The sequence below is a fragment of the Capricornis sumatraensis genome, chromosome 8 (genome assembly GCF_032405125.1).
Source record: "Capricornis sumatraensis isolate serow.1 chromosome 8, serow.2, whole genome shotgun sequence".
NCBI classification, from domain to species: Eukaryota; Metazoa; Chordata; class Mammalia; order Artiodactyla; family Bovidae; genus Capricornis; species Capricornis sumatraensis.
The window spans coordinates 78,464,500-78,708,292 of record NC_091076.1 but is presented as its reverse complement, the minus strand read 5'-3'; the positions used below and the strand labels follow the sequence as shown (position 1 = coordinate 78,708,292).

The 243,793-nt window shown below is 48.7% G+C and overlaps 4 protein-coding genes across 4 annotated transcripts; all 4 read left to right on the top strand.

Annotated features, from left to right (window-relative positions):
- The first annotated feature begins 994 nt into the window (after window positions 1–994).
- Window positions 995–73,455, top strand: PIK3R5 (phosphoinositide-3-kinase regulatory subunit 5). The gene is made up of 19 exons (XM_068976906.1): window positions 995–1,089; window positions 47,619–47,734; window positions 49,900–50,000; window positions 52,989–53,057; window positions 53,842–53,980; window positions 64,640–64,709; window positions 67,285–67,459; window positions 68,005–68,158; window positions 68,792–68,875; window positions 69,123–69,864; window positions 69,993–70,155; window positions 70,480–70,605; window positions 71,072–71,200; window positions 71,333–71,426; window positions 71,598–71,674; window positions 72,185–72,278; window positions 72,480–72,562; window positions 73,078–73,190; window positions 73,302–73,455. The coding sequence occupies exons 2-19, from the start codon at window positions 47,632–47,634 to the stop codon at window positions 73,453–73,455; spliced, it is 2,670 nt and encodes an 889-aa protein (XP_068833007.1). The 5' UTR covers window positions 995–1,089; window positions 47,619–47,631.
- A 14,540-nt stretch (window positions 73,456–87,995) lies between these two features.
- PIK3R6 (phosphoinositide-3-kinase regulatory subunit 6) lies at window positions 87,996–134,426 on the top strand. The gene is made up of 20 exons (XM_068977278.1): window positions 87,996–88,020; window positions 96,871–96,974; window positions 106,530–106,613; window positions 107,170–107,261; window positions 107,964–108,032; window positions 108,736–108,868; window positions 109,009–109,078; window positions 110,142–110,325; window positions 117,477–117,642; window positions 119,819–119,905; window positions 121,156–121,579; window positions 121,917–121,995; window positions 122,703–122,825; window positions 124,679–124,789; window positions 126,632–126,722; window positions 127,007–127,077; window positions 127,566–127,656; window positions 128,026–128,141; window positions 133,184–133,296; window positions 133,883–134,426. The coding sequence occupies exons 2-20, from the start codon at window positions 96,962–96,964 to the stop codon at window positions 134,034–134,036; spliced, it is 2,271 nt and encodes a 756-aa protein (XP_068833379.1). The 5' UTR covers window positions 87,996–88,020; window positions 96,871–96,961; the 3' UTR covers window positions 134,037–134,426.
- Window positions 134,427–137,561: 3,135 nt separating this feature from the next.
- MFSD6L (major facilitator superfamily domain containing 6 like) lies at window positions 137,562–139,352 on the top strand. The gene is made up of 2 exons (XM_068977452.1): window positions 137,562–138,015; window positions 138,049–139,352. Exons 1-2 carry the CDS (start codon window positions 137,562–137,564, stop codon window positions 139,350–139,352), a joined length of 1,758 nt encoding a protein of 585 aa, XP_068833553.1.
- A 22,717-nt stretch (window positions 139,353–162,069) lies between these two features.
- Window positions 162,070–174,427, top strand: CCDC42 (coiled-coil domain containing 42). Its single transcript, XM_068979060.1, has 6 exons — window positions 162,070–162,152; window positions 162,381–162,486; window positions 162,781–162,885; window positions 163,499–163,696; window positions 169,283–169,441; window positions 174,350–174,427. The coding sequence occupies exons 1-6, from the start codon at window positions 162,070–162,072 to the stop codon at window positions 174,425–174,427; spliced, it is 729 nt and encodes a 242-aa protein (XP_068835161.1).
- Window positions 174,428–243,793: the final 69,366 nt, after the last annotated feature.

The window sequence follows — 243,793 nt, the reverse complement described above, 5'->3', positions numbered from 1 at the left end:
CTCTAACAGAAATTGTGACACAAGTCCCATTCAAGAGTGAAAATGGAAATTCCAGCCTCGCCCTTTGTGACCTCTGAAATAAACTGCTATTCTTTCCTGGCCAGAGCTGCTAGCACAACACAGCAGCCAACCTTCTCATTCCTAATTTGTAACGAGGAAACGGAGGCATGGGGAAGAGCAGTGATTTCCGGGATCCCTAAGAGTTCTTCCAGCTCCGGGTAAAAAAACACATCTGCCCGCGTGGCCTGTGGGGAGAACGGGCAGGGGAGGGCGCCAGAAGAGGGCCTGGACCCTGGAGACGACCCCTCCCCGCCTTCAGGAGAAATGGCTGCAGTCACAGCCACTGTTGACGGAAGGTGAGGAAGTCAGACCAGAGGCTGGGGCAGCCCGGCCGAAAGTCTGGATGGGCTGGTATTTCTGGAAAGATTTCTGCCCAAGGACGAAGGGCGAGGGTCGCGGGGCCCGTGTGCACAGCAGGGGTGCAGGCATTTTAAAGGTTAAGAGCACCCGTAGAAAATAGAAGTAGGAGGAGGAAGTGGGGCGCTGGGGCGCAGTGCGAGAAGGAAGCAACTCGTCGCAGCTTCCCCTTTCTCCTCCTTCCCCGAAGCCCCCACCCCAGGCCCCTCGCCCGCTCCGCCCACCCATCCAGCCCTGCCAAGCCGCGCTTCCGCTCCCCCTGGTCCAGCCTCACCTTATTCCTGGGGGCGGTGTAGGGGGAGGGACGCCGGCACTGGCGTCCCTCCGGCCTTGGCCAGCCCACAGCCAGGACCTGTTCCTTCCGATGGCAGAGGAGCTCAGAGCTGGGCGTCCTCATACACGCGACGGGCTCGGGAATCCGAGGATGCTTGAGGTCAGGCTGGCGCCAGGCCGACGCCGCCCGGCCACCAGGTGGCGCGAGAGTCCAGCTGGGCCGTCTGCCCCGCCCCGCCCCGGCATGGCCCCGCCCCCAGTCCGCCGTCTGAGCGGAGCCCCGATCGATGCTGGGATTCGCCGCGCGGGTCCCCAGCTCCGGCGCGGTGGTCGCGACGGTACCCGGAGTCGCAGGGAGTCGCCTCTGGAGAGGGACTCGGCGCCCAGCGGGGACTGCAGGTGTGTGGCCGGGTCGCGGGGACGCGGAGTGCACGCGTAGGGGCTTGAGGCAGAGCCAGAGCTGCCCGCGGACACTTGGAGACAGGTGCGCCCTGAGAGCAGAGGCTGCAGCCAGTGCGCTGGACAGATCCTGCCGTCTTCTGCCTCTGAGAATAGGGCCCACTGCCGGGGACACGACCCGCACATACGCGTGCCCAGTAATCTCACAGACAGAAGGGTATGCCGGCGACTGTCCATCCTTACCTAAGTGGCCACTGCTGGAGGCGTCTGTGCGGTCCGACTGTGACCGCAGCCTCCTACTGCCTCTTTCGAGGCTGCCCAGTGTCTTCGGGTCAAGGAGTTTGCTCTCCCGTCTGGGAGCACTCTCTTTCTCTGGAAGCCTTGCGGGGTCCTTAGCCACCAGGACCTCCAGCGAGCGTGGGCCCCCAGACAGTGGCTGCTTTTCTGCAGAAGCTCACTCTTGGCGTTGTCAGCTTATCCGTGTTTACATCCCTCGGTATCCCTGCGTGACTCTGTGTGCGCGTGTGGATGGGTGTGTGCGTGCGCGTGCACGCTGGCCCATCCCAGGCCTCGGGTAAATAAAGTTCTTTAGGTCAGTAGGAGGAAGGAGATTATTCAGAAGGAAAAGGAAGGCGAGATGAAAGCAGCAGGATGTGGTATCAAGTAAGTGACAAGCCTCTTGCACAGAGGAGGAGTGGGTTTGGGCGAAATGAGGGCCGGAACTGGGCCAGGTCTATGTGCGTCTGGGTCCATCTTTCCGTCCCTGCAGTGGTCACTCTGCCTTCTCCTCCACACCTTCCCTCCTCCTGGCCCGGGACTGCCCAGAAGGGCACTGGTTCCCAGAACTTGTTAAAACACACTTTCTCCAGGCACCCCTTATAGTACAGCTTTCCAAGGGTGGGATCTGGAATCTGTGTTTTTCTAAAATTTGTCTAAGATCTGTTAAGTGATGCTGGTGCCATTCCTTGGGAACCCTGGATGCTGTGGAAAGGAGGCCAGGGTTCCAGCTGTGCCCAGCTGTGTGACCCTGAGCCTCATGAGCATCACACTGTCCTCTCCCAGCATGCTTTCCCATCTGCAAAATGGGCCCTAACATGCAACCTCAGGGAGCAAATCCAATGAGAAAAGTGTGAGCAGGGCGACTGCACAGAGAGCTGCCCTGGGTGTTTGCAGAACAAGGGAGTGGGTGTCTCGGGCTTACCTGCTTCCTCAGTGGGGACATTGTGGTGTGGCTCCAGGAAGACAGTTTTGAATGGTCTACTCTCTCTTCCTGCTCAGAAGACCCTCCCCTGCTTCTTGGAGAATAACTAGCCAGGATGGTTATTCTGGGGACAGCGCAGAGTCTTTGTGTGCCAAGCCTCATGGTTTTTTTGTTTGTTGTTTTTAAATTTTGTTTTCGAGGGCTCTTTGTTGCTGCGTGGACTCCTGTTCTCTAGTTGTGGGGCAGCTCCGTTGCCCGAGGACCTGTGGGATCTTAGTTCCCTGACCGGGGATTGAATGAACATCCCCTGCATTGAGAGGGGGATTCTTAACCTCTGGACCACCAGGGAAGGCCCCTCATCAGGGTTTTAAGACCCTTGCCAATCTCTTAGGTGAGGGATAACGAACTGTCTTCTCTTTACAAGCTGTAGTGGACAGAGAAAGACCTCTGTCTCTTTGCCTGTCTCTCCCCAGAATGAGCCCCTCCTTTTTTTTCTTTCAAGAAGAATCAAGCAGAAGCTAACTGGGTGACCAGTGTGTTTGGAGTTATTGTAGGGGTCATAATGTGGAGGAGGAGGCTGGCTGTTGGAGGCTGCTCCATGGCCCCAGGTTAGTCATTGATCACCGGCCTTCCAGCAGAGATGCGGAAAAAGGAGAGGCAGTCGGCTTTGCCTAGGCAGCCCAGCGTTAGAGGCTCCAGCTTGGGTTCAGAGGAACACTCAAAGAGCGCTGACTTGGTCTTTGTTCAGAGAGCCTCGCCCCCAAAGGACTGAGCTGGCCAGATTTCTGTGGCACCTCTGTGAACTAGAAGACTTGTTTGCCTCAGCTGTGGGTGGACTGAAAGCCTGGATCAGCTTTTTAAGCGAGGAAGTATCTAGAGGGGCAAGATGGAGTGATTGTCATCAGCTCAAGGAAGAGGTTTGAGGTTCTGGCATAGATGGGGTAGGGGGTGGACAAAGGAAAGACTGTGTCTGACTTCTGCCCAGAGGCAAGCTGAGACAGCACAGCAAACATATATTACTTATTAGAGTATTCCGTTGATGTGAAGATGAACACATTTTCACAACTCTGAAATCATCTTACCATCCATGGCATCTTATCATTATAATAGGCAGCAATATTTCTTTCTTTCTTACTGGCACACAAAATAATGGTGGTGTAGTCGCAAAGTCATTGTCCACCTCTTGTAGCCCGCCAGGCTCCTCTGTCCATAGGATTTTCCCAGGCAAGAATATTGGAGTGGGTTGTCATTTCCTTGTCCAGGGGATCTTCATGACCCAGGGATCAAACCCGTATCTCCTGCATTTCAGGAGGATTCTTTACCACTGAGTGACTAAGGAAGCCCAAAATAATGGTACATCTTACAATTGATGGCATCTTTTTCGATTCTGTTAAATATGATGTGTATTTTACAAATATGGGGGTTGCTTTTGATGTACAGGGGTACGCACTGAACTACATCATTCTCATAAGTGAAATTGCACGTATCACTTTTTCCACCAGCTCTACCTTTTAAACACCAAAACTTCTCATGGTATCCAGTTTTTAAAAGAAATCCTTATAAAATGTGTTGCTTACCTTTATAAATCTAGCACATGGCGTGTGATTTAATAATTTCTTGAAAATAGTAAATGGTTCTACCTGTCATTTTGTGCATACCTTGGGTCTGCTCAGGACAAAATTTTTGTCATCTTTCTTATTGTCCTTTCCCCCTTTAGCTATCATTTCATGGTCCTTGGCAGTGGGCTAAGTATTTCTCCATTTCCTTTTCATCTTCACTGCCATACTGAGGTTGCTACAACTATTATCCACATTTCATGCAGGAAGAAACTAAGGACCAGGATGATACTGCTAGGAAGCGGCAGGGCTGGGTGGATGACCAGAGTTGACCCAGCCCAAGGGGTATTCTGCCTGTGCCTGTGGGTGTAGAGGGCATGGCTTGTGGGGCTGACTTTGGGAGCCTGAATGTGGCCGTCTACAGGTCTTTTCTGTTTGCTTCCAGGCTAGTGACTGGAAGGTTCTGAATGGTTGGGTTAACAGCCAAGTGGCTTCCAGATAAGTGAGGTATAGCTGTAGCAAAGTGCACGAGATTGGAGGATAGGGCCGGTGAATGGGAAGAAGTAGATGGCCAGTGGCACCAAGCAGACATTGGGTCCTTCTTGAGTCTACCACATCTAGCACTTGGGGTGCATGGCTTTGAGCTTTAGGGTTTGTCCTTAGTGGGAGACGCCTGCCTCCAGCTTTCCCCAACTCCCAATCCAGCTTCTCTCATGTTGACATGGGGATATAAGACAACAAAGCTGAACAGGTCACTTTCCAGCTGTAAATCCTCCCAAGCTGCCCTGGCCCTCTTGGGAAGGTACCCTTTAGCATGCCCAGCAAGGCTTCCGCCACCCAGCTTAGGTCACCCTGCCTTCTTCATCTCCTGAAGCTTGGGCAGACCTCAGTACCTTTGCACGTGCTGCTCCTTCCCGCCACATTGTCCTTCCTGTCCATTGCCTACCTGGCAGACCATGAATTCATCCTTGGATGCCCAGCTCCAACCTCATCATCTTTGAAGGCTTCCCTAAGCCCCTTCTCACTCCACAGCACTGGCCACGCCATCCTTCCGTCCTCCCCATCCTTCCGTCCTCCCCATGCCTTCCATGTCCTCCCGGAGCGCTGGCCCCTCTGTCCTGCAGAGTCTGACCAGTGACATGGTGGCTGGCTCACCAGGGCCTTCTGATGCTCAGCACAGCTGTTCAGCTGTCACCATCAAACTCCCCAGGATTTCTTAGAAATCCACAAACAGCAATAGTGGGGGCTGCCAAGGGGGCTGCCAAGCGCAGGGTGTTGTTGGGGGCAGAGGGTGGGGTCCGGAAGGAGTGGTGTGCTTTTCATTTTCATGTCCTCAAGAGTCTTGCCGCTGTTGTTGTTGACCTAGGCAAATGAGTCTGTGTGGTTTCCTTGCGGGGGGCAGGGGTGGGGTATGACGGCTGAAGGCAGCTTCTGCCTCCTGTGGAGTCGGAGGGCTGTGTTTCTGCCTGATTCCCCCATTCCCAGCCCTGTGACCCTAGGTTGAGTCCACCTACATCAAAAGTGTCAGTTTCCCCATCTCCCTAGAAGCGTGCACAGATGCTTTCTACAGCACCTTCCTCATCTCCAACAGTCCATTCCTTGGCTCAGCACCTCTGCACGGAGCACCTTCTGTGTGCCAGGTATGTGCTGGGGCTCTGAGGACTGTGAGGGAGACAGATAACATTCCTGGAAATTTTTCATTTTGGCTGCATTGGGTCTTCATTGCAGGCTTTTCTCTGGTTGCGGCACTTGGGCTTAGTTACCCTGTGGAATATGGGATCTTAGCTCCCTAACCAGGGATAAAACCTACATCCCCTACATGGGAAGGCAGATTCTTAACCACTGGACCACCAGGGAAGTCCCCCTCCCCTGGTGGAAATTAGTCTAGTGGGCAGGACACTAGATACCTATCGTGTGAGTTCCATCATGAGAATGATGAGGTCCCGGGCGAGTATGGAAAGGGAACCCCATATAGTTTGAGGATTAAGGAGAGGCTTCCCTGAAGAAGTCACATTCGAGTTGAGAATTGAGAGATACCATATAGAAGAAAATACCAGTGGTAATAAAAATGATCCCCAACACTGAGCAGACGTGTGCTAAGCCCTCTCTGGGTGCACCCTCTCAGGAATTCCTTTCAGTATTTCTGTGGGGTGTGGGGACCTCCTCACCTGCAAAAACCAATGAGGCAACTCTGGCATAAACCAGAGACCCATCCCCTGCACCCCATCTCCCCCCTCCTTGCCTCTCCCCCTCCTCTGAGGTCACATGAAGGTCATAAACACTATTAGGGGGCGCCTCCTTTTTCCTTTGCACTGATCATCACCGAGTATGTTCCTTTGCTGCTGAGGGGCTCCTTGCAGGAGTCCCTTGCATTTGCTGTCACATTGGCCATCCATAGCGAAAGGAGCCTCCATCCACAGAAAACCACCGTGTCACCCGTTGGCCTTTCCTTCCGTCCCTCTCTGAGTTGCTGTCCTTACAACCCAGATTTTGTGTATTTCCCAAGAAGTCATCCTCTCAGCACCCACATCCTTCTTCCTTCCAAGTTTTCTTCCCAGGACCCCAAGGTCTCTGTGGACGTACCTCTGGCTTTTGGGTCTGAGCGTTTGTTCCTGAGTGACTTGGTGGTTTTAACTCTCATCAGGCAAATCTCCCCACAGCCACTTCCATGCAGCCTGGCTGAGGCCACCCTCCTCCTCAGTCCATTTTCTGGGTGAGATTACATCTACACCTGCTGCTCTTATGGGAGACTTTTGAACTCAGTCTCGATAATGGGCCTCTTTGAGAAGCTGATAAAGCCATAGATTATCCCTTCCATCTCCCCACAAAAGGCACACATGTGCACGCACACACATGCTCTTTCAAAGTTTTACAGAAAACCTCTGGGTCTTCTCAGACCTCTGCTGTCCACCAGGGAACCCAGGTGAGTAACCTCTGATCTGGAAAACAGAACTTTCTATACACTGATTTCTTTGGCTCCATGCAGGAGTCAGCTGTTGTCACAGTGATGGATCTCTCCCTGGGGAGATCTCAGGGCTCGGCCTGGGGACCACTCACAAGCCGTGCACACGCTTCCTGGGTTTATTATCGAGTCTTGAATTCAATCCATTTCCAAAATGATTGAAGAACATTACTTTAGCTAGTTGTTGTTTAGTCACTAAGTCGTGTCCAACTCTGTGACCCCATGGACTGTAGCCTGTCAGCCTCCTTTGTCCGTGGGATTTCCTAGGCAAGAATAACTAGACTAGATCTTTCCAATGCAGAGATCGAACCCATGTCCCCTGCATTGGCAGGTAGGTTCTTTACTGCTGAGCCACCAGGGAAGCCCTTACTTTGGCTAGTGGTGTCCTTAAAAGAAGCCCTCTGCTCTGGTTCCCCTACCCCCAGCCAAGGAGCTAGACTTAAGGCTAGAAATGAGACCAAAGAAGGTGCGTGTTGGTGGCTATTCTCATGAATAGAAATGATCCAGGAAGCAGAGAGGCAGCCATTGCTGGTGTTTTTGCTGCAAATATTCTCACGGCCTCCCTTGTTCTCAGGGACTGGCGTGAGTGTGGGCCTTTATTTCTCTGATGTGGTTGTAGTTCTTTAGAGCTGATGCCTTGAAGTCAAGTGCCACGTGTGAAGGAAGTTTTCTTCAATTGCTCATTTCTAAGGATTTGTTAAAGCACGGATGGAAGTTAGGTTTGTCAGTTACAACTGGAAGCATCCACTAGGAAAGCCTTGTATTCTTTCACCTTGAGGTAGGTTTGCGTGATGTGTTATATCATTTCTCTTCAGCCCTGCTTGCTCTTCTGGAGTAAACTCTGCTTAGTCAAGGAGTTTTGTTCTTTCAGAACAGTGCTAGGTTTGATTTGCTGCGATACCTTTGAGAATTCTTGCATCCGTGCTCACAGATAAGGTCGGCCCATATTCTCCTCTTTTGTACTGCTGTTGTCATGTTTTGATGTGCTGGTTATGCAAAGTGATTTTGGAGGCATTTCATCTCCTCCTGCAGCTTCCCTGGTGGCTCGGTGGTAAAGAACCCGCTCGTCAAGGCAGATGACGGTTCAGTCCCTGGGTTGGGAAGATCCCCTGGAGGAGGAAATGGCAACCCACTCCAGTATTCTTGCCTGGATAATCCCATGGACAGAGGAGCCTGGCGGGCTACAGTCCACAGGGCCTCAGAGTTGGACACAACTGAGTGAGTGAGCATGAGAATCTTCTCCTGCACTCTGGGGACAGCTGGCAGCGCAGGGCATGATCTCTGTCTCAGAAGTTGGAAGAACAGCTTGGTCTTAGGTCTCCCACTACTGGATTCTTGGTTTCCCATTTCCCAAGCCTTCCTCTCCTCTTCTCTCTTCCTTAGTCCTCCCAGGTACACACCTAGCACCTCAGTGCTCCCAAGCTGGAACCTCAGAGTCATCTTTGATTCTTGAGCCTTCAACAGTTCCCCACTGATTCCCATGAGTCTCTCCTTTTCCTGCCCTTCAGCTAAGGGAAGGCTCATTTCCACTCTTAGATGCTTCCATCCATCTGGAGAGCGGTGCAAGGCCAGGTGCTGTGTTTAGTGGGGATGCTGATAAACCATCTCATACCCAGAGAAAGGTAACCAAAGTAGTGATGGCACAATACCGCATGGTTACAGAAGAATTGTTTTTCTATTTGAAGAGGACATAAAGGTCATATCCATGCAGGAGACATGGGATCAATCCCTGAGTCAGGAAGAACCTCTGGAGAAGGAAATGGCAACCCATATTCTTGCCTGAAAAATCCCATGGACAGAAGAGCCTGGCAGGCTGCAGTCCGTGGGGTCACAAAGAGTTGGACACAACTGAGCGACTAACACTGCTTCGGGACTAAGCATAATTCTTTGGAAAAGGTGAAGACCTGCCCTGTAGAGGTCGTTCTCCTAGGAGGAAAGGGACCCATGAAGGGAATTGTGAGGAAATAGATCTCAGCTCACCACAGGGAAGATCTTAGAGAAGTTCAGAGCAGAATAACAATGGAATAGGCAGACTTGTGGTAGTGAGTTCCCCATTGGGAGAACCATTCAAGGAAAACACGTGCCAGATGTAGAAACAAAAGCTGTGAGAATAGAGACACATCATTTCATTTCTAAGCATCTCTAACTCTCCAAATCTTGGTGACTGTGTCTTACTGGCTGTAGGAAAGTTGGTTGTTCTGTTAACATAATTTGAATTTAAGAAATTCAGTGGCCTTAAATAAACGAATCCCAAAGCTGGGCAGTTCCCTCACAAATCCTGCAGCCCGTCTTCACAGCCCATCCTCCCAGAGCAGGAGCTCAGTGGTGGTTAGAAAACCAGAGCCATGGTAAGACCCTGGAGCCACAGCTGGACGTGGGGGTGCTTGCCCATCTCCTGTGCTTGAGAATGGACTTTTTTTGGGTGGGGGGCAGGGGAGAGTCTCTTGTTCTTGGCTCCTTCTGAACCAATCTGATAAAATGGACTACTTCAGAGACACTTTCCTCTGTGGCTGTCCCAGAGAAACTCTCAGCACCAATCTGATCCACCTCCAGGTCACCCGGGGAATTAATGGTCTTTTGTTCTTGGGGTTTTTGAGCCAACGTTTAATGGGCCTTTGCATTTCACATTCACTTCTGTACTGACATCTTGAGAGTTTCATTTTGAGAAAACCCAAAACTCAGAGCTCTCCTTTGCCTGTTGTTGTGCTTAAGTGAACACAGTGGGGTTGTGGTGTGATGTTCAGCCTACTGAATGGGAGTAGGAGCTGAGATCTCTAGTCCTAGCTGTCCCCCACTCAGCTGCTCATCTCCCTAAGCCTGTTCCCTCTTGGCTCAAGGGGCTCTATATTCTGACATCCTATGAGTTTTACAAAGTCTTCTCTCCAAGTGTAGACTGATAGGAGCTGCTCTGATGGGCTGAGCAGAGAGGGGACCTGCTCCTTCCCTCATGGTACCCATGTTACAGCAGGGCTCACAGAGGCTAAAGTCCTTCTGACCGCAGTGGTGCCCTGCCTCCCTCCACCCAGGCTTCTCTACTGGAAGTCTTCCTCTGAAGTCCCTGGTGGCCTTGTAATGGCAGATTCCAGTGGCTTTCTGCTAGTTTGCATCTCTTTGCAGTTTCTGTAGCATTTGATGCCCAGCACCCCTTCCTAGAGAGCTTCCCAGGTGGCTCAGTGGTAAAGAATCCATCTGCCAGTGCAGGAGATGCAGGAGATGCAGTTTCAATCTCTGGATCAGGAAGATCCCCTGGAGAAGGAAACGGCAACCCATTCCAGTGTTCCTGCCTGGGAAATCCTATGGACAGAGGGGACTGGAGGGCTACAGTCCATGGGGTCGCAGAGTCAGGCACAACTGAGCGACTGAGCACAGGCACACACCCTGACCCAGAGCCTCTTCCTCACCATAGGCACCTCCTGGCAATCCTGTGCACGCTCCTCTTCTTGCTGTCCCGGGTCATGCTTAGCTCCCTCACCCAGACCCTCATCTCCAAGTCCACGCTGGTCGACTTTACCATTTCAATGACAATGCAACTCCAGAGCCCAGCTCTTCGTCCACGACGCAGGCTCCCTCTCCAGACTTCCCCATTTGGGGATCTCTAGTGAAACCAGACTCCTGGTCTGGAGTGGAGACATTGCAGTCACCTCTGAGTGCTCCCTCCCTCTTCCTGTCCCCCACTCTCCAGCCAGCTTTGATGGCGCTTCCTTTGGTTCTCACTTCTTTTCACTTCCCCATAGTCCTCCCTATCACCCAACTCAGCTTTCGTCACCAGCATCCTAGGCCTGCTCATGGGCCTTCTGGACCCTGCTCTCTTCCTTGCTTCCCCCAGGAGATTTTTCTAATGAAACTCTTTTTTTTGTCACCAGGCTCAGAAGCCTTTGGTGCCACCTGCCTCCTAGGGAAAGTCCAGGGTCTTATGTTTGGAGTTTCAAAGCCGAGTCTTGCTCTTCAAAACTTCTCCGTGAATCCACACTCTCTCCTCCAGCTGGATGGCGTGACTCAGTTTCCTCCCCAAGACCTGATGGGTATTCTTATTTCTCCCTTCTCCTCCCGGTGAGGAAAACTTCCCATCTTGTACAGTGCCAACTTCCTGCTGAGGAGCCAGCATCTGGCGATGCTCAGTTCATGTTTGGTGAACGAATGTTTGCCTGGTGGAGCACCCAGCACACAGGAAGTCTGGGTCAGCCCCGGTGGCTGATGATCAGGCATCTGAGTCCTTTGTGGGATTCAGTCAGTCTCTGAGAATGCATTCTCAGGCATCTCCCTGGATTCTGTGGATCCCACCTGAGGTAAGGGTACACTTTTGGTTTTCCCTGGTGGCTCACACTATAAAGAATCTGCCTGCAATGCAGGAGACTGGGGTTGGAAAAATCCCTTGGAGAAGAGAATGGCAACCCACTCTGGTATTCTTGCCTGGAGAATTCCATGGACAGAGGAGCCTGGCGGCCTGCAGTACATGGATTCACAAAGAGTCAGACATGACTGAGTAACAGTTTTCGCTTTCAAAGGGGCAAAGTCCTAGGTCTTTGCACTCCAGTATGGGCAAGACAGGCTGGTGGAGGGGATGGGTGGGGAGGTGGGGTTCAGATGCTTTAAGCCCCTGGTAAACTCCAACTGCTAAGCCCCTGATCCTTGGGAAACTGTTCCACCCTCCCAAGTTATTTCAGATTCAAGACAGCAGCTGGGCACCCCTGGTAAGCCCAAACAAGCCACTCCCAGCTGGTGACCCCGCCTTAGAGGAGCCTGGGGAAGTGTCTGTTTGCAACATGGGTGTTTACAAGGCAGAGGGGCTTCCTGTCCCGCCTACCAGGCTGACTGTGGGGCAATCAGGAGCTGTGTCTTCAGGGGCACTGGGGCAAAGAAATGCTTGGAGGATTTCTTGGGATTCTTCAGACATCCCAAGGTGGGGTGTCTGGCCATGCTGACCCTCGAGGAAGCCAAGGGCAACATGGAACGAGCTCAGGTTTTTGAACCGGGAGAAAATGAAATGTGACTGATAATTAATTTGCACATCGCCCTTTACAACTTCTAAAGCATTGTTCATAAATGCAGCCCAGCTAGTCTAACCTGGAACCCTTTAGAGGGAAAAGAAATTCCCTTAGTCACGCCCAAGCAGGGCAAACAAGGAGAAGGTTCTCTTTTTCTTTACTGCTTTAGAGAGGAAAGAAGGCTTTCTGGGACTTCTCTGGTGATCCAATGGTTAAGAATCTGCCTGTCAATGCAGGGGACACAGGTTGGATCCCTGGTCCAGGAAGATTCCACATGCCGTGGAGCAACTAAGCCTGTGCGCCACAACTACTGAGCCTGTGCACCCAGAGCCTCTGCTCTGCAAGAAGAGAAGTCACTGCAATGAAGAGTAGCCCCTGTTCTCCGCAACTAGAGAAAGACCCTGCCCAGAAACCAAGACCCAGCACAGCCAAAAAATAAATATTTTTTTAAAAAAGAAGAAGGCTTTCTGGGGGAAGGAGAGAGTAGTGGAAAGAACTGCCCAGGAGAGAGAAGCTTCCAGTTGTGCTTCCGAGTTCATTCAACATGGCAAGTACGCCCCTCTCCTCACCCACCAGAGAAATGGGCCGAGGGGGCTGAAGCTGCCCCCTCCCCCCACCAGCCTGGAACCACCGCCATGGCACCCACAAGAACAGGGGCTTGTGTCCAGGGCCCCCGTCTCTGGGTTCCGACATAAGCGCCCGGAAAGGTCTGGGAACGTTCCTCGTGCTCTCTCGGGCCTGTGGACAGGGGAGACCCCGTGTCCTCTCTCTAGTGAGCAGGCGATCCAAAGATGGTGTTCACCCCATCACGTGACTTCTGATGCCCTGAGTGTGTTTTCTCTGGTGACTGCTTTCTCCGAACCCAGTAGAGAGAAGATGCAAAGCAGAAGCTGCACCCCAGCAGGGCAGAGGTGCTAGGGACGCCCGCGCCGTCAACACCTAGGCCTGCGCATCACGGTGCGATAACACTGGTCTGTGTAGGGAGGTTTTACGGTAAAGCGTGAAGAAGAAAAAACAAGCGCGCATAGCCCTCTAAGAATCTGATACTCAAACCTCCTACTTGAAAGTGGCAGAGGTCAGCCTGAGGCGGGTAGCTGAGAACGGAGGTGAGAGGTCGTGTTGAGCGAGGATGAGCTTTGTGTGGCATCAAGAAAAAAAACATATTTCTGAACGAGTCAGGCTGCGGAGCTCAGGTCCAAGGCATGGGAGGTAAAGTGTGGGGGTCGAGAGAGGAGGTCGTTCTAGGAGGCACCCGAGTGGGCTAGAAAAACAAGATGGTGCGGCCCTGCGGGAACTGACAGAAAGAAGCCCTCAATACTGGGCCGAGTACTGGGTGCAATGGAGACAGAAGGAGATGCCACCAATTTCCCATTCCCTTTAGGGGCTGTCGTGGTCCTGGGTCCTCCCTGAGATGGATGTGGCGGCTGAGAATGCCCCTTCTTGCACCAAGCCTCAACTCTACTGGTTTCCCTTCAAGGCTCCTGTGGAGGGAATGTGGAAGAATTGGGTTGGCACCATGGTTGAGTCCAGGCCGCAGTCCTCTCAGAGAGTCCGGTTTTCCTCCCCCACAGTGAGATTACTTCTCATTGACTGCTTGCTCCTAAGACCTATTCAGTAGTTGGAGGTGGGAACGTTATTATTATTGTTAATTAAAGGCTTAGCTTTTTAGAGCAAGTTTAAGGTTACAACAAAACTGAGAGGAAGGTACAGCTCTGTCATATTACCCCCTGACCCGCACGTCATCAACATGACTCGCCAGACGGGCACATATTTTTTTACACCAAGGATGAATGTACATTAAAAAAATTTTTATTGGGTTGGCCAAAAGATTCATTTGGGTTTTTTCATAACAATTATGGGATATTGGAACATTATGGAATATACTCAAGGCATTATGGAATATACTCAATATTCTATATTGGAGTATAGTTTTTTTTTCTTTTTTTTCCCATCCTGTCATTTTGGATTATAGTTGATTAACAATGATGTGTTAGTAACAGGTATACAGCAAGGTGATTTAGTAATACCCATACAAGTATCCATTCTTTTTCAAATTGTTTTCCCATTCAGGTTATTACAGAATATAGAGCCAAGCTCCCCATGCTATACAGTAGATCTTGGTTGGCTATCTGTTTTAAATATAGTAGTGTGTACATATCAATCTCAAGCTCCCATCCCCACTCCCAGCCTTTCCCCCATCCCAGCCATAATAGACACACCTATATTGACACATCATAATCACCCAAAGTCCATAGTTTATCTTTGGTTTCACTCTTGATATTTTTACAGTCTATGAATTTTATGAATGTAATGACATATATCTATTATTAGAATATTATACAGAGTATTACATGCGTGCATGTGCGCTCAGTCATGTGTGACTGTGACCCCAAGGACTGTAGCCCACCAGGCTCCTCTGTCCATGGGATTTCCCAGGCAAGAATACTGGAACAGGTTGCCATTTTCTTTTCCAGAGGATCTTCCCAACCCTGGGATCGAACCCGTATCTCTTGCACCTCCTGCATGCTAGCAGGTAGGTTCTTTACCAGCTGAGCAACCAGGGACACCCCATACAGAGTATTGTCAATGCCCTAAAATTTCTCTGTGCTTTGTCTAGCCTTCTCCCTTCCCACTCCCCAGAAATCACTGATCTTTGTATTATCTCCATGGTTTTGTTTGGAGGACATAATTTTTCACTGAACTGTTTGATCTTGTCTAGGGAGGAAGAGTTTTGTAACACGTATACTTTATTTTCAGGATACCTTCTTATCACCAGTAAGAGATTATCTCTAATCATTTACCAAAACAGTACCCTCTCAACTTGAGTTGCTTCAGTACTAGCTAGTTAAAGCCAATTTGCTCTGAAGAATGTCTGACCTTTAAATAACTCAATTACTGCTGCTCCCCCTGGAGTGGGATACACAGAGGTGGGCACACTATATGGGAAATAGGTGCTGTTTCTCAGGAGGATGACTTCAGCTTTTATGATGTAACCCTTTATAAGGGAATTTTGGGTACATCGTGTGGTCTCTATTTAAGGTCAGACCTTACAACATGGCCTACAAATTTGGGGAAAATCCCACCAGCTATATCTAAATGACACAGTAATGGACAAACAAATACAGTTGTGCTGCTTAGATAACTTGGTGGTGACTGAACTATTAGTTAGTATATTGGTTTCTTTGTTATTTCAGAGAGATGTAAAATGATAGTGGCTTAAACATGATAGAGCTTTATTTCTCCTTCATGTAAAAGTCTGAGCATAAGTGGTCCAGTCTTTACACAACAACTTCATAAATCACCTGCATTCCTTCTATCTTGTTGCTTTGTCTTCCTCAACATGTAGCTTTCATCTCATGGTGCATGATGGCTGCTCTAGCAATTGCCATTGCGTTTGCATTCCAGCTAGCAAAAAGAAGAAAGAGGAAGAAGAAGGAGGCATGCCTATCCGTTTTAAAAGCATGATTTGGAAATTGTACTTATTAACATCTACTTATATTCTATTGGCCAGAATGTAGTCAAATGGCCACAGTTAGCTACAAGAGAATCTGGGAAATATAATCTAAATTTTCTAAAAATGACAGTACTATAGAAGAAGGGAGAATGGATATGGAAAGACAGTTATGAGTCTTATCCACATTTGAACTTTACTAGTTTGAGATCTTTCTGAATCTTCAATGTTATATAAAAGATCTTTATCCCTTCCATTGTACAAAAGCCTACCTTATTGAAAACCATTCATAAGAAAATGGCATACTGTTCTAAAAGATGGAATCTACACAAATATCTGTCTACAGATGGAGTAAACAAAATGAGATCTGTACATACAATGGAATAGTACTTAGCCTCAAAAAGGAATGAAATTCTGATGTATGTTATAATATGGATGAACCTTGAGGACTTTATGCTAAGTGAAAGAAACCCATCAGAAAAAGACAATATTGTTTGGTTCAACCTCTGTGAAGTTTGTAGTGCAGTCAAACTGATGGAGACAGAAAGTAGAATGGTGATTATCAGGGGCTGAGATAGAGTGGAATGGGGAACTAGTGTTCAGTGGGAAAGCATTTCAGTTTGGGAAGATGAAGAAGTTCTGGAGGTGATGGTGCCCATGGTCTCACAGTAATGTGAATGTACTACGTACCATTCAGCTGTATAGTTTAAATGGTTAAAATGGTAACTTTTATGTTGTTTATATTTAACACAGTTTTTACCATGACATGCCGTGAGGGGTCCCCAACTCCGAGATCTAATGCCTGATGATCTGAGGTGGAGCTGATGTAACCATAATAGAAATAAAGCACACAATAAATGTAACACACTTGAATCATCCTGAAACCATCCCCCCTCCCCACACTCCTGGTCCATGGAAAAATTGTCCCCGGAGCCAAAAAGGCTGGGGACCACTGCTATAAAGGGCCAAAAGCAGAGTTCCCTGGCATTTTAGAAGAGGTGACCCCCACAGATGAAGACTCTTGGCTCTCATAGGTGAGGTTCTTAAGCTAGAGGTGAGTCCATTTATTTTGTGTTTATTGTGCTCACTTTTTTTTTTTACACCATCATGAGCCTATAGCAGGACTTGCTAAAATTCAGAAAAGCTATTTTTGTGCATTTTCTTGAGTCACCCCCTTAGTGAATCCATTCTTGCTCCTGGTAGTCCCTGGATCCTTCCCTGAATGTTGTTCACAAACTACCTCTTAATAACATATAGAGAATGATGTCATGGGGGCTGGCAGACTCTGAGACTGTAGTTTCCAAGATTTCTACTTTTGTCAAGTTCTCCAAAACTGGGACAGCCTTTTCTTGCGTCTCTCCTGTCTTTCTCTGTCTATCTCATCCTGTCCTTCTCTCGTACATCTTTCATTTTCTCTGATCCTTCAAAGAGTATCAGTAGCAGTTCCCTTTCACAACCTCAAGTTTCTTTATGACTCTGAGAGGTATTTATACTCATCTGCCATCCTCAACTCATTTTAAGCAGTGGCCTTTGTCTTTAGAGCCCTTTGTGTTGGCAGACCCGTCTCCTCTCAGACTCCCCTTTATCCCCTTGCTGGTATGATTATCTAAACTCCAAGGTCAGTGAGATATTCGCCCATTGAAAATTTGGCCATAGTTCCACGTGGCACTGGACTAAACCCTTAAGCACTTGGCCTGACATTTAAGGCCATTCGCAGTCTGCCACCCAGCCTGGGCATCTTTATCTCCCCATACCGGTGTTATCCTTTACTCTCCAGTAGTTCTGAATGCCTGGGCATTCCCTGAAGGAACCAAGCTGTCTATACTTCTTGATTCTGTCCATTTCTCCACCCCGTGCCTGAATCCCAAGACAGCTTCTTCCTGTAGACTTATCTCAGAAGTTACCTTCTTTTTAAATTTTTTTTTTTTTAATTTTGATTTTTTGGCTATGCTGTGCGGCATGCAGGATCTTAGCTCCCCAACCAGGGATTGAACCTGAGCCCCCCTGCAGTGGAAACTTGGAGTCTTAACCACTGGGAGTTACCTTCTTGGAGAAGCTTTGCTAATTAACCTTGTCTCTCCTCCACTGTACCTGTCTCTTATAAACCTACACGGAGATGCCCTACCCTCCAAGGGTCTACTTGGAGGTTATTTTGAATGGTGCCTCTCTGAACTTTCTGGTGCATATCTTCTGAGCATGTACCCGGGAAGAGGGGTGGAATTGCCATATTATGTGGCAGGTGCAGGTCGTGCTGTGGTGGGTAGTGCTTTCCATTTGGAAAGTGGCTGGACCAGTTCACACCCCACCTGCAGTCGTGAGGCGTCAGGTGCTTCACGTCCTGAAGCGTGCGCCCATCTTGTTTGTTTCAGCCATTCAGGTGGGTCTGGTGTTATCACATCATGGTCTAAATTTGCATTTCTCTGGTGTCTGATGAAATTGAGCACCTTGGCATGTTTACTAACCACTTGGAGATCCTCTTTGGGGAAAGGGTCTATTCAAGTCTTTTGCCCATTTTTCTGTCAAATTATCCTGTCTTTTTTAATAATTTTTTTTTCTTGATAATGGTCCTACCGCGTTGCCTGGTGACCTTTGGACCTCATCTTCTCCTCTGATTGTGAACTCCTTGAGATTTCTGGAACCCCTCCCCCCTCTCAGTGCCTAGTAAGACCCTCAAATAACAGACCCTTAATACATGCTTGCTGTTGACTGAACAAGCATCTTTGATCCATCCTTTCTGGTAGGATAACTGTTCTCCTTGAGAAAAAGGATGGAGGAACTAGCCATGGAGCAGTTCTGTTTTCTCTCCAGCATCTAACTATGCCCCAGTCTGTCCTGAATGGCCAGGCTAATCTCTTTGGATTTAGGTTCAGAACATAAGTCTCTAGGCCCTTCTTGATGTCGTCTGTCTTCTTCTCCAGCCTCCCTTTTGTGACATGCTCACTCTCAATCTTCAGTGTTCCATCTTATTTGGGGACCTCACTTCCCTGTTTTATGCACGCTCCAAGAGGTCATGCTGGCCCCTGACATTCCCCTCTTCGCTTTCATGAGACTCTGTGACTTGCCTCCAATTTAATTTTCAGAATTTTCTTTCCCTGCCAAGCCATTCTCTTGGGTTCCTGGCCTCTTAGGAGCCTGCTTCTTTAAAGTCTAAGGAAGGGTCTGACTGTCTGGCATTTTCTGCTAGGATTAGTCCACACTTTGAGATGACGTGGTCATTTCCCCTGTGTTTCCCCCTCACTTCTATTTTATAAACCTCCTGTTATTCTTGGTCAGAATTAAAGACACAAGACACACTAGTATTTTTCCTCATTGCTTCCTTGCCCTTCCAAGAGATGAGATGATCAGAGGAGCAAGGCTTTCTCAGATGGCCTGGTTTTAACCCAAGGAAGCTTCCGACTTTTGTCCAGGTGATGCCCTTGGCCATCCTCGGCCTTATGGTGACCCAGTTCTGTGATTCATACAAGGAAAGCAACATCCTTGTCTCAGTCAGGCCAGATGTGTGTGATCCCACATGCTTCTCTCTTGTATTACCTTTCTTCAAACCTCTTGGTCATTCACTTACTCATTTGTTATTCATTCATAGACTCAGCAAATATGTGCCGAGCACTCCTCCTAGTCCTTATGGAGTGACATTCTAATGGGGCTGGAGGAGAGAAATAGTAAGCCCGTTATGGTTTATTATTTATATACTAAGTAACATGAATAGTGTGTCAGGTGGTGATAAGAGAGGTGAAAAAATGAAGCACCAGGTGCCAGAGGTGGGGTTTACCAGAAGTCCAAATTAAGACCGTACCATAAAGACCAGGAGGAGTGAGAATTAGCCAAGCAGACATCTGGGAGCAGAGCACTCCAGACAGAGGGAAGAGCAGGTGTCAAGATCCTGAGGCTGGTGTGTGCTTGGCAAGTTGCCCTGGTCATTCTGGTCCACAGAATGTGGCCACCTCCATGCTGGCGTCAGCAAGGTCTGTATCTGAAAGAGCAATGTATCAGTGGTGTTTGTATATACCATAGGATCCAGCAAAGCATTGGGTTGACAAAAAAGTTTGTTTGGGTTTTCTGTAAGATATGATGGAAAAACTCGAATGAACTTTTTGGTCAGCCCAATATCCTGTGGTCATCTGCACTCCATAAGAGGAGTTTATATTGAGTAAGTGAATTTAGGTTGAACACCACTATGGGCCCTTGCACCTCTGAATTGTTGTGATTGTCTGAGCTGCCTGGCAGATGGCACCCGTGTCTGAGTAGCGTTCTTTCTAGTTGTTCCAGCTGTGCTCTTCTGACCACATAGTCCAATGCCTTCTTGTCATGTGGCCTGGTCTCTGCCTGGGTGTGGGGTCTATGCCAGATATATATGTTCCAGATACTATTGCTTGTAATGTGCAAACATGCTCAGTCACTAAGTCATGTCCAAGTCTTTTGTGACCCCATGCCCACATGCCCACCAGGCTCCTCTGTCCATGGGATTTCCCAGGCAAGAATGCTAGAGTGGGTTGCCATTTCCTCCTCCAGGAGATCTTTCCAACCCAGGGATAGAACCCAAGTCTCCTGCATTGCAGGCGGATTCTTTACTGCTGAGCCACTGGGGAGGCCCTATTGCTTGTAACAAACTACCCCAAAATGTGGTGGTAGAAGATGTTAACCATTAAAAAAAAATAATTATTTATGTCTGCCCTGGGTCTTTGTTGCTGCACATGGGCTTTCTCTAGTTGCCCTGTGTGGGCTTCTCATTGCAGTGGCTTTTCCTGTGGAGCACAGGCTCTAGAGTGAATGGCTTCATTAATTGTGGTATACAGGCATAGCCTGTGGCATGTGGATCTTACCAGACCAACAATCGAACTGGTGTCCCCTGCATTGCAAGGCGGATTCTTAGCCACTGGACCACCAGGGAAGCCTGAGGCTAACCATTTTAATATGCTCATGGATTCTATGGACCAGGAGTTTGGGCTGGGCATATTGGGGATGGCTTGTCTGTGTTCAGTGATGTCTGAGGCTTCAGCTGGTAAGACCTGAACAGCTGGGGATTGGAATTGCAAGTCAGAAGTGCCTGTAAGTGGCCTCCCCAGGTGGCTTGGGCTTCCTCACAAAATGGCGACCTCCAAATGGGTAAGTCAGACTTCTTACTCCATGGCTCGGAGCTCCAGGTGCAAGTCTTGTAGGAAATGAGGCAGTAGCTGCATCAGCTTCATTGCTTCCCTTCACCTCCACTGTCATCTATGAGTTGAAGCAGCCACAAGCCCGTCCAGGTTTTGGTTTTTTATTTTTTAATATGTGTTTATTTGGCTGTGCTGGATCTTAGTTTCAACACACAACAGTTTCAGGATCTTTAGTTGCAGCATGTGAACTCTTAGTTGCGGCATGTGGGATCTAGTTCCCTGTCCAGGGAGCAAACCCAAGCCACCTGCATTGGGAGCACAGAGTATTAGCCACTGGACCACCAAGGAAGAGGGCTTCCCAGATGGCGCTAGTGGTAAAGAACCCACCTGCCAATGCAGGAGACATAAAAGACGTGGTTCAGTCCTTGGGTCGGGAAGATCCCTTGTAGGAGGACATGGCAACTGACTCCAGTATTCTTGCCTGGAGAATCCAATGGACAGAGGAACCTGGCAGGCTATGGTCCATAGGGTCACAAAGAGTCAGACACTGAAGTGACTCAGCACGCATGCACACAGCAGGGAAGTCCCCCACCCAGGTTTAAGGGGAGGGAATTAGATTCCATCTCTTGTTTGAAGAAGTGTCAGGGCTGCATTGTAGAAGAAGCCATGGGATGGGAGGTGCCATGGCCGTCTTTGGGAAATAAGCCTTACGATTTGTCTTCTATTTCCCTCGGGAGGAATTCTCATTTTATGCTGTCACTGGGCTCTGGTGGACTTTCAAATGTCTACTTTGCACCCTGTACAAAGCATTAGCTCCCAGGGTAAGCACCCCCTCCTCCCAATGCTTGGCCACTGGATGAAGGTGGTTCCCCAAGATGCAGGGCTGGTGGGCAGTCAGGCACGGAGCAGGTGCTCTGCAAGTATATACACGCCTCTGGGGCATAGCAGATGGCATTGTGTAACATCATTCTTTTGCTCAGTGTGATAATGGTCTCAGGTCAGAGAATGTCCTTGTCCTTAAGGGAGGCATGGTAAAATATTAGATTGAACCATATACATGTTTCAGTGCTCTTCGCTGAAATCATCCCACCCTCGCCTTCTCCCACAGAGTCCAAAAGTCTGTTCTTTATATCTGTGTCTCTTTTGCTGTCTCACCTATAGGGTCATCATTACCATCTTTGTAAATTCCATATATATGTGTTAATATACCATATTGGTGTTTTTCTGTTTGACTTACTTCACTCTGTATAATAGGCTCCAGTTTCATCCACCTCATTAGAACTGATTCAAATGTGTTCTTTTTAATAGCTCAGTAATATTCTATTGTGTATATGGACCACAACTTTCTTATCCATTCGTCTGCCAGTGGACAATAGATTGAACCATATGATCATGTTGATGTCTGTTCCTATTTAATATGGCTCAATCTAATGTTGAGGAGTGACTTGTCATGATGTTACAACCTGCACCTTGCTTTTGTTTTTTCCTAAGATTTATTTATTTTTGATTGTGCTGAGTCTTAGTTGATGCATGTCGGTGTTCTCTAACTGCAGAGACCTAGGGCTACTCATTGTGGTACATGGGCTTCTCATTGCAGCGGCTTCTGTTTTTGCAGATCACAGGCTTTAGGGCGTGTGGGCTTCAGTAGTTGTGGCACATGGGCTTAGTTGCTCCACGGCCCAGGGATGGAACCAGTGTCCCTTGCATTGGCAAGTGAATTCTTAACACCACTGGACCACCAGGGAAGCCCTGAAACTTACTTTCAAATAGTTTATATGTGTGAATGTTGTCGACCTGAGGATCAGGTCTACCCACTGGGGTAGCAGCCAAGTAGGAATAAAGCCTGAGGGCAGATGCAGGCTGGCTCACTTCTGTTTCCCTCCCTCCATCCACAGCTCCTACCCAGCCCTGCCTGTGGGGGAGTGAGGGAGAGGAGGTTTGCTGGGGGGGCTCAGTGGGGCCTCTGCAGGGTGGGGGAGAAATGGTGGCCTGGGGTTCTTGGATTGTCTGCTCCCTAGAGCCCCCACATGCTCCTGACCGGACTCAGGAATTCAGATGAGCATGGCACAGCCCATCCATGTGCATCCTCCGAAAGGGTCCTCTCAGCCCCTCGGACCTTCTGCTTCCCTGTCTCCCAGGCAGCATCCCGCCTCTGAGCATCCTCTAGCTGCAGATCTCTGGGGCGGCTCTGCCACATCCTGTGCCCGGGACCGCTCTCGAAGCACAGGCCAGATGTGCAAATTCTGCGGCTGTGCCCAGGGCCGAGTGTAGCACAGCTCGCTTTTCTTGGAAGTCACTGGTGATTTGTTAGAAAAACAGGAAATATTGGGGCTGCCGGTGTACATTTTGACTTTTTTGTTTTTGTTTTCGAGCCGCCTTCATCCGTCCCAGTCTCAGGACATTTTAAGGGTATTTCTGCTCCACCCAGCCTTTCAAGCCTCCCCCTTGACCTTCCTCCCCCCTGCCCCAGTCCAGTGCATCCTCTTTCTCGCTCCCTCTTGCCTTCTGCCACCTCCCCCCACCCCCACTCACTGTTGCAGGGAGGAGGCAGGTCTCGGGAACCACGGACACAGGTGCCACATCTTGGTGATGTTGTGACTTCAGGCACGTGCTTCTGGGCAGTCTGGTTTCCCTGCACCTGCCCTTCTGCTCCTACCCCGTCCCCCAGCTTTATCATGGTGGTTATACAGAAAGCCGAGTAGGCTCTGCCCACGGGGACCTGCTGGAGCAGCTGTCCTGCTGACACTGGGGGGCGATGTGGCTGGGACAGGAAGTCCTTCATCCCCCATGGGTCAGACCGGGGCTGGAGGGGTCCTCAGAAGTCACTTTATCTATGGAGACACAGAGGCTGGGAGGGACCTTTCCAGGGCCCCCAGGTTGGGTGCCTTGATCAAACAGGAATAACGGGGAGGGGATGAGGAGGCCTGGATCCAGCTCTTCCCCAGGTCATCCCTTCCCTGACTGTGTCTCAGAAATGCAGGGGCAGGGACTGTGGTCATTTTGTACATTGTGCTTGCATGCTAAGTTGCTTCAGTTGTGTCTGACTCTTTTTGACCTCATGGACTGTAGCTGGCCAGGGTCCTCTGTCCATGGGATTCTCCAGGCAAGAATACTAGAGTAGGTTGCCATGATCTTCTCCAGAGGATCTTCCCGACCCAGGGATTGAACTGGTGTCTCTTATGTCTCCTGCATTGGCAGGCGGGTTCTTTACCACTAGTGCCACCTGGGAAGCCCAGTTTGTACATTGAGAGATGGTTAAAGCACCAGAAAGTGCTGCTGCTTCCCAGTGTCCCTTGTTGAGTTTTTTTCCGGGCCTCATCTTGGCAGAGGTGGGCTCTGAGCATGCCTGGTTCTTGGTTTAGAGGTGTACTTGAGCCTTCTTGCTATCCGTTCCTCACCCCATAAGGTACCATGTTGGAGAGGCCTGTCTCCTATTTTATGGTTGAAGAAATTGAGGTCCAGAAAGGTTATGTAACTTGACCACTGTCCTCCCTTCTGCAGGCAGCCCCTCGAGGCAAAACCTCTCTGCCCTGGGAGGGCCCCTCCGCACCATTGCTGGACTTTGCCCTGGGTTCTCACCTTTGCACCACGCCTGCAGTGGGGCCTCCCCTTCTCTGGGGGCTGCCCTTCTGAAGTCATATGAGAAGTGTGAGATGAGAGATGAGAAACTCCCCAAACCTCTCAGGGGTGTTGTTTGAAAAGGCATTAAACTGTCTAGAGAGAGATAACAATGGTAAAACAGAGACTAAGATGGGAACCAGTCTGGGAAACTGAAAGACTATTTAGGGAGCTTCCCAGAAGAGAAGCAGTTTTGAGGAATTCTGGAGCTCAGGAGGGACAGTGGACCGGAACATGACCCTTCTTCACACAGGGACTCCTCAACATCCAGGGGCTACAGCTGACTCCGTGGGGGAAGGAGGGGGTCCTTCCCTTCCCTTCCCTCCTCTCTTGCCCACATTCCCATTCACCCTGGTCCCATAGCTGCTGGGGAGCAGAGACTCTTATCCAGGGGTCTGTGAATTGGGATGAGAAAGATGAGACATCCTTATTGTCACCCGCCTCTAACTGAAGTTGAGTGTTTCCTGCCGTGATGAATGTAGGCAGCAAACTAGAGTCATATTAGTAGCTCCCGTGACTTGGTCACCAGTAGAAACTCAGATGTTTTCGTATCGCTTTGCAGTTCTTATAGGTACCAAAAACATCGTTTATGCCTTTTACTACTTCAAAGTGATACTAATGATTTGACCCACTGCTGGATCTTGTTATTTAACGTGCATTGAGGAGAACAAATATAACCCTGTCTGATTACTAAAAGGCTGATTACTGAAAACAATTGATAATTATATTTCCATGCAGTTCATTTCCTTTGCAGTCCCATGTATTTTATTTCGTGTGTTTAAAACATTATTGTGAAGGGGGATGTCTATACCCCTCTGCAAATTGCCAAATGGCTCTAGGATGTAACAGTTAAGGAGTTCCACTATCAGAGCATTTAGGTAAAAAATTCTAGGTGCTGGGGCTTCCCTGGGCATCCAGTGGTTAAGACCTCACCTTTCAATGCAGGAGCTGTGCATTTGATCCCTGGGCAGGGAGCTAAGATCCTTTATGCCTGGTGGACTGAAGAAAAACAAAACCCACAAAAAAGTAAAACAGAAGCAATATTGTAATAAATTCAATAAAAGACTTTAAAAATAGTCCGCATCAAAAAAATCATAAAAAAAAAAAAATTCTAGGTGTTACCTGACAGCTAAGGAGGGCTTTGGTGTTCTGCAGATGTGATTTGGCATCTTGCTGTAGACCCTGAGAAAGTCACTTTATCTCTGAGTCATAGTTTCCTTATTGTAAATGGAGGTAGAAAAAATACCTTGAAGGACTGTTTTATGTGCAAATGCCAGGCAGGCAGTGGGAAGCATGATGGGTAGTAGCTGGGGACAGTGACAGTGGCTGATTCAAGCCCACAAGACTCAAGCAGGATTCTCTTTTATTACAGAGGAAATTCCAAGCTAAGTTCACTTCTTATTATCTCTCATACAGAAGGGAAAACTGTACACCTGGCTAACGCCTCTCATCTTTTTCTTTTGCTCTGGACTGGGAGCAGGTAGTCCCCAGGTATCCAATATGAATCTTGGTCCCTAAATTGAAGTATTTAAGAAATAAGCATGGTACATCCCTGCAATGAAATATTTTTCAGTCATGAAAAGAAATAAGTACTCTTACATGCTACAACATAGATGCACCTAGAAAACATGCTAAGTGAAAAAAGTCAGATGCCAAAGAGCACATATTGGGGACTTCCCTGGTTTCCAGTGGTTAAGATTCTGTGTTTCCAATGCAGGGGGCACAGGTTCTATCCTTGGTTGGGGAACTGGAATCCCAGATGCTACATGGCACGGTCAAAAACAAAAAGGACCACATACTGTATGATTACATTTCTATGAAATGTCTAGAATTCCAAAATAAGGAAGTTCATAGAAACAGAGAGTGGATGAGTGGCTGCCAGATGATGGGTGGGGGGATCAGAGAATGGGGAGTGATTGCTAATAGATAGGCGGCTTCTTTTTGCGATGTTGAAAATTTTCTAGATTTAGATCGTGTTGATGGGTATACCACATGGTGAATATACTGAAAACCACTGAAGTGTGCCCTTTAAAATGATGAATTTAATGTTATGTAAATTATATACTGTGACTCAGTGGAATTTATTCCTGGTATACAGGCTGGTTCACCGTGTGAAAATCAGTTCATGTAATCCATTACATCAATAGGCTAAAGAAGAAAAATCATTTGATTATCAATAGATACAGAATCGGAGAAGGCAATGGCACCCCACTCCAGTACTCTTGGCTGGAAAACCCCATGGATGGAGGAGACTGGTAGGCTGCAGTCCATGGGGTTGCTAAGAGTCGGACGCGACTGAGCGACTTCACTTTCACTTTTCACATGCATGCATTGGAGAAGGAAATGGCAACCCACTCCAGTACTCTTGCCTGGAGAATCCCAGGGACGGGGGAGCCTGGTGGGCTGCTGTCTATGGGGTCGCACAGAGTCAGACACGACTGAAGCGACTTAGCAGCAGCAGCAGATACAGAAAAAGTACTCAACAAAATCTAACATCCATTCATGATCAGTTCTCTTAGCAAGCTAGGAATAGAGGGGAATCATCCTCAACTAGGTAAAGAATATTTACAAAAAGTCTACATTTAACATCATACTTAAATGTGAAATGTTAGTTCTCTCCCTAATATTAGGAATGAAATAAGGCTCTCGCTTCTTATTCTTTCTATTCACATTGTACCAAAAGTCATAGCTAATGCAGTAAGACAAAAACGGAAATAAAAGCTACGCAGAATGGGAAGAAAGTAATAAAACTGTCTTTGTTTACATGTGACATGATTGTCTATGCAGAAAATCCCAAAGAATGAACAAACTCTTGGAACTAATAAGCTACTGTGGGAAAGTTACAGGATACAAGATTTATCTAAAGAAATCTATTGTTTTCCTATGTGCCAGCAATGAGCTATTAGAATTTGAAACTAAAAACAGAACGCTGTTTACATTTAGCACCAAAAATTTGGCACAAGATCTACATGAGGAAAACTGCAAAAGTCTGATGAATGAACTTAAAGGGAGATCTAAATAAATGGAAAGATAATCCATGTTCATGGATAGGCAGATTCAATATGCCAGTTCTTCCCAACTTAATCTATAGATTTAATGCCATCCCCATCAAAATTCGAAAAATTTACTGATTCTAAAGTTTATGTGGAAAGGTAGTGTAAAACAAACAAACACATCAGCGTATACAGGTGAAAGAACAGGCAGACAGATCAATGAAACAGAAGAGAGAGCCTAAAATATAACAACTGATTTCTGACAAAGGAACAAAGGCAATTCAATGGAGAAAGGATAGTTTTAAAACAAATGGTGCTGGAACAATTGGACATCCACATACGAAAACAGAAAGATAATCTGTGTATGTACCTTGTCGTTGTATAGTCTCTCAGTCATGTCTGATTCCTGAAACCCCCTGGACTGCAGCCCACCAGGCTCCTCTGTCCGTGGGATTTTCCAGGCAAGAATACTGGAGTGGGTTGCTAGTTCCTTCTCCAGGGGATCTTCCTGACCTGGGGATTGAACTGCTATCTCCTGGTTTGGTAGGCCAATTCTTTACCACTGAGCCACTGGGGAAGCCCATATACATACTTACACCTTTCAAAAAAATTAACTCAAAATGGATCATAAACCTGAAAGCAAAATGCAAAACTATAAAACTCCTAGATGATAACAAGAGAAAACCTAGATTACCTTGGCAATGAGTTTTTAGATATAATACCAAAAGCATGATACATAAAAGAAAAATTTGATGAGCTGGACTTCTTGAAAATTAAAAACTTCTGCTGTGTGAAAGACACTGTTAAGAGAATGAAGAGACTAGCCACAGACCTGGAGAAAGTGTCTGCAAAACATTTATCTGATAAAGGACTTACATCTAAAATATACAAAGAATTCTTAAAACTCAATAATAAGAAAATAAACAGCCCAATTGAAAAGTAGTCAAAAGATCTCAACTGCTTACAAGAAGATAAATAGATGCCAAATAAGCATATAAAAAAATGCTCAACATCGTATATCATTGGGGCTTCCAAGGTGACTCAGACAGTAAAGAAACTGCCTGCAATGCAGGACACCTGGGTTCCATCCCTTGGAGAAGGGAATGACTACCCACGCCAGTATTCTTGCCTAGAGAATCCCATGGACAGAGGAGCCTGGTGGGCTATAGTCCATGGGATCGCAAAGAATCGGAGATAAGTGAGCGACTAACACTTTCACTTTTTCTTTTCGTATATCATTAGGGGATTGGAAGTTAAAACAACAAGGAGATACAAGTACATACCTGTTAGAATGGCTTTAAAAAAAAACCTGATACTACTAAATGCTGGTAAGGGTGTGGAACAATAGGATCTCTGAATCATTTCTGGTAGGAATGCAGAATGGCACAGCTACTTTGAAAGACAGTTTGGCAGTTTCTTAGAAAGCAAACTAAGTCTTGCCATCATGCTTCTAGATATTTACTCAAATGAGTTGAAAACTTACGTCCACACACAAACTTGCACGTAAATGTTTATAACAGCTTTATTCTGATTGCCAAAAATTGACAAGGTGTCCTTTGGTGGGTGAACAAAGGTGGTGGGTAGACAAACCAGGGAACATTCATAGAATGGAATATCCTTTTAGTAATAGAAAGAAATGAAAGAAAATGCAAAGAAATAGAAAGAAATGAGCCATGAAGACATGGAGAAAACTCAGATGCATGTTGCTATGTAAAAGAAGCCAGTCTGAAAAGTCTACATAATGTAAAAGGCCAACTGCATGACATTCTGGAAAAGGCAAAACTCTAGAGACAGTAAAAAGATCAGTGGTTGCCAGCGGGTGGAGGTGGGGAAGGATGAGAACTGGGGATTTCTAGGGCAATGAAACTATTCTGTGTGATACTATAATGGTGGATACACGACCTTTTGTGTTTGGCAAAATCGTAGAATGTACAACACCAAGAGTGAACCCTAATGTAACCTGTGGACTTTAGTTATTATAATACTGTTGGATTAATACAGGTTCATCAGTTGTAACAAATATAGTGTACTAATGGGAGATATTAATAATAGGGGAAACCCTGGGGAGAGGTGGAGCAGGGCGACAGGGGGATATATGTGAAGTCTCTACTTTCTGTTCAATTTTCCTGTAAACCTCAAACTTCTCTAAGAAAGTTAAAATTTATAGAAAGAAAAAAACACATTAAAAATTTTTATTGGAATATAGTTGCTTTACAATGTTGGGTTACTTTCTGCTGTACAAATCAGCTATAGGTGTACATATCAGTTCAGTTCACCCGGTCGTGTCCAACTCTTTGCGACCTGATGGACTGCAGCACATCAGTCTTCCCTGTCCATCACCAGCTCCTGGAGCTTGCTCAGACTCATGTCCATCAAGTCAGTGATGCCATCCAACCAGCTCATCCTCTGTCGTCCCCTTCTCCTGCCTTCAGTCTTTCCCAGCATCAGGGTCTTTTCCAATGAATCAGTTCTTCACATCAGGTGGCCAAAGTCTTGGAGCTTCAGCCTCAGCATCAGTCCTTCCAATGAATATTCAGGACTGATTTCCTTTAGGATGGACTGGTTGGATCTCCAGGTGTACATATATCCCCTCTGTTTTTTTGCCATTTCTGGATCTTCAGCTGAAACCCAGCTCTGAGCCCCATTCCTCCTGCCAGGAACTGTCCAGTAGCTCGGAGTTTTTATGCTTTCCTGCTGCAAACCTTCCCCAAGGGGGTTACCTTATTAGCATGGGACAGAGCCCAGGGAGGGAACCATGTCCAGAAAGGAAGATATCAATAGCGGCGTAATATCAAACACAACCCTGTGTTAGTAACCTGTGGCCTTAGGAACAGCTCCTGGAAAGCCTGGGTTCTGACCTGAATCTCTCCCTTCACCCTCTGTTAGAGGAAATACTGGAGGAAGCAGGTTTCCTAGGCAACCTGCCCCGCATCGTGGGTGGCCAGTATGACTCAATCCACACCACCCTCCCAGGACTGACTCACTGAGAAGTTACAAGAGGTGTGATTTCCCCTCCAGGCCTGAGGAATATCCCGGGTGTCTCGTAGGGTGACAGCCTCAGGGTTACATATTTGGGGTGGGGCCTTGGGTGTCTTGCACTCTTACCCAACTATCCCTGGAGACTCCGCCTTGGTCTTGCACCAGGAGCTGGGGTTAGAACCTTGTGCATGAAGGACGGGCCACTGTCGGAGGAAGCGCAGACCTTGGGGAAGCAGAGGCAGAAGGGATGGGCACCCAAACCACCCTGAAGTCTAGAGGCAACTGAGCTTGTAAAAGGGAGACAGAAGAATGTCTATTAAGGGCCACATTGTAATGGAAGAGTCTGAACAAGAATAGACGCATATGTATGTTTAACTGAGTCACTTTGCTGTGCACCTGCAGCTAACATAACATTGTAAATCGACTAGACTTCAGTTAAAAAAAGAAAGGAATCTCAGGTTTGGGGGAAGGTACAGTAAAAAAAAAAAAAAGCCACATCAAAAGCAGGGAAGATAGTGGAAATGTTTTGAGTGAAGGGAGCAGAGGCAGGAAGAAGTCTGTAAGGGAGAATGAAGGTGGGGGTGTGAGACTGGTGAAGGGCCCAGACCCCTCAGGGGCTTGTAAGCAGGGTTGGGGGTTGAACTTTGTCCTAAGGCAATGGAAAACCGTTCGAAAGCTTAAGCAGCAGGGAGGGAATGATAGTCAGATATGCTTTGTCTGAGAAGACACTTCTGCATAGAACATCTCTGCTCTGATTCTGTGAGTTTAAGAAGAAAATGCATGGGGGAAGGGTGTGTTACATAGGCATGTAAATGTATCAACCAGACTGGAAGGATAATAGGCGATCCTGAGCGGAGAAAGTGTATCTTTGAAAAGGAAAAGTGGGGTGCAGGTGTTGTAGCCACGCATTCTGGGAAACAAACTCACTCAGAAGGACATTGCAGATAGTGGAGTGCAGTTTATTACACCAGCGGCCCCAAGGCAGAGTCTCCTCTTAGCCAAGGACCCTGAGCAGTTTGTGTGAAAACCTTATATACCCTAAGTGTATAAGGTTCCCTGAAACTAGGCCAAACAAAGGAAAAAGCAAGATACAAAGTTAACCCATGATCATATGCCTTAAGCCTAGGTAATTAACAGGGGACAATTATCAACAGGCCTGTGGTCATACCCCAATAAGCATAATAGAATTTATGATTCTATTCGATCACACAGATAATTAGGGTATTCTTTTAGCTATGGAGACCCCTCTTGCAGGAAGAGCTATGGGCTCTTCCTTCCAGGGGCCTGGTTTTCCAGTTGGTATGTCGTTTCCATAGATACTGGACATATAGCTCAAAGTCCACAGTCTGGCCCAAGATGGAGTCCTGCTTTCAAAATAGGGCCTGTGCTGTTTCCTCCTTCACAGGTAGCTGGTCAGGCTAAGAAAGCTTTCAAGATTTATTCTAGACACTTATATATAGTGTGAGTCTTAAAATATTTTTATTGAGGTACTTTTTAAAAAATGTTATTTATGTATTTATTTGGTTGTGCTGGCACATGGGAGCTTTGATCTCTGTTTCGGCATGTGAGATCTTTAGTTGCAGCATGCGAACTCTTCTTTGCAGCATGTGGGATCTAGTTCCCTGATCAGGGCTGGAACCCAGGGCCCCTGCATTGGGAGCTTGGAGTCTTAAGCCACTGGACTGTGCAGGAAGGCAGACCCCTTCCAGGGCCCGAAACTGGGCTCTTGTCTAACACTCGGAAATGAATTGTCCAAGGAGATACACGTGCTGACAAAGCAAGAGATTTTATTAGGAAAGGGCACCCGGGTGGAGGGCAGTAGGGTAAGGGAACCCAGGAGAACTGCTCTGCCGTGTGGCTCGCAGTCTCGGGTTTTATGGTGATGGGATTAGTTTCTGGGTGGTCTTTGGCCAATCATTCTAATTCAGTGTCTTTCCTGGTGGCGCACGCATCACTTAGCCAAGATGGATGCTAGTGAGAGGGATTCTGGGAAGTGGACGGACACGCAGTGTCTCCTTTAGACCTTTCCCGTACTCTTCCAGTTGGTGGTGGCTTATTAGTTCCATATTCCTTATCAGGATCTCCTGTCATAAAACAACTCATGCAAATGGTTACTGTGGTGCCTGGCCAGTGTGGGCGGTTTCAATCAGTGTGCTTCCCCTAACAGGACCACCAGAGAAGTTCCTGGGGTTTGGTTTACCATATAGTGAAATGTACAAGTTTTATTGTACAGTTTGATGGGTTACAGAAGATACATACACCCATGTAACCTGTACTCCTATCAAGATACAGAATATTTCCATCATCCCAGAAAGTTTTCTCATGCCTATTCCTGGTCATCTCTCCTTATTAAGCCTTCTAGGGACAACTACTATTTTGATTTATTTCATTACAGATTAGTTTTGCCTGTTCTAAAACTTAAATGGAACCATAGAATATCTGTTTTGTGTGTGTCCAGATTATTTGCACAACACATTTTTGTTATTCATCCGTGTTACACACATTCTTAATTTGCTCTTTTTAATTCCTTCCATCACCAAGTAGTAATGGATTATAGAAATATATCAAATAATTGGCTTATACATTCTCTTATTCGTGGATCTGGTTGTTTTCAGTTTGAGGCTACTATGATTTATCTATATTTTTTAGATAAGGAGTTTTAATTTAATTATTTAGTACTCATTCATTCATTCATTTGGCTGTGTTGAGTCTTAGTTGCATCATGTGGAATCTTTTGTTGCGAAGCACAGATTCTCTTCCTTGTGGTGCCCAGGTTCAGTAGTTGTGGTGCACAGGCTTGGTTGCTCCATGGCGTGTGGGCTTTTCCTGGACCGGGGATTGAACCCATGTCTCCTGCATTGGCAGGCAGATTCTTTACCACTGAGCCACCAGGGAAGCCCAGAAATCCACTGTCTTTTGAATTGTTTTTCTTCTCAGAGAAGATGTTGTTTCTTTCTCGCTGCTTTTAAGATTTTTCTTTTCTCTTTAGTTTTTTGAAGTTTGATTGTGTTGGGTCTTGGTGCATGTTTCTTGGCTCTATTTTGTTTGGGATTCACACAGTTTTTTGAATCTGTTGTTTTATGTATTTTGCCACATTTGCCAAGTTTTCAGCCATTATTTCTTGGCGTACTTTTTTAGCTCTGTCCTCTACCACTGGGACTCAGGTGATAAGAATGTTAGAGCTGTTTGTATAGCCACATTTCCTTAAGGCTCTGTCCATTTTTCATTTGATTTTCTCTCTATTGTTCAGATCGGATAATGTTATTGCTCTGTATTCATCGGTTCTTTCCTTTGTCCCCTCCATTCTGATGTTGAACTCATCCACTAAGCTTTTTCTATTTCAGTTATTATATATTTTCAGTTTCATTTAGTACTTAATTTTCCTCTTACATTTCTTTGCTGAGACTTTTCTAGTTTTCATGTGTTTATAATCATTCATGGAAGCATTTTAAATGATGATTGCTTTAAAATCTTTTTCAGATATTTTTAATGTCTGTCATTTTGGGGTTGGCATCTACTGATTGCCTTTTCTTGTTCATTTTAGGATCTTCCTTATTCTTGATGTGACTAGTTACTTTCTATCACAATCTGGACATTTGGGGTATTTTGTTCTAAGAGTTATAAGGTGCTGGATCTTATTTAAACATCTGCTTTGTTGACTTTCTCTCCAACATGTTCCTGAAAGGGAAAGTGAGGCAGGGCTGGGGGTGGGGGGTGGGTGGGGGTGAAGGAACCACCTTTTACTGCCAGGTGAAGGTATAAATCCAGGTTCCATACTTAGCTTCCATTGACATTGAGGAGGTGCGTCCATATTACCACTGGCTGCGGCTGCTGCTGCTGCTGCTAAGTCGCTTCAGTCATGTCTAACTCTATGCGACCCCATAGATGGCAGCCCACCATGCTCCTCTGTCCACAAGATTCTCTAGGCAAGAATACTGGAGTGGGTTGCCATTTCCTTCTCCACTGGGTGGAGTGGGAATTCTGGCTTCACAAATAGGCCTCCACTGATACCTGCCTTGCTGGGAGGGGCAAGGGTGCATCATAACTCCACTGATACCAAATGGGCTTCCCAGGTGGCACTAGTGGTAAAGAACTTACCCACCAATGCAGGAGACCTAAGAGACATGGGTTCAGTCCCTGGATTGGGAAGATCCCCTGGAGAAGGGCATGGCAAAGCCACTCCAGTATTCTTCCCTGGAGAGTCAGAGGAGCCTGACAGGCTACAGTCCATGGGGTCGCAGAATCGGACACAATTGAAGTGATTGAGCACATTGATACCTGGGGTGGAGGAAATGACCTCACTCCCACTGGGTAGTAGTGAACAGACAGCTACAATAGACAGCTAGAATACAGTGAATTGACAGTAGAGTAGACAGCTCTTACTGTCTGGTGGGGCTGGAAATCCAGGCTTCCCAGTGGCCTCCACTGAGAAATGAAGGTGGAGGGGGCTTATTACTACCAGTGTGGATACAAGACCTGGCTCCCTACTTGGCTTTCTCAGGCACCACCTGTGGTTGGGGAGGGGTTGGGGTACCTCATGACAGTCTGGCCAAAACTAACAAGTCATACTCTGGTAGCTCAGTCGATAAAGAATCCGCCTGCTAATGCAGGAGACCTGGGTTCAATCCCTGGGTTGGGAAGATCCCCTGGAAAAGGAAATGGCAACCCACTCCAGTCTTCTTGCCTGAAAAGTCCTTTGTACAGAGAAGCCTGGCGGGCTCAGTCCATGAGGTCACGAGTTGGACACAACTTAGCAACAAAACCACCACCACCATTCATGAATGGGAGAGAGAGAGAGAAAGAAGGAGAGAGATTTTTTATATCTAATTGGGCACAAGTTGAAAGAGCATAAAAAGGAGGCTGAAGAAGATGGGCATGCTGGTGACTGAGAGCAGTCACCTACTGGTGATTAATGGAGAGAAGATTGGTGGTAAGTGGTCTTCATTCTGAGAGGGAAGAAAAGATGTTCAAGGGATGAGATAATGAATTAGACAATCTGTCTCAAATTTATTCCAATGGCAGAGCATCTGGAGGTCTCAGTGTTCCATAAAATCTTCTCTGCCCAAAACTAAGAAATATTCGTGTCTATTTTACAAACTGGAAGTGGTTTTGCAGAAAGTGAGCAGCTATAATGAATGCAGTTTGTCACAACCACAATCTTTTTCCACATCCAAAAAAAAAATCAGAAATCTGCCAGTATATGTGTAATTGGCCTTTCTGGAGTTTCTACGTTTGCATTCATTTGCTGTTTTATTACTCCATGAGCATTTGCTGGCAAACAAGACAGGCTCTGAATTTGAAAGGCAGCAGGATTAAACAGGGGCTTCCCACGTGGCGCTAGTGGTAAAGAACCCACCTGCATTAGCAGGAGATGTAATGAGATGTGGGTTTGATCCCTGGGTTGGGAAGAGGGCATGGCAGGAGGGCATGGCAACCCACTTCAGTGTTTTTGTGTGGAGAATCCCATGGACAGAGAAGCCTGGTGGGCTACAGTCAATAGGGTCACAAAGAGTTGGACATAAACTGAAGCAACTTAGCACGCACGCAGGATTAAACAGTCTCCAAGGCCAGGTGCCCATGGTTTAGCCCAGGAATCCATAGAATTTGGTTGCTGCCTGGTCTATGCCTTGGTACATTCTTACAGTCTGTCTTTGCTTCCCCATTTTGGCAGTAGTTTCTGTTTTCCCATCTCCAGCTTCTTTATGTATACAGAGAAGCTAAATTGCCTAGATCATGCCAAGAAAAGACAAGCCTCACTTACCAGGGAGAGAAAGCTCTGTGCCTCAGTCTCCTCATCTGTAAAATGGGAAAATGGGGGAAAGAGCATATCTACCTCATACGGATTCAGTGAATTAATTTATTGAAAGCACCTAGACAGTGCCTGGCACATAGTACATCCTCAGTTAGCATTAGCTGCTGTTATAAATATTACATACAAAGGCAATATAATGCATCTTACTGTCTTTCAGTATTTTTCCAGATAATTACTTGGGTAGGAGGGAGTCAGATAGACCTGGGTTCAAATTCTGCCTAAACTGCTTGCAGTTGTATGATCTTGGGAAGGTCATTTAGCTACCAGGGACTACATTTGCCTCCTCCTTGTATGTTCAGAGTTTTATGAGGTTATTCAGAGTAAATGAGCTCAAGGCTTCAAGCCCTAAGCACAGGAGTCAGTGCTGTAACCTGTTAGCATCTTTCTTCTTCTCTCCTCCATTCATCCCATCTCTTCTTGGTCTGAACCACAACTTGGTCTTCTTGGGAATCCTTGTGCCCTTTCCTTGGTAAAGAAGAGTGTGAGCGAAGGTGGGAAGTAGGCAAAGACTTATCTCGCCCTCTTGGCCCCTTTTGGCACACTTCCCCTACATCCGCCCCCTGCCCCCCCATACCACCACCACCTACCTTTTCACACATCCTTGCTCTCCCGGCCCTAGAGCCATTCTGCTGCCCACTGTCCACCGTCACTGCCGTCACAGACCCATCTGTTGGCTAAATGTCCTCCAGGAATCTTATGTTCTTGAAAAATAAGTGAGGACAGAGGAAGTGAGCCACCACCCTAACCCAGGGAGAATGAATCACTGACGATGAGGATTTAGGCAATTTTTGTGCAAGATGGCTTCCAGGGAAGCCTCAGATGATAACACCGAGGTGAAACCATGTACCCAGCCCTTTGGGTGTCTAGAACGCAGTAGAGATAACTTCCTGCGAACACAGTGTAGGCGATGGCGTGGGCTTTGGAGTATGGCCAAGGTGGGCTGTGCTTACAGCTCAGGCTATAAGAATGATGACCACGGGAATTTGTCCAAGTAAATGGCTTACCCTCCCTGAACTGCAGGAATTGTACATAACTGTGAGTATGCCGTGGGGTGACTGTGATCATTACACTAGACTGTCATGGGGAAGTACCAAGCCTGGGACCTGACATGGAACAGCCGCTCGGTGGTAGGCAGTCTGTCCTCTTTCCTTCTCTCCTGTTCTCTAGGCTGAAACTGATAGACAATTGACGTTCCTATCTAATATTACAAAGATGTTGGTTAATTTATCTAATATCACAAAAATATCGATTAATTCTTCTTTTATTTCTCACTCTTTTTAAAATTGCAGTAAAATACTTATGCCATTAACTCTACCACTGTAACTATTTTTAAGTGTATGGTTTCATAGTGTTTTTTCACATTGCTGTGCAACTGACCTTCAGAACTCTTTTCATCTTGTAAAACTAAAACTCTATACCCATTAAATAACCCCCGCCCCTTTCCCTGAACACCTGGAAACCACCATTGAACTTTCTGTCTCTACAAATTTGACTACTCTAGAGACTCATAGAAGTGGAACCATACAGTGTTTGTTTTTTTGTGACTGGCTTGTTTCACTTGGCGTGATGTCCTCAAGACTCATCCGTGATGGAGCACGTGACAGAGCTTCCTTCCTTTTTAAGGCTGAATACTATCCCATTGTATGTGCGGACCACGTCTGATATCCATTCCTCTGTCCGTGGACACACGGATGGCTTCTGCGTTTCCTATTGTGAATACTGCTTCAGTGGACATGGGTGTACAATAATATGTTCTGGTCTCTGTTTTCAGTTCTTTGGGGTATATGCCAAGAAGTGGAATTGCTGGATCATGTGGTAATTCTATTTTCAGTTTTGGGAGGACTCAGCATGCCATTTTCTATAGTGGCCGCCCCATTTTACTTTCCCACCAGCAGTGCACAAGGGTTCCAATTGCTCCACATCCTCACTCACACTTATTTTTGTTTTTCATAATGACCATGCTAATGGGTGTGCAGTGGTACCTCATTGTGGTTTTGATGTGGATTTCCCTCATGATTAGGGATGTTGAGCATCTTTTCATGTGCTTATTGACCAATTGTGTATCTTTGGAGAAATGTTTATTCAAGACCTTTGACCATTTTTAATTGGGTTTTTTGTTGTGTTGAGTTGCAGGACTTTGTGTATTTTGGATATCACCTCCTTGTTAGACATATGATTTGCAAATATCCTCTCCCTCTCTAGGCTGCCTTTTTACTCTGTTTATTTTTTCCTTTGATGCAAGAGTTTTAAATTTTAATGTAGTCAAGTTTATCTGTTTTTCCCTTTCCTGTGCTTTGGTGTCTTTTCCAAGAACTTATTGACAAAGCTAATGTGCTGAAGTGTTCCTCCTGTTTTCTTCTGAGTTTTGTAGTTTAAACCCTGTACGTTTCATTCTCTGATTCATTTTGAATTAATTCTTTATGATACTGAATTTTCCTGTCTACCGAGAGGTTATGCATTTCTGTTTATTTGCCTTCCTTTGTGTTCCTCAAAAGTTTTACTTCACTGAATACCTGCAGATTTTAAAAGCTTATTTCCTCTTATTTTATTCTTTTCGTTGCTGTGTATGTGGGTCTCTTTCCAACTCCATTTTTGTTTTTTGTGTGTCTGAATGATATTAACTTCTACTTTAATTTGTATCCAGCCACCTTATCTGATTCTCTTATTTGTGGTAGCCATTTTTCATTTCATTATTTTGGCTTTTTATAAACAATTTGAGGGTGAAAAAGTATAAATGATGCCAGTTCTATAATTGGCAAAGCCGTAATTCATAGTAAGCCTCCATGAATGACACATGACGCATACAGCCTCAGAAAGTTCTTCACCTATTTCTTGGAGTTACTCGAAATACCCTGGCTGAGCAACAGATGAATTAAAATAAAGAGCTCGTAAATAGGGGTGGCATGGTACAAAACAAAACAGCAAGCAGTGAAATAAACTGAACTTAAAGCCACTGTTCAGGGAAAAAAACTGTAATTATCGTAGTTATTATGTTTACTATAAATTTAAAAAATAATTATTTCAGGAATTGTGATGTGTGAAAGTTTTTAACACAAATCTGCATCCCTGTTTTAAGAGAAAACAATATTACAACATTCAGATTAAGAGAGGAGCTAAAATCACAATATTCAAAAATAATTTTTAAAAGTATATAGGAATTCTAGATCCTTGCTAAGAAATTTTAAAATCTGACTAAGATGAGCGAAACCATCAGAAAATCTAAATTTGCAAAATTGACCCATGAAGTAGTTGAATATCTACACAGCCCCAAAACTCTGGAATAAATTTGAAAAAGAATTCTAAAATTAACCTTGAGGAGAGGAGCAGAGGTCACTCACTGCCGCACAATAGTGTCTGATTCTCACTCAATCCGGAGGGTTGCCTGACTGTCCTGAGGTTCTGGACTCAAATTCTAGTTATAGATTCACCACTTTCTTTAAAACATTTATTGATGACTAGTTGATTTACAATGTATTAGTTTCTGCTGAACAGCAAAATGATTCAGTTCTATATATACACTATATGTATATGCATTCTTCTTTATATCCCTTTCCATTATGGCTTATCACAGAGTATTGAATATAGTTCCCTGTGCTCTACAGTGGGACCTTCTTGTTTATCTAGTCTCTATATAATAGTTTGCATCACTGATCCCAAACTCCAATCCATCCCTCCCCTACTCCACTTTCCTTCGGCAACCACAAACCTATTGTCTATTTCTGTGAGTCTGTCTCTGTTTCATTGACAAGTTCATGTGTGTCATAGTTTCCAGTCCACACATAAGTGAGATGCCATATGGCATTTATTTGTCTCTCTCCTTCTGACTTCCTTCACTTGGTATGATAATCTATAGTTCCATCCATGTTACTGACAGTGGCATGATTTCATTCTTTTTTATGACTGAGCAGCATCCCGTTGTATATATGAACCACATCTTCTTGATCCATTCATCTGTAGATGGACATTTAGGTTGCTTCCATGTCTTGGCTATTGTGAACAGCTCTGCTATGAACATAGGGGGTGCATGCATCCTTACCAGTGATAGTTTGGTCTGGATATATGCCCATGAGAGGGATTGCTGGATCATACGAGATTTGCCACTCTCTAACCTGAGCAAGTCCTTCATGGCTCAGAGCCCCCATTTTCTTGTCTGTAGAATGGGAGAGTTGCACTAGATAGTCTGTAAGGTGCCTTTCTAGTCTCATGGTCTAGTGTATGATGCATGTGTGTGGTGGGGATGAGTATGAGTGTATTTGTAAAATAGGAAATGTTACTGTACATCAGAGTCATCCAGGGAGTGTTTTCTTAGCCTGATCTCAAAGCCACCTGGAGTTGAAATGTGTATACTGAGAAAGCACCCTGATAGTTAATTGATCACATTTATTGAATATTTATTATGTATCAGGCACTGTTATAAATATTTTTCATTTATTAACCCATTATGCACAACCTTGAGCTCTCCCAGACACTAACAACACTGTCCTTTTAGGGGACACCAAATTGATGATAGAAACAAATGCATCAACATTTTATGGTAACATTTGGTCATAGTGTTATCAAGATATTCCAGAATATATTAATGTTGTTGTTGTTCAATCACTAAGTAGTGTCTGACTCATTATGACCCACAGACTACAGCACGCCAGGCTCCTTTGTTCTCCACTATCTCCCAGAGTTTGCTCAAATTCACACCCACTGAGGGGTGATGCTATCTAACTGTCTCATCCTCTGCCACCCCCCTTTCCTCCTGCCCTCAGTCTTTCCCAACATCAGGGTCTTTCCCATGAATTAGCTCTTCACATCAGATGGCCAAAGTATTGGAGCTTCAGCTTCAGCATTGTATTAACTATTAAATACTAATTTTTCCTAATTGCCATCAAAATGAAAATACGGTTTAAGCATTCTTGCAGAAAGGCCTCAGAGACCCTCTAAAACCCCTAGAGATTCTCAACTCCAGTTTAGGAACATGAGGTTAGGGGATTTTGAGGCAGCCAGTTCTGCACTAGTCCACCCACAAATAATTAGGACCTGTGACTGTTCATTAAATCTAATCAAGTTCATGAAGGGCAGTGAAGCTTTGGATACCCACTTGGAAAGATATACAAAGGGTATATAAAGCCCATGTAACTATTAAAAAGTATTGTATACACCCAGGTATACCCTTCACCAGGGCTTCCCAGATGGCTCAGTGGTAAAGAATCTTCCTGCCAAGGAGATGTGGGTTTGATCCCTGGGTCAAGAAGGTCCCCTGGAGAAGGAAATGGCAACCCACTCCAGTATTCTTGCCTGGGAAATCTCATGGACAGAGTAGCCTGGCGGGCTACAGTCCATGGGGTCATAAAGAGTCGGACACAATTTAGCAAATAAACAACAACAGCAACAACATACTCTTCACCAAGTTTCCCTTAATGTTAGCAGTTTATGTGACGTGGTGCAATTATCCAAACCAGGAAATGGTAATGATCCAAATCCTTGAATTCTAGCCAGTGTCCCCTAATATCCCCTTTCAGTTCCAGAATCGAGTCCAGGATCCCACATCACATTTAGCTTTTGCATCCCCTTAGTCTCCTCCAGTCTGTGACAGTTACTAAGTCCTGCCTTATATTTTATGACCTTGACTCTTTGGTGAATTATTTTATAGAATTTGTCTGCATTCGGTTCTTTTGTTTTGTTTGTTTGTTTTGGCCACACTGTGAGGCATGTGAGATCTCACTACCCCGATCAGGGCTCGAACCTATGCCCCCTTGCCTTGGAAGTGCAGACCCTTAGCCACTGGACCACCAGGGAAGTCCCTACGTTTGGTTTTGAATGGTTACTCATGATTTGGTTTGTGTGGTTGGGAATTTTTGGCAAGAATCCCACAGAAGTGATGCTGTGTCTCTCTTAGTGACTCGAATCAGGATATGGGAAGATACATGATGTTGAGGTGTGTTATTATTGGTGATATTAAATTTAGTCCTGAAGTTAAAGCAGGGCTGGATTTCTCCTCTGTGACAGTATTTTTTCTCGTAATTGATCAGTTTATTGGGGAAAATACTCAAAAAACTCTGTACATATCCTGTTTTCGCTGAGATTGTCACTCATAGATTTTAGCATCTGTTGGTGGGTCTTGCCTGTAATAGAACTGTGGTGTTGGTCTAACAGTCATTTTGTATTTCTCTCATTCCTGTCACATTTATTAACTGGAATTCTTTTTTTGTGAAGAAGACCTGTACTTTCTCTCTTCTCTTTATTGATTTTTTTTTTTTACTTTATACTTTATGACATTAGTGTAGACTCATGGGTATTTATTTCATCCTGTGAATTATTATCCAACACTTTGATTATTTAGTTGTTCGGACTATCCTGGCTTTGACCATTAGAAGCTCCTTTAAGTTGGCTCCTATGCCTTTTAACATTCCCCATCAGTGGCTCAGTGGTAAAGAATCTGCCTGCCAATGCAGGAGCCACAGGAGATGCAAGTTCGATCCCTGGGTCAGGAAGATCCCTTGGAGGGGGAAATGGCAACCCACTCCAGTATTCTTGCCTAGAGAATCCCGTGGAGAGAAGAGCCTGGTGGGCTGCAGTCCATGGGGTCACAAAGAGTCAGACACGACTGAGCATGCACACATCTTTTTCTAAATATTGGCTTATTTTCTGGTTCTACAAGATGTACCAAGCCTCCAGATTTATCTTCTATATTTCCTGCCCCAATCCTAAAATCAGCTGTTTGTCTAAGAAGCCTTGGTTCCTTTGATTGGAAAATGATATTTAGAAACCAAGGTCTGGGTGCTGGAGGTGCTTATCATTATTGGGAAGTCATTGTTTCTAGGCTCTCTCAACAGACAGAGCTAGAAAATATAGGTACACATATTAATTCATAGTCCACACAAATGGTTTTTTCACTTCTATTTGTATCCATCTGTTGTTGTTGCTCCAATACTTTGGCCACCTGATGTGAAGAGCCAACTCATTGGAAAAGACCCAGATGCTGGGAAAGATTGAGGGCAGGAGGAGAAAGGGATGACAGAGGACGAGATGGTTGGATGGCATCACTGACTCCATGGACATGAGTTTGAGCAAGCTCTGGGAGATGGTGATGGACAGAGAAGCTCGGCATGCTGCAGTCCATGGGGTCACAAAGAGTCAGACACGACTGAGCAACTGAACAGATACGTGTCTACCTGAGTAGACATTAAAACCCATGAGTTGATAGTGATTTCTCCAATTCCAGTCCTACACCAGAAGGTGGTTCATTCTAGACTTACCCCTTTCCTTATCTGTAACTTCTTTCTCTAACAGTAAGAAACTGGCTCTCATTATCTGTGATCTGTTTGCTAATTTGTTCGGTCCTAGCGTACAGGTGCTAGTGGTAAAGAATCCACCTGCAATGCAAGAGACACAGGTTTGATCCCTGGATCGGGCATATCCCCTGGAGAAGGAAACAGCAACCCACCCCGGTATTGTTGCTTGGGAAATTCCATGGACAAAGCAGTGGGCTTCAGTAGTAGGAGGTGGGCTACAGTCCGTGGGGTCGTACGTCAAACATGACTGAACATACACACACCCAACATACACATGAAGGAGTTTCAGGATTTATAACCCACATCTCTGTAAGAAGCAAGTTTAGTAACCAGAACGCAGTATTCATATATGGTTCTTTTTGTCTTTAGCCTTACAGTAGGCAGTGGAAGTACTGTTTTCCAGTGACTGAGGTTAGTTTCTGTATTCCCCATTCCTTACAGTGTGGTTCTACTAATCATTTACTAGTAAGTTAAGGTAATTTGTTGTTTGGTTCCTACTTTTTCCCCCCGCGCCTCCCCAGATCCTGGTTGATTTATTTCATTAACAAAAATTGTTTTAATTTATTTATGTATTTGGCTGCACAGAGTCTTAGTTGCAGCATGTGGGATCTAGTTCCCTGACCCCGGGTCAGACCTGGGCCCCCTGCACTGGGAGCACAGAGTCTTAGCCACTGGACCAGCAGGGAAGTCCTCTATTTATTTCATTTGGGATATGTAAAATATTGCGATGGTTCCAGGAGCTGAAGCCATATATGAAGGTGTCCTCAGAGAAGAGCTACTCCTCCGTACTCCCCAATCCCATTCCCTTGCCCCTTCCATCTCACCCCAGTCTCCTTGGTTTCTGGTATATCCTTCCTGTATTGGAAGTGAAATTTTTACAAATTAGTTCAAAGAAGAGATTCTGCCTTACAAAGAGACATAAGGAGGAGACTGGTGACACAGAAGGGAGATGAAGCCTCAGAGGACCGTAGGAAGGGGGAGAGGGAGGGCTGGCCCAGGACCAAAGCAGTGGGGTCAGCTCAGCACCACAGGCCTTGGTGTTTCTCATATGTCCACCTATGGGGCTAAGTCTTCAAAACACAGGCCTGGAATATTCCAGAACACAAAGGAAGCAGTGTGGAGTGTTGCCAGAGCCTGGAGGCCCATACTTCCCTCTCTAGGAGATGTAGACTCCACAATTCTGCCGTTTTCCACTAAATCCCTCAAGAAAAGAACCTTTCTTCCTGGCCGCATGTGGGGCGGGCTGCATCAGGAAACCAGGCCGACCCTGCCCATGAGGGGAGGTGCCTCCTGTCTTGCATCGTGGGGTCATGTCATCATGAGAAGAGGTGGTCTCCTTCTGCCCTCCAGCGCCTGCTCCCCACACCCTTGAGCCATCAGGCCTCACTGGCCTCACTGGCCTCACTGTCCTGCTCAGGTCCATAGTGAGGACTCATCCTTACTGGCTCAGAAGAGGAACTTGGAGGTGGAGGCAGGCCCTGTTGTTGAGTGTTTCAACACTACCCCATTGAGGGTGAAAGAGGGGGGCAATTCCCATTCCTGGCAGCAGCTGGAATTTCACAACTTGACCTCCTGGTAGTAAGGCGGCAGGGCTGGGGGCTGGGGGGTTAGGAGGGGGATGCCAGGGGAAGCCAGGCCTTGCCCACTAAGCCTTTGAGAAAAGTCATCATCCTAGGGAGGGAGAGGTACCCCCTCTTCCCCTTTCATCTCCACCCGAAAGCCACTGGAGTTCTGCTGACAAGTCACCAAAGGCGGCTGATGACTGACTCATCACAGAAGTAAGCATGCCAGAGGGCTGGGCTGTGAACCGCAGTGTGCTGGGCTAACCCCCCGGGGCTGCCAGGATCCCCTGCCAGGCTCCCATCCCTCCATCCCTCGGCTCCCAGGACCCAGCACCTCAAGGAGGTCCTGCCTCTGTGAAGAGCTGGGTCAAGCTCGAGATGGCCTCAGGGTACCAGGGAGACTGCCCAGTGCCCTGAGGATAAGGTCTTGATTGTCTCCGAATGAGCAGCCGAAGACACGGAGGCCTGGAGATGGGAAAGTCGCTCGGGGCCCAGAGACGGGGAGAAGCCTGGCCCGTGGCATTGGACGGGGTGGTGGGGAGCAGCCTTCGGCGTCCGTGCATCCACTGTCAGCAGCCCAGGACACTGCTCTGAGGATGGGGCGGCGGCAGACATGATGTCGGCTGAGGATGTGCATTTGCGTCCTGCCTCTGCGTCAGATATGCTGGGACACCGGAGGGCACTCCTTCCTGCCTCCTGACACAGCCAGATTGTCTGTTGCAGCAGGAATTGGACGGAGGGATTTTTAAACTTAGTTCACCGGGATGGCTCAGTGATAAAGAATCCACCTGCCAATGCAGGAGACACAGGTTTGATCCCAGATAGGGAAGATCCCCTGGAGGAGGAAATGGCAACCCACTCCAGTATTTTTGCCTGGAGAATCCCATAGACAGGGGAGCCTGGCAGGCGACAGTCCATGGGGTCACAAAGAGTCAGACATGACTGAGCGAAGGGAACGGGAACACAGCAGGTTCTGCCTTCGCTCTGAGCTTGAGAACACCTGGTCCCCTTGAGCCATCGTGGTCATCACTTGGTCCAGCCGAGGTTGTTGCTTCTGGGGGCCCTGGTCCTCTTCCTGGAGGAGGCAGGCCTGCAGTGGGCAGCTAATATAGACACGTGTGGTGGGAATGGAAGTCTCCTAAAGCAAGATCATGTTAGTTAACTGAGTACACTCGCTGCGGTAGTTAACAAAAAATTTTATTTTTCTCCCAGCAGCTGTATCTAACTGGGCCAAGGAGCAGTCAGAGCCAGACTGTCTGGGTTGCCACCCCTAGCTGTGTGACCTTAGGGAAGTTGTTTAACCTCTCTGTGCTACAGAGTGCCCACGCTCCCTCTGGCTTCCCCCCAAAGTGTCCAGTCTTCAGCCTCTTACTGCTATGTTTCCCTCACCAGGCTGGAGGCCCGCCAAGTGAAGAATCCGCAAAATAGCTCCAGTCCAGCTTTTCATCCTAGTATCCTAGATTGAACCCGCGTCTCTTGCGTCTCCCGCATTGGCAGGTGAATTCTTTACCCCTAGAGCGGGGCCACTCTTAGTGCCTTGGGATTAGTAAATCCCTGGAGGAAAGAACGCACGCGCACTGCTTCCCAGGAGGCCCACCCCCATGCCATCCCAGGGACATCACTGAAGTGAGGTGATGCTGAGCCACTCACAAAGGGCTTCTGTTTCCCTTGGTGTCTTGTTCCTTCCCAGCTAGGGAAGTGGGAGGGTTTGCCTGCTGGGCTTCTGTGAGCTGACCACAGGGTCCAGGCCAGGATGTCCTGCGTCTTTGCATGTCATTTGCATGGCTCAGCTCTGAGCGTTGTACTTCTGCTTGTGGTTTCCGGGTCCATCCCCTGTTCCACAGAGCTGGACAACTGCTTCCTCGGCTTCCCTCTGTGACCTGGCCTGACTGGCCAATTGTGGAGTCAGCCTGGACAGGGTGAATGCAGGGAAATTCCCTAGGAAAGAGGGATCACGGAAAAGACTGTAGCAGGAAAGCTTTCCTGTCTTGAAAGCTTGCTCAGTGCATCCACCCTGGTACTGAATTTCCCCAACAGCCCTGGAGGCTTAATACCTTGTCATACCCATTTTACAGCTAAGTAAACAGAAATACAGAGAAGTGAAAGACATTGCCTAGTGCATGACTAGCAAATACTAGAGTGGAGATTTGAGTCCAAGTCTGTTGATGCCAAACACCAGGCTTATTCCTTGACAAGGTGACCTGTCACAGCTTCCCTGGGGGCCCAGGAGCCCATGCTTCAACGTGAAGCTGGCCCTGCTGCAGGCTTTCAGAATGTGGCCCTTGGCACCATTGCCCATCTGTTGCTAAAACCCCTTCTTAGATCTCCTCAGCAGCCCTCCAGCCTGAGCTCAGTACCCCTGTCCCTCGTCAGCAGGAAAGAGGAAGTGGTTCTCTGAAAGACTAAGCCAAGGAAGGTCTTTGAATAACTGGTAACTTTGCTAAGCCTCAGAGAAAGCAAAGGAAAACAGCCAAAGTGGAGGTGAGGGCAGGAATGGACTGGGTGCCTAGGGCCTGGGCACCTGAGCAGACGGTATGGTGTGGTGGGCGTGGGGCGCCTGTGAAGGCGGAAGGCCCCTGACGCACTGAGGGGGATCTCAGCGATGTGGTCATCAGGAACAGGCTCCCTGCCTGCCCGTCCCTGGAGGCTGGGGGACTCAAGCCTGGAAATTCAGAAGAAAGTCCCCCAAGTGATGCTGGTTTTTCCTTTGAGGTCCTCCTGCCCAGCAATGGGGCTGGCCATGTCCTGGGCACTCCCCGGGCTCTTGGAGACACTCACCCCTGCCTGTGGGGCCCACACATCTCCACTCCCCTCCTCCCCCGACCCCTCACTTCCTTAGCCTGTGCTGTCGGGTGGCCTGAGTGCCCTGTCTTGCCTCTCTGAGCAGCACAGCCAGGGGCGGTCCAGCCCCGGAGGCAGCCGACTGACGGCACAGGGCTGGGAGTGCCCGCTGTCTCCACTGGCTGCCCTGCTTGGCCATGTGCTCCTTGAGCCTGAGGGTCTCCAGACTGACCAGCGTCTGTCTCCCACACAGGCGATGACTCAGGATGCAGCAAGGGGCCACGACATGCACGGAGGACCGCATCCAGCACGCCCTGGAGCGCTGCTTGCATGGGCTCAGCCTCAGCCGCCGCTCCACCTCCTGGTCAGGTAGGTTCCCAGGGAGCAGGGGAGGAGGCGCATTGAGGGGCTGCAGGGAACGCTGGGCCAGGCCCGGGCCGGCAGATTCCGGTTCCAACCCTGTCTGCGTGACTCGGACCTCACGTAGGCAGGTGCTCGGCAGCAGGGCACCTGACGGAGAGTTGCCCTGGGTCAGGGGGCTGCCGTTTCTCCTCTCCCCCATGGTGTCTTCTTCATCCTCTTCGGGTGCTGGAAGCCTACCTCCCTAAGGTCTGCTTAGACACTCAGCTGCTGATTTCAAAAGAGCAGCTAAGACCCCATGAACAGCCCTCCCCAGAATTCTCCCATTTTACCTGATTTCTAGTTCTCTCCAGAGTCTCATCCTTCTCTTGCCCATAAAACAATGGAGAATCTTGGCAGACCTTCAGAAAGTAGGAGTTCTCCATGTCACGTGATCCCCAGACAGAGAAACGGGGGTATCTATAGACTAGGGCAGTTGTGTCTCCAAGGCTGGTGCCTAACTCTAATATCTCCTTATGCTCTTAAAGATTTTCCCTATCTCACTTGCCTCCCTAACTGCCCTATGAGATAGACATCCGTGTACCTTGAATACGCCTGGTTCCTTCCTACCTCAGGACCTTTGCACTTGCTGCCTGGTATTTTTCCCTCAGAACTCTGCAGATCTGGCTCCTTCTCACTCAGGTCTCAGCTCACACCACACGTTCTCAGAGAAGCTTTCCTTGGCCTTTGGAGTTCAGCAGATCCAACTTACAGCTGACTCTCATGGGCTGTAGGAACTTGTACAAGTCCCTTAGCCTCTCAGGGCTCAACTTCCTTGCCTGTAAAATGAGAATAATAATAGCAGGAACCACCTTCCCAAGGAGAGGATGGGAGACTCAATGGAGGTGATGTATGAAAAGCCTGCCAACTTATAGGTACAGTTTTTGTTGTTCAGTTGCTCAGTTGTGTCCTACTCTTTGCAACCGCATGGACTGCAGCACACCAGGCTTTCCTGTCTTTCACTATCTCCTGGAGCTTGCTGAAACTCATGTCTATTGAGACAGTCATGCTATCTAACCATCTCATCCTCTGCTGACCCCCTTCTCCTCTTGCCTTCAGTCTTTCCCAGCATCAGGATCTTTTCCAGTGAGTTGGCTCTTTGCATCAGGTGGCCAAAGTATTGGAGCATCAGCATCAGTCCTTCCAATGAATATTCAGGATTGATCTCCTTTAGGATTGACTGTTTTGATCTCCTTGTTGTCTAAGGGACTCTCAAGAGTCTTCTCTCCAGCACCACAATTGAAAAGCATCAATTCTTTGGTGCTCAGCCTTCTTTATGTCCAACTCTCCCATCCGTACATGACCAAAGGTACACAGTAGGTGCTCAATAAATGGCAGTTTTCTTCCTTCTGGCCTCCCACCCAGGTTTTAAGGAGACTAAGTTTACAGAATTGAGGGGCCATTGTTAAGTTAAAGAATGCAAAGATGTCCGACTTTGGCAAAAGTTACCAAAACCTGTGACCATAGGAATGCAACGTCAGGGCCTTCAGAACTTTGGAGGGAGCTCAGACACAAGAGGGGGCCACTTGGGCCTGCATTGCTCTTTTCCCCCTGTCTCACACACACATACACAGGCCTCCATGACCGCCTCTTTAACTTGGGGGTTTACCCTTACTGACTGCAGGGAAGCAGATTGACAAACTAAGTCTGGGGAAGTTACAGGGTGACAAAGTGCTAATTGTCACTTTTAAAACAGAAATGAATGGTGCTTCCCCTTCCCAGGCTCCACCACCTGGTAGTCCCGGGAGGTCCCATGGCTGTCACAGACTTAGCCTCGTGCCCTGGGATGGAGCTTATGGGGCACCTGTCCTTGTTCCTCCAACTGTCTCTGCTCCTGTCCCCCTTCCCTGCATCTCAGAGGTTGTGGGCAGGCTGATCCTCTCTGGAGGGACAAGGAGCAGAGTGGTGGCCTGTTCCTTGGCCTCTAAGGGGGATCCCAGCCCCTCTGTGTCACTTGAACCTCCTGTCTCCTGGAAGAAGCTTACTATTATCTAGATGGGGCCTGATAGGGTCCAGTGTGTTGGTCTAGAATTTTCTGAGACTCTCCCATCAGAAGGTAATGCCCCAGTGCAGCCCCAGGAATGCCCAATTCTCTCCAACCCTGAGCTGACACCTAGCCTCTTCTCCCTTTCCAGCTGGGTTGTGTCTGAACTGCTGGAGCCTGCAGGAGCTGGTGAGCAGGGACCCGGGCCACTTCCTTATCCTCCTGGAGCAGATCCTGCAGAAGACCCGAGAGGTGAGGGCTCGGCTTGGCTTTGAAGGGTGGCACTGGGTCAGCCTTGTAGAGTCCACTGGTAGCTCAGTGGTAAAGAACCCGCCTGCCAAAGCAGGAGACATAAGAGACATGGGTTCAGTGGCTGGGTCAGGAAGATCCCCTGGAGGAGGGAGTGGCAGCCCACACCAGTATTCTGGCCTGGAGAATCCAATGGACAGAGGAGTCTGACAGGCTACAGTCCACAGGGTCACACAGAGTCGGACACGACTGAAGCGACTTAGAATGCACGTTCTGAAGGTCAGTTCAAGGGTGCCTGGACTACCAGGGGGCTTGGAGGCACTGGAAGCCTGAGTTCTCTGCTTCAGCGGTACTTGTGGATCTGAGTCCTCAGGAGAGGGACATCGTACTTTCACTACGAACGCGTGCTGTGTGAGCCGGGGGCCCAAGTTGACGCTGCTTCTTAAGACAGACAGTGCTTCTATGTCACAGGTGGCACTAGTGGTAAAGAACTTGCCTGCCAGTGTAGGAGACATAAGAGACGCCAGTTCAGTCCCTGGGTTGGGAAGATCTCCTGGAGAAGGAAATGGCAACCCACTCCAGTACTCTTGCCTGGAGAATTCTATGGACAGCGGAGCCTGGCAGGCTACAGTCTGGGTCACAAAGAGTTGGACATGACTGAAGTGACTTAGCCCACCCGCTCCTTATAAATCAAAGGATTGACTACAAAGGAGAGAGGAATCTCTGCCAAATTCCTTTCCTCGAAAAGTCCCATGAGAACAAAAACACAAAAGTGAAAATTGATCTGATTGGAGAAGTAAACCGAGACCTCCTCTAACTGTTCAATGTGCATGCGTGCTCAGTTGCTCGCTCAATTGTGTCCAACTCTTTGCAACCCCATGGACTGCAGCCTGCCAGGTTCCTCCTATCCATGGGGATTCTCCAGGCAAGAACACTGGAGTGGGTTGCATTTCTTCCTCCAGGGGATCTTCCCAACCCAGGGATTGAACCCACGTCTCCTACATTGCAGGTGGATTCTTTACCACTGAGCCACCAGGGAAGCCCAACAGTTCAATAAATAGGCTTTTATGACTTAAAGAAGAGTAGGTTTAAAGCTGGTTTGGGCTAGACTTCCAGAGCAGTCACAAGTCCCTACAGAGACTTGCTTTTTTGTAAGAGTTTCTTTTTAAGTTTTCCTTTCTTTCTTCTTTAAGAAAGAAGAAAGAAATACATGACTACGTTAAAAAACACATGTCTTTCTCAGCTGGTTTTTTACCTGTGAGAAGAAAGCCTTGGTTCATCAAGACACCCACGGCCAGTTCTGCCACCACCATTTACCTGATGCTTTCCCTGGCCACAAGCAGACCAGCTTAGAATGGCTAAACCACCTCGAGGTTGCTTATCTTATGAACCAAAAAATAAAGGAACAACCACTGTGTAGCAATAGGGGACAATTTTGTATTGGGTTGACCAAAAAGTTCATGTGGGTTTTTACAGAAAATCCCAAGTGAACTTTTTAACTAACCCAATAGAAGGGGCCAGCTGAGCAGCATATGTGCTGGACACATAGTCTCTTCAGGGTGAAAGAGAAGGAGAATTCTAAATTTCATCCTGCTGACATCACCAGCCACAGCAGAGGTGGCGTGCCTTTCTCTGCCTCTTCAACCCCCATGAATGCCACAATGAGTGGGGAGACCACTAGCATTTTAACCAAAGAATTCCAAATCATGTGTATATATGTGTGTTTATGATGGAGTGGGTGAGCTCTATCAAAGAGATGACTCATAAAAGAAGAAACAGAACTTGTAAACAATATGGAAAATGTTGCCTCAGTTATAATAAAATAAATGCAAATGAAAGCCATAGTGACACAGCTTTTGCCTAGCAAATTTGCAAAAACTTTGAAATAACCCTTGCAGGGAAAGGCATGGTGAAACTGGTACTTTCATACATACAAGGTATTATAAATGGCAAAATTCTTTGGGAAAGCAGTTTGGCAATATATTTCCAAGATCATAAATATGGTTATAGTCTTTGAACCATTGATTCTACTTCTTGAACTCTGTCATAGATAGATAATCCAAATTATAGGAGTGTGCACAAAAGTTTTCATTGCATGAGTACTTAGAATAGCAATACATAATTTCAAGTGTATAAAACAAAGCTAATAAATTATGGAGCTCTACCAGAAGGAGTATTATACAGCTAATAAAAATGATGAATAGTACTCAAGAGAAGAAACAAAATTTAATACATTATAAAATTTTAGGGAGTTCCCTGGTGGCCCACTCGTTAGAACTCAGTGCTTTCACTGTTCTTGCCTGGGTTCATTCCCTGGCTGGGGAACTAAGATTCTGCAAGTTGCAGGATGTGGCCAAAGAACATGGAAAAAAATTATTTTCAACTTTTTTAATCCAGAAAGGAAAAAGTTAATGTTTGTAATTTATGTACATTTTTAAAAAATCCATTAAATTGGGACTTCCCCGGTTAGGACTTTGCCTTCCAATTCAGGGGATGCGGGCTTGATCCCTCATCGGTGAGCTAAGATCCCACATGCCTTGTGACCAAAAAAACAAAACATAAAAAAGGAACCAGAAGAAATAATATTATAAAAAATTCAATAAAGACTTTTTAAAAACTCCACAAAATTAAAAGATCAACAACAAACTAGAAAACATATATACAACACAAATAATAGATAACTGTGTAACCAGGAGGGGGATAAAGGTGGTCTTAGAGATGATGTAGAAAGACAGAAATCCGTTTATCATACTGTATGTAAAAGACATGAAGTGTAAAAATACATACCCAATGATTACAACTTTGCAAAGGAAAATACATAGAGAAACGTGGTGTAGGGAGCGGTAAGTTGAAATATTAGCCGTGGCTAAAGGGGATATTGAGGGATTTTTTTTAACTTTTATTTTCTGAAAGTTTGTCCTGTGATTACTTTTCACTTAATGGGTTGTGCACCCCATGAGTGAGCCCCTGCCCATCCTGTCCTCCACACAGGTCCAAGAGAAGGGCACCTATGACCTCCTGGCCCCTCTGGCCCTGCTGTTCTACTCCACTCTCCTCTGTGTAAGTTCCCGGATGGGCCAGCCTTGGGGGCTGCGGGGGAGGGAAGGGAAGAACAGCCTCCTGGGGGGGGGGCGGGCAGAGCCCTCACAGCTCCGAGGATAAAGGCACAGCAAGAGAAGCTGTCCACCGATGACACTGCAGATGGGTGTTACCCCTCTGATGGCTTCAGATGACCATTTGAGAGACCTCCAGTGACTCCCCATGGACACCATCGTGTCAGGACTATCTGGGGACCCACGGAAGGGATGCAGTCACAGCCTGGTCCCAGTCACAGACAGGTTCTGCTAAGAGATGTGGTGTCCACCTCCTTTTGTACCCCCAGTGGTCAGTTCCCCCAGTGCGGTCACCCCCTGTTCACCAGACCAGTGGCACCAGATGACTCCATGTACATTGAGTCAGTCCACTTCAAAGAATAAACATTTGCCTCTCATGAGGATATTTAAATAAAGACGATTTAGCCCTGAAGACCATTCCGTAGCAGCAGTGGCCCCATTTACGATGACCTCCAAGGGGACAGCTTTTCAGAATTTGGTAAATTGTTTTGTTTGGTGAAAGCCAGGCCCCTGTCGTAGAGACATCCTTGGGCACCATCTCACCTGGCCGTCTGTAACTCACTTCTTGTGGGTAACTTTCAATTCTGCCCGCCTTCTCCCTGGGACACACTGCTGCCAGGAAAGGTGTGCCCTTTGTGGAACATTCCAGAAAGAAGCCAGGTCTGCCCTGGAATATCAGTGAACTTTTTCTCACCCGGACTTCTCTGCCTACCGCTCCCTCTCCACCCCAGACGCCACACTTCCCGCCAGACTCAGACCTCCTTCTGAAAGCATCCAGAACCTACCACCGATTCCTGACCTGGCCGGTTCCTTACTGCAGCATCTGCCAGGAACTGCTCACCTTCATCGATGCTGAACTGAAGGCCCCAGGTGAGTATGGAGGCGGCCAGCACGTGGGACAGGGACCCTACAGGTCAGGAGATTCCCCGCCCTTCTGAAACTGGGCTAGGACCCTCCTCACCTCGCGTCCCTCAGCTTATCTCTGTCCATGGCCCGCCTCACAACCTTGGAGTCCCTCTTCATACGGCACTCGTGCTCCACGTCTACATCAACACCAGAAGACTGAAAGCTATGAACACCAGCAGGAACTCCAGGAGGAGTTCTCAGGGGGAGCTGAGCAGAGGTTCAGGTCAAGGAAACCCCATCTCATGGCTTGTGCCTCTGTTCCGGTTTGCCAAGGGATTGGTCTCTGAGGTTGCCCAGCTCAGACAGAGAAGCCGCCACAGTGTTGACAAGAGGCCCTTGTTTGTTCTCTTTACCCCAGAGCAGATAGGGGGATATATGTGTGATGGACTAGGTTCTGGCCAGGGAAGGTGGCTGGTGCCAGGAATGAACAGGCAGACGGACACCATGACAGTGTGGGCAAGTGGTACTCAGGGTCCTTGAGAAACTGCAGGTGCCATAACACAGGGGTCCCCAACCTCCAGGATTTAATGCCTGATGACCTGAGGTGGAGCTGATGTAATAATAATAGAAATAGAGCACACAATAAGTGTAATATGCTTGAACTGTCCTGAAACCATTCCCCCGCAATCTGTGGAAAAATTGTCTTCCATGAGACTGGTCCCTGGTGCCAAAAAATGGTTGGAAAGGGAAAGTGTTAGTCCCTCAGTCGTGTCCAACTCTATACGACCCCATGGACTGTAGCCCGCCAGGCTCCTCTGTCCAGGGCATTCTCCAGGCAAGAATACTGGAATGGGTTGCCATTCCTTTCTCCAGGGGATCATCCCAACCCAGGGATTGAACCGAGGTCTCCTGCATTTCAGGCAGATTCTCTACCATCTGAGCCACCAGGGAAGTTCAAAAAGAGTTGGGACTTTCACCAACATGGAAACAAGGTCTAACAAAGCTATTGTAAGAGCAAGAAAAATGTAATCAAGTACAATTTACTGACAGGTGGCCCCTCATTTGAGTAATTCCTCATATCAGTGGCTCAAAGGAGTAGTCACTTAAACATCCTAGTAGATGCCTCTGAAACATTTGATAAAATTCAGTATCTATTCTGAATAAAAATATCTTGGTTTAAAAAAAAATTCAACATCCATATTCCTGATATTCAAAGCCCCTCCAATATGTGGAAACTATTAATATATGGAAGGGTCCTTAATAAGGTAACAACCCATAGTGAAATACTAGAAGCATTTCTGTTATTAACAACTTTCCTCTTTGTGCTTATACGATTTTGCCTATGCAAAAAGACAAAAGTAAGGAATATTTCCTCTTCCAGAGAAGATAAAATTTTAATTTCGCAGAGTTCAAACAATTGGTTATCTATCAAGACTGTGAGAATCACCCAAAGCAATGTCAAACTAATAATCAGGGAGCTAAGAGCTTTTTCATATAATAGCATCAACTCGTAAGAAAACATAATGGGAAAAAATAATTTACAATAGCAACTAAAAATATAAAATAAATAAAGAAATGTGAATAACCTACACAGAGACAGCAAACTTTACTGAAGGATGAAGAATTTAAGAGACTTTGTTGGATTGAGTCAATATTGTAATAATATCCAGTATTACGGAAATAAATGTAACCGTGATAAAAAATACCAATATCTTTAAAATTTTGACAAAATAAAGTCTATTGAACAGAATAAATGCTCTACAGTGGCATTTATTATGTATTTCTTTCTGTATTCTTAGGGAAAAGTAAGAAAGGAATATTTCCCTACTGGGTCTTTAAAAGTACTATAAGGCTATGGCTATTAAAATAGTACAGTGTTGTTATAAGAATAGATAAATTAATGGGATGAAATAGAATGTCTCAGAACAGATTAAGTGTATAAAAATGTATTATATGACAAAGAAGCCTCCACAAGTCAGTAATGAAAAAAATTGTCATTTAATAAATGGTATTAGGATAATTGACGGACTGAGAATTGGACAGGTTAAAATTCTATCTCAAAAAGCATTGAGTGCTAGTGCAAGCATAAAAATATCTTTCAGATGGATTAAATGTTTAAGCGTGGAAATCAAGACCATGAAAGGAATGAAAGAAAAATAGGTTATATGAGCCTGGAGTGGAGAACAGATGGCAAATGTGTCCCCCCACCCAAGGCACAAATAATAAAGGGCTGACAGATTTGAGAGCATGAAATGAAAGCTTCTCTATGGCAGAACCCACCATAAATGGAAAGTGAATAAGCAACTAAGAAAAATATTTGCAACGAACAATATATCAAGCCCATGAAGAGTTCTTTTGTCAACTGAAAAAAAAAGCAAACACACCAATGGAAGTATCGATACAAGGATATGATTCAAGCACATCCAGAAAGAACCATTTACAGCTGAGCAACACCCCTCCAGAATATTTACCCTCACTAGTAGTAAAGAAAATCCAGAGCTAAATAGTGAAGACAGCTTTTTCCCCTATCAAATTGGTAAACCTAAATATAGAACAAAAATACCAGTGTTGCTCAGGAAGTGGGGCGGGAGGGTGTCCTCTAAAGCATTAAAAGTAATGATCTTTTCACCCAGAAATTCCATTCCTAGAAGTTTATAACCTGATGAATAATTATGGATGTTGCAAAGGTTTAGCTACAAAGGTGTTCATTGCTGCATTCTTTTTAATAATCTGCCAATTCCCAAAAACCTAAATATTGTACATATTAATAGTTGAATATATTGTACCAGAGTCATTTGGTGGAATCCTACTCGGTCATTTAAAATGAGATCATAGGGCTTCCCTGATGGCTCAGTGGTTAAGAATCCACCTGCCAATGCAGGAAACGGGTTTGACCCCTGATCTGGAAAGATCCCGTTCTGTGGAACAACTAAACCTGTGCGGCACAACCACTGAGCCTGTGCTCTAGAGCCAGGGAACTGCAACTGCTGAAGCCTATGCCCTGCAACAAGAGAAGCCTCCACAATGAGAAGCTAACGCAGCGCAACTTGAGAGTAGCTCATGCTTGCTGCAACTAGAGAAAGCCAGAGTAGCAACAAAGACCCAGCATAGCCAAAAATAAGTAACTAAGTAAAATGATATCATAGAAATAAGGTTACTAAGATGAAAAGACGTTTAGTAACTTGTTGAGTAAAAAAGCAGGCCCCCAAATACTATGTGTGTTGTAATCCCATTTTTTGTTTTATTCTTTTGAATCTGTATATGCCCCAGGCTCTGTTTAGTACCTAGAGTATCTAAGTGTCTGATCATGGGCATTAAATACACACAGAACAGATGTGCTGAATCTTATTCCCTAGTAATTAATGGACCCTAGAAAGCTCCAGACTGAAGCTTTATATGAAAAGTGCTTTGGAGAAATTTATGACTTCCCTTCCCAATTGATCATCTCATTTGTCTGCCCCCAACCAATGAGGTTGGGCTTGATTCCACCACAGAGCTTCCCTCGTGGCTCAGACAGTAAAGCGTTTGCGTGCAATGCAGACAGACCTGGATTCGATCCCTGGGTGGGGAAGATCCCCTGGAGAAGGAAATGGCAACACACTCCAGTATTCTTGCCTGGAAAATCCCATGGACGTAGGAGCCTGGCAGGTTACAGCCCATTGGGTCACAGAGTTGGACAGACCAAGCGACTTCACTCACAGCCAATCAGGGGCTTCCTAGGTGGTGTCAGCGGTAAAGAACCCGCCTGCTAATGCAGGAGATGTAAGAGAAGTGGGGTTCCATCCCTCTTTTGGGATTATCCCCTGGAGGAGGGCATGGAAACGCATTCCAGTATTCATGTCTGAAGAATCCCATGGACAGAAGAGCCTAGAGCCTGTCAGGCTACAGTCCATAGGATCACAAAGAGTCTGACACCACTGAAGCAACTTAGCATGTAACACAATCAGCTTATTCATCTGCCCAACCAATCAGCTAATCTATCTTCCTCCAACCTATCAGCTGATCTGTCTGCCCAGCCGATCAGCTGCTGTTACAGTCACTAAGGGCCTGGATAGGTACAGGCTATGTGTCCTTCAGTCAAAAGCTCCACACTGCATGAGCCTCACTTCCTGACAGAGGCTCGCATGGAAAAATCAAGAAATCAGGGAGGCTCTCAAGAGAATGGTTGGACAAAGGCAGGTGCTGAGGCACATGATAAACAGACAAGTAGGCCAACCTCGCTTTCCCAGGCACCCTAAATGAACAAACCAATTTAATCTCTTTCATTCCCTTCCTCCTCACTATCCCCCCAAACAGATCTAGATTGCTTCTGGGCTTCTTGGTGGTGACCAGAATTCCTTTAATGAGAAGGCAAAGCTTTTCTTCTTTTCTGTAACAGGACAGAAAGGATTTAAAATGCAAATGTCCTGGCAGGACCTTCAGTCTCTGCCTGAGATCTAAATGACATTCTTTTTGAAATGGGTCCGGGGGAGGGCTGTCACCTGCGTGCAGGGAGACCGCTTCCCAATTTCAAGTGGAACCAGCTGGCTGCCCTCTTGCCGCCCGCACGCTATGCCTTGAGATGTTTTTGTGGGCAACTGAGCAGGAACTCAGCTCCCAGCAGCCCCCAGCAAACAGATGTGAAGCTGAGAGGCGGGCTGTGGGGAGGCCCAGACACTGGGACCCGGGGTTCTATTGGGGAGAGGAGAGCCAAGCAGAGCAGCAGCTGGAGATGGAAATGGAGTGAGAGTCTTTGAACTCAGAGCAGTGAGGGCTCGTGGAACCCTAGCCACTCACTGCTGAGGGTCTTCCCCTGGATCTTGCCTCTGGGAGCATATGAGGGCTCAGGTGTGCTGGGGACCAAGCAAGTGCTGGAGGGGGATGCTCAGGCCAGGCTGCCCATGCCAGCAACGCCTCCTCTTCCAGGGGAAGCAGAACCGAAATAGGAAACCGTTTGCTCTTGCCAGACAATCCTTTTCAAACAGTTAAAAAGCCTCAAACTCAAACAGATGCATAGTGAGCCTGTGTCAAAGACGCATTCCAACTCTTACTGAGGGAACTAGCCAGGAAGGTGGGAGAGGCGGTTTAAAGGAGGGTGTCAGAAACTGAAATTAATTTCTCATCTAAGCCACGAAAAGATGGCAGAATTAGATACAAAATTAGTCAACATCATATAGGAGAATGAAACATCACACAGTGGGGAGAAAACCCTTTGACATTATCTTTTTAAAAAAATGTTTCATTGGAAGATAATTGCTTTACATTATTGTGCCGGCTTCTGCCATACATCATCATGAATCAGCCACAGGGATACATGTGTCCCCTCCCCCTTGAACCACCCTCCCACCTCCCATTCCATCCCACCCCTCTAGGTCGTCTGTCACAGAGCACTGGATTGAGCGCCCTGGGTCACACAGCAAATTCCCACTGGCTATCTATTTTACATATAGTATATATTTCCATGTAATGTGTATATTTCCATGCTACTCTCTCCTTTTGTCCTTCCCTTTTCTTCCTACACCGTTGCCACAAGTCTGTTCTCTGTGTCTGCATCTCCACTGATGCCCTGCAAATAGGTTAATCAGTGCTGTCTTTCTAGATTCCATTCAGTTCAGTTCAGTCGCTCAGTCATGTCTGACTCTGCGACCCCATGAACCGCAGCACACCAGGCCTCCCTGTCCATCACCAACTCCTGGAGTCCACCCAAATCCATGTCTCTTGAGTCAGTGATGCCGTCTAACCATCTCATCCTCTGTCCCCTTCTCCTGCCCTCAATCTGTCCCAGCATCAGGGTCTTTTCCAGTGAATCAGTTCCAATGAATCAGATAGCCAAAGTATTGGAGTTTCAGCTTCAACATCAGTCCTTCCAATGAACACCTAGGACTGATCTCCTTTAGGATGGAGTAGTTGGATCTCCTAGATTCCATACACACACGTTAATATATAATATTTGTCTTTCTCTTTCTGACTTACTTCACTCTGTACAACAAGCTCTAGGTTCATCCACCTCATTAGGACTGACTCAAATGTATTCTTTTATATAGCTGAATAATATTCCATTGTATTTATGTACCACAATTCCTGTATCAATTCATCTGTTGATGGACATCTAGGTTGCTTCCATGACATTATCTTTTATAGTGAACAAAAAGCACTCATCTCACATCCACAAGTAAGCCTCTAATTTCATGGAACCTGACCCCTCATTAATATTAATAGCAAGTAGTAAATTCAACCACATTAGCTTCTTCTCCTTAACCCTTAGGTGGGCTAGTTAGAAAGTGCTATGCTGTACTATGCTAACTCACTTCAGTCGTGTCTGACTCCGCCACCCTATGGACTGTAACCCACCAGGCACCTCTGTCCACAGGATTCTCCAGGCAAGAATCCTGGAGTGAGTTGCCCTATCCTCCTCCAGGGGATCTTCCTGACCCAGGGAGTGAACCAACATCTTCTGTGGCTCTCACACTGTAGGCGGATTCTTTACCACTGAGCCACCGGGGAAGTCCAGTTAGGAAGTGCTTTGGTGTAATTTGGTAAAGGCAGGTGGGTAATAGTTTTGCCTCACTGCTTAGTAGCTCCACCCGCAGTAACCCAGCTGAGGGAGGCAGTAGGGGGAAGGGGAGACCAGGCACTGAGCTCTGTGCAGGAGGCTGAGGCTGCATCACTTGGTGGTTACCAGTACTTGGCACAAGACCATCTTGGGGTCCCTACAACTCTGGAGCTGTGGGGCCTTTGGCAAGACATTTCACATCATAGGAGCCTCAATTTCCTCATCTGTAAAATGGGAGGATAGTCGTGTCTCCCTCTCAGCAGTCTGCGAGGATAATGCTGGCCTATTTTGATTTCCCATTGCTGGGGCAGGAGGGTTCAGAGTGGTTTTATCTTAGTAGGTGGATCCTGGCAAGGTCACAGGGAGAAGATGACAGGGACTTGGTGAGCTGGGCCCTCCACCCATGCGGCCTTGTGGAGTCAGTTGCCATGGAGATGAGTGAAACAGTTTATCCCACTTTGATGTGGCTGGGTGGCAGAGGAAGTGGGCAGGTTATCAAGCCTGCAGACCTCCCCCTTCTTCCTGACTCCACCCCCGCCATAGGGTCGCCCACTGCCTCCATCTGGGTGGCAGGAAGCCTCACGTCAGTACTTCCGGGTCCCACCCACCACAGCCCCCTTGGGTTCAGCCCGCATGTTTGTTGAGTATTTACTCTGTGCCTGCCTGGCTGTGCAGAACACAGCACTTGCCTGCTGAGAGTTGGTCTGTCATCCTGATGGGCGACAGTGGGCATCATATGTGTGAGTCACGCCTCAGTTTTCAAAGCACCCAGACCTGCACGATTGTATCACCCAGCCCCCAGCCCTGCAGAGCATGAGGGAAAAGCAGCATTGCTCCTGTTTTGTGCATGAGACGACTAGGACTCAGAAAAGTCTGATGATTCTTGCTTTAGCTATTAAGTCAAATGTGAGAGCAGGAACATGGGCTTTTGGATAACAAAGAACTCTGCTCTGTCACTTATTAGCTGATGACGTTGGACAGGTTACAGAAGCTCTCTGAGCCTCCTGATCAAAAGTAGGACTGTGTTCATAGCAGCTGTGTTGACAGTAGCCAAGACACGGAAGCAACCTAAGTGCCCATCAACAGATGAACAGATAAAGGAGTGTGTGTGTGTGTGTGTGTGAGAGAGAGAGAGTTCCATGGCTGCTGTCCAGGGAACCCCAGAAGGAAGGAAAGCATAAGAGGAAGCCAGTAGCCAGGAGTGTTCGTGTCAGGGTACGATGTGGGTCAGGAGGAGGAAGCCAGGATCATCTCCTGGGACAGCCGTGTGGCTAAGGCTGAGCCTCCCCTGCCTCGTGTCAGCCCTGGGGACTCTGCCTCACAATGACCAGGCGCCACGTCGTGTCCTCAGCATGGACGTTCCATAAGAATGTCATTAACGTGGTGCCAGTTCCTGCTTGGTGACACCAGCAGTGATTGTCACTCAGCCTCTGTCTTTGTCAGCTGTCCTATGCAGAATGGCCATTTCCAGTTATCACTTTAGAAAAGGGAAAGGGGTGGTGGAGGGATAATTTAGGAGTTTGGGATTAACAGTTACACACCACTATATATAAAACAGATAAACAGCAAGGACCTACTGTGTAGCACCGGGGACCATATTCAATACCTTGTAATAACCTATAATGGAAAAAACCTGAAAAAAAAAAAAAAACTGAATCACTTTGCTGTACACATAAAACTAACTTAGTGTTGTAAATCAACTATGCTGCTAAATCGCTTCAGTCGTGTCCGACTCTGCGACCCCATAGACAGCAGCGCACCAGGCTCCTCCGTCCCTGGGATTCTCCAGGCAAGAACACCGGAGTGGGCTGCCATTTCCTTCTCCAATGTGTGAAAGTGAAAAGTGAAAGTGAAGTCGCTCAGTCGTGTCCGACTCTTCGCGACCCCACGAACTGCAGCCTGCCAGGCTCCTCCACCCATGGGATTTTCCATGCAAGAGTACTGGAGTGGGGTGCCATTGCCTTCTCCAAAAATCAACTATACTTCAATCAAAAATAAATAAATTTTAAAAAATAAAAAGAAGGGAAGCTCAGTTGGGTAAACAAAGCTCAGTTATGAGGGCACTCCTGTGCCTGGACAAGGCATTTGCACTTCACCATGGCCGCCCACCATCAGCTCTCACTCACCAGGACACATCCCTTGCCCATATCGGGGGACCTTTTTGATTTCCTACATGTTAAGCCCAGACACAGAACCACCTAGGTGAGTTTTTTTGTTCAGCCCTGAGCCAGTCTTGGTCTAAGTAAGACCGTTTCAGAAAGTTGTTCGTGTCTGCTGAGTTGCCCAGGGAAAAGGTCAAAGAGGAGAGAAGCACCCACTGCCATGAGGCTCTCCAATAAGTGGAGGTTCGTTATCAAGAGAAGCCAAGGAAGGGGGATTTGATGGGTGTCTTTGGGGGAGGGGTAGAGAGTTTCAGCTGATGCTGTTGGAATCTGGGCTCTTCAGCACTTGCCAATCACTCTGTAAACAGCACCCACTAACAGAGCATCATCAGCCAACAGCAGCTCCCAGCTAATGATGCCATAATTCCCAAATGTGATTGTTTGTTGTTTACTCACTAAGTCGTGTCCGACTTTTTGCAACCCCATGGACTGTAACCTGCCAGGCTTCACTGTCCATGGGATTTGCCAGGCAAGAATACTGGAGTGCGTTGCCATTTCCTTCTCCAGGGGATCTTCCTGACTCAGGGATTGAACCCATGTCTCCTTCTTTGGCAGGCATTGGCAGGCGGATTCTTTACTGCTGAGCCACCAGGAAAGCCCCTAAGATGAGCAGGTGGAGAAACAGGATGTTAGAGAATGCTCCTTGTCCTGTAGACTACAGAGAACAGCAGGCTTCAAGGATAAAGTGGCCCACAGATCCTCCTGGACTGTGGCCCCAGCCTGGCCTGAGTCTACGGGGGCAGAACAGGGCGGCGGGGGTGTGGCATGACAGATCAATGGGGTGTGGGTTGCCTGTTAAGAACACTACATGGTATTTAAAATAGAAGTGTGGACAGATCAAGAGAAGACTTTGATGTCTGTGTGTTTTGGAGTCCGGGAGATTGGAGGGCAGGGAAACATGGGAGGGCCAGGGACATTGTTGGGGTTGAAGGGGCAAAGAGGGGACTTTTCTGTCATGTCTGTAGGCGGCCACTAGGTGGCGTCCTGAGTCCTGATAGTCATCACCTCTGTTTCAGGGACTTCCCTGTGGAAGTAGATATAACGTTAATATCTAAACATGTGACAATTACATAAAAGATACATCAAACAAAAGGCACCGAAATCAAAGAAATCAGATCTCAAGTTAGAATAGCACAAATTGGAAATGTTTGACCACTTACAAAACAAAAGTCACAGCCCTCTGCTTACAGCCGTCTCTAACCCCAGTCGTGGCTTTGACTCCCCCAGGAGGCTGCCTTCTGCTCCAAACTCTCACCCAGTCTACGCCCAGCAGAGTCCCTGTGAGGCTGTCCAAACCCTAATGAGGGGGACTGCCTGCCCCCACCCTCCGCCGCCAAATCCCAGCCCCCTCGGTGAGAAGAACCAGGTGTCGTGGAGTCTCCTCACTGTGGTTGACACGGCACCGAGTACCTACTTTCCAGCTACAGAACTAAGCTTCAGGGGAAAAGGGAAACTTTGGCTTGTTTCTTCTCAGCATCTTTGAATCAGGGGAGATGGAGAGATGGATGATGCCATAAAGGAAGGCTAGGATGGGATCCGTGGTGCAGACTCAGCCGCAGAGGAGGACAACGCCAGGCAGGACCGCGGAATACTGAGGGTCCCCCGAGGCAGGGCCGGGATGCTGAGGGAAGGCGGGTGGGGGTGGGGGCTGCTGGGGCTACGGCTCAGCTGCAGGAGGACGCCGGGACCTGGAGAGGTGGCAGAATCAGTGCCAGGTGGGCAGCGGGAGGCCACTTCAGGGTCCCTAGTCTCCTCCCTGGGTGCCCTGCCTCTCAGTTCCTAAAGACTGAAGCTTTGTGGGTTGGGTGGGGCCACGGAGGGGGCTGGGAGTCAGACTGTTAGAGGCCCTGGAGGCCAGGGGTCTAATCTTCCCCGTGTTCTGACCTTCATCTGGGAACTCCCAGTGCCAGCACCTCCAAGGAGCAGGGCCATGACTGATGAAGGAACAGGTAAATTCATGAACTGCTCTTTTGGGTTTTTTGGCCACAGGAATCTCCTACCAGCGACTGGTGAGGGCCGAGCAGGGCCTGTCCACTAGGAGTCACCGCAGCTCCACTGTGTGAGTGCTCTTGGGGAGGAAGGAAGGGCAGGGCGGGGGGCAGGGGCGGGGGGTGGGGGGGGTGATGTTTTGCGCACTGGCTCATTTTTCTGGGCTAAGCGTCTTTCATCAGATTCCTAAATGGGTCTGAGATTTTAAAACAAAAAAACAAAAATTACCTGCTATGGTTATGCTGAACAAGCACACATTACCTTTCTTTACCCCTACTTTTCAGATGAGGAAGCCAAAGGTCAGAGAGGGCAAGTAATTTCCCCAAGGTCACACAGCTAGTAAAAGTCTGAGCCAGGATTTGAGCCTCAGTCTTACTCAAAAGCCCAGGCTCTTTGTATAATGTCTTTCTGCCTGTCAGTAAAATGGCATTTTCCAAACTTTCCTGACCAAGACCTATAATTTAAAAATGTGTTTTATATGAAAACCTGATACACACACATAGAGCTGAGACAAGTTTTAGGAAAGAAAAGTCACCTTCTCCCAAGCATGTTCTAGTTCAATTTCATTTCAAAGGCAGTTCTGGTTAGGACTTCCTGAGCTGATTTCATTACCCACGGCCTGCAGCTGGAAAAGCGTTTGAGAGGAAACCTCTATTCTGAGGGCCCTCCAGCAAGCCTCCAAGCACATGGGTGCCTGGAGACCCCAGCCTCCACTGGCTCAGAAATTCCTGTCACCCCAGCCCCTTCCTATCCTCAGTCCCAGGGGTTCACAGCACATTCACTGAGCAGATATCATTTGAGTTCCTTCTTGGTAAAAACAAACAGAAAAGCAAGTGGTAGATTTTAAGAGAGAGAGAAAGGGCAGAAAAAATGTCTGGTAAAGAAAGTTTGGTTAATAAGCAAGCAGAATTCCGCCAGGGGGGCTGAGGCAGGTGGATGATGGACAGTCACCAACAGCTTCAAGGCACTTCCTGAACCCCAGGTCGTGCTGCAGAAGTCCCTCCATCATCCAGTCCTCCTGTTAAGTAAGCCTGTGAGAGAGGTATGCTTTAGATCCAGGAACTGAGGCACTGAGAGAGGTTCGTAGAAAGAGCTCACAGCCAAGTCATTCTCACTGTGGTTAACAAGCCTGCAGAGGAGGTGCAAGCGGTGAGGCCTTGGGGTGGCTGGCCCGGTCATGTGTAGAGTGGTGCTTAATGCATGTCCATGAGGGCATGATCCAGCAGTCAGTAAAGGAGGATGACTCAGTGGGGGACTACTTACTTGAGCCTGATCCCTTTTTCTTACAAATAGAGAAATCAAAATGAGTTTCTCCCTAAACTCTTGGGAATCTGACACAGCCCCATCCCGTCCCTGAGTTCTGACCCCCAGGCCAGCTCTGGGACAGTTGTCCACAGACACTGGCAGAAGGGCCACCTGCCTGGTGCTTCTTTGTGCTGTGTTTAAACACTGCAGGACTTGTGAAGGAACAAGCGTGAGCAGTTCACACTAACAGCCTTCACAGGAATACCACTGCTATGGCTGGTGTGTGCTCAGTCCTTCAGTCGTGTCCGACTGTTTGTGATACTGTGGACTGTAGCCTGCCAGGCTCCTCTACCTACGGGATTTTTCCATGCAAGAATACTGGAGTGGAGTACTTTAGAGAAAATGCAGTGATTGGGGGTTGTCGTGGCTGAAGTTCAAACAGTCATGTGTTAACTGAGTGATTGATCCTTGAGGTTCATGATTCTCTTAATATTTGAGTATGTTTAAAATGTCCATAATGCAGACATTTAAACACTGGCATCAGGAGGGAACCCAGGGGCCGATCTCACCTCCTGAGATGGACCACATTCTGCCGGTGGGATGTGTATCTTTCTCAATATACCTACTTTCTGAGTGATTTCACTCAAAAAAAAAAAAAAAAAAAAGAGTCCAGGGGAAGGAAGGTGGGGGTTGGTGACTGGATGCATGCTCTCTACACCAGCCCAGTGCTGGCCTTCATGATGGCTTTGGTGGTCCAGTTTCTGAGACTCCGAGCTCCCAGTGCAGGGGCCCAGGTTCAATTCCTAGTTCTCTAGTCAGAGAGCTAGATCCCACATGGAGCCAAATAAATAATTTTTTTTTTAAAAAAAGAAAGGGCACCCTCTGCCAGAAGAGGAGTCAGATGCAGCCCTGACTTGCTCCCCTTCCTCCTAGCAGAAGCCACCTCACACCCGACCCTTGACTTGAGGAGCACACGGGCTGAAATTTCAGGCCACATCTCACAGCATGTGGTTGCCTTGCTGCCCCCTCCCCAAAATGATCACCTGGCCTCCAATCACCTCCCCTAAAATACAATCCTTTATTGTGTCATTTTGTATCTGTTCAGATGTCTTGTAGGAAAATTTTTTATTAAAAAAAAAAAGAAGGTAGAATTTATCTGTGGAAACAAAGCTCAGTTTTTAAAAGGTCTTTGTAAAGACCAGCTGAAAACTGGTCAAAAGTAGGTGGTAAGGTTTCCCGTCGGAACTGGGACCCCCAAGGCACCGGCTCTCCCCTGGTCTCAGGTCCCGCCTGGGCTGTGAGAAGGCCTGGGTGTCAGAGGGGCCGACCCCAGCCCAAGTGGGCTCTGTGGCGGCCCCACCCCTGTCCCCCAGTGCCAATGGCCGGTCCTCTGTCCCCAGCACTGTGCTCTTGCTGAACCCATTGGAGGTGCAGGCCGAGTTCCTCGCCGTGGCCAACCAGCTGAGCACGCCCGGGCCCTCACCGCACAGCACCTACACCACCCTGCTCCTGCACGCCTTCCAGGCCACCTTTGGGCCCCACTGCGACCTGCCGGGTTTGCACTGCAGGCTGCAGGTATGTGCCTGGGGCCCTGGGCTCAGCAGCGGCCCCTCCCGGCAGAAGTTCTCACTACTCCCTTTTGGAGCCCGCCCGGATATACTGGCCCCCCTCACCTTGAGTGAGGTCGCTGGAGCACTGACCTCGTTGAGAGGTCTCTGTGCTGCTGGTTCCTAACCTGGATGGGTGGAACCAGGACCGAGGGACTGAACGCAGCCTCTGAGGGTGGCGTGAGCTGCGTGGCACAGGCGTGAGCTTTACACTGAACCTGGCACCCTGGTGTCTAGGCTGAGCTCTGGGACCTGCCGGCTGTGTGGCTCCCCCTCTCTGAGCACTGACATTCTGCCCCCTCCTGCCCCAGCTCTGCAAGGCTCTGGGCCTTTCTTTCTGACCATTTCTGGAGAAAGGGGGCTGAAGGGGGGCCTAGCTCGGTGGTCAGTCGTGGGTGGAGGCAGGCAACGAGGCCAGGGAGAGACAGGTCACTGGGAGTTTGAGAAGTTGGGCAGCCAGGCCAAGGTTCACGGGCAAGCCTGCCTACCCCCCTCCCCTACCCTGGCTTTCAGTCTAAGACCCTGGCCGAGCTTGAGGACATCTTCACGGAGACGGCAGAGGCCCAGGAACTGGCATCCGGCATCGGGGATGCTGCCGAGGCCCGCCAGTGGCTCAGGACCAAGCTGCAGGCAGTGGGAGAGAAAGCCGGCTTCCCTGGTGTCCTAGGTGAGGCTCTGGGGATAAGGCCCCATCCCCCGATGGCTCCGTAGCTGCCCAGGCAAGCAGCCCAGCTGGGCCTGCTCCATATAATCATTCAGAGACCCAGATTCTCCAACACCTCCTGCTCTGCCATCCTGAGGGCATGGTTCCCCTCTGCAGGGTTAGGGTTCGGCTGCAGATTGCCACAGGGGTGGTGGTGGGAGGAGGAAAAGGGAGGACTGATCGAGGGCACCGGGCTGCATTTGGAGACAACACAGAAGCTGCACATACCCCTCTGAGCCCCCTTTGTCACATGGCCCACCTTGTCCCAGCGTCTCTGGGCAAAGTCTGTTACAGAAGAAGGGACTCCTGGTGAGCTGGTGCCCTCGTTCTCCTGTTTGAACCGAAGGTTCAGAGCCTAAGACTTGGCCACAGTCCCACAGCTCACAAAAGGGTGTGGCTTCTACCCGGTGGGCTTGAGAAAAGCCCCCTGACTGCAGGTCAGGCATCTCAGATTCCAACTCAGACTTAGCCCACCCGGCTGTTGGTCCCTCTCCCCACTCTGGTCTCTCCTCCAAGACGAAGAGAGGTCTTGGCTGGCCTGTCTCAAGGCGCCGGCCCAGCCCTCACCTCCTGGCCCTCCCTCCCTGGCTCCTCCAGACACCGCCAAACCCGGAAAGCTGCGCACCATCCCCATGCCCGTGGCCAGGTGCTACACCTACAGCTGGAACCAGGACAGCTTCGGTGAGTGGCCCGCTGGGCTCCCCCCTGGTGCCCACCCCCCAAACTTCCAGAGCTGTCTTCCTCTGCAGTGGGCCTCCCAGCTGAGCAGGCTCTGAGCAGAGCAGAGGGCAGGCTCTGAGTCCGGGGCTGGCTCCCTGCCTTCTTCCCCCCAGCGTCGTTCTGTCTGAGTCGGTCACCCTTCCCAGGGTTGTGCAGGAGGGGTCCCAGGGCCTGATGCCCAGACGGTGTACCCCGTTACTCCCGGCAGACATCCTGCAGGAAATCCTGCTGAAGGAACAAGAGCTGCTCCAACCGGGCATCCTAGGGGACGACGAGGATGAGGACGGGGAGGAGGAGGATGAGGATGAGGACGAGGAGGAGGAGGACTTGGACAGCGACAGGCACTGTGCCGAGAGGGACTCTCTGCTCTCCACCAGCTCCGCAGCCTCCCGCGACTCCACCCTGTCCCTTGCCTCATCCCAGGCCTCAGGACCCACCCTCCACCGCCAGCTGCTGACCTCCTTTGTGTCGGGCCTGTCGGACGGCATGGACAGTGGCTACGTGGAGGATAGTGAGGAGAGCTCCTTCGAGAGGCCCAAAAGGCCTGGCAGCCAAGAACGCCGGGGCCACCGCAGGTCCGGACAGAAGTTCAACAGGATCTATAAACTCTTCAAGAGCACCAGCCAGCTCGTGCTTCGGAGGGACTCCCGGGCCCTGGAGGGCTGCCCGGACAGCGCCCTGCCCCTGCGGCGGGCCGGCAGCCTCTGCAGCCCCGTCAGCCCCCTGGACGGCCCGAGGCCTGCCTCCCGGGCCCAGCGCTCACGCTCCCTGCCACAGGCAAAGCTCAGCCCCCCGCTGCCCGGCTGGCTCCTGGCCCCCGCCTCCCGCCACCAGCGCCGCCGCCCCTTCCTGAGCGGGGACGAGGACCCCAAGGCCTCCACGTTGCGAGTCGTGGTCTTCGGCTCCGATCGGATCTCGGGGAAGGTAGCCCGGGCATACAGCAAACTGCGGTGAGAGCCGGAGCTGGGCCTCCATCTGCCCTGGGCTAAAGAGGGGTGGTGCTGGTGGCATCTGGGCTCGAGGACTGGGGTCCCCCAGGGGCCCAGGGTCTCCCTTCTCACTATCTTCTTCTCCACAGGCGGCTGGAGAGCAACCGTCCACTCCTCACACGGTTCTTCAAGCTCCAATTCTTCTACGTGCCCGTGAAGCGGAGCCAAGGAACTGGTGGCTGCACCAGCCCAGCTTCTCCGTGCCAGACGTCCTCCCTCCCCGCAGACTCCCCGAGGCACCCCAGCCCTGCGGTACGTCCCCAGCCCCAGGCCCAGCAGGGTGGCAAAGCAAGGAGACATGAGCAGGTCCCAGATCCCCGGAAGGGGCTGGTTGGAAGTCAGGAGCAGCAGCTACCCCTGTTTATGAGGCACATCCTCCTGGGTGGGCCTGGCTCCCAGGCGTGCTCCCTGCCCTGCATGTGGTGATGGGGTGGGAGGGGCATGGACTGAGGGTTATTAGACCACTCCAAGGGCAAGGGAGAAGCTTGGGATGGGACAGCGGGTGCCGTGCAGGGCCACAGCGAGGGTGGCAGGGTAGGGCCAGGGTGCCAGGTATGACTGTCGCCCCCTCTCCAGGAGCTGGGCGCAGCCCCCTGGGGCGAGAGCACCAACGACATCTCCCACTACCTCGGCATGCTCGACCCCTGGTATGAGCGCAACGTGCTGGGCCTCATGCACCTGCCCCCCGAAGTCCTGTGCCAGGTGAGCCGCCCCTTTCCGGGGTGCAGAGACTGGGGGGCCCCTGGCTGCAGTCACCCAGTCTTGCTTTGAAGGCCCTAGTTTAGGGGGTCCAGCTGGAGGCCTCCCTGGAGGGCCAGGGCTCCCTCGTGATCGAGCAGGGAGGCTGGGTGGAAGCAGGGCTGAGCTGAACCTGGGGCTCCAAGGCCCAGGGAGGGGGTCTCGATCCTGGGAGGGAGGGAGGGGCACCAGAAGGATCCAGGCGTCTTAGGCCTCAGCCCCCACTCCTCAACCCCCAGCTTCGACCAGCTCGGAGGCTGGAGAGGAGGGACGGAGGCAGGCCATGGGTCCTCCCCAACCCTTCCATTTCCTCCCCGCATCTCACCACCCCCATCCCTGGCCCTGCCTGCCCCTGGATCTGTCTCCTTTGTGTGTCGTCCTCTCATCCTCCCTCTTCTCTCTCCATCTCGGGGCTCCCCTCCACCTCCAGCAGTCTCTGAAGGCAGAGTCCCGGCCCCTGGAGGGCTCCCCTGCCCAGCTGCCCATCCTGGCCGACATGCTGCTCTATTACTGCCGCTTCGCTGCCCGCCCGGTGCTGCTACAGGTCTATCAGACCGAGGTAAAGCCTGTCCTGCCACTCCAGACTGGCTGCAGGGTCCCCCTCCGCCCACCCCTGGCAGCCCTGTGCGGGGGGCGCCTGGGAGTCCCTCTGGGAGGTCCACGCTGATGCCCGCCCTCCTGCCCACTCCAGCTGACCTTCATCACTGGGGAGAAGACGACAGAGATCTTCATCCACTCCCTGGAGCTGGGTCACTCTGCTGCCACGCGTGCCATCAAGGCTTCAGGTAGGTCCTACCTGAGCCCCTGTGGAGGTGGGCCAAGATCCAGGGGGTCCCTGGGGAGGAGGGGTCACAGGGTAGTGGGGCAGAAGGGACAAGAAAGAGGTGGGGAGGCAGGGCCCCGGGTCTGTGAGGGCCTGGAAGGGAGAGGAGCAGAGGGTCTGTTTGCATGCACAGGTCCTGGTAGCAAGCGGCTGGGCATTGACGGTGACCGGGAGGCCGTCCCGCTAACACTACAGATTATCTACAGCAAGGTGAGCGTGCTGCTGGCCTGCCCCTCGGGTCTGCTCCCCATGCCACCTCCCCAGAGCCAGCCTCCTATGTACTGGGCCCAGTCTATAAGCTGGAAGGCCGTGGCAGGCTGCCAGGGCGCTCCAGGATGCTAAGAGAATGGGGAAGGAGAGGCAGTGGACCTTGCCCTCTCCCTCTGCCTCCAAAGCTGCCCTCCCCCGGGGCAGTCCCCCTCGTCAGTGTGCTTGGGGACCCGGATTCCGGGCTGGGGGTGAGGATGGAGCAGAGTTCAACCCGGTCATCAGGCTGGCCCGTGGACCAAACCAGTGACCTGGCAGCTCCTCCTGGGGTCCACAAGGTCTTTATAGGGGTCGCAGGGCTCTTGGTGAAGAAGCTGGCTGACGGGTGAAGGAGAGAGAGCTGCCTGGGTGTGCCGGTGGCAGGCGGTACCCTGTGGCTGGCAGGTCTGGAGCTGAAGGCACCAGGCACCGGGGGCCTGGGCCTCAGACAGTGTGGCTCTGCTCCCTTCCTAGGGGGCCATCAGTGGACGCAGTCGCTGGAGCAACATGGAGAAGGTCTGCACCTCTGTCAACCTCAGCAAGGCCTGCCGGCAGCAGGAGGAGTTAGGTGAGGGGGTGGGGGTGGGGGCGCGGGTAGGGGGACCGGGAGGTGGGGTGGGGCAGGGGCAGGGTAGGGATGAGGACAGGGAGGTGGAGGACCAGGAAGTGGAGGTGGGGGACAGGGAGGTGGAGGTGGGGGCAGGGGTTGAGGGAGGGGACAGGGACACGGGTGGTCCTGAGCCTGGCCTGAGCCGCCCCTGCCCTTCAGACTCGAGCACAGAGGCCCTGACGCTGAACCTGACAGAAGTGGTGAAAAGGCAGAACCCTAAATCTAAGAAGGGCTTCAACCAGGTAAGGGCGCCCCCTCCTCTCCGCCACCCCCTCAGGAGACTTACCGGGCACGTGTGTGTATGCATGTGTGTGTCTGTGTATGCATGTGTGTGTCTGTGCGTATGGGGGTGGCGTGTCCAAGGGCTGTGCTGGGCCGTGTGGGTGAGAGGAGAGGCTGGTGAGGGGTGTGCGCACGTGTGGGGGCTCTGGGAGGAGGAGGTACCCTTGCACCTGCAGAAAGGCTCTGTGGTGGCTGCCAGGGGAGCCCCGAGCGGGCTCTGTGTCAGGGAACCGAGGCTCTCATGATGCAGGCAGTGGGGTTTTCCTCCCAGAACAAATGCTCCTTTTAGACTCAGGAAAGGGCAGAGGCTGGGAGGGAGTCAGGGCATGATGGAGGCTGTGGGCCCATCCCCTGTGTGCCCCCACCCCTTGGACCCAGGTGGGTGGTTCCAAGGGGAGAGGTTGCCGAGGGCTGGCAGCTCCAAAGGAGAGGAGGGGGTGGACAGGGCTCCAGGTGACCCGGGCCCTCTTTGCAGATTACCACGTCACAGGTCAAAGTGGACAAGGTGCAGATCATCGGCTCTAACAGCTGCCCCTTTGCTGTGTGCCTGGACCAGGACGAGCGGAAGATCCTGCAGAGTGTGGTCAGGTAGGAAAGTGGGGGCCCCTGGCCCTGCTTCAGCACCCCTACCCCCGACCCTGAGGCCTGGAAGGAGCTGGAAGGGTGGGACCCTGCCCTGACACCCACCCTGCCCCACAGGTGCGAGGTCTCGCCCTGCTACAAGCCTGAGAAGAGCAACCTCTGCCCCCAGCCCCAGAAGCCCTCCCACCCATCGGCGCAGGGGCAGACCACGCCTGACCTCTGCTCCCTGCTCTGTCTGCCCATCATGACTTTCAGCGGAGCTCTGCCCTAGCCGTGTGGCACCAGCCTGGACAGGAAGCCTGGGGGCAGCCTTCTCAAGGCTGCCTTTTCCTGGGAGGGCCTGGCTCCTGGTGGACAGCTGAATGGCCCTGTGCTGGGTCAGGGTCCCCGCTGTGGGCTCTGCAGCAGACAGGGGGTTAATGGTGCCTCAGAGCTCTGTTTGGGAAAAAAAATAACAACCAGGCATTAGGGGGAGGGACTTGTCCTTACAGCCCCTCAGATTCCTCAGGTAGAGAGGAGAGGGATGAGTGAGCCGATCTCTGGAGGCCCTGCCCTCTAGATGGTCTAGGATCCTCTCTAGAAGGAAGATCCGAGGCTCTGGTGCTCTGGGGGGTGGAGGGATTAGGGCTCCCTCTCGACCCTTGGCCAGGCCCTCCCCTTACTTTGTCAGAGACTTGCGGAGTGGGGGGGCCTTTGAGTCTGGAGTTGGGTCCCCCTACCTGGGGTTCAGGTAGTAGAAACATGGGTGTTATTTTTCTGACCCCATTGCCGGCCCCTATCCCCTTCTCCGTCTATCTTTCTCTCTCACATGCACACTTTCTCTCTCTCAAATTCCCTGGGTCTTCTAAAGAACAGCACCAACACCTGTTTACTGTCAGGACTCAGAGCAGACTCCTTCTGGAGCCCCTTCCTGGATCGAGATTCCTGGAGGAGACAGGAAAAGCCTAGATTCGGTGGCAGCTCAGTGACCTTCTGGCTAAATGGCCAGAAGGAAGTGAATTAGCGTCTTCAAGCCTCTTTTGTTGAGGGGGCTGATGAGGCCTCCTTGAAGGGTTGAGACAAGACTGCAGAGCACCTGGCCCAGCACCTCTCTCAGGTGCTCAGGAAAGCTCCGTGGCCTCACACCCTGAGCACTGAGTCCCCGGTATGGTGGTGGAGGGGAGGGAAGGCTCTTCATTGCCTCTTTCCCAATTTGCTGCTGAGGCAGGACCCAGATGAGAGGGGAAGGGACGCTCAGCCGTACCCTCTGAAGGAGGAATTGCCTTGGTCTGGGTAAGGAGAGGGTCCACAGCTGCCCTAGCCTTCACCTCTGCCTCTCCCAGGCTGGCCCGCCTGACCCCACCTCCCAACTCAGTCCATCACGTGTGGAATCTTCCAGCCCCAGAGTTCACAGGCACCATTGCGCCTGGACAAGTTCCCAGAGGAGCAGAGCGTGGAGAGCTGATCTCAAGGAGCTCAGAGGCTGATTGGGGGCAAATGGCTGATAGAACACGAGAGCCAAAAACTAGTAACTGCCAGGTGACACTGGTTTGAGAATCTGGACGCTGATGTGTGGGCTGGGGTGGTCGGGTGGAAGGCTGGGCTGGGGCTCAGGGTTTGGAGTGGGAGAGGTGGGGAAGTAACCATGGACGCAGACAGTTATATCTGTACAGAACCCCTCCCACTCCTGATTCATTTGTGCCAAAGGCTCTGGGCTCATAGGAGCCCGTGAAGCCCCAGCCCAGCGTACTCAGGACCTGAGAGACGTGGACAGAGCGGCTCCATCTCCCCCGACCCCCGTATTACCATCCCTCCCCTGTCCAGGCCCCAGACAGTGGTGGGCAATACACCTTCAATGTTTTTTGTCTTATGAGTCCATTGTCCTATGACATGATTGACAGACGTCCAAGAATAAATGAGTGGAATTTAATATTATTGTCAAATAAAATTTGATTTCTCTTGGATTTGATGATCTACAGTTATTTCCCTGCTAGTTTCAGTTCATGTAAGTCATTTCACACAGAATGGAAATAAGGTTCTTTGAGGATTGCTTTGTTTATCTTTTTGTAATTTTCCTCTCTATAAAAAATACATTTTATACCCAAGTCTTCCTTCCATATAGCCCTCACTGTGCTGCTGAGCAGAAGGGAAGTGAGCTTTGTGCTGGACCTCTCAGATTCATTTGGGAATTTCGAGAAAATGGAGAAATTTCTCAAAATTACAGTTTGCCAATCTGACAATGGAAATGGCTATCCCAAATGGGGTAATATAATTTTTATAATGGAAAACATTACTTAATTAGACTGGCAGCCAATTATCTTTTTACTGTCTCCCTAGTTGCAAATTTTCCAGAATACCATATAGTTGGGACCATCACCGACTCAATGGGCATGAATTTGAGCAAACTCCAGGAGATGATACTGAAGGACAAGGAAGCCTGGCATGCTGCAGTCCCTTGGATCAAAAAGTCAGACACGACTTAGCAACTGAACAACCTGTAGTACATCAGTTCAGTTTAGTTCAGTCGCTCAGTCGTGTCCGACTCTTTGCGACCCCATGAATCGCAGCACTCCAGGCCTCCCTGTCCATCACCAATTCCCGGAGTTCACTCAGACTCACGTCCATCGAGTCAGTGATGCCATCCAGCCATCTCATCCTCTGTCGTCCCCTTCTTCTCCTGCCCCCAATCCCTCCCAGCATCAGAGTCTTTCCCAATGAGTCAACTCTTTGCAAAAGGTGGCCAAAGTACTGGAGTTTCAGCTTCAGCATCATTCCCTCCAAAGAAATCTCAGGGCTGATCTCCTTCAGAATGGACTGGTTGGATCTCCTTGCAGTCCAAGGGACTCTCAAGAGTCTTCTCCAACACGACAGTTCAAAAGCATAAATTCTTCGGCACTCAGCCTTCTTCACAGTCCAACTCTCACATCCATACATGACCATAGGAAAAACCATAGCCTTGACTAGATGGACCTTAGTCGGCAAAGTAATGTCTCTGCTTTTGAATATGCTATCTAGGTTGGTCATAACTTTTCTTCCAAGGAGTAAGCATCTTTTAATTTCATGGCTGCAGTCACCATCTGCAGTGATTTTGGAGCCCCAAAAAATAAAGTCTGACACTGTTTCCACTGTTTCCCCATCTATTTCCCGTGAAGTGATGGGAATAGATGCCATGATCTTCATTTTCTGAATGTTGAGCTTTAAGCCAACTTTTTCACTCTCCTCTTTCACTTTCATCAAGAGGCTTTTGAGTTCCTCTTCACTTTCTGCCATAAGGGTGGTGTCATCTGCATACCTGAGGTTATTGACATTTCTCCCAGTAATCTTGATTCCAGCTTGTGTTTCTTCCAGCCCAGCGTTTCTCATGATGTTCTCTGCATATAAGTTAAATAAGCAGGGTGACAATATACAGCCTTGACGTACTCCTTTTCCTATTTGGAACCAGTCTGTTGTTCCATGTCCAGTTCTAACTGTTGCTTCCTGACCTGCGTACAGATTTCTCAAGAGGCAGGTCAGGTGGTCTGGTATTCCCATCTCTTTCAGAATTTTCCACAGTTTATTGTGATCCACACAGTCAAAGGCTTTGGAATAGTCAATCAAGCAGAAATAGATGTTTTTCTGGAACTCTCTTGCTTTTTCCATGATCCAGCAGATGTTGGCAATTTGATCTCTGGTTCCTCTGCCTTTTCTAAAACCAGCTTGAACATCAGGAATTTCATGGTTCACGTATTGCTGAAGCCTGGCTTGGAGAATTTTGAGCATTACTTTACTAGCATGTGAGATGAGTGCAATTGTGCAGTAGTTTGAGCATTCTTTGGCATTGCCTTTCTCTGGGATTGGAATGAAAACTGACCTTTTCCAGTCCTGTGGCCACTGCTGAGTTTTCCAAATATGCTGGCATATTGAGTGCAGCACTTTCACAGCATCATCTTTCAGGATTTGAAACAGCTCAACTTTACATAGCTTTTTCATATTGGTTCCTTTCACTTAGCAATATGCATTGAGCATTCCTCCATGTCTTCATAGCTCATTTGTTTTTGTTGCTGAATAGTATTTCAATTTATTGAGGTACCAGGGTTTATTTATACATTCATGTAATAAAGAACATCTTGGTTGATGCACATTTGGGACATTTATGAATAAAGCTGCCATAAACATACGGTGCTGGTTTTTGTTCAGACATACACACGTTTTCCACTCATTTGGATAAATACCAAGGAACATAGTTGCTTGATCATATGGTGCAAATACAGTATAGTTAGGCTTTTCTATTTTTTCGGTCTCACCAGCAATGCATGAGAGTTCCTGTACCTGCACACCCTTATTAGCATTTGGTGTTGTCGGTGCTTTGAATTTGATCCATTCTAATGGGTGTGTAGTGATATCTCCTTGGTTGTTTTCTTTCGCAGTTCCCTAAAGACTGATGTTGAGCATCTTTTCATGTATTTGCCATATGTCTATTTTCTTTCTTTTAATGTTTAAAATAGACTATTTTTAGAGCAGCTTTAAGATCAAAGCAAAATTAAGCAGAGGATATGGAAAGTTCCCACATATCCCACCTCCTTCCACTATCAACTAGTACATTTGTTACAACTGATGAACCTACATGGGTCCATTATTATTGCTCAAAGTCTGTTGTTTACATTAGGGCTCGCTGTTGGCATTGTATAATACATTCTATGGATTTGGAAAAATATATCCACCATCATAATATCACACAAAGTAGTGTCACTGCCCTGAAAATCTCTGTGTTCCCCAGTTCACCTGTTCTTCCCCTACCCCCTGCCAACCACTGATCTTTTTACCATCTCCATAGTTTTTCCTTTTCCAGAATGTTATGTAGTTGGAATTGTATCGTCTGTGGCTTTTTTTGCATTGGCTTTGTCTCTTTTCTTTGCTGAGGTATCTGTTCAGATCTTTTGCCCTAGTTTTAATTGGGTTGTTTGTTTTCTTATTGTTGAATGTTAAAAAGAGTTTTTGGAGCACAAGTTTTGGATACCAGTCCTTTATCAGATAAGTGTTTTGCAAATATTTTCTTCCAATCTGTGGCTTATGTTTTCATTCTCTTAACACTGCCTTTTGCAGAGCAGATGATCTTAATTTTAATGAAGTCCAATTTATCCACTCGTTCTGCCCTGGTGGCTTGGAACTTCCTTTGGGGCCCAGGACACAGTGGTCTCAGGCCTCTTCCTGTGGTCCCTGACATCCATCGTGCCTCTTCCAGAGGAATGGCTCTCCCACAACCCCTGGGGCAGGGAACGCTTAGCGCCCCTCAGTCTACTCAAAGGAAAGACATCAGAGAGATTTCCAGGTCCTACAGCTTCTCCCCGCAGGAGATGCACGTGGACATGGACTGCTTGGCACCTGCCCTGGGACTTCAGACTTCCCTTCCCCCAGCTGCCACACCCATCACACCCTCTAGCACTGGGATGTCAGCCGCTGCCCTGGGAGCAGGGCTCCTGGGTTTTCTTGGGGAAGAAACTACTCTTTTTGTCCAATCTCGAAATCCTTCTATTTGATCCCCTAGCCCTACCAGTACAGTCATGGTAAAGGAAGCCAGCTCTCCTGGGAAAGAGTGCTCTCCCTGGAGCAAAGACAGGCAGGTGGCAAGTCGTCCCCATCTGCAGCAGGCACACCTGTGTCCTGGTCAGATCCCAGCCCCAGGATCTCAGTCTGCTTGGGCTCCTAACAAAATACCATAGAGTGAGTGATTTAAACAACAGATGTTTACTTCTCAAGAGACGTGTGTTCGATCCCTGGGTCAGCAAGATTCCCTGGAGAAGGGGATGGCAACCCATTCCAGTATTCTTGCTGGACGGTTCCGTGGACAGAGGAGCCTGGTGGACTATAGTCCATGGGGTCGCCAAGAGTTGGACACAACTGAGCACACAACCTTTCTTTTGTGCTGTGCTGTGCTAAGTCACTTAAGTCTTGTCTGACTCTTTGCAACCCCCTGGACTGTAGCCCACCAGGATCCTCTGTCCATGGGATTCTTCAGGCAAGAATACTGGAGTGGATTGCCATGCGCTCCTCAAGGGGATCTTCCCAACCCAGGGATTGAACCTGCGTCTCATGTCTGCTGCATTAGCAGGTGGATTCTTTACCACTAGCGCCACCTGGGAAACCCTACCTTTCTTTTACTTCTCATAATTCTGGGGGCTGGGAAGTCCAGGGTCAGGGTGCTGACAGATTTAGTGTCTGGTGAGAGCTCTCTTCTCGGGTTGCAGATAGCTGTCTTTCACTACATCTTCACGGGTAGAGGAAGCACTGGTGTCTCTTCTTAGGACACTAATCCCATCATGGCAGCTTCACCCTCATGACCTCATCTAAACCGACTCGCCTCCCAAAGGTCCCATCTCCTAACACCATTGCATTGGGGTTCAATATATGAGTCTGGGGACGACACAAGGCATTCAGTCCACACTACTCAGCCATTCTGAACGTGTGGTCCCTGGAGGGTCAGCTGTGGTTACAGCAGCCACACATGTGTGCCCCTTTCTGCACAGGGTGAGGGGGAAGAGACAGCCCATTCAGGGAATCTCAGACATTTAGAGTCGAAGGTGGAGCCTTGGAGTCACTACAGCCTGACCAGGGCATCTCCCCTGAACATCAAGGTAGTAAAAACTGAGATATTAGCAAATGCTGTGTATGGGCCCAGCATGGTCCACACACTTTAAGTGTTTACATCATCTCACACCCACCCGCCAACTTCACCACTGTTAACACCCAGGATGCCTGGACTCCTTAATCAGTAGAGCTTGATGAGAGGCCAGATGAGGAATTTAGGTAGGTCTTTATTGGGACTCTGCTGCAGCACAAGGGATTGAAAACAAGCAGCAAGTGTCCTGGCTCGCTCCCTGAGGTGGGGTGAGCTGGCCCCTCAAATAGGGTGAGGGTGGGTTGGGCCGGAGGGGCAGCTTAGGTGGTCTGCCCACCCCTGGGTGGTGCTGTGTGCAGCAGTCTTGCTCATGCACTGGACCTTGCTTTTGCTCCTGGAAGCTCAGAAATTGCAGTTGGGTTTTGACCTTTCTGTATCTTGTACATAATTGGCTCCAACTGCTGCAGTTAATATGCCTGCAGTTAATTCTAGTCCCTTATAGTTCTTCTGTCTTCTGTTGCTCCAAGATATTTGTCCAGGTGCAAGCACTGCAGCAAAGGGTCCCAGGTCCCAGCCTGTCTCACTGTGAGGTAGGTACTATTGTGCCCCCATTTTACAGATGAGGAAACTGAGGCAGAGAAACTAAGGAACTTGTCCAAGGTCACAGAGACTGTGAAAAGGGGAAGCCAGGGCTCAGCACCACCCCAGAGTCCCTGCCCTTACTGCTACTCCCTCAACCCACTCAGGTGAGCTGTAGGGAAACTGAGGCCCAGAAAAGTAAAGTTCCCACGAATCTGAGAGGGATGGCTTCATCATAAGGGAATTCCAGAGGAGCCCAGCCACCCTCTTCTCTCCCTGGGGACAGGCTGGGAGTGGGGTGCGGTGAAGTGGAAGTAGGGGTGGAGGTGGACAGGAAATGGTTGGCCACTACTGGGGGGGGAGCGGGGGGAGGGGGCAGAATCAGGAAGGAAGCCCTCGGTGAATGAATGTCGCTCCATCCCCCAAAGCTGGTACTGGCCCAAGGGGATCCCCTGGGGCTTCTGGAGAGAGGAAAGGGGGGACAGCAAAGCAGCCTTAACCTCTCCACCCCCCACCCCAAGGAAGGGGCCTCTCATCTGAGGGGCCAGAGGCCGTCTCTGAGCAAAACTGTAACCGCAGGGCTCTAAGGCCAGAACCAGGACTGTCTGCAGAAGAAGTCAGAGAGGGCTGGCAAGGGCTGTGCAAACACACTCTCCAGTCGCTGGGTCACAGATGAATACTGAGACCCAGAGAGGAGGGGTCGACAAGCAGAAGCAGCTAGGACCAGAGCGTGGGGGCCAGGATGCGCTGTGTATGTGCGTGTGCCTGCACGTGTGTGCGTGTGTGCACACACGTGCACGGGCCAGACGCCTCGCACAGGTAACAGGACTGGACTCAGCTTTCTTCCTGGTGTCCTCATCCATTCTCTGCCTTCTCAGTGCGAATTTTACACAGACAAGCACCTCCTCCACACCCTGAGAAGCTTGCAGACCTGTCCTGGAGGACATGCCTAATAGGAAGGTAAAGGGGGTTAGGGGTGCTATGAAGGACAGGCGACCTGAGAACAGGCAGAGTAAGGGGATCCCAGGCCCTGCCCTCCAGGGAAGCCCCAAGTTCTCTCTGCCCTTGACCCGGTCTCAGAGGAACCTGAGGGTCCCCAGGAGTTTGGAAGGGGAACAGGTGTGAAGGGAGGCCTGGGCAAAGTTTTCCTCACCAGCTTGAAAGATGGCTTGTACCAGAGAGAATGGACTGGGTTCCTATCTATCCCGTCTCTCTCTCTTTTTTTTAATAGCCAAACCTAGATTTTTTAAATTATTTATTTATTTTTGGCTGTGCTGGGTCTCTGTTGCTATGCTGGCTTTTCCCTAGTTGCAGTGAACAGGAAGTCATCTGTAGTTGCGGTGTGCAGGCTGCACCTTGCGGTGGTGTCTCATTGCAGAGCATGGGCTCTGGGCTCAGGGCCTCAGTAGCTGTGGCTCCCAAGCTCCAGCGCACAGGCTCAGTAGCTGCTCCAAGGCATGTGGGATCCTCCCAGACCAGGGACCGAACCCGGGTCTCCTGCGTTGGCGCGTGTGTGTGCTGTTGCTTCAGTCAGGTCCGGCTCTGCAACCCCATGGATTGTAACCTGCCAGGCCCCCCGTCCATGGGATCTCCAGGCAAGAATACTGGAGTGGGTTGCCATGCCCTCATCTAGGGAATCTTCCCCACCCAGGGATGGAACCCGCATCTCCTCTTACGTGTCTTCTGCATTAGCAGGCAGATTCTTTACCACGAGCCACCAGGGAAGCCCTGTATTTTTCCGGTCTTGATCCATTTAAATGTGTTACTAGTCCAGAAAATATGGACATTTAAGAAAAGAATGTGGTTGGTCCTTAGATACTAATAATGATTTCTAAGAAACAAAGCAAGCCGAAAAACAACTTGTATAAATCACTCCAAGCTATGCAAACTGGTGATCACTGAATGGAGAGGGAAAAGAAGATGGGAAGGAGGAAGAGAAAGCTCATTTTTTAATTCTATAATATATATGTATATATATATGTAGTTTATATATTAAATATAAATAATAAATTTATTTTATTTATATATTTACAATTTATATACTTAATATAAAATTATATATATTTAATTTACTCTAATTAAATAGTTATAATTTCAATATGAATGTATATGTATACTTCAGTATAATGTTTGTTTTTACAATGAAAACATATTTGTGAATTGTTTGAACAATTTTTTAAGCACTAAAATTTTTTTTTAAGTTAATTGGTGTTTAAAATAAAAATTCCGGGATTTCTCCCAAAGTCCAGTGTTTAAGACTCTGTAGTTCCAATGTCAGGGACGCGGGCTTAATCTCTGATGAGAGAACTAAGATCCCACAAGATGCATGGCCAAAAATAAATAAAATAAAAATTCCTTCTCTTCCCACATAAGAATGCCTGAAAGGATAAGTCACTAGATTTAAAAAAAAAAGATAAAAGCATAAATCTGCTTCCTACAATTGTCACCCTATTAGCCCTAAGTCTGGGTTCTCACACACCCCACAAAACAACACTGTTGGAAGTGAAGTCTGGAAAATCCCCGATACGTGCACGGTTCCTCCTTTTACACACCCACACCAGACAGTTCAAGCTACTAACAAGTTACTAACAGACGCCTCTGCTGCTGCTGGTCCGGGAATCACGCGTGTGAAGCCCGGGCTTAGAGCCTGACGTCCTGCTGCCCCTGCTTCCCTGGGCCACCGGTGTGAGCACCGGACGGAATTCACTAGAAGCAGAGATGCCCACCAGGAGAGCAGCCTTGCCAATGCCCCAGTCTCCCTTGAGTGGAGTCGAGAGCCAGGAGCACAGGACAGGCTTCAGGCTGGCTCAGCCTGCGGTCCTCTCTGCGGGCCCTCAGTGAACTCCCTGGACTAGATGTTTCCTGGTTCAAGTCCCACCACTTGCCAGTTACGTGAGCCTGTTTCTAAAAAGTTTTGTTTTCCACAATAACATCTCTTTATTTTATGTGTTTACTTTGGCCACTCTGTGCAGCATGCAGGATCTTGGCTCCCTGTTGCCTGACTGGGGATTGAACCAGTGTCCCCTGCACTGGGAACATGAAGTCTTAGCCACTGGGCCACCAGGGAAATCCCTGCATGAGCCTTTAAAGTGAAGTTTGCCATAATTGTCCTAACTCATAAAGTGATTGCATATTTCTATAACAGCTATCTTGTGGTTTATTACTTCTCTCAGCTTTCTAAGAACAGGTCCTACCAACCAGAGAACCATTTGATTTTTGGGTTGTTGTTCATGAGTTCGGGGTATAAAAACTGGGAGCCAAGGATTAGAATGGAGTTGAGGTGCTCTGAAGGCACTTCAAGAGGACTTTGAGGTGTTTGTGAAAAACTCTGGGTGGAAGGAGCCAGGAGTTAGTGAGTTGGGATCACTTGGGGAGAAAAGAGAGGACGAAAAGAACTCTACTGGCTCCATAGCATGGCCTGGAAGAGGGCATCTGGACAAAAGAAATACCCACTGAAGTGTTTTTTTTAAGTTTAGATGGTTTTTTTTTTTTTTTGGCTTGTTTGTTTTTAATTTGGCTGTGCCAAGTCTTAGTTGTGGCATGTGGGAGCTAGTTCCCTGACCAGGGATCAAACCTGGGTCCCCTGCGCTGGGAGCATGGTGTCTTAGCCACTGGACCACCAGGGAAGTCTCTCATGGAAGATTTTTAGATAGCTTGTTAAGAGATGATTAATATCAACTTCTTTTCTGTCCTCCCAATGTAATCTTCAGGAAAATCTACATTGCCTTTTAGGATTTTCTGTGAGTGAATTCCTTAGAAAACTCAATGAGATGATGGATTCTGCATCAGCTACTGAATGATCCCAGAGACAGTTCCCACAGAAGGTGGGGCTGGAAGAACACACAGATGGCCCTGGGTTTCCTGTCCCCAAAGCAAATGTTAACAATTCTTACTGGACTCCCATACCGTGGTGTTCCAGAGTGTTCTGATCCCAGCACTCATCTACCTGCTGCCATAGTTACAAGAGGATTTTAATTTGTTTAAAAATTAAAGGTTTCATTTGCTCTGTCATAGACAGGAAAATAGGTCAATATTTTTCTGAATAGAGGGGCTTGGAAAGAGGAATGAGGATGGAACAGACGTGGTGGGTTCTCTGCAGGAAAGCTAAGTAACTTGGCAGCCCCAAGTGAGTTAGTGAGCAGACTTCCAACACCCAGGAATGCAGAGGGATACAGGAGCCTGGGTGAAGCCATCATGGCTGTGGCTGGAGGAGCCACAGACAGTGAGCCTCGGCTTCTGTATCTTGGGCACCCACCATCCAGAGCATCTTTGCTGCCCTTAGCTCACCGATGATCCAGAAGCCAGAGCAATAAGTGCAGGGAACCCTAGCTCTCTGGATTCTGATGCTGATCGATCATGTGGTCTGTGCATGGGTTGGAAAAGAATTTCCAGACATGAGGCAGAAGGAGAGAATAGAGTTTATTAGAATGGGAGATGCTGTCAAAACAGCGGGATGGCTCCTTTCGCAGGCCAGTAGCCAATTTTATAGCCTCAAGAGGAAGAAAATTCCTACTGAAAGGATGGCGTCAGGTGAGGATGCTATGCGCGTGCCTGAGTGCCGACTCTTTGTGACCCCATGGACTGTACCCCGCCAGACTCCTCTGTCCATGGGATTGTCCAGGCAAGAATACTGGAGTGGGTTGCCATTTCCTCCTGCAGGGGATCTTCCTGACCCAGGGACAGAACTCGCGTCTCCACGTCTCGTCTCCTGCATTACAGGTGGATTCTTTACCACTAAGCCACCAGATTGGTCAGGAAGCTATAGGATAGATATTTTACCTGTGAAGTCAGGAAATTGGCCGGTTTAGATCAGGAGGCTTGTGGCAACAGTTGCTATGAGGCTTGGTTAATTGTGGAGATTTTTGTCCTGTGACCTTGGTATAAGGCTCCACAGTTTTGCTGGGGGCTGTTCCTGGGAGACTGGTGCAGACGGGGAAGTTGGCAACAGATGGCCTGAAAAGCCCAGATTAAACAAACCCTAGAGTGACAGGGAGCCACTAGGATCAACCAGAGAGGCAGTGCCACCTGCCTTGCTGATGGTACATATGGTGAGCTGGGGGCATCTAGGGGTCTCAATCCTTCATCCTTGCACCTCCTTTTCACTCTCTCTTTGTCCCTGGCTGGCCCTCGGCTGCATGCCCTCACAATAAGGTTGCAAGGGACATCCCTCTTGGTCCAGTGGTTAAGAATCCGACTTCCACTGCAGGGGGCACAGGGTCCATCTTTGGTTGGGCAATTAAGATTTCCACATGCCACATGGCATGGCCAAAATAAATAAATGACAATAAATTCAAAATGAGGGCGCCTCAGCTCATCCTTGCAGGGGACAGCTCCGGGGCTGTCCACGGTCACCAAGCAGCCCCTTTGGTGGCCACCACACCCAGGGTAGTTGCAGACACAGCAGCCGATGATAAGAGGAGAGGAGCAGCCACAGGAGGCTGACATCAGCTTGTGATTTCCGATCAGTTAGGCCAGAGCTGATAATGAGAAGGCGCTGCCCGCGATGGCCACACTGCCAGCTGCTGCTGAGTGCTGAACCTGCGAGGGCTCCGTTCTTGGCCCTTTATCTTGTCCTGAACTTTTTCACTTCGCTCATTCATTCCCTCCTTCATTCCTTCATCCATTTATCCATTTGTTTTATTTACTGGGCTCAACTGTCTCTCCACATTCTCTTATCTTGTGATGGATAGAATAATGAATAAGACCTAGCTGCTTCTTTCTCAGAACTTACTGGGGGAGGGCAGAGGGATGAGGCAGACATGTGACCTAAGAATACAAAGATGCTTGATAAAATTGGGAGTCCACTCACATGAGTGGGACTGAAAAGAGGTGGCTATAAGGGAGTTCCCTGGTGGTCCAGTGGCTAAGACTCTTTGCTCTCAATGCAGGGAGCCCAGGTTTGATCCCTGGTCAGTGAACTAGATTCTGCAGCCAAATAAAAAAAAATTTTTTTTTTAAGAAATAACTATAAAAGGGAAGCTGAGCTATAGAGCAAATGGTTTAAATTTCTGGTCTTTTTGTTTGTTTGTTTTTCAAATGGGCTCTTCTCCAAAATGAAGAGATGGAACCAACCCACTCAGCCCTTTCAGAGAAGGGTCAATAACTTCTCCTTTGGTTGCAAAGGAGAAACCCAAGTACCAGAAACCAAATGCAAACAGTCTTAACGGAAAAGGAAGGGGCCATTTATCAGATCACATAGTTGAACAATTAAGAGAAGATCTAGGCCTTAGGGTTCCAGGCACAGCTGAAACCAGGCATTCATGCAGTCAGCAATCTGCCTCTCTCCAGAGCCATTTAGCCATTAGGCCAAATCTGATGATAGCACAGAATCTCTGAGTTTTTTTTCAAAGGTCTAGAAATGTGTTGGAGAGGCCCCTGAATATTGCTTGGCTTCCAAATGTGAGAAGAAAGAATACGACAAACTAGCGAGCGCATCGCCTTGGAGGCGATCTGCTCCCCAGCACTGCTCTCTCCTCATCACCAAGGTCAGCAGACACTTTTTCCTGCTCTGCATCCACGTCCTCTCTGCAGGCTTGGACACCATAGACTGTCATGTCCTTGACACTGTCCTCGCTCCCGCTTCCACAGCACTCTACTTCTCCTCCTTCCTCCCTGACCTGTTTTTCCCGCTTCTGTTCTGAAGGAAGGATGGTTAGGAGTGAGGCAGGAGAAGGGTTGGGAAGATAATCCCACTGCCCACATGAAGGCCTGGAGGTGGGAGATGGCCTGGATCTTTAAGGAACTACAGTCATTCAGGACTTCTGGAGGTGTCAGAGCGAGAGGACAAAGCCCGAGGTTGGGGATCAAGGAAGGACCAGATCATTCCTTGCAAATCACATGAAGGAATTTCGCTGTTCTCTTGAAAGTAATAGGGTGCTATTGGGGGTTGTAACAAAGGTGTAACGGGATCAGATTCATGTTTCACTCTAAGAAAGAGACCTTCGGCTGTGAGGTGGAGGCAGGTAGACAGCAAGGGGTCGTGATAATTTAGGAGAAAGACGATAATGATCTCATGACTGCCATGGGGATGGGGAAAAGGGGGACAATTCATGAGACAGTGATAAGACTTGGTGCCATTGAGTGACACCCAGGTTTCTGGTTCTGAGATGAGCAGCAGAGAAGTGGGTTTTGAGGGTGAAATGATGAACTGGGTTTGTACCAACTGAGCTGGAGGAGCTTGGGGGCATTTAGCCAGAGTGTCTGCAGTGGGAGGTGCTTGGTGTGTCTGGAGCTCCAGAAAGAATCCTCAGCTCCCTGCATCCAGCCAGCACCAGAGGGGGGCCCCGGGAGATGCCACCTCCCACCTGATCAGAATAAAGCATGTCAGTGGAACTTCCCTAGGAGTCCAGTGATTAAGACTCCACACTTCCGCTGCAGGAGGTGCGGGTTCGATCTGTGGTCAGGGAACTAAGATACTGCATGCCTTACAGCACGGCCAAAAAAAAAAAGTTCCAGTGGCTGTGGCTGACCACAGACACTTCTCTAGAAAGAGACCTCACAGCAGGATGTGCTCTGGGAGGAGCTTCGAGGGCCATGGGGAAGGGGAAGGAAGAGGAGGGGACAGAGCCAGGCCTTGTGACACTGGGCTTTTCTCTGCAGGGCTAGAGCTGCAGACACCCATCGTCCGGGACTGGTAGCCTCCCTGGGCAAGACTGTGGGCCGCTGAGTTGCTGCTGAGTCAAGGTAGGTGCTGGCTGGAGGCAGGGTCTCCAGGGAGGGATCTGGGAGGAGCAGATGGAGGGTCCCGGAGGAGGGACATTGGAAGGGGAGCCCATGGAGGCCGAGACATCCCTAGCCCTTATGAACACACGCCCAGCATTTCTGAGACAGGTCACCCAGGTATGGTGGCTACTAGGACCATTCTGCCACATTAAGATTACTCAACCCATTTTCACAAGAAAAAAGGATGCAAGACCCTGTGAGAAGACCTCTCCTTTCTTCTCCAGATCCAATAAATGCCCATAATGAAGGACTAATTATTCCTCCCTGGTGCTGCAGAGTACATTCATTAGCCTGTTGGATTCCTACAGGCGATTGGAGGAAGGCTGGATATGTGTTAATACTGCCCATTTATTGATCGGGAGACAGAGGCTTAGAGGGATGGAGCAACTTGCCAAAGATTGTAGAGTGGGGAAGCAAGATGCAGGACTCTGAGAGAATCTTCTGGGCCCCCATCTGTGTCCCTCCTGGGACATCATCTGTCCCTGTCTGTCCCAGGTCTTGGCTACTCTCTGCACACACATACACACATACACACACACACACACACGAAGAGGCCCAGCTGGCATGGGGTTGAGACCCAACTGTGCATGACCAACACAGACAGTAACAGGTGCCAGGGCCCCTGGCAGAGTGAGGTGTGGGCTCAAGTGGAGAAAGCCCCCCAGGGGTGGGGTCAGGGAAGGTTCTGCTCAAAATGTCAACTGGGCCTTGAGGCAGACAGAGGGCTGGTGTGCATAGATGGGGCTGCAGGCATCTCGCTGAGGGGGACAAACTGCAAACACAGAGGAGAAAGGTGGTGTGATGGCAGGAAAGAACAGCTAGAGGTTTGGTTTGGCTGCTAATGCATGCGTTTGTGGAGGACCAACCAGCAGGGGCCTGTCCTGTTTATTTATCTGTAAATAAGTGGCTTTTGAATATCATTATTTTGAGTCCTCACAGAAACCCTATGAGTCAGGTGCTATTATTAAGTCTTATTTAAAGATAGAGAAACTGAGGCACAAAGGCTCTAAGCAACATGTTGCCATAGCAACAAAGAGATTTGGTACCCAGCAGTCTAGCGCCCAATGCTACCTGCCCCAACACTGTGTGGCTCCCCTCTGTCACCTCCTCGGCTCCCAGGGTGGGCATGAATGCCAGGCTGACTGGTGGGCACCTGGTCCTCAGGCCTTCCTGCTCTGCATCCAGGCCCCGTCGCCTTCCTCCTAGGCTCCCTGCCCCCAGGAACAATACTCTCCTGCCTCCTAGACTGGCGCTCTCACATCCAGGTGTTTCCTTCGCAGTCAGGGGCAGACGCAACAAAGGAAGCAGGCCTGCCCAGTCCTCGGGGACAGCTGGGAAATAAAGCCCTGAGGGATCTGGAAAGCCCAGCAGGGCCTCGTGGGATGAGAGTTGACGGGGTCCCCTTGGAACCCCACGCTCTGCCATTCTACCCCCGCTAATCACATGCTTTAAATCAAAGAACTGGGTGTGTCGCCTGGCAAGTCTGTGTCTATGGAGAGAAAACAATCCAAGCCCTGGAGATGGCATCTGCCAGAAACCCTGGGGGCGGGAGGGAGCGTGGGTGGGAGGAGAGGGAAGTGGCTCCAGGGTGGGATGGTCCCCTCTCTGTGCTAGAGCAGCAGGGGGGCAGAAGTGCGTTCCTGGGAAGTTCCATGCCCTTCTTCCCAGGGGGTGGTATAGGTGGGCTGGGTGGTGGCTTTTTCTGGCTAAATAGTCTGGCCCAGGAGCCAGCAGCGGGGGTGGGAGGCCAGGGTAAGCAGGGCATCAGCTGTAAACTTCATGGCGAAACAGTGACCCAGAGCCTGGCCATCTCAGACCCTCTCAGTCCTGCTGCCTGCAGCCCTTCCTCTGGCCAAGCAGTCTTTCCCACAATCTCCTGCACAGAATGAATGAGCAACAGCTGCTGCCGATAGGGCCCCACCGGCTTCTTGCTGCTGTGTGTCATGGAGCAAACTCTGGTTCTGTGGCTGGTCCTGTGGCCTGTGTTACCCCCGAGGCAGCGAACAACTGTGCATCTGCACCCTCCCTGAGGACTGATCGTCGCTAGTGTTCTGTGCTTAAGGAGGAATGTCCTCTGAATCCCGATTCATTCAGGCACCCGTTCATTCTTTGTCTCTGGCCCCATCCCTCTGACAAGAGCTGTAAGGGTCTAAGATTTACCCTACTGATAACTAACAAGTTGAGGCTTCCCGGGTGGCTCAACGGTAAGGAATCCACCTGCCAATGCAGGAGAAATGGGTTCAATCCCTGGGTCAGGAAGTTTCCCTGGAGAAGGAAATGGCAACCCACTCCAGTACTCTTGCCAGGAAATCCCGTGGACAGAGAAGCCTGGTGGTCTACAGTCCAAGGGGCTGTAAAGAGTTGGACACGACTTACGGACTAAACAACAACAACCACTAACAAGTTAGTCGGCCAGTTTTATGGTCGCTGGCAGAAAACACGAGACTCCAGAGTCACAGGTCTTTATCACTCGCAGTGAAACAAGCAGCATGAGCGTCCTGCCCTCATATCCCCTGGGAGAGCGAAGAGGTGGCCCCAAGAGGGTGCCGTGCATCACCGCTGAGGAGCCCAGAGCTTTGAAACCCTTAGTGTCCAAGGGGTTGAGGGGGTGGGCTGCCAGCAAACCTGCCACTTCTGCCCTGGAAGGAAACATTGTCTCTATTCCACTGGTGGCAAAGAAATCTGTTCTTGGCCCTGGGGAGGGCAGGCTCTCTGTTCCAAGGTTGTCTGTTATACAGATCTTATAGAAGTGGTCTGGAACGAACGCTCACGAGGTGGGCACAAACCCACGGAGGATTGCCTGCCAGGGTTCTCCTACTGACTGCTCCCCGGCTGCATTGTCCCCTGAAATGCCTCCAGCACCCCCTCCTCAGTGCTTGGCTGGCCATTCCCTTCGTTTGGAACGTGTTTTCTGCAGACTTTGCCCGGATTGCTCCCTTCCTCCTGCAGGCTTCTACTCAGAGGTCACCTCCTTGGGGAGACCTTTTCATACTGCACCCCAATCACTGGAACCTCATGATCCTATTCTCAGCCATATTTCTTTAGCACCTCTCAGCTGTATAATTAATACACAACTTAATGATGGCATTTTTGTCTGCACCACCCCCCCCCACACACACACACATAGGGCTTCCCCTGTGGTTCAGCTGGTAAAGAATCCGCCTGCAGTGCAGGAAACCCGGGTTCAAATCTTCGGTCAGGCAGATCCTCTGGAGAAGGAGATGGCAGCCCACTCCAGTATTCTTGCCTAGAGAATCCCATAGAAAAAACAGCCTGGTAGGTTCCCAATCCATGGAGTTGCAAGAGGCATGGGGACATGACTTAGCGACTAAACCACCCCACCACCCCCCGCAACAAACCCACAGGTAGTACAAGTTTTATGCGAGCAGGTGTTTGTCTGCTTTTAACTTACTACCACATCTCCAGGACCTGGAGTAGCATCTGACACTTTGGAGAGGCTCAAAAAATACTTATTGTCTGAATGAATGAATCCATCCACTTATCTGATCTTCAGAGGAAGACCTGGTTCTCCTCGCTTGAATCTGTAGGACAGATAAGGCTCTGTCATGTAGAGCAAGTGAGATGAGGAGCGAGTAGCTCAGGCTGGGAGTTGGGGTTGGGGAGTGAGAGGCCACGGTGCTGTGACCTTGGGGATGCTCCCAGATTGTTGGAATTTTCCCTTCGGCCACTTCCCATGCTCTTGGTACCCACTGCTGGGAATCTTCCGGACTGGTGGCCAAGGCTGGTGTGTTTCTGTCCCACGGTGTCATATTCTTGCTGTGATCGGGAGCTGGATTGGTGGCCAAGGCTGGTGTGTTTCTGTCCCACGGTGTCGTGTTCTTGCTGTGACCGGGAGAACAGGGAGAGGGCAGGGGCTTGCGAGCTGAGCTTGGATGTGCCGTTTGCTTGGTCAGCGATGCATAAAAAGAGCCACAGTCCAAGACGGAGCCCAGCCCAGTCCCTCCCACAGAGGGTGAGCACAGTGTCCTGACCACTCCATCTGGGCCCCCCTCCCCACGGGAAGGCTGTCTCTTTACCAGGATTCTGAGCATCAGCCTCATCTCTGTGACCTGTGCCGTCTGTCGTGCCAACCGTGCCAAACAGACTGGCTTCCGCTCCCTCACCTAAGAATGATTTGGAGTCAGGGACCCTGTGTTGTCTTCACATGAGTGCCTGACAGTCACGATACAGTGAGTCAGGGGCTACGGAGGAGTAGAGAGGTGTACCATAAACATTTATCGAATGACTCACATGGCGCCTCGGGGCAACTCCAACTCCCAGCTCACGTCAGGCACGTCTGTAATGAACTCTTCTCTCTTAGAACTGGGGCCTAGGTGGAAGTGGACAGTCCCCAGCTTACAATGGTTGGACTTAAGGTTTTTCGACCTTACAGTGGTGGAAAGGCAAGGTGCATTGAGTTGAAACAGTGCTTCAGTTTTTGATCTTTTCCTGAGCTAGCATACGGGGTATGATCCTCTCTCGTGCTGCTGGCAGGGCAGTTCCTAGCCAGCCGCACGATCACAGGGGTCAACAACTAGCGCACTCACAACCATTCTGCATCCAGACAAGCATTCTGTTTCTCAGTACTTCACTAGCAGATAGGCTTTGTGTTAGATGGTTTTGCCCAACTGTAGGCTCATGGAAGAGTTCTGCACATGTTTAAGGTGGGCGGGGCCAAGCTGTGATGTCCTGTAAGGGTAGATGTGTTCAATGCACTCAACATAAGATATTTTCAACCTACAATGGGTTTGTGTGTGTTAGTTGCTCAGTCGTGTCTGACCCTTTGCGACCCCATGGACTGAAGCTCCCCAGGCTCCTCTGTCCATGGGATTTTTCAGGCGAGAATACTGGAGTGGGGTGCCTTTCCCTTCTCCAGGGGATTGTCCTGGCCTAGGAATCGAACCTGGGGCTCCTGCATGGCAGGCAGAGTCTTTAACATTTGCACCACCAGGGAAGCTCCCATGATGAGCTTATTGGGATGTAACCCTATTGCACGGCTCTGCTCATTGCAACTAGAGAAATGCCCGTGCACAGCAACAAAGACCCAAAATGAAAAGACATATAGGTGCATAATTTAAAAAGATGAGGCATGCAGAAAGGTGATGGGGATAAGAAAAAGTGAGGTAATCATTCTTCACTAGTACAGCTGAGCTATAGGCTCCTTCATGGAATGCATGCTCAGAAATGATGAAATTAGCACAGGCCACTTACTATTTATTAATGACTCACTGATAACTGCCCTCGGTCTCTGTGAAATAAATGTGTTCTCATGCTTGTTATGCGGTCAGTGCGCCAATTGTGGACTGAGAATGTGACGAGTAGGGTCACACTGCAGTCAGTAAGAAGTCACGGACAGGTAGACCCCTGGCTCCCAAGGGTAAGAAACAGTGTCTCATTTACTTAGCTCTAAACACTAGGGCCTTTCACAATTTCCGCCATGTGAATAGTGTTCCATAGGTGCCCTTTGGTTTACTCAGCGATCTCAGCCCCTAGGATTACTGCCAGGAGCTAGGTAGGAGCATCCTTGGGCCTTGGAGCAGCCCAAATAGATGTTCTAAGCCCACTGCTGAAACAGCATTCACACCAGAGAAAAGAAGCCTTTCAGTGTGGGATGGAGGCTTCGTTTAGGTGCCAACAGCCCCTGAAATCATCACCGTGTTACAGCCTAGTGCATGCAATCAGCTCCCATGACATTCACCCAGAACACCTCAGAGGCATGTCCAGGTGCCTGAAAGGGCAAGCTTTATTTCCTGAGAAGTTCACATCACCCTGAACTGAAGTAAATGCAATGTTGATGCGTTCCAAGAAATGACCTGGGTTCTGCATATTTCCTGTCTGATGCAGACTTGACCCCGAGGGCTCTGCCCCACACGGGTGTGGTCAGCAGCCCAAAGGACAGGAAACAGATTACACAGGTCCCCTCAGAGGAACAAGGGGGTGGTGCAGAGAATCCCCAGGTCCCACACAAATATATATGGACACTGGATAAATGTTTGATGAGTGAGCGAGTGAATGAAGAGTGAATAAGCAGGCTTTGTGACAGTGACTGTTGAAACTTCTTAGAATTTCACTTTCAAGAAAAAAATCAGCCCAGGGCTTCTCTGGTGGTACAGTGGATAAGAATCCACCTGCCAATGCAGGGGACACAGGTTCGATCCCTGGTAGGGGAACATTCCACTCGCCACAGGGCAGCTAAGCCCGTGAACCACAACTATTGAGCCCCTATGCTGCAAATGCTGAAGCCCGCAAGCCCTAGAGCTCATGCTACACAAGAGAGGCCGCCTCAGTGAGAAGCCCGAGCACCACAACCAGGAGTAGTCACTGCCTGCCGCAACTAGAGGAAGCCTGAGCGTCAGCAAAGACGCAGCATAACCAAATAAATACATAAATGTTAAAAATCCACGCAGATCATCCACAGCTTTACAAGTAGAGCTGATTTACAATGTCATGTAAGTTTCAGGTGTGCAGCGTAGCAATTCAGTTTATGTGTGTGTGTGTATATATATGTATATGAATAAATATATAGTGCTTCCCTGGTGGCTCAGATGGTCAAGAATCCGCCTGCCATGCAGGAGAATTGGACTCAATCCCTGGGTCCTGAAAAGATCCCCTGGGGAAGGGAATGGCTGCCCACTCTAGTATTCTTGCCTAGAGAATCCAATGGACAGAGGACTCTGGTGGGCTACAGTCCATGGGGTCGCAAAGAGTCAGACGTGACTAAGTGACTAACACTTTCACTTTCAAGAATAAATATATGCATATATTTATTATTTTTTCAGATTATTTTCCCTTATATGTTATTATATAGTTATAATAATATATATTATAATACATATACATTACAGTGCATATGTATAGTATAATAATAAAATATAATATTGAATTCAGTTCCCTGTGCTATACAGCAGGTCTTTGTTGGTTATCTTTTTTTCAAATTTTTATTTATTTATTCATTTTTTGTTGTGCTGGGTCTTCATTGCTGCATGAGGGTTTTCTCTAGTTGTGGTGAGCAGGGGCTACTCTTCACCATGGTGTACAGGCTTCTCATTGCAGTTGCTTCTCATTGCAGTTGCTTCTCTTGTGGCACACGGGCTTAGTTGCCCCATGACATGTGGATTCTTCCCAGACCAGGAATCAAACTCATGTCCCCTGCATTGGCAGGCAGATTCCCAACCACTAGACCACCAAGGAAGTCCCCCAATTTCCATTCTTTCCAGCTGAATATGACAGAACAAATTTCTCATGTCCTCCCCAATAGTTGATGTTACTCTTTTTTCTAATCTCTGCCAATGGTTTGCCACATTTTTGCATTCATTTTGATGATTATCATCAAATGTCTGTTAGTCCTTATTTGCAATTCTTTTGGGTGTTTACCCAGGAGTGGAATTCCTGGTAAACCATACAGGGAATCTCTGTTTAACTTTCTGAGGAATCACCTTACTGTTTTACATAGCAGGTGCTCAGTTTTACTTCCCAGCCAGCCATGAACCCAAGTTCTCATTTCTCCACACCCTTGCCAACTGTTGTATTTATTTTTTTTAAATAGCTATCCTGGTGGATGCAAAGTGTTTCCTCTATTTTTGTAAATTATCCTCATTAGATTTTCATATCAAGGGTAGGCTGCCTTCTTCAGAGAATCTTTCCTTCTTTCTCTATGCTTTGGAACAGTTTTTGCTTTACTCTGCATATTTGAGATAACTTATCAGAGGAGCCATCTGAGCCAGATGTCACTTTCTTTGAGGGCTTTCTCTGTTTCCTCACTGGTTACCAATATAAGCAATTTCTCTGAGTCTTCTAGAACCTTTTGAGTTATTTTTATTTTCCGAGAAAACTGTGTGATTTCGAGGACCCAGGGCTTTCTTTGTATAGATCAATGTCCTATGTGATGTTTATCATTCCTAATATTGTCTCTTTTTTCTCTCTTGATTTGCTGTCCCGTGTGTGTAGTGTTTTTTTTTTTCTTCTTCTTCTAAGAACAAGCTCTTGGATCCTTTCAGAGTTCTTCTACTTCTCACTTGGGGAGTGTATTGCTCTGGGAAGCTAACTCTGGGAGTCCCTCCCTCTGGGGTCCCAGTGGGGCAGCTTGTGGTCATGATGGAGGGCTTGAGCTCTCGAGCCAGATGGTCTGAGTTCAAGTGCTCATTCTTTTACTAAGTACCTGACCTTGAATCAGTATTTAACCTCTGTGCTTCAATTCCCCATTTGTAGAATGGGGAGAAAAGAGTACCTCCCTGACTCATTGGAAAAGACCCTGACGCTGGGAAAGATTGAGGGCAGAAGGAGAAGGGGGTGACAGAGGATGAGGATGGTTGGATGGCATCACCGACTCAATGGACATGAGTTTGAGCTAACTGTAGGAGATAGTGAAAGGACAGGGAAGCCGTGTATGCCATCATGGTCCATGGGGTCGCAAAGAGCTGGACACGGCTTGGCCACTGAACAGCAACAGCGTAAGGTTAATATTAAAGAGTGAATGGTTGGGACTTCCCTGGAGGTTTAGTGGTTAAGACTCTGCACTTCCACTGCTGGGGTGGCTGGGTGGGGCATGGGTTTGACCCCTGGTCAGGGAACTAAGGTCTCACGGGCCAAACAGTGTGACCAAAAACAAACAAAACACTGAGAGTGAAGAGTTGACAGTTTTTAAATTTTTAGAAGAGTGCCTGGCACGTAGCAAGCATCACAGAAGCACTTCTTAAATAAATCTAGACTCCCCTTCCATGTGGGAGAAGCCTCAGTCCCCTGGTCTCCTCTCCATTCCACACACAGACTTTCTGCACTTTCTCACCACTTACACTGTCTCTTATTTTGCAGAACCGCCTCTTTGCAGAAAAACAACCAATTTACTTTCCATTCTGCTGCCTGAGACAACCACATCCTCCTCTTACACATACCCCAGGCTCCCATGGAGAGCTCAGGTCAGTATGGCCCGGGGGAGAGGGGTCTGCAGGGTAGGGGAGGCCCCTCTTGAAGGTGAGAATGCCCCAAGGGCTGGCAAGGCCACCCTCCACCCAGCCCAGCTGGGACATCCCCACTCAGGTGCCCAAATGTGACAACATTGTTGAGAGATGGACATCCATGCACTTGTATGAGTCCCAGCTGCTAGCAGATCACTCAGCTGGACTTTGGGAGTAATGACAGTGAAAGCCAATATGTATTGCCAAATACTTGCATTTATTTAACAAAAATCTCCATGGCACTTACAATATATCAAGTAGTGGAAAAAGCACCCGACAAATATTAACTTGTTGAGTCTTCACAAAGACCCCGTAAGACAGATAGCATTATTGCCTTCATTTTACAGAACAGGAAAGTGAGAGAGGACACATAGTATGTGGTCCAAACAGGATTTGAGACAGTGGCATCACTGACTCAATGAATGTGAGTTTGAGCAAACTCTGGGAGATACTAAAGGACAGGGAAGCCTTGCGTGCTGCAGTCCATGGAGTTGCAAGGAGTCGGACATGACTTAGCAACTGAACAACAACAGCAATCAGGATTTGAACCCAGCAATCTAGCTCCAGCGTCCAGGCTGTGAATGACTTCACTGTGGGCTGCCTCATGCAAACATCAGAAGGATTCTGCGAAGTAGGGATATCAGTACAATTGTCCTCATTTTACTGAAAGAGAAACAGGCTCAGAGAGGTTAGGTAATTTGCTGGAAGCTACCCAGCTGGTTGGTGGCAGAGCTAGGACTGGAACCTAGGCCTGGCTAATTCCAAGACCCACACTCTTCTCCCTGCACCATCCTGGGATAACAAGCAGAAATGACCCTACCTCCAAGATGTATATCAACTAATGTTCTTCCAGCAAGTAAGAAACCACTCCTCCCCCCACCAGGCATAGACTCTACTGTCATTGAAGATCCCTGTCTCTGGGAATGGTAAGGGACACCCCGAGGCAGGCACAGCTACCAGCTTGTTATCATTCCCAAGACAAGCATCCCTTTCCACACCCTGCTTACCCTCAGAGAGCTTTACCCAATCAGAAGACGCTTCAAATAATGACTCCCCCAATGAGAAGAGCTTCAACCAGTGAATCACCCAATGAGAAGAAGCTTCAATCAGTGAATCCCCCAATGAGAAGAAAGTTCAACCAGTGAATCGCCCAATGAGAAGAAGCCTCACCAGTGACTCTTGGTGTCTCAGTATTCCTGGTTGTCTTTAACCAGCTGGGGTTTGGGCTGGGAGGACAGGGGTAGCGGAACACTGTGAAAGTCTCCTAAATATTTCAAAATCAACTTACTTTGCACTCACTTGAATTACAGTTAAGACCCACCATGCTGTGTTTTAAGAAGAGAGTGAGTGAGTGAGTGAAGTCGCTCAGTCGTGTCCGACTTTGCGACCCCATGGACTGTAGCCTATCAGGCTCCTCTATCCATGGGACTTTCCAGGCAAGAGCGCTGGAGTGGACTGCCATTGCCTTCTCCAGGGGATCTTCCCTACCCAGGGATCGAACCTTGCCTCCCGCATTGCAGGCAGACGCTTTACCTTCTGAGCCACCAGGGAAGCCCTTGAGAAGAGAGGTGTACCGGTAAACTTTCTTTGGATACAAGCAATAGAAACCCATATGGTTCATTTAATTTTCAAAAATATAGCGGAGCATGGAAGGAACAACTGAAGCACCAGGCAGCAGAAAAGACAAGGAACAGAGTGGATCTGCCAGCAGAACAGAAAAAGGGAGGTTTTCTTCACTCCAGTCCATCATCCACACAAGGGTCACCCAGAGGGCAAGGAGAGCCTGTTGGCCAGCTTGGTTCTGTGCCACTCCAAGGCCAGTCTCACTGAGATTACAGTGGGTAAAGAAGGCTACTGGGCAGGCAGGACCACCAGCATCCACTCTCAAAGATGCGACAGATGGCCCCCACCCTCCCAAAGTTCAGTGGGTGAGAGAAACATCCTCCAATCAGGATGCTTGTCTGGGAGGGCGAAAGAGGAGCTTTCTCATCATGACTAGGACGGAGTCGTCCTGGCTGACTTCCCAGATTACAGTTGTTTTTTTATATTGCTCCACCTTTCTACAGTCCTCAGAGTCCTCTCATCCTAGGGTCAAGAAGAGGGGCTCCAGAAAATGAAGATGTTTATTTTGAGGGCAAAAGGGCAGTGTTTCAAGGGCACCAACGGTATTGCTGTTTTGTCATTCCTGCGAACAGGGGCAAGATTGCAAACCTTTTTAGAACCATCTGAGCCTTTATTCCACCTGCAGGGAAGGCGGAGGTCAGGCACAGGATGGAAGAGGAGCAAGAACTGTATTACTCCCGTCAATGGCACATCTGGGTGCTGGGCACATAAATGTCAGTGAACAACTGAGAGGCTTCCCTGTGGTCCAGTGGTTAAGACTCCACGCTTCCCCTTCAGGGGGCGCAGCTTTGATCCCTGACCATCCTGACCCTGGGAGCTTCATTCTGTGTCGCATCAGGTGGGATCCTTCCTTGCAGCCCGCAAGCTCTGGATCTTGTGTGCTTAGTTGTCCCACAGCATGTGGGTTCTTAGTTCCCTGACCAGGGATCGAACCCAGCTCCCTTGCATTGCAAGGCAGATTCTTAATCGCTGAACTAGCGGGGAAGTCACGACCTTCATTCTTAATTCAGGGATGATTGTCCTCTGTGAACTCTGGGCATCTTGTCATTTTACTCCTTCCCCTTACAGAACAGATATCAGATCTCCAAACTAAGACAGTGATTCTCATTAGAATTAGCTTAATTCTGTAATCCTGTACATTCGAGTCTCCTGGGGAGCTATTTTTAAAAATTGATTATTAGTCCCCACCCTCAGATATCTGATTTTTTTGGTTTGGAGTGGGCTGTGCATTGGCAGTTTTGAAAGCTCTCCAGGTAGTTCTAATGTGCAGCCAAGGTTGGGAACTAGGGGAAAAGACAACATCCAAGCGTAGGTTGGGGAGAGATTTGATTGTCTAGGATCGCAGGGCAACAGAGAGCTGGCACTGCCAAGTCCTAGGTCAGCTTTGAATGTCCGGAAATTGAGGAGCAGACCCCAGACTAGGGGGTCCCTCTGCGGTCAGGACCCTGTCAGCTTTTCTTCTCCTTTCCTTCCTCCCTATTGTCTCTTTAGCTGTGATAACATCTACGCTGGTTGGAGAGCTGGGAACCGGTGTGTATGCGTGTGTGTGGTTTGTCTCTCCACCTTCTTTTCTTTTTTCTTTTTTTAATTTTTCGGCCATACTGCATGGTACTTGGGATCTTAGTTCCCCAACCAAGGGTCGAACCCAAGGGTCGACCAAGGGTCAAGCCCCCTGCAGTGGAAGCATGGATTCTTAACCACTGCACCACCAGGGAGATCCTATGGGAAGTTTTTTTCAGGCAACTTCATCAGGGGTGTTTATTTGTGCATTCAAGCCCCAGGCACACATAAGTAGACACATGCCCACGGTTTCACTGGGGTACACCCTCTTCTCTTTCCCCAGTGAAGAGGTGAATGGTTGCACATAAGATGACAGCTTTAAAGGAAGAGCAATTGGCAAACAGAAAGCTCTGCTCCAGCAGCTCTGTGACCTTGCAAAAATCACCTCTCCCCTTCGAGCCTCATTTCCTCATCTGTGAAATGGGAAGAGAGTCAGCTCCAGGGCCCCTCTGGGTCTGACCTTCTGTGGCTGGACAGGTGACAGAGGTAAGGGTCAGGTCTGTCCCTCTAGATTGCGCAAAACAGGGAAAACAGTATTTATTCTGCCAAACTCACAGGCCTCTGCCCAGAACCCAATGAACTCAACACACCAGAGAACACTTTGTATGTCCCTGAGTCAGAGAACAGTAGCTGCTCTAACAAATGACCCCAGTGTCCGTGGATCAACACAACAAATGCTTATTTCTCACTCAGGTGGCTCCTGAATACAGGCTACAGTCTTTCAGGGACTGAGATTTCTTTCCTCTTAGGGACCATCATCATTTCTTCCAAGCTCATGGAGGACAGGGCAGAGGGTTTTATGGCCACACCTGAAAATGCCACATACCACTTCCACTGCATGCCATTGGCCAGAACTCAGTCACATGGCCCCCACTGAGCCACCACAAGGGAGTGTGGGAAATGTAGTCTTCTCATCTAACCATGACAAAAATCAAAGTGGTTTAACATGTACCGTTGTCTTGCTACACCTACACAAGACTTTCTACGTGTCTACTCTCAAGTGCTATTTAAATGTTAGGGATGAGTAGTTATCTGGATACCTGATAGTTATATCCTGCTCCTGAGTGGAGGGGAGGATAAGGAATGTTGTTTATTTGGTGGCTGTCCTGGATCAAGAATGATGTCAGGGGGAGTCCCGTGGTGGTCCGGTGGTTAAGACTCTGTGCTTCCAATGCAGAGATTCAGGGGACATGGGTTCAATCTCTGACTGGGGGACTAAGATCCCATATACTGTGTGGTAAGGCCAAAAAAAGAGAAAGAAGAATGACAACTCTGAGATATTTGAGGCATGAGAAATACTTTCGTGGGCTTAATCAAATCCAGTCCAGCTTCCAGCTCTAGTTTTCCGAGGTCAGGACAGATTCCTGTGCCATTCACTGGGGGCACCACCCCCAGCTCTTTGGTATCCTGTGAGAAGCCCAGAGGTCACAAAGTCTGGATGATGGAAACATCTGTAGGTCTTCAGTCCACGGTGCCTGCAGCCCCCAGAACAGTCTGGTCAGGCTTGTGTGGTCCATGAGACAAGGGGCTCCTCTGGGGACATTCCTGCACCCTGGCCAAGGTGGCCCAGGAGACCACACCAGTGGCACTCAGGTGCACAGAGTTTGGTGCTTAGCTCCCCCCATCTGAGATCTCTGCCACCACCCATCAGCTTTGTCCCAGCCAGCCCTGGTTCTCCTCCTTCCTGGGGTTCCCACAACCCTTGTGCCCTCACAGTCTTGGAGAATCTGACCTCCTGCCCTCAAATTGCCACTTTCTCTCTCTCTTTTTTTAAATTGGAGAATAATTGCTTTACAGTATTGTGTTACTTTCTTCTGTACAGCATGAATCAGATGTAAGTATACATAACATCCCCCTTGCTCTTAAGTCTCCCCTGCACCGCCCCCCCATCCCACCCCTCTAGGTCATCACAGAGTACCACGTTGAGCTCCCTGCGTTATACAGTAGATTCTCACTAGCTATCTGTTTTGAGACACGGTGTATAATTCAAAAAGACACAGGCACCCCGGTGTTCATGGCAGCACTATCTACAATAGCCAGGACAGGGACGCAACCTAGATGTCCATCGACAGATGAATGGATACCGCAGTTGTGGCACATATAGACAGTAGAATATTACTCAGCCATTAAAAGGAATGAAATTGGGTTATTTGTAGTGATGTGGATGAACCTAGTAGAGTCTGTCATATGGAGTGAAGTCAGTCAGAAAGAGAAAAACAAGTATCGTATAATAACACATATATATGGAATCTAGAAGAATGGTGCTGATGAACCTGTTGGCAGGGCTGGACTAGAGACACAAATGTAGAGAGTGGACTTGTGGGCACAGCGGGGGAAGGAGAGGATGGGTCGCATTGAGAGAGTAGCATTGACATCTACATGCCAGTCTTCTTTTTAACAAAAAGCAGCAGCCTTCAACCCATCCCTCTGAGACAATCCAGTGTGATTGTCTCAATCAGACAGCCAGGGGTCTCAAGGTCAAGGGGCCGAGGAAAGGATGTAAGTAAGAGAAACAAGGAGAGTGACCTCTCTGAAGCCCTGGAGGAGCCATGCCCTGTCTCAGGAGGGCAGCTGCTCCCCAGCCCCTGTCACTGGCACCTGGGAGAAGAATGCATGCCCAGTGTTGACAGACTTTCCAGAGATGCCAGGAATTCGAGCTTTTATGCAAAATCTCCTCATTTGTGAATGCTGGCAGCTAGTTCAATTTTTTTTTCCCCAAAGACACTCTGCAAGCCCAAACAAGACATGTCTGCAAACCAGATGTGGACCAAAGCCTGAGTTTGTTCCGGCTGCCCAGACTTTCGAAAACAGGGTTTATTTAGGGGTTTTCTCCCCGGGCTATTGGCAGAGTTTTTTTTTTTTTTTAACTTCTCTATTTTTCTCTGAAACATAAAAACATAACTCCCTGTGCAAAACAGCAGGGGAACCTAAGGCTCCAAAGACAAAGGTTTGGCTACCCTTTTAATAAGTGAGGAAAACACAGTTATTAAATATCACAGTTTTAAGTCTCTTGTGTGGTCCATGTTGGGGTGGCGGGGAAAAGGAAGACGAGATAGAACGTAGCATATTTTTTAAATAACACACCCTGTGCTCAGTTGCTTCAGTCATGTCTGACTCTTTGGGACCCCCCCCCCACGCCCCGCCACATCGGCCCCAACCCATGGACTGTAGCCCACCAGGCTCCTTGGAATTTCCCAGGCAAGAACACTGGCGTGGATTGCCACTACCTTCTCCAGGGGATTGTCCCGACCCAGGGATCAAGCCATGGTCTCTTGCACTGCAGGCAGATTCTTTACCACTGAGCCACTGTGGGAAGCTTAACTCATCCTGCGTTAACTCATTCATCTTCATGCCAGGTGAAACTAGGTAGATGGAAGGACAGCTCGGGACAAGCCTTCTTGCCAGGCAAAATAATTTCCTTGCCAGTTTGGGGAGATGCTGCACTGCCCAGCAGAGTGGCCGGGTGGGCTAATGTGGACTGGAACACCTGCCCACTTCCTGCTCGGAGCCCAAAGGAGACTCAGACCTGGACCTGCCCCGGGCCAGGGGGTGAGTGAGAGGCCGGAGGAAAGTGAGAGTATCAGAGATGCTGGGCGACCCCAGACTTGCAAGGGTCCACGCAAGAGTCATGGAAAAGTGGGTCCATGACTGTGACAGCATGGGGTGTCTTGACCTAAACAAACTCTGACTCCTGGGCTGCAACCTGCTGGGTTGCAGATTTGTCCTCTCTGTCTACCCTGGTCGCTCAGATGGCAAAGAGCCCGCCATCAATGCGGGAGACCTGGGTTTGATCCCTCGGTCAGGAAGATCCCCTGAAGCAGGGCATGGCTATCCACTCCAGTATGCTTGCCTGGAGAATTCCACAGACAGAGGAGCCTGGTGGGCTACATACAGTCCATGAGCTCTCCAAGAGTCGGACACAACTGAGCCCCTAACACTTTCACATTCTCACCTTTGTCCTGATGCTGCTGCTGCTGCTAAGTTGTTTCAGTCGTGTCTGACTCTGTGCAACCCCATAGATGACAGCCCACCAGGCTCACCCATCCCTGGGATTCTCCAGGCAAGAACACTGGAGTGGGTTGCCATTTCCTTCTCCAATGCATGAAAGTGAAAAGTGAAAGTGAAATCACTCAGTCATTGTCCAACTCTTAGCGACCCCATGAACTGCAGCCAACCAGGCTCCTCCGTCCATGGGATTTTCCAAGCAAGAGTACTGGAGTGGGTCTCCAGTGCCTTCTCCACACCTTCGTCCTACCTACTTTCAAAGGAACCCGAGAAGAATTAAAATATATGTTTGTAAAGCAGGAGCACCCCAAAAGGAGCAAAGGAAAGAAATCGCCATCTCTTGAGATGAGCAGATTTTTGAGGCAGGGCCTCCATGTGGCTGTAAGTTTCCTGACAGCTCAGGCAAAAGCAGAACCTTTTGGGGTGTGTGGTTTGTACTGACAACCAGAGACTGCACCCCTGTCTGTAGAGACAGCCCCTCGGTTGGAGCTGATTTTAAAGGGGAATTGATGGCACAGGGAGTGTCTGCCGTACTTCCTGTGCTGGTCCTGATCCTCCAAAAAGCAGACGGAGGAGACAAGATTGGACATGCAAGGCTTCATGTGGGGAAATACCTGTGGGATAGAAAACGGACAGGGACCCGGTGAGGGCTGGAGGAGCGCGCGCTCAGACTGTGGGGCAAGCCCAACACTGAAAGAAGGAGAAAGGAAGGAAGGGCTGGGTGGAAATGTGCTAGACTGACCACGGGCTGAGGAACCCCTGAACCAGAGTCAACCGTCCACAAAGGTTCCTGAGGACGAGCTGGCTTTAGAATCCCTGCTGCTGTCCGTATTGGCTGGAAAGGGATGGATTTCACACCCCGACAGCCCCAAGCTCCTGGATCCCTTAAACTCCTTGTAGTGGGAGATGAGTTAGGTGCATTTTCACAGCTACCACGCTTTCCAAATGTCAGTTACCATCTCCAGAGTTTTGCCATGTCAGCACACTGCTGTTAAAGGAAAAAAAAAATTATCTTGACGTCTGTTAAAATCCTAACGGGGGCTTCCCTAGTGGCTCAGTGGTAAAGAATCCACCTGCCAGTGCAGGAGACTGGGGTTCAATTTCTGGTCCGGGAAGATCCCACGTGCCAAGGAGCAACAATGCCTGAATGTCACAACTACTGAGCCTGTGCTCTGGAGCCCTTGAGTCCGTGGTTCCTGAGCCTGCATGCTGCAAGTACTGAAGCCGCACACCCTAGAGGCTGTGCTCTGCAACCACAGCTGTGCCCCCTGGTCGCCACAACTGGAGAAAAGCCCACAGCAACAAGGAAGGCCCGGCACAGCCAAAAATAAATAAATAAGTAACATTATATATGTATTAAAAAAACCCTAAGGAAGACTTTATTCAAGATGATTGCAATAGAGGAGGGGCCTGGGGCTCAGCTCTAAACAAGGCACAGATGTAAGGGGATTTGCAGTCGACAAAGAGAGGGAGAGGTCGGTGGGCGGAAAGCCACTACAAAAGGACCTCAGGGCCGGGGGAGTCTCGATAGACCGTCCTAACAGGACTCTTGCTGGAGGCAGGTTGAGGAGTTACCCATCAAAGGTGGGGAATAGAGAACTGGATCATCGAGCCGGGGCTTCTCGAATGACTGGCAGCAGGATTCGTTCTAAAACTGGGCTGGGAGGCCAGGGACAGGACAGGGGCTGTGCTGAGAGCCTAGTGGAGAACAAGGCTTCAAGGATCCCGAGTTTGGTCAGGGAGAGAGTCTTTGTCACCTCCTGCCATTTAGCTCATGTATTTCTTTAAGCTGACTTTAAACGTTAGCTTCTTCACACTAGTTGAGGAACTAGTTACATATTTTTTCTCTATGTTAAAATCAGTGCAGAATTACTCAGATTTGGGGATCACCTGTATACCACTGAAAAGTGTCTCATGGGACTTCCCTGGCAGTCCAGTGGTTAGGGCCCTGTGCTTCCACTGCAGGGCACAGGGTTTGATCCCTGGTAAGGGAACTAAGATCCCACATGCCTCATGGTGCCAACAAAAAGAAACAAATGGGATTGTCCCACATATCTCTGGCAGTATATATACCTCGCCCTGAGATACTCTGGTTGTACAAAGAACACAAACATGCTGATCAAAAGGCCGTTTTCCAGCCCTGGCCAGGATGCAGGCTGCCAGCTCTAAGTTGATTGCTTCTGGGCTCCTTCTGAGGCTTGAAGAGGAAGCTAAAGACATTCTCAGGGAAAGAGGAGGTTGAGGGGAAGGTAAGGCTGGGGCAGCTGAGCCTCAGAGCTCCCAGCCTGAAAGCCTCCCCACCTCCACCCTCTCCACCCCCCACCCCAGATGTGGAGCTGGATCTCCAGCGGAGCGTGCAGGCTGTGCTCCGAGAGCTCAGCGCCAAGGCCCCCGCCCTGCAGAGCAACCGAGGTAAGAACCAGCAGTCCTCCATGCACTGTTGGCTCCCCCACTGCCCCGTCACCGCCCCAGCCAACTCTGCCCATGTGTTCTCAGGAAAGTGCTCCGACCCAGAGTTCACAGGATGAGGGAGGCTTCCAGCCAAGCCCCCATCCTGCTGGAAGTCCTTGGGACCTGAAAGACCCAGATGCCTTCTCTGCCCGCTGGCTCGCCCTCCCAGAGACCGTGGCAGGGGTCTGCCATCCTTTGTCTTAACCACATTCTCCAACTCCCCTTGCAAATAAGATTCCCCTGGCACTGCAGGCCCCAAGGACTCCCCGGCACGTGGCTGAGCTCCAGAAGCCACGTGCACACACCTGTCCCCACTAGCATCCCACCTCTGTCCTTTCTGCCCTGGGAATTCACCGCCCACTGGGGTGAAGATCAGAGCTCCCCCATGTGTGAGAAGCCTACCCATGGGCTCGGAGCCTGGCACCCAAGGCAGTGGGGGGCAGGGTCAGACCTGGAGCTCTGGGGCTCCAAGTCTCAGGGTCCTGCTCAGCACTGTGCCCACCCTCTCCTGGCCCAGGCATGTGGAGGTGGTCCCTGCACAAGAAGGTTGAGCGGGATCCTGGGAAGAGCCCGGTGCTGGTCCGCATCCTGCTGAGAGAGCTGGAGAAGGTGGGTTCTCACTCAGAGAGCTGGGGAAGGTGGGTTCTCACTCAGAGAAGGTGGGTGGGTTCTCACTCAGAGAGCTGAATAAGGTAGGTTTTCGGGCTTCCAGGAGGGGGTGAGAGGACGAAGGGCCATGTCTGCCCATCAGCCCCACGTTCCCCGCACTCTGGTCTTTTGGTTTCTACCATATTTCTCCCTCTCCTGTACTTTCCTGTGAGCAATAGTATCTGCACATTGATTCCCATTGTTTGACCTGAGTTAACATCTTTCAGAAAGAATCTCTAGAACACCACCATAAATGGAAAACCCATGTTACTCGACAGAAACGAAAAGCTCCTACAAACATAAATGTATGACTGCTAAGAATGGTCAAAGTTACAATCATCCTTCTCACCACCCGTGCTCTACAGCTGGGAAAGCTGCACTCCAGGGGCCTCCAGGCTGGGGACTCACCTGTCCTTTGCTGCCAGCTGCTGCCCCTTCTCCATGGAGGTCCCTGTTCCCCTCCCCCAGTACCTGGGCTCCCGCACCCATGCGCCCCGCCCCCCCCCATCCCTACTGCTCTTCTGCCAGGGCAGGCTCTGGCCCCTTTTCCACACCCCTTGGCCTGGTGGGACACTGCCTTCCACCCCATCTCCCGCTGGGATGAAGCAAGTCCCCCCCAGCCTCTGGCCCCCTCCATGCCCTGCGCTCTCTCCTGTCTTCCAGGCAGAAAGTGAGGACGCCCGCCACGTCATCATTCCCTTGCTGCACACTCTAATGTACGTGCTCACTAAGGTGAGCGGGGCTGAGGGTCTGGGTGGTCGTGGTGACCCCGCAAGTGACTGGGTTGGTCACCCAGGAGACACTGGGTCTCTGCCTGGGAAGCCTGGAAGAACTACCGCCTGCCCTATCTGGCTTCCTCCCTTAGCCCTGTCCTTGCCCTGAGACATGAAGAGATGAAACTGGGGAGGTGGGGGGCAGGGGGTAAAGGTGCAACCCCAACAGAGCAGAAGGGTTGGGAGGAGAGTTGATTTGCTGGAGGAACAGGATGGGGATGAATTTCCATCTTGATAAATGTGAATGGAGTGTCTTGCATGAGTGCATACTAAGTCGCTTCAGTCGTGTCTGACTCTTTGCAACCCTATGGACTGTAGCCCCCAGGCTCCTCTGTCCATGGGATTCTCCAGGCAAGGATACCTGCGTGGATTGTCATGCCCTCCTCCAGGGAATCTTCCCAACCCAAGGACTGAACCCATGTCTTTTACATCTCCTGCACTGGCAGGTGGATTCTTTGTCACTAGTGCCACGTGGGAAACCTGAATGGGATGTCAACAGGGGAGGAGTCTTAGAGATGATGGGAGAAGCAGCTAAAGGTGTAGACTTGGGAGGGAAGGGTGAGCCCAGGTCTCTGGCTCTTCTCCCGTCCCATCAGCCCACCCCAGCCAGGGCCCTTTGTGACCCAGGGCTCTGGGCACCCTGACCCCTCCCTCTCACCCAGGCCACGGGCATCACAGAGGAGCTCCACCGGAGAACATACGCCTTTTGCATGAGGTTGCTGACCCTGCCCGCCCCCTACTGCACGATCGCCCTGGACTGTGCCATAAGGCTGAAAACGGAGACGGCCGTCCCAGGTGAGCACTCCCAGCTCCACCTGAGGTCTCGCCTTCCTCTCAGGATTCCAGGCAGCTCGAAAGCTCCAGCAGCTTCTGGGAAAGTGGGGAACAGGGGCCAGAGACTCAGGGACTGGTTGGCTGAAGCAGTTGCTCTGCAGGGACGCTGTACCAGAGGCTGGTCATTGCCGAGCAGAACCTGACAAGCGAGCTGTACCCCTACCGGGAGAGGTGAGTGGCCCCAGCCAGCGTGCTGCTGCCGGGAGGATGAGCCAGGAGGCTGGATGGAGAGGAGCCCCAGCAGAGCTTCTCATTTGTCCAGCCATGGGGGATGTCCTCCAGGGGGGAAGGGACGTCGTCCTCCAGGGGGAATGGGATGTGTCCTTCCCTGGACGTCCCGGAGAGCAGTCAGGTCTTTCTTCTTGGCCTGGATTCAGAGCTCCCCCATTTTCACCTGCAGAACGTGGGTGTGAGCCCTGGGCCGTGCTGCGGTTCTGTGGCTCCGCCTCCAGCCTGCCCTTGGCTGTGATGTAGCATCAGGCAGCCGGGGGTGGCTCCAGGATTTAAGTAGTTCAGGCCACAGTCACACCATGAGGTCTGGGCTGTGAGTGTAGCCCCTTTTGATAAGATTGAGGACACATCCTTGCTCGCGCTGGAGAGAGGAGCTGATGGGGTTGGGGGTGGGGCAGGGGGTGCTGAGCCTCCTTCCCGCAGGTACCTCTGCTGACCTGGTACTGAAAGGGGCAGCCTGGGGCTCAGTGTTCATGGAAGTGCAGGGAGTGGAAGGGACCCAGAGGACGTGGCATCAGAGAGCCTGGGTGACAGTTGGGTACGGAGGAGAGGGTGGGAGAATTGAGTATGGAGGAAAAGGTGGGTGAGGCTGGTTTTCCGGTATGATGAAGGCGATGAGAGATGGGGCTCACTTAAGGATTGGAGTTCCAGTTTCAGTGAGAAGGATATACGGTCCCTCCTGGAGGATAGTGGGGTCACTGGGGCACAACGCTGAGGCGGAGAGCGACATTTCAATTGGAGTTTCCCTAAACAGGAGACTAGAGGTCCCCAGAGGGACCAGGTGCCCCCCCAAAGGACTGTGCCTGCTGTTCCTTGCCACAGTCCCCACCGCTCCCTAGTGTTATCCACCCCTCCCCCCACAGACTTTTGAACTCGAAGCTCCTGTTTTTGGAGGAAGTAAATAACTTGGGGGGAGTCTGCAAGGCTCTGAGGGTGCCCCTCCAGTGGCCCTCCTCCCCAGGGTCATCCTCATCAGCCCCCGGCCCCCCACCTCTGCCCTCAGAGTGTTCCTCTTCGTGGATCCTGAGCTGGTGTCTCCCTCCGTGTGCAGTGCCCTGCTGCTGGAGATCGAGGCGGCCCAGGGGCAGCAGACGCCGGAGGCCTGCATGCGCCACGTGATCTCCCACGCCCTGCAGGCGGCGCTGGGGGCGGCCTGCCACGCAGGCGCGCTGCAAAGGAAGCTGCTGGTAAGGTCACTGCCCTGCTTACCCACATCCGTTCTCCTCTGTCCATACCACCTTTCACCCCTTAAGCCAAACATAAATACACATTCACTAAGGAAAATTGGGGAGAAAAATGCAGATGAGCCGAGAGAAAAAATAAAAATCACTCGCACCCCTCTACTCAGTCATGTTAGCAATTAACATTCAGTATATTTCATGAATAATACGGATGGTGGCCATCACAAAAACCACTGTTTTTGTTTTCAAAAAATATTTATTTATTTATTTGGCTGCATTGGATCTCAGCTGCAGCACACAGGATCTTTTAGTTGGGGCTTGTGGGATCTAGTTCCATGACCAGGGATGGAACCCAGGCTCCCTGCTCTGGGAGCAAAAGAGTCTTAGCCACTGGCCCACCAAGGGAATCCCAGAACCAGTTTTTTGAACGTCTCTTGGGTTCCAGGTACCATGTTAGACATTTTACATGTATCACCTTAAAATACCACTGCACTGTGAAATGGGTGTACTTATCAAAACAAAGGCACAGAGAAGCCGATCACCTACCTGTGGTGACACAGATAAGAAGTGGCTATGCCTGGATGTGAACCCAGGTCTATCTGACTTCAAGCCTGTGTTTAGTTTCCGTCCAGCCCCACCCCTCCCCCATCCTTTTTAACACTGAAATATGCCATATGGAAATATTTTCCTTGGAAAGCTATGCTTCTAACAGGGCAGAGAATTCTCTCTTGTGAACATGCTGTCACTCCTTTAACTCGCTTAACTAGTCCCTTGTTCCTCTTGTGGGCATTTCGTTTGTTTCCTAGCTTTCCTTTCTGACTCTGCATCTGGTAAAGAATCCGCCTGCAATGCAGGAGACCTCAGTTCGATTCCTGGGTCGGGAAGATCCCCTGGAGGAGAGACAGGCTACCCACTCCAGTATTCTTGGACTTCCCTTGTGGCTCAGTTGGTAAAGAATCCACCTGCAATGGGGGAGACCAGGGTTCAATCCCTGGGTTGGGAAGATCCCCTGGAGAAGGGAAAGGCTACCCACTCCAGTATTCTGTCCTGGAGACTTCCATGGCGTCGCAAAGAGTCAGACACGACTGAGCCACTTTACTTTCACTTTTCACTAGCTTTTCTCTCTGACTCAGCCTCAGCCCCTATCCACAGCCAAGACCACAGCAGATAGAGGTTCTCTGGCTGGGGTGGCCCCAGGTGCTGGATTTCTTGGGCAGGGGAGGATGCCAGAAGGGCCAATCGGAGTCTGCACGGGGTGGTGCAAGGTGCCAGCCCTGGGGAAGGTGGGTTGACGGGTGGCTCTGTGGTGCAGTGCTGCCGCTGCAGGAGGAGCTGGCTCCAGAAGAGAGGTTGCCTCTTCTGGAGGGGTCCACGATCTTCTGCTTGTCCTGCCCCAGGAAGTGGGTGTCTGTTCTTTCTTTGCCCGTCAAAACACACTGGAGGCATTACTCTTCCTCCTCTTGTATTCCATTCTCCATATCCTGAGCCCTACATCTTGGATCCTTCCTTTGATGTGTGTCTTTTGTGTACCACTGTTCAGTTCAGTCACTCAGTCATGTCTGACTCTTTGCAAACTCATGGCCTGCAGCACACCAGGCCTCCCTGTCCATCACCAACTCCCGGAGCTTGCTCAAACTCATGTCCTTCGAGTCGGTGATGCCATCCAATCATCTTTCCTCCTGCCTTCAGTCTTTCCCAGTATCAGAGTCTGTTCCAAGGAGTCAGCTCTTCACATCAGGTGGCCAAAGTATTGGAGTTTCAGCTTCAACATCAGTCCTTCCAATGAATAATCAGTGTTGATTGCTGCCGGATTGACTGCTTTGATCTCCTTGCAGTCCAAGAGACTCTCATGAGTCTTCTCCAATACCATAGTTCAAAAGTATCCATTCTTCAGCACTCAGCTTTCTTTATGGTTCAACTCTCACATCCATACATGAGTACTGGAAAAAACCATAGCTTTGACTAGACAGACCTTTGTTGGTAAAGTAATGTCTGTGCTTTTTAGTATGCTGTCTCGGTTGGTCATAGCTTTTCTTCCAAGGAGCAAGTGTCTTTTAATGTAGTAGCTGCAGTCACCATCTGCAGTGATTTTGGAGCCCCCCAAAAAATAAAGTCTGTCACTGTTTCCACTGTTTCCCCATCTTTTTTCCATGAAGTAATGGGACAAGATGCCATGATCTTAGTTTTCTGAATGTTGAGTTTTAAGCCAAATTTTTCACTCTCCACTTTCATTTTCATCAAGACTCTCTTTAGTTCTTCTTCACATTCTGCCATAAGGGTGGTGTCATCTGCATATCTGAGGTTATTTATATTTCTCCTGGCAAACTTGATTCCAGCTTGTGCTTCATCCAGCTTGGCATTTCTCATGATGTATTCTGTATATAAGTTAAATAAGCAGGGTGACAATATACAGCCTTGACGTACTCCTTTCCCAATTTGGAACCAGTCTGTTGTTCCATGCCCGGTTCTAACTGTTGCTTCTTGACCTGCATACAGATTTCTCAAGAGGCAGATCAGGTGGTCTGGTATTCCGATCTCTTTAAGAATTTTCCACAGTTTGTTGTGATCCACACAGTCAAAGGCTTTAGCATAGTCAATGAAAGAGAAGTAGATGTTTTTTCTGGAATTCTCTTTCTTTTTCTATGATCCAGCGGATGTTGGCAATTTGATCTCTGGTTCCGCTGCCTTTTCTAAATCCAGCTTGAACATCTGGAAGTTCTCGGTTTGCATACTGTTGAAACCTGGCTTGGAGAATTTTGAGCATTACTACACTAGCATGTGAGATGAGTTCATTTGAACATTCTTTGGCATTGCTTTTCTTTGGGATTGGAATGAAAACTGACCTTTGCCAGTCCTGTGGCCACTGCTGAGTTTTCCAAATTTGCTGGCATATTGAGTGCAGCACTTTCACAGCATCACCTTTTAAGATTTGAAATAAACCTTAAACTGTGTCAGTTGTTTTCTGTCATACCTTTTCTCTAAAAGCACCATCCACACCATTCCTTTGTGCTTGCCCACCTGCTTGGACCTGCTAAGGGTTCTAGACTCACTCCTCCCACCTCACCATCCTGGATGTCTCTCTTTCCATAGCAGTCCTTTTGGGGGTTCACTACACACAGCCACATGATGGAGGAATGCCCCCCCAACTTGTACCTAAGCTCCAGATTTATTTATTTAGCTGTCTGGATTTTAGTTGTGGCATATGGGATCTACTTCCCTGGCCAGAGACTGAACCCAGAACCCCTGCTTTGGGAGCAGGGAATCTTAGCCACGAGACCACCAGGAAAGTCTCCCCAGGCTGGTTTTAGCACAGACACCTAAGGCCCCTCCTGTGGGCTGCTGTCCTCTCTCCCTGCACTCGGCTGTGGCTCCTGGGGATAGAGGAGGGGAACTCGGACCAGCCTTCCTGACCAGAGCTCGTGGGCTGACCCGGCGCCCCCGTGCGGCCACCTGCGGCTCTGCAGATGGTTTCTGGCCACCAAACAGGCTGTGGTCAAGTCGCCAATTTGACACAACAATGTCAGCTACGTCAGTGTTGCAGGAAGCGGGATCCCTTCCAGGGTCCAAGAGTGGACTCTTGTCCAACGCTGGGAAATGAGTAGTCCAAGGAGACACACATGCTTACCAAGCAAGAGACTATTGGGAAGGCGCCAGGTGGGGAGCAGTAGCGTAAGGGAACCCAGGAGGACTGCTCTGCCATGTGGCTCGCAGTCTCAGGTTTTGTGGTGAGGGGTTAGTTTTGGGATTGCCTCTGGCCAGTCAGCTTGCTTGGCCCATGATCTGACTCGGGTCCTTCCTGGTGGCACACGCATCTCTCAGCCAAGATGGACCCCAGTGCAAAGGATTCTGGGAGGCTGGTTGTCTCCACCCTGTTGTGGCCTCTCCCGAATTCTCCCGGTTAGTTTTATTGGAGCCTCTTGCTATGAGACCACTTAGGCAAGCACTTCTCATCCTGCCTGGCCAAGGTGGGTTGTGTCAGCCAATGGTCCCCTAACATAAGAACATTGGCTTTTGTTTCTCAGTGGTACAGGCAGTAGAGCATCTCAGGCCTCACTCCATCCCTGAATCAGATGCGCCTGGAGTTCAGGGGATAATTGGCTTAGCAGTGAGGCTGGGCAGAGTTTGAGGGCATCAGGATGGGGAAGGATTGGGAGGTGCCTGGTCAAGAATGGAGTGGGGTTCAGAGCTGGAATTAAAGGGTGCCTGCACCATTTTGCTACAGAAAAAAAAATGCTGAAAATGAAAGCTGTATTTTTTTTTAAGCACAGTCAGCTTGTTATGCGCTCTCCCTCACTTTATCTGAGTGTCCATTTTAGGGAATAGAGGGTGGGGGGAGGGGCCAAAGAAGTATCAGGAGAGACAAAGGAACTGCACCATCTGTCTGAAGTTAGAGACCCCGAGAAGCTTGGAGTTAAGGGGTCCTCAAGGACCCCCGGCACCCCCCGCCCATTCTGGGTGCACCCAGACAGAGGCCTGGCCTGGGGTGGCCCACTCCCTGAGACCCCAGCCTCCTTACCTGGAATTCTGCTCCTGGGGAAGCTGTAGGGATCCCATGTCCAGTCATATCTGCCGGCTGGAGGACAAGTGGGGCCTGAGAGAGGTGGCCCAGCCAACCACGGTCTGGTGGCTAGGCCATATCTGGCCAGCAGACCACATCCTGTCTGCAGAGGGCCTGGTCCAGCCCTCAGGTAGGGAGTGGAGGAAGTAGACTGGCCTCCCTGCATGTCCACAGAATCAGCTGACAAGGCCTCGAGGCTTGAAGGTCAGCTTGGGATGACAGTGTCCCAAGGTGTCCAGGTGGGGCTGCCCCGCGGACAGGCTCGATCCTTCACTTCCTTTAAGCCTTTACTCAGAAGTCACTGTTCACTGAGGCTCCTCTGGTCACACTATCTAAAACTTCAGCCCCTCCCCCAAATTTCACATCCACTCCCTGTTTTATTCTCTTTTCATTACTGTTATTTATGATACTGTACATTTCACTAATCTTGTTTATTATTTCCCCACCCCCACTCGTGCACACATACAAAGAGATGCACTATAATATAAGCTGGGCTTCCCACGTGGCTCAGATGGTAAAGAATAAGCCTGCAATGCAGGAGACTCAGGTTCGATCCCTGGGTTGAGAGGATCCCCTAGAAAAGGAAATGGCACCCCACTCCAGTCTTGCCTGGAAAATTCCATAGACAGAGGAGCCTGGCTGGCTACACAGTCCATGGGGTAACAAAGAGTTGGACACAACCAAGAGACTAACACTTTTGCTATAAGCTTTCACTTTCAATATAAGCTACATGGAGATAGGAATTTTAAAAATGTTTGTTTGGCTGTACTGGGTCTTAGCTGCCACAAATGGGATCTAGTTCTCTGACCAGGGATTTTGAGAGCTGTTTTGAGAGCTTGGAGTCTTAGCCACTGGACCACCAGGCAAGTCCCCAAGACAGGAATTTTTATCTGTTTTGTTTACTGCTGTACCCTGGAACTTAGAACAGTGCCTGGCACCTAGGAGGTACTTGGTAAATATTTAATTAATTCACTTATAATCAATTTGTAAGATGAAGCAACAAGATGAGATGGTCCCCAGGGTCCCTTCCAGCTCTGATTCCTTGTCCCTGTCATCACTTGTGTTCATTCAGTTGATCATTCAGCAGGTATTTACTGGAAGCCTCAATAGTCAGAATGACCCTCTCTCCCTGAGCCCAGGAAGTTAAGCCTTTGCTCAGCAGACCCCTAGCACAGAAGAGAGAGCAAGTCCTGCAGTGCCCACCTGTGTCACTTCTTTGGGTCCCGGATTCTCAGTGATGAGCTGGGATTAGTTGGGGAGTAGGGAGTAGGACACAGCCCGAGAATGGTGACCCAGGGTGGTTGTCAGGTCAGGGTGGCAGGACTGTACCCTGGAGACGGAGCCTGCAGTGCTGGAGAGCGTGGTGCCGCTCTTTCAAAGAGGGAGGAACTCTTTCAAAACCTATTTCTATTAAGGGGAAAGGCTCTGGTGCTTTACCCTTAGCCTCTTTTTTTTTTTCTTTTAAAGAATTTTTTTGATGGGGCCATTTTAAAAGTATTTAATTTGTTACACTATTGCTTCAGCTTTATGTTCTGATTTTCTCACCCCGAGGCATGTGGAATCATAGCTCCCCAACCAGAGATGGAACCCACACCGCCTGCTTTGGAAGGTGAAGCCCTAACCACTGGACTGCCAGGGAAGTCCTCCCCTTCACCTCCTTAGCACTCGCTAATCTACCTTTTTCAAAAGAGAAAGCAAGCTGCCAGCTCTAAAGCCTTGGCAGCCCATAGTACCTGGCTAGAATTTAATAACAGAACTTTGTGATCATTCCCTGGTGGCTCAGATGGTAAAGAGTTGGCTTGCAATGCAGGAGAGCCGGGTTCGACCCCTGGGTCAGGAAGATCCCCTGGAGAAGGGAATGGCAACCCACTCCATGATTCTTGCCTGAAGAATCCCATGGACAGAGGAGCCCTCGGGCTACAGTCCATAGGGTCGCAAAGAGTCAGACAAGACAGAGTGCTTAACACTTGTGATTATTATATTCAGCTAACTTATTTTCTATTTATGAGAAGTGACTGTAGCATTTTTACTTAGAGCAGCAATATAAAGTTTCCTTTTGATATAATTTTGAACCAAAGAAAAAGTGCACCGATTTAAAGAAAAGTAATGATTATAGATAGTATGTCAAAGCAGTATAGGAGTGACAGATGTTTAGGAAATATGCAGCAAGTAATGTGTTGAGCACCTACTGTGCCGGCAGATGTAATAGGGGTTGGGGAGCTGTAAAGGAAGCAGACAAAACTGCCGCCTTCCTGGAGGTTACATCCTAGTGACGGCAGAACAGTGATCCAGAATGCTCGGTGACATTCCGAGGAGGGTGGGCGTCAGTGTCATCCCTGGCCCCCTGGGTTCCCGGTCGCCAGCCATCCCCCCACAACAGGAAGTGAGGGGCCGAGGGGACCCCCTCACCAGCTGCAGAGAGCATCAGGCAACAGCGAGTCCCTGGATGTGGGGAGCAGAAGCTATCCTGGGGAAGTTCCTGCCGGTGTCCGGGGCAGAGGAGAGGTGCCACTGGGCCGTGGGTGCACCTCCGGACTGGGCGGAGCAGGGGCGGGAGGTGCTGGGCCAAGGCTCAACTTCTGATGCTCCTTCTCGGCAGGCCAGCTCCCGCCCCGCCCTGGAGGGCTATTTCCACGCCGTGGTGACAGCAGTGGAGCAGATGGCCAGAGAGCCCAGCCCTAGCCGAGAGGGCCACCTGGAGAGGCTGGAGGAGATTTACTGCTCGCTGCTGGGGCCGCCGGCGGCCGCCAGGGGGCGCTGCGGCGGTAAGAGGCAGGCGCGGTGAGCTGCGGTTCGGGCACCTGCAGGGGGCGCCAAAGAGCACCTCTAAACCAGCCGGGAGCGGGCCAGCGTGGCTGAAGCAGGGGGTGGGACGCACAGCACCTCCCAGGAGCCCAGGGCCTGAGGATGCTCAAGAACCTGAAGGTCCTGGGTTAATATGAAGGCGGGTAATTTGGTCATGATAACAGCTGACACCTACTGGGCACCTCCCTACACCCCAGTTGCTGTTCTCAGCAGTTTACATGGTGGTTTAGACTCTTTTATGCCGTGTCCGACTCCAGCGACCCCCATGGACTCTAGAATACTGGAGTGGGTTGCCATTTCCTTCTCCAGAGGATCTTCCCCACCTAGGGACTGAACCTGGGTCTTCTGCGTTGCAGGCAGATTCTTTACCGACTTAGCTACAAGGGAAGCCCTTGAAACAGTTCGCATAGATTAAATCAGTTAATCCTCACAGTAAACTGCTTATGAAATAGAAAGCATTATTCCCATTTTACAGATGAGAAAACTGAGTTAGAAAGAGGCTATAAATCTTGCCCAAGGTCACCCACCTCCTAAGTAGCTGAACTGAGATTCAAGCATAGGCTGTCTGGTTCTTAGGTGTGTGGTGCTAGCTGCTCAGTCGTGTCTGACTCTTTGCAACTCCCTGGACTGTGGCCCACCAGGCTCCTCTGTCTGTGAAATTTTCCAGGCTGGAGTACTGAAGTGGGTAGTCATTCCCTTCTCCAGGGGATCTTCATGACCCAGGGATCAAACCCAGGTCCCCTGCATTACAGGGGGATTTTTTCACCATTTGAGCCGCCAGGGAAGCCCGTCAGTATATTACAATAACCAATGTGCTTCCCGTGCAGAGGTCACAGGTTCAGTTCCTGTTCAGGGTACGAAAACCCCACATACCTCTCGGTGCAGCAAAAAAAATAAGTATTCTGTAGTGCTTCTGATTACCACATGGAAATACCTATTCATGAAGCTCCCCATCCACCCAACCCTACCCCCAGTCCCAAAGCTGGGCCAAACCCTGAAGCAAACCTGGCTTTGCTCTTCTTGGGTACCACCTGCTAACTCAGTGGTAACTCTGCATTGGCAGGACAAGACCTGTCTGGACTGTCCCCACCATCTCTGCCATATCCAGACACCTGGTTCCCACCCAGACTTGCCCAGCACATCTTACTGACCAGCCAGCACCCCCGTTGATCCCTTGCTTCTAGGGGGCTGCATGAGACAGTGGTTATGGGCACCACATTATGGATAAAAGCATGGACTCTGAAGCCAGATTGCCTGGATTTAAATTCTGGCTCTGCCCCTTCCTGTCTGACCTCAAGCCAGTTACTTAACCTCTCTGTGCCACTGACTCCCCCTCTGTAGTGAAGATACTATTCCCTGTGACCTTGGGTCACTGCTAGCACCTGGTGAGACAATAAGCGAGGTGAGAACAGTAGTAAGTGTTCCGTGACCGTGGGTTGCTCTCCCCTGAGGAAGCTGCAGCCTTATTCTGGAGGGAGCCGTGCTCTGGGGAAGTTAAACCCTAAGGCTGCCCATTAGGTGTGCCCAGTGTGCAGCCAGTAAGGTCTGGGGAGGGAATGACTCCCAGGGCTGGAGTGTCAGGAAGCTTCTGGATGGAGGAGTGGGGATCAGCTGGCCCTGGTCTCATCCGTGGATGCAGGCTTCCCTCTGCACTTAGTACTTGGCCGTGAGTCTGTAAAATCCCCTACAGGAGCATCTATTGCACCCAAGCTCCTAGAGAAGACCCTGAGAAATCCAAAGGCCTCTCCCCCTGGTCTGCTTGTGGACAGTGGGAAGGGCAGCGTGGTGGCAGCGGGGCTGGGGGTGGGACCGCAGTGGGAGGGGCCAACAGCGGGAGAAAAGGTTGGGAAGGATAAAGTGGACTGGCTTGAGAAGGGTCCTACGGTTCCAGCTAGGAAGTTTGCAGGAAGCAGGAGCCACGAGGCGTGCTTGGGTTGCGAGGGGACCAGGGGTGTTAGCTCTGATGAGCTGATGGAGGCAGAGAGGCAGGGGAGCTCAGCAAGGCCAGACATGGGAGGCAGCGGGTCTCTGCCATTTCCTCTGGGCGCCCTGACAGGGGCTGGGGGCGGGGGCGGGGCAGAGAAGACTCCCACAACCCTCTCCTCCGTGGTCTCCACAGCCTGCTCCCTCCTTCAGGTGACCCCCTCCAGGACCGGGCGCTGAGTGTCCCTCTGCCCAGCCCCCGCATCACCTTCCACCTGTGGACTGACGAGGAGCAGCTCTGTAAGCGCCTTGGACCTCCATGGGGAGCGGGCTGGAAATCATGGGGGATATGCGTGTGTGTCTGTCTGTGCATCTGTGTGTTTATGTGTATGTCTCGGTGTGTGCGCTGGTGTCTTTGTGTGTGTGTGCACTGTGTGTGTGTCTGTCCCTGTGTATATCTGTCATGTGTCTGTGTGCATGTTTATGCCTGTGTGTATCTTTGTGTGTCTGTGTGCCTCTGTGTATGTGTCTGTGTTATCTCTGAGTGTCTGCTTGTGCATCTGTTGTGTGTGCCTGTGTGCATCTTTGTATGTCTGCGTGTGTGTGTCTGTGTTGTCTCCGTGTGTCTATGTATCTGTTGTGTGTGTGTGCGTGTGTGTGCTCCTTGCCCCTTGAGTTGTCTGCAGCATCCGAAAGCATTTCTCTGTGTCAGAGCAGCCCTGTGCATTAGCCTCTGGTCACGTGTGTCCAGAAAGTGCCACACACCATGTTGATGCCAACAGACAGTGCATGCCCTAAGAAGGAGGCAGGCGCCAGAGAAGCTGTGGTTCCCGGAGCAGGAGGGGGCCCACACTTCCCCTCCATGCTGGTGTCGGTCTCCTTCCCCCACAGGCCCTGCTCTTCTCAAGGGAGGGGGAAGTCAGAGGGGTAGGTTGCAGTGGTCAGTGCCAGGCTGGTGAACCAAGTTCCAGGTCCACACACCCTTTCACGTGCTGGGTCACCCTAGATGGGCTCAGTGCCCTCGGACCCTCAGTTTCCTCACGAGCAACAAAATGAAAGGCAATTGGAAAACCCCAGAGGCCTCTCCAGGAGCCTATGCCCTGTTGTCTGTGTTCCGGGGGAAGCTGCCGGGGAGTGGGAGCATGGGAGGGTGCTCGTGAGCCCACGGGGAAGAGGGCTTCAGAGTCCAGAGACAGTGCGTTAGCTGATGTCTTTGCAGCAGGACTTCTCAGAGCCTTTTAAGCTGATGTCTTTGCAACAGGACTTCTCAGAGACCTTTAAGCTGATGTCTTTGCGACAGGACTTCTCAGAGACCTTTAACCTGATGTCTTTGCTCTCGAGCCTTTAAGATGTTTACTTGTGGTATGAGTGTGTGGGGTTCTCAGTCTCTGTTTGCCACATAACCTCTGTTCCTTCTCGAAGCATCTCATGGGGCTTCTGTTCAGCTAACAAGTGTGTGGCAAATATGGAACCACCAGCCTCGTGGGTGAGGCCCAGCCAGCCTGGTGTCCCCTCTCCACCCTGACAGTCCCCTTGGTCTCATGTCCCAGGGAAGGAACTGGTGCTCTTCCTGCGCCCGCTAACCCAGCTGCGCCTCAGTGCAGACTTGGAGGCCTTGGATCTTCAGGGCCTCCTGCCAGACTGGGAGTTGGCCCGGGCATCCATGCTGTCCACCGACAGCGGCATCGAGCGGGACCTTCCTCTGGGGGCCGACGAGCTGCTGACACCTGGCAGCCCCGAGGCAGAGCGAGCCGGGCTGCAGCGCAAGGGGGGCATCAAGAAGCGGGTGTGGCCCGCGGACATCATGATGCCCAGCAGCTGGGATGGGCCCCCGGGGCTGCACCGGAGGACTGGCAGACCCAGCGGGGATGGGGAGCTGCTGCCCGGCATCTCCCGGCTGCACACAGCACGAGTACTGGTGCTGGGGGATGACAGGATGCTGGGGCGCCTGGCCCGGGCCTACTGCAACCTCAGGTAGGGCCCCAGAGGGCGGCTGGGTAAGGTCGGGACACAGGTGGGCCTGGCCTGGGCTGATGAAGAATGGAGAAATGGGCTGGGGGAGGCCGAGACCAGGGTGGAATGGGGGGCGGTGGTACACTGTGTTCCCCCCAAACCCCACACCCAGCCACCATGGAGCACCATGCTCCCTTCTTTACTGCACCCATTCTACAGATGAGAAGGCAGAGGCTCAGAGTGAGCAGGTCAATTGGCCAGAGTCAAAAAGATATTAAGTAACAGAGCCAGGAGGGGGAACCAAGTCTGTGGGAAGCCCAAACCCCCGCTCATGCCTGCGCTCTGCTCCCCCTGCCAGGAAGCGAGAGACCCGGAGGTTTTGCCTCACCCCCCGACTCAGCCTGCAGCTCTACTACATCCCCCTGCTGGCGCCCGAGGTGCTGGACTGGGTGGGGGCGGCTGGGAGAGGGGGAACCTAGGGGAAGGGGTGCCGGGCAGGGTTGGCAGGGTTCGAGGGTGTCAGGAGGAGGAACTGGGGTCAGTCTTCCTTAGGATGCGGAGCTGGGCAAGACCTGGAGGGCTTCGATCACAGAAGCCACAGACATGGGCCCTAGGGGTGGCAGAGATGCCTTTTTACTGTGGCAGCCTGCCCATGACCCCACGACACCATGGCTGATTTCCTTTTGCTTGTCTGATGGAATCAGTGGCAAGCTGATCCTCAAACAGGAAGGCCTCTCTTACACACACACACACACACACACACACACACACACACACACACACACTCCTACCCCTTCCTAGGGGGAGATGAAGCTGCACTGGCAATATTTCATTTCTATCGCCCACTCTACTTCTGACAGGGGATCCTTAAATTCAAGGCACTGCTTGTCTCTCCCCTTTAAGGCTAATGACCGTTTTTCAGAGTCCCTGGCAGGCATCCTCGGGAAGGGGGGTTCCAGCTTCACCTCAAGTATGAGACCCGTCTTCACGTGGTGCAGAAATCTAGGCCCCAAGAGCTTGAATAATTTGACCCATCCCCAAAGCTAGTTTGTCTAGGACCAGTACGTGGGGACCCACCCCCAACCGAGCAGGAAGAAAGTGCCAGAGAGGGCCTGACCTGTCTGCCCTGTCCCCTTGTTCACAGACGTCTGCAGCATCCAGGCGTTCGGAGCTGGGAGAGTTGGCCGCGTTCCTGGGCCGCGTGGACCCGTGGTATGAGAGCATCATCAACACCCTGTGCCCCACCATCCACAAGCTGGCAGAGATGGTAGGGGGGTGAGGGGTAGTGATGGGAGGTGGGGGGCGTTTTCTTGAATTTTGACCTCAAGAGTCAGCCGCAAGGGGCCCCACAAGGGATAAGGCAGAAGAGGGCCCCTAGGGAGCTAGTGGCTATAATTTACTCTGTACCAGGCACCTTCCTGTCTGGACAGTCCCGCTGTGTGGAGAGGACAAGGGAAACATTTTTTATTCTTTATTAAAGTGTGTGGGCCGATGATATGATTCTCATTGGAAACTTGTGAGTTTCCCGGGCTGCTTTGCAACGGTTGCAACAGTTAACGTTCCTGAGCACGGCTCCATGCCAGGCACTGTTCTAAGCACTCCCACCTGCAGCCCTACCAGCCGGGTACGCATGTTTGTCTACTTGCTATAGTCACCACATCCCCATTTTACAGATCAAGCAGCTGAGGCACAAAGAGATTAGGTCTCTTGTCCAGAATAACAGAATGAGTCCCACTTGGAATAAGGCAGCTTCATTCCAAAGCATGTTCTCTGAGCCACAAGCCATCATGCTGTCCCCAGGCCCAGGCGGTGGTGAGGACAGGCAGGGAAGGGGCTCGTCTTTCACTGATTTGAAAGGCCTTCTGCTGTCATATGTGCTGCAGACATTCTTTTCCCACTTTTTTCATTTCAGTCTTATCAGAAGTGGGGTTTGTTTTGACCTACAGAATTTCAAATATGTTTTTCCTTTATGGTTTCTGTCTTTGCAGCCATGCTTTGAAAGACCTTCTCCATTCCAAGATTAAATTCACTGATAATTTACTCTAACACTTTTAGCATCTAATTTTTTACATTTAGATAACCTGTCTGCAATTAACTTCAGTATGTAATTTTATTTTTTCCAAGTGTTTAGATTATTGTTGTAAAGCTATTTATTGGGTATACTATCAGCTTGAAATGCCACTTTTATCATTTATTAAAATTCTTACATATGCTGGAGTTTATTCTTTTTCAGTGATCTATTCATTTCTGTATAAATTTGCACTTTTATATTTTAATATCTGGCATGATACATTTACCTCATTACTCTTCTTCTGCAAAACTTTTCAGACTATGTTTATTTATCTTTCCATATAAGTTTTAGAATTCCATTGTTGAGTTTGTTTGTTTTGGATTTTTCTTTTCTTTTCTTTTGCCATACTGCAAGGCATTGGGATCTTAGTTCCCCAACCAGGAATTGAACCCATGCCCCCAGCAGTGGAAGCACAGAGTCCTAGTCACTAGATAGCCATGGAATGCCTGTCAAGTTTTATTTTTAATCTCGTTGAGATTTTGATTGAATTTTGGAGAATGACCTTCTTTAGCACATTAAGTTACCCTCTGGGGGTGTGGTATAACTCTTCGCTTCTTAAAGTCTTTATTTCCCTCAGGATCCGTGTTCAGTCTTCATTTGTATTATTTTTTTTAGATTCCACATATAAGTAATATCCCATGAAATTTGTCCTTCTCTGTCTGGCATACTTCCTTTAGTATGATAATCTGTAGGTCCATCCATGTTGCTGAACGTGGCATCATTTCATTCTTTTCTGACGCTGATATTCCACTGTATATATGTGACACAGTTTCTTGATCCATTCATCTGTTGATGGACATTTAGGTTGCTTCCATGTCTTAACTATTGTAAATAGTGCTGTTATGAACACTGGGGTGCTGGATGGACCCTTTTGATTAGGGGTAGAAATCAGCCGGCAGGAAAGGCTTGGACAATGCTGAAGAAACAGCGAGGTTAGTGCAAGGCAAGGGGCACGAGGGGGTTTTGGAGTTTCTCTGTAAAGAAAGTGGCAGCTCCCGCAGCAGTGTGGAGGGAGCTGGCTGAAGACAGTCTCCCTCCCTCCCTCACAGCCTCTCTCCCTGGACACATCCCAGACCGTAGACCCCTTCATCCTAGATGCCATCACCTACTATGTTCGCATGGGCACCCAGCCTGTCTATTTCCAGATCTACACGGTCAAGGTAAGCTTCCCACCTGGGGCTCCAATGAGACCATGGCAGCCTGTTGGACTCCAGGACCCCACAACCTAAATACCCTGGCTCCGGGGAACCAGGGGACCAGGATGCAAGTCATAAACTCATCCAGACATTCTTTTTTTTTCCCCTATATTTATTTATTTTATTTCCTTCGCCATATCAGGTCTTCCTTGCTGTACACAGGACCTTTCGTTGTGGTTCACAGACCCTCTAAGTTTTGGCCCATGGGCTTAGTTGCTCCTCGGCATGTGGGATCTTAGTTCCCCAATCAGGGATCAAACCCATGTCCTCTGCATTGCGAGGTGGGTTCTTAACCACTGGACCGCCAGAGAAGTCTCCCATCCAGACTTTATCTTCTTCCTCTCCGGATAAGTAAGATAATCATTAACTTCTAACACCTCAAGTTCAAGCAGAAGCAGACTTCACGCGGAAGGACTCTCTGTCCTTACATCCTCCCCATCATCCTTGCCAACCTCACCTCTTGCAGCAACTGCCCTCACCTCTGCTCTGCTCACCCCATTACACGATCAAGTGCTTCTCCTGGGTGCTCCTGCGATGCTCCGGGCCACGCTCTGGCACCTCCCTTTGTCATGTACCTGCAGACACCAGTGTGCCGCCCCACCAAGACTCTGAGTCCCCTGAGATGCGACTATACTTTGTTCATCTTGAGCCTCCTGCTAGCAGCACAGTAAACTCTGTGTGTGTGTGTGTGTGTGTGTGTGTGTGTGTGTGTGTGTGTGTGTATCAGAGGATGGGTCAGTGTGGGACTGGCTGTGTGCAGTGGGTATAGAGTTAGGGGCAGTGTGAGGTAGTGAGAAGTTCATGGTTCGCCTCCTGGTCCCTCTGCATGCTCGCTGTATGATCACAGCTCCCTTCACCTCCCTCACATTGATTCTCCCCACCTTTTTTTTTTTTAATATTTATTTTAATTTATTGACTGCATTGGCTTGTGGCACATGGGCTCTCCTCTTGCACCTCCAGAGCATGCAGGCTTAGTTACTATGAGGCATGTGGGATCTTAGTTCCCTGACCAGGAATTGAACTCATGTCCCCTGCACTGCAAGGTGGACTCTTAACCCCTGGACCACCAGGGAAGTCCCCCTCCCCACCTTTTGAAAAAATGACTTTATGTACTCATTTATAGGCTGTGCTGGGTCTCTCAGCTGTGCTGGCTTTTCCTGAGCTGCAGTGATCTCGAGCTGCAGTTTGCAGGCACCTCACCGCGGTGGCTTCCCTTTTGCAGAGCACCGGCTCTCGGGCGCATGGGCTCACTAGTGATGGCTCGAGGGCTCCAGAGCTCAGGCTCAGTAGCTGTGGCACACAGGCTTAGTGGCTCTGTGGCATGTGGGATCTTCCCAGACCAGGGATCGAACCCATGTCTTCGGCATTGGCAGGGAAATTCTTTACCACTGAGCCACCAGGGAAGCCCCATTTCCCCCATTTATAAAATGGGAAAAGTAATCTTCATCACAGGGTTTTTGTGAGCACTCAAATGAGTAGAAAAATATATTAAACGATTGATGGGGGAAGATGACGGCAAGGCGGTCGGCACATGGAAGATTGTAGGACAGTGGTGGGAAGTTCAAAATCCCACATCCCGGGACTTCCCTGCTGGTCCAGTGGCTAAGACTCCACTCAGGGGGCCTGAGTTCGATCCCTGGTCAGTGAACTAGATCCCACATGCTGCAACTAAGACCCAGTGCAGCCAAATAAGTAATAAATAAGTAAATATTTTAAAAACATCCTGGGCTGTGGGGGTTACTGGGAGCTGCCCCTGGCAGGGACAACATTCCCCCAGCCTCCCTGCCCCCTGCAACCTCCCTCCAGATCTTCTCTGGTGACCTGAGCCAAGACCCTGCTGAGGACATTTTCCTCACCGAGCTCAAGGTCAAGATCCAAGACTCCAAGTTCCCCAAAGGTGAGCATCTGTCTCCCCTTTCCCAAAGCTCAGCCGACTCAGCTTCCTCAAGGCCCACTTCCAGAAAGTCCTCCCACCTCTCACAGCCCCATCCCACCCCTTCCTTCCCACCTCTGCTGAATACCAGAGTGCCCTGTCCCGTGCAGGCTCGCCCAGCCCTAAGGGCAGCCTGGTCCCCCCTGAGATGCAGCCTTTCTGCTCTGGAACAGATGCAGCTTCACCTGGGCCTTGATGAGGGAGGGATAGGGCCTCCCACCTTCATTCAGCCTCTTCTCTTCCCACAGATAGTTTTTCACCCCGGAGGAGAGGCGTGGCTGAGGGTCCAGGGGCTGAGCTCTCCATCTGCTACCAGAAGGTCAGTGGGCGTGGCGCCGTCAGGAGGTGGCCAGAGGTACCACTGGAGGGAGGCAGGTGTCAGGAACATGGTGGGGGAGAGCGGGGAGCAGACAGAGGGACCTTCTGACCTTCCTTTGACACAGCCCCCAGTTTCCCGACCTCCAGAGCATTTTGCAGGGATGGGTGGGTTATGACTGGCCTTCCACATGGACAAGGAGGCCATCTGATGTAAGGAACAGGGCGCTGTCCCTTTGTTCAAAAATACCTTCCTCCCTAGCTGACCAGATGCATTGGAGCACAGTCCTCAGTCTAGAGGGAGGAACGTGCCCCCAGGATTGAGTGCTCTGAGCCTTCGTCCTCTGGTTCCTTACTGGACGTTAGCTTAACTGGTGCTCAGGGCAGTGGCAGGAAGCAGAGAAGGAGGGGTGGGGAGACAAGCAGACTGTTGATGTGGGGATGTGCGCCCTGTCCTGAGGACCCCTTCTGTCCCTGCGTCCCCCTCCCCAGGCCCTGCTCAGCCACCGGAACCAGGAGGTCACCGTCTCCCTGCGGGCCACTGGGCTGGTCCTGAAGACCCTTCCAGCCAGTGACACTGAAGGTGAGGAGCTGGGCAAGCAGCGAAGCTGGGGCGGGAGGAGGAGAGAGGGTGGAGGGCCAGAGATGGAGGGAGCAGGGGAAGGCAGCCTCCTTCCCCGTCCCTGGGACAGCAGGAAGATGGTCCAGCTCCCACTCATGCCGGGCCCAGGGCTGGGCACCAGGCTGCCTGGCGAGGCCCAGCCTGGCCCTCAGGTGGGTCATCATCAAGCTGCCCAGGGTGACGCTCCCCTGCATGAGCGGGTACGGGAAGGGGTTAAAACGGGAAGGGGCGGTGGTCACGGTGGGTTCGTGTCCTTCTTAGGCCATGGCATCTCCAGCTGCCCTCCTTCCCTGGAGGCCCATTCACAGCCCTGCATCTCACCCTTCCCAGTTTCAGGGCCCATCTACTGTACCCCCACTGCTGCGCCCGACACAGACCACACGTGCCTGAGAGTTAGTGTGACAGAGATTGTGAAGACCTCCAACTTGGCAGGAAGGTCCTTCTCTGTAAGTCCTGGGGAGGACGGGAACCGGGGATATTCACACAGGGTAGGGTGAATCAGAGAAGAGAGCCTGGGGAGGGTGTGCAGAGAAGAGGGAGTGAACCCCGAGCCTTTGTGAGCCCCTGCTGTTGGAACCAGTCTTCCTGTTGGGAAGATTCTGATTTCCAGTCTGTTTGAAATATTGAGCACCCACTGGCCCTCTTCCAGGGCCCTGGACCTCAGACGCACACAGATAACTACAAAATGCACCCGAGTCCTGTATCCCCTGCTCACAGCAGCCAAAACAGCAATGGCCCAGCCTTTGTGTTTGTTTGTTTTTGGCTGCACTGGGTCTTCATTGCTGTGCTTGGGCTTTCTCTAGTTGCAGTGAGCAGGGGCTATTCTTCCTTGTGGTGCTTGGGCTTCTCGCTGTAGCGGCTTCTCTTGTCACAGAGCACAGGATCTAGGGCACGTGGGCTCAGTAACTGTGACCCACGGGCTTCGTTGCTCCGTGGCATGTGAAATCCTCCCGGACCAGGGATCAAACCTGTGTCCCCTGCATTGGCTGAGGGATTCTTAGCGACTGTAGCATCTGAGAAGTCCCAGCAATGGCCCCAGCCTTTGACCAAATAAAACCAGCCCATGGCCCTGCCACTGCCCTTTGCCCTTTGCTCTTATTGATACTCATAGAGATACAGACATAGGACCTGCCCATTTTCTCCCTATCTGATGGCCACTCTGGATGTCACTGCCCTAGTCAGTTGGGCTTGGAGTGCATGATTACACCTGAACCATGTTGTCAGAAAGCCTGGACTCCCCCCTCACCCAGGCAGATGCTCCCTTTAGGTCAAGCTGCCTAGGAGGTCTGATGCCCAAGTGTCTTGAGTGCTTCTGTGACATCCTGCATCCCTGCAGGTCAGGATATCTTATCACTTCCCACTTCATCCTAGCCCTGGGCATTACTCGACCCTTTCCTCTGGACTCTTTTTCCTAAATCAGCTCCTTAAATAGACAGTGTTCTCCACGTTAGTCCATGACCCACTTCTTTTCTTAGCTCCTGGGCTATCAAAGCTATGTCTGTGGCTTTAGTCCAAGTTGTTCAGGGCACCCACATCTTTATCTCCTGCTCTGACATTCACCTCTGAGTGTCTGACCCCTAAGTTAGCATGAGCTGGGTGTCCCACAACACCCCAAACTCAAGATATTCAAAACCAAAGCCAGAGCTTTCCAGTAGTGGAGTTCTCTAGAGCCAGACTGCCTAGACTCAGATCTTAGGGCTCTCATTTACCAGCTATATGACTCTAGGGAAGTATCTCCAGTTTTCTGTGCCTCAGTCTCACTGTCTAGAAAATGGGGATGATAATGGTAGCTACTTTGTCCTGTTGTTGTGAGGATTGAATGATGGTGACATGTAAAGGTTCCAGGAGAGCACTTGTCCAAGGCAGAGCTATATATGTGGTACAGTATTATTTAGTTGCTCAGTCGTGTCGGACTCATTGCAGTCCCATGGACTCTGGCCTGCCAGGCTCCTCTGACCATGGGATTTCCCAGGCAAGAATACTTGAGTGGGTTGCCATTTCCTCCTCCAGGGGATCTTCTCGACCCAGGGATCAAACCAGTGTCTCTTACATCTCCTGCATTGGCAGGTGGATTCTTTACCACTGAGCCATCTGGGAGGTCCCATATATGTGTTAGCAGCTGTTGTTATTTCATGCCCTCCTCCGCTGTGTCCATCTCCTGTCCAGTGAGGCCATCCTTAACCAGTCACCTTTCCCAGAAACCTGGGAGTCAGCTCAGATGCCTTCTCTTCCTTACTTCCCTTTGTTTGCTGGTGTTCCCTCTCAAATGCTCTCATGCCCTTCCCTTCTTCTCCATCCTCCTTTTGGTCCAGCAAGGCTGACCAGCTGTCCCAGTTTGCTGGGACTGGAGAGTTTCCTAGGATTTGGTGCTAAAATTAGCGAAAATTCTAGGCAAATTTTTCATTCTTAGGCCAGATTTTTCATCCACCTCCTTCTGGACAAACTCAACAGCCCCCCAGTCACACCAGTGCTCCTTCACTCCACCCTCCACACTTCTGCCCGTGTGATCTTTCTAAAACAGACACATCACTCCGTGCTTAAAACCCCTTGATCATCTTCCTCTCTGCAGGCAGAAGGGTGGAAGAACTTCAGTGTTGCATAGCTTGGTTCCTCTTCCTCTCCATTTGCAACCCCAGCCAGCCCTGCACGCCCTTGACACTGGGTTATCTGTGATACCAAACCTAACCTGGGTCCTCTCGCCCAGGTGCAGTAAAGCCAGTCTCCTGACACTGGGTTGTGGTGAAGAGCAGTGTAGCTTTTGTTGCAGGTGCCAAACAAGGAGTCCAGGGCAGCTGATGCTCAAAACCACTGACCTCCCCAAGGAGTTTCAGCAAAGCACTTTTAAAAGCCAGATGAGGGAGGCGCATCCTAGGGTATGTGATCAGCTGGTATACAATTCTATTATTGGTTGATGGCAAGGGAACGGAGTGATGTCATAGGCATTAACACCATCAGTCATTAGGTGCCAGTGGGTCTGGGGGCTACGTGCTCATGATTATGTAATTAATAATTATCATGTAGTTAATTTCTTCCATTGGTGGTGGTTTTAACATCTGTAATAAAACAACTCAGGAAATGTGCATCAGACACTGTGATCTAGGTACTTCAGAGAGAAGCTGAAGCAGAGGATATGGGGGAGGGGCCTGTTCCCGGGAAGGCCCCATAGCACCCTGCTCAGTTACATTTGGAAGTGTGCTGGCCATCCTTCCTCTGTGCCTCACTTGGCCTGAAACCCCGTTCCTCCTTTTCTCTTCCCTGTCCTCCTTTAATAACCTCTTTCTCTTTCAAGATTAAACTAAGGTGTCATCTCCCCCAGGAGGCCCTTCCCTGCACATCCTCCACCCCTCTCCCCGGAGAGCTACGTCCCCATGTCTGTGCCCACTGCCACCCTCCCCCCCACAAACCCTGGGGACATGGCCATGGCAGCATTTGCAAAACTATCAGTGATGTGATCTCCAGGCCTCTGTAGGGCTCAGGCCCTTCTCCACCCTCCCATCATTCAGTGTGGGAACGGCTCACAGCAGGAGCTCTCCAGATGTCTCCTGATCCAGCCTCCACCTCTGCAGGATCTCACCCCTAACTAGAGCTCCCTTTTTCTGGGGCAGCCTCTGCCCCGGAGGAGCCCTCTACAGGCTGAGAGCTCTGGACTGAGCTGAGATCTCCAGACAGGATGCTCTGTGTTTGAGCTTCGAGCTCCAGGGTGGACCTATTTCCTTTTCATGTATTTCCTCTTTCAAAGTCAGTTCCTTACAACGGTTTCTATTTTGAATGACCTCTTTAAATAACCTGGTTGTGGGACTTTTGAAAATGTAAACACCCCAGTGAGTTCCCTTTCATCTACAAGGTAGTTGCTAATAGTAACATATTTTTGCTCTCAATAGGTGAGAAAGAAAAAGCACAGAGAGATTAAGAATCATGTCCAAGGTCACACAACTAAGAAGTGGCAGAGCCAGGATAGGAACCCGGGTGCTCTGGGTGTGTAGTCTCTGACTCTCTTCCTGGGAGATTCTTGCACGCCCTGCCCAGAGACTTCTGGCAGCCAACCCTCCCCGTCCACAAAAGTCCGGCAGAAATGCCCGGATGAGCTTGACCTCCCCAGGTTTAGTCTCTGTTTGCATGCATACATGCCCAGTCATGTCTGACTCTTTGCAACCCTATGGACTGTAGCCCCCCAGGCTCCTCTCTCCTTGGGATTTTCCAGGCAAGAATACTGGAGTGGGTTGCCATTTCCTCCTCCAGGGGATCTTCCCGACCCCAGGATTGAACTTGCATCTCCGTCATCTCCTGCACTGGCAGGCAGATTCTTACCACTAGGCCACCTGGGAAGCCCTTCGGTGCTGTTGTGAAAGTGAAGCTTGCTCCGTCGTGTCGGACTCTTTGTGACCCCATGGACTATACAGTCCCTGGAGTTCTCCAGGCCAGAATACTGGAGTGGGTAGCCTTTGCCCTTCTCCAGGGGATCTTCCCAACCCAGGAATCGAACCAGGGTCTCCTGCATTGCAGGTAGATTCTTTACCAACTGAGCTATCAGGGAAGCAGTTCCCTGCAATTTGACAGCAGGAGGACGGATCAGCCCTGCCTACAGTGGTGACCTTATGAAAAATGCCCAGGCCTTGGTTGGACTCCAGACCGCTCAGATCAGAATCTTTAATTTTATGTTTGGGAAAGGCAGTTCTGTGCTTGCAAGAGGTGGAGACTAAGGCTCTAGAAACTAGTGTTCCATGGTGGTGGATCACCCAAAGCTGCTGTCCACATGTGGAAGTGGCCAGTGACCAGAAAGGCCCTCAGAGCCCCGTCTGGAACCCAAGATGCTCCACCTTCTCTGAGAAGGGGAGGGGCCTCTCAGGAGCAGCAACCCCCTGCCCCACCTCCATGCTCCCCAGGTCACAGGTTGGAGGGCTGCCTCAGGGCTGTTTTCCTTTGGTCCTGGGTGCATTTTTGAAGAAGCCACAGGGCTTTGGGTTTCGATGGCAGGGTTTCCTCCACCCCTACCCGGGTTTCCCAAGCAGAGGATGGATCCCTCCTGCCTGTCACTGGTCCCCTGGAACAAACTGATACAGTCCTGGTCTCACTCACAGGGGAAAGTTGCCACTTTCTAGACCTTCTGTCTCTGCCCCAGGGAAATGATCTTGTATGCAGTCCAACTAATAACTGGGGTCAGGGCTTATAAAAACCTGGAAGTATCCCCCAATTCCACACATAACACGCCTGTCATATAGGAGGTGCTCAGGTCACTGGAGCACCTGGAGGGTCCAGCCGCAGCATCCCAAGTTGTTTTTTAAATTAAGAACAACAGGTTGGAAAAAAGAACTGCACAAATGATGGGCAAGTCAAGGGCCAGGGCAGGCTAGAAGCACTTCCTGCGGGGCTGTCACTGCTCAAGAGTCACTTGTAGAAAGAGAGGCGGGGGCCCCCATGAACAGGGCAGGAGGTGTTGGCTGGGCCATCTGTTACCAAGGTGACACTCCCTGAGCTGTTTCTGTTGCAGGTGGTGACAAACACCTTCCGGACAACCAACATCCAGATCCAGAGCCAGGACCGGAGGCTGCTGACCCTGTCACTGGACAAGGACAGCTGCCGCACATACAGGGATGTGGTCAGGTGAGGCTGGGCTCCATGGCAGCCAGCCCCTCCCCCTCCTGCCTCGAGCCCTGAACACCTTGAAGGGGGTTTGGATCCTGTGCCAGGCAGCTGTCCCGGATGGGTATGGACTCAGGTGATGACTTAAATCCAGGCAAAAGAGCACTTGAGTGGCTGAAGGTGGGCAGCAGCTGAGATTACACTATTCCAAATCTGTTCTACAGACGCTCAGCCTGCAGTCCTTGACCCATCCCTGAGGCTGGCACTGCGCCCCACTCCCCTACAAATACACACACACATACACAGGCTGCGCCTTCTGAGGCAGCTATGCTGCAGTTAATGTGACACTTACTGGGGTCACCTGGGAGATGTATTTGGATCAGGCAGGCACACAGAGTGACCCACCTGAGCACATCCTCTGCCTGTGTTCACCCCAGCATGCTCTTTCTCATTTTGACTCTTCCTCAGCTCTCATCGGCCCCTCCCCCTTATCTATACCAGACAATAAAGGGTATATTTTAAAGGTATATTGTCTATACCTTTAAAATGCCCAGACAGATCTGACCCCTGAGATGGGTCTCCTGAGCTGGCCTCTCTCTGCCCATAGGTTTGAGGTTGCTCCCTGTCCAGAGCCGTGTTCCAGGACCCAGCAATCCAAGGTGCTGGGGCTCAGCTCCCACCAGCAGGAGGTGGAAAGGAACAAAGCCAAGGCTAAGCCTCTTCTGATACCCATCAACACGTTCTCTGGCATCGTCCAGTGAACCCGAAGGGGAGTCCGAGAGTGGCGGGCTTGAGAGAAAGGATACACCACCCGTCCCTGCCCCAGTGGCTAGAACAAGGTTCCCTGGGGCGGCTTCCAGCCACATCTAGAAGCCGGCAAGTGCAACGGAGCCCAGGACAGGGGTGATAGAGCAGCCCCCACACAAAGGCCCAAGGAGGCCGTGACCAAGCTGTGCACACAGAACCCAGCTCCTCAAGCCTGCGTCCACTCCTGCATGAATTTCCAGTTCCTGCCTCTCCCACTATCTTCTCCCACTCAGGCTGAAACCAAGATGAGAGCTGCGGTCTGGGCCAGGGCCCAGCAGCCTGGGGAAAATAGGAAGCAAGCAGTGGCAGCCACAACCCTCCCTTCCCGCCCAGGCTGTTCCCCTCAGCCTTGCCACCACTCCCAGGCGGGCGTCTCTCCCAGGTGAGACGACATGTTAGATTCAGTAAATGCACACTAAAGTCTCTCTGCTTTCATCTGATATCCAGCAATGCTTGTATGTTATTTCATTTAAATTTTTTCTTTTGGGCCACCCTGCATGACTGGCTTCCCTGGTGGCTCAGACGGTAAAGCGTCTGCCTGCAATACGGGAGACCCGGTTTCGATTCCTGGATTGGGAAGATCCCCTGGAGAAGGAAATGGCAATCCACTCCAGCACTCTTGCCTGGAAAATTCCACGGACTGAGGAGCCTGGTAGGCTACAGTCCATGGGGTCGCAAAGAGTCAGACACGACTGAGCGACTTCACTTTCACCCTGCATGACACGTGGGATCTTAGTTCACCGAGCAGGAATTGAACCTGCACCCCCTGTAGAGGAAGCACAATCTTAACCACTGGACCACCAGGGAATTCTCAATATGTGTATTTTAACAGACAGCGGAGGCACGACTTAGTCTAACCTGATGAGTCCGTTTAGCTAGGTGAGAGCTTGGTGAAACGTTCACTGGTGTGTTCTGTCCACCTGCCCAGCTCCCTCCTCATTCATGTTCACTGAGGGCCTCCTGACCAGCACTATTGCCAAAGTGGAGGTGGGAATGCAAGTTCGTTTCAGAGGAGCCAGAGATTAAAGACATCAGATTTCTTGGCTTTGAGTTCAACAGCGTATGTCTAGATGTTAAGTTCATACCTATCACCTGGGCATGGTGACTCTGGGATGGAAGAGTCCCTTCCAAGTTTGGGACCGAAGAGTAGAGAAGTAGGCACTTCTCTTGTGGCCTTAGTGCCCCAGGAGTGGGGGCCAAGTCTGAGCACATTCTCAAAGCCTAAGGAGATGGTGTAAGAGGGGCTGCCTGGGGTGGTCAGGCAGAGGGGCCCAAGAGTAGCCTTAAAGAGAGCCCCTGTGCCTCTGTGGGCATGGGGAGCCGGTAAGGTTTTTCCCAGATAGCTGAATGCAGACAAGCCCAAGGGGTCTCACTGTGAAAGGGAAGAGGTGCAGCCGTGAGGTGGCAGCAGGGACCCTAGGATATGGACTGTGGATATCTTGATGGACACCACGTGGCGAAGGCTCTGCTGCTCATTGGCTGCTGCTGCTGCTGCTGCTAAGTCGCTTCAGTCGTGTCCGACTCTGTGCGACCCCAGAGACGGCAGCCCACCAGGCTCCCCCATCCCTGGGATTCTCCAGGCAAGAGTACTGGAGTGGGTTGCCATTTCCTTCTCCAATGCATGAAAGTGAAAAGTGAAAGCGAAGTGGCTCAGTCGTGTCCGACTCCTAGCAACCCCATGGACTGCAGCCTACCAGGCTCCTCCATCCATGGGATTTTCCAGGCAAGAGTACTGGAGTGGGGTGCCATTGCCTTCTCTGGCTGCTCATTGGCAGTCGACCCTAAACAGGTAAGATGGAGAGGTCAGTGAATGTGCGGTCCTCCACTGAAGCTCTCCCGTGAGGAGCCCAGGGAAGAGGGGGGAACTAGGAACAGCCCTGAATGTGACTAAGGTGACTTTAAACTGGAAATGACTGGCATCACTGAACATGGCTAGATTTTTTTTTTTCCTGTCATTGGGGTGATGTTAATTGATTCATACCAATTTGCACAACAAGTACTAGATTCTTGAACTAAATGTTTGCAGGATTTACTCAGAGTTAGGGAGGGCTCTGAGCCTTCCCTCAACAATTTCCCCACCAGTTTACAAAGAAAGCACGTCGTAGACCAAATTCTGCTGCACATTCAGGTATGCATTGGCAAGTAGCCCCCTCATCCTCACCCCCAGCCAAATTAGGTGCTCTGAACAAATCTTGCTTGAAAAGTTCACGGAACAGCTCTTGTTGAACACTGGGCCATCCCGGAGTAAAGGCTGCTATTCCAAAGGGTTTGGGCTGCTGGAATCTCTGGATTCTAATACTCTGTTCACCAAGGGAGGAAATGCCTCAAAAAAAATTATAAACAATCCATGTGACATGTGAAATTTTGCCAATATCTTTTGGGATAATTAATAAATCCACTTCCGTTGATGTAGAATTGCTCACGTGCTAGCATTACTGCCTCTGGAGTGACTTTTGGATGAAATGTTAGCTAGCCACCCCTGGAGTGTGTATCCCCAAATGGACAACAAAGCACTCTTAGGGATAATTTAAAACCATCCAGGGACTTCCCTGGTGGCCCAGTGGTAAAGACTCTGTGCTTCCAATGCAGGGGGCACAGTTGGATCCCTGGTTGGGGAACTGAGATCACACATGTGGCCCAAAATAAAAACCGATCCAGGACATACATAATGTTGGTGGGGTGGGGGTGTGCTGGAGGGCTGCCTGGAGGAGCTGCCACCTCAAGTCCGCCTTCAGCTGTCAGTCCCTCTCAGGGGATGTCTCCACTGGAGGAAATTGTGTTGCCTAAAGTCATGCCTCTTCCAGGGGCAGCTCACATCCAGACTGTTCTAGGCCCTGGGGACAAAAATAGCACTTTGATTCTGATGCGAGAGAGACAGTCAACAAGATAAACCCCTGAAATAGAAGCCAGTAGTGTGTCTGACAGGGACACTGCTGTGGAGGAAAATAACTAGGAAGGTGACCAAGTGAGCCTGGGGAAGGGGCAGGACTTGTCAGGGAGGGTGGCAGGGACGGTTCCTGAGGGGAAACCGGATGGTCCTTAATCAGGGGGCCAGTGAGTAAACACCTGAAGGGCATGAAGTGGGGGCGGGGTGTCATATCACGAATTCCATTCTCGCTCGCCAAGTTTTCCTTGCCTCTAGAAGTTCAGGGAGGTAACTCAGCCTCGCGGGCGACGTGGGGCCCTGAGGGGCGGCCTGGAGCGCACCCCGCAGGCCCCAGCCCTCAAGCCTCCCGCACCTGCGCACGCCCCGCAGGTGCGCCCCGCAGGTGCGCAGCCCCCGCCCCCGAGGTGCGGCGTCCTCCTGGCGGGGCCACTTCCGGGCCGGTGGCCGGACGTGGGGGCGGGGGCGGCCGTTGACCCGGTGACCGCGGCGCCGCCGGAGGCTGGAGGCGCCCTGCGGCTCGCTCCCCCGCTTCCCTCCGGGGGACAGGACGCGGCGGCCGCCGCCCGCCCGGGTCTGAGGGAGCCGGGCAGCCATGAGCGCCAACCCCCAGTGGGACATCAGCAGGGCGCTGAGGGTGGCCAGGCTCTTCCACCTGGTGTGTGGAGTCCGGGATGCCTGCGTGACCCCGTTCCTGACCCTCTACCTGCAGCAGCTGGGCCTGGCCGCGCCCTGGGTGGGCATCCTCATGGGAACCAAGCACCTCATCGCTGCCTTCTGGGCTCCCTTCTGTGCCTTCCTGTCCAGAAGCCACCAGAAGCGGAGGGTGCTCATGACCGCCTCGCTTCTGGGCTCGGCGGGGGCCAGCCTGTTTATGGTCCTGGTGCCGCCCCTGGACAGAGACCCAGGGCACCGCCGGTGTAATGGAAGCCACAGCTTGACTGCCGAGGGCCCACCACCGGGGGTCGCACTAACTGTGACTGTCACCTTGGCCTCAGAGCCAGCCTCCAACTCCCCAGCGGGGGTGCTCAGCCTCCCAGGGGCGAGGAGTTCTGGGGTCGCTGGAACCCGAGGCTTCGGAGAAGGGCCTGGGGAAAGTGGCCAAGAACCTTTCAGTTATCCACCTGGCTCCTCCGTGGGCTCCACCCAAGGAACCAGGAACAGATCTGGAGTTCTCCATCCTGACACTCCAGGAATGACAGGTTCTCCCCACGAAGGTGCTTTTAGAGTGGTCAGTCCGCCACTCCCTCTGTCTGCTGGGGGCACGGCCCTGGCAAGTCCAGCCAACCAGTCGGCAGCCGAGGGGGACGGCAGGGCCCTCGGCCTCTCCTTGGAAGGGCAGCAGTGGACTTTCATCCTCTCGCTGGGCTCCACGGTGCTCTGGGAGCTGCTGACATCCCCTCTGGAGCAGGTGGCTGACGACAGCCTCTACGAATACCTGGATTTTGTGGACGCCACTGACCGCTACAGAAGCCTATGGGTGTGGAAGCTGCTGGGCACATCAGTCGGCGTGTGCGGCATTGCGGCCTTGGTGGGGCCGCTGGACTGCTTCCTGGCGACCAGTGGCCCGCGGGGCGTGGTGCACTTCTACGGCTACTCCCTGGTCAGCGCCCTGGCTTTACTGGTGAGCATCGCCTTTCCCGTCCCCGTCTGCCGGCGGCAGGAGCCCAGCTACAGGACGGGCAAAGCCCTGTCCCTCGTGGTCAGCGACCCCCACCTCACCGTCCTGGCCCTCACCATCTTCTTGACAGGAGGTGCCACCAGTGCAGTGCAGAACTTCCTGTTCTGGCAGATGAAAGACCACGGGAGCAGCGAGCTGACCATGGGTTTCTCGGTGGCCCTGGGCTTGCTGGGGGAAATTATGCTTCATCCTTTCAAAGCTCCGTTGCTTAGGAAGCTGTCCAGGGTAGGCACGCTGGGGCTGGGGCTGGGCTGCCTGGCGGGGCAGCTGCTGTATTACTCATTTCTCTGGAGCTGGTGGTCCGTCCTGCCCGCTCAGATCTTGAGCGCCCTCAGCCACGGGGCTCTGTGGTGGGCAGTCAGTACCTCCATAGAGCACCTGGCCACTCCTGGAACAGAGAGACCCCTGAGCGCCGTGTTCCGAGGCCACGTCTGTGGGAGCGGGGCCAGCCTGGGAAGCTTTGTGGGGGGCTTCGTGGTGATGCGCTTCAGCCTGCCTGTGCTCTACCAGGCCTGCTGCGTCCTCCTGTTGCTCTGGCTGGCCTTGTTCCTGTCCATCCAGCCCAGACTGCCCCAGGAGCGGAAAATCAACTACTCCAAGCTGCTGGCTGTGGAGGCCAGTGACACAAGCGACTCTGAGCAGGGGACTGAACGGGACTGGCTAGTGAAGGCTATGAGGGAGGAACACTCTGACTGGAGGGGCTGAGAGACAGAGCCAGGATGCGCACTGATCTGGGAAGGAGCCAGAGGGGTGAACAAGACTCAGTCTGCCGAGGGCAAAGCCCACGAGTCCCACAGGGCTTCAGGAAGCCCTGCAAGAGAGAAGCGTGTCTGTGCCGAAGCTCCATGGGGTCATCTCACTGCATGATTTTCTTTACTTTTGTAGTAAAAGGAGATTCAACTTTTGGCCATTCAATCTTTTGAAAATAACGGTGCGAGAATACATTTGCTATAAAACAAAAAATGTTCCCGCTGTAGTCACTCTTGTGGCGATGGGGTTTGGAAGAGCTTTGCATGGTTTGTTGTTGATTTCAGCCATGGCTGAAGTGCTCAGATGAAGCTGATGGGGCCGGGAAGGCAATGGGACCTGCAGGATTCAGTTGGCAGAGGGGGCCTCGACTTTGGTGAGTCACGTGCATTCCTGTGGATCCTAAGGCATGAGCCCTATCCTATAGGGCAGGTCAGGATGATAATGAAACCAAAACTCTTCTCTTTGCCTGTCTCTCTCTGCATTGATATACAAGTGTCATACTCACACCCAGATACTTAAGTCTCCAACAAGAGAAAGTGATGGGAAGTGTAATGTGTATTGGATGGGTGTGGAGGTGAATAGGTTTTCATTCTTACTCTCCAGTGTGTGTGTCACCAGGAGTAGGATACTAGACTCGTCTCCCATACTTCAGTCAGAGCAAAAGTCATTTCACGTCCTTTGGACTCAATTTTGCAGGATCCACCACGTAAGAGCACGTGAAGATTTTTTGGTATCTGCTTTGATGAGGGTGCAGCAGCCTCCTTATGGCCAGGATGGTCTATACTACCTCCAGAGCCAGGATGCTACAGGTGGTCCACATGCTACCTGTGCTGTTAGACCACCCACAACAGCCTTATGACTCAATCAGAATCATTCACTGCATCTTTTAAGAATTTTACTTGACTGCATCAGGTCTTAGTGTTGGCACGCAGGATCTTCAGTGTTCATTAGGACGTGGAATCTTTTAGTTGCAGCGTGTGGGATCTAGTTCCGCGACCAGGGATCAAACCCAGGCCCCCTGCATTGGGAGTGCTGTCATCTTACACTGGATCACCCGGGAAGTTCCTAGAATGTACCCTCTTATGTCCGATTCCTTGTGCTCAGCATAATTGCAATGGCTTCTGACACCAGCTACCTGGAGTCACACCGCAGGTTAAGAAGCCCACAACTGCCCTCAATTCAGACACCAGCCACAAATTTGGGGGTCCCCAGGATCACCCGCACTTCTGACCAACTGGCTACAAATTTAGGGTCCCTACTTTCCTCCTCAGGTTCAATAATTCACTAGAATGACTCCCAGAACCTAGGAACGCACTGCATGAAAGATTACAGTTTCATTGTAGACAAAAGATGCAATTCAGAACAGCCAAGAGAAGAGACTCATAGGGTGAGGTTCAGAGAGTCCCAAAGGTGAAGTGGCCAAGTCCTCTCCCCACGGAGTCAGGACCCCTCACCTCTGAGCACACCATCTCCACTGGGGAGACTCTAGCATCTGTGGTTTTTACCAAGACTCCATTATAGCTGCATGGTTCATTGAGTCAGTTAGCCACTGTCCACTTCCCAGAAGTCAGGCTGATGTCACAGGACTCAAAACCCCAAACTTCTCTTCCAGCATGTGGTTGGTCTATCAGGCATGGCAGCCTTCTGAGTCATCTTATTAGCATTAGGGTCCCTCATTAGTCACTCCATTAACATAAGTCAGAGGTCCATCCTGAGTCATCTTATTAGCATAAACCAGGGTCTATCTTTAGTTACTTCATTAACATAAACCAGGGGCCCTCCCAGAGTCACCTTATTACCATAAAAACAGGTGTGGTCCAAGAGACCCACCAAGAATACCAAGGACACTCATACCTTAGGAAATTTCAAAAATTTAGAGGCTGTCTTCCAGAAACCAGGGATAAAGGCCAGCCGGCAGGCCCAACAGAAAACATTGATACCCAGACAAGTTACGCTGAATGTCAAGCGAGAAGTTCAAATAGAATTGCAGGAAGAGCAGGGTAGGCATGATGGTTGAGTGCCCGGAGAAAAACTGATGGAGATGCTCAAATAGGCTTGCATATTGAAGGAATGATCAAGTCACAAAGACTTACACCCAAGATGTACGACTTTTACTCTAGTAACAAGCCGTTGGATCAGTTCAGCTTCATACCATTAAAAGTAAATGAAATTCTTAGCGGGCAGCCTCGTGGCTATCAGAGATACAGAATTCTAGCACATGTTTGTTCGAGCTCAGAGGAAAGTAAAAATTGGAGGAGCCATTAACCTTTCTGCCCAGGCTGACTTAAACCATCATTTCCCAGGTGAGTTTTGCAGAACACTTGATTCTAGCGGGATGGGAGGTGGTGGTGGTGGGCGGGGGGAGGGTAGGGGCATTAAAAAAGAATTCTGGGCTAAACAATTTAAGAAATGATGTAAATAATTAAGAAATAATTTAAGAAATGATGTAAATATCTTAGAAACTGATAATACATATGAGCATTTAAAGACTCTGGAAAGCCCCATAGCCAATAAATTTGTTTAGCTTTGTCTGCCCTATAATTCCCCTGACGTAACACGTATCAACCTTCTTCCAGGTTTGCAAGTCACTACCTTGCAGAACTAGTGTTCCCTAGAGGGTACTTTGGAAAACACCAGTGTTGGTAGTTTTCTGTGTGACCTTTTCTTCCCCCAACAATTTTGTTGATTTTGGGGTGTGCTGGGCCTTCGTTGCTGCATGGACCCTTCTCTAGTTTCAGCAAGCAGGGACTACTCTCTAGTTGTCGTGCTCGGGCTTCTCATTGCAGTGGCTTCTCTTGTTGCAGAGCACAGCCTCTAGGGTGCATGGGCTTCAATAGTTGCAGCCCCCGGGCTCTAGAGCACAGGCTTAATAGTTGTGGCACGTAGGCTTAGCTGCTCCCAGGCATGAGGGATCTTCCCAGACTAGGGATTGAACCTGTTTCCCCTGCGTTGGCAGGCAGATTCTTTACCACTGAACCACCAAGGAAGCCCTGTGTGACCTTTTGGACTCAGGGAGAAATCTGGGCCCCAACCCCAGAGTGGCAGAAATCTGGGATATCCATGCTAAGACAAAGCCATCTCATTAAGTCAGAGCATCCACTCATTTTACAGATGAAGCAACTAAGGCTCAGAAGGTTAAAACTGACTTCCAGCCTCCAGAACTATGAGAAAACATCTATGGTTTAAACCACCCAGCCCATGGTGTTTTATTATGGCAGCCGGAGAAAACTAATACAGTATGCAAAGGAGTGTCAGAGATGGAATCAATAATATAGCCCTTGGTTATTGATTAATAATAAAGTGGAGGTCAGAGAAGAAGGAGGTACCAAGGATCATAGATGACTTTGCAATTCTGAACCCATGTGATGAGGGAAAAGGTCTGTAGAAGTGACAGAGTCCAGAGTAATAGAAAACCAGCGCCTAAATCATAAAAATGAAAGACAATATAGTAAAAACACTCCTAGGCCTACCAGCTGCCTTTTACAATGGATGACTGTCACTGAGCCCAGAGATATGGCTGTTTAGTGATACTTGTGATGTGAGGCAGAGCAGAAGGCATTCACAATACCCAGAGGCTTTTCCAGAGCTATGTTCAGGAAACCTGACTCTCTTTTCAGCTCTGTTTGGGAAATAGCTTAGAGACATGAGTTTGGACTGGACTGAAGTTCGTCTGGATCCTGGCAGCCTGTGGTCTGTGATGGGAGGGTGATGTGGTGAGATGGCTTCTGCTACAGAAGCAAAGCTTAAGATATGACCCCTTGGGCAAGTCTCATCTTCCGAGTCTGAAAAACAAGATCTTGGTCTCTATGATCTTTTAAGTTGTGCCATCTGATGACATGATCCCTTCTTTTGAGCCAACATCACATTGCCTTGTCCTTTCTCACCCGGCAGAGCTGCATGGTGTCCTGGAACCCAAGGGATGTGGGCTCTGAATGTTTATTTTCATTTCTGAGTCTGGCACTGAGCCCCTGGTCTGCTGTGCAGCATGGCCACATGAAGCCCCAAGCCCCATCCCTAGATGACCCCCCTGCCCTCAGAGCCAGGGTCCCAGGGCATGAACCCAAAGGCAGTCTCTGGGGGCTAGAATTGCATGCCTGTGGGTAGGGGATCCAGGGCAGGGGTTCGGGGGCATCTAAGACAGAAGAGGGAGGCCCAAGCAGGTACCTTCAGTGCAGGAAACTTCATCCTTGGTTTGTTCAGTCAAACAATCCTTGGTTTGTTCAGGTTGTTCATGACTTTGTTCAAAGTCATGTCCAACTGTTTGCAACCCAGCATACCAGGCTTCCCTGTCCCTCACCATCTCCCAGAGTTTGCCCAAGTTCATGTCCATTGATGCCATCCAACCATCTCATCCTCTGTCATCTCCATAGCCTCCTATCCTCAATCCTTCCCAGCATCAGGGTTTTTTCCACTGAGTTGGTACTTTGTGCCAGGTAGTCAAAGTATTGGAGCTTCAGCTTCAGCATCAGTCCTTCCAATGAGTGTTCAGGGTTAATTTCCTTTACAACTGACTGGTTTGATCCTCCTTGCTGTCCAAGGGACTCTCAAGAGTCTTCTCCAGCACCACAGTTTGAAAGCATCAGTTCTTGGCCCTCTGCCTTCTTTATGGTCCAGCTCTCACATCTGTACATGACTATTGGAAAGACCATAGTCTTGTCTATACTAATGTCATCTAAATTCCAGCTTTGCACATGTCAACCATCATAGGCTGCAGTCCTGGACTGCTGTGTCACCTCTGCCCTGTGCGAGGGGCGAGGGCATCCTCTCAGGCCAGAGAGGCCATTTTCTAGCTCCACATGGAGTATGTGCAAGAGGGGTAGGCTGAGGGCCATAAGCGGAGGGCTGCTGACTCAAACCAAGGCGGGAAGTGAGGGGAAGCGGGTCAGCTCACAGTTCAGAAGTATTCCACCAGGGGGCACCAAACACACGGGGAAATGCCCCAACTGGCTTCCCTGGGCAAACCCAGTCCCAGCTCTTCCCAAAGCTCCAATTCAGGGTGAGGCCGGCTTCCTGAGGACCCTGTAGCTCCTGGAGCTGGAAAGACAGATAAAAAAACCCTGAGCATCAGGTGCTACTGATGCTGTCACTGATGCTGAGCTGGCTCTGAGTGAGAGACAGGACACCTCCAGAAGACGGGGTAAGAAACACAGGTACCAGCAGCGCTGCCAGCCCAGAGCAGCCCCTCGGTTATCTCTTCCTGAGACAGGCTACCCTTCTGTTGATCAGGGTGGGTGACAGTCATGTTAAGTGTGACAGAAATAGGGCAAGCGGCTACATGGCCCACTTGAAGATCCAAGGGTTCGTATCCAGAATATAAAAAGAACTAGAACGTAACAAAATCAAGCAACCTGATTAGAAACATAGGCAAAGGACTCAAATAGACATTTCGCCTTAGAGTGTATACAAATGGCTAACAAACACATGAAAAGATGCTCTATTTCAATAACCATTTTGTAGTTGTTCAGTCGCCCAGTCGTGTCCAACTCTTCGCAACCCCATGGACGGCAGCACGCCAGGCCTCTGTGTCCCTCACTGTCTCCCAGAGTTTGCCCAGGTTCATGTCTATTGCATCTGTGTTGCCATCCAACCATCTCATCCTCTGTCGCCCTCTTCTCCATCTCCAACAGCCATTAGGGAAGTGCAAACTGAAACCATGGTGAGCCACCACTTCACACGCATTAGGATGGCTGCTATTAAAAAAAAAAAAAAAAAGCAAAAAACGAAAAAACCCAGACAATAGCAAGCGTTGACAAACATGTGGAGAAACTGAAACCCTTGTGCGCTGTTGGAGGAAACAAAAAATGCTGCCTTTTTCTGAATATAGGTCCGGTGGGGAAGCCTGACGTAGCTGTACTGGCACCTGCACAGAACGACTGCCTCACCTTTTTCTCATTTCCAATCGCCTTTCCCCACGCTCCCCGTGCCTCAAACCACCCTGCTTCTTCATCCTGTAAATACCCCAAGGCCCTGGCCTTCCAGGAGGTGGATCTGAGGTAAGTTCTCCCATCTCCTGGCTTGTCTGCCTCTTGAATAGACCCTTTCTCTGCAGCAAACCTCAGCATCCCAGGCTCACTGTACGTTGGGCAGATGAACCTGGCTTGGTGACAACATGAGGTCCTTCCCATGGTCAGAATCTTGCAGACAGAAAGTAGACGGTTGTTACCAGGGCTAGGGTCCAGGGGGAACGGGAAGTGTCGTTTCATGGGCATAGTGTTTTATTTTTCCAAGATGAAGGAGGATGGAGGTTGGTTGCACAACTAATTGAATGGATTTATTTCTCCTGAACTGTACACTTACACAAGTTTAAGGTGGTCAATTTTATGTTTTACCACAATTTTTTTTTAAGTGAAAGAAGCAGGTCTAAAGGAGGAAGAATCTGTCTCCTCTTGAGTTTGGCTCTGGGAGTTGAGGTTTCTGAGATGAACAGTAGGTTCTCAATTCTGCTCCTGTCGCACCAGGAGAGCTTGAGGTTGCCCTGGGGTAGGAGGGCCGCTGCCTCCTTCCTTCAGCAAAGCAGCTGCTCCTTTGCTCTCCAGCTACTAAAAGACTTAGCAAGGGAATTGCTCTGCTGGTCCAGTGGTAAGGCCTTGTGCTTTCACTTCAGGGGCTGGGGGTTTGATTACCTGATAGGGGAAATTGCGTATGCTCATGAAGGGGCCAAAAAAAAGACTTGGCAAGGCCTAAGAAATTGTAGGGCCCTGAGGGTTGTTCTCCACCCTGCAAGGAATTTGAAATGTTTGGGAAATGGAAGGATTTCGCGGAACTCACAAGCTGGTGATGCTCATCTCCAGGCTGTGAGTCAGGATCAAGAATCATACCTTGCATTTTCAAAAGTGAATTCCTCCTGAGACTTTCAAGCTGTGGTCTGTGACCTTCATTCCAACTACAATTTTAGCCAAGGTTAAATCGGAGCATTTGGAGCTCTCAGTTCATATTTCCACAATATCCTTTCACCAGTGTTTTATCTGGTGTCATTTTTTTCTCTTCTTTTTTAAAATTTTTTGTTTAAAATTGCAGTATAGCTGATTTATGATGTTGTGTTAGTTTCAGGTGTATAGCAAAGCGATTCAGTTGTATGTACACATCTTTTTTTTTCAGATTCTTTTCCCATATAGGTTATTGTGTGTGCGCTCAGTTGCTCAGTCATGTCTGACTCTGTGACCCCGTGGACTGTAGCCCGCCAGGCTCCTCTGTCCATGGGATTTCCCAGGCAAGAATACTGAAGTGGGTTGCCATTCCCTTCTCCAGGGGATCTTCCTGACCCAGGGACCAAATCCAGGTCTCCTGTGTTGCAGGCAGATTCTTTACCATCTGAACCACCAGGGGAGCCCCATATATATAGCAGTGTATATATGTTAATCCCAACCTCCTAATTTATACCCCACCCCCCACCACTGTTTCCTTTGGTAACCATAAATTTGTTTACCAAGGCTGTGAGTTTGATTTGTAAAAAGCTCATTTGTATCATTTTTTAAGGATTCTACATATAAGTTATGTAATACGTATCTTTCTCCATCTGATTTAGTATGATAATCTCTAGGTCCTTCCATGTGGCTGCAAATGGCATTATTTCATTCTTTTTATGGCTGAGCAATATTCCATTGTGTATATATATACACCACAACTTCTTTATCCTTTCATCTTTTGATAGACATTTAGGTTGCTTCCATGTCTTGGCTACTGTAAATAGTCCTGCTGTGAACATTGAGGGGGCATGTATTTTTTTGAATTATGGTATTCTGTGGATATATGTCCAGGAGTAAGATTGCTGGAACTTATAGCAGCTTTACTTTTAGTTTTTCAATAAACCTCCATACTGTTCTCCACAGGAGAAGCACCAACTTGCAGCCTTAAGGTAACAAGCATGGGCAAAAACTTCCCACACTCAGCTGAACACAGTGCTTTTTTGCTTAGTTACTCTTTTCTGAAGTTTGTATTTAATGTTTCTTAAGGACATGTGTTTGCTTTTGTTAATTTTGTCCACTGTTGTGCTCTCTTTTCATTTCTCTCATTATTTTTATTGCCTTCCTCCTTCTTTCTGTGGGTTCACTATGTTGCTGTCTTTTTTTTTTTCCCTTTAACTTCTCGAGTTACACACTAACACCTTTTATTCCCAGTGTTTCTTGCTTTCCAATAAACATAGTCAAGGTTTTAATTTCCCTTATGTGCTGCTTTAGTACAAATTTGGACATTGTAATTCAGCACAAACCTTAGCATTGTAATTCAGTTTTAAGTATTTCATAATTTCCCTTGTCATTTCCTCTTTAGCCCAAAAGTAATTTTAATTTTTTCCTAGGAATATGAGATTTTTAAGATTTCCTTTTATTCAATCCTAACTGTATTTCATTATGGTTGGAAAATATAACCAGTGTCATTCTTTGTAATTTGTGGAGATTTTCTTTGTTGGGTCAGTATAAAGAGTTATGTGTGTACATATATTTTAGTTTAAGATTATTAACTGTGTTAGTCAAATATTCTGTCTTGCTTATCTTTGATCTGCTTGATGTATCCTATTCTGAAAGAGTTGTGATACCAGCTCCAAATGTAACTCTTGATACATTCATTTCCCTCATTTTTTCATTTCATTTATTTATTTATTTAAGTATAGTTGATGTATTAATATATAAGTTTTGGATGTGTAACGTATATAGTGATTCACATTTTTAAGGTGAGACTCCATTTGTAGTTATTATAAAGTATTGGCTATATTGCACATGTTGTACAATATATCCCTGTAGCTTACTTTATACAGAATAGTTTGCATGTCTTAATTCCCGGCTCCTATTTTTCCCCTCCCCATTTTCCCCATTTCAGTTGTTTTGTGCTTTATGTATTTTGAGGGCACACTGCTGGGTGTGTATATGTTTATGATGTTATTTCTTCTTCTTTTTCCAGTCATGCTGCACAGCTTGTGGGACCTCAGTTCCTCGATCAGGACCTGAGCCCGGATCACAGCAGTGAAAGCCCAGAAATCCTAACCACTAGGCCACCGGGGAATTCCCTTTGTTTCTCCTTAATTTATTATTTTCCTTATTAGCATATAGTATCTCTATTTTCCCTTTGTTAATTTTTACCTTAAATTCATTTTTTTTCTTCTGATATTAAAATTGCTACTGTGGAATTCTTTCTTATGTGCCAAAACTTTTTTTTTCCAATTTTGCTTTAACAGTCTCTTATTTTAAAAAAATATTATTACATGTTGATTTTAGAGTCAGTCAGAGAGTCTCTGTATTTTGATTTGTGAATTTAATTTATCCTCATTTATATTTATTAATGTTGTGTTAGGGCTTCCATCTACTGTCTCATTTTGTGTTTTCTGTTTACTATATTTTCTTTCTACTCCTTTCCATCTTTGGAATGGTTCACAATGCCCTTTCTTCAGTGAGAAAGTTTGGATTTTCTACTTTCCATTGGCAAATCAAATTATTCTGTAGAAAATAATGCATCTCATTTATATGCTTCTCATAGTTAACCCTAGCTTATTATGATCCTTACTTATGTTTATTCTTGCCCCGGTCAACTTCTTTTTAACATTTTATTTATTTATTGCTGAGCTGGGTCTTTGTTGCTTTGCTTGAGCTTTCTCTAGTTGCAGGGAGCTGACTTCTCATTGCAGCTGGCTTCTCTTGTTGTGGAGCATGGGCTGTGGCTTAGTTACTCCATAGCATGTGGAATCTTCCAAGACCAGGGATCAAACCGGTATCCCCCGCATCAGCAGGTGGATTCTTATCCACTGCACCACCAGGGAAGTCTCCCTGTCAACTTCTTAACAAATCTATGAGTTTCCTTAAAAAGGACAAGTTCTCTAGCATAATTTCAGCTCTCTCCAGTGTTTCCTCCCTCTGTCGGTTCCTCATGCCCCTTCCCCAGCCACATTTCCAGTGTACAGCTTTATTTCTGAATTAGCTGGTTTTTTATTTATTTAATATATATAATAATTTATTTATATAACTTGCATATCTCATTGCGTCTTCCTCGATTCAATTCATTTCCCATATTCCTGAGGCACTTTTTTTTTTAATGCTTTCTAGGGAGATCAACTTCTGGAATAGTGAAATGTGGTTCTTGGTGAACCACTCTCCCACAAAAACATCAAAAATACTGACAATACAACTAAAACCAACCATTTTAGAACTCTAGGGTTGTACCAACACCACTGACTGAACTGAAAATTATCTATCCAAGAGAAACTCCTGAACCTCAACAAGACAGTGGTGTCTGTGGCCTTTTAAATTGGGGCTATTCCTATCCTCTCTCCCTCCTCACCTTGATGGCCCAGTAGCCTTGAAATGTTAGCCGTCTCAAAGTTGGTGAAGAAAACCGATTTCTTCTGGAGCTCTGTTAAAGCCACATTCCTAGAGCACAGTCAGTGTGTGCCTGCTAGGTACTAAGTCACTTCAGTCGTGTCTAACTCTTCGCGACCCTGTGGACTGTAGCCCGTCAGGCTCCATGGGCTTCTCCAGTCAAGAATACTGGAGTGGGTTGCCATGCCCTCCTCCAGGGAATCTTCCAGACCCAGGGATTGAACCCGTGTCTCATGTCTCCTGCATTGGCAGGCGGGTTCTTTACCACTACCGCCGCCTGGGAAGCCCCAGAACACAGTTAGTATTTTGTCCAAATTAGAAGCTACCTGAAAGATCTCCATTCCCAAGGTGTTACGGCAATTTGATGTAACTCACAGCTCGTAGGGTGGAGTGGGGGCACTGGGAGTGGTATTTCTAGGTCATCACCCGAAACAACAGTGATCTGCTAGTCATTTCTTAGCTGCCTAGGGTTGTGATTTCGGTTGGAACAAACAAAAGCCTGGCCAACAACAACAACCGTTTTAAAGTAAGCCCCGGAGAACTAGAAAACCACAGGGAACTTTGCAAAGCTCCACCATGTCCCTAGGGATCTAGAAGGCTGTGCACATGTACATGGTTAGGAAAGACCTTTGGGAGAAGGCTGCAGACACTCGCCTCTGACTGACCTTCCAGCCTTGTGTCCTCAGGAAGTGAAAGCTAATTCTGTTTAGTAAAGTTTGAATGTGTGTCTTCAGACATAGACTGTCCTCGTCAGAGGGTAAAAGATGTATAAGCAAGGCATTTAGGAAATCTTTAGAGTTTAGTGACTTACCACTAAATTATACTGAACCCAGGACTGAAGCCTAGGAAACCGGACTTTGAAATAAGAAGTTAAAAAGGCGGGAGATGGGGATAAGTGGGTAAAAGAACTCAAGGGCTACACACTTCAGAGAATATGTGTGTGTGAGTTGCTCAGTCATGTCTGACTCTGTGACCTCATGGACTGTGGCCCACCAGGCTCCTCTGTCCATGAGATTTCCCAGGCAGGAATACTGGGGTGGGTAGTCTTTCCCTTCTCCAGGGGATCTTCCTGACCCAGGGATCGAACCTGCATCTCCCTGCGGCTCCTGCATTGCAGTCAGATTCTTTACTGCTGAGCCCCTGGGGAAGCCCTGATCCAAAGAAAGGAATGAATAAAAATGAATAAAGCCTCAGAGATCTATAGGGTATCATTGAGCATACCAGCATACACGGAAAAGAAGTCCCAGAGGAGAAGAGCAAAATAAAGAATACTTTAAAAAATTACGGCTAAACTCTTCCCAAAGTTTAAAAGAGTTTTTTTTTTTTAACTTTTTATTTTGTGTTGGGGTATAGCTGGTTAACGATGTTGTGATAGCTTCAAGTGAACAGCAAAAGGACTCAGCTATACATATACAAGTATCCATTCTCCCCCAAAGCCCCCTTCCATCCAGACTGCCACATAACATTGAGCAGAGTCCCCTGTGCTCTACACTAGGTCCTTCTTGGTTATCCATAAAATCTTCCCGAATTTGAGGAAAAGAATGTTTCATTGTACTGTGTCTAGGTGTGGGTGTTTTGTTGTTGTTGTTGCTTTTCCCTCTTAGAGACGAGATTTTTTTTCAATCTGAGGTCTCTTCTGGACATTTATGCAGTATGTGGGATTTTAGTTCCCCAACCAGGGATTCAGGAAATCAGTCCTGAATATTCAATGGAAGGACTGATGCTGAAGCTGAAACTCCAATATTTTGGCCACCTAATGCGAAGAACTGACTCATTAGAAAAGACCCTGATGCTGGGAAAGATTGAGGGCAGGAGGAGAAGGGGACGACAGAGGATGAGATGGTTGGATGGCATCACCGACTCAATGGACACGAGTTGGAGCAAGCTCCGGGAGTTTGAAGGACAGGGAAGCCTGGCGTGCTGCAGTCCATGGGGTCGCAAAGAGTCAGACATGACTGAGCAACTGAATTGAACTGAACTGAACCAGGGATTGAACCCATGTCCCCTACGTTGGGAGGATGGAGTCTTAATCACCGGACTGCCAGGGAAGTCCCTCCTCTGGACATTCTTGGTCATTTTTCTTCAAATATTTCACCCCTTCCCATTTTCTTCTTCTTAAGAAGTGCTCGTTATTCCTTTAGCTTTTCTGCTTTTTTGACCTCAGTCCTCTGTGTATTCGCTCTCATGGTTAATCTCTGATGCCTTCCGAGAGAGCTGCTGCAAGTGGTCTTCCACCTGCTAGTTGTCCCTTGTCTGCATCCATCCGCTCTTCGGTGCATCCATCGAGTGTTTCACTCAGTTTTCAAATGCAGTCTATTGTTAGAATTCGTTCGTCTGTTATGCTGACCTCTAGCTTCATGTTTCCAGTATCTTCCCTCCTCTCTCTGAGAATGTTAGTTATATTTACTTATTTTAAAATGACTTTATTTACTTATTTACTTTTGGCTGTCCTGGGTCTTTGTCACTGCGTGGGCTTGTCCCTAGCCACGGGCTACTCTCTAGCTGCAGTGCGCGGGCTTCTCCTTGCGGTGGCTTCTCTTGTTGCGGAGCACGGGCTTGAGGGCACGCTGGCTACCGTAGCTGTGGCACACGGGCTGAGTTGCCCCACAGCATGTGGGAGCTTCCTAGCCTAGGGATCGAACCCATATCTCCTGCCCTGGCAGGTGGATTCTTAACCATTGAGCCACCAGGGAAGCCCCATTTGTTATATTTATTTAAAATGCTTATTCCTTTGATCCATTAGTTCTGTCTCCTTTGATACAGGTTCTTCTGTCCGTTCCCTTTCTTTTGTAACAGTTACCCTCCTCGGACCTCTCAGTATTTCTCCCTCCTGAACTCTTGTGTCCTTGGAACCGCCAATGACCTTGGCTGGCAGTGTGTCCTTGGGCAGTCAGAGAGTCTGTCTGAAAGCAACCACTCCACTTTCCCTCTCCCGACCAGGCAATACTCTTTCTCAGTGAATCTTCCAGAACCTCCTCCCCAGACACTTTCTTTTCTAGGGGCTGCCTCCCTCTGGGAATTCCGCATCTGCTGGGAGAGGGAACATTCAAGTGTGTCTAGCCTGGATGCCCCTGTATCTGCTCCAGTGCTGCCTTGCTATTCCAGGCTAGCATTACATTGACATGGGCTCATGCTATTTTCTTGCCATGCTGGGAAAGTAGAGCGCACAGTGATTTTTCCCCAGAGCAATGTGAAGGAGAGAAATGGCATGGTCCAAGCCCTGTTTCATGGTATCTGGCTCTCTTCTGCTCTAGACTACCGCTGTTGTTGTTTAATCGCTCAGTCGTGTGGTACCCTGTGACTCCATGGACTTTTGCCCACCAGGCTCCTCTGTCCATGGGATTTCTCAGGCAGAATACTGGAGTGGGTTGCCATTTCCTTCTCCTGGGGATCTTCCCAACCCAGGGATCAAACCCATGTCTTCTGCACTGGCAGACAGATTCTTTACCACTGAGCCACCAGGGAAGTCCAGACTACGATTAGAGAGAGAGATATCCAACCTCATTCAGTTTTCCTAGGGTTTTCTTATTAGTTTTTGTGTTCGGTTCAGGTGTCCATCGACTTCCCTCCCACCACTGCAGCATCTCAGGACAGGACCAAAGATTAGCCCCTGGGGTGCAATCTCATGCAAACCTGAGGTCAGCTTCATTTGGTGTTGCTGAAGATGAAGCTTAATCTCCAAGTCTCCATTCTTTTCTTCTCTGTAATGAGAAGTTTGGAATAGATGATCTCAGGTTGTCCTCGCTCTAAAATTCTGTGATTCCATGTGGTACACGCAGAGGCGGCAGGTAAGAGACATTGAGATATTTTAAGACCACTCAGTTTCCAAGGAGATAAAGAGACATTTTTTTGGAGGGGGGACACCCAACAAGAGAGAGAGTTATTAACAAAAATAAATGTCAAGTTAGAGGGTGGAATGTCAATCAAGTTTCAAGGAATGAGAAGAGATTGTTGGCAGAGAAAGAGATGTCACAAGAGAAAGAGAAAAACCACTGACTGGAAAGAGGCTCGGAGAAGAAATCAGCAAGTGTTGAGGATGACAAATGCGATTAACCCATCATGGGAGTAGATGCCATCTTTTCTTTCTAATTTCTTATTAAACATTTCTGACTTACCAACATACTATGCAGAATAATATAATGAAGTCTTGTGTCCCCGGTGCCCAATCTAAAACATTACTCATGACCAATATATAGTAACCTTGTCTCCACCATCACCAGAGGTAGTCGGCATTACCCTGTTCACGGTTTAGCATTCTCAGTAGTTCTTTATGCTTTTCCTGCATATATACGTACTCAAGGGCAATATTTCATCTTCACAGAAATCAGGTTTCATGCTTAAAGACGGAAGTGGGGGGACTTCCCTGGTGGCCCAGTGGTTAAGACTGACTTTCAATGCAGGGGTTGCAAGTTCAGTTGCTGTTCGGGAAGCTAAGATCCCACATGACTTGCGGCCAGAAAAACCAAAGCATAAAACAGAAGCAGTATTGGAACGAATTTAATAAAGACTTTAAAAATGGTTCACATCAAAAAAGTCTTAAAAAAAAAAAAGACAGACATATGACAGTACTGAAATACTTATTTGAGGTAAAAAAAAAAATGTGTCAGAGCTGGAGTCTCAGGCAAGGAGAATAATGGAATAGTTGGAATAACTTGGATCAGAGCACAGGAAGCTTCTTCCTGCTCATCAGATTTTCCCAAGGTGATGACATAGTGACTGGCAGAAGTTCCCGCAGATAGGCAGCATCAGTCAGCTTCCTGATGGAGAGAGCCGCCACTCCTAGAACATCAAGGTCAGGAGGAAAGGGACGGTTTCTGCTGCTGCCCAGCAGAGCTGTTAGTCTGGACCACTGGGAGTTCACATCTCAGAAACACCAGTGTTGAGAAATCAGACATCAGAACACAGCAGGGAGTCATTTGCAATGTCCAGGACAAGTCCCACAGCAGGCTGAGGTTTGGGGCCAGGCACCAAGGGCAGAGCTGGCCCATGACCAGTCACTGAGATGAACACCACAGAGGTTCTGCATTATGCTTTCCCTGTAAGAGGCTCTTGAAAGTGCCTCTGAAGGGGCATGTCACCCTCAGGCTCAGTAGACTGCCAACACGGAATAACAGAATCATTCTGTGCAAAGATGGCTGGGGTCAGGGGGGCCACCGGCCTTGCACGATCCTACTAGTGACAACCCACCTGGGCCATCTGTAGACAATCCAGCCTTGCCGGGTACATGACTCAGCCCTAAACCCCCGCCACTGCAAAGAGATTAAAAATGCACTCCATCGACACAAAGTATAATTTGCATCGACACTAAATATAATTTGGCCGGGGGGGGAGGGGGTGGGTAGTGAGAGGATTTTTGTAAATACACTTTTGAAATTTTGGTCTATGAATAACTCATTTAATTCGTGATTTGCTTTGATTTTCTTCCCAAACTCTGTGCATAATTGGAAATTCTTGAGAAATGAGGAAATCAAATCCACAGATTACTTTCAAATGTGTGAACTGCTGTATGAACGCTAAAATTAACAATTCATGGAGTTGGAATACTCTGTTTGTATGCATTTAATTAAAACATTTATTCTTCATTTTGTGGTTTCCTTTCTGTATTCTAGAGCCAATAATCATTTCCAGGCTTCAGACATAGTTGTAAGCTCTTGAAAAGCTCCTAGGCCCTGGGCCCACAGGGTCTGGAGGATAAACAACCCGGTTGGGGAGATTTTATGGGAGGTGCCTGGGTCTGTGGGCACTAGTTGGCTCCTTTGTCCCAGTTCCCTCCCTCTCCCTACTTATGGTCACTTATGGTGTTAGTGGGGCCAGCGTCCTGAAGACAACATCCCCAGACAGAGTCACCGGAGGCTTATTTCCTATTTTCTCATTCAACCACTCTAAGATAGGGAACCTTGTTTTGTTCACTGCTTGTGTCCCCAGCATGGAAGAGTGTCAGGCACATCACAGGGATCCAAGAATTATATCTAGCTATCTATCTGTCTATCTATCTATCTATCTATAAATAATTTATTTGTATTTCTGGCTGTGCCGGGTCTTTGTTGCTCTGTGGGTTTTCTCTAGTTGCCGTTCACAGGCTTCTCATTGCAGTGGTTTCTCTTGCTGCAGAGCACTGGCTCTAGGGCACACTGGGCACGCAGACCTTAGCAGCCGTGGCACGTGGGCTCCAGAGCACAAGCTCCATAGTTGCGGCTTGCGGGCTCAGCTGCTCCACGGCATCAACGTCAGCATTTGTTGAATTCATGCTTATTACTGGGAAACGGGATTGGATGGTGAATCAATAGGGCTCCAGCTGTATCAATATTGTTTGAATGATGGACAATGAGAATATATTCACTCATTACTCTTCTAATTCAAAAATAACATAATTTCACAATGGGGATATCACTTTACACCCATCAGGATGGCTCCTTTCAGAGAAAGTCAGAAAGAACAGGTGTTGGTAAGGATGTAGAGAAGGTGAAACGCTTGTGCATCGCCAGTGGGGATGTTATGCGGCACAGCCGATATGAAAAACAGTACAACGGTTCCTCAGAAAACTGAAAATAGAGCTACTATATCAGCCCGCAATCACTCTACCAGGTATATACTCCAAGGAAAAGAAATTAGTATGGCAAAGAGACGTCTGTGTGGCTATGCTAATCACAGCACTAGCAACAGTAGTCAAGATGTGCAAGCAACCTAAGTGTCCATGAGCCAATGAGTGGATGCAAAACTGTGGTGTGTATATGGACAATGGAATATTATTCAGCCTTCACAAAGGAAGGAGACCCTGCCATTCGCAACGACATGGATGAACTGTGAGGACATTATGCCATGTGAAGCAAGCGAGACACAGAAACAGAAACTGCATGATTTCACTGATACGTTGAACCTAAAAAAGCTGAGTACAGAGGAAGAGAGAGTGGAATGGTGGGACCAGCGGTGGGAGTCTTGGAGGAGAAGATGTTGGTCCAAGGGTACAAAGTTACGTGGGATGAATAAGACTAGAGATCTAGCATCCAGCATGGTGCCTATGGTTTACAATACTGTACTTAATGCTGGAAATTTGCCAAGAGAGTAGATTGCAGGTCCAGACACACAAAAATGGTACCTGTGTGAGGTATTGACGTTAAGTTGTGGTTGACTGTGGTTATCATTTCACTAGGTCGATATATATCAACTCTTCAGGTTATTCTCCTTAAATATATAAAATTCTTATTTTAAAAATAAATCTGTATATTTTCTTTTTTTCCAAATACTTAGCTAGTTCTCCCAGCACCACGTGTTGAGTAATCCACACTTTCTCCACTGGCTGAATGCCACATGAGCATACAATGCATACTTACATAAGCTCGGATCTATTTCTGGGCTTGCTATTCTGACTCATTGTGTCAGGGGTATGGGTTCAACAAAAAGGGGCTCTATGGGTTCAGATGTGTGTTCAGACCTCCAGATGTGTGTTTCAACCTGTTTTGTTTGGGGCCAGAGTGCAAAAAGAGGTGTTTTTTAAGTCTGTGAATTTAATTTGTTAACTAATCTTATTTTTGTCTGTGCTTGGTCTTTGTTGCCGCGTGGGCTTTGCTCTGGTTGTTCCAGCGGGGGGCCACTCCTCCTCGCAGTATGCCAGCTTCCACTGCGGTGGCCTCTCCTGTTGCAGAGCACGGGCTCTAGGCACCCGGCTTCAGGAGTTACAGCACACAGGCTCAGCAGCTGTGGCGCCTGGGCTTAGTTGCTCCTTGGCAGGTGGAAACTTGGACCAGGAGCTCCAACCTGAGTCCCCTGCGTTGGCAGGCAGATTCTTATCCACTGCACCACCAGAAAAGTCCAAGCCTGTGACTTTTAATATCTCTAGGGATTCCATAGAATCCAGTGTCTTTGGTCTAAGACATTCCAGCCCTGTCTTAGACCAAATTACTTGCCCAAGCTCTTAGGTCATTGAGTTTTTTCTGCCTGGAGTGACGTTAGCAACATACTGTTTTCATAGTTTTATAACACATTTTAGCGTGCCACAGTGAACATTCTCTTGTTAGTCTTCCCTTTCAATATTCCTATACATGCTCTAATTCTCCAAATAAGACATTATTTTGTCAGCTTCTGGGAGAAAAAAAAGTCTGGGACTTTGATTGCAATCACATCAAATTCCTAACTCCGTTTGGATGGAATTTACCTCTTTACAATATTGAGTCATCATTCAGAAATGCTAGAAGTCTCCACTCAATTCTTTGTTTATATCCCTCAGTAAAAATTTAAAATTTTTCTTTTTAAAGATCCTGCATATTTCTGGCTAAGTTTATTTATTTCTAAGAATTTCTTTTGCTGCTGCCAATACGAATGGATATCTTTTTCTATCATTTTTTTTTTCAAGATTACAAAAGTAACGTGGTCATTGTATGAAAAAATAAACAATATAGAAATGTAAATAACCATCACCACACTCCCAGAAATATGGTGCTCTCCTCCTAGGACTGTACTTACCACACACACCCCCAAACACACGCATGCGTGTACACAAGCATGCACACACACAAGCAGACTAGGTCACACTGTGCATTCTGTTCTGCATCTTGCTTTTGTCTCACAACAACTTGTCACAGAAATCTATTCATGTTCATGCATGTAAGTCAAGCCCAATCTCCTTTTAAATTGCATAAATTACATTCAGTTCTTATCATTTTTCATTAAGTAACCATTTTCTTGGATTTTCACAGTACATGATCATAGCATCTGCCATTATTTAGAAAAGAAAAAAAAGGAAGAAAACTTAATTTTTTGGTCTTTTTTGCAGTAGCCAGAGCATTCAAAACAATGGTAAATGATTGCAGTGACGGAAGAAAATCTGTCCTGCCTCTAACTTCAACAAGAATGTCTTCATTTTAAAAATAATTCTGTGTACTTATTTGCTGTGGGATGTTCTGAGTCTTGTTGCTGCACGGGCTCTTCTCTAGTTTTGGTGAGCAGGGGCTACTGTCTGCTTGTCGTGTGCTGGCTTGTCCTGTTGCAGAGTGCGGGCTCTAGGCTGCCTGAGCTTCAGTAGTTACGGCTCCTGTGCTCTAGAGCGCAAGCTCAGTAGTTGCGGTACACAGGCTTAGTTGCTCTGAAGCACGCGGGATCTTCCTGGACCAGGGATCAAACCTGTGTCTCCTGCATTGGCAGGTGGATTCTTTACCACTGAGCCACCAAGGGAAGCCCCAACAAGAATGTGTTTAATGCAAATTTTAATGTTATCTGTTGGGTTCAGATATATTTTATCAAGTAGATACAGTGTCTTTGTACACTAATAATTTGGAATTTTAAAAATCAGGATGGATGTTGAATTTTTCAGTGCCATCTTGGCATATATCCCAACGATCATGTCTTTTTCTCCTGAGGCATATTGATAGAATTAACTTTATTCATAGACTTCCTAATATTAAACCATTTTTGTATTTGTGGTCCTGGTGAATTGCTCGTTTAACTCCATATAATGTTTTTAATTTGGGGTTTTAATTGAAGTATAGTTGATGTACAGTGTTGTATTAGTTTCAAGGGCAGGTATTGTCATTCTTGAGACTGTGACTGGCCTGTTTTTCTTTTTTGTTTACAGTTAGTTTATAAAGCTCTTTCTGCTTACTTCCAACCATTCTTTTAATTCTCAAAAGAAATACAGCACAAACTGGTTTGATGCCCCTGGGAACACAGTTAAACCACATTACTAGCCCCTTGCAACATAACCAGCCACGTGACTGGTTCCCACCAGAGGTCAGTGAATGGACATGACGATAAGTTTGTTAAGAGCAGAAGGCCCTTTGCTTTGCTTTCTCTCTTTCCCTTCCATAGTGACCTTGGTGATCATGGAGCTGCAAGATGGAAGGGGCTTAGACCCTTCACTGCTTAAGAGAGAATCGCCCAAAAGATCCACCCAAGGAGAATCCACACTGGACCTTGGTAAGCTATTGAGACTTGAGGATGTTTATTACAGCAACTAACATCAATATCATCATATAGTTGACAATGCAAGAAGTTTCCATAGCATCCATTTTAAAACATTTTTAATATAGTTTATTTGCATGAGTCCACTTATATGGAATATAAGACACACAGAGAATGGAGTATAACACACAGAGAGAATGGAATATAACAGAAAAAAAGTGGTTCCTCACACCCAGTGCTCTATGAATACCTATTAATAGCACTATACTGCTCTATATGGCAGGATAATATTAATGTTTTTGAGACTTTAACCTAGATATGTTTTCCTCCAGATATTTTCCCCCTCTCCCTTTTCAAAAAGATCATTGTCTCAGAAGGAGGATGGAACAGAACAGAAAACAGAAAATATTATGCCTAGATTGGTTTCCAACCACCTAAATCCATCAGCTTTTCCTAGATGCCTCAGAGGCAAATATCAAGATGGAAAACTGGGGAGTGAGGGGGTGGTAAGAAAGCTGGGCTCACCCAGGGAAGGAAGAAGAGGGGAGGTCAGAGAAAGTACAGATTTCTATGAACCCCAGACAGCACTGCATCTTCACCCACACCTTGGGGAAAGGTGGCAAGACCCCAGAAAGGGATGGTGGTGGGTGACGGGGGGATGAAGATTCTCACAACTTCTGAGCAAGGTACAGAAGCAGCAGAAAGAGCTACATAGGCATGTTCATGGCAGGATATGATGCGTTAGCTGCTGCCTATATACACCAGTTTGGCCCTGGACCGCCGGATTTGTAGATGCAACCCAGGATGTTGTCAATATACCACGGCAAGTAGGTGATTCGAGAAACAGAGAGCCTCCTCCTCAAGGACTGGCATTACATACCCTCGAGGGGGAAAAGGAGGGAAACCCCCGATTGACTGTGCCAGACTCTAGGGGTTAAGGAGAGAAACATACTCCCTGGAAGCACTTAAAATCCTTACTGGTGCCCTTGTTACCCAGCTGGCTCTGTTTCTTGGGGTAGTTCCCGGTGGAGAACCATCTCCGGTGGAGGGGCTTAGGCGGGAGTGGGATGGTTGAAGGAGTGGGTGTGTTCTGCGTAGGGTAGGGGCTGTCATTGCTGGCTCAGGAGGGGAGGCTGGGGGGTGAGAATAGGAGAGGGCGGAGTGGGCGGCGCTCCCCACCACGTCTCCTCCTCCTACTCCCCCCAGGCCAGGATTGAGGGCGGGCTCGGGTGGCAGCAGGGGGCGCCAGAGGACCGTCAATGCCACGGAGTGGACTCGCCGCCCCGCTCGAGACCCCGGTCCCACCCGAGCTCCGCCTCCCAGACGTGTAGGGCAGGCGACCGGCGAGGGTTGGGGAAGCAGAGGGAACCGGGCGAAGCTCGGGAGCCTGTGGCCAGCAGCGGCGGGTTCGAGGTCACAGCTGTTACCTGTGGGCAGGGACCCCAGGGTGTCTGCCTCACACACAGGGTCTCAGATTTAGACGGGCACCTAGGGGCAAAGGAGCTGATGCACCATCCCGTGATGGCATCAAGGAAGGCAGGCTTCATGAAGCAGACATGTACACTATCTGACATTTATGTCAACATTTATGTGACATTTATGTCGCATTTTGGCATTTCTTCATATTTTGCCAAACTCAAGACAGGACATTGGTATCTTACCCTTCAAAGGGGCCTCCTCCAAAGCTTCCTCCATCTTTCCAGGGGGCAGCCTCTGTAGTCCCCAGACTTCTTGCCCATCTCCCTCCTCCCCTGGCTGACCCTCCAGCCCCCACCCACCCCTCAACACACACACCCCTGCACGTTCTTCCCCCATCTTTCAGGCCTCCTCCAAGCCCTATGCTTCTCTCTCCACCCCCATCCCTGCCTAAACTCAGTACCTCCCTTCAGTTCTTAACCATCTGTCTCAGCCCCAGCCCCGCCTCTCTCTCTCTCTCTCTCTCTCTCTCTCTCTCACACACACACACACACACACACACACACACACACACACACACACACACAGAGGCCCCAGGGGCAAGGCTGCCCTGCATAAAGTCACCTCTAACAAACCCCCACCCTCATCAGCCATGGATGCCTAGCCCTTGCGTCCCGGCCCTGAACACCAGCATCAAATCAGGCCTAACTTCTTCCCAGAGCTCCTGGGGGAGTAAATGCAGGGGCAGAGAGTCAGATCCCAGCAAGTGGGGTCAGTGGGGACAGGGGTCAGAGGGCAAAGCCTGAGTTCTGCCTGTGGTTCACAGAGCCCAGAGACCTGTTGCTAGGTAACCAGGTCTCCCAGCCCCTTCCCAGCACATCCTGAACTGCACATCGGCAGCCTCCAGCCATCTTCCCTGAGTCTCTCAGACACCTGCCCTCTGTGGGATCCTCAAGAGCAGGAGGAGGGGAGAAGCAAGCCCAGTCACCACCCCTGAGCTGCACTACCCCCGTTTCACTGTGAAGACTCGGCCGCTGGGCCACTAGCTCACCACCGCCATGAGTCTGGGCATCATGGAGGAGGAGGACCTCGCCGAGTACTTCCGGCTGCAGTATGGGGAGCGGCTGCTGCAGCTGCTACAGTGAGTGTCGGAGGGCCCGCCCGTCCCCAGCACCCCAAACCACCCAGGCACCGATCACACCCATTCCCTGGCCCCAGCACAGCCCTCTCTCTCTCTCAGCACACCAGCCCTTTCGCTCAGATGAGTGCTTTCCCTCCCCACGAGTGCCTGTCTCCACGGGTTCCTCCCAGTCCCTGCCTGCCCCTGGGGCTCAGCGTCTGGTGTTCTTCTTGCCTGTGTCTTGGGTAGGAAGTTCCCCAGTATTGAGAACCAGTCGGACTCTCCATCCGTCCGGCTACTGGAGAAGAAGAAGGAGGCCAAGATTATGCACCATGCCATGGAGCAGAAGAAGGAGGTGGGCAGCTCAGGGTGAGGGATGGGAAGGGCCCACCCCTTCCCAGGGAGAGCCTGAGGACAGCCCTCCATTTTGTGGGCAGTGGTGGCTAGAGTCAGGCAACCTGGTGATGGTCCAGTGTTTCCTCTGCAGAGCATAGGAGAGATCTGAGACTCAGGGAACCAGAGTCCTGGGATGTTCTGCTCTGAACCAGACATGGGGTGGGAACTGGGCACCTGGGACAGGGGATGCTGGAGCCTTCCTCGGTTCCCACTCAGGGGCCCTCCGGCCCTCCCTGCTGCCCCCCACCCCTAGATGTTTCAGCGCAGAATGGAAACCCTGAACCTGCGCTGGGAGGAACTGGGCATCAAGGAGGCCCAGCTGAAAGCCCACATACAGAAGTTTGAGCAGTTCATCCAGGTACCAAGGGGCGTGGCCTGCTGCAGCCTGGGTACCGCTCTCTGCAGTTGTCCCTCCTCCCCCACCCCCGCACCTCCCACCTTCTCCTGGATTCTGTTGACTCCTCACCCTGGGTGGGAGGTCTCCTGGGTGCTCACCAATGCCTGGAGCTTCCCCCTTTGTGACCCCCTCCTCTTGCCCCGTTTGTCATTTTCTGCCTGTTAGTCTCCACTCCTCTAGGTTGCTATTTCCCATTTCCTTGCCTGTTGTTGGTATGGACAGTTTATCCAGTGACTGAGCGAATGGGGAATGACGAATGAATGAACGTGCCACACTCAGGGCCAGACGCCTGGCGTTACAGAGGTGAATCGGGCCCCCAGTTCACCCGACCCCTCCAGGCACTGGAGTTGAAGAATCAGGCACTGGAGTCCACTCTGAGACAATCACAGAAATCCCCTCAACCAGCCTCATGTAACCCTGAGACATGCTTCTCCTTACACCTCGCCCCCATTCTGGCAGCCCAGCCACCCCCGTCCATTCTCAGGGTGGACAGAAGCTTCGTGGGGGCCTCACCAGCCTGGGCCCCAGGGAGGGCAGGGCCCATGCCTGACTGGCATCACCTCCCCGCCCCCAGGAGAACGACCAGAAACGGATCCGGGCCCTAAAGAAGGCCAATAAAGAGCGAGAACTAAAGAGGCAGCGCATGCGCGAGCTGGCCAAGGCCAAGCAGGAGATGGCGGTCCTGCGACTGGAGCACCAGCGGCTGAGCGCCAAGCTGCAGGAGTACTCCATCTTCAACAAGTACCTGGAGAAGGTGGTGGAGAACTCCGAGGTGTGTGGAGGGCTGGGAGGGGGGGGGGGGGCGTCTGCAGCCCTACCGCCTCATCCCCAGGGGCCTGGGCTGGGGACCCTCTGCTCTGCGGAGAGGTCTCCAGCCGAGGAGGGCAGCTGCCAGAGGGCCCTGGTGAGACTGGACTCATTTCTCAAGGGCGGGGGCCTGGTTGTGCATCTATGTGTGCGTGACGTCTGTGGGCCTGCCTCCGTGTGGGTCCCAGGTTAGGGGTTTTGCTTAGAAGCACCAGCAACCAGCTCTGCCTGCCTCTGTCTGATGTGGTCCACACTCTCCCTGCTTCCCCTCCTCTCTGATGTTTTTGGTTCACGTTGAGAGTACATGGGGAGAGGGAGGAAAAGAGACTGGAACACACCAGCCTCGTGCAGAGCTGGGCACTTAGCATATGCTGGGCCCTGGGCTGCGTGCTGCAAGTGGAACTTTGCTCAGTCTGCTCGCTAGGCCCCAGAGAAAAGCCATCATCTCACCCTGTTATGAGGAGGAATTGGAGGCTCAGAGAGGTGCTTGTAGGTGGCAGAGCCTTTGTTTCTAACTACCCCTCTGTAGGCCACTGGCCACGGCTTTTTTGTCAAGGTGCCTTGTTGCCAGAGCTAAGGGAACTGCCCAGCTCTCTGCCCACCCACGCTTCCTGCAGCATTTGACACTGTTGATGCTCCTTTCTGAAATATTCCTGTGCCCTTTCCTATGGGGCTCCTCCCTCTTCTTCCTACCTTCTGGTCCTTCCTCCTCAGGCTCCTCTTCCTTAAGTTCCTTGGGTCTTTGTCCCAGACCCTCCATTTTTCTCCCTGAGCAATTCCCTGGGCCTCTGATATATGTCACCCATGTCGACAGCCATCCACCTGTGTCCCCCACGCCCACGTGTGACAGCAGCAGGGCCCTTCACCAGGATGGAACGAGGTATGAGGTGTGCCTTCTGGGGTGTGAGTCCGAGTCCATATCCTCTAGGGGGGTTCAGGGATACAAAGCACACACATCTTTTTTAAAAGTCCTGGAAATTTCCATATAGAACCACTAACCTAGTTTATTTATGTGTGAGCCCCAACTCTGTGTTATTTCCTGCATTCTAAGGTATGAGAAATTGTTCATTTAACAGTTGGTTTTTCTGGGGGTCAGGGGGAGTGAGGCAAGACTACTACATTAAAGCAGTAGATAGATTACAAGACATGACTCAGATTTAGAGCTGGTAAACTGTGTCTTAGGACCAAGGAGACTGGTCGGGATCTTGCTGGCCCATATTGCCCTCCTAAGCTCAGGCCCCTACATCTAATTCAGAGTCCATAACTGCTTCTTGGCATCCCCAGGCCAGCCTGCTGCTGGTGGGTCCGTTGCTGCTGAATGGCATGACCACCCACCCACAGCCTCACCAGAACCCAGACCTCACCCTTGACTCCTCCTCCCTCAATCCCTGCAGCCGTCAATCAGCAGATCTGGTCTATTCTCCTAAGTATTTCTGGAATCCAGCCCCTGCCCCTTCCTCATTCAGACCACTGGATGTACTTCTTAGGAGTTCAGCTTGTGTTATTCCTGTCCAGCATTCTGCAGCCAGTGTAATCAAAAATCTTTCTTTTTCTTTCTTTCATCTTTTATTTCTTTCAAAATATTTAAAGCATACTGAAAAGTATACAACATATAAAAAAAACACCCAAGTATTCACCACAGCTCTATCAAATTGGAATTATTTTCTCCTATTTGTTCCCCTGTCTTCGTTTTTTTTTTTTTTTTTGGCTACACCATACAGGTTGCAGGATCTTAGCTCCCCAACCAGGGATCAAACCCAGGCCCCCGCAGTGAAAGCACCAAGTCCTAACCACTGGACCACCAGGGAATTCCCATCAAGCTTGTTATTATTTTTGGCAACAGGATACATTATCCATAAGCTATGACTAGTATGTACATGTCCTTTTATGGCTTCTTTTTTCCAATCAATGATTTTTAAAAAAAATTTTTGTACCATGGGAAATTTCAAACATACAAAAGTAAAGAAAATAGTCTACTGAATGCCCATTCAGTTCAGTTCAGTTCAGTCACTCAGTCGTGTCCGACTCTTGGCGACCCCATGAATCGCAGCACGCCAGGCCTCCCTGTCCATCACCAACTCCCGGGGTTCACTCAGACTCATGTGCATCGAGTCGGTGATGCCATCCAGCCATCTCATCCTCTGTTGTCCCCTTCTCCTCCTGCCCCCAATCCCTCCCAGCATCAGGGTCTTTTCCAATGAGTCAGCTCTTTGCATGAGGTGGCCAAAGTATTGGAGTTACAGCTTCAGCATCAGTCCTTCCAGTGAACACCCAGGACCGATCTCCTCATCAACTAATTGCAACAACTATCAACTTACTGTCAGATCCCCATCTCTGCTATTTTGAAGCAGATGATAATTTTTTAACCCATAAGCATTTCAGTATATCACTCTAGAGCTCTTTGTAACATATCCACAATACCCATATCAGTGTGTCTGTGCTTGCTCAGTTGCTTAGTTGTGTCCAACTCTGCAATCCCATGAACCCATATCCAGCTGACGTCAAAATTTCCTGATATTGTACAAATACTTTTTGTACAGCTGGTTTGTTCCAATCAGGGTCTAAACAAGGTCCCCACTCCGGGTTTGGTTGGTGTGTTTATCAGGTGTTCTAGACATCATTATTACGCTGATCAAAAGAAGCCAGACATACTGTATGATCCCATTGAAAATTTTCAGTTCAGTTCAGTCATTCAGTCGTGTCCGACTCTTCACGACCTCACGGACCACAGCATGCCAGGCCTCCCTGTCCATCACCAACTCTCAGAGTTTACTCAAACTCATCTCCATTGAGTCGGTGATTGATATGTGTAAAAACAGGTAAAATGAATCTTTGGGGATAGAAATTACAATTCTGGTTTTCTTGGTAGTGGTGGGGGCAGATACTGACTGAAAGGGGGCCAAAGACCCTTCTACGGTGCTCAGAATGTTCTGATCTCCCTTCTTCAGTTATTAACTAGAATACTATGAACACCATCAAGAAAAGGACTTTATAGAGACTTCCCTTGGCAGTCCAGTGGTTAAGATGCTGAGCTTCCATTGAAGGGGGCACAGGGAATCCCTGGTTAGGGAATTAAGATCCCACATGCTGTGCCACATGGCCAAAATGTAGGAAGAAGAAAAAGGACTTCAGAAAGAGAATCTTCCCTTCATCAACTATTTGGTGACTATATTGGCCATAAAGCAAAAGCTTGTTAAATGCTTGACTCTTTGAGTCTTCAGAATAATGAGTTGGTTCTCCAGCATCCACCACAAGTGCCCTGTAATGTTGTTAGTATTATTGCAAACTCATGGGTTTTTAACATATTTGATATGTTTCAGTCCTTTGCACTTATTCTTACTGATGTTCAAAGGGTCCCATCATTGGATAATGAGACCCTCTTCAAATTGGTATCGGAGTGCTTTTGAAATTGGTGTTAAGTTTAGGAGAGGTACTCCTGGTTGCTCTGATGTAGCCCACTTTTTAAATTATTTTTAATTGAAGGATAAATGTTTTACAGTATTGGTTTGATTTCTGCCATACATCAATGTGAATTAGCTATAGGTGTACATGTGGCCCCTCCCTTTTACCTCCCTCCCACCTTCCTAGCCAATTCTTTTTAACTGTTATATATTGTTGCACCTCTTAGAAATGCAGACTGGAAGTTATCTCTCTGCTCACTCCTCCAATGGGTGCAATCCACACTCCTCAGTGTTTACTGAGCATTTTTTTTTAACTTCTCCAGGTTGATCTCTCTCCCCCCATCTTGAACTTGAGCCATTCCTACTAAACTCTCTTGCTCATCCTGAATATGCCACACACACCTCATCAGCTTTATCCAAGGCTGTTCTGTCTACCTGTACGGCCTCCTCGCCTGCCTTTGCCCGGCCATCTTCTCTTCATACCTCTGGTCTCATTTTTTAACCATCCTTTCCCTGAAGAAGCCTCTTCTGGCAGTCCCTATCTCCTCTAACCCTGAGTTAACTGGCTCTTGCCCACAGAGGAAGTGTCTGGGGGGAAGGAGAGTTCCCGGAACACCAGTCTATTGCTGGAAATGTCATGAGATGGACAGAGCACTCAGGGAGTGTCCCCTGGGTGGCTGGAAGGCACATGTTGATAAATCCCCCAGACATGAGTTGGCATCCTGAAGCTGGTGCTCACAGCGCCTTGAGGAGAGGGAAGGTCGCAGGGCTTTTGTTCTGCTTAGTTAGGGTAAGAGCCGCGTTGTGTGTCGGGGGAGGGTGGCTGAACCTGGCCGGCCCCCGCTCCTTTGGTACCCACCCTCTCCAGCCCCCACCAGAGGGAGGCCTCAGCCATTGCTGAACAAATATGAGACCACCATGTGGAAGATACTACCTAACACTCTCCCGCGGCCCCATCCCCCAGTCACCGATAAGGCTTATCACTGTGTCGTAACTGACTATTTACTTGTCTGTGTGTCCTACCGCGCCACCGCATGTGGTAAGGCTTCCTAAAAGCAGTGTCTGGCTGTATTATCTCCTGCTCTGTCCCTAGCGTTTAGCACACTTCCTGGCTACTAAGTGGTTCGTGGTGCATTCTTGCTGAATAGGCTCATGATTGCCATCCGAGATAGCGCAAAGTCTACCCTGCCCCCGCCCAGCAATGCTCAACCCTAGAATCATATGGGGACCCTTCAGACCGGTTTATTCATACGGGTCTCTGAGGGTGGAGCCTGGCACGTGGCCTCGTTGAAGCTCCCAGGTGATTCCAATAAAGTGCAGCCAAGCCAGAGAGCCTGCCGGGCCAGGTGCACATGCTCCCGACAGGACACCAGGGTCCACGACCCACAGGTGATTCCAATAAAGTGCAGCCAAGCCAGAGAGCCTGCCGGGCCAGGTGCACATGCTCCCGACAGGACACCAGGGTCCACGACCCACACCACGTGACCCACGGCCCGTACCAACTCGGGGCGGGGGTGGGCGCAGCGGAGACTCCGAGGGCTTTACAGCCTCTGGCCCTTGACTTAGCCCAGGGCCTCCCTGCCAGGCAGAGGCGCAGAGGGTGGGAGCTGGGGGCACAGAGTGGGGTCGGCGCCCCCCCGGGCGGAGGTGCACTGACCTGAGCCACCAAACCCCCCCGACTACCCCTCCCGCGCCGCCCCCCCTCCCCCGGCCCTCGTGCAGTTTGAGGAGATCCACGAGGTGATCGCGCGCTACAAGACACTGGTGAGCATGCACCACGACCTCATGCAGTCGGCACAGGAAGGCCAGGAGAAGATTGAGCGTGCCAAGGCGCGGCTGGCACGCTACAAAGAGGAAAAGGACGACGAGATCCTGCAGCACAACAACGAGCTGGCGCGTCTGCAGATGCGCTTCGACCGTGCCCGCAGTGACGTCATCATCTGGGTGAGTGCAGGGCAGGCGGGGGACACACAGACACACACAGACACAGGCAGGTGCGTAAGGGACACACACACCAGCACACACACCCCTCAGCACTCACCGGTAAGGGACACACACCAGGACACACACACAAACACGGGTAAGGGATGCACACAACACATACACACCCACCCTTAGCACTCACACCCCGCCCTCATTCCCCTCCCCAGGAATCTCGCTGGGCGCACATTCAGAACACCGCTGCCAAGAAGACCCTCTTGCTTGGCACCATTAAGATGGCAACGCTGAACCTCTTCCAGATCGTGAGCAAACAGCTGAAGGAGGCGACCTTCGTGTCTCTGGAGGATACGCACAAACAGCTGGACATGGTACGAGGAGCCCAAGTGCCTGGCAGGCAGGCTGGAAGTAGCCATGATAGTTCTCCGTGAGTTGAGGGGAGGCGTGAAGGCTAAAAGCAGTGGTTCTCAAGTTTTCAGAGTCGCCTGGAGACTCGAGCTTGTTGCTAGACCCAGCCCCACAGTGTTGGACTCGGGAGATCTGAGATGAGAAACCATGAATTTTCATTTTCCGCAAGTTTCCGGGTGATAGTGCTGGTCTGGGTTCCACATTTAGAGAACCACTGCATTAGTGCTAAGGTTCTGTTGGCCCCATCAACAGGTCAGTAGAGGAACCCATTACTGAATTCATTAGCTGCTGCACAAGTCTTACAAAGTTCTCATGAGATGCTGAAGGCCTGTGACGGGCCCATCCTTGGGGAAAAGAGAACATCTCCAGGGGCGGGAATCAGCAAGGGGCTGACAGTGTCAGTCTTGTTAGTACCATTCTGCGATTTTTCTCTTTGAAGTAATTGAAAGGAAACTGAAAAGGAGTTAACGTTCTCACTGTGTATGATACAAAGCTGTCTGATGCCACGTCTGCGTGCCCCCTGGAATAATCTCACTTCTGACCAAAGGAAAGCCGCATCCCTTAACTCGGGAAACTCAGCACCATTCTTCTTGTGACATGCGGAGAACCGTGACTAATTATTTATCCTTTTGGCATATCCTTTTAGCCTTTAGCTCTGCTGTGAAACAGTGGAAAGTAGGCTCCTCAAGGCTGGAATTCCTGTTTGCTTTGTTCTCTGTTGTATCCCCAGCCTCTAGAACTATGCCAGGCAGATAGTAGGCACTCAGTAAGTATTCAGTGAATGAATATGAAACACAAGCCAATGAAAGCACTTGACTGAGAAGTGCTTCGTCTGTTTGTTTTGTTTGTTTGTTTTTAAAGAGAAAAGATGGGAATTCCCTGGGGGTCCAGTTGTTAGGAATCTGCACTTCCACTGCAGGGGACCCATGTTCTGTCCCTGAACAGGGAACTAAGATCCTGCAAGCCTCACAGCACAGCCGGAAAAAAAAAACCAAAAAAACCCCAGCAACCTGAAATTCATGAAATGTAAAGAATTTCACCCACTGACCAGCAGAATTTCCTTAAACCAAAGAATCAGCCTGCATCGTAAGCCATGTGAGAACTGAATTATTCATATTAACAGTCCAAAGACTGTAAAGGGAGTTTGTAAGAAAGTTTGTTGTGAAACAGCGATCCTCAAGCTTTTTTTGGTAGCAGGTTACCTTTACACTCGTAAAATTTGTTGAAGACCCCCAAAGAGCTTTTGTTTATATGGGTTGTATCAGTTGATATTTACCTTATGAGAAACTCAAGCAGAAAAACTAAAACTATTTAATTCATTTAAAATGACAGTAAGAAACATGTTAACACAAATAGCATATTTAATAAGTAGATTTATTTATTTATTTATGGCTGCCTTGGGTCTTAGTTGCGGCATGTGGAATCTTTCATCTTGGCGTGAGGGCTGCAGGGTGCCTGGGCTCTGTAGTTGAGGCACGCAGGTTTGTTGCCCCACTTTGCATGAGGGATCTTCATTCCCTGATCAGGGATCAAATTCACGTTCCCTGCACTGGAACGTGGATTCTTAATCACTGGACCACCAATAGGAAAGTCCCATAAATAGCATTTTTAATGAAAAATACATTTTCAAAAAGTATTTTGTGGGATGGGTGGCATTTTGACACTTTGCAAATCCCTAAAATGCTGCTTCCTGGAGGAGAGGTATTCTCACACCTGCTTCTGTATCCAGTCTGTCACGATAGCCTCTGTAATGGGAACATCCCACTTGGGTAAAAGTCCACGTAGACTCACCAGAGAAAAGACAAGTAGCAGAAGTAACAAAAGACAGGTAACACCTTAGCATTATTGTAGAAAGAGTTTTGGCCTTGCAGGCCCCTCTTCCTTGCTGTAGGGTCTCAGGACTCAAGGCGTCCTCAGGCCCCTCCCCTTTAGCTGTTGTAAGGAGAGATGGGGCAGGAGGTGGTGATCTCCAGCCCATGGCCCCTGCCTAAGCACCCCCTGTTCGGACAGTAGCTTACAGTCCATCCATTCCACATTCTCAGCTTTCAGACTCCCTCGAACATTTGTTGTCCTTCCCCCAACCCGCCACCCCGGGCATGCTGCATGGCCTTTGGGATCTTAATTTCGCAACCAAGGATCGAACCTGGGATCAAACCTGGGCCCCAGGCAGTGAAAGCACCAAGTCCTAAGCTCTGGACCACCAGGGAATTCTGTTCTCAACCTTGACTTGCCTCCACAGGAATTCCTCATATGCCCAAATGTTATTTTTAAATATCCCACTTGATTTCTTAGGATATGAGCCTACTGACACATATACGTGATTAAGTAGCCTGAAAAATGGAAAACAAAGACCTAGGAAAATATTGTAATAAGTTGAAACTTTATATAAGGTAAATATATAAATAGTATTATAAATCATACATGTTACATTTAAAGTAAATATAAGTTAAAATCTAAGGTCAAGGTAAGAGAGAGATGTATGGACTCTCTCGGTTCTTGCCTTATAAAGGACAGTAGTTCGACAGGAACACAAGTTGGCTCTGAGATGCCTCGTAACCAGAGGAATAGCAACACACCGTTCTTGAACCAAAATAAGAAAACATAAGGTTTCCTTAGAGAGATCCTTTCCCAGCACCTAACCTCTAGCTGAAAATTTTCACAGAGGCTCCAGAGACACTCAGTGAATTATGTTCTCAGTGGCATCCCTAAATGGATGCTCGTGTGGGCTTCAGAAGGGAGTCACTCATCTAGGACTGGGAGCAGGGTACCACTCAGGGAAAGTGATTCTGCAGAAGGCCACGACAATTTGCATTCCACTCACTGTCTGTGCAAGGTCCAGCGTTATTATCTCTGAATAAAATCCAAACTGTGCTTGGCAGATCCTAGAATCCCAAGGTGATTTTCCTCCAGAAAAATAAATGGACTCTCAGGACTAAAAAGGGGCTTCCTCGGTGGCGCTAGTGGTAAAGAACCCGCCTGCCAAGGGTTCGATCCCTGGGTCAGTAAGATTCCCCTGGAGGAGGGAGGGCATGGCAACCCACTCAGGTATTCTTGCCTGGAGAATCTCATGGACAGAGGAGCCTAATGGGTTACAGTCCATGGGTTCACAAAGAGTCGGATACAACTGAAGCAACTTAGCAGAGCACAGGATGTGGACTAAAAAAATTTAGAAAACAAAGTTAAATGAAGTTTGCTGGTCTTAAAATGCAGAACTTCACAGTGCCTTTGCTGTGGCTCTGTCCTGAGACTCCGAGCTGATCAGGTTTCTATAATTTGCTTGCCCACAGAATCCGTTTTGGGGATGTGATGACTTACTATGAGAACATAGTTTGGGAAATACTGCACTTGGCATCTCTGTAACCTCCGGAAAGTTACTCTAATTCTTTGTTTCCTCTTTTGCAAGATAGGAATTATGTTGGTAATCGTAATAGTGTTAGCAACTAGCAGGTTGTTGAGAGTTTTGGACAGTCTGTGTAGCCCTGTCTTTTGGAACACTCTTGAAAAGGAGAAACTGTCGGACTGAGACCTAAGGGGCCATCCAGGCCAACCTTTTCTCCCTCTTTCCTTTTTAAAGATAAAGGAATTGAGTCCCAGGATGATGAAGTGATTTTCTCAGATTTGTGTCAGGACCCCGAGTCATCTTTTTTGTTTTTTAAGTTGAAGTGTAATTGATTTCTAGTGTTGAGTTATAATAGTTCCAGGTGTACAGCAAAGTGACCGTTGTGTGTGTGTGTGTGTATGTGAATGGATAAATACATATAGCCATGTTCTTTTTTTCAAATTCTTTTCAATTATAATAGTTTAAGATATTGAATATAGTTCCCTGAGCTATGTATCAATAGTAAGTCCTTGTTTCTCTGTTTAATATATGGTAGTGTGCTTCAGTTAATCCATACTCCCTATCCCTCCCCCCTTCCCCTTTGGTAACCATAAGTTGGTTTTATATGTCTATGAGTCTGTTTGTGTTTTGTAAAGAAGTTCATTTGTACTATTTTTAGATTCCACATATAAGTGATAATCATATATGTCTTTGACTTACTTCACTTAGTACGATGATTTCTAGGTCCATCCATGTTGCTACAAATGGAATTATTTCATTCTTTTTATGGCTGAGTAATAGTTCAGTGTGTGTGTGTGTATCCATATATATATACATATACCATATTTTCTTTATCTATTCATCTATTGATGCAGAACCACAGGTCTTCTAACTTATGAGGCTGTGCTCTTTCCACTGTATCATACTGATTGCATGTTCCTTTTTTAATATTGTTTTTAAATTTATTTATTTATTTTTAATTAGAGGATAATTGCTTTACAATGTTGTGTTGGTTTCTGCCATATATCACCATAAATCAGCCATAGGTATAAACATGTCCCTCCCTCTTGAACCTCCCTCCTATCTCCATGATTGCATGTTCTTTACAACTAAAGTTAGTGAATAGAATTGAAATTTCCCTTGATGACTCAGGATTAACATAATGAGCCTCTGTTCTCGGTTTCAAGTAAATTAACCTGCTTGAAGGCTATTAACTAGTGGAGAGGCGTCTGCCCGACCCTGGCTGACTCCTTTCTCCTTTAAACTATCCCCAGAGTCCTCTCTGGAGCCTCCCCCTGTCTCCCTGTGAGACGGTCAGCCTGAACTTCATCCTCACTGCGTCTGCCTCTAGGGGTTTCCACCTCCATCCCTCTTCATTACCTCTAGTCTGCTAAGCCTGATTCTCCATGTCAACTAGAATAATATCAAATGAGGGAAAGTGACCTCAGTCACAGAAAATGGTGACTCCTTACAAGCAGGCTATGCCCAGATGTTTCTGGATGGGTGGCCTGTCACCAGCTTGGGATTGACTGCAGTCCTTTGGCCTCTCTAGATCCAGCAGTTTATCCAGGACCTGTCAGACATCTGGGCAGAGGTGAAGAAGAAGGAGCTACAGCAAATCCGGGTTTGAAGAGCAGCCATGGTTCCAGAACGTTCCAAGACAGAGAAGGGAGGGAGGAAGTTGCTGGGGACCTTGTCATCCAGTCAGCCCAGTCCAGCTCCCTGGAACATACCCCCCACCCACCTTCATGCCTTTCTGCTGGTGAAATCCCTGTTTTTCACATCAGGCCTCAGCCCAGCCCATCCCTGAAGACATTAAATGTTATAAGAATTTTGTTCCTAAGTTCTCTCTCTTTTTGGTGGTTTATTCATGGGGAAGAAGGTACACTGAGGGAAGAACCCCCCAAAGCACTCCCTCTGAAAGCTGGTCAGTTAGGCTGCTCAGGTTTGATGTCTCCTAGGCTTTGCTATTTACGCAGGAAGGGTCCACATGGCAACATACAGTGGAGTGAGGACATAGGCCCCTTCTCCTCTGCTACCTCAATTTTTTTTCTTAAGTTGGTGTTTCCAGTTGGAGTGCAGAAACTCACTAAAAACCTGAAGGCAGCTTTCCGGGTCAGAGCAGCAAAGGGTTGAGTTAGGAACTCTTTCTTCCCTGACCTCAGAAGGAAGCCCTGCCCTCCCCCTGTCCCCACTGGACCCCAAGACCTGCAGTATGGTATCAGCCACGCTGATGTAGGAGTAGCAGGCAGGCCTCCAGGTGATGGCATCTTGGCATCTTAGGCTGGAAGGATGGCTTCAAACCAGCAAAACTGAACTGGGGAGAGGTGAATGGGAAGCCTCGTGGCATGTGTGCTCAGTCGTGTCTGACTCTTTGCGACCCCATGGACTGCAGCCCACCAGACTCTTCTGTCCATGGGTTTCTCCAGGCAAGAATGCTGGAGCGGGTTGCCATGCCCTCCTCCAGGGGATTTTCCTGACTCAGGGATCGAACCCACATCTGCTGCATTGTAGGCAGATTCTTTGCTCACTGAGCCACCTGGGAAGCCCGTGAAGCCTTGTTCAGTTCAGTTCAGTCACTCAGTCATGTCCGACTCTTTGCGACCCCATGAATCGCAGCACTCCAGGCCTCCCTGTCCATCACCAACTCCCAGAGTTCACTCAGACTCACGTCCATCGAGTCCGTGATGCCATCCAGCCATCTCATCCTCTGTCGTCCCCTTCTCCTCCTGCCCCCAATCCCTCCCAGCATCAGAGTCTTTTCCAATGAGTCAACTCTTCGCATGAGGTGGCCAAAGTACTGGAGTTTCAGCTTTAGCATCATTCCTTCCAAAGAAATCCCAGGGCTGATCTCCTTCAGAATGGACTGGTTGGATCTCCTTGCAGTCCAAGGGACTCTCAAGAGTCTTCTCCAACACCACAGTTCAAAAGCATCAATTCTTCAGCGCTCAGCCTTCTTCACAGTCCAACTCTCACATCCATACATGACCACAGGAAAAACCATAGCCTTGACTAGACGGACCTTAGTTGGCAAAGTAATGTCTCTGCTTTTGAATATACTATCTAGGTTGGTCATAACTATTCTTCCAAGGAGTAAGCGTCTTTTAATGTCATGGCTGCAATCACCATCTGCAGTGATTTTGGAGCCCCCCAAAATAAAGTCTGACACCGTTTCCACTGTTTCCCCATCTATTTCCCATGAAGTGATGGGACCAGCTGCCATGATCTTCGTTTTCTGAATGTTGAGCTTTAAGCCAACTTTTTCACTCTCCTCTTTCACTCTCATCAAGAGGCTTTTTAGTTCCTCTTCACTTTCTGTCATAAGGGTGGTGTCATCTGCATATCTGAGGTTATTGATATTTCTCCCGGCAATCTTGATTCCAGCTTGTGTTTCTTCCAGTCCAGCGTTTCTCATGAGTTACTCTGCATATAAGTTAAATAAGCAGGGTGACAATATACAGCCTTGATGTACTCCTTTTCCTATTTGGAACCAGTCTGTTGTTCCACGTCCAGTCTAACTGCTGCTTCCTGACCTGCATACAGATTTCTCAAGAGGCAGGTCAGGTGGTCTGGTATTCCCATCTCTTTCAGAATTTTCCACAGTTTATTGTGATCCACACAGTCAAAGGCTTTGGCATAGTCAATAAAGCAGAAATAGATGTTTTTCTGGAACTCTCTTGCTTTTTCCATGATCCAGCGGATGTTGGCAATTTGATCTCTGGTTCCTCTGCCTTTTCTAAAACCAGCAGGAACATCAGGAAGTTCACGGTTCACATATTGCTGAAGCCTGGCTTGGAGAATTTTGAGCATTACTTTACTAGCATGTGAGATGAGTGCAATTGTGCGGTAGTTTGAGCATTCTTTTGCATTGCCTTTCTTTGGAATTGGAATGAACACTGACCTTTTCCAGTCCTGTGGCCACTGCTGAGTTTTCCAAATGTGCTGGCATATTGAGTGCAGCACTTTCACAGCATCATCTTTCAGGATTTGAAACAGCTCAACTGGAATTCCATCACCTCCACTAGCTTTGTTCATAATGATGCTTTCTAAGGCCCACCTGACTTCACATTCCAGGATGTCTGGCTCTAGATTAGTGATCACACCATCATGATTATCTGGGTTGTGAAGATCTTTTTTGTACAGTTCTTCTGTGTATTCTTGCCACCTTGCCTGCTTCTGTTAGGTCCAGACCATTTCTGTCCTTTATTGAGCCTATCTTTGCATGAAGTGTCCCCTTGGTATCTCTAATTTTCTTGAAGAGATCTCTAGTCTTTCCCATTCTGTTCTTTTCTTCTATTTCTTTGCATTGATCGCTGAAGAAGGCTGTCTATCTCTTCTTGCTATTCTCTGGAACTCTGCATTCAGATGCTTATATCTTTCCTTTTCTCCTTTGCTTTTCGCCTCTCTTCTTTTCACAGCTATTTGTAAGGCCTCCCCAGACAGCCATTTTGCTTTTTTGCATTTCGTTTCCATGGGGATCTTGATCCCTGTCTCCTGTACAATGTCACGAACCTCATTCCATAGTTCATCAAGCACTCTATCTATCAGATCTAGGCCCTTAAATCTATTTCTCACTTCCTCTGTATAATCACAAGGGATTTGATTTAGGTCATACCTGAATGGTCTAGCGGTTTTCCCTACTTTCTTCAATTTGAGTCTGAATTTGGTAATAAGGAGTTCATGATCTGAGCCACAGTCAGCTCCTGGTCTTGTTTTTGTTGGCTGTATAGAGCTTCTCCATCTTTGGCTGCTGCTGCTGCTGCTGCTGCTGCTGCTAAGTTGCTTCAGTTGTGTCCGATTCTGTGCGACCCCACAGACAGAAGCCCACCAGGCTCCCCCGTCCCTGGGATTCTCCAGGCAAGAACACTGGAGTGGGTTGCCATTTCCTTCTCCAATGCATGAAAGTGAAAAGTGAAAGTGAAGTCACTCAGTCATGTCCGACTCTTAGCGACCCCATGGACTGCAGCCTACCAGGCTCCTCCATCCATGGGATTTTCCAGGCAAGAGTACTAGAGTGGGGTGCCATTGCCTTCTCCGCTTTGGCTGCAAAGAATATAATCAATCTGATTTCGGTGTTGACCATCTGGTGATGTCCATGTGTAGAGTCTTCTCTTGTGTTGTTGGAAGCCTTGTATTTATGGTCAAAAACTCAGCGGCACTGTTCTCAGTCATTAAGAGCAAAAGTCAGGTCAGAGACTGGACTGAAAAAGCAGCATTCATTGAGCATATATTTCAGGTATTTCATCCTGGTGAAAACCATGGGACACTATCAGCCCTATCAGCCCTGAATTACCAAATGGGACATTTGCCCATGGACACTGGCTCCAGATGACAGGGTCGGGAGTCACGTTGGGCCTGCCTGTCCCCAGCTGGTCTCCCTCCTGGCCAGGTTGCCTCCCAGGAAGCAGAGGCAGTGCTGTTTTCCCTATGGGGGACCTGAGGAGGCAGCTGCAACATGGCTCCTCCCTGTGATCGAAGATGCCCCACAGGAGAGACCTCAGTCTCCAGGGGAGTCTTCAGAAATGCCCCTATCTCCAGATCCTGCTGGGGGCAGTGGTCATGGGCAGTGGTCACCTCTCACCTCTGTGTTCACCACCTGACAGCAGCATCAACATCCCCTAGGAGTTTGCTAGAAAGACACACTCTCAGGCCCCATGCCAGACCGGAGCATCAGAAACTTGGGTGGGGCGAAGCCCTCTGTGTCTTATTAATAACAAGGTCTCCAGGTACAAGCTCCAAGTTTGAGAACCACCGCTTCAGCATGAGCCAAACACTTTCAAGGACCTGGGGTCCCACCATGTGAAGTCATGCCCATCAGTAATCCTACCTGTAGAGTCCATGCACAGTCAGAGGAGCAGACCCAGCAGGAGGGGGATGCAGACAGACGGACAGCAGCGGCTTTGTCCCGAGGGTCTGACCTCAGCCAGGGTGGGCGCTGATTCAGTGGTCTCTGCAAACATGCTGTCTTCCTGGCTGATGCTGGACCTTGAAGCCCCAGGACAGGGAGTCATTGGGAAGGAAACACAGATGTGAAGTGGAGGAGACGGAGAGTGAGCTGGAACCCAGGGCCACAAGCTGGGCTCACAAGGGTTGACAGAAACCCACAGTAGTTCATGGCCTCCAAGCCTGGAGGGGTGGGCGTCTGCAGAGGCCTGGCCTAGATTACAGAGCTGAGCACCCACACTTGGCCCAGGAGCTGGAGACGCAGCAGGAGAGTTCAGGGAGGGAGGGGCAGCTGTGCTTCGGATGAGGGGAGTGGGCGGAGCAGGAAGCTTGTGGGAGCGTCCGCGTGGCTGGCGCTCCCCTCCACCCTCCAGGCCTCCCACCGGAGCCTCTGTGACTTGCTCTCCCACCTCAGAAAACACCCAAAAACAGAGGTCTGGGGAATACGGCCAACTGGCCCTGTCCCCGAGCCTCCCCATGACCATCATCTGCTTCACGGGGGAGGAATGGGAAGGGGAGGGGAGCTGGCTGGCCCCCGCCAAAGGGACTTCTCTCTGGAAAGGGAGTGTAACAAGGGCTCCTGTCCTGGCAGGGCAGAAAGCCAAGCTCTGATAGCAGGTGTTGGCAGCAAAGTCAGGTTGTACTTGCAGGGGACCAAACAAGGAGAATGGGCAGCTCTTACTCAGAAAACCCAAAGACCCTGATGGCTTTCAGGCAAGAGAGTTTAAAGACAGTGTAGGGAAGAGGGTCATAGGTACCTCACCAGCTCGTGGACTTCCTGCTAACTGTGGTGGTGAAGTCATGTGATGTTTTGGGCATCTCCATCATTGACCTCTGGGTTCCAGCCAGTCTGGGGTCTGGTGCTCACAGTCAGCCTGTAGTCACCATCCTCCACCTGCTGGAAGTCTTAGCTTCTGCAGAACAACTCGAAGAGATGGGTGATGTCGTTATCCGAGTCCCTTCAGGAGGACCCCGCGTCCTGTGACTGTTCTGATTACGAACTGCTTGATCCTGCTCTTTGGAGCTTGGGGAAGGTTCATGCGACTAGTGCCTTTTTTTCCTACAAAGAAGAAACGGAACATTGAGGGGCTTTTGTACTGGGAAGGCCCCAAAGGGTCCTGTTTGGTTTCAGTTCCCCCCACCTTTTCTCTGATCCTCCTCAGTCCTGAGGAGAATAGGGATGGGACAGGAAAGGGAATACAGTTTTGGATAGAGAGGTTAATCACAAACTCGTCAGGGGACTCGGTTTTAGGGGGCCTGGGTTTCAGGAGGGCAGAGGTCTTCTCCAAACTCAGGATGGATGAGTTCTGGGGGTGGTGCTCAGAGTGGGAGGGGTAGAACCTCTCACTGGACAGAGGTGTCAGGGCCCCCAGAAACAGGGTTGTGGGCAAAGCATATGGCCCTCATCTTTGAGCCTCCTGGGCTGTGTTCTGGGAGGCAGGAAAGGGTGCTGGACAGACAGTTACTCCAACCCCTCATACCACTACCCCCCACCATCTTCTGCCATGTCTGTGAGTTGGTGATTGAGAGGTTCAGCCTGTAAGGGCTGCACACACTTTCTGGGAGGCTGCGGGGGCGGGGAGTGCCCTCAGCCCTGCCTCAGGCCCTTGCCAGAGAGGCAGAGGGCCCCTCCCTCATCCCTTCCGCTCTCCTTCCTGGGTCCTCCATCTTAGAGTGTCAAGTTTCCTGCTTGACTGAAATGAGAAATCATGAAGAGTCACACTTAGAATTACTGTGATCACACACAAGCTTATCGTAACCCACACGGGTTTATGCATGTGTGTGTAATTCACTCTGAGACCACTTGCATTTTTCAGGTTTCAAAAGGGGCCCAGCCCTGGGGCAGAAGAAATTCTGTGGGTCTAGGCAGATTTCTTGATTGCAAGCAAAGCCACAGATCCACGGACTCCTTCCCAAACCCACAGAAAGGGGTGGAGCCAATCCAGAAGGCCAGCGATTCTCCTGAGCCTGAGTGAGAGGGCTTCCCCTTGGAGGGGGCGCCAAGTAGTGGTCACAGACAGAACCTCACTCCTCTCCAGCCCCTCGACATGCCCACCCTGGACCCTGAAGCCACAGAAAGAAGCCCAAGATCACCCCTCAAAAGAGATTTGGGTTCCCAGATGCAGGAGCTAGTGTTCCAAGAAAAAGAAAAAAAAAGATGGAGTTAAAATGATTGGCGTTTTCCCAGCAAGAAAAGACACCAGCCTGTTAAAGCAGAAATAACTGATTGGTTCCAGAAATGAATGGTTCTCATCAACAAAGGCAGGAAGTAGGGTTCCGGGTGTTTTATGGATAAAGGGAGGCGAGCAAAGGGAAGACCTTCAGAGACTTACTCTCAATGCTGTTAGCTCTTCCTGACTGGGGCTGGGGCAGAGGTGGGGGTAGGAATAAGGCTTTGAGGCATGAAAGAGTCCATGTAGAAAGACATTCCCGTGTGTGTTACACATGCCACATCACACACACAGCCCCCACATGGCAATCAATGTCCCAAAGCTGTTGGTGATGGATGGGCTTAGAACAGAGTTGAAAGCTTTTGAAGTGATGTCAGTTTCTTTGGAGTAGCTAGAGAGTTCGTGCTTCTGTGGGATTAACTATTGGTCCTCAGGATCAGATCCCTCCCTCACACCCCTTTTCCAGATCCCAAGCTGGGGTCCTACATCGTACATCCAAGGCATTCAGGCAGCTTTTGGCGGGCCTGGATCCTCCTGTCATTTCAAGTCATCTCAGGGGTCATTCCTGGGCACCTGAACCAGTGCCTCTGGTCTGGGACTTTTAATGCAGCAATAGCTACTGAAAGGGTCCACAGGACGGTGTGGAGAGCACGCAGCGTCCCTCAAGACCCCAGGCAACCCCTTCCCCAGAGAGATGAGCCCCCACTGAGAGCCATGGACCTCATCTCTGTTTCCTCACCTGCAACACCCCGACATTCCCCCTAGCTTCATCTCTTTGAAACTTTTTGAAACGGAGAAGGCTCCCCCTGCAGGCCACAGGATTGGGGATGGTAAGAGCCTGGCTCAGAAGCATCCAGAACAGGATGGTTCCACCTTCTGGGGGTGCAAAATAACCATTTTAGGAGTTTTATTAGGAAAGGAGCTGAATCTAGAAACATCCAGCAGAAGGAAAGTCAGCTGCATCATGGTGTGAAACTGATTTTATTAGTTTTCCATCCTGTGTGACAGATTCCCACAAACTCAGAGACTTAAGGCAACACCCACTGTGTATCTCACAATCGCAGATCAGAAGTCCCTGTGGATTCAATGGCTTCTCCACTCACAGCTGAAATCGACATATTGGTCAGGCTGGGCACTTGTCTGGAGGGTGTAGGAAACAATCTACTTCCCAGCTCGTCCAGCTTGTCAGCAGGACTCCTTGCAGCTATGGCTCTAAGGTCTCCTTTCCTTACCTGCTGCCAGCCTGGGCCACTCTCCGGTCCTCAAGGCTGCCTGCATCCCTTGTCATGTGCCATGTCTGCCATCTTCAAAGTCAGCGATGGAGTCATTGTCACTCCTTGAATCCCTCTGACTTTCTCTTCCAGTATCATCCTGAGAAAACTTTCATGTGATAAGATTAGGCTCTTTTGCCTTTTTGCCATATAAGGAGAAAACTACAAGGGCATAAAGGCCATGCAGGCCATTTTGAAACTGTACCTACCACACTGATCAGGGAAAGATGTGGAGGTGTGTATGTATAGCTGAGTTCCTTCCCTGTTCACCTGAAACTATAGCTGCATTGTTAATCGGATATACCCCAATACAAAATAAAAAGTTCAAAAGGAAACAAAGATTGGGAGGGATTTCCCTGGTGGTCCAGTGGTTAAAAATCTGCCTTCCAATGCGAGGTACGTGGGTTTGATCCCTGGTCAGGGAACTAAGACCCTGCATGCCTCAGGACAACTAAGCCTGTGTGTCACAACTCAGCCCACACACCACAACTTGAGAGAAGCCTGCGCACTGCAACTAAGACCTGACACAGCCAAAAATAAATTTTAGGAAGGATGTGGAGGGACTTCCCTGGTGGTCCAGTGGTTGGGACTTTGCCCTTCCAATACAGAGGTGCAAAGGATGTGGGTTCAATCCCTGGTTGGGGAACCTAAGGCCCCATGTGCCATGTGGCGTGGCAAAAAAATAAAATAATATTTTAATAATAATATTAATAGTAGATATTTAACAATAGTAAAATAATATAGCATCTTATAAAAAGGATGGGATGGAATGTCTAGCATGGCAACCATTGTTAATACTATAGTGCATATTTGAAAGCTGCTAAGAGTATATTAATAGATCTTAAAAGTTCTCATCACAAGAGAAAAAAATGTTAACTGTGTGGTGATGGATGTTAACTAGACATATTGTGATTAGTTTTGCACCGTAAGCAAATACCAAATCATTATGTGGTACACCTGAAACTTTTACAATATTGTATGTCAATTATGTGCTGTGCTAAGTTGCTTCAGTCCTGCCCGGCTCTTTGCAACCCAGTGGACCATAGCCTAGGGTCTCCTCTGTCCATGGGATTCTCCAGGCAAGAGTCCTGGAGTGGGTGGTCGTGCCCTCCTCCAGGGCATCTTCCCAACCCAGGGATCGAATTCATGTCTCTTATGTCTCTTGCATTGGCGGGTGGGTTCTTTACCACTAGCACCAACAGGGAAGCCCGTATGCCAGTTATACCTCAATTTAAAAAGATGTCAAGACGGCTTGCGGAGAAGGCAATGGCACCCCACTCCAGTACTCTTGCCTGAAAAATCCCATGGACAGAGGAGCCTGGTCGGCTGCGGTCCACGGGGTTGCGAAGAGTCAGACATGACTGAGCGACTTCCCTTTCACTTTTCACTCTCATGCATTGGAGAGGGAAATGGCAGCCCACTCCGGCATTCTTGGCTGGAGAATCTCAGGGACAGCAGAGCCTGGTGGGCTGCCGTCTATGGGGTCACACAGAGTCGGACACAACTGAAATGACTTAGCAGCAGCAGCAAGACAGCTTGAAAAGGAAGAGGAAGTGGGGGGAGAAGGCTAAGGAGGGTTGAGGATGGTCCAAGGCCAAGATGAGACGGGGGTAGAAAGAAGCCTTCCAGCTGTGCTCCTGACCTAACATTTACTGGTGATAGTTTCATCAAGACGGGGTTCTCCTGGGGCTAATAACCGTCTCGGGAGGCAATAAATGGGGTTTAGTCAGTCTGGGAGTATCCTGATGTTTTATGAAACTTTTATATACAAGCACATATGGATTTTTCATGAGCCAGGGGGTAGGGTGGGGCAGGAGAAAGTCCATGCCTTTCAGTAGATTCTCAAAAGAATCTTAACCCAATGATGTTAGGAACTCCTGCTTTTTTTTCTTTTCTTTTCTTTTTTTTTTTAAGTTAACAGCCTTGAGAGAGTGGAATGAATTTAGAGAGCAGCATTGAAACATATATTTCACCATATGTAAAACAGACAGCCAGTATGAGTTTGCTGAATGATGCAGGGAGCTGTGACATCCTCGAGGGATGGGGTAGGATGGGAGCAGGAGGGGGGTTCAGGAGGGAGAGGGCATCCGTGCTCCTGTGGCAGGTTCCTGTTGATGGGTGGCAGAAACCAGCACAGCACTGTAGAGCAATTATCTTCCCATTAAAAAATCAGCAACTGTATTGAGCTATAACTCATATACCATACAAGTCACTCATTTAAAATGTCCAGTTTGGTGGATTTTAGTATACTGACAGAGTTGAGTGATTAGTACAGTCAACTTGAGAATATTTTCATCACTCCCCTCAAAATCATACCCATTAGTAGTCATTCCTCTTTCCTTCCAAACCCCCAACCACTAATAGACTTTCTGTCTCTCTGTGTTTCCTGTTCCAGACATTTCTCGTAAGTGGAACCGTACAAAGCGTTGTCTTTTGTGTTCAGCTTTGTCCACTTGGCGTGTCTTCAACGTTCATCCATGTTGTAGCATGTATCAGGTACATCATTGCTTTTTTTGTTTTTTTTTTACAAATGAATAATATTCTGTTGTATGGATTTACCGCATTTTATGTAACCAGTCATCAGTGGATGGACATTTGAGTCATTTCTGATTTGAGGATATTATGAATAAGGCTGCTGTGAACATTTCTGTACAAGTTTTTCTGCAGACACAGGTGTTCGTTTCTCTTGGCTGTATACATTTGAGTGGAACTGTTGGTTCTGTTTAATGTTTTGAGGAACTGCTAAACTGTCTGGAACTACTGCATTTTGAGATATTCTGGGAGGACTTTCATTTCAGGAATTAATAGCAAATTAGTAAAAAGGGAATGGCCAGATGGAAAGCCAGGGTTTGATGAAACAATGACTTGGGACAGTTCAAGACTAATGAATACAGCACCCAGATACAGACTCGAGGGAAGGAGGCTGAACCATGAATTAGAGACAAGGGAGCCGTCCCAGCCCTGCTGGTAGTTCACTTACAGGCCCCCGCGTATGCCATCGCCCCTGCTGCCCTCTCTCCCCATCCACACTCTCACACCTGGGCGTCAGCACCCTTCTGTCAATCAACAAATAGTGGTGTTACTGCGTACCTCCTGTGTGCCAGGCACTGGGAGGAGCAGAGGGGACAGATTAGCAAACAATTGATATGGTTCCTGCTTCTTGGAGCTTATAGTCTTTTGGGTAAGAGATATTAAACCAATATTTATAAATAGTTAGATAAATAATTATCACTCCACAGCTGGAGTGCTGTGTGTGTTGGGTGTGCTGGGTGTTGAGATCTGATGGGAGATGGAGGCAGGGAACCAACCAGATCTTTCTGAGGAAGCTGTGTAATATTTAGGAGGAGGCTTGTAGGATGAATAGGTATATTTTTTAGCCAGATAGTGGAGAGGAGGAAGAGGAGAGAGGAGAGCAAGGCTGTCCTAACACAAAATGGGGGGCCTCTGGGTCTGGACGGCTGGATCAGAAGGCCATTGTCACTGGAACAGAGAAGATGAGGACAGGAGATGGGCTAGAGCATCGGGGGCCTTTGGGTGGGCCTTTCCAAGGATCTCTTGTTTGTTTGTTTAATTTTGTTCATTCATTTTGGCTGTGCTGGGTCTTCGTTGCTGCTCAGGCTTTTCTCTACTTGCGGCGAGTGGGGGGCTGCTCTCTAGCTGCAGTGTGCAGGCTTCTCGTGGTGGTTTCTCTCGTGGAGCACAGGCTCTACGGCAGGCGGGCTTCAGCAGTTGCAGCACGTGGCTCAGTAATTGTGGCCCACAGGCTTAGTTGCCCCTCCACATGTCTGATCTTCCTGGACTAGGAATCAAACCCACATCTCTTGCATTGGCAAGGGGGTCTCTTTACCACTGAGTCTCCAGGGAAGCCCAGGATCTTATGTTTTATTCTAAGGAAACTAAAGAGCACCAGAGGATTGTAGTAAAGAAAGTAAAGAATAAGAGGCCAAAGGTTGGGGTCTGACAAGAAATGTATTTGGTTTTGATTTTATAGTCACAAACTTACAAAGCCAATTTGGCCTTGAATCTAGGATCTGAGGGATGAGATTTGGGGGAACAGAAAAGGAGCAGATCTTTAAACCTGAAAAACAGAACTCACAGACCCTCTCTGTCCTGTGCTAGGAAGGCAGGGCTCTGAGTGCTGCTGGTGAAGTCTGGGCTTAATCAGGTGGGCTCAGGACCCCCAGTGCAGAGCTCCTTCTGTGGGGACCGTCCCACTGTTGGATGCAAGGCAAGGTGCCTGATCTGGGGTGATGGCATGCAGCTGCCTTAGCAGAAGCCAGACCTGCAGTGCTATCAGCAGACTACACGGCATGTCAGCGTTGAGCCAGGGGGGAACATGGCAACATTCACCCTTGGAAGAGATGGCTTTGGCTCCTGCGTGGAGAATGGATTAACCAGGGTGCTAGAGAGCAGGGAGGCTAGAGTACATGCAGGGAGACCACCTTGCTCAAGGATGTATTTTTTTAAAGTAAAATTATGACTGCCGTATGGACATGAACTTGAGCCACCTCCAGGAGACAGCGAAGGACAGGGAAACCTGGCGTTCTGTAGTTCATGGGGCCACAGAGCCTTGGACATGACTTAGCGAGTGAACAACAACAGACAAAGTGAGGATGAGCCTGTCCCCCTGGTGGTCCAGTGGCTAAGATTCAACACTCCCAAAGCAGGGGGCCTGGGTTCAATCCCTGGTCTGGAAACTAGATCTCACCATGCTGCAACTAACAGGTATAAAGTTTCAACTTAAGATCATGCGTGCCACAACTAAAGTTTCCGTGTGCCTCAACTAAGACCTGGCACAGCCAAAATAAAAGCGTTCAGAAGGAATTCCCTGGAAGTCTGGTAACTGCCAGGACTCCATGCTTCCACTGCCAGGGGTCCAGGCTGGTTGGAGAACTAAGATAGTGCCAGATGCTGGGCAAGGCCAAGAACAAAAAAAAATAAAGATTTAAATAAACTCGGACTTCTCTGATGGTACAGTGGATAAGACAGAAATCTGCCTGCCAATGCTGGGCACACAGGTTTGATCCCCCTGGTTCAGGAAGATTCCCTATGCTGTGGAGCAACTAAGCTGTGCGCCACAACTGTTGAAGCCTGAGTGCCTAGAGCCGGAGCTCCCCAATAAGAGAAGTCACAGCAATGAGAAGGCCACACACTGCAACACAGAGTAGCCCCTGTTCGCGGCAACTAGAGAAAGCCTACAGGCTGCAGCAGAGATCTGGCACAACCAAAAATAAAATATAAGTAAATATATACATAAAAGAGGCTCTGATCAACAACAACAACAAAAATACATAATGAACTAATCGTTCCTGGCCTGTCATGTTGAAAGCTTACCATGCACCAGTCATAGTGCCAAACCCTTTGAACCCAGTGTCTCATTTTATCCTCTCAACAATCCTACAAGGCACGTATCACCATAAATCTTATTTTCTAGACAACGATGATTCAGAGGTTTCACTGACTTTTACAGTTAATAATGTGATTTATTGGAATTCACAAACCCTGGTTCTTCCTTAAGCTTCAGCTTACAAATCTTACTCTATTTGCGTTCAATGTATTTTCGCAATCACTTTTACAAAGATTTGAAATGTTTGATTCCAGTTACGAAGTTAAACTCTCTTAAACATTTTAAATTGCATTTAAACATTTATTGTGTTCAGTTTCCTTTTATGGACTTCAGCGGTCTGGCTTAACAGACAGAACCTTTCCAAGTATTTAAATTTAAATTATTCTTCCAATAAATTCAACTTATAAATATGGTGAACTTTGAGTTCTCTTAAATGTTCCCATACTATAACTTCAAGGAGTTCTCAGTTTAAAATTGTAAATCTGAATCAATTCCATTCTTACTGAGTTTTCATTGGAATTTCAAGATTTTTACTCTAAATAGGCCAAGTGCTGTTGAGTTTTGAATCCATGAATATCAAATGTGCACAGATTCTTTTACATAAAAACATTAATACCATTATTTGGCTTCCTTAAAGTTCTATACTTTTACATCTATAAAGATGCCCATTCACCAAGGGAACTCAATAATATTAATTTCACATGGTTTGGGGGGTTGCCTTCTTGACTCTTCTGAAATCTCAGAACATCTTCTCTGCCTTGTCATTGCTGTGTCCCTGACCCCATCATTCACAGGAGGCGCCACCTGGCCTAGGACACCTAGATTTAAGTGATATGTTACCCACCTGCCAGGAAAGTCTACTGCCTGATTTGATTTTGCATCTTTGGCTTTTATGGTTTGTCAGGCCATTTCCTATCTAAAGCATAAGAGGTTCAAACCAGATGGAATCCTGCATTCCTTCATGTTCTGTTATCTCTTTGGACCGTGCAAATCTTGTGCTGTGCTAAGTCGCTTTAGTCATGTCCAACTCTTTGCAACCCCATGGACTGTAACCCACCAGCTCCTCTGTCCATGGGGTTCTCCAGGCAAGAATACTGGCGTGGATGGCCATGCTCTCCTCCAGGCGAGCTTCCCAACCCAGCAATCAAATCCACATCCCTCACGTCTCCTGCATTGGCAGATGGGTTCTTTACCACTCCCACCAGCTGGGAAGCCAAAATCTTAAGATTTGGGATATAAATCTTAAGAGATATTAAACTGATACCTGATTGAATTATGGCTTAAGAATCTGCTATTTTCCAGCTGAAAGTGGAACTCCAGGTTTCCGTCAACAATGGGAATGAATTCAAAAGGTCATCAGTTCCTTCCCAGGTCTGCGACATCATACCCTGTACTTCCAAACCTGCGAGAGCAGCTGGCGATCAGGGCAGGAAATAGGGAGGCTTCCTTCATGAGCCCTATGTTGGGTTCTCTCCTGCCATAAAGTTAAAGTTCACACGGATGGCAGCAGAAGACAGCAGCAGCAGCACTGCAGCTAGGCACACTCCTCTGGCAGAAGCCCTGAGGTGCCTGAGTCCTTCTCTGCTTCTCTCTCTATAAATTACAGTAAGCCTGGGTAGGCTACTAAGGCAGGCGGCATTCTTCCCATTCCTCATTCGTTCGTTGAACAATTTATTGCTCTTGTATTATGGGCAAGGTTTCTATAAGGGAGACCACCAGTCAGAGCTCAGGGCTTAACAGAATTTACAGTGTGGGAAGTGCAGTGGGGCTCAGGGGAGGGAGGGTAATATCCCTCGGGTAGAAGGCCATCACAGAAGGCTTATGACAGAGAGGGCATTTGACATTCATCCGTGTTTACTGGGTAACCACTGTATGCCAGGCACCATTGTGGGAAGGGTTTGTGGATGAGCAAGGAGAAAGTCTGTCTAGTCAAAGCTATGGTTTTTCCAGTAGTCATGTATGGAAATGAGAGTTGGACCATAAACAAGGCTGAGTGCCAAAAAATTGATGCTTTCGAATTGTGGTGCTGGAGGAGACTCTTGAGAGTCCCTTGGATGGCAAGGAGATCAAACCAGTTAATGCTAAAGGAAATCAATCCTGAATATTCATTGAAAGGACTGATGCTAAAGATGAAGCTCCAATACTTTGGCCACCTGATGCAAAGAGCCAACTCATTGGAAAAGACCCTGATGCTGGGAAAGATTGATGGTAGGCAGAGAAGGGGATGACAGAGGATGAGATGGTTGGATGGCATCATTGACCCAAAGGACATGAGTTTGAGCAAATTCTGGGAGACAGTGAAGGACAGGGAAGCCAAAGAGTCAGCCACAACTTAGCAACTGAACAACAAAGAAAAAAGTAAACAAGGTAATTTCAGGTTGTGGGGAACTGTCATTTGTTGAGTGCTTACACCGTGCTGACACTAAGTGCTTTATACAGATTGACTTGTTTAATTTTCCCAACCCTTTGGTGAGGCAGGAAGCCACCAATATCCCTGTTTGATGAGGAGACTGATTTCTCTATGGCTACATAGTGATCCATCCCCAAGTGCAGTAGCTTCAGACAGCTGTTGTCTTCCTGGGTCCCGGGCCTGAGGGCCAGGAGTCCAGGCAGGGATCAGCAGGGGCTGCTCGCTCCTCTCTGCCCCACAGTGTTATTAGCCAGGCTCATGCTGTGGCTGGAGGACCCAGATGGCCTTGTCCCATGAGCGGGGCCTCGGATTGGCCGTTAGCTGGGGCGCTCCAGTTGTCCTGTATGTGATTCCTCTGTCCAGCAGGGTGGCCGGGACTTCTTTACTCTTCCTCCCAGAGTGCAAACACAGGAGCTGCAAGTGACATTGCATCATGCCCGCCAGGTTCGGTTTGTTCACAGATGTCACAGAGCCAGCCCAGGTTCAAGTGGAAAGGAACTGACGTGGGTGGAGTGGCGGAGTCACGTTGCAAAGGCCGTGCAGGATGGAGAACTCGCCGTGGCTGTCTTTGGAAAGAATCTGACACCGACGCAGGGTTTAAATAACTTGCTGAGGGTCATTGATCTAACAGGCTGTGAGGGTTCAGGAGGGTAAAGGTCAGACAGGAGAATGTGGAGGACATTTCAGATAAAATGGGCAAAAGAATAAAAGGAGGGTGGGGTCCAGGTCTTTGGACCTTCATCCACTCGAGCACAGTAGGAACATCCGTGGTGCATATCAGAGAAGTTGGGGCTCTGGTGGCTTCTCCTGTGGGGCGTGCTGGCGTCAGCAACGGATGGGTTGTCAATCAGGTGAATTATCTATTGAGGAGATGATTGACTTGAGCCAAAAGAAAGAGCCCACCCTGGTGGGGGACCCAGCCTCTTCCCAGGGCCAGGAGCCCACTCACGGGAAGTGAAGCCTGGAGTCAGATGGGTCTGGTGTGGATGGGGAAACGGAGGCCTGAATTGCCATCTCCGTACACACCCTGAGTGTCTTTTTCTTTTATTTTTTTCAAGACTTTTTTTTTTTTTGCTGTGGACTATTTTTTTAAAACTCCTTATTGAATTTGTTACAATATTGCTTGTTGTATGTTGTAGGTTTTTGGCCATAATGCATGCGGGATCTTAGTTCCTGCAGTAGGGATGGAACCTGCACCCCCTGCCTTGAAAGGTGAAATGTTAACCACTGGACCACCAGGGAAGTCCCGCTTTGAGGGTCTTTCTAAGTAATACCTTTTAAAAAGAAAAGCAGTAAGGTTAGAGAGAAGAGGGAATGTAATATGCAGTTCTTTCAATGCTCTTAGTTTAAAAAGACACTGTGGTATTTATTTTTTAAAAAAGAGCCTGGTTGATCTCATTCTTAGCGGCTCCGGCTGAAAAGGGGGAGGGGGCCGCCCCCTCTGTGCTAGCTGCTCCCTGGGATTTGTATCTTTTCTTCTGACACACTTCATGCAGGGAGAACTCATTTTGGCTTCCTCAAAAATTGGACGCTAAATTTAGAACTGGCCTCAAAACTTCTGATCTTTGAGCTCAACTTGTCTGGCTGTGCCGGGCCTGCCACCGCCACCTCTTATCACCCTCAACGTTGTTGCTGTTTGGTTCTCCAGTTGTCCTAGAAACGTGAATTGGTATGATCGGTCATGGGCAGGAGATGGAAGCCAGAGCCCACCAGCCTGCCCTGGTTGGGACCCTGACTCTGCTCTTCTCTTGTAAACAATGTTCTCTCGGAGCAGAGAATGCTTCCCCCTTATTTTCCAAGAGCCGGGCCCCTTGGGCCCACTCCAAATTCCTCTGGTCTCCCTTCCATCTGTTGCAAGTTCCTTCCCAGCCTTCTCATCCCTGGAACCACCAGAAAGGGGAGGAAGCAGACCTTTCTTTGTGCCTGGGCCCAGCTGCTTGTCATCTGGACTCACGCCTATTAACCCCTGACCTTCAGCCATCATCCCTCCCCTCACATCCTTCATAAATCCACGTTGGGAGAAGGAGCTGAGGGCTGAGGGACCTCCCAGTCCCCACCACATGGCTCTTCACTCGCTGAGTTCTATCCAAGGAGACATCATCTCCCATGGAGCCCAGCAGCTGGTCCTGAGCAAGGCCCCTCGCTTCTGTGTGACCTTGGACGTCACTTGGTTTCCTTGCCAAGCCTGTTTTCCCATCTACAAAATGAAGAGCGGAATGAGTGGGCCTCTAACCTTGGCGAAGTGTTAGTTGCTCAGTCGTTTCCGACTCTTTGTGACCCCATGGTCTGCCTGTGGGATTCTCCAGGCAAGAATACTGGAGTGGGTTGCCATTCCCTTCTCCAGGGGAATCTTCCCGATCCAGGGATTGAACCCAGGTCTCCTGCATTGCAGGCAGATTCTTTACCATCTGAACTACCAGGAAAGCCCTTAGTTGTGACTCAGTTTAAAGCATGCCATGCCTCTGTAAGCATGACAGATTCCTACCAGAGAAAGGGTCCTTTTAGCATTAAAGAGAAGAGTGTCACACAAGGTCACCCACAGTATCCCACAGAGCATCCGTATGGAAGGCACTCAAGAATTACAGCATCTGTCGCTAAAGCCCAGACCTGACCCCCCACAACTCAACTCAGAACGATGTTGCAGGAGGCCACTGCCAGCCAGATCTCCTTTGTGACAGTTCAGAAGGTCCACAGCAATCTGAAGAGAAAAGCAGAATTCTCTAGAGCAGTGTCCCTTGAACTGCTTTCCGCGGACCACTGGGATCCCACGTGGGTCTGGGCTTTGGGTCTGTGATGCAATGTCTGGGGAAAGCTGGGTTTCTGAGAGCCTTGAACTCAGAGCCATCACTGCAGACATTCTGCTTATCCTTGAGGACGGCTTCTGTTTTGCCCTTTTTACTATTTCCACTTCACAGATGAGAAGAGGGGGCTCAGAGAGGTTAAGTGATTTGCCCAGAGTCCTGCAGCTTGGATAGTTGGGACCTGAGTCCATAGCTGTGCTCCTAACACGAGGCTGTATTTTCATCCCATGTTATGGACCCTGAGGGGCCCCTCTTGTCTGAGCTGAAGCCCCTCAGAGGAATCAGAGTGAAGGGCAGCTTTCAGTGGCAGGAGAGGGGACAGTGAGGGGGTGTGTTGTGGGTATACGTCCAGTATAGGGACTCGTAGCTGTTTCCTGGGGACAGTCCACTGGGGGTAAGGGGTGGGGAGTCGCAGAAGTCTGTGCTGCTCCTCACAACTGTGACTGCCTCTGGAGTAAGTCAGGCGAAGGAGTGTTGTGCCCTTCACAAGAAGGAGTCATGGGGACTTGTGGCCATTCAGACCTGCTGGTTTTAGAAACATTATTTCCTTTTATTTTTCTATAATGTGATTTGGGGCTGTGCCGGGTCTTTGTGATGTGCGTGGGCTCTCTCTAGTTGTGGCGGGTGGGCCCTCTCTAGTTGTGGCGGGTGGGATCTACTCTCTAGTTGCGGCAGGTGGACTCTCTCCAGTTGTGGCAGGTGGACTCTCTCCAGTTGTGGCGGGTGGGCTCTCTCTAGTTGTGGCAGGCGGGATCTACTCTCCAGTTGTGGCAGGTGGACTCTCTCTAGTGGTGGCGGGTGGACTCTCTCCAGTCGCAGCAGGTGGACTCTCTCCAGTTGTGGCGGGTGGGATCTACTCTCTAGTTGTGGCGGGTGGGATCTACTCTCTAGTTGTGGCGGGTGGGCTCTCTCTAGTTGTGGCAGGTGGGATCTACTCTCTAGTTGTGGCAGGTGGGCTCTCTCCAGTTGTGGCGGGTGGACTCTCTCCAGTTGTGGCAGGTGGGATCTACTCTCCAGTTGTGGCGGGTGGACTCTCTCCAGTTGTGGCAGGTGGACTCTCTCTAGTGGTGGCGGGTGGACTCTCTCCAGTCGCGGCAGGTGGACTCTCTCCAGTTGTGGCGGGTGGGATCTACTCTCTAGTTGTGGCGGGTGGGCTCTCTCTAGTTGTGCCGGGTGGGATCTACTCTCTAGTTGTGGCGGGTGGGCTCTACTCTCTAGTTGTGGCGGGCTCTCTCCAGTTGTGGTGGGTGGGCCCTCTCTACTTTTGGCGGGTGGGTTCTCTCTAGTTGTGGCGGGTGGGCTCTACTCTCTCCAGTTGTGGCAGGTGGGATCTCTAGTTGTGGCGGGTGGACTCTCTCCAGTTGTGGCGGGTGGGATCTACTCTCTAGTTGTGGTGGGTGGGCTCTCTCTAGTTGTGGTGGGTGGGCTCTACTCTCTCCGGTTGTGGCGGGTGGGATCTACTCTCCAGTTGCAGTGTGTGGCTTCTCATTGTGATGGCGTCTCTTTTTATGAAGCACGCACCCTAGAGCTCAGGGTTCAGTAGTTGTGGCACATGGGCTTAGTTGCTCTGTGGCCAGGAGCAACTTCCAGACCAGGGATCAGATAGGTGTCCCCTACATTGCAAGGTGGATTCTTAACCACTGGATCACCAGGGAAGCCCTTGAAGTATGCCTTGTTGCATGCCGATTAGAACCGCACAGCTCCCTCGCCCTCATGGCTGATTCCACAGGGGCAGCAGCTGCCCCCAGGTGGGCCACCTGCTGCCAGGGGGTTCTGAGAAGCTGAGTTAGTTACTAGTTACCCATTCTTTCTTTCCTTTCTCTAACGAGCACTTACTGAGCACACTGCTGTGTGTGGGAGACACAGTGGTGAACAAATTCTGTGTTCCTGCCCTCCATGGGAGACAGACCTTATGCATAAATAAAGTTCCCGAGGGGCCTAGTTACAACTGGAAGTGAGATCTCCAAAGGGAAGGAATGTCGTTCTGTGACAGTAGGTATCAAGGGAGGGTGACCTAGTTCAGGGAGGTGTATGTGGCCGTGGAGGGGCACCATTCACAGGTCCCTTCAAGACACCCTCTTCTGAGAAAGGTAGTTGGCTGACAGCCCCCAGCTGCTGCACCTTCAGGTGTTCACACCAAGGCTACTCCTTCCCCAGGCAGCTCACAGCGGGGACACCACAGCTGGGCCATCGCTGCCAACCCAGCCCCATGCTCCTGCAGTGTCCAGAGCTCCTCCTTCCCTCTCCCCTTTCACGGGTCACACCTGAACCCTCTCGCCACCTGCTCCTGCTCCCTTCTTCCCCTTCATGCCATTCTGGCATCTGCTTCTGGTTAAAAAAGAGTAACCCAATTGAGTACATTTTAAAGACTTTGTTGGCTTTACTGACTAATTCACGGATTGGGCAGTATCCAGTCCAGCAGATAGAAAAGAACTCTGAGGAGCTGTACAAAATAAGAGACTTTAATGGGCAGAGAGGAACAGCAGGAACAAGGAAGTCAGACTCGGCACAAAAGTGGGTTGGTTATTGCAAGATCATTTTCCTGGTGGGGTGTGGGGCAGGGGGGTTGTTTGACAGGCAGGTTATCTAACTAATGTCTCTATGGTGATGCCAGACTGGCTGGTTTAACGGATCATTCCTGGGAGAGCTGAAACTCAAGTATCAGTTTGGTGACATGGGGCATAAGCAACTCCATTTTGGGCCTGTTGCCTTGTTTTTAATACAGGGAACATTAGAAATTAAATATTTTGAGCTGAATGATCAATGAAAATATAATCTATCAAAATTTGTAATATACAGCTAGAGGGGTACTTAACGGAAAACATTTAGCTTGTTAGAAAAGAAGAAAGATATAAAATCAACGATCTTAAGATTCTACTTTAAAAACTAGAACAAGAAGAACCAGGTAAACCCAAAGTAAGGAGAAGGAAAGAAATATTAAGAGCAAATATTTGTGGCATAGAAAACAGACAAACAGAAAATCAACAAAGCCAAAAGTCAGTTCATTGAAAATATAAGCAAAATTGGTAAATTCCTAGTTAGATTGATCAAGGAGAGAAAGGAAGAAAATAAATTATGAATATAAAGAATAAAAAAAGATGGTATCACCACAGAACCTTCAGATATGAAAAAATTAGAAAAATAATAAATAATGAAACAAAAGAATAATAAGAAAGTATTATAAACTTCATGCCAATCAGTTTGACAACACAGATGAAATGGACAAACTGCTTGACAGATTACAGTTGACCAAAATGGACACACGATGAAACTGAAAAGCCAAAGAATTTTATCTGTTAAAGAATTTGAATTCATTATCAAAACCCTTCCCAAGGAAATGTCAAGCCCAGATAGTTTCACTGGTGAATTCTATCAAATGTTTAAGGAAGAAATAATACCAAACTCACATTTTCAGAAAATAGAGCAGGAAGCAATTCATTTTATGAGGTCAGCAGTACCCTGATACCAAAACAACAAAGACATTGTAAGTAGATTGAATCCAGATCTCAGCACCGTAATTAACAAGATTTATTTCTTACTAGGCCACAAATCCAAAATGGGTCATCAGGAAGACTGTGCTTGTCACAGGCACTCAGGGACCTGGCTGATGAAACTTCTGTCTCAACAGAAACTTCCACTGCGAGTAAGGCCGAGAAAGGAGACGCAGCGAATTGCATACTGATTCTTAAAGGTCCTGCCCTGAAGTGACATGTGTCATGGCTCGCGTCCCTGGCCATGTCCCGAAGGGATGGGGGGGTGTCCTAACATGGTTTTGGGGGAGAGGAAAGTGGACAATGATCATCTCAGGAGTCACAGATGCATATATAGTAACAGTTCAGTTCAGTTGCTCAGTTGTGTCCAACTCTGCGACCCCATGGACCGCCCGTCCATCACCAACTCTCAGAGTTTATTCAAACTCATGTCCATTGAGTTGGTGATGCCATCCAACCATCTCATCCTCTGTTGTCCTCTTTTCCTCCCGCCTTCAATCTTTCCCAGCATCAGGGTCTTTTCAAATGAGTCAGTTCTTCGCATCAGATGGCCAAAGTATTGGAGTTTCAGTTTCAGCATCAGTCCTTCCAATGAATATTCAGGACTGATCTCCTTTAGGATGACTGGATGGGTCTCCTTGCTGTCCAAGGGACTCTCAGGAGTCTTCTCCAACACCACCGTTCAAAAGCCACTGAGAGAGCACAGAGTGGATCGGAGGGCCCTGGGATGTGGCTGTTGCACATGCCACCAGCCTGAGAGAAGGGGAGAGCCTGCCTGGGAGGCTGAGATGGAACAACCAGAGAGAGGGGAGAAACCAGCTGAGTCCCTCAAGGGACCGGAGAATGGTGTCTCATGTGACTGAGGGATTGCGTAAAAGGAGGATTCAGGCAACTAGGATGTCACTGGTACCCAGGCGAGGTGATGTCAATGGAGTGATGGTGGTAGAAGCCCGAATGAAAAGTAAGAACTGAGTGTGCAGTGAAGGAAAGCAGAGTGTGGACACTTTTTTAAGAAGTCAGTGGTGAAGGAAGGAAGGCAGTCAGTGGAGGATGTGTTAAGAGAGGATTTGTTTGTTATTTCAGTGGGAGAGCCCAGAGGATTCTTAAATTGTTGATGGGAACAATCTAGTTTGGGGAAAGTGGGGAAATAGGTAAGAGAAGGGAGTCAGGGACAATAAGGTTCCTGGAAGGTGGGACTCAAAAGTCAGTGGTGAAAGGCTGTGAGGTGTGAGTGGTTGAAAGGCTGAGCTGGTGTGAGTGGAACCAGGCAGCAGGGAAGCCAGAGGGAGAGAAAAGCAAGCAGAGCAAGCACACAGCGAGTCGGAGAGGGGGCGGGAAAAGCCTGCAGCAGACTCTTGATGATCCTTTTACTTTTTCTTTTCTTTAAATTGAATTGCAGTTGATTTACAATGTTGTATTAATTTCCGGTGTACAGCAAAGTGATTCAGTTATACACACACATATATACATATGTGTATATATATATATATTTTTAAATCAGATTCTCTTCCCGTATAGGTTATTGCAAAATATGGTTCCTTGTGCCATACAATAGGTCCCTGTTGGTTATCTGTTTTATACGTAGTAGTGTGTATATGTTAATCCCAAATGCCTAAATTATACCTTCTCCCAATTTCTTTTTTGGTAACTGTAACTTTGTTTTCTATGTCTGTGGGTCTATTTCTGTTTCATAAATAACCTCATTTGTATCCTTTTTTAAATTTTAATTTATTTATTCTTGGCTGTGCTGGGTCTTCGTTGCTGTGAAGGCTTTCCTCTGGTTGTGGTGAGCGGGGGCTACTCTCCAGCTGCAGTGCAAGGGCTTCTCATTGGGGTGGCTTCTCCTGTTGCTGAGCACAGGCTCGAGGCGTGTGGTCTTCAGTAGTTGCAGCTCCTGGATTCCACAGCACAGGCTCAATAGTTGTGGCGTACAGGTTTCGTTGCTCCAAGGCTGTATCATTCTTTTTAGATTCCACATATAAGTGATGTCATGTGATACTTTTCTTTCTGTCTGACTTAACTTCACTTAGTATGATAATCTTTAGGTCCATGCATATTGCTGCAAATGGCATTATTTCATTCTTTTTTATGACTGAGTAGTATTCCATTGTATGTATATACTGCTGCTGCTGCTGCTGCTGCTGCGTCGCTTCAGTCGTGTCCAACTCTGTGTGACCCCATAGATGGCAGCCCACCAGGCTCCCCCGTCCCGGGGATTCTCCAGGCAAGAAAACTGGAGTGGGTTGCCATTTCCTTCTCCAATACATGAAAGTGAAAAGTGAAAGTGATGTCGCTCAGTCCTGTCCGACTCTTAGCGACCCCATGGACTGCAGCCCACCAGGCTCCTCTGTCCATGGGATTTTCCAGGCAAGAGTACTACATCTTCTTTATTCATCTGTTGATAGAGCTGGTCCTTTTTCTTGAAAAGATTTCATTCATTCAATAAATATTTATGGAGCAACCTGCCATGTGCCAAACTGAGTTCTGAGCACAGTCAACAGAAGCCATCCTCAGCCTCAGAATCTATCCCAGTGGCAATATCCTCTTTGGCTGGGAAGGTGCTCACCATTTGGACCGATTTCTTGAATAACAGCAGATAGATACAACAGACATGGGGGGGTCAAAGGAAAACAGATTTCCCATAATAGGAAGGGGCTTGGATAAGGCTTGTCCTCTGGAAAGTCTTAGGGACTTTGGAGAAGGGAGTTGTCTGTGTTTCCAGGTATGTCTTTGCGGCAGCTTGATGCAGAGAACTCCTCTGAATATGTTGGATGTGGTTGGGGTCGACTTGACTCTCTATGTGTGTGAAGCAAACGAGCCAGACCACCTGAGTGGCATCCTTCTAGGAAGCTTGCCCATTCTGGTTCTTTCTTGCTTTTAATCCTTTTGTTATATAAATTAGGGCTTCCCAGGTGGCGCCAGTGGTAAAGAATCAGCCTGCCAATTCAGGAGACAGAAGAGACTTGAGTTTGATCCCTGGGTTGGGAAGACTCCCCTGGAGAAGGAAATGGCAGCCCACTCCGGTATTCTTGCCGAGGAAATCCCATGTACAGAGGTGCCTGGTGAGGTGCAGTCCATGGAGTCAGAGTTGGACACAATTAAGCATGTGTGTGCACCTGCATAGGAAAATGGAGAAAACAGGGCAGTGAGCCTCCATGGCCCATCCTTCTCACCACCACTGACGTTTCCTCCTCCAAACACCTCTGACTTGTCCATGCCTCCCACTTGGCAATTAGTCACGTACTTTCTCATGATATCTTAGTTTCTGTTCCTGCTGAAACCAGCACTATTTCCGGGCTTTTCTGTTATGTGAACCAATACATTTCTTTCTAGACTTCATTTTAAACATTTATTTCCTTATTTATTTTTGGGTGCACTGGACCGTCTTTGCAGCGCACAGGCTTTCTGTAGTTGCAGCGAGCGGGGGTTACTCTTTAGTTGTGGTGCTCAGGCTTCTCATTGCAGTGGCTTCTCTTACTGCAGAGCACGGGCTTTAGGTGTGCAGGCTTCAATAGCTGCAGCTTGAGAGCTTAGTTCCACGGCATGTGGGATCTTCCTGGACCAGGGACTGAACCCATGTCCCCTGCATAGGCTGGCAGATTCTTAACCACTGGACCATCAAGGAAGTCCTCCAGACTAAAAAAAAATGTGATTTGTTTTTCTTTTGAAAAGAATCTTGTCTAATCTAGAGACCCAACCTTATTTGCCCGGTTCTATGGGCCCATGTCTCTTTCAAGGGCATCCAATGCTGTATTAGTTATCCATAGCTATATAACAAATGACCCCACATTTAGTAATATGGCCCAATCTCTAAGAAGGCCCCTAAAGATCCCCGCCTCCTGGTATTTGTGCCCCATGCCCTCTCCTCCCATATTCTATCCAGGTTACTCTAGTAGACCAGCAGAGTGTAACAGAAGTGATGACGTGTGACTGCCCGTCTAGGTCATAAAAGACGTTGAACTTGGCACTTGCTTCCATGGAGCGCATCCCACTGCACTGTGATGTCTGAGCGGGCACGCAGGACGGTCCCTGGCCTAGTCCTGGGGAGTCATCGAGGGCTTCCTGGTGGAAGCAGTGGCGAACTGCATCCTAAAACCTCATCTGCCCTCTGACTGCTCAGTGGACACAGGCCCCTGAAGGCACATTCAAGGATGACCTCATCCATTCAGGACAGGCTCCCACGCCGCCTCCCAGGACCTCCGGGGACACATCTGGTCCGTGTGTGCATGCTGGAGGGAAGAAAGCCAAACAGGGCCCCCAGACCCGATTTCCTGGCTGGGCCATACAGGAGCACTCTCTCAGGGACTTTCTGCGGGTCCTGTATGCCAGTGCCCCAGGCTCTGTGTCAGTGCAGCGAAAGGGGAGCCATAGTCCCCACCATCCAGGAGTAGCCGGTGGTGGAGGTGGGAGTCCGAGAGGAGTTGCTGACCTCTGTAGACACAAAGGGACGCTCGTCCTGAACTCAGGTGCTACCAGCCGGTCCTTGGGGGCCCCCACCCCCTCTGCTGACTGCCCTCGTCATCCAGGCCTATGCCCTCCCCGGGGAGCCTGGGGCAGACCCCCACGCCCCTCCCCTCCACCAGCAGCTCCTCTTGTTCCACCCACGTGTTTCCCAGCCCACAAATTTCCCACTCCCAGGAGCCCCTTCCTGGCAGAGTGCCTTGGGCCAGGCCTGTCTGCTCCCGCGGCTTCCAGTCTGTCCTTCATTGTTCTTTGTCTCTTCCCTTTTGCTAAATGTCCTTGCTTACCTGACCTGGCTCTGGGTGGGCATGAGCATGGGGGTGTGCGTGAGAGAGAGAGAGAGAGCACGTTCACAACTGGATATTGGGTAGAAGCCACACATGGCACAGGGGGATGTACATAAGCTGGGGGTCCCAGGCTCAGATGTGGAGGAGTGGGGAGTCAGGCAGAAGTCTAGATTCCTTAGCACCTCCTGGAAAAGACCCCTGCCCCCACTGCCCTGGCCCCTGCCCACCTCTTAGCCTCAGAGCTCACCACTCCCCATGGACTCACCCAGCCCCTGCCGTCTCTCTCTCCTCAGCCTAGGGTTTCTGTTCCCAATCCCCATCCACTATTGGGCAAACTACTGCTTGTCCTTTAAGGCTCTGCTCAAGTGTCCCCTCCTCCCAGGAGCCTCCAAGAGCCCCTGGGTCTGGGCTGGATGCGCCTACAGCTATGCCCACTGCCTCTTTCCTGCCCAGGGCAGCTCCTGGAAGCCAGGACCTTGCCTGTGCTGGTCACCTTCCCCTAGCATCCCGCCTCCTACCAGGCTCCGGTGGGAACTCCCTGCAGAGGGATGAATGAAAATGATAACTATATATATCAAACCTTAGCCCTAGAGAGCGAGAGCGAGAGCGAGAGAGAAATGTTTTTCACCCAGCTAAGCAATCTAGACTGAACTTTTGTTCTGGTGGCTTAAGTGATGTTCAAGGGAATTGTAGGGGTGCTGGCGAGTGTGGGTTCATTTTATCCTTGGAATTGAGGGTGCCCCTCTGCCCTGCTACCCACATACACACCAGTACCACACCAGACTGCTTTTATCACTCAACTTCTAATCTGTCTGGTTTAAGACCAGGATCAAACTCCTTAAGTCATCATCCTCCCCACCCCGAAACAATCTTTGAAGTCAGTCTGCGCTTTAGTGGGGGTGGAAGGCTAGGGGGCCCCGCCCCGCCTCAAGCCAATCACGGAGCCCCTTCGGTTTCCGGAGCAAGGGTGGAGGGCGGGAGGCAGGGAACGGGGCTGGAAGGGGTTTCGAGCCCCGAGGGCTGCATGCTCCGGGGGCTGACGCAACTGGAGAATTTGGCTTCTTTTTATCACATATATCATTTTGCCATATATGGTCAGCGAGAGCTACTGGCAGCGAGGCTCGGACCCAGATGGTGGGCTCCCAGAGTGAAGTGAGCTACATACCAGCCCAGAACAAACAGACCATCGCTCACCCGCCGGACAGGTGGGTGGGCCAAGAGAGGGGTTATATATAGTTCTGTTCACATTCCTTCACTAATGCGTGTTGGCCCCCAAATGCGCAAACAATCTCCATTTCTGGCTCTTTTTTTTTTTTTTTTTACTGAATCTGCTAATTGGTATTCTTCTATAACCAAGGGAACGACAAAAATGCCAGGAGGAATGTGGGGGAAGAGAGCTGCAGGGGCCATTTCCCGTCCTTCATCTTCTGACCCTCCCCTTCTCCCTCCCTTCCCCCAGAGTGCCTCCTTTATTGACTCACCTCGTTTCTCCCCTTGCCAGAGTCCCCTCCTTGCCTGCACCCCTCCAGCCCAGGTGAAGCTGGCCAGGTGCAGATGAGCCCCGGAGGCTGTCTGGGATTCAGAGAAGCGTGGAGTCACCGCAGACATGGCGCCCCAGCTCCCAGGACCTGCCTTTTGCCAGATGCTGGAGGTTCGCTCTCCCCAGCTGGCCTGACCCAAGCAGGAAACGCTGCCCCTGCCCTCCCAGGGACCCCAAATGGCAGCACAGGACGCCAACCCCCAAGAGTCTGCTAGACGCACATAAATACTGGTGATCCCCCAAAGCTGCTGTCTAGGCCTCACTTTATACCTCCAGCCTGAGGCAGATTGCCAAGGTTTAGGGGAATTCCCTGGTGGTCCAGTGTTTTGGACTCCACGCTCTCACTGCTGAAGCCCATGTTCAATCCCTGATCAGGGAACTAAAATCCCACAGGCTGCTGCAGCGCAGCCAAAAAAAAAAGGTTTATACCTCCAGCCCAGAGCTTCAGAATCACAGGTCAGAGGCAGTACTGTCACCCATGGGTGGAGGCTCAGTCCTAAAGCAAAGACGGAGAGAAGTTAGACTGGGGATGCAGGCTTGAGGGTGTTCATAGAAGCAGCTGCACCTCTGACGTCACAGGTGAGGAGGGCAGGCGGCCAGTCTCTCTTACACGGTGTCCATCAGCATCCTTAGGGAGTACACCCCAGGGGAAATGCAGTTTTGGTGATTCCATCTTCTAATTCACTCCAAATAACAGGGTCTGGTTCTTCCAGCAGTACAGCCCTGGTGCCTCCAGCACAGGTTGGGAGCTCAACCCTGTTACACACGAGAAACAAGCTACTGGAGTCTGGGCCGGGAACCTTCTGACTTAATGGTCTGGGGTAGGTCTTGAGCGAGTGATGTGTTACCTATCTATTCTCTTTGGCTTCCCTGGTGATCTGATGTGTGCACAGCTGCAAACAGGCTCGCTCTTCCTGGGGCATCTGACCTGAGGCCCTCAGCTCCTGTTCCCCCCACCTAGGGCAGCCTCGGGTCCCCCAGGCAAAGCCCCTGTCCAGGGAGCTGAGTGGTCCAGCTGGCCAGTGAGGATGAGCCTGGGCCTGAATGTCAGAAGCTGACTCCCGCATGGCTCTGCCCTAAATTACCAGAGCTCCCTACTCAATGCTCTGAATTCCTTAAAAATCCCAGTTCCTTCCGCCACAAGATCAGGAGGTAGAGAAGTTCTAGAAGGACCAGTAAGATGCTACTGAGAGCCAACTGATGCAGAGAGCCAACTCAGTGGAAAAGGCTCCTGATTGAAGGCAGGAGGAGAAGGGGGCAACAGAGGATGAGATGGTTGGATGGCATCACCAACTCAATGGACATGACTTTGAGCAAACTCAGGGAGATAGTTAAGGACAGGGAAGCCTGGTGTGCTGCAATCCATAGGGCTGCAAAGAGTCAGACATAACTGAGTGACTGAACAACAGCAATGCTATTAACTAATTACTGTGTACCCACAACATGCTGGGTGCTAAAGACAGGGTCCTACTACTCTGCCCATTTTTTCTTTAAATATTTCTGTATGTATTTGGCTTCACCAGGTCTTCATTGTGGCATGTGAACTCTTAGTTGTGACATGTGGGGTCTAGTTCCCTGACCAGGGATCAAACCTGAGCCCCCTTCATTGGGAGTGTGACGTCTTAGCCACTGGACTGCCAGGGAAGCCCCCAACCCAGTTTTAAGATGAGAGAATTGAGGCTCAGAGGCCGAATCACCTGGCCAAGGTCCCACCACCACTAACGTGTGGGAGAGCCGGAACATGACTCCAGAGCCTGCAGGCCTAAGCACCGCTGCTGGTTTACACACCCAGTGGGTATGGAGGGACTGGCCACTGGCTGGCTGTTCCAGAATGTCAAGGCTAAACCTGGTAAGACGACCCTGCAGAGACACTTCAGGTCGTGCAGAGAAATGCCCCTGGCCAGCTCGCTGATTCTGGCACAAGCAACATGATACTTCTCCTGCCCTCCGTAGTGGCTGCCAAGGGGTGGGGTTTCAAAGCTGGCCTCTTCATTGACTAAAAGCATAAAATAGCAGTTGGCCCAAAGATGTGGTGACATCAGTCAGCTGAGAGAGAACAGCACCCCCTCTCAGCCCATCAGGAAGGAAAGAAAAAACAAAACGGGGAGAGTGACTGAGTGAACAGTGAGCCTGTCTGCAGAAGCATCTAGGCTCTGGTGTCCTCCATTCCCCCTCCACCTTCCATCTTCTTTGAGCAGAATCAGAAGGAAGAGGGATTTGAGTTCAAAAGAAGTTTCAAGATGAGGTTAGCGTCATGACGGGTAAAGGCAGAAGCAGCCTGAATCAGGAAACTGGGCTGTGGTGACTGAAATTGGCAAGTCTAGGAAAAGCCAAGAGGTCAAGCAAGAGAGATCAGAGTAGTGGATTTGCCCTTGTGTGGTCTTGGTCAACATAAGGGAAGTTGGATTTGAGACCCTTGAGTTCGAGAGGTGGCTGACTGCCTCAGAGGTTCTTTGCCTGCTACCGGTGGGACTTTGGTCAGGTGTTTGAACCGTGTGAGGGAAGTTAGAGCAAGGGTAGTGGTGCCATCAGAATCCTTTCCCTCTCATCGTTTTTATTAAAGACACACACATATAACTCTTAAGGTAAAAGGCAAGAAAACCAAGTTTGAAGAATAACTTTATATGACAAAATAAAGAGAAATCTGTTTCCAGGTGCTTCTCAAACTAAGGCTGGACTCCACGGTTCTGGCTCTTCTTCTCAGATGGTTTCGGTGAGAAAACCTGGCCTTTTTGTTTCTCTTGCTTGATTGGGTGCCGCACACTCCATCCCCTGAGAGGTGTTTGGGGCTCAGCAATGCAGCTGTATCCAGGGCTCTTCCTGCCTCAGGGCTACATAGGCCAGGTTTGAAGGTGGGAGAGGGAAGCCGCCCCCCTGAAGCTCTGATGAAACTTCCTGCTCCAGCGCCGATGATAGAAATTGTGGAGTGTCAGAGCATCCCTCTGGATCTAGTTTTGCACTTTGCTGCGAGGCGGAAGCTACAGGTAAGGGAACCTTGAGCAGAGCTGGGATAACGCTTCTTGTTCCAATCAGGTACATCCAGAAAAAATCAGTCACCAAAGGGAGATGCTCAGGATTTCCCGGGGGGGGCAGTGGTAAAGAATCCTCCTATCAATGCAAGAGAACCTGGGTTCTATCCCTGGTGGGGAAGATCCCCTGGAGGAGGAGATGGCGACCCACTCCAGTCTTCTTGACTGGAGAATCCCGTGGACAGAGGGCCCTGGTGAGCTACAGTCCATGGGGTCACAGAGTCAGACACGACTGAGCAGGTGCACACCAAGGGAGAGCAAATAGTACAAAGAACCCCCTCGTACCTGTCGCCCCGTCCCAACAGTTGGCAACACTCTGCCATTCTTGCTTCATCATTCCCTCCATTTTTTTTCTGGAACGTTTAAAAGCAAATTTCAGATATATTATGTCACCCCGAATACATCAGTATTTTTATCTCTAACAGATAAGGACTTTGTTCTTTTTTTTAACACAACCATCATAACAGTATTACATCCAACAAAACTAATAATAACTCCTTAATATAAAATAATCTGTGTTTCATTTTCTTTAATTGTCTCAGAAATGCCTCTTTTTAGTTTGTTCACATTGGGGATCCAAACAAGGTCGATACATTGCATTTGGATGACATGTTTCGAGTCTTTTTGTTGATAACACTTTCCACTCTCTGGCTGAGTTTTTCGTGTCATTTATTTGTCAAAGAAACTGGGTCATTTGTCCTTTAGAATTAGTCACATTGGCTGACAGAATTCTCTTCGGATGGTTTAACTGTTCTTTAAGGAGAAAGTCATATGTTAAGATTCAAGACCTGGGTATTCTCAACCCTGGCTGCACATCAGTATCACCTGGGGAGATCTTAAATGGTTCAGAATTCCTGGCCCCACCCCTGGTGATTCTAATTCAGTGGAATCTAGGATGGAGCCCAGGAGTTTATTTTTGTTTTAAGCTGCTTGAGTAACTCTGCTGTGCACCCCCTAGTTGAGAACCACTGACTTTGGTAGCTGGTCTTTTCTCAAAAGGGTTACTGATTGTCCACGAGGAGGGGAGAGAGGAAGAAGAGGAGTTGTTGACAAATACTTATTGAGCCCTAAACCCTTAAACTGGAGTGGCATTGAAAGAGAAAGAAAAGAGGTTCCACGTAGTGGTTTAAAAATATAGGCCAAGAGCGCTTCCCTGGCAGTCCAGTGGTTATGACTCCACGCCTCCCCTGCAGAGGGCAAGGGTTTGATCCCTGGTTGGGGAACTAAGATATATAACATACTTACTGTAGATTAAAAAGATAATATAAACAAAGTCAAAAGCAACAGGTTAGGAGAAATAATGGTCGTGTGTTTAACAGTTTTTTTTTTTCCCCCCAAAATAAGCTGACTCATTTGAAAAGACCCTGATGCTGGGAAAGATTGAGGGCAGGAGGAGAAGGGGACGACAGAGGATGAGATGGTTGGATGGCATCACCGACTCAATGGACATGGGTTTGGGTAGACTCCAGCAGTTGATGGACAGGGAGGCCTGGTGTGCTGCGTTTCATGGGGTCTCAAAGAGTCGGACACGACTGAGCGACTGAACTGACTGAATAGGGAAACATAAGTAACTGTGTATTGATGTGGTAAGTTCTCTAAGACATACATTTGGAAAGTAAAAATAGAACCAAAAAACCCACAAAACCTTGCAATTCAGTATGTGGAATTTAATCCCATTTCTGTAAAAAATAAAAGTACCAAATTATACAGAGGTACCTGTATATGTAGAAATGAAAAGGTCTAGAAGATAATATGGGGCTTTCCTGGTGGCTCAGTTGGTCAAGAATCTGCCTGCAATTCAGGAGACCCGGCTTCGATCCCTTGGTCAGGAAGATACGCTAGAGAAGGGAATGGCAGCCCACTCCAGTATTCTTGCCCGGAGAATCCCATGGACAGAGGAGCCTGGTGGACTACAGTCCATGGGGTCACAACCACTTCTAGGTAGCAGATTAGGATTTGAGGGAGAGTCAGGGAATTTTTGCATTTTCTGTATGGTTTGACTTTTTTACAGTGAGAATGTTTTTTTCTAAATGCCTCACATATTAAAAGGAACAAAATAACTGTTACAGAATGTAGAAAATGGAAAGCTTCCCAATTCAATTTATAGAACTAACATAACCCCGATATTAAAGCCTGACTGTGTTAGCACAAATCAGGAGGACTAGAGATCAATGTCACTTGTGAATATGGATGGAAAATTCCTACGTGGAACATTAGCAAATGGAATCCAGCAGTATATATTAAAAAAAAACATGACTCAGCAGGGTTTATTCCAGAATCACAAGGATGGATGAATATCAGGAAATCTATAACACAGTTTATCAAGACAATCAGTACTGCCCTTGGACCTGGCCAACAGGGCCACCTACCTTGGCCCACCTCCAGCCCGGCTTCTCCCAAAGGATGAAGGGATGCCTCTGGGCCAAGAAGTCTTGTCCTGTCTTCCTCCTCACCATTAAACCACACTAGACAGTATATTCAAAAGCAGAGAAAAGCAGAGGACTCTAAAACCGCTGCTCAAATAGCCTCAAGTCCATTTCCAGGGCCTACACTGGCCTCTCCCCGCCCCGGTTCTGGCCCCTCAGGGGTGGTGGGCTGCAGCCTAGGTAGGGGTTGGTGAGACTGTCTAAGCTTTCACATTCTAGTGTGAACATTCCAAGGAGTGTGAGTATTCTAAATTCAGACCTGGCCTGCCAGGTTGTTTTGAAGGTAAATGTCAAGGTAGGAAACAAGAACATATTTTATTTAGCAACTTGATGTTTTGGTTTGCAGTTTCTAAATATTTAGAAGTATAACAGGCCAGGCCTCCATCTGTACTCCTGGCCCAGGCTCCACAGTTGTTACGGGCAGCCCAACAATAATAGAACCTGGAAGAATAAAGCATGATACCCAAAATAGAAAAGATTGTGGAAAGGTGACTTAGGAGGAAGAGGCAGAGTCACGGGAAGATGGAAATGGAGACATTCTGAAACTCAACCTCTTGGTCCTCTGCTAGGTGGTATAAGGAGTGAAGAGGAGACCCGAGAACCATAGGAGAATATGGTTCATTCTGACTCCTAGAACCATAAGAGAAGAGTACGTGGTTTTAAGCCACTATTTTTAAAAAAAAAAAAGAAAACACATTTTTCAACCAAGACCCAATTTTCTAAATACTATCATCAGCATTTCATACCAGTAAATGGGGTCTTATTTACTAACAGCTTAACAAAAATATACAAGAAGCTATTATTATGGTATGAAAGGGTATTTCCAAAATGATTAATTCCTGGAAAATATGGAAATGAAATGTATTCCCTAAACAGACATAATTGAGGCAAGGGGGAGGGGGACATTCATATTGTCGAAACTTTGAGGCCGGGTGAGAGAGGGGACTATAATTTAAAAGTTGGGAACAATTTTCTGTCACTAAAGATGGAGTTCTATATTTATCTTTAAGGCCAACTGATTTTTGTTGTTGTTTGAGTTGTTTGGGTTTTTTCTGGCCACAGCAAGTGGGATCTTAGTTCCCCAACCGGGGATCGAAACCACGTCCCCTGCATTGAAAGTGTGGAATCTTAACCACTGGACCACCAGGGAATTCCCTAAGGCCAGCTGTTTTTTTTATTGTTGTTTATTTTGGCAAAGTACACTAGAATTATATCTAAATTATTGCACAATAACTTCATCGCACAGATTAAAGCTGGTGTCCATCGATTGTTCTTAAACTGTGAAGTCAACACAACCTGAATACTTGCGTTAACTGTAACCATTTCCTCATGCCAGTTTCAGTGTCCGCTGTATCAGAGTGTATAAGAATATGCCACGACTCCGGCTTTTTCTGTGGAGAGATGGGTTTTGTGGTTCTTTCATTATTTTTTGGCTATGCTGGGTCTTTGTTGCAGCTCGCAAGCGTTCTCTAGTTGCAGCGTGTGGGGGCTTCTCTTGAGTTGCAGTGCGTGGGTTTCTCTTGTTGCAGAGCTCCGGCGCGTGCAGACTTTCTTGGTTGTGGCACACAGGCTTAGTTGCCTCCATGGCGCGTGTGACCTTAGTTCTCTCACTGGGGATGGAGACCAACTGCCACACCCTTGCCGACGTTTGTTATTTGTAGACTTTGTAATCATGCAGGCCAATAATCTTACAGAATGTCTTTCAGTTGAGGTTTGTCTGATGTTTTCTCAGTTATGTTCCGGTTATGAATCATGGGCGACATATCATAGAAGAGATATATATTTTCACTGCAGTCTATCAGGTGGCACACGATTTTGATTTGTCCCCTTACTGATGACATTAACTTTGATCACTTTTTTTAAGGTAGCATCTCCCAAAATTCTCTCCTGTAAAGTTCTCTTTTCCCCTTTGTCATGAATGAGGACTTTATACTTTGAGACTATGTAAATGCCCTGGGCTGTCTCAAACTTTTAATGTATTCATTTTTAAATTTATAGACTCATCGTTTCGTATTTTATTACTACTTCCCTTTCTGTGCTTTACTTTTTTTGAAACTGTGTGAGTGGATATTAAAAACTAATTTTTAAAACTATTTTAAAAACTTAGTTTTTATAAAGAAAGAACCTGAAGTCTAAAACCTCCACTGATCACGAACCTTGACTGAAATTCGTCATTATCCCTTGACCAAGCTCAGGGCGTGTACCACCAAAGGTGTCTGGGGTGTGTGCAATGGGGATAGAGGGCGTGATAGCAACCCCAGTGGAACTCAGAACTGAGTAGGGAGAAAGCTTCCCCCAACATGGAAGATGGAGAAGCAGGGAGAATGGAAACTAGACAGCAAGGACAATTGTTGTTCAGTCACTAAGTTGTGTCTGATTCTTTGCAACCCCGTGGACTGCAGCACTCCAGACTCCCCTGTCCTTTACCATCTCCTGGAGTTTGCTCAGATTCATGTCCATTGAGTCGGTGATGCTGTCTAACCATCTCATCCTCTGCCGCCTCCTTCTCCTTCTGCCCTCAATCTTTCTCCGCATCAGGGTCTTTTCCAGTGAATCAGCTCTTCGCATCAGGTGGCCAAAGTATTGGAGCTTCAGCTTTAGCAAAGACAATAGTGGATGTAAAAACAACAAAACTCAGAAAAAAGACTGACTAGAGGGCCTTGGAGTCTTGAGTTGGGAAATAGGGCATGTGTGAGAATGGGAATGGGTACCAACAAGTGAAGGAACAAGGGCCAAGGCCAGAGGGTGATCACAAGGGAATGAGGCCCCTGCTCCCTGGCATTGCGAGTTGGAAGCCAGGCTACTTTCTGTGAACTTGGGACCCAAGTGGGGAAAACTGGTGGCACCTGAGTAGGGGGTGGGGGGTATTCAGGGCAGAGAATCAGCTCCTAGAAAGGCCTGATGGCGTCTCCAAAAACAGAATGTGTCTTGGTAGGAGGCTTTATATGAAAGAATTTGTCCCAGGAATTTGCTAGTTGTTCTTCCCAGAGGCCGACTTGAGCCCAGCATTTGAACTTTGGCAGTGATACCAGGATGGAGAAGGTTGTCGGCAGTCACTGAACTCTTTGTAGACTGTCTTTCGACACAGGAAGGATCCGCCACGTTACATGAATCATGCTTAAAGCCATCATTCTGTGCCTCTCAGCCAGACTTTTCTCTCTCCACCTCTCAGCCACAAATCCATGGAGTCTGCTTATCACTCCTGTGTTCACAGGATATTTTAGGAAACTGTTCCTATGTTGGCAGCTGTCCTTGGCTTGACCAAAGCACACCTCCGCAGACAGACATATTCTGCAGATTTCTAACAAAGCAAATATGTTGATTCTGGCATAGGTTGGGCCCAATGTATCAGACTAGATCGCTCGGCTGACTAGGAAAAAATATCTAGGGAAAACACACTTTATGATTTTAATTGTTATTATAGGTGCTGTCGAAAAATAAATCTGTGACCTGCCATATATTTCAGTGAAAGAGCTCACATCTGGTTCCGATTAGCTCTGGAGTCTGTTGGCTGACTTAGCACGGGAGCCTTTTCTGGAAGTCAACTCTGTGTCTCAGGGATTTTTGTTTTCACCCAGAGAGACACAGTGGAGACCTTGTTCCAGCACAAAGGCATTAACTGTTAGCGTGACCCCTCACACACACGGCAATGCTCACCAAAGCCCTCAGAATGCTGTCCTGGAGAGCTGAGATGGACGAGGCTGAGGCTGAGGGCGAATGGATGGAAAGAGAGCTCCAGGCAAGGTCGACAGACCAGGCTTTAGGTGTTGCCGTCTTCACCTCCATTCACAGGCAGGATCAATAGAAGCTCTGATGAAGGTAGTGTCAATCCTCACTCTTGTTCTGAGAAAGAGGAAAGAATCATAATAATAAATGCTACATATGCTGTGTTCACTGTTATGATGAACGAGATGGTAAAATCTGTAACAGACATCCTGGAATAGTTCACTTTCTCCTCTCAAGATATAAGAGCTATGATCAGCATACATCTCACTCTATCTATGGGCACAACGGCAGAATGATTGGTAAAATGGGTGGCATGAAGCCAACACAGCCAATAGCTGCACTTGGTCCATAGAAGTCAAGGTGTCCACTGAGCAATGTCAAGGATGAGATGCCTTTGACCTGAACCCATGTGATTTTTTTTTTTTTATTGTGCCACATGGCATGTGGGATCTTAGTCCCCTGTCCAGGGATTGAAACCCCCCCCAACCCCTTCAGCAGTGGAAGCTTGGAGTCTTAACTACTGGATGGCCAGGAAATTCCATGAACGCTGGTGATTTTAAAATCTGCTGGCAGTAGCAGATTGTGGCTCACAGGGTGTCACAACTCCTCCAGCATCCTTCTCCGTGGATAGGAAGAACAAGATAGTTTCCACCTCTGATTCCTCCCTCTCCACTCAATGTGTGTCCATGGATGATAGGGGTCACACGGGAAAATACAGTGTCCTGCCCTGTTCCTGGGACATAAGTGCATCTCACCTGGGGTGACCTCCCCTCACTCTCCATCCACATGGTCCTCTCCCCACCAGTCATACCCTACACACACCAAGAACTCTTGGCCTCACTACATGTGCATTTCCTCTCAGAGGAAACAGACCAGTTGTTACCAGTTATAGCCATGAATGGAGAGAGGTAATGATAGCCTTGAACAAACCTGACTTAATGGGAGGAGAGTTTCTTTCCCCAGTGCATACCTGTATCTGCATAATAGACTTTATTCTTCAAAAAGCCTTTGCTGAGTTGCCCCATGTAAGTAAGTTTCCACGAGTAATTGGATGACTGGTCGCTTTTGTCACAAGGAGAGAGCTACCGTAAATGCAGGGATAAGTGGATGCTTCTCTGCGTGGAAATGTATTAAGTACTCATCTTCTGTATAGCCAATAACTACTAAGCAGTTGCTCTAAGCACATTTGGTGGTTCCGCTGGTGAAGAATCTGCCTGCAATGCAGGAGACCTGGGTTCAATCTCTGGGTTGGGAAGATCCCCTGCAGAAGGGAAAGGCTACCCACTCCAGTATTCTGGCATAGAAAATTCCATGGACTGTATAGTCCGTGGGGTTGCAAAGAGTTGGACGCAACTGAGTGACTTTCACATATATACTAAGCACATGCCAAGTGTTAACACATGTAATTCTCACCACGGCCTTCTAAAGGAGTTACCATAACAATATCTATTGTACAGGCAAGGAAACAGTTATGGGGAGGTTTTTTTGTTGTTGTTGTTTGCTTGTTTGGAGTTTTTTTGGCTGCTCTGGGTCTTTGTTGTGGTACACAGGCTTAGTTGACCTGTAGCATGTAAGAACTCAGTTCCCAGAGTAGGGATTGAACCCGTGTCCCCTGCATTGGAAGGTGGATTCTTAATTCACCAAACCACGAGGGAGGTCCCAGGTTAAGGGTCTTGACTGAGGCAATTCAGCTAGTGCTAGAAAAATCATTGGTTAGGTTATAATAATTCATTTCAATTTTATAGTAAATCTCATTATAATGTTGGTGAATGACACAGAACACTTAAGGGTATTGAAAATTCAGCGAGACTAAATTGCAGAAAGATCCTTTTGGTTTTAACTCTGTCTGCCGTCAGTCTCCTGACAGTTCTGACCCTGCGTCATCCTGCTACAATGTCCCGTTCTTTCCAAGCCCCAGTCACCACCCTTACTCAACCCTTTCCTCTGTTTGCCTTGAACTTTATACTGGCCTCTTAACTAGGCTCCTGGCTTTTTGCTGCTTCCCAGCTCCAGTGCAGTTATCGATCACTGCCAGATTAAACCAATACAGTACACCTCTGTCTCAGCCCCAGCCTGCTCCAAGCCCATCCAGTCTTCCATGGCACGTCATGACCAACTCTGCCAATGTTACTTGAGTTATGCTCTCTGACTCAAGACATGTCTGCTCAGCCTTAAGCCAAAGTACTGTGCTAGGTTGTAGGAATTCAGAGTTGAAAGGTGATAGTCCTTGTCCTCAAATTGTTTTCCATGGTGAGAAGACAGACTTGTAAACCAATGCAAAATCATAAGTTAGTTGTTCCAAGGTAGGAGTGTACAAAGTACAGAAGGAGAAGAAGCACCTCCATCCGCCCCGGGGGCATCCCCAGATGCCTGTGAGTTGAGAGAGCAAACCAAAGTCCCGAGGGGACCAGAGGAGTGAGATCCAGGAGGAGGGCCCAGGGCACAGGCATGCTGTGGAAGGGCAAGCAGCTGAGGCCAGTGGTGACAGAGTTCGATGGGAAGTTGAGAAAACGGGACCAGATAAAGGCCGTTCATGAGCTGAGTTACTGTATAGATATAAATTCAACTCCAAACTGAAAAATGATTTTACAGGAAAAAAATAAGTGTGAGAATTTCCAGGATTTTTTAAAAAAGAATAATGAGGAAAGAAAAAAACTATTACTGTACTAAGTATTGTAATACAAGATCACCGCGGTAGGAACTGTGTGGTCCAGGTGGGGATTAGAAAGATAAGGAATATAATAGGCAGTAAAGAAATGGATCCAGGTATATATTACTAGACTTATAAACATATTTTTTAATTTTATTTTTTGGCCAACCTTGCAACATGTGGGAATCTTAGTTCCCTGACCAAGGATCAAACCCAAACCCCCTGCATTGGAAGCATGGAGTCTTAACTACTGGACCACCAGGGAAGTCCCCAGACTTGTAAATATTTTAAATGTGACATGTCAGATTGAGATAAAAAAGACAATGGGTTATCCAAAATATGTTTCTGGAACAACTACCTGAACTATCTTGAAAAAAATGTTGGGTTCCCTACCTTTCCCCATCATTCACTAAATTATAGACCAGTGCTCTCCAATAGAATTTTCTTTGATGATGGACATATCCTATATCTGTACTGTTCAACATGACAGCCACTGGCCACATGTTACTGAGCACTTGCAACAGGGCTATTGCATTGAGAAACTGAATTTTTTGTGTTAATTGAAATATAAATAGCTATTTGTGACTGGTGACTGCCAGATTGAAGAGCACTGTTCTGGAGGGACTAAAGGCAGAATATAGGAAAGGAAATAATAAAATGCTAGAATAAAATATATTTAAGCAAATATATAATTTTGGCGGTAAATAATGTCTTCATTGTCATATCAGAAGCAGAAATCAGAAAAGATGGCTTTCATTACATAAAAAATGTTAACCTTTGGAATACATGGAAACAATGCAATAAAAGACAAATTTAGACATTTATATTTTTATAGGAAATGACTTATAAGTTAATACATAAGTTGTAAGGTAATACTGTAATGTAATTAAAAACAAGCCTTAGGAAAAGAAACAACACGAATAGGAAAAATCACAAAAGAAGATGTCCAATAAATATGAAAAAAACGTCAGCCTCACTTGTAATCACAGATTGACCAGTCACGACAACCATGAGACAGTTTGTCAATCTGACAGTGCCTTAAGATAATCTCGCTATAAGAACTTCCCTGGCAGTCCAGTGGTTAAGACTCCTTGCTTCCGCTTCAGGGGGCACCACTTCCATCCCTGATCAGGGAACTAAGATCCAGCATGCTGGCCAAAAACAAAAAAGTTGCTGTAAGCATTGTTGCAGAGAGGGTAGCAAAATCGGCATGTTCCTACATTGTGTGAGGAGGTGTAATTGATGCAACCTTCTGGAAAGCAGTTTAGCAAAACAGATCAAATTACACATTCTTGGGTCAAATTTCAGGTATTCTTATATCCCCGATTTTTATTTTACCTGAAAACCCACCACCCAACCCACCCTCCCACCATATCCATTATTATTATTTTTTTGTTTGTGTGTGGGGTAAATTTTTATTTAACTGAATCAGTGATTTCTAGATGGCCATTATTTGCTCTATGATGGCTGCAGTCCGGGTCCCATATCCTGTGGCATCCTTTAGGGCAAAGGAGAACCGGTCTCGCCAGAGCTCAGGAAATGACCGTCACTGCGATTCACTGAGCGTTCAGCTCTGTGCAGTGCACTTGACCTGCAGCCTCTCACCAGTACCTGATGACATAGATGCCTAGATACGATCATACACATTTTACAGACGGGGAAATAGTCCCAGAGTGGTTCAGTGTCACACTGCCAGAAAGCCAGGGTTTGAAGTTGGGTCTGTGACTCCAAGCCATGCTCTTGTGGCTGGCAAGGACTGTGGGACCACATGGACATTGAGGCCCTGTTGGGGTGAGGCCGAGGTGGGTAAGACCCCTGCACACTGGCCCTCTAGACGGGAGCGGCGACTTCACCAGCAAAGCCAGATGTGTTCCCCAACATCCCCGGTGATCTCTCCATCTCTTAGTTACCCTCCTCCTGGGACCTGAAATAAGAAAATCAGTGTCTGTGGGTGGGGAGGAGCTGGGTTTTAACTCGTTTTGAAAAGACTCTAACTTGTGGAGGCTGGGACAGGGTAGAGCTCTCAGAAAAGGAATTTGGGGAATGGAGTGTCCTCTGACTTTTCCATCTGCTCTGACAAGGCCCTGCCAGTGACGCCGGAATGCTGTGTGTGTGCCCAGCCTGGTTGAGGCTCATCCATCTCCTGCAACCGATGGAGCGGGGGCCTCAGGTTCTACAACAGAGGTGGTGGGTTGGGGGTAGGGTCGACTGGGGTGGGGCGGTGGGGAGTGGGGGCTCCCAGGGAGGGAGAGCTTGGTGGCTGCTAGCTCCCTCTCACAGCATAGCTCAAGCCTGAGATAGTGGTGTGCTCACACGGAAGTGGGTTGAGGGAGCAGAGCCAAACCCCATTTGGTCTCCATGCCTGGAGAATTCCATGGACAGAGGAGCCTGGCGGGCTGCAGTCCATGGGGTTGCAGAGTCGGACACAACTGAGCTACTGACGCACAGCACACACAGCTCAGAAAGCGACTTGGGTCAAGGCTGCGGGCGGAGTTGGGTCTGTCACAAGGAGCTGGTGGCTGGGACCATTTTCTGGTGGTTGGACCTCCCCAAAGGAAGCAGAGAAGGGTGGTCTCCACTGGGCAGGAAAGGATGAAAAGTCAGGTTTTCACGGATGATCCATTTTGATTTAAAAACAAACCAAGGGACATCTTTCCTGGAGGATTTTGCTTTTGTGTCTGTTTTTAAATGGTTAGAAATGTATTTGTGTGAACTTGGACAATTTGTTGAGTCTCAGCTGCAGTATCTGTGGAACAGGGACCTAGACCTGCGGATGTTCTGTTAAGGTCCCTTTTAGTGTGAAGGTCAAAGATACTCAAGACATTCCTGAGTTCTGCCCCGGACCTACTGAGTTAGAATCTCCCAGGGAGGGAGCCTGGACACCTCTGTTTTATTTTATATTTATTTGTCTTTTTAATAGATGAGGATACCGAAGCATACTTTTGTTTAGATTTATTGAGATATAATTAACATACCACACTGTATAAGTTCAAAGTGTACAGCATAATGACTTGATATACATATACACTGTGAAGTGATTACCACAGTGAAGTTAGTTACCATCTATCCCCATGTGTAATTACAAAAATTTTCTCCTTTTGATGAAAACTTCCAGCATCTATTCTCTTAGCAGCTTTTGACTATACCAATACAGTATTTTTAAATATAATGTTACATAGTACATCCCCAGGACTTCTGTATCTTATAACTGGAAGTTTGTACCTTTATCCCATTCCCGCACCCCTACTCCTGCCTCTGGCAATCTTAAATCTGGTTTTGTTTTCTATGAGTTTGTTTACCTGTGTTTTTGATTCCATATACAGGTGGGATCATACCTGGCTTTCTCTGTCTGACTTATTTCATTTGAGTCTGTGTTTTAGTGGTACCTAGGTGAGTCTTCAAGGGCTTTCCTTGTGGCTTAGCTGGTAAAGAATTCTCCTGCAATCTAGGAGACCTGGGTTTGATCCCTGGGCTCGGAAGATCCCCTGGAGAAGGGAAAGGCTTCCCACTCCAGTATTCTGGCCTGGAGAATTCCATGGACAGTACAGTCCATGGGGTCGCAAAGAGTCGGACACAACTTTGCGACTTTCACTTACTCACCCAGACGAGTCTTCAGGGGCTTCCCAGGTGGCACAAGTGGTAAAGAATCTGCCTGCCAATGCAGGAGACACGGGTTCGATCCCTAGGTTGGGAAGATTCCCTGGAGAAGAAAGTGGCAGCCCACTCCAGTACTCTTGCCTGGGAAATCCTGTGGACAGAGGAGCCTGGTGGACTGCAGTCTCTGGAGTCACAAAAAGTCAGACATGACTGGGCGACTGAGCATGCACGCAGGCAGGTAGTCTTATATCAGTAAAAATCAGGAATTGCTTTAGGGGCTGGGACACCTCTAAACGCTCCCACCTCTATTTTTGAGAAAGGAACAGAGAAGGGAGATGGAAGCTGGGACCCTGTGGGGTCATTAGGTACTCTGTGATGTCAGGAATCAGAGCCTGAATCCCTGAGTCCTTCTGCCCCCCTTTATATCCCCACCTGCTATCCAGGAACCCTGGGGCTCTGAATTTTTAAGGAATATGCTCATACACTGGCACCAAGGAGGGACAGCAGGACATCAGCACAGGGTTGGAGGACCCATTCCTGACCATGGAACTGGATTGGGGGGGCAGGGCATGGGTCTGTCTTCGCTCTGCCACTGGTCTTGGCAGAGTAGCTCTGTGAGGCCTTGAGCCAGGGCTTGACTTTTCTGGGCCCCAGTTTCTTCATCACTGCACCAGAGATGATTAATAAGCTCATTGATTGTCCAATAGTTAATAAATCTTACTGAGCTCTCGCTGTCAGGCACTATCTTTAGGACTGCTGGTTGCATCCAGTGAGGAATTGATAGAAGTGCTTTGAGAGGCACGAAGCTCTTTATCAGCATTCCCGAGGGTGCACCAAGGATGTGGGCTATTAATAGCGCTCCAGGAAAATAAAAAGGGTCTGTATTCAGTTGAGGAAACGCTTGACTAAATCAAATTAAACTGTCTTTGATTTAGGACTTCTCTGAGTCTTTTATTGAATGTGCACTGACTTGCCGGGGCTGAGGCTGTCTGTGAGTGGGGTAGGAAGGGTGGAATTCAGACCTTAGTGATAGCTCTCATTAGTGGAGCATCTCGTGTGTGTGTGTGTGTGTGTGTGTGTGTGTGTGTGTTTTGGTGGCGAAATATGCATACGCCAAAATTTACCACGCAGTAGTGGTAAGTCGGTTCACACTGCTGTGCAACCGTCCATCCTAGAACCTTGCCATCTGCTCTCAAATAACTCTGCACCTATTAACCAGTAACTCCCCATTCCCCCCAGCCCCCACCAGCCCGCAGCAACCACCACTTTCCTTTCTGTCTCTATGAATTTGACGCGCTCTAGAGACCTTGTATAAATGCTGACACACAATATTTGTCCTTTTGTGACTGTCTTAGTCCTTTTGTGCCTGACTTGGCGGATGTTCCCCAAGGTTCATCCATGTTGTAGCAGGTGTCAGAATCTCTGTCCTTTTCTTAAAAAAAAAAATAATTTGTTTGTTTATTTGGCTGTGCCTCACAGGATCTTCATTGTGGCATGTGGGATCTAGTTCCCTGCCCAGGGGTCAAACCTGGGCCCCTTGCATTCAGAGTCTTAAGCCACAGGGCCACCAGGGAAGTGCCAATGTCCCTTTCAAGTTGAATAATATCCCGTTGTGTGTATTAACTGCCTTTTGTTTTTCCATTCATACATCTGTGGATGCTGGGGTTGTTTGCAGCATTTGGCTGTCCTGAACGGTGATGCTGTGAACAGGGCTGTGCAAATATCTCTTTGAGTCCTGCTTTCAATTTTGGGGGGTAGATACCCAGATGTGGAACTGCCAGAGTATCTCTTGGGCTAGTGTTCTCTGGAACACACTTTGGGAACATTGCTCTTTATAGCTGTGAGGGAGCTGTTAAGTGAGAAAATTCCCTAATTTTTCAGGGATATTCCTGCCGTGGATGATGCAATGGGAAAACCTCCGGAGTTAGGAGTTTGAACTTACATTCCTCCCTGAGGACCTCCGTGGCACTTAGTTTCTACAGCGGTTAACTGAGTATGATGAACTGGACAAGCTCTTGAAATCTCACATTCTCTGACCTGACTCGGTCCGCCTCCCATGTGATCTGAGACCGGGATGGAGGCAGAAGTGGGTTGGGGTTGGGGGAGCGATCTGGAAGAGAGAGCCTGCGTCGAGGGACAGTGTCAGGTCTTTGTCCTTCAATTAAAATTAAAAAAAAAAAATTTTAACCTATTTCCTTTTGTAGGGGGCAAATATGTTTAGCTCTTTCCTCACCTTGCTTCAGGGTCTCTGTCTCCGACTTGCCCTTTAGTCTCTGGAGCTGGTGACCTTCCTCTGCTCTTTCTTCCTCCTCCTCCATCGGCCAAACTGCTCCAAGGGAAGAGAGGGCTGCCTGTGTTTCTCCTCACTTTCCTATGGGAAGAGCAGTTTTCCTTTTCTCCTCCCATTAGAAACACAAAAGAGAAGGGTCACAGAAGCTTGTCTCTAGGCTTCAATTGATGAGCTTCAGAAGCCTCCTTGTCCCACGAGAGAGGAGCGATTTTCCACTTTCTTTTTCAAAGGCAGAGTCTTTCCTCTCCCATTAGGAATCTCTGGCTGCTCCTTGAATTTTAAATATAATAACCAGGTTTATACATTAAGCAAGCTTTGCCTGGTTCCCTTAGCAACAGCCCTAACTTTTATAGCTCATCCTAAAGGAACTTGCACATTTCATGATAATAACACCTCACTGATCCGGAAGGGAAGAAATCTTAACCTTTTGGAATGATGAAAATCTAAAATTAATCCACAAAGCAAAATAAACCCCCTACCCCCACCCCGAGTCCCTGGAATAACCTTCACAAAGTCCCACACTAGAGACAAGAGCTCTATTTGTAAGAATAAGAGACTATAGACCCGGAAATTCTATTCACTCTTTTTTAGCATATCCTCCTCAACAGCAAGTCAAGACCGGGGAGGGAGCCACTGCAGACAGACTGTGTTAGCAACAGTGTTAAACCATCTGGTAGCCCGAGGACAAAGGAGACAGAAAACTAAAAAAAGCAGACATAGAACTGTGCTGTGACATTTTTGACAGATTCCAATCAAAACACCTAAAGTCAACAAAGTACTGACTTTCGGAAAGATAAGCTTTAGTTATCTGGAAAACTCATTGGGTTTTTTTTTAAGAATTTGGTGCCAGCAGAGCTACGTAATTGAATCATCACTGTATTTTTGAACCAAAAAAAAAAAAAACCTAGCAAGGCATTCAAAGTTTTTTTAAATCTATCTGTTGAATGAGTCACTTGTGGTATGTATGGAGCTGGGGGAGCTGGTGAGGTCTTGGCTAAGACTGGACTCCTAGATTCTATGAAAGTTTGGTGGTTCTATAGAGGAAAACCCAACCTTTAAAATATGCAAGCTGCCCTCTTGTTTAAATCGAGGCTGGGATTTTGGCCTTGATTTAGGGGAAAACTTTTAATAGGCCTTCAATGCTATAAAGGTAAAGTAGCTGAGTTACTCTGTTCTGGATGCAGAGGTTCGCTTCTCTGTTGTTTAGTTGCTTAGTCATGTCTGACTCTTTTGAGAGGGCTGTAGCCCATCAGGCTCCTCTGTTCCTGGATTTCCCAGGCAAGAATACTGGAGTGGGTTGCCATTTCCTCCTCCAGGGAATCTTCCCCGCCCAGGGATCAAACCCACCTCTCCTGCGTTGCAGGCAGGTTCTTTACTGTCTGAGCCATGAGGGGAGCCCTTCACTTCTCTGTGTGATAATGTTAATGCATGTCTTCCCGTGGGCAGAGCCACCTCACAGATGTTTCCAGAATGACTGTTTCTTCTGGGAAGGTGTGTGATGTGTCTTGTCCAGGACTGGGAGCTGTTATCAGACCATCCAGGAAAGTGGCCTGAAGCCTTATCTTCAATGATGGCTGACTGAGGCCCCTAAAGGCAGCTAGATGGCCTGTCCAGGCCTCAGGCAACCTGAACTCTCCCACAGATATCCTTCCAGGCCGGGTTATTCTAGAACAGCCACTCAACCTAAGACCTTAGGAAATGTCCTGACTCCAGAATATTGTTCTGATGCCTTTTGGGGGCCAAAGGGCAAGAGCACATCCTTCTGGGAGTGGGTAGGGTTTCCCTTGCCAGGAATGGTTGTTCTCCTGATCAGTCATCCTGGGACCTAAAATCGGGACTTGGAAGGAGCTCTCGACTCTCCAGGAGAAAACTGCTTCTATTGCTTTGAGCCTCAAGGAAGGAAAACCTGGACTTCTGGACTCCCTGGAAAGGAGGGTTTATTCAGGATACCCACACTGTGGGAGGTGACATGTCAAGGGTGATTGAAAGGCATCAGAAGGGGGTGGGATCTCCAGATAAGATGCTGGACGCCAGAAAAAAAAAAGCTGGATGCCCACTTAAATTTGCATTTCAGATAGACAACAAATAATATTTTAGCATAAATATGTTCCGACTGTTGCATGGTTCCTAATATTGCCCAAAACATAGTGACACTAAAAAATTGTCTGAAATACAATTTAAATTGGGCAACCTAGATTTTTATTTGATAAATTGACAACTCTAAGAAGGGAACCTCTGTGAAGACCCTCCATGCTATCTTCTCTGTTTCCTCCAAGTTTCCTGTATTAAATATGAAATAAGTCAGGCTCAGCATTGCTGGGGGCACTTGAAGAAGAGGTCTGTGCCCTGCTGGGGTGAGCCATACTGGCCCAGAGGGCTCCCCAAGGCCAAAGGAGTCAGGCTGTAGGTGGAGGAGGGGTTCCTTGGGGAGAGAAGAGTGGGGGAGTCACTCAGGATCTCAGGGCTGATGGTGAAAGTGGAGTCAGGACAGATGTCTCGTGGGCATTTCATCTGGAGTTCTAGAAAACTTGCAGAGGATCCTGGTAAAAGTGTGTGGTCAAGGTGGCTGGGGCCCTGGCTACTATGATTGTGACAGAGTGACCTCATAAGCTGGTGACGTGTGGGATACTCGGGTTACAAATTCAATTTTCAGCCTCAGAGTTGAAGACTGTGATGTTATGATTCATAATATAAAATATGTATTTGGTCTTTGACCCCATTTCTGGCACGGAGCTCCGAAAACCCTTGGAATTGCCTGGAAATAGCTTGATATGGTGTCTTTTGTTAGGTTAGTGAGGAGACTCTTGGAAAACACCTATGGCTGGGGCTGGTTGCTGGGAGAACCAACCATGTGATTACAGAGTTAGAGCATTCAGTCCCCCTCCACCTTCCCCCACCCCCGACCTCCGGAGAAGGGTTGTTGTTGTTTAGTCACTAAGTCATGTCCGACTCTTTGTGACCCCATGGCCTGAAGCCCGCTAGACTCCTCTGCCCGTGGAATTTTCCAGGCAAGAATACTGGAGTGGTTTGCCATTTCATTCTCCAGAGGGACTGGTGAATCCATCACCAGTAGCTGGTGATTTAATCAATTGAACTTCTGCAGTGAAGCCTCCAAAAACCCCCAAAGGAGGGGCTTTTGGGTTGGTGAACGCGTGGAGGGCCTGGGACACTGATGCTGGACGGGGCGCAGAAGCTCCACCCCCTTCCCACACACCTTGCCTTCTGCATCCTTTCCATCTGGCTGTTCCTGAGTTGTGTCAACTGAAAAAAAGGAAAAAGTACAGCCTAAAAGCTGAGAAGTATGTTTTACTCGGCAGACTTTCTGAGAACTTAAGCCAGGGAGGCAGTCTGTCAGATAGCTGTGAGGGACTGCTCCGGAGAGGCAAGGTGTGGGGTGCCAAGATATAGAGGAGTTTTTGCAGCAAAACCCCAAATAGTTGGAACGTCAAAAGATATCTGTTAATTAAAGAAAAGCAGACACCAAGTTAACGCTTTCGGCGCTTTTCTATGCATGGGATGACGCAGGAGCCTGGGCTCCTAGAAATCAGTCCTGTGATAGGCACCTGAACTACCCAGGGTCAGTACTCTTACAGGGGCATTTCTGTGCACGGTGTCCTCTGATAACCTGTGATTGCACCGGTATTAACATTCAACTTTTTCTGCTGTCTCTGTTTGCTCTGAAGCCCCCACGTTGAGAACAGAGGATGTGAGCTGCCCACATATTCTCCAGAAAGGCTCCAGACCATCTGTGCAGAACTCACTAAAGTCATGCCCCCAAACCTAGCAGGGGACTTTCCGAGCATCAGCCACTGGAGGCTGCACAGGGGGAGCAGGATTGTCCACAACGAATTGGACAGGTTTCCCCAGAATCATCAGGATGGGGCACGAAGGTGAGAATGGGGTGCCCTTTCCTTTCTCAAGTCCAGGTGGCCTGGCCTGTATCCCCCTGGAGTGGCCTCACCCTGGAACCTGCCACACCTGGAAAATGAAGTCAGAGCCGCTCGAGGCGGATGCTTGGGATCGGGCCGTCCTCGCGTTTTGTTTCAGGACATGGGTGAGTGGCCTTTCCCACGGGCCCTGTGTACCTGTGGAAGGAGGCCAGGCTTCAGTCCTCTGGAAGAGGAACTCCGTGATGAACCTAAAAAGAATGATGCTGGGTGAGAGCGGCCCAACCAAAAAAAAAGAGCACATGTGGTATGATGCCATTTACATAAAATTCTAGAAAGTGAAGTGAAGTGAAAGTTGCTCAGTCATGTCCGACTCTTTGCGACCCCATCGACTATACAGTCCATGGCATTCTCCAGGCCAGAATACTGGAGTGGGTAGCCTTTCCCTTCTGGAGGGAAAGGCAAGTTTATCTCTAGTGCCAGAAAGCAGATGAATGATGCCCGGGGGGTGGGGGAGGGACAGGAGAGAGGATCACTGAAGGACCAGAGGAAACTTTTGGGAATGATGGACTGTTCATTATCTTGATTCTTGGTTCAGTGATTTTCTTCTAAAATCAAAACTTATCAGCAGTACACTTTGTGTAAGAAGATATAGGTTATTGTAAACCAACTATATCTCAGTAAAGCCATATTCCATGTAAGTGGATCTTCTGCCCCCAGCAGAAAGAGGTTGGATGCAGAAACTGGTCCTAAGTGATCAGCCAGGTAGTATATTACCTTGGTCAGAAGGTGGCACTGGGGGAGATCAGAGTTTTGGTAAAAGATTTGATCTGTTTTTAAGTCTCTTATGATGAAATTGCTAATTCCTGAAAGAGAACAGTGTGGAACAAGGTCGCTTCCTGCTTTGCATTCTGATGATTCTAGCTCACTAGGTAACCAGTTATGTTTTATTGTACACCTGTCTACCTGGTCTCTTCCACCTGCTGCTGCTGCTGCTGCTAAGTAACTTCAGTCGTGTCCGACTCTGTGCGACCCCAGAGATGGCAGCCCACCAGGCTCCCCTGTCCCTGGGATTCTCCAGGCAAGAACACTGGAATGGGTTGCCATTTCCTTCTCCAATGCATGAAAGTGAAAAGTGAAAGAAGTCGCTCAGTCATGTCTGACTCTTAGGGATCCCATGGACTGCAGCCCACCAGGCTCCTCCGCCCATGGGATTCTCCAGGCAAGAGTACTGGAGTGGGGTGCCATTGCCTTCTCTGGTCTCTTCCACCTACTGGGTATCATATGATCTGCTGCTTATTCTTAATTGCCTTCCTGGAAAATGAAGAAAAACATCACCCATAGTGATGCTGTGTGACGGCAGAGACAGAGGTTGGAGTGATGGGTCTATAAGCCAAGAAGTGCCAATGATGGTTGCAGCCACCAGAAGCTAGGAAGAAGCAAGGAAACACCTTCCCTAGAGCCTTCAGAGGGAGACAGACTGTGCTGCCCTAATGTCAGACGTGTAGCCTCCAGAAGTGGAGAGAAGAAACTTCCGTCAGTTTAAGCCACCCCATTTGCAGTGATTTATTATGACAGACCTAGACACCAACATAGATGGGTAGGACTTTGAAATGCAGGACAGGACTTTGTATAGACAGAGTCACTATATGTGAATATAACAACTGTGGAAAGCTTAAGAGGGCCTTGTGGAATAATCAGTAATTTGATTGGCTAGGGCCAAGGAGGTAGAGGAGAAGAGGGAGCCAAATACAGTAGGAGATGATGGGAATACAGGCCGGCACCTTGAGTGCCTGGCTAAGGAGTCTGGCCCTTGTCTTGGATGGCATGCGACGCCATTAGCATTTTTTATCAGACCTTGAACTATGCAGAGAACAGATTGGTGGTTGGGAGAGGGGGAGGAAAGAAAAAAAAAAAAGGCAATGTTGGGCATAGTTCGATGGATTTACCACTAAACTGTGCTTTCCATAGTTGATGAGCACACAATATTTGCTGAATGAATTGAGTGAATTAGCTAATCAATTTTTGGTTTAAAAATAACAACAACCAAAAAACAAAACAAAATAAAAAACCCTTTATTATCTACTTTCTATTAAACATGGGGAGTGGGATTGAATGATGCAAAAGTAACATTAGAAAGCTTTTTTTTTTTTAAGAACAGGGTCTCATTTACCTTGGCACCCTTCGTGCATAGAATAGGTAACACATGTTATTCAGGACTTTAGCTGTAAGCAACAGACAGTTTTGCTTAAGCAACCAGGGAATTCATTGGCTCACAAAACAGGACAAAAATGAGAAAGCGTATTAGTTTCCAAGGGCTACTGTGATATTGTGATTTATAATAAGAAGTATATATTTGGTCTCCATCCCAGTTCCTGGCACAGAGCTCCTAAAACCCTTGGAATTTTCTAAGTGATGAGAGCCATCAAGGGTGTCTTGTTACGTTAATGAGGTGACTTTTGGAAAACCCCTAAGTCATCTGAGGATGAGGCTAGTTGCTGGGGGAACCAACTGTGTGACTAGAAGTTTGGAACTTACAGTCCCACTCTTGGTCTCCAAGGAGGGGAGAGGGCTGGAGATTGCATTCAAGGATCACAGTGACTGGTGATGTAATCACTTGTGCTTGCGTCGTGAAGCCACCATAAAATCCCAGCTTTTTGGTTGGTGATCATGCGAGGGTTCTGTTAGTGTGGTTGCTTAGAGAGGGCATGGGAGCTCTGAGCCTTTTTCCCTCTTGCCCTCTGCGTCTCTTGCATCTGGTTGTTCCTGAGTTGTGTCCTTTTGTAATAAACCAGTGATCCACTTAGTAAAATGTTGAGTTCTGTGAGCCTTTGTAGCCAATGAATCCAACTTGAGGAGGGAGACATTGGAACCTCTGGCCTATAGCCAGTTGGTTAGAAGCTCAGGTGATAGTCTGGACTTGAAATTGGTATCAGAAGTCAGGGTGAGGACAGTCTTAGAGGACTGAGCCGTTAGTCTATGGAATCTGATGCTTTCTCCAGGTAGACAGTGTCAGAACTGAGTTGTGGGACACCCAGTTGGGCTCATAGGGTGGCTTGGTGTGGGGGAACCCTCACCCATCTGGGGTCAGAAGTATCATGAAGTCTTCCCTGGTGGCTCAGTAGTAAACAATCTGCCTGCTGATATGGGAGATGTGGGTTCGATCCCTGGTCCGGATGGAGCCCACATGCTGAAGGGCAGCTAAGCCTGTGCGTCGCCACTAATGAGCTTGTGCTCTAGAGCCCAGAACCACAACCACGGAGCCCACACACAGCAACTACTGAAGCCTGAGTGCCTGGAGCCCACGCTCCACAACAAGAGAAGCCACTACAATGAGAAGCCAGAATACTGCAGCTAGCGAGTAGCCCCTGCTCACTGCAGCTACAGAGGAGGCCCAAGCAGCAGTGAAGACCCGGCACAGCCAAGAATGAATAAGGACAGTTATGTATTAAATATAGAAGGATCATGAGGCTTGGCAGGATTATGAGAGTAAAGGAGAAATACATGAATAGCATAACTTTCCTTCCCATCTGCCCTAAGAAATCACCACCAAGTGAGTGGCATAAAACAAGAGAGACATTCCCTCACCATGCTGGAGGTTAGAAGTCTGAAATCAAGTTATCAGCCAGGTAGTTCCTTCTGGAAGCTTTCTCCCTCTCTGGAGTCTCCAGGGGAGATCTTTCCCATGCTTTTCTCAACTTTGGGTGTTGCCAGCAGTCCTTAACTTGGAGGCACATCTCTCCCATCTCTGCTCCATCATCATATGCCACCCTCCCTATGTGTATGTCTCTGTGTCTCTTATCTTCTTCTTAAAAGGCTCCCACCTTCTTATACAGACACCTGTACAACCTCATCTGAACTTGATTGTATCTGCAAAGACCCTGTGTCCAAATACATTCACGTTCACAGATGCCATGGGTTGGGACTTAAACATTTCATTTTGGAGGACGCCATTCAAACCACAGCAGAGCTAGCTTCCAGTACAGCTGGCTTCAGGAGCCCAAGCTGTATCATCAGGGCTCTGTCTTCCTGTTGCTCAGACTGGCTTTTCTGTCTGATGGACAATAGCAGGCCAAGGATATAAATACGTAATGGTGGTACAGGTAGGGTTGGGCAGGGAAGTGGCATTAAACAGCTCTTATATTTTATGCACATGGATGCTAAGGGGGATAGTGAGCCAGGAAAGAGGACATTAGTAAGAAAGGGCAAATCAGAGACAAATAAAAGGCGGTTTGGATAAAGAGCAGAGATGGGGGAGGGGCAGAGCTATCATGGGCCCTGGATACCGTGTTTGGATACCTGGATGGCATAGGTCTATTTGTTTATTTATTTGCCACACCACACAGCTTGCAGGATCTTAGTTCCCTGACCAAGATTCAAACCCAGTTCCCTGGCAATGGAGGCAGAGAGTCCTAACACTGGACTGCCAGGAACTTTGCTTTTTTATGTAGTCGGGCTTATCTTCAAAACAAAGATACTTATTTGGCTGTGTCAGTTCTTAGTTGCAGCACACAGGATCTTCTCTTAGGGCTCCCTAGTTGCGGCGAGTGGACCTGGTGAATCCAAGACCCCATACCCTACAGCATGGGGGACCTTAGTTCCCTGACCAGGGATTGTTGGATTTTTAGCCACTGGACCACCAGGGAATTCCTGGCACAGTTCTTTTTAAAGGGGCCAGTAAAGAGCAGGTACCTAACACTAAGCTTGAGGAAAAGCAGTGTTTATCTGTAGAGCTCAGTCTCTCCTCTCAGGATGGGTGGGGTGGAATCTGTGGTGTTTCCTATTCAACCTCCATTCCACACTCCTGGTTAACAGCCCATCTTTTCCCATTAGGACAAGTCCCTCCACCACCAGCTCCAGCTGTAGCTTCCTTGTTGTTGTTTAGTCACAGGGTCGTATCCGACTCTTTGCGGCCCCATGGACTGTAGCCTGCCAGGCTCCTCTGTCCATGGGATTTCCCCAGGCAAGGATACTGGAGCAGGTTGCCATTTTCTTCTCCAGGGAATCTTCCCGACCCAGGAATCAAACCTGCATCTCCTGCATCGGCAGGCAGATTCTTTACCACTGAGCCACCTGGGAAGCCCAAGGGTCCCCTGAAAACTCAGGACTAGACACTCAGGAAAGGCCGTTCCTTCACTAGAGTCAGAGTGATTGGCTCAGGGAAAGGCCTCCTGTATGTCTAGTGAGTCCTCATTCCTAGACTTTTTCTGGAACTATTGGGAAGAAAGAGGCACCCTTTTTGATTGGGGGGGGGGGCGGGTGGTGGGGGTGGCACTAAACTGGTAGAGTAAGCGAAAAGCTGCCAGAGACCATCTGTGCTACCACCTGGCAGAGCCTGCCTCTGAAAGAAACCAAGACAGAAGAAAACAGAACTGAGAAGCGGAGAGAAGCCCGAAGGCCTGGCAGCCTGGTTCCAGCAAAGCTGTCTGACCCATTCACCCTGCTTATCCTCCTGTCAGCCCAGCAAATAATTATTAAGGACCTACCAAGACCTGGGTTCTTTGCTAGTTTTGGTAATAAGTAAATAAGATATGAACCCCGCCTCCCAAGATCCCAAGGTCTCTTAGGAAGTTAGAGACATGGTGTTGTTTTTGTTTTTGTTTGTTTGTTTTGTTTTGCCACACAGCATGGCATGTGGAACTTCTCTGTTCAGGGATAAAACCCATGTCCCCTGCTTTGGAGGCATGGAGTCTTAACACTGGACCACCCTATAAATCCTAAAAACACAGTTTTAAAGTATAATGTTAACAAGGCAGAAAAGGGTACATTTTATGAGAATCTTAGATCAAATGATGTGGAAATTCAGGAGAGAGGGTTTATTTCCATGAGGGAAATTGACATTCTCAGATGTCTTTAGAAGGCAAGCAGGATGTGAACATACGCAGATAAGATGCAGGGCATTCCAGGAGGGGGAACTTTATGAACAAAATAAAAATTATAGGGTGTCAAAGGAGTGAACCAAAGATTAAACTTGGCTGGAACATAGGAGAAAATAGAAGAACTTGGAAAGTTGAGTTCAAAGAGTGATCTTAGCAACTTCCCTCATGGTCCAGGGGCTAGGACTCTGTGCCCCCAGTGCAAGGGGCCCATGTCCCATCTGTGGCCAGGGAACTAGATCCCACGTGCCACAACTAAGAGTTTGCATTCCACAAGTAAAATTTCTGCATGTTGCAACTAAACGTCCCACATGTCACAAAGATCAAAGATCCCATGAGCTGCAACTAACACCCAGCACAGTCACATAAAATGTATATATATATATACTTTTTTTTTTTTTCCCAATCTTGGAAGGCCAGATGGACCAGGTTAAAGAGATCAGGCTGTATTCTCTTGAAAATACTTTTTTTTTTCCCCCTAAACAAGACTCCCACAACTTTTTCAAGAAAATAAACTGAGCAGTGGAGAAGGCAATGGCACCCCACTCCAGTGTTCTTGCCTGGAGAATCCCAGGGACGGGGGAGCCTGGTGGGCTGCCATCTATGGGGTTACACAGAGTCGGACACGACTGAAGTGACTTAGCAGGAGCAGCAGCAAACTGAGCAGTGTAGAGCATGGTTGGAATGGCAGGGGGCTAAATGTAGGAGTCAGTTCTCCAGGTAAGAAGTTATAAGGTCCCATGCAGGGTAGTATTTGGTAATTTATTGCTGCATTAACAAATCACCCCAAAACTTAATGGCTTCAAATGACAACAATTTTATTACCTCTTCATCATGGAGGTTGAGAACTTGGACTCAGCTGCAGTTATGTGGATCAGCTGCAGGTTCAGCTGAATGATTCTTCTGTTCAACAAAACACCCAACTAGGGTCACTCAGCGGTGTTCAGCTCATAGGTTGAGATGGTCTGGAGGGTCCAAGAGAGCATCACTCTTGTGTCCAGCTCCTTGGCTGGAAAGCTGGTCTCGGTCCTTTCTCTCTCTGCATGTCGTTTCTCAGGACCTGCCCAGCTGCCCAGGGCTGGAAGTGTGAGAGTTTGGAGAGACAGGAAGTAGAACTTGCTCGTCTCTCAAATTTTGCGCCTGGAGAGTGGCACTCCCACTTCTGCCATATTCAGTAGGTTCAAATAGTCACAGAATCTACCCATCGTCAAGAGCTGGGGACATACACTCCACATCTCAATGGGAACATTGTCAAGAAATGGTGACTCTCTTTAACAGAGGATTATAGATCAGAGCTAAATTATAGAGGGAGAAGCCACAGGACTGGGCATCTGCTTAGGTTGATTCACTCCTGACTTATTTATTGAGTATCTACTATGTGTCAGGCAGTGTTACAGACAGGACATGGCAGTGAACAAAACAGAAAGATCTCTGCCCCCTTGGAGCTCATATGCTAGGTGTTTGGAAAGTGAGAGATGGTTTCTAATGTCTGGACCTGGCAGCATGGGGGTGCCATGATAAGACAGAGGGAGCCCAGGAGGCCAGTTTGAATTAGAGTTTGATAATATAACTGTAAAACTAAAAGGTCAATTCTCCCCGCACTTTTAGCTGTAGTCAGAAGTGCAGTAACAGCCCTCTGACTCCAGGCTGTAGAGGAAATCCAGGATTTTGCTTCTAACCACAGGCAGCGCCTACGAGATTACAAAGAGAAAGACAGACCCTTCAACAACCTCGGAGATTTCCTTCCTTCCTTAGGCAGGAAAACCCTTGGAATCGTGCAAATCCACTGCCAATTATCCTCTGGTAACAAGAAGGGCTGTAATGTTGGAATTCACACCCTGACCCACTCAGCTGACTTCCTGCATGAATTTTTGCTGGAGAACTTTCTCCACTGTCCCATATTTTAAAGAAACAGATATTTTTGGCTTCAGGAAATTATCTGGGGCGGGGGGGTCCTTTGCAAACTCAGATTTTAGAGTAGACTCAAATGCCCATGATATGTTGAGTTGAAAAAAAAAATCAAATTGAATATAACTATTTTATTGATGCACAGTGAAAAGACTCAGAAGGATATGGTATTCTTCAGAACAGGTGAGGGGTGTGTCCCAGTGATAAATGGCTACAAATCTCAGTGTCTGCCACGATAATGGGTTACTTGTCATGTACATAGGGTGTCGTGGGCAGGTTATAGCTTTGTTGTCTTCACTCTGGGGTTGAACTTCATGGAACATGGTGACAGGCAAGAGAACCATGTTCTGGCTCTTAAAGAGTCTCTGAACTTTGGTCCAGTGAGTCCCATGACTAAGCCTGAGCACCCAGAGTTGGGGGAATATATCCCCCCCTTAGAGTAGCCTAGTGACAGTGTCTGAGCAGTAACACGAAACCTTAACCACAGAACTTACCTGGTGGTCCAGTGGCTAAGACTCCACATTCCCCTTGCAGGGGGCCTGGGTTCAATCCCAGGTCAGGGAACTAGATCCCACAAGCAACAACTAAGAACTCGCGGACCACAACTGAAGATCCCATGTGCCGCTAAGACCCAGTGCAGTCAAATGAATAAAATACATTTAAAAAAAAAGAATCTACTGAACCATTTGTAGTGATTACTGCTGAGATCAAGGGTCAAGCGTTAAGGAGATTTTACCTCTCACTTTCTATGCTCCTTTATTAATATTTTTCAAGAAAGCATGCACTATTTTTATAATTAAAAATAATCTTTCAATCTTATTTACTTTTAACTTTATATTATGGAAAATTCAAAACTAAGCCAAAGAGAGAATAGTTTGAGGATCATCCCCACCACGACCTGTCACTCAGCTACCAATAGTTCTTCACTCATAGACAGTCTTGTTTCAATGATTATGTTACCCACTCCTTCTTCTAGATTATTTTGAATAACTCCCAGCATCATTTTGTTTTAAATATGTTGGCATGTACCTCTAGATAGGGAATCTTTTTAAAAAGATAGCTGCAGTATCATTATCACAACAAAAAAATTAACGCTGATTACTTTGTATTACCAAATATCTAATGAATATTCAAATCCCCCCATTGTTTTACATATATATATTTTTTTTACTTTTTCTTCTATTTTTGGCTGCACTGCGTTTTCGTTGCTGTTCAGGCTTTCTCCAGTTGTAGTGAGCAGGGGCTACTTTCTAGTTGCAGTACATGGGCTTCTCATTGCAATGGCTTCTCTTGCTGCAGAGCATGGGCTCTAGGAAGTGCGGGCTCAGTAGTTGTGGGTCACAGGCTTAGTTGCCCCATGGCATGTGGGATCTTCCTGGACCAGGGGTCAAACTCACGACCCCTGCATTGGCAGGCGGGTTCTTTATCACTGTGCCACCTGGGAAGCCCCAGTAATCGCAGTGCTTCTATAAAGAGAAAAGCTTTTCCCTCATCAGTTCTTTGGTTATCCTGAAGATACAGTTTATATAGGGAAGGCAAGATAAATGATTGATTTTTTTAAACATGTATTTACTTATTCGTGGGATTCCCTTGTAGCTCAGTAGGTAGAGAACCTGCCTGCAATGCAGGAGACCCAGGTTCAATTTCTGGATTGGGAAGATCCCCCTTGGGGAAGGAAATGGCAATCCACTCCAATATTCTTGCCTGGGAAATCCCATAGACAGAGGAACCTGGTGGTCCAAAAGAGTGGTGATCTATGGGGTCCAAAAGAGTGGGACATGACTGAGTGACTAAGCACATTACATACTTGTTTTTAAAATCATGAGATTGTTCCCTGCTTTCTTCAGAGGTAGCCCATGAATTCGATTTTTTGTTTTAATCATTATGAACTCTTGTGTTATTTAACATGTTTCAATTCATCGCCATTGTTATATCATTTTGATACTCAAGCAGTGCCTCCCATCTTTGACCAGAGGGAGCCTCATCAAGTTTGCTCCTGTGTGTCCTTTTGTCACAGCTTAGTAGTTTTTGATATTTTGTTTCCTTGCTTTCTGTTAGGATAAGATAATTCAGGCTCATTTCATATTTCCTGTCTGGGACCTGAACTCTGCCACTTCCCCAAGGAAGATGGCATTTGTAGACCACAGTAGGGGTGCTCGTTGCTCTAGGGGTGCCCATTGTTTCTAGGCCTTTTCCTTGGGCAGAGCTAGGAAACACTTTTTTTTTTTTTAATGTTTATTTCTTTATTTTCGGCTGCGCTGGGTCTTCATTGCTGCGTGTGGGCTACTCTTTGCCGTGGTGCACAGGCTTCTCATTGCGGTGGCTCCTCTTGTTGTGGAGCACGGGCTCTAGGGCGCATGGGCTCAGTAGTTGCAGATGGCAGGCTCGAGAGCACAGGCTCAGTATTTGTGACACACGGCCTTTGTTGTTCCGAGGCATGTAGGATCTCAGACTATGGATAGAACCCATGTCTCCTGCATTGGCAGGTGGGTTCTTCACCACTTGCACCACCTGGGAAGCCCCAGGACCCTGGATCTTGCTCCAGAATCCATGTTGTAGAGGGCTCCGCATATCACACACACAAACAATACACTTACCAAAGGACCCATGGGTGCTTTGGACACTGGTCCACCAGTACTTAGCACTGGTACACTGTGATGCAGGGCCCTGAACACCCTGTGTCATAACTAACACCATTCAGGCGCCAGGGAAATACTTCTTGTCTCTTGCCCTCTGGCCTTGAGACAACGATGACTGTGTCCAATGCCATGAATGTGTGCGGTTCATGCTGTTGCCAACACTGGAGATGTTTGTCTGTGTCAACTTTGGACACAGCTTTGAAGGATAGGGAGGATTTGAGCGTGGAAAGCATTCAGGTTAGAGCAAAGACAAATAAACTGCCTCGTCAAATTCTTCCTCCCCGCGTACATGCGATAGACTCTTACGTAACGAAGTATGGTTCCCTGGTCACATGGTATGTGCCTGTTGCTTGCCAAGAGTGTGTTGTAAAACTTTTGAGTTTGGGCCAATCTGATAGGTTGGAAATTATATCTGTGACCTTTCATTTTTATTGTCCTTGTTTTCAGTGAGTTTGAGCATTTTTCCATACGATTAAGGACTGTTTTCATTTCTTTTTCTGTGAATTATCTATTCATAGCTTTAGCTGGTTTCCCTGTGGTGTTACTGGTTATTTTCTTCTCCATTTTCAGAAGCTCCTAACATACCAGGGATGTGTATCTTTTGTCTGTGAACAACCACAATCTTTCTCTGTAGTAGACTCTGGATTAGATTTGGCAGTGTGGTGGGGTGTTCAACGAGATATAAAGCATCATCTATGCCCCCAGAGGAGCTTGAAAGTGATAGTGAAGTCGCTCAGTCATGTCTGATTCTTTGCGACCCCATGGACTACACAGTCCATGGAATTCTCCAGGCCAGAATACTGGAGGGGGTAGCCTTTCCCTTCTCCAGGGGATCTTCCCAACCCAGGGATCGAACCCAAGTCACCCACACTGCAGGCAGATTCTTTACCAGCTGAGCCACAGGGAAGCCCTAAGAAGAAAAATAACAACAATGGATATAAGTAATTTTATGGAGCAGTAAGAAAAGAGCACTTTCAAAGGAATACAGAGTTCATCATCAGAGGTAAGGGACCTAGAAGTCCAGAGATAGGGAATAATCAGGCAGTGGTGCCCAAAAGACTTTATTAAAGTGTAGTTGGATCTAAGCTGGGTCTTGTGGAACAGACTGGAAACAGATGAGAGAAACCTGGAAGGTGAAAATCCAACTCCTAGCGTGGAGAGAGACTTGAAAGCCAGGCTGAGGAGTATGGTCTTCTTGGGGAAGTGGTTGGAGGAGGACAATGGTGTGTGCCCAGAGGTCAAATGAGAGGACATGGGCATTCCTCAGAGACCAGAGGAAAGTAAATCAGCAACTTCCAGACTTACCCACAACCACAAGATGGAGTGAGTCATATACCCTTCTCCACATACCTCAACACAATTAGGAAGATGGAGGAAGATGGAGGGAGAGAGAAAGAAAGAGATGTAGCAGGAACTGGGGAAGCAGGTGGTCTGAGAGACCGAGCATTACCTAAAAGGACTATTTAAATAATCAGATCAGGGGACTTCCCCTGGTGGTCTAGGGTCCCGCAGGTCTAGGGTCCTGCACTTCCAATACAGGGGCAGTGAGTTTGATCCCCAGTTGGGAACTAAGATCTCACATGACACAATGGCATGGCCAAATTAATAATAATAAAAAGATCATAGAGATTTCAATTGGATGAGCCATTTAGTTCATTCCATCCCTATCACATGTGAGTGGAGGGGGCAGGAGGCTCGGAAAGAAGTCCTACTTCGTTATAGCCAGGCTTTTACATTTTTCCATACATCTCACTTGTTGACCTACTTGCTCTATATAGTAATACTTATTTCACAGGAGTGTTGGAAGGATGACTCGAGATGACACATGTAAGGCACCTGGCACAGTGTCTGGAAGACAATCAGTGCTAAACAGTTGTTTGCTATTATTGTTAGGTGATCATAAAATAGTTCCCGAGGCAGTAGGGGATAACTCAATCAAGGACAAGTGATGACCAACTGGCCACAGTCCCAGGCAGTAATGACAGATGCCGTGAGGGTCAGGAGAGCCTGGTGCCCTGTGTTCTCCCGATCAACACTGTGAGCATCCCCTGCCCGGACCCACACTTCTCCCAGCAGGAACTGGCGCTGGTCTGGCGCACAGATTCCTTGGCTCTGTTTCTTTGACAGTTATAACTGAGGAATTCAGCTTATTTTGGGTGAAATCCCTGGAAGTCCAAGTTCAGATCTCAGTCTGGGCAAGGCAGCCACATTTTCCAATGAGTAACTCCTTCCGATATAACTCCTGGCAGACGACGCTATCAGTCTCTGAGGGAACGTGCCGTCATGCGTGGTAAATAGTAAGACCACTGTGTGGGGCTTGACTCATCTGTCAGAGAAGGGGTATTTTGAAACCTTGACCTCATTTGCAAACATGTGTTTGCACATACCTTTCGTCAGATGCAAATTTTCCGTTCCCAATTTAGCTCTTCCAGATTTCCCCCGAAATGAAAGATGTGGCCATGAGGAGAGAAAACCTTTGACTAGGTCTCGACTCCAGGTATGTTCCGGGGAGCTCTCTTGTCTACAGGCCAACTTCCTGTTGACTCAGCAGCCAGGAGGAGGGAGACCAAGGAGCAAAGGACCAGAATAACAGCTGCCATCTTCTAAGCGGTCACCTGTGTGCCAGGCACCATGCTTATCACTCTGTGTGCAGCAGTTCCAGAACTCAGGTCATGACTGCTACAAGGAGGGAGGAGAGGGAGACCTGGAGAGCTTCAGTGACTTGTCCAAGGTCAAGTCACCACTGAGCCGGGATTTGGACTCAGGCTGTGTCTCCAAAGCATCTCTGTATGATCATTCTGCTGCATATTCCCTGCCGATACCCATGTTATCTAGATAGTACCTTCTTTAGCTTGAGCCTGAGGCCTCTGGCCCTTCATCCGGGGACGTGGAAAGAGTTTTAGGTGTTTTCACAGGCTGACAGGTAGAGAAGGTAGCTGGCTGTCTCCATGACTTGTGAATGGGTGCTTTGGGGGAGGAAGGGCACACCTTTACTTAAATCTTCCGTAGGTTTCTAGCTCTGTCTCCCTATTACCTTATTTATTTATTTGGCTGGTCTTAGTTGCAGTGCACAGATCTTCAGTCTTCACTGTGGGATCTTTAGTTTCAGCATTCAGAACCTTTTAGTTGCAGCACGTGAATTCTCAGTTGCATGTGGCATGTGGGATCTAGTTCCCTGACCAGGGATCGAAGCCAGGCCCCTTCCCTTGGGAGCATGGAGTCTTAGCCACTGGACCACCAGGGAAGTCCCTGTTATCTTGATGCCCCGGGCCATTCCCTCCCTACTTCTGTCCAAGCTGAGAATCAGCCTGTCTCCATGAGCTCTTTCCCACTCCTCCCCAACCTGTCCCCCTTGCCCCACTAAACACACTAGCACCTTCTGAATTCCACAACCCTTCTTGAGATGCTCTGTGTTCTTTTCTGCTGCACACAGTAGGTGCACCACAAAATGGCCACGGCTGACAACGATGACACACACAAAGTCCTGGATGGAGCGTGGGCAGGTGACGGAGGGCTGAGTCCTGGCTCTGCACTGATTGGCTCTGTGCTACTGGGCAAGTCCCTGACTCCATATGTCATCTGTGAAACGGTGACCGGGTGGCTTCTACAGCCTGTTCATGTGGCCATGAAGAGAGAGAAACCAGACCAGTGCCAGTTCCTGCCGGTGAAAGTGTGGGTCTGGGCAGAGGATGCTCACCGTGTTGAGCAGGAGAACACAGGGTACCGGGCTCTTCTGATCCTCGAGGTCTAGATTCTGTGATTCCCACACCTCCACCTGAAGGGCATCTGCAGTCTCTGGAGCTCGTCTGAGGAAGCGGGCTTCCTGGGTGGTCCTCTGTTTCCTGCCAGCTGACTTTCATATACCTGGTGTGGAGAATGGTGTTATTATCAGTGGCCTCACACCCATCAGTGCTTTCAATAGAAGGAAATTGGGAAATCTCCTCTCATAAGAACATCTAAAGGCAGAGAAGGAACCACCCTTTCCGAATGTGCCAAAAACGCTGCATGACTGTGAAACTTGAGTCTAAAATTGAAGAGAACGAGGGCCTTTGCTCGAGCTGCTCAGTGGTGTTTCTCACACTGAAGAGCTTCAACAGGGCTCCCCTCCTGGGAGGACTTGTCCAGGTGGATTTGTGGAGAAAGTGCTGTCCAATGGAAAATAGCATAAGCAAAAGGGAGAAGATGGCCAGGAAAAAAAAAGGCAGATGGAGAAGGCCCAGGAGAGGTGATTATTAGGAGAAACAGCTGTGATGGGGCAGGCAAGATGAATTTAAGAAGGTTGGTTGAGATCAGATTATGCAGGATTGTGAAAATCAAAGCCAAATAATTTTTTATATTTCTCCAGGATCTCATTTCATTTCCTTAGAATCTAGCCCTTTCAGTAGAAATCATCAACAAAAATAATATTTGAATTTTATGTTGTGGAGAATTTCAAAGATATGCAAGGCTAATAATGCAACGGAATGAATACACATCTAGAGAAAATAATGGAACACTATAAGCATCCTCTGAAAGGCTGTGTATAAGTCTTGTCAAAAGGATAATGATACTGCTAATGAATATAGCATGATAATAATAAAGAGTAATGGGCTTCCCAGATGGCTCAGTGGGTAACGAATCCACCGGTAATGTGGGAGACTCAGGTTCAAGGCCTGGGTTGGGAAGATCCACTGGAGGAGGGCATGGCAACACCCTCCAGTATTCTTGCCTGGAGAATCTCATGGACAGAGGAGCCTGGCGGGTTACAGTCCATAGGGTTGCAAAGAGTTGGACATAACTGAAGCAACTGCACTCACACATGACAAAGAGTTAACACTACTGAGGGGTAATTTGTGCCAAGACCTTTACCAGTGTTACCTCACTGTATCTAAGCCTTGTAGCTACCTTACTAAGTAGGTATTGTTTCTCCTGTTTTGCACAACAGTAAAGAAAAGACTCTGATGCTGGGAGGGATTGGGGGCAGGAGGAGACGGGGACGACCGAGGATGAGATGGCTGGATGGCATCACTGACTCGATGGACATGAGTCTGAGTGAACTCCGGGAGTTGGTGATGGACAGGGAGGCCTGGCATGCTGCAATTCATGGGGTCGCAAAGAGTTGAACACAACTGTGAAGAAAGCTGAGCACCAAAGAATTGATGCTTTTGAACTGTGGTGTTGGAGAAGACTCTTGAGAGTCCCTTGGACTGCAAGGAGATCCAACCAATCCATTCTGAAGGAGATCAGCCCTGGGATTTCTTTGGAAGGAATGATGCTAAAGCTGAAACTCCAGTACTTTGGCCACTTCATGAGAAGAGTTGACTCATTGGAAAAGACTCTGATGCTGGGAGGGATTGTGGGCAGGAGGAGAAGGGGACGACCGAGGATGAGATGGCTGGATGGCATCACTGACTCGATGGACGTGAATCTGAGTGAACTCCGGAAGTTGGTGATGGACAGGGAGGCCTGGTGTGCTGCGATTCATGGGGTCGCAAAGAGTCGGACATGACTGAGTGACTGAACTGAACTGAACTGAACTGAAATCAAGGCTTAGAGAGATTAAGGACGTACCCAGTATCAGGCAGGATTTTTTTTTTTTTTTTTTGCTGCCCCTCGAGGCTAGTGGGTTCTTAATTCCCCAACCAGGGATTGAACCAGATTCTCCTGGAGTGGAAATGTAGAGTCTTAACCACTGGCCCACCATGGAAGTCCCAGGTCCTGTGATTTGGATTTTTAAAACAACCTCCAATGAGAGGCCCACGTGCTTTTTTTACCCCTAAGAATCACATCCATTTTTAGCAAATCCAGGGTAATTTCTTGATTTTTCTCTTCACCTGGTAAGTAGGAGCAATGCAAACCAGGCCTGGCTGCTTAAGGCAGAGGTGGCAATAATTCTGTCATATAATAGCAATCAGGCTTGATTTCTTATTTATTTACTCATGATGGTGCTGGCTCTTCATTGCTTTTGGGGCTTTTCTCTAGTTGTGGCAAGCAGGGGCTACTCACTAGTTGTGGTGGGCAGGCTTCTCATTGCAGGGGCTTCTCATTGCGGTGGCTTCTCTTGTTGCAGAGCATAGGGCTCTAGGGCTCACAGGCTTCAGTAGCTGAGGTCACATGGGCTCAATAGTTGCAGCTCCAGGGCTCTAGAGCACAGGCTTAATAATTGTGGCGCATGGGCTTAGTTACTCTGCAGCTTCCTGTTCAGGAAGCTGAACCAGGGACCGAACCCATGTCTCTTGCATTAGCAGGCAGATTCTTTACCAGTGAGGCACCAGGGAAGCCCCAAGGCTTGGTTTCAAACTGGGATTCTCTGTACCAACATGTAACTCCCTCACCTTCCCACCAGGGACCACAGATATTCTTGAGACCAATGACCCTGTTTTCATCTCTAACCACTCACCAGACTTCAGACTTCTCCAGCTGTTTGCAAACACTCCAGTAACCTGTTCCTCTTTCCACTGAGACAACCTGGATCCTTTAAGAAATTTGCCTATTGTTTGTGATTTGCCAACATTCACACCAGCAGTCGTTAGCACTTTGCTGTCTCTTCCCTTTCTTTTTTGCTTCCTTGTCTCTTTCCTGCTGCCCTCTCTTTTCCTCTTCTCTCTCTTTTCATTTGTCCCTTAAATATTTACTGATGGCAATTACACTGGCAGCTTGGAAATCCCCAGATGTGTATAGCATTCCAGTGTCAGCTTCCAGGAACCTTCAGGATCACTTCTCGCCTTTTCTGCAGCAGGTATTCTGTACTTTAGTCAAATGCTGTTACTTCCCACTGTGTCCTGGTATCACTTTTCCTTGTCCGTGCTTCAGTTCCTTGCATTCTTGCCCTTGCAGTCAGTCCACTATCCTCTACTGCTGCTATCCTGATTGGGATTAAAGTGAAGTGAACTGAAAGTCGCCCAGTTGTGTCCAACTCTTTGCAACCCCATGGACTTATACAGTCCATGGAATTCTCCAGGCCAGAATACTGGAGTGGGTAGCCTTTCCCTTTTCCAGATGATCTTCCCAACCCAGGGATTGAACCCAGGTCTCCCTCATTACAGGCAGATTCTTTTCCAGCGGAGCCAGCTGAGCCACCAGAGAAGCCCTGGGAAGGTGACTGGGATTCAGGCTCAGCTCAAATGACATCTGGAAAGCTGGAAAGGATCTCCCCATTCATCCCTCCATCTTTCTATTCAACAGGCGTTTACTAAGCATCTGCTCCGTATCAGTCACTGAGCTAGTTACTGGGATACAGCTGAAAACATTGACCTTGGCTGCAAGTTCACAGTCTATCCCTGTAGGGTCCTCTATAGAAGCCACCAGACACATGTAGCTCTCCAGCACTTATATGTAGTGTTAATCGCTCAGTTGTGTCTGACTCTTTTGCAACCCAATGGACTGTAGCCCTCCAGGCTTCTCTGTCCATGGGATTCTCCAGGCAAGATACTGAAGTAGGTTGCCATTTTCTTGTGGCCAGCCTGAAATGAGATGTGCTGTATGTCCACAAGAGACATCAGATTTTAAACACTTAGCACAAGAAAAAGAATGTGAAATATCCTATTAGCGATTTCTTAATCAATATGTTGAAATGTAATATTCTTTTTGTATTGGGTTAATATGTTATTACAACTAATCAATTATTTTGCTTTACCTTTAAAATGTAGCCCCTAGAAAGTTTAAACTTATATATGTGGCTTGCACTGGTGGCTTCCATTCTACTTGTGCTGGACAGCAGTGGTTTCGAAGGGGGATACAGGGATAGAGATGAAAACATACAAGAAGGTTTATATAGGTGCTTTTATAAGTGTGTGTACAGGAAGCAGTGAGGGCTTGTTTTTAATTCAGGGGGCCATGAGAAAATGGAGGAAGGGAATGAGTTTATAATGTGCTAGTAACTTGAACCTCAGTCGCTAAAGAATCTGCCTGCAGTGCAGAAGACCTGGGTTCGATCTTTGGGTCAGGAAGGAAATGGAGAAGTAAATGGCAACCCACTCCAGGATTCTTGCCTGGAAAATTCCATGGGCAGAGGAGCCTGGTGGGCCACAGTCCATGGGGTCGCAAGAGCCGGATAGGATTGAATGACTAAACCACCACCAGGCACTTGAAGATATCCTCACACACGTTAAAGCACTTTTATATCTTCATGTGTTGGTTTGGCACTTGAAATATCTCCCTTATCCTTTGCAAGAGCAATCACCACAATCTGACCACATCTTTGCGGGCTGCTTCGACCAAGTCACCATCATCTCTCGCTGGACTGTTTGTGGCAGCAGCCTCTTAACTGCCCCTGCCCCGCCCCCAACTTTGATCCATTCTCTGTGTTATAACCAAAGGAATCCTGAAAGAAACACAAGCTTGGTCATTTTACTCGTCAGATGAAACCTCTCCCATAGTTCCCCACTGTCCTCCGGATAAAATCTAAATTCCATTTCCTGGTCTACACCTCCCATCTGGCCCCTGCCTACCTCCTCAGCCCTGTATTTCACACTCCTTCACACTTGTTTGCTTTGCTGTAGCAGTGCTCTGCTGTGAGCTTTTTTTCTGAGCTTGGAAAGCCCTGTACTGTCTCTTCTCTGTGCTATTTTTCTCTGAAAGCATTATTCTCCTCTGTTGGTCTGGTTAGTGCTGCCTTCTTCAGATTATAATTTCAAAATTACTGTCTCTAAGAAGACCTTCTGGAACTTTCCTGATGCCCACCCCTGCCACCATTCTGGGTTAAGTGACCCTCTTATGTGTCCCTAGATCTCACTATACTTGATGTAGTACTTAATTCTATATTGCATTCTTGCAAACTTTTTGGATCAGAGTGTTCTATGAGAGTCTACTAAAAACTGTACATCTTCTCCCTGAGGGGGTGGTGGTGGGGAGAACACAATACATTTTGCATGTAATTTTAGAGATTTTATAAAACCCTTAAAACTCTTTAGGTTTCCATGCACTTCAGATTAAAAACCCCTGCTGTTTTACAATCATTTGCCAATTTGCTTTTATTTCCAGCTAAACTGTGTCCCCTTCAGGATAGGGACCCTGCCTGTTGATACGGACGTCTCCACAGCAATGGGCATCACCCCCAGACACAAAAAGCATTTGTTACAGGTATGACTTATTCCAAGACATTGGGATGCAAGGACTATCATGCCTTTGTTTTTCTAAAATCAAATGTGAGTTAGCCCTATCCTGTGTGGTTGGTGAGATGTCTTAAATTAGTCATTTTCAGCCGACTCTTCTGTCTCCCCCCAAAACTCCAGCACTTAAGGGGCCCAAGAAAATTCTGGAAAGTTC

Coding starts and splice junctions, on each gene's coding strand:
- PIK3R5 (XM_068976906.1), top strand. CDS start 47,632: ATGCAGCAAGGGGCCACGACATGCACGGAGGACCGCATCCAGCACGCC. Junction 50,001..52,988: donor TCCTGCAGAAGACCCGAGAG/GTGAGGGCTCGG, acceptor TCCTCCACACAG/GTCCAAGAGAAGGGCACCTA. Junction 53,058..53,841: donor TCTACTCCACTCTCCTCTGT/GTAAGTTCCCGG, acceptor TCTCCACCCCAG/ACGCCACACTTCCCGCCAGA.
- MFSD6L (XM_068977452.1), top strand. CDS start 137,562: ATGAGCGCCAACCCCCAGTGGGACATCAGCAGGGCGCTGAGGGTGGCC. Junction 138,016..138,048: donor CAGCCTCCCAGGGGCGAGGA/GTTCTGGGGTCG, acceptor GAGGCTTCGGAG/AAGGGCCTGGGGAAAGTGGC.
- CCDC42 (XM_068979060.1), top strand. CDS start 162,070: ATGAGTCTGGGCATCATGGAGGAGGAGGACCTCGCCGAGTACTTCCGG. Junction 163,697..169,282: donor AGGTGGTGGAGAACTCCGAG/GTGTGTGGAGGG, acceptor TCCCCTCCCCAG/GAATCTCGCTGGGCGCACAT. Junction 169,442..174,349: donor CGCACAAACAGCTGGACATG/GTACGAGGAGCC, acceptor TGGCCTCTCTAG/ATCCAGCAGTTTATCCAGGA.
- PIK3R6 (XM_068977278.1), top strand. Junction 108,033..108,735: donor TAATGTACGTGCTCACTAAG/GTGAGCGGGGCT, acceptor CCTCTCACCCAG/GCCACGGGCATCACAGAGGA. Junction 109,079..110,141: donor CTGTACCCCTACCGGGAGAG/GTGAGTGGCCCC, acceptor CTCTGCCCTCAG/AGTGTTCCTCTTCGTGGATC.